The sequence below is a fragment of the Arvicanthis niloticus genome, chromosome 8 (assembly GCF_011762505.2).
Source record: "Arvicanthis niloticus isolate mArvNil1 chromosome 8, mArvNil1.pat.X, whole genome shotgun sequence".
Taxonomy (NCBI): domain Eukaryota; kingdom Metazoa; phylum Chordata; class Mammalia; order Rodentia; family Muridae; genus Arvicanthis; species Arvicanthis niloticus.
Window position 1 is genome coordinate 21,102,071 of NC_047665.1, and position 288,358 is coordinate 21,390,428.

General features: G+C 41.9%; 1 protein-coding gene, 1 non-coding gene and 1 pseudogene across 7 annotated transcripts; all 3 read right to left on the bottom strand.

The window, feature by feature from the left end:
- Positions 1 to 90,893: 90,893 nt before the first annotated feature.
- Positions 90,894 to 218,134, bottom strand: Hivep1 (HIVEP zinc finger 1). Of its 6 annotated transcripts, none has more exons than XM_034510060.2 (10): positions 217,967 to 218,134; positions 217,594 to 217,680; positions 211,428 to 211,570; positions 146,926 to 146,979; positions 119,266 to 125,210; positions 116,055 to 116,188; positions 115,205 to 115,380; positions 111,959 to 112,060; positions 93,966 to 94,471; positions 90,894 to 92,532 (listed from the first exon to the last, which is right to left on the bottom strand). In XM_034510060.2, exons 3-10 carry the CDS (start codon positions 211,465 to 211,467, stop codon positions 91,408 to 91,410), a joined length of 8,082 nt encoding a protein of 2,693 aa, XP_034365951.1. In that variant the 5' UTR covers positions 211,468 to 211,570; positions 217,594 to 217,680; positions 217,967 to 218,134; the 3' UTR covers positions 90,894 to 91,407. The 6 variants fall into 6 exon arrangements, 5 of the variants coding, with proteins under 5 accessions (XP_034365951.1, XP_076795243.1, XP_034365950.1 ...); XM_076939128.1 differs by lacking the exons at positions 217,594 to 217,680; positions 217,967 to 218,134 and adding exons at positions 213,779 to 213,944; positions 214,503 to 214,622; XM_034510059.2 differs by lacking the exons at positions 217,594 to 217,680; positions 217,967 to 218,134 and adding an exon at positions 214,869 to 214,967.
- Positions 218,135 to 253,497: 35,363 nt separating this feature from the next.
- LOC117713955 (elongin-B pseudogene) lies at positions 253,498 to 253,904 on the bottom strand (annotated as a pseudogene).
- A 7,376-nt stretch (positions 253,905 to 261,280) lies between these two features.
- On the bottom strand, positions 261,281 to 261,409 carry LOC117714422 (small nucleolar RNA SNORA44). The gene has a single exon (XR_004607508.1). It is a non-coding gene; the product is annotated as a small nucleolar RNA SNORA44 (small nucleolar RNA).
- Positions 261,410 to 288,358: the final 26,949 nt, after the last annotated feature.

Genomic DNA, 288,358 nt, shown 5'->3' on the forward strand with positions numbered 1-288,358 from the left:
ACAGAATCAACTAACCTGGGCTCATAAGTGCTCACAATGAAGTGACAATCGGGGAGCCAGTCTGGTGTGACCTAAGCCCTCTGCATATGTGTTATGACTGTACAATCTGGTCTTCTTGTGAGACTCCTAACAGTGGAAGCAGGGACTACCTCAGATTCTTCTGCCAGCTTTGGGGACCTTTTTTCCTACTAGGTTACTTGGGGTAGTCGTAATATGAAAATAGGTGCCTAGTTTTATCACAGCTTGATACGCCATGTTTAGTTTCTATCCCTTAAAGGCTTGCCATTTTCTGAAGAGAAATGGAGCAGTGGATATGGGGGAGATGGGAAGAAATAGGGGTAATGGAGGGTGGCATGTCACACTCAAGAGAAGAATTTTAAAAAGAGCAGCCTTTTGCAATGGAAGGAGGGAGGAAGGGAAGGAAGGAAGGAGGGGGAGAGAAGGAAGAAGGGAGGGGGGAGGGAAAGGAAGGAAAAGAAAGGGAGGGAAGGGAAGGGAAAAAGAAGGGAAAAAAGAAAAGCTTCTCTTGTCGTTAGCAATCATTCCAGCAGTTTTATTATATAAAGGATGTCCCTTTAAAGAGACACAGGGATGTTGGCTCTCATCCTTCAACATCACGGTAAGCCTATTGTTTTATAAGTCAAGGCATTATATGAGTAACATTGAATGGGGTTTGAGTTTCTCATCTTTCTCTTACTTTGTTTTCTCATATTCTTCTGACAATACAATTTAAATGATTGAGCTTGTTCTCATAAATGATGTTCTACTTTACCTTTCATGAAATTCTTGGTGATGGTATCTCTCTGAGGTTTCTCATACATCTTCACCAGATGTGATGAATTCCCCTTCAGGACCCAAGAATAATAGTTATATCCTTATATTGACTTATCATTTAGTGGCGTTGTCATAGACATTAGTTAGTTCAAAACACATATCCTTACGTTATGGACTCTGCCAAAATGCAGCCAGGCTCTTAGGTCATGGTGGAGCTCACAAAGAGAAAGTTGGTGGTTTCATATCCATTTTCTCCACCTCTTGGAAACACACACATATGTATCCTGGTCAGAATTGGAGGCACCTAGCATCATGCTGTAGAATAAGATGCCAACCTTCGTTGTGTCTATGGTTAATGAGGCCTGAGAGTTTGTTGTAGTGATAAGTATAGTCAAGGGGGAAGACTGATTTTGGATGTCAAGCTATGTTGTATTTTATTATAAACATTTTAAGGGAATTACAACACTGGTGTCTAAACATATAAATTAGAGAAAGCAAATGTGAGGGCATATCTATCTTTTCTGTATACCTGCACCGACTTCGTTTTCTATGACACATTCCTGATGACCTCTACAGATATAGTGTCTTCAAAGAAGTTTTTTTTATCAACATTTGATAATATATACTCTGGATAGTTCTGTTAGGTTAAGGCATAAGAAATTCCTAGTATTAGGTCATTTTAACCTATGAAAAAATTTCATTTGACTAGGGAGATAGCTCTGCAACCATAAGAACCCAAGATGGATCCCCAGAACCCATATCAAAAATCTGAGAATGGTGGTGAACGTTTCTTGTATCAGTGCTGGGGAAACAAAGACAGAGGGCTCCTTGGGGATTCCTGGCAAGCCAGACTGGTCAAAGTGATGAGCTCCAGGTTACTGAGAGAGTATCTCAAACACCAAGGAGTGCATTCAATATTGTCCCTAAACCTTCACACACACACACACACACACACACACACACACACACACACACATAGCTGTAAACACATGAACCCACACCCATGTAAGCACACAGACACCGACACACAGAATGAAAATTTCATAGGGCTTATGTATCAACAACTGTAAATCATCTTTGATTACCTATGATGGTTATCAGTATAATCACATGATGTTTGCCCAGGCACAATCCTGAGGCTGCCAAAAGTATGGAAAACAAGCATTAGTCAATTCAATCTTCCACAATCGCCATCAGAGCAAAGCTCCTATGGAATTTTGGTCAATTCTAAGCAAACACCGATGTTAAGGGCATTCTTACACATAGAGTGGTAACATTTAGTCCTGATCCAGTTTCTGGCTGTAGTCAAAGGGATTCTCTGCTTCCTTAGCCACAGGATGCTCATTAGCGGCCTGAGCAAATGTCCTTTGCAGCTTGGTTTTCTAAGAGTTATTACCCATAATGGCCGCGAGCTGGTTTTATGAGCTGTCTGAATTTTCCCTCATTATATCATTGATTTAGTAGCCTAACTTACTTCTCTTATTAAGTTGCTCTTGAATCCAGGACATCTCCAGCTCCTGTCGGATTTTTTGGGGGGTGATTTATGTTTGTATCTTTATTGTACTTTAAAAACCAGACTTCTGCAAGTTACATTCAAGGGTGGTTCAGTTTACTCCCCGCCCCCGAATTGTATATTACTTATTCGACTGTTTGAAACAGAACCATTTCATTTTAGGAAAATGAATTTAACTTTTGTTGTCTTGTTCTGATTCATGGGAAAATGTATCAAGAAGAACTTATCTGCTCCTCAGGGCTCTGAGAGCTCTGAAGCTGTCTTGTTTATTATTGCCTTCCTCCTTTGTGGTAATGACTTGAGAGCGACTTTAAATTCTTCCAGTTACTGGAATTTTCAGCCTTCTTAATTAAAAAAAACAAAACACTTTTGATCATTTACGTTTATCCAGGAAATCGGTCATTTTTTAAAGTTGCTGTAAATCCTAAGTGTACTTTTAAATATTCCCAATAGCTGCTGCTTTGCCTCGTGCCAAGTTTCCTGGTGTGCATTTTCTTCTTGACTAGCCATAGATCCACACACTGTTCTACACATATCTCCTTTTAACAAAGTACATTTTTTTCTTTTTTTAAAAAAAATACACTGGAACAGGAAGATCAAGTTGGGGAAGGAAAAGAGGGACGAGGGAAGAAATATGAAGAGAGACAGATAATATTGAGGGCCCTCTGTGAGGTAGTATAAAAACCTGATACAGTAGACACTTTCTAATACATATATGTGTGTGTATACATATATATGAATATATTTGTATATGAAACACACACACATACACACACACACACACACACACACACACACACACACACACACACACATATATATATATATATATATATATATATATATATATATATATATATGAAGGCAATCTAACTAAAATTGCTAAAGAATGAAGGAGACAGAGCCTCATTTGGACATTCTTGTCACTAAATGAAGCTTCCAGTACCAAGATTGGGTTACATCTAATTGAATTTTGGCTAACGGGGTCCCAGAGGAGCCCCCTAACAGGCCAGGCTGTTACCAAGACTATACAGGTTGCTTTTCATGAATGAACAGCAAGACAGCAAGGCCTTCATTGCTGAAGACAACACCTACATAGCTCATTGAATATAAAGAAGTCGAGCTGGTGCCTGCATGGAGCCCTCAGCCCTGTGTCCTAGGGTCTTTGGTGCAGGAAGGTACTCTGCAGGCCACTGAGAGAGAAGTGTGGACAACAGCCCAGCTACAAACCCTTTGATCTGTAATGGTGGTACAAAGTTTGTGAGAGTAAACAGCCAATACCTGACTTGACTGAAGGCCCAGTCCACAAGGTGGAACCCATGCTCAGCACTGCTTAGGTGACCAACAAACTGAGACCAGACAGCCCAGGGACCTAGGCTAAAACCAAATACTCTACCCATGGGGGGTGGGGGGGGAAGTGTATCAATAAAAAACTCCTAATGGTATTCTGCTATACTCATAGATCAGAGCTTTGTTCAAGCCATCATTCGAGAAACGTCTTCCTGCAGCAAATGGGAACAGATGTAGAGACCCACAGCCAGCAGAGAATGAGAGACCTGGAAGCGCTCATCCCTAAACAAGATGTCTCCATTAAATCTCTTCCTTCAGGTCTCAGGGAACTCTGAGGAAAAAGAAGCAGAGAGAATATAAGAGCCAGATGTCATGAAGGATATCAAGGAACCAATGCCTTCCAAATCAACATGATCAATCTGCACATGAAATCACAGAAGGAGGCAGCAAGCACAGGAGCAGTACAAGTCTGTGCCAGTTGGAGTCCTAGAGATGAGAGGATAGGTGGACACGTGACTCCAACCCTATCCCAAAAGCCATCTCCAATTGATAGGCACTTGCAAATGAAAAGTTTTTTTCATAATTTACTCCGAGGAAGTCTCATTGTCAAAACAAACTATCCTTAAGGGTTGACTACATGTCCAGCAGTAGACGGTCAAGAGAAAAATGAAGTCAAAGTATCTTTGGAGGGTTGGAGATTCCTTGTCTCATAATGTCATGTCAGGGCCATGTCAGAGGTCTTCCTTTTTTTCTTTAATTTTATCATATTATTTTGTATTTTCACTTCACACACACACACATTTTCCTTCTCTCTCCTTTACCTTACATGTCTTTTGCATTATATTATGTTTTCCAGTTTAATGTCGTTATGGAATTTGTAAGTGTGAACAAGTGGGTCTCTGTTTCTTGTGCCTTCTCTTGTCTCTTGGGCCCTTTGCCTTCTGTTGGTTTGTTTTGTCCAATTCCAATGTGTTCCTTTTTTGCTTTATCTTATTTTTTTGTTGTTGTTTTTTTTCGAGACAGGGTTTCTTTGCTTTATCTTATTTTATGTTAGTATTATTCCTTAGCATCCCCTTGTTTTCTGATGAGAGACAGAAAGAGTGTAGATCCGGATGGGAGGTGGGGAGAAGCATGGAGGAGTAGAGGGAGGGGAAACTTTAACCAGGATATAGTATATGGGGGGAAATATATTTTCAGTAAAAAGAATAATAAAAGGGAAAAAAGAATGATAAAAATGCAATGTTTAACTTGGGTCCTTTTGTTGATTTCCATTGGTTTTCTAAAAAATTTATCTATTCTTTAACTTCATATGCTTTTTTTTAAAAAAAAAAATTTAAGAAGTATTATATGGCCAGGCAGTGGTGGTGCACACCTTTAATCCCAGCACTTGGGAGGCAGAGGCAGTAGATCCCTGAGTTTGAGACCATCCTAGACTACAGAGTGAGTTCCTGGGTAGCCAAGGGTACACAGAAAAACCTTGTCTAGAAAACTTTTTTTTTAAAGTATCATATGGTAATGAAAACTCTCTTGAGCAGACCTCTGAGCCAAAAGTGTGGTATTGTAATGAAGTTGAAAGATGCTGGGATTGAAGACCCTCAGGGGTTTGTGATGTTTAGTGTAACAACTGAGCCAGCTCAGCCAGAGTCAGAAGGGTTTGTCAGCAGAAGAGGTGACTAAGCTCAGAGCTGGAATAGGCTAGGCAAAGGGAGGTGGATGGAGAAAAGAGACATATAGAAAGACAATGATGTTAAAGTGACTTGCAGTTCCATGTTAGTGAAGGGTGTTTGACATGATAGCAGTCACACACCACACACACACATGCACACACACACACATAAACTGTATGTATTAGTTACTGATATATGTGTGTGTGTGTGTGTGTGTGTGTGTGTGTGTGTGTACGCACGCGTGCATATGTGTGTATATGCATACATATAAACAATATTAGTTTTTATTTTTTATTTATGTTTATATTTTTATTTTTGTTACTTTATTTTTTATTTTCTATGTATAGAAAATATAAGCAAGAAGCACAGTTCCCTGTGCCCAATTCACTACTGATTTGTTTTTATTAGTGATCTTTGTGTTTTAAACCAATAAAACAAATATCTTCTTCCTAACTTCTTATATTTAAAAATTAGGGCCAGCAGGATGGCTCATTGGCTAAAAGCAATTGATGCTACATATGCATCCATATTTATATGGGTATATCACACACACACACACACACACATACACACAAACGATAAAAACAGTAAAGATTAAAATGCAAAAGTGGAATATCCATTGATTGAACTGTGAATTTGCTATATTCATATGCATTCTGAATTCTAAGAGGTTAATTATTTCTTGAAGATAATTATTACTCAGAGAGCTTAAATTGCTTGTTAATAACTCTCACGAGTCACCTAGATCCTTCAATTTAAAATCCATATTTAACTGTATTGTGTCGTGTTTAAAAATTAAAGTTAATCAGAGTTTCAGCTCATATTCCCAAGAAAGATTGGTCAGCATGGCTGAGTAAAAGGTTCTTTCCAATTTTTAAAAATATTCAAAGGAATCTTGAAACTGAGACTTGCAGAAGTCAAAGTGTTTCGATTTTATTTCTCCGTTCGTTGGGCAGTCAGAAATCTGGTCACAAAGAAAAACTCATGTTTATTTTTATTTTATGTTTTTATTTTGCTTGAAGGAACATTTACTTTTGTAACTTTGAAACAGATCAATCAAAGTCATTAAAAATTAACTGTACAAATTGGTATCTAAATACTTTGCTACAATCAGAAATATATATATAATTTTTTAAAGGACGGGGAGGAGAGGACTTTGAACACAGAAAGACAGCCTAGGCTGGGCCTGGGGGTGAGAAAGAGCCCGATCCATATTTGGGAAATGAAATGTTCCCAGGGTTAAACAAAAAGAGCGACAAGATCCATACCAGGCTGGAGAGATCACTGGCAGCCAAACCGTAAAAGGTGACTGAAGGAGCCTGGACAATAGGATGCCAGAGACTTAAGAATGTCTGCAGAAATGCAAATAGTGACGCCAACAGATTGGAATCTCAGAAGATTACTTTGATCCTCTGGTGGAAAATAAATTGTGTGGGAAATGAGATAGAAGCCTGGGGAGCAAGCGTGGTCAGATGCTGCAGGGGACTGCGGTGTCCTACACCAGCAATCCTAGTCCCCCTGGAAGGAAGGCGGGAGAGCAGGCTGCTTGCCTTGACTTTGATTTTGTATAAAAAGTTATTTTTCTATCCTGTGCTTTCTGTGTGTACATGTCTGTAAATGCCAACAGTTATCCGCCATTTTTTTTCAATTTTCTGTAAAATATAAGAGCGTGGCACTCTTCTGCTCATTTGTGTTTCTTTGGAGCCACATTCCACCTTTCATCATTAGACTGTGGTGTCATATCCACATCATTGCTAGGTGTGATTTATAGGATGACTTTCGGTTATTTCCTCTCATTTCACTTCGGAATCCCCTGTAAAACATGCACGCCACGAAGAACTTCTCCTTCTGATCTGATTATAACAGCAACTAGCAAATACTTCTGTTTTTAAACACAAGTTAATTGCCTAGCTGAACTCAAACCTCACCATGCACCATGTGTGCTCAAGCATTTTTCCCTGAAAGCATCTGGGAAAGTGTGTTTTCTTATTTTATTTTTTAAAATAATTTATTTAATTTTATTTTATGTACATTGGTGTGAACTGGAATTACAGACAGTTGAGGGCTGCCATGTGGATGCTGAGAAAGAAAGCCTGTCTGGTCCTCTGGAAGAGCAGCCAGTGCTCTTAACCAGTGAGCCACTTCTTCAGCCCCTGTGTTCTCCTATTTTAACTGCAGAGACTATACACAGAGAGTGGTTCAGCAGGGAAGTTTCTTCCTTCCGTTCTGTGACCAGCCCCGTTGTCTTAGGCATTTAGACTTTGGTAAGAAAGTTCTGAGAGTCAAATTTCATTTAGTTCTTCAACAGGTGACCTTTTCTTCTTTGATGAAAGTTGGCTTTTTTTTTCATTCTTTATCTTTGAAATTTAAAGTTGTTTGCTTCTGAAACACCCCCCCCCATTTGTTTTGCATGTGGCACATCTTGTAGAATTCATGCAGATGAAGATACGCATGGATAAAGGCATAAGGGTAGGCCAGGCAAAATTAAAACGGATCCCCTTCTTCTCTGGTCAGATGCTGCAGGGGACTGCGGTGTCCTACACCAGCAATCCTAGTCCCCCTGGAAGGAAGGAGAGCAGGCTGCTTGCCTTGACTTTGACTTTGTATAAAAAGTTATTTTTCTACCCTGTGCTTCTCAGGTGTAGCTGACATGGCCATCACTGAAGGAAGTCAGACTGACCACTGTACAGTCCTGACGATTTGCTAAGACTAGAAAGTTTTGGAAAATTGCCCTGACCTAAGGAAAGCTTCCTGTCATTAGAGTCCAACCCAATTATCTTTCTTGCACCTGGATGAGCTAGCCAACCTCAGAGCCTGCTTCATAATTCTTTTTCCTCTTTACACTGGGCAATTTGCCCATGATAAGAAATAAAAATGAATTCTTTATTATTATTTATTAATTTATTATTTATTATTATTTATTAATTCTTCATAGCTGTGGGGATTTTGTATAAAACCAACAATAAAGAGTGTTGACCACACAAAATAGTAATGACAACAACAAAAATCAACAAAACAAAATGTGCGTGAAATTAAAGCCACTCTTTATGTCGTTTTTATACTTCCCCATATGGGTAGCCATCAGAATCTCAACAGCCACTGGTAATACACTACAAACATTATGAAGTCTTGCGTATTAACCAGACTTTAGTAGCACATGAAAAAAGAGAGGCCAACCAAGCAATACCTAGGAAGTGTATCCACGTGGCCTATCAGAAACATTGAGAGGACATGCACAAATGAACATAAAACATCCTTCTGCAAGAGCTACCCAGGATGTCCCTTTCTGAACAGAGTACTGTCTTGTCTCCTTGGCACTTTTAATAGCCTTTGGTTTCAATTTTATTTCTAACATCTTAAAATATCCATATTATGATCTTCCCTTTACTACCTTCCTCTAACAGTTTAGCCAGTTTCAATGGTGTTATCTCCACCAGCCACAGCATCCTGCTAGTGTGTACCTTCCATCAGCTCAGTATTCCTTTTATACTTGTGGTGATTTTAGAGGCATTCTCTCTAGCCAGATTGCTAGGATTCTAATGTGCCTCCAAGAGGCAAGTATTGGAAAGGTAATCAGTGTAATAGCACTAAGGGTTGTGACCTGTAAGGCCTTTTGTCTTTATGGGGGCCATTCTTACAGAAGACCACGTTCAACCTCTTTCTCCTCCCACTCCTACCTTCCTTCCTACTAAGGATGTTGCAAGAAGAGCCTCACGGGAAGTCAGCGCCTTGACCTTGGACTTCAGCCTTCAGAACTGCGAGGAGATAAGATTTTATTTTATATAAATCACCTCACTTGAGGCATTGTGCTCTTGCAACACAAAATAGATGGAGACAGAGATCTAGGCAAACCTTTCCATCTCTGTAGGCGTGGGTTAATCCATGCTTCATCAGTTAAGCAGAAGAGACTTGTTGGATTTTATTATTCATTTGAATAACACAATAGGCGATGGATATATGGCTACACTCCAAGTGGAATACACAAACACGCCAAGAAGCACAGACACCTTGTGTCTAGGCAGCCTTTGATTTCCCTAGTGCACGGGCCATTGCTACCATGCTCTGATTTCTTTTCCCTTAAAGTCTTTCAAAAGCAGCTCTTTGTATCCAGTCCTCTGTTGAAGGACATCTGGGTTCTTTCCAGCTTCTGGCTATTATAAATAAGGCTGCTATGAACATAGTGGAGCATATGTCCTTGTTATATGTTGGAGCATCTTCTGGGTATATGCCCAGGAGTGGTATAGCTGGGTCCTCAGGTAGTGCTATGTCCAATTTTCTGAGGAACCACCAGACTGATTTCCAGAGTGGTTGTACCAGCTTGCAATCCCACCAACAATGGAGGAGTGTTCCTCCTTCTCCACATCCTCGCCAGCATCTACCATCACTTGAATTTTTCATCTTAGCCATTCTGACTGGTGTGAGGTGGTATCTCAAGTGGTACATTTACACAATGGAGTACTACTCAGCTATTAAAAATAATGAATTCGAGAAATTCTTAGGTAAATGGATGGAACTAGAAAATATCATCCTGAGTGAGGTAACCCAATCACAAAAGAACACACATGGTATTTACTCACTGATAAGCAGATGTTAGCCCAAAAGCTTGAAATAGCCAAGATTCAACTAACTGACCACATGAAGCTCATGAAGAAGGAAGACCAAGTGTGCATGCCTCGGTCCTTCTTGGAAGGAGTGACAGAATGCTCAAGAGAGCAAATAAGGTGACAAAGTGTGGGACAGAAAGTCAAGGAGGGGCCATTGGGAGATCACTCTACCTTGATATCCGTCCCATGTGCAGCCACCAAAGATAGACGCCGATATGGATGTCAGGAAGTGCATGCTGACAGGAGCCTGATGCAGCTGTCTCCTTGAAGGTCTGCCGGAGTCTGACATATCCAGAGGCGGATGCTCGCAGCTACCCATTGATCTGATCAAGGGTTCCCAATGAAGAAGTTAGAGGACTGAAGGAGCTGAAAGGGTTGGTGGCCCCAAGAGGAGAGCAACAGTGTCAGCCAACCAGAGCTCCCCAGGGTTTAAATCACCAGCCTGGGAGCACAAAGGGAGGCACCCATGACTTCAGCTGTATACTTAGGTGAGGATGGCCTTGTTGGGCATGGGTGGGAGAGGAGATCCCTGGTCCCATGAAGACTGAACACCGAGCCGGGAGGAATTTGAGGGTGGGGAAGGGGGAGGGGGTAGGTGGGGCACACCCTTGTGGAGGCAGGAGGGGGGATGGGATAGGGGGTTCCTGGGTGGTGGAGGGAATGGGGTGAGGGGATAAAATCTGAAATGTATTTTAAAGAAATTATATATATATATATATATATATATATATATATATATATATATATATATTTTAAAGGGTGGCTTACTTTCATTCTAAAGCATTTGTTCTCAGCCTTCCTAATACTGCAACCTCATGTTGTAGTGACCCCCCAACCATAAAATTATTTTCATTACCTCTTCAAAACTGTAATTTTGCTACTGTTGTGAATCATACTGTAAATCTCTGTGGTTTTGATGGTTTTACATGACCCCTGTGAAAAGATCATTCAACCCCCCCACCAAGGGGGTCCCGACCCACAGGTTGAGAACCACTGCTCTAAAGGGGACCCCCCCCCTTTATCTACCATAAAGAGGAGAAAGCTATGACAGAGTTGAAGCTAGAAAACATTATCTGTTCTATCCTCTTTGTGACTAACGTGCCCTTTTCCTGTTCAGATGTATAGAGTTTGAGACTGAGCAAGGGATTTTTTTTTTTTTAGTAGCTACCTTAATCTAGCTGTGTGTCATTTTTATTTGGCAGCCTGTAACAATATAAATGACTCTATTTTAAAAATTTTTTTTGAAGAAAATAATAACTAAATTAATAACTTGTGTAAAGTCCCTATGATGCTGTTTGGGACATGCTGGGTTCTCCTTAAGTGTTAATAACTATGGAAATAAACTGAGTTGCTTTTCTGACCAGCTAGGGCTGTATGCCCTCTATCATCAAAAATATACCTCAGTCAGTTTTCTTTCTACAGCATATGGACAGATCTGTGTAGACCAAAACAAGCAAATTTAGAGTACTTTATCTGTAAGAGTCTCATCGCATTTATGTCTTGAAAGCCATATTGTACTGATTTCTACACAGAAAACCTAGTGGTAACTCATAAGGAACACAAGAACCAATTTTAATTCAACCACAAAATGCTGCATCAAAAGGAAAATATATCAGTTTTTCTTTAAAGTCAGATAAGGGGCATTAGGTCACTAGGCATGTTCCTCATCGCCAAATTTGGAACTTGGGGAGTATTTTCTCTTTATTAAGCACTAAAAAATTTGTATAAACAGCAATTTTCATAGATTGTGCAACATAAAACATGTTAGAATTCAGCCTCACCCAGTATTTCTCCTATCAAACACAGCAGCATTTGATCCCATTCAAAAATCATTCTACTCCTTAATTGTGATAAGAAAGCCAGACATTCTGAATTATTTTGGTAAGGAGTTTAACTCTACTGGTCTTAAAAAAATTTTGCTCCAAGTTGATCAGTCTGAAAACACTTTTGACTCTTTATCTCTAGTGGAAGTGAAAGGAGCCTAGAGAGATGGTTGGGTGGTCAACAGCATGTGCTACTCCTGCAGAACACCTGAGCTCTGCGTCGGTTGCTTTTGTGTGTGTGTGTTTGTGTGTGTGTGTGTGTGTGTGTGTTTCCTCTTCCCACCATCACATACATGCACACACACACACACAATTAAAATAAGTCTTCGATAGGCTAGGGGCACATCCCTTTAATCCCAACACTTGGGGGAAACAAAAGCAGATAGATTTTTGTGGCGTTACAGGTAAGTCAGGTCTACATAGTGAGTTCCAGGTCAGGAGGATTACTTAGTGAGATCTTGACAGGAGGAAAACAGGAAGGAAGGAAGGAAGGAAGGAAGGAAGGGAGGGAGGGAGGGAGGGAGGGAGGGAGGGAGGGAGGAAGGGGGAGGGGAGAGAGGGAGGGAAAATAAAGAGGAAAAGAGAAAGACTTGGCTGAGATGGAGGAGTGAAGACTGTGTTGGTAGTTGTCAATCTCAAGGTCACGTCTAACTTGGAAAAGGAGAAGAGGCTTCAGTATGATGGTGGGAATCTGTAATTGCAAGACTCAGATGGCTAGGACAAGAGACTCTCAAGTTCAACACTGGCCCAGTTACAAAGCAAGAAAATAAGAATAAAATGTGCCACAGTTTACCCACTCAGGCTACTGACAACCAAGGGTGGTCATTTTATCTTCAAGTGTCAATGAGCTGGGAATCTGATTCCTTTTACATACTTTGTAGAGATGCAGCTCAGCATGCATTATGTGGGTATTGCCTCATTTTTGAAGGTCCAGATTGTCATGAATTTTACTAAGAATCTCTTACCTGAAACATCACATACATCTATGTGGAAGGTATATTTCTGTGTACTCTGAAAGTACAGAAGATTACCTAACATTGGAGTTTCAGCTTTCTCTCAACCCTGGGAGTTTCCTTGTTTTACCTACAGGTGAGGCTAGGTCTGGCAGTCCCTGGAGTCTGGGAGAGACAGCCGGTATGATCTAAACAAGCCTAAAATCAACCTCAGGTGGGCCAGGAACGGCTAATCAGCCATAGGAATTTGCTCGTCATAAATCTCAGTGAAGTAATGGTGGCGCACCCATGCGCTCATCAAGCCTTGCAAATAAGTGTCCCGGCTTCCCCAGCTCTTGCCAAACGTTTCAGTGTCGCTCCTACAGTTTGGGAGGTACACAGTCATAAAATGATGAAAGAAATCTTTATATATCCTCTAGCTGTTGTTCATGCCACGTGATTGGATACTGACCAAGAAGCTGTGTCCTAGACTCAGGTGAACCGTACTCTCTTCCCACCATGAACTGGCCTGCTTCTGATGTACACAATTCTATCTCTGGGGGTGGGGGGGGTGGGGAGGGGCTTTATTGTTTTCCATCACGGGATGGATTTGCCATGTATTTCTGAAGATGCATTTTCTAGAAATCACCCAGTCGATATTTGTTAGGCACTTATTTATGTCAACAATTTGCTCATGGGGCCATTTCACGATCCTCATAGTGAATATCTTCAAAGCACAAAATTTTGAATCATGCTTTTAAAAAGAACTGTAAAATGAACTGACTCAATCTTGCCGAAATACCTCATATTTCATTATAGTAGACTGTCATAAGCCCAAAAGTGTCCGATGGGCTGGGAGTACCAGTAAACGCTGTCAAAATTTCAGGATCCAGGACTCTTCCCAAACCTGCTGGGTCAGAATTTGTATTTTAGTAAATATTTCATGTGATTTTTACAAAAGAGTTTAAGACAGGCTGCCATTAATTCTTGTGCACTTATGTATTTTAACCCATGTGTTCAAGCAATGAGAAGATTGTCGTACCAGTCATTTGAAAAATTAAGAGTCAAGAATTAATCCCCCAATTTCCATGTATTATCTTCCTACTTGATCGCAACCATATTGTAGATGCATTCCTACTTTCCCAAACAGTCTCTCTCCTTTGCATGCGGCTGTGGTTCTATCCTGTGTGCTCAAGAAGCAAGAACATTTAATATGAGTAAAATCTGCTCATGGAAACAAACTTCATATCGCTTAAATAAAATCTGTTACCAAAGAGTCATTGAGCTGAATCAAAGAATCATAGAAAACGATTCCCTACAGTATAAGATGGACAGCTGAGACAGAGAAAGTTAGAGACTTGGAGTGAGCTAGTACCTGGCAGTGTCGGTTGATGCCTAGGACTCAAGGGAAAGGGTCTGGTATTCTTTCCTGATCTAGACTGTATAATATTTCTCAGTTCAAAATTGTCACACTTCTAAACTAGTATCATGAAAAGTAGAGTGTACATGATCAAGATAGAGAAGCCAAAAAAAAAGGAATAGTTGATTCCAACTTAAACCCTTACATCTCTACTAACCGGGAACAGCAGGGTCATAAGTGTAACCTGCTTGTATGGGCATGACCACAGCTTCACCATGGCCTTTGGGAGTGGGACTTTTGGATGAATTGCTATTCTTGGCACAGGACAGTATTGTTGTTGCAATCCCTAGGCTAACTGTTGTCTGAGAAAATGGTTTTCCACCCAGGCAAGTTTTTTTTTTTTTTTTTCCAAATGTTAAGGAGTGATTGTATCTAAGTTTTGTGTGTGTTCTGGATATGTCCCTGGGACATAAGAAGTGGCGTAGAGAAACAGGCTAAGGAGACGGCCCTCTGCCTGCCACATGTTTTATACCACATGGCCCTATCCTGAAACGCCCCTTCCGCTCCCAATCGTGGGTCAAGATTCAAAGGACAGAAGGAATGGTGGGAATAACGTGAAGAGTAAATAAATAAGTAAACAAATGTTTTTTTTATGTTTATTATGGGCATGGAGGGGACAGCATGCATGCCACACACAGTGTGGGCATGTGAGAGGGAAACTTACTCGACCAAGGTCTCCGTTTCTTGCTTCTACCATGAAGCTCTCCTGGATGAAACTAACGCTGTTGGGCTTGGCGCCTATGCATCTTTACCTGGGGAGCCATCAGGCTGGCCCAAAAGAACACCAATAAGAGCAAAAGCACTGGGTAGGAGGTAGGGAGGGGATTTTGCTCTTTGCTGCACATAATGGACAGAATATGTCTTTCTAAAGATCTTCCTTCACCTTTGGGAGGTCAAACATAATTCACGTAAATGCCGCATAATGAGGCAGCCACTCACTGGTGATGAAGGGGAGATTCTGTTACAAAAAAACACTAGCAAAGAGCACACAGCACGTTAAAACGACTTCTACTTCATCAGTCAGGGGGCTCATGACATCGATCCTCATCCACGCACTCTCCTCCCTTCAGCTCCTTCCGCCCACTTTCCCAAGATAATCTCTCTAGTTTACAACAGGTCAGTGGCCACAGAGTCCTTGGCCTGGCTCCCCCACCCCCACCCCCAATCTTAAAGGGGAAGAGAAAATGTTGCGCACTTTCAGAATGAAAGCCTTCTGAACTAGGGCGGAAAGCTCTGTCAGCCCAGGGTGTTTCTGTAATCTGGAATTCTATATTTAGCGAGTGATGTGGCTGGGGCTGAGAGAATTTCTTTCCAGCAACTTGTGCCTATCAGTAGAAATGGAAGCTGGAAAAGTTCATGGTGCTCACCCGTCCCCGTGGATGGTCTGTCACTCGGAAAACTCCACGTTAGGAATTTCCGAAGTCAATAGGGTTTTCTCGGAATCTGTTATTTCATTAAAAGGGGACATTTTGCTGAGGCTGACTGGCAAGTAGCCATGTGATGGGCCTAGAGGAGAAGAGGTTTTAAAGAATGATGCAGGGCTTCCACTAACTCCCAGGCAACTATGGGTGTGCTATGTCCAATCACTTTCTTCTCCATTCTCTCTGCTTGTGATGCACAGTCAAGGTCTATGAACAAAGATAATTTAACGTTAAAATAATATGTGATGGCAGTTTAGGGAGGTGAAACTAAAACTCCCAGCTAAAAAAGAACTGTAAAACGAAGTGACTCAATCTTGCCGAAATACCTCATATTTCATTATAGTAGACCGTCATAAGTCCAAAAGTGTCCGATGGGCTGGTAGTACCAGTAAACACTGTCAAAATTTCAGGATCCAGGACTCTTCCCAAACCTGCTGGGTCAGAATTTGTATTTTAGTAAATATTTCATGTGATTTTTACAAAAGAGTTTAAGACAGGCTGCCATTAATTCTTGTGTGAAAAGAATTAATGGCAGCCTTGAAAGTGTGTTCTATACTCAGTGTTTGCAATTTCAACCAACTCTTAAATTACAGAGTGTTTCTAGGGAAAAAGTATAAAAATAACACTGTTCAAACTTATTAGCATATATTAAGTATGTATAATTGTGGGTTTCAATGTGACATTTATATATACATACACATACATATATAATGTATTTTCATCATAGTCGTCTGCATTACCTGTCTCATAACCCCCACACTCTTCCTAATTAGTCCATTTCCACTTACAGTTGTGTGTGTGTGTTCCACAGTGCACACATGATCAAAGAACAACTTGTGGGAGTCATCTCTTTCCTTCTACCATTCGGGTTTCCAGGAATTGAACTTGGGTCCTCGGCTTGGTGACAAACACCTTTATCTCACTGGCCCCTAAAATAAAATGCAGAGCTGGAGCAATGGCTCCCCTCACACGGCTCTTCCAGAAGATCCAAGTTCTATCCCCAGCACCCATGTCAAGGAGCTGACAACCACCTGTGAGCGCCCTCTTCTGGCCTCCGTGGGTACCTCCACACACATGGCACACCTGAAGACATACAAATAAAAGGAACTCTTTGATAAAGCAGATTTTACTTGCTTTTTCCCCTCTGTGCTGATTAATGCAATAATTGTAATAGTAGACCCAACACAGTTATGGGCTTAGGATTAATAGTCAAGGGCTGTCTCAAGGTGGTACCAGGAGTCCTTGCCTTCTTCCTTGCTTCACACTAGCAGAAAAAAAAGAGCATTTTATAGCCTCCGCAAGATAGTCAAAGTTATTAAGTTCAGTACACAGCCTCCTTTGATCACATCGTAATACATCTGATGAGATGGAGACATGCACAAATCACTCAGACATCCTAACATGTCTTCAGCTGTTTTGATCACAGGTTGGCATCACACAGTTTTTCTTCGGAACACTAGTTTCCCTTTAAGAAATCTGTTAGCAAATTATTGTTATAAAGCTTTGCCCACTGCAAAAATCCTTAAAACTGAACAGTAAGATCATTTTTAAGGCCATAAAGGAATTCTGAGTTCAAATTATTTCTTGATAACTGCCTTTCAAGTCTTAACTTATATTTCATGAAATAATATTATTCCTAACAGGAAATGACAGTACTTCAATCTCCAGTGAATTTTGGTTGACTTAAACTAATGCATATGTATGTTGTTAGTCAACTTGTGATAGTTATTTTCTTTCAACTGTCAGTTTCTGTTGACTATCACCTAATCTTTGTGAAAAACTTTCATACATTAGAGATTGGGTTAGATTCTGCAAATGCTTTTATAAAGACATTATGATGTCTATATTCTGATTTAAATGTTGCATTTCAATGAACTGAATATAAATAATTATAATAAAATGCACTTTCATGTGACAAGTCCATCAGTTCTGTAGATAGTCAAATAATGTGTTCAATCTTTGGGATGCAAAGATGAATGGACCAAGCTTACAACCATCAGATAAGCAAATTCTTGTCACCTTTACATTCTTTCTGCATGCATGCAGCAGATAAATACTTGCTGAGAGTCTTCTCCGAGCCAGGCACTAGTACAGACATAGAGACGACAGGTATAAGCCTGTTAACCCTGCTAAGAATTCACAATCTGGCTTAGTTACTCCTCTATTGCTGTGATAAAACACCGTGACCAACTTACAACAAAAAGTGTTTAATTTGCAACTAATGATTTCAGAGGTTTAGAGTCCGTGATGGCAGATCTAAGGTAGTGCAGCAAGAGCAGCAGAGTCCTTACATCTTGATCCACAAGTCAGAGGCAGAAACAGAAACAGATACTGGCAATGGTGCCAGTCTTTTGACATCTTAAAATCTGCTCCCAGTGACACACCTTCTTCAACAAGGCCACACCTTCTAATCCTTCCCAAATAGTTCCACCAGCTGAGCTTATGGGGACGGCAGGAGGCAATCTCACTCCAACCACCAAGCAGTCCCTCAACAAAGGCAGGAATATTTATAAATGAATGAGTCACCATGACTCTAAGAGCTTAATAAAGCAAGTGCTCAAGAATGTACAGAAATTGGTCTGGGAGGAGAGATCCCTCATTGGATAAAAATGGGCAAGTAGGGCAATGTCACTGAGAGAAAATACTATATGCGGATCACAAGGAGGGCTAGGGAAGCAGACGGTCATAGTAGTGAAAGCATGTATGGACAAGGAAAGACAGAGCCAGGGCGAATGACAAAGTGAGCATAGATTCACGGCATGCTAACAGGGACCAGTCTCATCTCAGAGTATTTCACTAGCACCTACCTAACTCCCCTTAAAAGACACACTAGAGACAGGCATGGCAGTACACACCTTTAATGCCAGCACTGGGGAAACAGTGGCAGACAGATTTTTATGAGTTCAAGGTCAGTTTGCTCTACACAGAGAGTTCCAGGACAGCTAAGACAATGTGTGTGTGTGTGTGTGTGTGTATGTGTGTGTGTGTGTGTGTGTGTGTGTGTGCACGTGCATGCATATATATATATATATATATATATATATATATATATATATATATATTATGTGAATTGGGACTTATGGAGTAAATATACTTGTTTTAAAAGCTCTGTCCTAAGTTTACTACCAGGACCCATGCCAAGGCAGAAGCAGAGAATGAGTCCCACAAAGTTGTCTTCTGATCTTCACATGAATACCTGTGCTCACTCACACATCACACACATGTGGGGGCACACACACATACACACACACATGCACACACAAGCACACTAAAATTAATAATAGATAGAATTGTTTAAAAGGCATGACTTATAGTTTAACACCTACAAGTGTGCTGTGTGCACTATGAGACACCATGTGTTTACCAAACACACACATAACAGCAGCCTCTGAAGGGTTAACAGAGATTCCCCTCTGACAGATTTAAAGACTGAGGCACAGAAAGGAAAACCACCTACCTAATGCACAGAATGATGAGTTGGAATCAAAGCAATTTGACCCCAAAGCTCACAGTCTCCCTTATTTTCCACCCGACCTCCTACTTTAGGCCATTAGATAGCTGGAGGCTCTGAACTCACACAAAGGCACATATCTTTCTGTGCTTTTGTGAATGTCCATTTCCTTTCTCTGAGTTAGCCATTCACCTGGTCAGCCTGGTCATCGAATTGCACCTTCTACTGAACAATCCCTTCAACATCTCAAGATATCCCATACCTCCTGAAAGCCTTTGGTATCTAGGTGGATCAACTCTGGTCAGGCTACAGCCTGGGTCCTACTTGCTGCTTTGCAACAAAGACAAATATGCTATTCAGGAAACTCTCTCAACCCCGTGTTCTGCTCTTCCTCATTCCAGATAAGTTGCATTAACGCACAGTCATTTACCTAACACGGCTGTGGTTCAACTTCCTTCTCGTAAGGCTTTTATGGAAAAGCAGTAAAGATGGGTGCAGCTCTCCTCAAACAGCATGGAGTGGCTGCTCCAGGAGAAATTTCCACTACTCCACCTTTGTTTTCTTCGGCATGCTGAGTTTAATATGTGCTAGCTGTGTATGCTGGAGCAATTTGCTAGAGAGAGCACTTAATAGAAAATGAGAGCCATGATGGAGTCTTCAAAAAATGTGTCACTTGGGCAATTGTCTCCTCTGCAAAGAAGAAGAAACTGGTTTCAAGTCTAAATGAGGTTTCATTTAGAAGGTAGCAAGTGAGCAATTGTTCCTTAGTTCCACTGATCATGGAGCAACGATGAGCTTCAAGTGAAAATGGAGCTTCTGTCTTTACAAACATCTTTAACCAGTTTTGCAATTTTATTAACCGTGTGTCTCTCCCACCATGATCCCGAAAGGCGCCTGCTTAGGAATGGCCATCCTGCATTGTCCACAGTGAAAATATCTTCCTGATTAAGAGTGGACTCAACTAACAATTGAAAATTCACAATAAAAGTGGCTTTGAACTTCCTGGAAGTTTACACAACTACTCACATGAATGTGAGTGATCCAGGATGGCCCAGTGGCTCCTCCACAGTCTGAGTATCTAGTGCTTTCTACACAATATTGCAGCATCTGCAGCACAGAACAGGAACCCAAGCCAACCATCACATCTGCTTTCCAGACACCAGATTTTGTTTAACAAAACAAGATAAAGTTCCATTATTTCCTATTACTAACAGCCCTAACTGAACACATCAGTGTTACTGGATCCTTGGCTCTTCCACTGACAAAAGAGAGAAAGAAAGAAAGAAAGAAAGAAAGAAAGAAAGAAAGAAAGAAAGAAAGAAAGAAAGAAAGAGAGAGAGAAAGAAAGAAAGAAGGGAGAGAGGGAGAAAGGGAGGGAGGGAGGGAGAGGGAGGGAGGGAGGGAGGGAGGGAGGGAGGGAGGGAGGGAGGGAAAAGCAAAAGGAAGGGAGGGAGGAAGGAAGACCAAAGGTAATTGTATCATCCTTGTTCTCTCTCTCTCAGTCTCTCTGTCTCTCTCTTTCTCTCTCTTTCAGTCTTTGTCTCTCAGTCTCTCTCAGTCTTTCTCTCTCTCTCTCTCTCTCTCTCTCTCTCTCTCTCTCTCTCTGTGTGTGTGTGTGTGTGTGTGTGTGTGTGTGTGTGTGTGTGTGTGTGTATGATATTTCAATGTATACAACAATTCAACCCCTCTCACACAAAAGAAAACAAAACCAGTTTCAAAAACTTCACACATCTAATAAGAAATTCAAATTTGGGGGTGATATTATTTGGTCTTCATTAGGCACAAAACTGTTTATGAATTTGATGCTCTTAGGAGGCCTGAGACTCATACAGGTTTTCTGATACAACACCAACTAGGTATCAAGATGTTGATACCTATGATATTGGTATCAAGATGTTAACATCTTTGGTATCAAAGGCTTGATACCTTTGTGATACAACACCATAGGTATCAAGGTACAGAGAATACCATAGATACAGGATGAACTGCAGACAACCATTTATCTTATTGAGGAAGAAAAGTGAGAATCAGAACATAAGTATTTGTCTTTGAGAATGATCAGGTGCAATGGTTAGAAAGTGGAAAGAAAACTTGCTTGCCTTCATGATAGGCCTTCATCCTGCACCCTGGGAAGAATGTCTTTGTTTGTCACCTGGAGACTCTGGCTCTCCCACTTGCTGGGATACTCTGAAGCATGTGACCTTGATGAAGCCATCTCATCCCTCATCACCTTCTGCTGAGCTTGGCTGGGGGAGAGCAGATGGTCACCTTTATTCAGCACAGGCTTGTTGAATTGCCAATATGAAACTTATGGCTTTCAATTTTAATTCTGCTTCTAAGCAATTGTATCAATGTTGTCTGCACATGACATTTATACCTAAAGTATGTTATAACCTCATCTCAATTATTCACCATCTTCATCCTTTCTCTCTTCCCCCTCCCCCTCCCCCTCCCCCTCCTCCTCCTCCTCCTCCCCCTCCTCCTCCTCCTCCTCCTCCTCCTCCTCCTCCTCCTCCTCCTCCTCCTCCTCCTCCTCCTCCTCCTCCTCCTCCTCCTTCTTCTTCTTCTTCTTCTTCTTCTTCTTCTTCTTCTCTCTCTCTCTCTCTCTCTCTCTCTCTCTCTCTCTCTCTCTCTCCTCAACCTGGATTCCTTCTTCTATCATCTTGTGCAACCATTTCAACAGTTTCTCCTCATGGTCCAAGATGGCTCTTCTAGCATAAGCCAACCTACTAGGGTTCTTACAGTAGGAAATGGACAAAAGAAGCTCTAGTTTTCCCCTCAAAGACACACCCTGGGAGCCCAACATATTCCTCTTTGTTAATAGCCATCCACCAAAGCTTAGTCACTCTACTGTATCTAGTTACCAACAGGACCTAGGCCACACAGCTCTTCTGGCTGTGGCCAAGACAGATTTCAGTGATACTATGATGGAGGACCTGGAACATTTGGAAACAATAGGCATCCTGCTATAGTTGCATACGTCAGGGAGATGAATAACTGTTGTGAGGAGTGTCATGTGTGTGCCAGTCAGAATGGAGCAAACAGTAGTTCTGAGGCAACATTCTAAGAAAGGCATTGCTCTGCTTGCCTCATTTGTCTACTCTGTGCCCACAGTTGTAACAGAACCCAGAGTCATGCATGACCTGAATTAATGAATGAACCATCTGCCTAATTTATGCATGATGAAGAAACTTGTAAAACTTGGAGTTTGAGAGGGTGCAGTTCATGACAAGGTTTCTTTGTGTAGCCCTAGCTGTCCTGAAACTAGCTCTGTAGAGCAGGCTAGCCTTGAACTCACAGAGATATGCCTGCCTCTGCCTTCTCCGTGCTGGGATTAAAGGCATGTACCACCACAGTCTAACTAAAATTTGGGATTTTATACCAGTTTACCAAAAGATCAACTGAGTATAGCTAAATATATTGATATATATTATTATCAATATATAGCCTTTCCCCAAAAAAACTAAAAAAAAGATAAAAAAGAATATATAGCCTTTCAAATTATTGCCTCAACTTTAAACACATTTCATAATTAATTTAGAAATAGCATAAGATATAGGTTTTATAAAATTCTAATTGATTTTAATCTCCTAGGAAATTGGGACATTTTCAGTGAGATGGAGTTAAAGGGAGTGCCCCATGACAAATTCTTCCTTCCTCGGAGCTCTCTGGCTCTCTCTCTCTCTCTCTCTCTCTCTCTCTCTCTCTCCCTCTCACTCGCTCTCTCTCTCTCTCATATGATGTTTTGTATATTGTTAGAAAACCTCCCTAATATTTATGAGTTTTCATTGGAAGTTTTCTTATACACATAATTGTATTGAGAAATGGTGGAGCCTCATGCTGGCAAGGATGTGGAGGGGGGAAATACTCATCCACTGCTGGGGTGAGTGAAAACTTGTAAAGCTACTATAGAAATCAATGTGGTGGTTCCTCAGGATGATGGAAATCTTTCTCCCTCAAGATCCAGCTATACCAATCTTGGGTCTATACCCAAAGGAGGGATGCTTTATCCTACCACAGAAATACTTGCTCAACCATGTTCATGACTGTTCTATTCATAATAGCCAGAAATTGAACACAACTAGATGTCCTCAACAGAAGAATGGATAAAGAAAATGTGGGACATTTATACAATGTATATTACTCAGTCATTTAAAAGACATCATGAAATTTACAGGTAAATGGCAGGAACTAGAAAACAAATCATCCTGAGTGAGGTGTCCCTGACAGGTTTTATTCACTTACATGTGGGTTATTAGCTATTAAGTCGATGATAACAAAACTACAATTTGTAGAACAGTTGTGTTAAGTATAGAGTAAGAAATTCATAGGGACAGATAGATCTTGTTAGGAAAGGGAAATAGAATAGATAGTTATGGATGGATAAGGAGGAAAGACTATAACAGAAAGATCAGATGGGAAGCAGCGGGGAGGGAGATGAGGTAGAGAATACAGGAGAGGAAGCTAAAACTAAAGACATTTGAGGAGTTCTATGAGAACCTAATATAGGAGAAACTTCCTAAAATATAAACATATATAAAGGCAATGTATCAGAAATCACCATGGGAAAGACAGAATCCCAACAGGACATCTCTTGTCAGCAAATGAAGCTTCCAATACCAAGATTGGGTTGCATCTAATTGAATTGTTGACTGAATGGGTCGTATGGTAATCACCAAACAACATGGGCTGTTTCCAAGACTATAGTTGTTCTCCACAAACTGACAGCAAGGCTCCATTGCTGAAGACAATACGTACACAACTCACTGGACAGAGGTTGAGGTGGTGCCCATGTAGAGCCTTCCCCCCTATGTTTTAGTATCTTTGGTGCAGGAAGGTTCTCTGAATGTTTTTAGAAAGAAAACTGTAAATACCAACCCAGACACAAATCGTTGGATCAACATGGTGTCCTGCTGTAAGATATGCTAGTGTAATGGTGGTGCAAATCTTGTGGGTGTGAAAAACCAATATCTGCTTTAACTTGACTTAAGGTCCATTCTTCAAGATGGAACCAATACCCAACACTGCTTGGGTGACTAAGAACCAGAGACAAGATAGCCTAGAGATCTAGGCTAAAACCAAACACAACTGTTCTTCTTTTTTTTTAAGTTGGAATAAAATGACTTCTAATATTATTTTGCTACAGGTTACAGATCAGTGCCTTGCTCAAACGTCCTGCATCAGATGGGAACAAATACAGAGACCCACATCCAGACAATATGCAGAGAATGAAAGAGAGACCTTGGAACGCTTCCACTAAATAGGATGCTTCCATCAAATCCCTCCCCTTAGATCTCAGGGAACCCCAAAGAAAAGGAAGTGGAAAGAGTGTAAGAGCCAGAGGGATGGAGGACACTAAGAAAACAAGGCCTTCTAAGTCAACATGAACAAAACACCCATAAACTCACAGAAACGGAGGCAGCATGCACAGGGCCTGCGTGGTCTACACTAGCACCTTTGTGCACATATTATGGCTTACAGTTTAGTGTTTTTATGTGACTCCTGGGTGTTTGAATGAGTGGGTCTGTTTCTTGTGCCTTCTCTTGGGCTTGTTTGTTTATTTTGCTCAATTCTAATTTGTCAGTTTTTGTTGTGTATCATTCCATTTTATATTATTATCTCTTAGAAGACTTTGTTTTTTAATGAGGGACAGAAAGGGAACAGGACTGGATAGAAGTGGAGGAGAAGAGGAAATGGGAGGACCAGATGCAGTAGAACAATAATTGAGATATATTACATGAGGTAGGTGTGTGTGTGTGTGTGTGTGTGTGTGTGTGTGTGTGTGTGTGTGTAGCCTTTAGGAGATGAAAAAATAATGGCTAGATTATTGATGGCACTGGTTTCAAAAGTGACTATTGTGTTTCTATGGCACTTCTCCTCCAGAAGTCATTGAATCTGTGACTCTTACTTTCCCATCGGTCTGATTATTACCTCTACTTCAGCCACTTGAGTGGGAGCAGAGTGGGAAGATTCCACTTCCTCTGTAAAACAGAGGGCTTTGACATGGACTGATCTTGTTATGGAACAGATGTGCTATCCCAGTAGATCACGGCATTCCTGTCAGCTGAAATTTCCTTCCTTGAAAGTCCAATAAAGAAGAAACAGTAGTACATATGACTTGGTTCCTGTTCTAGTTTCATTTCTGTTGCTATGATAAACAAGAAAAGAAAGGGGAAAATTCTAACAAAAGCAGCATAAGGGAAAGGGGGGTTATTTCTTGGTTACCATCTATCATGTGGGGAGACCAAGGAAAAACTTCAAACAGCTCATCATATCACACCCACACTCAAGAGTAAACTGAATGGATGAATATATGCTTGCTTGTTTCATTGTGCTCAGCTCAGTTTCTCTACTCTTGAGTAGTTCAAGATCCCCTGTCTAGAGAATGGTGTCACCCACAGTGGGCTGGTTCTTACTATATCAATTAAATTAAGAGCATTCCTCACAGACATGTCCATAGGCCCACCCAATATAAATAATCCTTCATTGAGACACTCTTTTTAGGTGATTCTACATTTGTCAACTTGATAATTAAAGGCGACTGTCATAGTTTCCCACAGCATTCTGATGTTCTTCGAGGGCCAAGAACTTATTTCCTTGTATTAATCTTTAAGAAGAGGAAAAATAGTAAGTTGTAAGTCACTTTGTGAAGTAGAGATTTTATGTAAAACCAAAAAGAAAACATAGAAGTGGAGAATGTATAAAAAACCAAAAAAGAATTCTTCAGAGTTCTGATCTCACATTATAATGCTGTCTACACACACACACACACACAAAACCGCCTCGCACAGCCAACAAACTATCAAACGTCCCTAGTCTGAAAGGCTCAGTCACTTAATAGATGTTATGAGAAAATACTTGTTAAGATCCATTTTTTTTATTCCATAAAAGTCACATTCACATAAAAAAGGTCTCTTTTCTCCAATTCACCCATAAATTCTAACTCATAACTATGTGTTTTTGTATAAGAATCTAGTTATAAAATTTGTTTATAATTTTGTGAGACTTGTTTTAGAGTCAATTGTCAGTTTTACATAACCTAGAATTAACTTGGGAAGAGTGTCTTGATGAAGATAGTTTACACTGGATTAGTCTATGAACATGTCTGCCGGGAACACTCTTAATTCACTTAGTTGATACAGGAAGAGGCAGCCCACTGTGGGTGACACCATTCTCTAGACAGGGGATCCTAAACTACATAAGAGTAGAGAAACCAATCTGAGCGACCAAATAAGCAAATATGTGTTTGTTTAGTATGCTCTTGAGTGTGGATGTGATATGACTGGCTGTTTAAAGTTTCTGCCTTGATTTCCTATAGTGGTAGGTTGTTTATATTGTTATCACTCTTTCAGGACCATCACCTACCTGAAAACCTCTTCATAACCTATGAATGAAGCATTTTACTTTGAGACAAGTAATGATGACATTTCTCCATCTTCGTTCCAGGTAAGAAACACTGGCCTGATGCATAAGAAATATACTCAGGGAGCCCCCGGGTTCACTCCCAACAGGAGTTGTGTGATTTAGAACTTACTCCTCCACCAGGATCAACCTCCTTATCTAACATTTTGGGGAAAACAAATTTACATAAAAGCCATACTTTGAGAAAGACAAACCTAATTTATTAAATTAGGTGCTGGCATGCAAATGCTCATTAACTGGAATCATAAAGTGTGCATTAAAATTAATTATGCTATTTATCATTAAAAAAAACCAGAATGAGAAGTTCCCTTCTTTCTATTTGAAAGCCAGAAATAAGTTTTACAGCCCTGGAATGAAACAGGGGTACTTCTCTACCATCCAGTGAGAAACTAGTCAAGAAACATTTCAGTCATCCCCAAAGACAGAATACATTCACAAAGACTCATACAGTATGATTTTTTTATGAAATCCTGCTTTCGAAAATGGCAAAGACTGTTTTCAAAAGGCTGCTTGTGGATATGGAGATGACTCAGGATTGTTGCACGAGTAAGGCCTGAGTTCTGATCCCCAAAACCCATGTAAACAACAAAACACAGCTATGTGTATTTGTAACCCCAGGCCTGTCGGGGTGGATTAGCAAATCCACTCAGGCAGATCTGAGGGGCCTTTTTACCACCCAGTCTAGTTGTATCCCTGAACTCCAGTCTCAATAAAAGATCCTGTCTCACAACCTAACTAACAAAGGTGGAGAGTGTGTGCAGAAGACACCTACTGTTGACCTTTGGCCTCTACATACATGCACAGGAAAATACACATGCATACACACAAACCTGTGCACACACATGCATACCCTCCACACAAATAATAATAACAAAAATTTGTTATTTGAAAGAAAACAAAAATTTGTTATTTGTTATTTGAAAGAAAACAAGAGCAGCTTTGAAAACAAATAGGCAAAAGTTTGGTCTTAAATTCTAGCCCTCCAAGAGAAGGCAATCCATGTGCTGCTTCCTCTTCTTGTTTACTTCCTAAAAGCTTTTCACTTTCTTTTTCGTTCTCTGGCAGGGGACTTCCTACCATATAGCCTCATCCCAACTTGAAATACGTGAATTAGCCTCCTCTGGAAAAAGCAGATTCCAAGTCCTGCAAATCATTGTTCCTAGAAATGTTATCAAACAAGACTGACTGTAGGCAAGTAATCTCCTTACTAAAATTAGCAGCAGACTCACTTGCGAACGGGAAGGAAGTCTGTGCAGAATGAACTTTCTCTAGAATGAAGACAGCCGAGGCTCACTCTTTCCATCCATTTCACTGAGCCCCGTTTCAGTGTCACCATCCTTGTAATGGATTTTCTGGCCCTCAAGTGACATAATGGTGTCCCACAGGCAAAGTGACATAACCAAGGATATGAGCAATGTCACAAGATGTATAACGTACAAGCTGTCCCTTGAATTTACTCATATTGCTATAACTTACCTTGCATGTTGGTCAGACATATACCCAACCCTCTCCCTAAAGCAACCTACATAATAAAATAATTACTTATTAAAGAGTTTATCATGCTTAGAGTAAACTAATTGTCCCAGTGAATATTTGTCCAATAATACTTTTCGGTTTTGTTTGCTTATGAAACCATTTATGATGATGGCCCCATGTACTCTTGCACATCTCAACAAACAAGAATTATCTCCTCTCTTCAGACTGTCTCAAAAAGTGGTGGGTACCAGTGAAGTGCCCCTCTGTAAGAACCTTCCTGGCCAGTGTGATATTGAAGAGCAGGCAACTTCAAGTCCTATCAGAAAGTGTCAATCAGAATTCTAGCAGCCCAGGATTGGGGGAAGTCAGGCATGGTCCCTAATCTTGATCTTCTTGGTCTTGACCTTGGGATCAGCAGAGCCACGGTTAAGAATAACAACTGTGTTTGGAAACACCTGACTTCCAGTCTTGCCTCCTGCTCACATGTGATTGGATCATTTGATGACCTCAGCCTGTTTCTTCACTTATAAATCGATGTTATTGGGCCCATTTATCTGTGGTTTCAAAAGGATTACATGGTTGTGATGTGTGATGAGCAGAGCAATTTAATGTCCCAAACCTGAGACTCACTCCATGAAAAGGCATGCCACCGGCAGCTGATGTATAAGTCATCAGAAGCAACAGAAAGGCCCTCTGTGGGGGCTTCTGCTTCATCGGCCTCCTGAGATTCTGTTTTTGGATCCTGGCTTCTTTACCACCAGCTGAGGGAGCATTTCCAGGTTCTGGTCTTCAATTCTTCCACTTTAATAAATGCATCAGACCACAAGGTGGTGCTTTATTCTAAAGTTTGATATCAGGAGGCTTTTGCAACTGCAAACAGGGCACACACAGTACATAGCGCATAGTGCATTCGTTGTCATTAAGCCCAACTTCCAAACCATGATACAAACATCTGTGTGGAATCCTTAGCCCTATGACTAATCACCAGGAAGCACAAACCACAAAAAGAGCTTCCAGGATAGGAAGAAGGTAAGAGGCATTCCAAGACTGATGCCTTTACACAGTTCCCTTCTCAATGGTGTAATTACCACACCTACAGTGGTACAAGGGTTCTTAAAGTGGTACAGTGTCCCTTCAGTGCCCCAGTAAGCAATAGTTCAAAGAATACAGAGATGATGATCAAAATGAGGGTGTCCTTGTGACATTGATCCTGAAGTAGAAAATAGCCCATTTCCCTGTTGATAACTCCAGCCACAAGCATGAGTCAGGGTCCTGGGGCTCTGCATGCAGAGTGTGTTTCCACCCTCCTTCATTTTCCACACACTCACATACATGCCACTGTGTCTCACTGAACTGACATCATGCCACCAGTGTCCAATTGCCCGTGAGTGTGAAGCTCTGTAGGTAGTCAGCTTCTTGTGTGCGTGGTTTCCACATCTCCAGATGCAACCAGATATACATCAAATATGTATTTTGAAAAATATTGCCTCCGAGATTCTGATATGGCTCGGCTTTAAGAACCCTTGTAACATATGCAAGATACCCCATGTTAACATCCCTAGCCTCCACATCCCTGGAGCTTGCTAGCCAGCCAACCGACACAAAGCAGCAAGCTCCAGACCAAATCTCAAGGTCATAAGGCAGAGAGCATGAAAGCAGAACATCCATTATCCTACTCTGGATTCTGTATGTGTGTGGAAGTACAGGCATACAGGGCACACACACACACACACACACACACACACACAGGTGGACACACATATATTGTCTTTATAATTGAATTTGAACAGATATTTTCTTGTCATCATTACCTAAACAACTAAGTATGACAACTTTTTACACAGTATTGATTTTGCATGTGTTATTATGAATAATCTAAGACTTTAAAGTACATAAGAGGGGCCGAAGAAATGGCTTAGCAGTTAAGAGTTCACGGTTCTCTTCTAGAAGACCGGAGTTCAGCTCTTAGCACACATGTAGGGCGGTTCACAACCACCTGTGACTTCAAATGCAGATCTGACACCTTCTTCTAGCCTTCTCAGGCAGACAGACAGACAGACACACACACACACACACACACACTTAAAATAAAATAAAATAAATCTTAAAAATTAATAAAGTGTTTGAGAGGGCGTGTGTAGGCCCTGTGCAAACATTACTCCATGTTTTTGTGGAGACTTAAATATCAAAGGACCTAGAATCTGCAGGGGCATTAGAACCAATTGTCAGATTCCAGGGAAATCTGAGGAATAACAGCACCTTTGCCTTAGTTTATTGAAGATTAGATTGTCAGGATTTTACAGTCATTATTAAGAGACAATGCAGAGTTAGTCCTGAGCAATCATGGCTCTGTCACCAACTTTGGGAGTTTCCACAATTTCTGTTCTTTATGGAGGAAAAACAGAAACAAACAAACAACAACAACAACAAAAAAAAAAAACCCAGGTAGACAAGATGACTGCAAAGATCCTCTTTAGTATAAACATTCTGATGACAGGAGTGGTGGCTCACTACTGTAATTCCAGCACTTGAGAGATTGTTGGCTAACTAAGACATTTCTGCAAATGATTTACCAAAGGCACGGAAACAAAACAGTAGTCAACTGGTCCAATGTAGAGAAAGGGAGTCCTTTGCATCTCTAGCAATCTGTTTGTGGCTCTGTTCAAACGAAAAATGCCTTGCCCAAATATGTGAGCTCTGTTACCATGTAAGGATAATTACATTTTATTAAAATGGATTTACAGCCAGGCAATGAGCCATGAGATTATCCAGCCCATAACTGGCTCCACATTCTCAGCCATCCAACCCTGGACCTCCTGCCTCCACTCTACTACAGACTTCTTCTCATCCTGTGTCAGTGACTAAACATGGTTGACATATCAGTTGCCAGAAGCCGTGTTCGTTGTTTGGAATGTTAACTGCAACAAGTGGTCAAAACTCCTATTTAATTAATCAGAAGCCAACTCCAAGATAAAAACAGTAAATGGAATGAGGAAATCCTGAATCCAACTGTAATTCCAGCACTTGGGATTGCTACAAGTTTGAGACCAGTCTGGAGGATGTAGAGAGTATCAGGTCAGTACCAGCCTGCATAGCAAAACCTCACCCTCCCCTTCCTCCACAAATGAACAAAACCCTGGCATTCTGTAAGTCACTCTTATCCACTACCACCCCTTTAAAGAGGTTTAAATTAGTGGAAGTGTGGATGTTTGGATACTTGCAGATGAGAGTAGGAGGAGAGGAAACCAAGCAAAGGTAGCTCTGGTCAAAAAAGGCTAGGATATGGACAGTTTGGGGGCAGGTGAAGAGGCAAGACTTGTGAATGCAATGCCCAGGAGGGAGTGTGCTACAGAGAAGACAGGAGCAGTGGGTCTTGCAACTTGGGATAAACATGAAGGCAATCTGAGATCTGTTCATAATGGGAAATTGTCCTTCTAAAGACCAAAAAGAAAAGAAGAAACAGCTTTCCCAAATCTGTCAGGTTTTACCCAAAGGATTAGCTCCCAGATCGTACTATAGCCCGTGTTCTTTCTAAAGGCCTCAGGGACTTCCCTTCACTAAACTCTCTGACCCTTTAATCCTTCTGAAAGTGACCTGTCCATTCCTTCCACTAATGAGACCAGAAAAAAGCAGGCAAGTTTTCAGGCAGCCTTTCCAAGAACATTCTGTTGATCCTCTTGCTGCTCTTAAGGCTCTAAGCAACACTCTTTTATTTAAAAAAAAAAAAAAAGTCTTCACATGGCTCATAATAGCTGCAGCTCATGAAGACACTGGGAACTCTTATGCACAATATTCTTTGTGTGTGTTCATCAATTAGAATAAACTTCACTTTAACAGATGAAATTTTACTTTAATTAAGAAAGTTGGCACTTCTCCTCCCCCTCCAAATAATAAAGACATTAGCACTTGGAGGAAGGCAGAGGGGATGAAAGATTCAGGCCACCAGGCAGCAGCATGAGGAGCTGCCACATTCCTGGAGTTACTGAATCTGGAGGAGTCCGGCTCTGCTCTTTGAAAAAGACCTGACTCAGCACGTCTGGATTTTATGAGCACCCTGATGTATATTTGGAAACGGTGTGACCCTTATTTATTTGACACTGAACATTTTATTGTCTAGTGAAAATAATAAGTTCCATAACTAAAAGTAGAAACAGACCTGCCATCCGGAGATCTAAAGAGACAGAGGTATCCTTGAAATCTGTGACCTCATTATCAGAAGAGATAGTTACATATGCACATGCAATTGTGTATTTGTATATGTAATCCTAATGCATGCAGTATGAGTTATATACAAAGAGATTTCATTACAAAGTGGCACACTGCTAGTTTTCAGGAAAATGTCATCATGTCACCCTCTTTATTATCTATTCAAATACTAAAGAATTCTTCATGCTTTTTAAAGTTTTATGTTTTTATGGTTTTTAGACTTTTGACTAGGTAATGGCTAAAAGCTTTTGTCAATATTTTTTACTTCCCTTTTAAAAATCACTAGCAAGTGATCTGATAAGCATTTATCACTAAACACATGATATTATAAGATTGAGACTTATAAACAGATCAGCACATGTGTCTCTAATAGTGTCTGTGAGAATAACCCAACAGGATAAAGCAGCTAGCTCTGTTCCCAGGAAGTGACAACATCAGCACTTCTCTCCTGTTAGGACCTAATGACACAAGTCTATAGATAATGAGGGCTGTCCCCTCTTGGTACTTGTCTAAGAAACCATTGAATGCTTGTCTCTTTGCTTCTATTCAGAGTGTGGCTCTGGAAGAATCTATCAAGTCACAGTCAATTGCTCATAGAGGAAAAATATAACTTTTAATAAACAAAAAAGAGGGCTGGGAGATGCCTCAGTGAGTAAAGGTAGTTTCCCTGTGTATGATCCCCAGAAATGATGGAAAGGTGGAAGGAGAGAACCTGCACACATGAGCCGTGGCATCTGCAGCAACTGTGTGTGCATGCACACACACAAACTCAATAATACAATTTAAGAATTTTTTTGTAAATAAACGAGATTGGGCTGTGAATGCATAGGGAACAGCAAGAAATTGATTCCTGGATTTTATTTCATCTGACTTTCATTTTTTCCGTTGGATTCAGGATTTCCTCATTCCATTTACTGTTTTTTATCTTGGAGTTGGCTTCTGATTAATTAAATAGGAGTTTTGACCACTTGTTGCAGTTAACATTCCAAACAACAAACACGGCTTCTGGCAACTGATATGTCATGTTTAGTCACTGACACAGGATGAGAAGAAGTCTGTGGTAGAGTGGAGGCAGGAGGTCCAGGGTTGGATGGCTGAGAATGTGGAGCCAGTTATGGGCTGGATAATCTCATGGCTCATTGCCTGGCTGTAAATTCATTTTAATAAAATATAATTATCCTTACATGGTAACAGAGCTCACATATTTGGGCAAGGCATTTTTCGTTTGAACAGAGCCACAAACAGATTGCTAGAGATGCAAAGGACTCCCTTTCTCTACATTGGACCAGTTGACTACTGTTTTGGTTCCGTGCCTTTGGTAAATCATTTGCAGAAATGTCTTAGTTAGCCAACAATCTCTCAGCCTTTTTCTCTCCTATCCAGAACAGACTTCACTACTCAGTAGAGTGGAACAAATATGGTGGAATTTTATTTCCCTTGGTTTCCATTTTCCACCAATTTTCTTACTTGGTAAAATCTGTTTATAGTCCCCAAATCCATTCCCATGGTATTTCGAGTGATTCATGTTCATATACGGAGGTTAAAATGCTTAATCTCTGTATTGCATTGAGCTCAAACGGGATGACATCCTGCTCACACACTGTGTGACATTTTGTCATCTGTTATGTTGCATGTGTGATTTTGTTGTTTAAAATAGTCCCCTGGTGTAGTGCTGAAAGACTCTCTCGAGCCTGAAAGTGCAAGAAAATGATGGTACACAAACAAATATACACTTTAGATAAACTTTCATAGGGAGCAGGAATGAATGATGGTTTGAATATGCTTGGCCCAGGGTGTAGCACTCTTAGGAGGTGTGGCCTTCTTGGAGTAGGCGTGGCCTTGATGGAGGAAGTATGTCACTGTGAGGGTGGGCTTTGAGACCCTCTTTCCAGCTTCCTGAGGATGCTGAGTCTTCTCCTGGCGGCCTTCAGATCAAGATGTAGAACTCTCAGCTCCTCCTGTTCCATATCTGCCTGGGTGCGCCGCCATGTTTCCTGCCTTGATGATAATGGACTGAACCTCAGTTATCACCAATTAAAACTTGTTCTTTATAAGAGTAGCCTCGGTCATGGTATCTCTTCACGGCAATGGAAACCCTAACTAAGACAATGGGTGAGGGAACTGTTGGTGTGGAGTTCTGTGTTAAGAGCATCAGCAATGTGCAGTATGTAATGTGTCTTCACACAAAAACTCACACTGCAGGCTTGTGCACTGGTTGCTTGATTAATAAGGAATAATGCAGGAACTGAGCCACAAATTCTCCTAAGAAAACAATAGTGAGTCTGCACTAACTTGTGGTCACAGAGACCACACAGATGACAGTTACAACGAGACTAACAAGCCACGAACCCTGTGATGGGTACACATTTACACATTTTCGCCATCATTGGTGACGATTTTCTTTCCTAGAACACACATGCCTGCCTAAAAACGTTTGTTTGTTTGTTTGTTTGTTTGTTTGTTTGTTTGTTTGTTTTTTCCAAATGGAAGGAGGGGAAGGAATAAGAAGACCTGAGACTTGTTGAGTGTGAGAAGACATATATTCCTACTCTCCATCAGAGCAGAGGCACAGGCAAGCAGAGAAAGCCCTCCATTGCAACAGACACAGTTGTGCCTCAACTTGGGAACGTTTTAACTGACTGAGGGAATAGAACTTGGGACACTGAGTTTCCACCCTTCAAGAGCTTCAGTCAGAGAAGAAAACAGAGGATATTATTTTGCAAATTTCCCTAACCCAAGTCTCTAAACAGGTCCTCTCTAATGGCCTTTTCCCAGCTATGGGATTCCAGGACAGTGGCCCTGTGCAAGGGACCCCGATTGGCTGAGAGGTAAAGTCTGAGATTATAGAATGTTGTTTCCCAGAATGGAATTAACTACTCTAAAATCCCCACATAAAGATTAAAGCCAAACCACCAATTGTGTGCTGACTGATATTTTCCAGGCCATGTTTCCTGGAAGGTAAGGCTTGTAGGTCTTTGTTTCATTCGTAATGGATGCATGGGAAGAAAGAAGGTAAATTGTGTGTGAGTGTGTGGGTGTGGGTGTATGTGTGTAGTGATTTCTGTGTATAGTCATTTCTAGTTTATATAACAATCTAGTTCTCAGCTTTTGGAAACCCCACAGAAATGAATTTGAAGCTTCTCCTCACAACCTTCTAAATGAGTGACCATTGTCTCCCTTGAGGGGTTGTTTAAAACATTCTCTCGCTAACTCCAGCCTCTCAGTGGGCTTTCTGACTCCCACATACCCAGCTCATTCTCGGATCAGAGAGCTATAAAGGGATCATGAAGCATTTCCAGTGTGTGTGTCCTCACAACCCATTTCACAATGTTTGCTTATAAAGAAAGGTCTAAAACTCTACCTATTGAATAAATTCCTGTTTGAGTCAAGTCCAGGTGAGAATACTTCAGAAGTGTGTCATTATCCACAGAGGAAAGGTCAGACTTCTCAGGATGCCATGAAAATTGTTCACGGGTCAGCCCATGCTTGGCAATTGTACCAGTTATTTTCAGTGTCAGCTGGGAAGGGGAACCTCAGTTGAGCATTCTTCCGGGCTGTGAGCGTATCTCTGTGGAGCATTTGTTTAAAATCGATGGTGATTATGGGAGAGCTTAGACTGCTGTGAACCATGCCACCCCCACACCTCAGACAGATGGTCCTGAGTTGTATAGGAAAGCAAGTTGAGAAAGGCACTGGGGAACAAGCCAGTAAGCAAGCAGCTCTCCCCCATGCCACTGCTTCCGTTTCGGCCTCCAAGTTCCCACACTGACCTCTCGACATCATGGATTGTAAAGTGTACAGTGGAGGGGGAGGGGAAAAAACCTCTTCTCAAATTGTTTTGTGGTGTTTTATCATGTAAGTAGAAAAACAAGTAAGGACGACAATACAGCTTGACTCTGGGTACCCTCTGTACCTGAGTCCAATGCTAACACTAACCATGGCAGCACATGAGGTAGATGGTGTTGTTATCAGGATGGGCTCCAACCCAGTGACATCACAGGTAGGTGACAGCAACTCGCAATCTGTTGCCAAGGCAACAGCCACACATTCCCAGAATCCACTTGGCTCACCATCCACCTTTACCTGAGAAGGGCTATGTCACTATCCAAATAAATAGGCAGACCCCTCTGACCTATTTCTCTCTCTCCCTCCCTCCCCCCTTTTCTTCGCTGCCACCTTTGCCCTTTTCTCCTACAATAAACCTCACATGGAACTGTTTGGCTTGGTGTGGTCTGTCCGGATGTGAGCCATGCTTCTAACACAACAGATGGGCTCAGGCGAGGCACAGCAGAGAGGCTGTCATCCTGAGTCTGTCCCACTTGGTTGTCCTAGATAGAAACACCATTTTGCACTTTATTGACCTTAGGCTGATACTATAACTTAGTTTGCACAAAGGCCCGTGGATAAAGTAGTATCTATCTCCCAGGCTCTGTTAGGCAGATCCATTTCACTTCCCCTAGAAGGCACCAAGCTCTCTTTCTTCAGACTTCATTGTTTCTTTTTTTAAACCTGGCTAAACATTGATGCTTCTGGGTAACAGATTAAATATCATTCTTCCCTCCAAAGCCTGACTCCCAGGAGAGTAAGATGCTCCTCAACTTACCAAGCTTGCCTCTCTCCTGGAATTCATTTAATTGACCACTTACATGCTAGGGATTACAAATACTCTTTAACTTGTAGGTTATGTCCCCAATATGTCCACCATAAATCAAATATACATTTAATACATTGAGCCTATTGACACACCAGCTTAGCTTTGCAGAACAGTAAAGAGTGTTGTTTCTCTGTGTTCACTGCCACAGCCTGGCATCACAAGAGACCGCTGGGCCACATATCCTCAGCTCAGGTTCAAAATAGCAGGTCAGTTTCTATTGAATAGTATGTATCACTTTCATGCCATTATAAAGCCAGAAAGTATTAAAAACCGCACCATTCTAAATTGGAAGGCCATGGGTATTCATGAAGTAGTTGCTAACATGAGGTACCTGAGTGTAGTAGTTCACAAGGCAGCCCTTTAAGTTCTGTCTCTTGGAGCTAATGATATGTCAGAGTCGGACATGAAACAAGTCACTGCACACACAGAAATGCTTGGTTTTAATTACAAAAGAGATCATAGGTACTCTGAGAAGCTATTTCAAACATGAATAAGAGACCCACTCTCCTCCTGTTGTCTCAGACTTTCCTAGTTACTTGTGTCTCTCTCCTTGGGCTCACAGACTTCTGGAACTCTGAATGCCATTCTTTGTTTCTAAGTCATAGCCCCAGAGCTCAGTATAGTCATGTACCTAACAAATTATAACCATTATCATCTTAGAGACAGTTTCTAGAAAGCTATGGAGTTGTTTCTCTATAAGACAGCAGGTCTTGGAATTCCCCCATCCACATTTATTATTTGTTTCACATTAGCTACTAAGCTCGGGAGTCAGTTTGTAGAAAATCTTGTGTATCTGGGGGTATCTCCTTTGAGAATAGCATACCCTTCCCGCTTTTCCCCAGAGGTTGATCACACTCCTCCCCAGGTGCAAGCTCTATAGTCTGAGCTCCCACCACCTCCTCGGCCTGAGGCACTCTCACGCCCGAGTGTCAGCTCTCCAAGAAGCAGCACTTTTAGCCTTCCCTCAAATGCCCAGTGCAAAAGACATGAGTTCTACAGAAAGATTGCCAGACAGTTCAGAAGACTTAAAAGGAGCCCTTAAGATGGTCCAGAATCCAGAAATGAAGTGTGTGAATTCAGTACTCCACAAACATTTATACTATTATTGTGCAACAAGATGTCACAGAAATTCATTCACATAACTCACACACTACCAAGAACAAATTTCACTGAGCAGTGGTGGTGCATGCCTTTAATCCCAGCACTTGGGAGGCAGAGGCAGGCGGATTTCTGAGTTTGAGGCCAGCCTGGTCTACAGAGTGAGTTCCAGGACAGCCAGGGCTATACAGAGAAACACTGTCTTAAAAAAAAAAAAGAAAGAAAAGAAAAGAAAAAGAACAAATTTTGGTAGCTATAATTTTTAATTTTTAGAGTTTTTATTTTTAGATTTTTTTTTAAAAAATTTTATTTGATATCCTCAATTTTAATTGACAAACTGAAGCTGCCTTGGGCACAGAGTATGGAATGATGTTTTGATACAAGTTGATACATTGTAAAAAAGAGACAGTGTGGAATATTGAAGAAGCTAGTGGACAAACCGATTGTTTCACTTATCTACTTATTTATTGGTAAGAACATTTAAAACTTTCTCTTTCAATTTGACAGGAAAAAAATTTTAGAGGGCTTTTGACCAGCCTGATGACCAGTTAAGTTAGTACACATTTTAAAATGGTTAAAAGTAGATTTCTAAATATTCTCACCACATCAGTAAATAATAAATAAATAAATAAATAAATAAATAAATAAATAAATAAATGCCAAAGGAAAGTAAGGATCCTAAAGGCAGATTTGGTTTGGCCTTGATTAGAGGAGGAGAAACGGCGTTAGGAGGTTTCGGAGTCCTGAGCTGAAGGCATTACACAAGTAAGCTGTTAACTTTTTGTTAACTTCCTGACTCCCCCATGTCTTTCCCTCTTCTGGGGTTTTTAAACCTCTGTCTCTATGCTGTCTGCCTACTCTGTGTCCCTGTATGTTTCTATCTCTGGGTCCAAGTTTCACAGTGTGCATGTACATATGCGTGTACATGTGCATGTGTGTTGGGGAGTGACGTGACAGAAGAAAATGGGTGCAACAAAAAATCCTCAGGTTGAGAGTCAATGAAGATTTTGAACATTGGAAGGAGTAAATAGAAGGAGCGAGGGAATTATGTTTTCTGTCTATACCATTATTGTAAGGACATTGTATTATTACTCTGTTAGATTAAAACCATCTCTCAGGCTATCATGAAACTCATAGACCCACACACAGAACTGAATCAAACATGAACAAATATGGCAAAAGAATTCACTCTTCCAACATTAGATTTTGAGCAGGACATCTGGGGGCCATGGAGAAAGGCCGTCTGTCATTCTGTCTTGAGATCATCTTTCTGGAGAGTTTGGGAAGTAGATCCGTCCTAACCTGTTCCCGTCCTTGTACCCACTCTTTTCTCTCGCTCACTTTGGTGAGACTCAGACATGCAGAGACCACTGAAAATAACTAGTAGCTTCAGAGAGCATGCCCTGCGGAGGCACAAGCAGAGAACAAATGGTAGGAGACTCATGGGTTTTGGGGGGGAGCCTATGGTGACAGGAGGTAAGAGAGAAAAACCATCCAGAAAAAGGGAGACCCTCCAATAATCGTGACAGCTTCAGAAAAATATATTTAAGCATGTATACTTTGCAGGTCATGTATTTATAGAAGTGTACATGTATAAACAAGTCATAAGAAAAGATTTGTCATTCATTGATTCATTCATTCATATTTACTTATTGGTTTGTTTTTTGAGACTGGAGTTTCTCTGTATAACCCTAGCTGTTCCCAGAACTCAGAGAGATTCATCTACCTCTGCCTCCTGAGTGCTGGGGTTAAAGGCGTGTACTGCCACACCCAGCCTGTCATTAATTTACACAACTGTAACACTTACTAACTTTACTTCCTCATGAAATGCCTCGAATTCTATTCTTAAACAGAACTCGGTACAATCCTTGTTCTCAGTCCTATTACTAGATGCTGACCTCATGCTAGGCATTGTGCTGTATATTGCTGCTCACTGACTGACCAAGCTGGACACGGGGTTATTTTTCTTGGATCTAACAGTAGAGTAGGTATGATGGAGTCGATCAAGGACTCATCTGGACTGCCTCCTTGATTATGTCAGCTATCTCTGAGTACTGGTTGCCAGAGTTCAAAGTTCAGGAGAGGGTCTGGGAAAATCCTCCCAAAGTGGTGATTCTTGAGAAGCAGTGTCTCAGCTCTGGGTCATTCTCTGCACGGTCCTTGCCACTATCCCTCATAAGCACAAAGCTGTGACTGCAGTGGTACCCACGGTGGCAACTATCATATTCTTCCTCCACAAAAAGAAGGAACCAAAGGAAACCTCTTCTTGGAAGTCAGGAAAAGAGTAAGGTTTTCCTAGAAATCTTCAGAGCCCTTTGTCTACAACAGAATCCCACTCCTAAGCTGAGCTGCAGAACACAGTAGGAAGGTTTCAGATACTACAGCAGGAGGCTGCCAAAAACAGATAGGAGGGCATGGCTTCCCACAGGCAACCCAGGAAATGCCAAGTCTGAGTGTTATTGCGTCAGTAAACCGTGCACACACAAGTCACCCACACAACCGTTACAGATGAGTAAGAGCAAGACCACTGTGAGCCTAGACATGCCTGGCCAGTAACCCCTGGAAGCTGTGTAAGGTCAGGAGAAGGCAACTAACATGAATGCACACTGGTGGTAACTGCGTCTCACTTCTGTGCCATTGAGCTCCTCAGAAAATGCTTGTAAATTCATCCATAAGTATATTCACGGTGGGATGAAAACCTCCTGAGGGGTGTTCATAGTACCTAGCCCCTCACCACTAGAGATAGACCCAAGTAGGTTATACTGCCTCCTTCTCCCTCCCCCTCCTCCCCTCCTCCCCTCTCCCCTCATGTTGTCTCCTGAGCTGACCAGAAGACAGAAGACAACGGACACAGATGGGATCTCCTTCCCAACACAGTTTATTCAGGAACCTTGAAGTATCGTGAAAGGCCCACAAGCTCCAGCTCCCAGCCCTTAAATCTCTGTGTCCTCTCCAATCAGAACCTGCCACACAGTCATTCTTGATTGGTGCTGAGCGTATACATCACATGGCCCGATCTTACCTAATGATGAACAAGCAAAATGCATGCACAGTAAAGCCTAGCCTACGTGCCACCCAGGCTTCCTGAAATGGTTAGCCAACATGCCAGGGGCGTCTGGCACCCAGCCAGGCGCCATCTTGAGTTCTGCTCCCCACACCCCTCATCCTCCTCCTTTTCCTCCTCCTGCCTACCCTTAGATAGACTCTCCTCCATTCTGGATAGATGCTTGGCCATCTGTGGATATATACATATATGCATGTCAGATGTCCCTTCCCCTTTCCACATGACAAAGAGCCAGTTTAAGAGGATTCGACTGGACAATCCTTTGCAGTTTACATTATCACTGGCAAATCATTGCTTTCTTCAAGCTACGAATTGCAGTTGAGTGAGCTTCTTTAGCTCTCTCTGTTAGCGCCTCATTTTAGAATGACTACCTAGTATTTTCTAGTTACTGATATTTGCATAAGACACAGGCAGACCACCAAACCTATATATAGAGGTTTATTATATGTGTGTGTGTGTGTATATATATATATATATATATATATATATATATATATATATGTGTGTGTGTGTGTGTGTGTGTGTGTGTGTGTGTGTGTGTGTGTAGGTATATATTATATATATAAATAGAAGTATAGATAATATTAGAGGATATATATACATACATACATACATACACACACACACACACACATATATATATATTGCTTCCTTTTAGAGCTCCTTGGAAATACGCCAACAACCTTGCTAGACTGCAGAGCAACAAGTCTGGGTGCTGCCCACTCTGGTGGATTCACATCACACGTTCCCTAAGCGTTAGCAGCTCCCTCTGTCAAATCCAGGAAGAGTCTGGCAGCTCTCCGTCTTGGAAGGCAAGTTTTATAACTGTCTCTGGATGAGACATTATGATTCCGTGACTCCACAGGAAGAGGGACTTGCTGCCACGCGGAGTGAACTCTACCACATGGATATGTTTGTGAGCTGTACATGTAGTCGGAGGTATGGAGAAAAGAGAGGAGAAAAATCCAGCTAAATCGAGACATATTCAGGGTGTCACATGCTTTTAAGGGAATGAAAGAAGGGTTGGCCACACCCACCGCATGTCCTGCTTCCTGCATTGCAGTTCGGAGCTGTCACCTGAGAGCTCACACTGAAACCCCACCTCCTCTGAGTGCTAAAGGCCAGAAGGGACATCATGATGGGGGTAGGGGGGATAAAAGGAAAACCTGACAGAGAGTAAGGAGAGGTAAGAAAAGTGGAAAGGAGACAAAGCAAGAGGCGGTAATTAAAGAAGTCACACTGGAGATGCTGCTCAACAGAGTGCTTGTGGAGCATGCGCAAGCTCCTGGGTGCAATCCCGATAGTGCGAGGAAAGCAAAGAAAGAAGAAAAAGATGGAAAACAAATGGAGAGTAGGTTTTGTAGCTATGAAACCAGGTTGATGGGATAAAACTGTTGGTGGAGAAAAGATGAGTCCAAATTGAGAATCTCTGCAAATACCATATATTCAAGAGCCTGATTAAGTTTAGAGCTGAACACTTGTGTATCCAGCCTTGCGTTAGAAAGACAGCATCCTTTCTGTCCCAGAATGTGCTTTTATCAGTATACACCAAGAGGAAACAAGTGTGACATAAAGTCAGGAACTGAGAGTTACGAAGGGCAATGGAGTCAGGTAGGGGTGGGGCATATGATGGGAGGAGAACAGAAGCCATATCTTTCTATGCAGATACCATGTAAGAAGGAAATCCATGGAAATAAAAGAACACAGGACTCAAGTGTCTGAAACAAAAGCATGCCAGACTTAGAAGGACAGTTGCTGGAGGTGAGGAAAAGCAAGATCAGAGAAAGGAGAGGAGGGAGGTGGGAGTCAGCCCAGAAAAATGCAAGAAGAAACTGCCAGGGAGCAAAGAAACAGTGCATGGGCATCTCATATGGGCCCAAAGATTGGTAAAGCTGTTCGGAAAATACATGGTGGTGTCTGTGAAGCCAGATGCACAGATACCTTAGGCAGGCAGTCTCCCTCCCTCTGTCCCCGCATGCACAACTGACAGACTGAGCAGCTTTTGTTGACCAAACACCATGAAAGAGCATTCAAACTGCACACTTTTATAGCAGTCCCAAGTTAGAAGTATCCCAGGTCCAATGGTTAGTCTTGTCAACTCAGTGGGATTTAGAAAAATTCCCATGAAAACACAACTCTGGATACTTCTGAGAGAGTTCCCAGAAAGATTTAAGGGAGGAAGAGAAGAAAGGGCCACTGAGAATGTGGTAACACATGATCTACCCGATGCACCCCATGATTTAAGGTCACAGGTTTAACCAAAAGGAGAAAGTAGGCAAAGGTGGGTAAGGGACACAATGTGACCAGTTGCCTCCTGCTCCTGTGGCTGTCTGCTCCCCATCACAATGCATTATATTCCCTAATTAAATAAACATTTCATTCCTTAAGCTGATCCTTCCCAGGTAGTTTGTCCTAACAAGAAGAAAACTAACGAACACATCAGGTATTGCCTAACGAGACACAGAATTGCGGTCTAGCCATTCAGTCAGTGAACTGAGACGTGGGGATGAAGAATGACAAAGAATGAACGTTATTAACCTAATGGGAAAGTGAACAAAACTAATATGAAAAGATTCATTTCATGTTTTTCTAGCCAAATGAAGTTCCTGAGAACAAAAACCATCTGTACTAATGGAAGGTCACAAGTGCTGTCTCATTTGGAGAGGAAATAAGCTGAGGTAAACTCCCAGATGCTGGACATGGTCTACAGCTGCCCCAAGGGGTGCCATAGACTGTCTATGTTCAGGCTGCTGCTAAAGCAACGCCCCTTACACTGAGATAAATTTAAATACGAGAAATTGATTGCTGGTCATTCTGAGGAACTGGAAGCCACGGTGTCTGGCCAGGGGCTATTTCTACACTTCACACATGTCACCTCTACCTGTATCCTCACATGGTAGAAGATCAGAGACAAAGACAAGTTTCAATCGCCTCTCTCAAGGGTGCTGATTTTAGTGATGAACGCTCCCGCCTCATGGCTTGCCCAACTCCAGGCCTAACTTCTTAATCTTGCTACATTGAAAGTTAAGGTTCAACAGGTTCAACATATGAACTGGAGAAGGGGACAAACATTCAGAGTAAATAATCATATTTAAAAATTGAGCCGAATACTTATGGCTTGACCACCTTGCTGGATGTGTATGTTGTCTCTGTGTTTTTTAGTGACAAAGGAAAAAGCAATCACTCTCTGTGAATATTTCTTGTAGAGAGCTGTTTAGGAGGCCACTGCTGTAGCAGAGAGAGTAATAATAGCATGAGTTCAGATGGTGTGGGGAGGTAAGCCCCTTCTTTCTCTCTTTCTCTCTCTCTCTCTCTCTCTCTCTCTCTCTCTCTCTCTCTCTCTCTCTCTCTTTCTTTCTTTATTTTAAGATGAGAAATCTTAAAGCAAGCCTGCGTGCCAATGAGAAGGATCTTGCAAAGAAGAGAAAATAAAGATGGAGAAGGAAGAGAGAAAACTAGGGTAGAAAAATATTCATCAATATCAGATCAGTTGGATGACAAATGATTTGGAGGAGAAAGGTTTAAAAAGTTGGTGGGAAGAGAAACTGAGTTAGGGAGAAAGAGGCAGGACTGCCCGGTACAGCTGAGGATGCTCAAGAGGGCACCCAGGTGAAGAGAACCATCCAGGAGAGCTGAGCTATTCTTTGCTCTTCAGAATACTCACGTGACACTTCAGGACTGGAACATGAGTGGTCATTGTAGGCTGTCCGTATGTAACACTATATAGCTTGCTACACACCCAAGCTATCTGGTGTGCGTGTGCATGTCTGGGCATGACGTGTGTGTGTGTGTGTGTGTGTGTGTGTGTGTGTGTGTGTGTGTGTGTGTGCCACTTGTGCTTACAGCCAAGCAAAAGAAAGTGAAGACATGAAATCAGCACTCCCAAGGCTTGAGGCAGGAGAATCATGATTGAAGGCCAGGCTACACACTGGCCTACAGTGTGGGACCAAGTGACAAAATAATGTCAACAATGGCAAATTAATAAGATAAAATGATTCAATCAAGAGATATTCATGGGGCTGGAGAGATGGCTCAGTGGTTAAGAGCACTGACTGTTCTTCTAGAGGTCCTGAGTTCAATTCTCAGCAACTACATGGTGGCTCACAACCATTTGTAATGTGTCTGAAGATAGTTACAGTGTACTCACATACATAAAATAAATAAGTCTTTAAAAAAAAAGAGGTATTTGTAAATAAAAGATTCATAAGGCCCTGCCCCTACCACATGTCAGATTGTTTAACAGGAACATTTTTAATGGTGATAGAAGTCTAAGGCCATGGCGAAAGTACCTAAGGTGACAAGAGGGCTCAGCTGTTAGGAGCACTGGCTGCTCTATCAGAGGACCCACATGGTGGCTCACAAGAATCTGTAACTCTAATTCCAGGGGATCTGGTGCTCTTTTTTCTAGACTGTTCTGACACTAACGGATGTGGTACTATACCCAATGTATATGTAGACAAAACATTCAAATGCATAAGTAAAATTAAATATATATATTTAAATATGGGATTGTGATGTTCCCCTAAGGATGCAGGAATAGTTTTCCCCTAAAAATGCAGTGATAGTGTTCCCATGAGGATGTGGGGGTGATGTTTCCATGGAGATGCAGGAATGGTGTTCCTGTGGGGGTGCAGAAATAGTGTTCCCCTAAGGATGCAGGAATGGTGTTCCCCTAAGGATGCAGGGATGGTGTTCCCATGGGGATGCACAGATAGAAAGGCTACAGAGGCAAGTTCAATGCCAGGGATGGTAGTTTACATCTTGAAGTTAGTGAAAAATATTTTAGTATTGTGTTATTCTTCATGCTCTTTTTGGACATAAGAAATGCTTCTTGGTGTATTTTAAATTGTTTTATTTTAAATAAGGACAGCAGTTTGGCTTTACTTCGAGATTTAAAAAAACTGTTGGAGTGGACTTGTTACAGACAGAGTTTAACATGTGTGGTGGTGATCAGAAAAGGAGAGAGATGCTGAACACTGGGACTTTTTAAATTTTTTATTACATTTTTACTTATTTCTTTCTCTGTGTGTCGCTCTGTGTCTCTGTGTCTCTGTCTCTCTCTGTCTCTCTCTGTCTCTCTCTGTCTCTTTCTGTCTCTCTCTCGTGTGTGCACACATGCGTGCGTGCGTACGTGCGTGAGTTTGAGACAAAGTTTCGTTATGTAGCCCTGGTTGGCCTGGAACTCTCTATGTAGACCAAATTGGCCTTGAATTCACAGAGATATGTGAGTCTCTGTCTCCCAAATGCTGGGCTTAAACATCTGTGCTTCCACACCCAGCCAAGTCAGGATTTTGAATGGAGACCTAATGTGTGGCTGTTGACACAGGACTAGAAGTATACCACTCAGTATTTCTCGCATAAACTAAGCTTTCAAAATAAGTATTCATTGAGGAAAAAGGAACTTCCTTAAATAGATACCCACTTGAAGTTAGGACCACTCTCTTCCTACCCCTGCAAGATGATAAAGCTTATTATGGGACTAAGTATTCTTAATTATAACAGTCACTGCATTTTTAAATTATTTTATCTCTTGGATGAATGGGGTTGTAAAGTCATGCGGTTGAAATGCACTTTAAAACATGGGAAGGCTCTTCACTCTCCATCAGCTTCCTCTGCAGCTGTGGCTAGGGGCAGCATATCAGTTATTCGGTATAATCATATAAGGTGCTTCTTTACTCAGTAACAGAGGAGAGCCTGAGCAGTAGCCCCTGAAAGCTATGTAAGCTGTAAGTCGATCTTGGAACATCACAGTATCATCTATAAGATGAAAAAAAAAAATCAACTTATTTACAAAATTTCCTTTAGTCACAAAATACACTCACTTCCCAATAATGATGTTATGGAACTGATAACATCATTATTGCAAAACCTAGGAAATTAGAGTACAGTGTATTTGGCTATAGACATAGCCTCACAGACCAGTGTGGGTGCTTCACGAATTAACAATATAACTGCAAGTACTGGAGAACCCAAGCTGTGAGCCATGCCTCCTGATGCCATAAACATTATTGTTTACAACGGTTTCTTGGCAACCAGGCTCACTGATGACTAAGAAAAGGTTCCAGGTAGAAATGATAAAATGACATAGGGATATAGAAACCACTTGAGGAGATAGCTTTAGATAAAGCCCACATTTTTAAAAGGTGAACATTTTCCCAGCAGAAACTAGATAAGGCAAGACATTATGTCATAAACATTTTTTAATATCCAGAGAAAGAAAAGGAAGGTTCTGGAGTGCCATGCCTTTGTGTACTTTTGTTTCTAGAGGATAGTAGGAGAGCAGAAAATAAGGTCACTGTGCATCGTGAGAGACTCAGAAAAGTAAACTAGAGGTGGTAAGAATGTCTTGGTACAATCCCAGAAAACAAACTTTCAGGATCAACAGCATCCAAAACACCAAGACTCAATCTGTATGCCTGAAAGTAAAGTATGGAAGGTCAGCATGTCTCTGTGGCTCCCTGTGTGCAGATTCCACAGTGCTCAGATTAAATAGTATTTAAAAACAAATGATACCCATCTGCACTGGACATGTGCACACTTGTTTGCGGCTATTATTTTGTAAACAATACAGCAACTGTGTACTTGGCCTGGGCACTGCAGTGTGTGTTTTAAGTAACCTAGGAAGGACTTAGAGTGTCGTTGCCCACCATTTAGTGTGTAGGATGGGACAAGCTCTAGCAACTGGATCCCATTAGGCAATTGCATGAACATCTGAACTTTTATGACGCTACATCACCTAAGTTGATCAACCTCCATGACTTCTTGTTTCAATTGAAAGATGCTGCAGTGCAAGACTGGTGAGGTTGCCATGTAACATAGCAGGCTATTCCAAATAAAAGAATAGTTATGTGTAAGCAGTCCCATTGTCATTTGCTATCATGACCAAGAATTATGTGATGAATAGAACTGAGTGTGAGCAGACTACATTCACTGGCAGTTCAGTGAGAATATTTACCCCTGGCATTACCACAAGCAAGATATCACTACAGCCCAGACATCCATTACCAGGCAATAGGGTTTTCTGGTTCCATTATGGGATGACTGTCATATATATAGTTTAAGGGGGTAAGAAACCAGTATGAAGCATGTGACTGTATAAGAGGAAGTGCATAGGTTCTGTGTAAATGCTGAATCTTTTTTTTTAAAGGGGAAGTCAGGTCAAATCATAGAGCAGTTTTTAGTTTGTTTTGTTTTCTAAAGAAAAACAGCCAACAAGCTTCATCTGCATATGGAAGGAGGCTTTTCTTACATTGTATTTAATTAATCTTTTACAGTTTGCAAAGTAGTATTATTTCTCCTTCCAAAAGCATTCAAGTTCAGCACACAGAACAGCCTTGGTTGTGGGTATCTGCATGGGCCGTGGAATGAGTCCCCCACCCTACCCCACCCTGCCCCACCCCCAGATTGCAGAAGATAACATAGTTAATGATATAGAGATCATTGTAAGTATACATTTTCGGTCTCATAATGACTTTATCGTCTTGTTCTTGTGCTTAGAGAAATTTTTGAAGATGAAGAAATGTTCAGCAATGTTCCCCATTTCAGGTTGGCCTGTTTAATTTGATGAGACTTCAATTTCATTGTTATTTTTAAATTATTTTTAAATAGTTGCCTCCATAGACTTTTCTTATTATTGGCCAATCATTAGTCATGCTGATCACTTTTCTGTTTATCCACCCATCCACCCATTTCTATGTAGAAAAAATTGTAGTTGATGGATTGCCATTCACCCCGTGTTTTAAAACCATTGTGAGAAAATGATTTTAAAACGTGTAGTTTTATGTATGTATGTGAAACATACACACATGCATAATAGATATGTATATTTATACAGACACTGACTTCTTGTAACTAGTCAATAAAGTTGAAGCATTTATCTGAGAAACAGAACAGAGTTTTTCTGGGAGAGAGGAAAGCACAGAGCCCTTGAGACTGTCCACAAACCTTCTCCCTCTGAGTTAGTAAGATGGGATCTTCAGCATAATTCTCACTCATACTTCCAGAGAGGGAGGGAGGGGAGGAGGAAGGGAGGGAGGGAGAAAAGGAAGGAGGGAGGGAAGGAAGGAGGGAGGGAAGGAAGGAGGGAGGGAAGGAAGGAGGGAGGGAAGGAAGGAGGGAGGGAAGGAAGGAGGGAGGGAAGGACGGAGGGAGGGAAGGAGGGAAGGAGGGAGGGAAGGAAGGAGGAAAGAAAGGAGGGAGAGATGGAAGGAGGGAGAGAGGGAAAACAGGGTAGGGGTCAGGAGAGGATAGATAGGACTGAGTTATCAATCAGGGTTTAATTTGTCAGGTATTGAGAGCTTACAGGATTTTTAAATAGCAAGAAGAATAAAAATGACTTCTTTCTGTGGCATAGGAAACAGTTTTTTTGAAAGTAAAGTCCTGTCAAATTATAGAGTAGCTTTTGTTTTGTTTTCTAAAGAAAAACAACCAACAAGCCTCATCTGCATATATAAGGAGGCTTGTGTTACATTGTATTTAATTAATCTTCTGTCGTTTGTAAAGTTGTATCATTTCCCCTTTCAAAATCATTCAGTTCAGCCCCAGACATTCCTTCCCAATATACTGTAAACCAGAAAAGGTAGAAGGAGGAAGGCAGCAGTTTCACACCCGTTGTGCTTTTTTATTATTGATGCAGTAGAATATTTTCGTATTTATTCTAGAGTCTGCCAGCGGTGTTGATGTTTTCTGTAACTTGCTTGAACTTGGCCTCTGTAAACTACTCTATGCCGAAACATGCAATAAATAAAATTCCCAGTGCTCAAAAACCATGGGGTTTCAAATGTGGTGCTTCAAAGAAACGTCCAGCTTTAGAATTATACCAGCTCATCAGACACTCGTTTTTATCTTGGTGACTTTGAGGAATGTGGGAAGTTTATGGCAGAGCTCCAGTGTTCCTGCGCATCCAGTCTTTGTAACTCGTCCCTACACTTCTCTTCCTCCCTGGTCATCTAAAGCAAAGACTCCAAGCAGCACCGGAGCTCAATACCACCTCCCGTTTATCACAGTCTCTTTTCTGAAAAGATAAATCGTTCTGAGTTCAGAGCCAAGGCTTCCTCACAGACTTTATCAGCAACTGTTTAGCTTCAGAAAAAAAAAAAATTCCTTTGACATTTCTCATGCTTTTCCAATATGCAATAAAAGAGAGAAAACGTCAGTGTTTTTGAACAACACAGGAATGTTTTGATCATATGAATGAAGCAATCATATCAAATAGAATGCATTCTTATAGCTATACTTGTTTGATGAATTAATAAATCTTAAACGCATAGCATCAGGCACACCTTACTCAATTCACATAATTGTTACTGTTAATTCATTCCTCGAATAATTACTTCTTGTGTACCTACTATGTCCCCATCACTGTCCCAGTACTAAAATCCATTATCGAGCGAAATAGACAAGTTTATTCTTTCCTGGAGCTTGCATTATCATGCAGAAGTCAGAAGATTAGGTGGCAGCATAGATGCTTGCTGGTGGAGAAGGCACTAGAAAGAAAGGTTAGGTAAGAAAGGTATTTAAAAAGGTCTGGGAAGGTGATAGGTAGAGGTAGGTTTGGAGAGCAGAATAGGGTGACCAGAGAGAGCTTGGCTGAGAGGTTGATACTAAGAGAAAGACTTGAAGGAAGTTAGAGAAGGAATTAGACTGAGAACCGGAAGAAGTGTGTACCAGGTGGAAGAGACCACTTATATGAGGGACAGTGAGGAGACCTTGGCAGCTGAGCTTCAGGGAGCCTGAGGGCAAGCTGTGTTCTGTGATCGTAGGAAGCACAGACAACAAACACTCCCTAGTATAGTTTGCTAAAGTCACCACAACACAATGGACTGCGATTTCAAACAATGGGACTTTATTTCTTCGTAATTGTGGAGGCTGGAAATTCAAAACCAACCCCATGTGGGCAGGCTAGTTTTTCCTGAGACCTCTCTCAGTGGCTTACATGGGGCTTTTTCTCTCTCAATCCTCACATAGTCTCAAAATCTGTGTGTCTGTCCTAATCCACATTCTTTTAAGGACAGTCACACTGTGTCCTTTCAGTCACACTGGGTCAGAGCCTACTCTGACTTTATTTCATATTAATTAACATCGAAGGATCTTATCTCAAAATATAGTCACAACTCAGAGGCATTGGAGTTAGGCCATCAGTGTGAATTCCAGCTTAGCCTGTAATACACACAGACTTGCTTTGTGGTCACACATACTGTGTCAAAAGTTCCTCACAATAGGCTTCCTTCCTACTGCAAGAACCTGGTAATAAGATTCCAGCCTCAGATGAGCCTGGTGACTCATTCCCATTTATCAGGACTGCCTGCTCTCAAGAAGTTTATCAATGTCCCTGGGCCTCATTACAGCATAATTCTGGGGTTATGGGTGAACTATAAGGGATTAAGTCATCTTATCACCTAGAAGAATGAGAAAACACAGGAGTTTCGGAAACGAAAGAGAAAGAATATAATTACAAGGAAAAGCAGTGACTAAAATAATTTTCTAAATTCTCTATTTCTAAAGCTAAATCGAAAAAAGCCTCTAAAGAAACAATTTAGGTTAGTTGTCTCGTCTTTCACATTTTCCAGGGTTTCTCTCTCAATGCTCCATCAGAAGCATCTCCTTTGTCTGAGGACTTATTCTTCCAAGCTGGTGCATACATAATTGTGACAGTCTTCCTCTCCAACTGTCTTCTCCATCACGGTGAACCATGCCTTCGAACTGATGTAAAAGGAACCCTACTTCCCTCATTTGTTTATGTGAAGGGCGCTGTTTGACCCGTGCATGTTTCCTGGACTCCTCGGACTCCTTCATTTAGCTACCTTTGAAAATGAGGATAGATAAGCCTGTTTCTTTGGGAGAGTTTAGAATCGTATCTCTGCCTGCTCGTGCATGCGCACGCACGTGCATGCATGCGTGCGTGCGCACGTTTGTGTGTTTAGATGTCTTTTGGCCCTTTCAAGAGCCTTGAGCCAGTATTTAACCACATATCTTTCCTAAAACTATCCTTTCATCTTTACCCTCGCCTCACTTCACAGGCTCAAGACCCCAGAGAAAGCTGGCTCCTCACATCTTAATGACCCACACCAACTCCTTTGGTTACACAGATTGAATGTGGAATGTCCCCATAAGCTCCTATGCTTAAACACTTGGTCCCTAGCTGATTGTGAAACTCAAAGGAGGTCAGGCCTTGACAGAAGACCTGGTAGCTGGAGGTGGGCCTTGAGGTTTATAGCTCTGCCCAACTTTCAGTTCTTTGTTTCCTGACCCACCAAGATGTGAAAAGGCAGCAGGGTGTTCCTGCCACCACAGCTGTGAACCATTCTCACTAACATACTCTTCCACCTTAATGGACTTTATCCTGAAACAGTGATCCAAATTACACCCTTACTCTCTTAAGTTGCCTCTGTCGGGCATTCTGTCACAGTGACGAGAAACATAATATATCTGGATTCTGGGAATATACCACTTGCCAGCCTTGTGGGACCATGGCCAAAGCTCCTCCAAGCCTCAATGAACTTTCTGGGGGAAATGGGGTTATGTATGATTTAGGAACTTTTAAGATGTATGTCTTGATCTGGGGAGATAGTTCAGTTGCTAATATGCTTGCTGTTGAAGTGTGAGGGCCTGTGTTTGATCTCATAAACCCATATTCCAAGCCCAGAGGCAATGGCAAAAGCTTGTAACCCCAGCACTGAGGAGACAGAGACAGGAGGATCCTTGAGGCTCACTGGACAGCCAGTCTACATTATTCGGTGAAGCCAATAAGAAACCCTATCTCAAAAACGAGGTAGTAGACAGAAGCTAAAAATTCAACATCCAGTGCTGGAGGTTGACAACTGACTTACTCATGTACAGGTACACACATGTGCCCATGAACACACACACACACAAACATACATCTGTGTGCACCCACAGTTTTAATAGCCACTGGTTCCAAGCAAGTACTACATAAAAGGCTTGTTTTCATGACAATATCTTTTTCTAGGAAATTGCTCAAAGGGAGTAGACGTCAGGGCTGCAGACCGCCCATCTAGGTTAATGGGACATTGCAGATAGAGAGATATAAAAACCCCAACCAACATCATCATGATATTCCTGTTGAGAAATCACCATTAAAGAACTGCTGCCTTTGGTCATAGTTATGATGTTTCTTCTTTTCTCTCGGGTAAACAACTTCTTAACTTCTTAAAGGAACAACAGTCTTGAATGTAAAGTATTCCTTTGAGAACACTCTTCTAAAAACGTCATAGTGGATGACAAAGTTGAATTCAATTAAGGTCACTAACCCACCATACTGTTATAGCTTGGGTCTTAGATATCTCCCAGGTTCATGAGCTACAGGATTACAAACCAACTTCTGGTATTATTAGAGATGAGAGAATGACCAGACAATTAGTGTAGTGGAAGAAGTTTAGATCATTTGGGGTGTGCCCTGGGAAAGATATTCAAACCCTACCCCTTTCCTTTTTGTCTTTGCATTCCTGACACCATGAGGTCTTTCTTCCATGATGCTCTTTCCTGCCATAGGCCAAGCACAATGGCACTATGAACCAGACTTCTGGAGCTACGAGCCAAGAGAAACCTTGTATCTTTATAAGTTGATGACGTAAGGAATTTTGTCACAGGAGTCTCGCCATGACCCTTAAATCCATGGTTCTTGTTTCCAAAGCAGTTAGAAAATTATCAAACACCCATCAGACTTTGAGCCAGTGGCTCCACCTGCTTAAGAGTGACACAGCAGTGGTGGGGGTATTTTCCAAGGAAAACTATAGTTTTGTATGAATCATCAGTTCACTGATCTCATAAGGAATTTAAAGAACTGGGGGAAGAGTTGAAGACTGAGGAACAGTATTGGTGTGATCAGGAAAGCTCTATTTACTACCCTACACAGACGTTAAAGATACAAGGAGTGGTTTCCCATCAGGTCTGGGAGGAATAGCTGACGGTGGCAAAATTCAGCGTCAGCGAGCACATCACCTTTCCCTGTGGATACTGCAGAGTCATTGCAAGAAGGAAGATTCTAGTCTTCATTGAAGCCACACGACAGGCAATCAGGACAAGGTGCATTTCCAGACTCTCCAGGGGGCGGCAATCTCAGCTCATCAGGGATAACTTGTCATCCTTAAAAAGTCAGCAAAATCCGAACAGATTTTTGAAAGTGCGCCTGACACGTTGATGTGACATTTTTTTTTCCCTACAAGATCCAATTTTCTCGCAGTTTTACTTGATCAGTGTTGGCAACCTCCTAAGTTTATTAACAGGTGGTGTTGGCAGGTTAATTACAGGAGGAAATTAGCCACTCATCAGATACCTTGGTGATCACACCCACTTGCGATTGCTTCTAATTATAAATGACTTGTTACAGCTTCCTGTTCACCCCCCCGTGGGCAAAGGGTCCAGGCCGCACAGAGGCTACAAAGTCCATATTGCTGCAGTAGGCAGGTCCCAGCACAGTTATCACCAGAGAGTGACAGGAACCGATCTGATTGGATGGAATCCTTTAAACAACTGAAACACAAATTAGTCTTCTACAGTTCCCATAAGGAAGGACTACTGGCCATGAGGCTTAGGTGCCAGACGCTTACTCTCCTGTAGTTCTGGATGTGGCTAGCCAAAAGTCAAGGCATTGGCAGTGCCACGAGTCCATGATAAGTGCAAGAAAACAGACCACTCTTGATCTGTCTTCCAGCCTGGGAAGATTGGTTGGATTATGGCAGCATTTTCTGTCTGTGGGTATCTTCATTCAAGCTTCCCCTTGTAAACAGGATGACAGCCTTATTGGGTGCGAGCCCACTCTAACTTCTTCTTCCTGTGGAAGCTCATCCCCAAGGCAAGTCACGTTATGAAGTTTGGGGATTAGGATGGCAGCGTGTATATCATTAGACAGGAGGCATAATTTAATTCAGTCCTAAGTGCCACCCTCTGATGAGCAGCAATTTCATCATTAATTGGATTAATACATCCAAGGTTGCAGAGGGGAAGAGGAATGTACCATGTTGAGGGACAATAAAATGGGTAGTACCTGTGTCATACTAATCTGGTTATAATTCATGGTGGGGGTAAGGGCTTTGCAGTTCACTGGAAGACTGGCCTTATTCGCCTCAGAAAATTGTCAGAGATACTTTAAAACACTTTTATATGTTTAGCAAACATTCACTTTATAAATATTAACTCATCTATCTAATCCTTATTTCAAGCCTAGGGGATAAGTACTATAGTCACACACAAGATACACCATTTGCTAGACATGCAGCCATCAAAAAGCAGGGTTTCCCATCTAGCAGAGTGACTTACAGACATAGCCTTGGTACCATGCAATGGATCCTGTCCTGTGTGTTGTAACCTTAGCTTATGGGGACGCACAGGCTTAGGAGCCTATGAAGCTGTCACTCATCACACCTCTGTAGCGTCATCTTCTGTGCTTGTCCCAATGTCACGATTACTCCAGCCAAGCAGCTGAGTTTGTTTTTGAACATGCAGGCTGTCTGTGACTTGGGACCTCTGCACCTGCAGTTCTTTCTATCTGCAATGATTTTCTTTCCTGACTGTCATAGGGCCTACACCAACTATTTCCTCAAGAGACACCTTCCATCTGGCCAGCCTATCTCATTTTCATTGTGTCCATCAATACAAGCTGATGTATGTTTATCATCTTTTGCACACTGTTCCTCTTTCCCAAGCTCTCACCGGAAATTACATATAGTCCATGGAGGGTACGAATCCTAACAGGAAATTCACTTGTGAAACTTCCCGTGTTCATTCATTGCTGTAACACCCGCACTTGGCAAGCCACAAGGACTCAATAAGCATTTGCAATTGAACAGCTGGATTAAAGAATGAGCTGACTACTATGATGTCCGCTCTATATAAGTCGGGTACCATTAGTAATAGTAAATGAAGTGTTCCAACCCAGAACCCAGAATCTATTGAGAGTCACACAGAAATGGGTTAAGAATAAAACAATCTCCGTTAGGGCATCCCCTTAAAGCCCTCAATATTTAAAAGGGTTCGTGTTGCTGAAATTTACCATGCATGGTATGGGGCTTCCTGAATTGCACAGAAGGGCTCAGTGGAGGAGGCTCTCAGGAAACTGTGAAGAGAGGGAGAGAGAAAGAAGATGGCCAGAGAGGGCAGATGCTGCCATTTGGATAAAGCTACCTGATACACCCATGACTCCCTTACCAGAAACAATACAAGAAACTGAGACATACATTTGAAGCTATAAAATAGACCAAAGCTCTCAAAATGTCTGTCTTAGAAGGGGTGGATCCACCACTGCTTGTGTACTTGGTCTTCAGTGCCTAGATATTGAAGAGGAGGAAACTTTAAGAGGGGGGACTTAGTGATCCCAGAAGGAACTAACACCCACCCCACGGGAGTGTGCTGGGTTTCCTATGCCAGGCTTCCTGGCAGAGAGAACGAACAATTATAAAGCAAGGCCCCCCAGAATGCTGTGCATGGTCTCTTCCTCACAAGGCTGTTTCACTTTCCTCCACTCTACCATGCTAAAAAGCAGCTGGCAGCCTCTCTAGAGGCTTGTCAGATTATCCAGGCCATCTTTAGCTCACAGAACCGAGGCAACTAAAGAATCTTACTTTTTAGGAAGTAACCTGCCTGGCTTCTTCTAACACAGCTTGGACTACAGCAGAAGATGAAGGAGAGAGATTAGCAAAGAAGAGGAAGAAGGGGAGCATGAGAACCTTCTATGTGGTGGGCAGCACGAGGATGTGCTAGAACATGCAAGTGGGCCTTTTGGTGACTATGGCGGGAATGTGTCCCAGTCAGTGAGAAGACATGATGGAAGCTAGCAGATGCTGACACGTAACAGAAGCTCTCTCTCTGCATGCTTTGATTCCCCATACTTCACTTAAGGGAGGGGATCTTCTCAGAACCCCCCCCCCAAATTGCATATTTTAAACCATAGTGGCACCACACCCAGCCTGGAACATCTTGTACTACAATGACACCTTCAGAGGCATTCCTTCTCCTCAGTGACAATGGCAAAGACTCAGCCTGGTACCTTTCACTTTCCCATTACATTATATCGAAGAAGTACAGGTCAAATGTGTTCTGATAAGCCTTTCTGCCTCTTTCACAAAAAAAAAAAAAAAAAAAAAAAGAAAGAAAGAAAGAAAGAAAGAAAGAAAAGCTTGCTAGTGCCTCTGGGTGCCAATGTCACCTCTATCTCAAGAAATGATATCACTGAAAAGCCACAGGACAAAGCTACACCATCGAATGTGCATATTAGACGATTCCAAATGTTTCAAAGAAATCCCAGGTAGTAATGTCCAGTAGCATCAGTGACAGCAACATACTAATATCAGTGACAGTGGCACACTAGCATCAATGACAGTGACACACTAGCATCAATGACAGTGACATACTAGCATCAACTACAGTGACACACTAGCATCAATGACAGTGACACACTAGCATCAATGACAGTGACATACTAGCATCAATGACAGTGACACACGAGCATCAATGACAGTGGCACACTAGCATCAATGACAGTGACACACTAGCATCAATGACAGTGGCACACTAGCATCAATGACAGTGACACACTAGCATCAACTACAGTGACACACTAGCATCAATGACAGTGACACACTAGCATCAATGACAGTGGCACACTAGCATCAATGACAGTGACACACTAGCATCAACTACAGTGACACACTAGTATCAGTGACAGTGACACACTAGCATCAGCTACAGTGACACACTAGCATCAACGACAGTGAGACTCTACTCTTCCCAGACGTAAAGGCATAGCCAGTGCCTGGGTATCACTGCTATCCCTCCTCCACAGGCCCACCACACTCTGCGTCGGAATGTTCTTATCAGAGTCTGAAGTCACCGCATTTCTCACAGACATTTTTGGCATGGTGAACAGGAACCAGTGCTGCTATATAAGGCTATTTCCAGCTGCCCCCATGCAGTTATCAGGGACAATGTCTCATGGGCTAGAACGTCCTCCGACTTACTTCAGGAATATAAGATTTCTTGAATGACAGCATTTAAGACTCAGATCACAAATGGATAACTGTCACAGCACTCCTTGCACTGGTCTGCTACCCATGTCTGAGAAGGCACCCCATGTTTGGAATGCACAGAAATCCAACTACTAGGGTTCAAAATTCATGTTCGGTATTGGGGTTCACTATACACATTTGCAATGATATAAATACTAATATACATATATATACATACATATGTATATATACATATTATAATATAATATACATATATATATATATACATACATATATATACACACACACACTATTTTTTTAGCAAATTTTTAGAAGGAATTATTATTTCTATGGATCCTGTCTCAGTTAGGGTTTTATTGCTTTGAAGAGACATCATAACCAATGCAACTCTTATAAAGGCAAACTTTTTATTGGGGCTGGCTTACGTTTTCAGAGATTTATTTAGTTCATTAACATCGGCGTGGGAAGCATAGCAGCATCCTAGCAGACACAGTACTGAAGAAGGAGCTGAGACTTCAACATCTTGATCCCCTCCAGGCAGCAGAAGGAGACTTTGTGCTACACTGGATGTAGCATGAGTATCAGAGACCTCAATGCCCCGCCTCCACAGTGACACACTTCCTCCTAATAGTGCCACTCCCTATGGGCCAAGCATTCAAATGCATGTGTCTGGTGGGGGGCATGCCTATTCAAACAACCCTCCAGTGACCTTTGACTAAAGTTGATACCACAGGCAATGGGTCACAGAAAGACAAAAGGGAGCCAGTGTCCACGCAGCTAGTTGAGGGTGGTGGAAAAAGTGCATTTCCCATCCTTGAGAAGTGCACTTAATTTTAATATTTAAAAGAATCAGAGGTGCTGTTACTTAGTTGTAATCTTGGCATGCAAGAGGCTAAGATAGGCTGTTAATCTGAAGCTGGCATGGGTGACCAAAGTGAGACTTTTCTCAAAAATAAAGAGGTAGAGGCGATGGGCGGCCTCATCCTCTCTCCAAACTTTCTGAATGCAGCAGGGCAGCAGCTGCGCACATGAGCTCATAGCAGGCAAAAGGCCTTCCCGAACTCAACCCAGACAAGCCCGGAGTACAGAAGAAGGCGGAACTCATGAAGTCCCATCCCCAGCTGATGAGATATTGATACCCATTGGCTGGTGAAGTTGGAAGGCCATATTTCTTCAAAGATGCTGTTTTGGGAGGTTACCTATGATTCAGCAGATGGTCCGACACCCACATACACACTGTAGGAATAAGTAGTCTCAGTAGGCTTAAAAACAAAAAGAACACAGGAACCTGAGGGGGCGGGGAATAACTATGGCCAGGAAAGGGGAGAAATGGAAGAGGAGGAAATTGAAGTGAGTTGGATTAAAATGTGATCTGTGCGTGCAGGAAATCCCCAAACAAAAAAAAAAAAATAAAGAAAATGCATTAAAAATTAAATAAATTTGCACTTCGGAGGGCCTCCTAGTTAGCCTCAGCTGTCAACTTGACATAGCCCAAGGCTAAGGGAATTGTAGCCAATTTGGAAATTGCTTTGATCAGATTGGCCTACAGGCATGTCCCTGGGGCATCTTCTTGATTGCTAACTTCATACAGGAGGGCCCAGCCCACCATGGGCAATGCCACTCCTGCCAAGGTGGCCTTGAGTTTTATAAGAAAGTTGCTTGAGGGAGCTAGAGAGTTGTCTCAGTGGCTAAAGACACTTCTTGTTCTTGCAGAGGTCTTGGGTTTGATTCCTGGCATCCACATGTCAGTTCACAACTGTCCATGAATCCTGTTCCAGGGAATCCAACACCCTCTTCTGACCTCTAGAGGTACCAGGCATGTACGTGTTGCACAAACATATATTTGAATAGCATACTTCCATACTTACCCCCTTACACACATAAGAATAAAAAGGAGAGGGCGGAGGAGAAAGCTGCTTGAGTACATGCCGGTAAACAGAATTTCTTTATGATGCCCACTTGAACTCCTGCCCAGACTTACCTCTGTGATGAAGTGATGGACCATGACGTATAAGATAAAATTAACCCTATCCCCACTATGTTGCTTTTAGCCCTGGTGTTTTTCATAGCACCAAAAATGCAAACCAGGCCAAGGCTTATGCCTCCTTTTTTAATGATGCAGCCAAAGGCTGGAAGGAAAAAGAGGAGGGGCAAAAAAAAAAAAAAAAGTGACATCAAAATAGAAATTTACTATAATGAATATTAAGAGAGAATTAAGAACCAGGGCTAAAGTTGGATGCACATTCCTACTATAATCCTAGCACTTGGGAGGTGGAGGTGGGAGGATCAGAAGTTCAAGGTCACCCTCAGCTGCGAATAAAGTTCAAGGGCTAAATTTGGTTACTTGAGACCTTGGCTCAAAGAAACTACAAAGAAAGAAACAAAACAAACCGGTGCTCCCTAAAATAGTCAAAATAACAAGAAAAGAGGCATCCACTCCAAGTTAAGAAATGGAATAAATCTCTCAAAATAACAGAGAAGATACTCTATGATGGAAAGCCCTAGAAATTTAGAACCTGTCACCTATATAGATCGAAAGTTGATATAAAATTTTTGTTGCTGTTCTTGGAGAACTAGAAAATAGAGAAATGGTTCAAAGTGTTTCTCCAAACACCAACTTATAGAAAAGTAACTCCTTCAGCATGAAAGTTTCCGCTCTCCTCATGGAGCAAGGCTTTTGGACCTCACCCCACTTTCTTTATTTCGTGAATCTGTAAACACTTAGTTCAGTGGCATTCTCAAGGGCCAGCCATAGAAACCATTAGCCTATAAAGGCTTTACCTGAACTATATAGAAAAGAAACAAAAAAAAATCCTTTTAAAAATTACTTGCCAGGCCGAGAGATGGCTCAGACTAAAGTGATTGCCCCAACATCTTGAGGGCATTAGTTCATATCTGTAACCACCATGCAAACAGTCACATGTGGTTGGTGCAAGCCTGTAAACCCAGTCACTGGAAGGTGGAGACAGGAGAATTCCTGGTATTTGCCAGCTAGCTAATCGAGTCAGTCTGTGAGCTCCAGATTCAATCAGGGAGAGACGTTGTCTTAAACAAATAAACAAACAAATAAGTTGGAGAATATTTGAGGAAGACACAGAGCATAAACCTCTGGCTTTTACATGAACACACACACAAACACACACACACACACTTGAATAAAAAATGTCCCCCATAGGCACATAGATTCGAATACTTGGTCACCAGGGAATGGCACTATTAGTAGGTGTGGCCTTGTTGGAGGAAGTGTGTCGCTGGGGGTGGGCTTTGAGGTTTCAGAAGCTCAAGCCAGGCCTAGCGGCTTGCTCTTTCTGCTGCCAGCTGATCCAGATGTAGAACTCTCAGTCACCTCTCCAGAAGCATGTCTGCCTGTGTGCTGCTGCCATGTTTCATGCCATGATGATACTGAACTAAACCTCTGAAACTTTAAGCCAGCCTCAACTAAGAGTTGCCATGGTGTCTCTTCATAGCAATAGAAAATTGACTGAGATAAAAGAATGTGTATGTGTATGAATATATGTATATATATGTATATATATACACATACATACATATACATACATATATACATATATATATACACGTGTGTGTGTGTGTGTGTGTGTGTGTGTGTGTGTGTGTGTAATTTTAGTGAGTAGTGTGTATTCATGCCTCTCCTTCTGGTTCATGTGTTCTGGTTAAAGTCTGTGAGAAAGATTATACAAGACACAAAGATTTTAGACAGGTGACTTCTGTGGAAGTCACACCCTTGGTCCAACCTTCTAGTCTGGATCTATAGTTCCTTTCAGACATCTGTCCCTGTAGGTTTCACAAGCATTGCAGACTCAACATCTCAGTACTGACACCAGTAACATCCCTAATAACCCATCTTTGCAGGTGATAGCCCTTCTCAATTATTGCCTGCATGTAGTAGCCACCAATTTGTCCAGGCCCAAGACACCCCACCACCCACCCTGTTCCCATGTCCCCTTTTTCTTCCTCATTCTGCATCTAAATTTTTCAGGAAAAAACATATTTTTTCAATGCCACCTTCTGAGTGTCTTTCACCTCTATTTTTTTCCCAGAGGCTCTGTTCAGACTCTTGCCACCTTTGATTACTTTCTACCCTTTCAATGGCCCTTCTCTTGCTTCCCCTCCCAGGGCTACCAGCAGCAGTCTCTCTGAGATGCACACTGGCTCCTCACTTGCCTTACAGGACTACCTCAGACTTATTGAAGACTTACTCTTTCACGCTGATTTAATTGTTCTCTTGGGGTTTGTGAAGTATGACACACATACATCTTTTTGGCATGAATTAGCTCAAGTTCAGGCAGATTTGCTGTCTCTACCTTTTTAAACTTTGCATGGTGGAGGATGACTAACATGTCTTTACACAGCTTTTAAAATCTGCCATCCTCAGCTCAGTTCCAGGTACAGAGTAAGCGATCAAGAAATCCTAAATGCAAAGGCAACTTCCCTATCGGCTCCTAGCACAGCACAAACCCAAAATAAATCCTAATTAAATAAAATAAATGGACGTGCTTGCTACTCAGGGAAGCTTGAGATTAACTAAAGGCAAAAGCTCCTTTTCCTAGAAAAAGAATTCTAATAGTGTGAGGAGAAATGACTGTCTTTACCAGGGTCAGATTCCAGGAAAGAGTCATGGTGATTTGAAGGTTTGGGTTGGGTGGTAGGCTAGAAAGGTCATGTTCAAAACTCCAAATCACATGATGTAAGTTCCAGCTGGGAGGATGAATGAAATAAGGCTTTGGAAATATCCCAAACTCTGGGGCACAGACAACGGGACTGTTGGTTACCAAGGAAATGTGATAAGTATAATGAAGGAGCTACCTGGTCTACAGATACCCAAGACCTCTCTGGGAGTTATCATGTGGATAGGGACACGGAGATGCTGTGGATTCCTATTTTGATATTTAACAAACCGAAGATTCCTGATGCTGTGTGTAGAGGCACATGGACTAATAACCTTCCTATTACACCTCCCTCATTAGACTTCTGTTAGGATCACTTCCTGGTCCTCTAGGGGGAGCCTCTCAGCCATGAGGTAGGTGAGAAGAAATGAGTAAGCAACAGTAGGTCAGCTACTTGCCTAAGCAGAGCAGTTCCTGAAGAACTGTGTTATTAGTTTAAATTGGCTATGCCTTTCTCCAAGCCATTAATCATGCTTCTGGATATGAAACATTGAGGAGAAAACTGTGGGTCACAACACAAAGATTCTTCTTGTATTGAGCTGTTGATTCCGTGTACTTGGGACCCATGGTTTTGCATTCTACTCATGAGTCTGATTGACCACAGCCAAACATAGCTGCATGTTGATTACATTTGTGCCTGTCGGGTGTCCAGCTTCCAGTGCACACCTGTTACCCCCCAGCACTGGGAGGCAGAGGCAAGAGGGTTTCGATTAAATACAACCTCATCTAGATAAAGAGTTCAAGCCCTGCCTGGGCTGGATGGTAAGATGCTACCAGGACAAAACAAACAACAACGACAAAACGCAGAGTCAGAGCCAGACACCATGGTGCAATCCTCCAGTGCTAGAACTTGTGGGGCGGAAAGTGCAACAGAGAAAGCTGAAGGCCAGCTTTGACTACATAGCAAATTCAAGGTCAGTTTGGCTACGTGAAATGCTGTCTCAAAAGGCCAAACAATAACAGTAGAGACAACTATTACGAAAGAAAAAGAAGAAAGAAAGCAAAGACCAAAACAGAACAATGTCTAGCTGGAATCTTACTCTTTTTTTTTTTTTTTTTTCCTACTTTATGGTGGCAAGTGTTTCTCTACAAGATGGGTGGGTTACTATTGAGATGGGAACTTCTTTATGTATTCATGGTGGTTTGAATGGACATGGCTCCAGAGACTCATAAGGACTGGCATTATGAGAGGCATTTCCTTGTTGGAGTAGGGATTGCCTTGTTGGAGAAAGTGTGCCACTGGGCTTTGGAGTTTCAGAAGCCCAAATCAGGCCGGCTATTACTCTATCTTCCCGTTGCCTGCCAAGCCATGGAGCTCCGTCTTCAGCATCATGTCTGCCTGCATGCCACCCTGTTTTCTGCCATGATGACAATGGACTCAACCTCTGAACGGTAAGCCAGTCCCAATGAAATGTTTTCCTTTATAAGAGTTGTTGTGGTCATGGTGTCTCTTCACAGCAATAGAAACCCTAACTAGGACAATATTCAGGTGGACATCACTCTCAGGTGGCAGCAACCCTTTACTGGTTTGATTTTTTTTTACAAAGGTTGTCCACAGGTTGGTTCACAGTATGATGATGCCCTGGGGAGAACAGCCAATGGAGTGAAGACAGAGGACCTGGGTCAGGTGGATGCACTCCAGGTAGATAGGCTTTCTGCATTTCAGATGTAGGGTCCTGAGACACACCACTGAGAGTCATTGGAGAATGTTTTGTTACCTGCACACTGTGCAGATCACCAGTGAATTCTGTTGTTCCACTGAGTGTACTAGACATAGAATCGTGGAAGCATCCTGGAACACTGTGCATTTTTAACATTAATCCACTTAACATGCTTTGAATTATTGACCCTTTAAGTTTAAACGAAACTTGGGTTTCTATATCCACTAAAACACGCATCTCTCTCCTTTTGATCCGTCAGGTATTTCCCCCTTTCAGTCCTAAACACCTCACATCTTTTCTGTTTCCTTATGCTACACGTTACTAAATGTCTGGCAGTGTTGGAGCTACTGACATACAGCAGGAACTAAAAGAAACCCATCCAAATGCTCATAGATCCCTCTACCTAGTGACTAACTCCATTTGATTTTGCACACACACACACACACACACACAAGATTATTCAATAATTTCATATAAAAATTCAACTGCAGCCCAAATGAAGGTTTATTTATAACATCGGCATATTCTTATATTTGTTTGTTTATTTCAGGTGTGGTGACTTGAAAGACAATGACCCTATCCAGTCATGCTTTATTCCCAGTTAGCGTGCTCACTCGATTCCCCCCACCCTCCTCTTTTGGATCAGGATATAAGTTCTCGGCTACTGCTCTAAGGCCATCCGTGCCTGCTTGCTGCCATGTTTTCTTCCAAGATGGTCATGGACTTTAACTCTTCCCCCCCCCCCACCTTAAACTGTAAGCCCCAATGAACTCTTTCTAAGTTGTCTTGGTCATGGTGTCTCTTTGCAGCAATAGAAAAGTAAGACACCAGGTTAGCTCTTTCAACTGCTGATTGGTCTGCCTCCACCACCCAAGCCCTGGGATTGAAGTTGTGTACCACCACATGCAGACTAAGCATTCTTTTAACTTTCCTCTTGTGTTTGGATCTATTTTTTTTCTCATGAGTTGTTCCTTTCTATTCCAGATTGAAGGTCATTTTTCTCCAAACAAGAACAGAAACAAAAATAATAGTTGGTTAATTTTTACTTCTCCTCTCTCATATATATTAATGTTTTCTCAGATTTTTTTGTGTGTGTTGCATCTGTCCTTGGCTGTGTGTGTGTGTGCACACAAGGAATATAATGTCATTGTCTAGCCCCTTTGGCTTCTTCTACCTGGCTCTGGTATTAGAATCCTGGCAATACAGCTTCTGTGTTTTCTCCTGTCCTTTGTAGTATGTCCTTTAGAATGTAAATAAACTCCACTTGCCTTCTGGTTGACACTGAATGCTCAAGTATCACCTTTTTCTTCTTTTAATTACATGATATTTCTCTGTGAGTGTGTGTCTATCTGTCCTTCTGTCTGCGTGTCTGTCATTTTGTCTGTCTGTCTGTCTGTCTGTCTCTCTCGGTGTCTGTCTGTCTCTCTCTCTCTCTCTCTCTCTCTGTGTGTGTGTGTTAGAGTGTGTATGTTTATGAGTGTATGTATATGTCTATACTTCTAGAAGTCTTGCTAAGGTGTTGGATTTTTGTTATGCCTTCCTAAAACATAAGCTTATACTAAATCTATCTCTAGGCCAGCACTGGCATCATAGTAGCCACATACACAACACAGTGGTAAATTTCTAGAAGTACCATTTTTGTTACGACAAAAATGAATATTATCTAACACAGTAAATAACTACTAACATTTAAACATGTAATCAATAAAAATTGTTGATGAATTTTGCATTTTATTTCTGTTTTGGCCCTGAGTCCTCAGAATCAGGCCTGTGTTTCTGCACTTACAAAGCGTTCCAGTTTCAATCAGCTCCATTTCTAAGGCACGCACACACCTACTGCTCTCAGACTGACAAGTATATCTTCAGACCCAACATGTAGCATGCAGCATACAGATGGCATTCATGCTGTCTGTTATCTCCATTTAGTATGAAACTGGCGATTTCTCATCAAAGTATTTGGCTTGTAAAATTTATGACAACAGATAGAAGTTTGGAAGTTCTGAAAGTGAGCCAGTTTTAAGCAGGGTTTACCACGGTATGCATTTATACTTCAAGCCTTTTGCTTCTTCATTCTCATGAGTTGCTAACTAATGTGGCCGGCAACACCACTGAGATGGGCAAAACCTCAGTAGGGATCGCTAGACACCTACAATCTCAACTGCTTTTCATTTTTAGTGTTTGAGCTGGTCATTAAAATTCGCAGCAGATTAATCTAGCCTTGAAAGATATCCAGCAAACAAACACATAGCAAGACGCTTGATCTCATTAGTAAGCAAATAAATGCAAAGAATGAAAGAACAATGGGGCTATTTCAGACTGTTAGATACCAAGCTTCTTGTAAATGACAATACTCAAAAGAAATCAAGTTCCCAGGGCTGTTTTTCACACTCTGTTGGTGATAGCATTACATCCTTTGAGAAAGATGCTTTGACAGTATGAATCAATGGTGTTAGTGGTGTTTACTCCAATTGATCTTATAATCACTCTGCAGAGAATCCATCCCTCAGAGAGAACAGGAGATTGACCATGACAGCCCCGTGGAATGCTTCCCTCACAACTATTAATAAAGGCAAAAAGTGAAAACTACCTCCATGTTCAAAATGGGAAATAGGGTAAACAAATTACCCAGCATCATCAGACAACATTTTAAAAATGTATTTCTACTGTGATTATGAGAAATATTAGCAATAAGATTACCAGAATGGCGTGTTAGTGTTTAAAATCACAGATAAATTGGATGTTCAGCAGCCCCCAAAGTTCCATGTGTTAACAAGCTTAGTTTTCAACTTGGACCCATTGGGACCTGGCAGGAATTTAGGTGAATGGGGGCATCTACCTTCTCAGAAAGTAGTGAGGGCAGACACTACACCAGCAAGTATATAAAATAAGCCATAATAAATAAATGTAATAAATAAGAATGGAAGAGATTAAGTATCACTGGTAGACAGAGCATCTTAGTTTTTGAGTAGATGGCTAAGAAAGGTTTCTGACTAGGGTGACCATCTGCAGCAAGAGGGTAGGATGGAGAGAGTCACAGGAGGGAGAGGGGCCATGAGGACAGAGAAAGCATGAAGACACTTTGAAGGGGCAGGCTCTGGTTTACTGTGTCTCCCACAAGTTGCATACTAGAAAACTGATTTCCAATCTAGTCTTCTGTCTCAAGTCTTTTTTTTCATTTACCCTTTTGGTCTTCAACCACGGGCTGATACAGCTAAAAGGTTCTTACTAGATGTCAGCCCCTGCATTGTAGATTCAGACACCAGAACCATCAATAGTAGATTTCTGTTGTTGATCGGTTACCTAGTTCATGGTGTTCTGTAGTAGCATCAGCACACACACCGTGACAGACAAAGCTGACTTCATCTAAGGAGACCCAGAGCAGCTCATGAGAGCTGGAAACTGATGTATGAAGACACCAATGGAACAGACGTGATGGAAGAAATTAGAAAGAGTCAGTGCAAGGAGGTCTTGTACCTCCAGAAATGGTGGCATTTATTCTGGATACAGTGGAAAGTTACTAAGATATTCACTGCCTAGCTCCTGCTATTCATCCTTGAAAGGGTTTGCATTTTTAAAATGACTAATATACATAAACTGTAAATAATTCAGTAAGAATAAAAGGTTAAAGAGTAAAGAGTCAGCCTCTCCTTCCTTCCTGCTTTTTATCTCAAATCCTTTTTCTACCAGGTTCAACTAAGCATAGGATAGAGAAATAGACACATCCATATTTATTTTTGTCTGATGCTTAAGTGATATGCATAGTATTCTGTCCTGTATTTTGTTTCCCTTTTAGTTTTGTATTTTGAGATAGGGTCTCATATAGTTCAGGCTGGCCTTGAATTCCTGATCTTCCCGTTTCCACCTCCCAGTGACAGGCATGTAGCACCACAAAGCACAACTTTCCTTACCTTCTGATTCAAGAGACTTTTGCAATTTCCCCACATTAATGCGCAGAACTACCTGATCTTTTTCCTTCCATGACCACCCTGCTTTCAATTGAAGGGACAGCTCACAATTTATTTTGTTATTCCAATAAATTATATTTAAATAACTGAAAAATACATACAAAAAATAAGGTGTGACTTGTTTTCCACAAGTTATCTCTATACAATGAAAGGAAACAATCTCCATAACTGTAATTCTATGATGGAGATCATGTTCAATTATCAGATAGCACAAATGTGATTTTTTTGTGATTTAGGCTTATTCTTTAATAATGTTATGTATGTATGTATGTATGTATGTATGTATGTATATAAGGTATTCTGATTTCTCTTTCCATTCTCTCTCTCTCCCTCTCCCTCTCCCTCTCCCTCTCCCTCTCCCTCTCCCTCTCCCTCTCCCTCTCCCTCTCCCTCTCTCTCTCTCTCTCTCTCTCTCTTCCCTCCCTCCTCCCTTCTACCCCCCACAACCCTACTCCGTCAGTCCCTTTTCTAGATCCATGACTTCTTTTTATTTACAAACTCAGAACCAGGTGTTCGTAGCCAGGGACATTCCAGAGAATCCACAAAATAGCACAGCCTTCTGTCATCTGTCTTGGTTACCTACCAAGAACTAAACAAAGATGCTATTGCTGAAGTCATTATACACTTTGGTTGCAAGATATAAAGAAGTCAAATCGTAACTTAGCTGGAAGCTTCCTCTTTAATTCCTGGTTTTTATAGTGCTGGAAGGTACTGTGAAGGCTGCTGGGAAAAAATAGCATTTATTGGCCTTACCAAGATTTGACCCCTTTGAACTATATTACTAACTGGATTTGAAGCATGCTTCACAGGGCAGAATCTGTGCCTGGTACAGTAAATATGGCCAAATACTCGTGGATAGAGAGTTTACAGAACTTAATAAAACAAAACAAGCTAAATTAATATAGCATACAACTATCTACTGAATATTCATTTATATCCTCACAGACAAATGCTCTGATCAGCCTCAATCAAAGAAGCCTTTGTTTGTTTGTTTGTTTGTTTGTTTTGTAGTGAATGGCAGTGAGTATACACAACCATCTGTTCTGTTCAAGGTGCTAATCGTGTGCTAATTAGTTTTTTGTCAAAATGACACAAGCTGGCGTCATCTGAGAAGAGGGAACTTCAGTTGAGAATGTGTCCTCATCAAATTGACCATAGGCAAGCCTGTGAGGCATTCTCTTGATTGATGAGTGATTTAAAAGGGTCCAGCCAACCGTGGGTGCTGGCATCCACAGGCAGGTATTCCCAGGGTGTTTAAGAAAGCAAACCAGGAAGAGAAAGCTAGTAAGCAGCATTCTTCCACGGCTTCTGCTTTAGTTCCTGCCTCCAAGTTCATGACTGAGTTCCTGCCTTAACATTCTTCAGTGCAGGACAGTGATGTAAAAGAATAACCCAAACAAATCCTTTCCTCCCCGTGTTGTTTTTAGGTAGTGTTTTATTATAGCAATACAAAGCTATAAACAAGGACAGAAAGTAATAGTTGGCTGCCCAGCCCTAAGCAAGACATTTATACAATTCTTTTTAAGGTTCAGGGGACAATGGAGAAAGGGAAAGGAGAGGTGGGAGCTGGAAAATAGGGAGAAAGGCTGGGGAAAGCCATTGCTTGGGCAACATACAACCATTGTAATCGTGGTCTAGCATTAGCTACAGTTGCTTACAATGGGTCTGCCCACAAATTGGCCCCTCCTGTTGGATGAACTATTGGCTGGAGATGGATTCTAGGAGTCAGGTAGTTACTGCCTTTGGGTGTCTACTCACCTGTAAGTCTACCAAGCTTCAGTGAATCATTTCAGAGAGTGGTCACACAGATGGCTCTTGTTAAACTCAATGGGTAGGAGAAATACATTTTTAAAACCACATTTTGCAAATCTGTTCTGTATTTGGACATTCAGCATGCTTCTGAAGTGGCATGCCAAATGTAATTGTTCATTTTTTTTTGTTTATGATACTTTAATAAAAATAAATTCCCACAAATAGAGTAATTTGCTAGAAATTCTCATTTTAAAGTTGGTGTCTTATGCCAAATAGCCTGCCAGATTGGTTGGAATGATTATTTTACTGCAAATAATAGCAATGCATAGTAAGAGCATTCTACATTTATCCCCAAATAAATTGTCACTGTTTGGACTGTTGTGTTTTGTAAGGTAGATGGGGTATAGTACTCTTAGTTCATATTTTACTTTTAAATGAAATCTTTTCATATGCCACAGTTCATCTGGGAGTCTCTCCTTTTTCTAGGAACCATTGGCTCATATTGGTTTGGTTTGGTTTGGTTTTAGTGACTGGCTTTTCTAACTGACAGACAAGTATTTTATCTGTTTGTTACCTGTAACGCAATTGCATGCTGTGTCTTGTACTAGCATGAAATTCTTTCTAAACAGTATACAAAACTCAACAGCAATGGAAGGTTTTTTAAATCCTCATGTTATTAAAATACAATCATTTTAGCCAGGCATGGGGCTCACTCCTGTAATCCTAGCACTTAGGAAATCGAGGTAGGAGGAATGTCACAAGGTTGAGGCCAGTCTGGGCTATATATGTCCTTTGCCAACTTAGACTACAGTGTGAGACTTCCCTAAAAAAGTGTGGTGTGTGTGTGTGTGTTTAATATTTTTATGGTTGTAAATACTTCTGTCTAATCAACCTGGAATTTATTTGGTGAAAGAACTAAGGGGAGATTTCAAATTAATTTATTCCAGATGAGGCACAAAATTACCTCATGATTATTTATTCCATAAGCCATCATTTTTCTAGTTATGTGTAATTCAGATATTATATATAAAATACAGGTTCCACATGTATCTATTTTATACTTATAATCATGTCCATTTATAGAAGTATATTTTCAATAATAAACTGTTTACGATAACAAACTGGTCCTCGGCTGTATGAGAAAGCTAGCTAAGCATGAACCAGTAAGAGAAAGCTAGTTTATCTTCATAACTGGCTTAGTTATTCCTTAGTTTTCTATTGAACTTAATATTGATGAATATAGTTCTGAGAAAAAAAATTTCTCTGGCACATTTATTTGGGATCACATAAAACTCTTTATTTAATTCTGAGAAACTGTGATTTAAAATACTGAATGACTCTATTTAAGATCAGGGCAGGGCTGGAGAGATGGCTCAGCCATTAAAGGCTAGGCTCACAACCAAAAATATAAGATCAGGGCATACTTTTCTATTTAAATGACTATTATTTTTATATTAGTGATCTTTACACTATGTCTTCATGTAGATCTTTGTTCTTCCTTATCCTAGTTAGCTTTGCCATCCACCTGACACAGCTTAGAGGCACCTGAGAAGAGAGTCTCAGTGAGGAATCTCACAGACCAGGCTGACCTGGAGGCATGGCTGTTTTGAGGTTTTCAATCTGTCTTGTCATCTTGACAGAAGCTAGAGTTATCTGAGAAGAAAAACTTCAACTGAGAGAATCCATCCATCAGAATGTTTGTAGGCATGTCTGTAGGACACTTTATTACTTGATGATTGATTTGTGAGGGCCCAGGGCACTGGGGATGGTGCCACCACTGGGCAGGTGCTCCCGGTTGGTATAAGAAAGCAGGCAGAGAAAGCCAGTGGAAATAAGCCAGTTAAGCAGCCTTTCTCTGTAGCCTGTTCTTAGTTCCTGCCTCCAGGTTCCTGCCTTGAGCTCCTGCACTGACTTCCTTCTGTGATGGACTATATTGTAGAAGCATATACCAGATAAAACAGTTCATCTTCAGGTTGCTTTTGTTTACTATGGTTTATCACCACAGAAACCTAAGATAAGACCATTTGGTTGCTAATAGTTGGGGTGGAGGGAGGGCAGCCCACTGTGGGTGGCACCATTTCCTGGAAAGATGTTTCTAGGATATTAAGAAAGATAGGTAAGCATGAGCTTGTGAAATCCATAAACAACATCCTCTACAGTTTCTGCTTTAAGTTCCTGCCTTAAATTTTTCTCCTAAAGCCAGGTATAGTGTAGTGACATACACCTTTAATCCCAGCACTCAGGAGGCAGAGGCAGGTGGGTTTTTGTGAGTTTGAGGCCAGGTTGGTCTACAAAGTGAGTCCAGGACAGCCAGGGCTGGTAACACTGAGAAACTGTCTCAAAAAATAAAAACAAACAAACAAACAAACAAACAAATATCTCCTGACTTCTCTCAATGAAGGATTGTGATATAGAAGTGAATATATTTTTTCCTTCCCTAAATATTTTTGTTCAGAATGTTTTATCACAGAAACTGAAAAAAAAAAATCTAGAACATTTCTTATATTAATTTCTTGTCCTGGCATTACTATTATCAATGGAATAATTTCCTTTGTGTTTCATATTAATATAGAAACAATTAATTGATTGTTAATATTAAGTTTATGTTTTATCAACATTTTTATAATTTTTTTTTCCATTTTTAGAAATACAAAAGTAGTTTCTACAAACATCAATTTGGTCACTTCTTCCTTTCTTGATTTCTAGTTATCATTTATTTTTCCTGATTGTTCTAGTCAGGGTTGACTAGAGGAACAGAACTGATAAGGGATTTATTAGATCAGCTCACAGGCTGTAGTCCAGGTAGGCTAACAATGGCTTTCTACTACCAATGGAGAGTCCAAGAATCCAGTAGTTGTTCAGTCCACATGCTTAGATGTCTCAGTTGGTCTTTGGTATTCAGTGGAATCCTGAAGAAGTCAGATCTAATGCCAGTGAAGGAATGGACTTCCCAAGACAGAGCAAACAGGCAGAGCAAGCACTTTCTTCCTCCATGTCCTTTACATGGCTGCCACCAGAAGGTGGCTCAGTTTACAGGCAGATCTTCCCATTTCAAAAGATCCAGATTAAAGATGGATCTTTCCTCCTCAAAAGATCTGGATTAAAAATGGGTCTTCCCACTTCAAATGATTTAAGAAAAAAAAAATCCCTCACAGGTGTATCCAGCTATATGGGTCTTAGTTAATTCCAGAAGTAGTCAAACTGACATCCAGGGTAACCATCACACTGATTAAACATGCACATCCTTTAGGATTGTTCGAAAAGTGGTAGTGAGCCTGGATCTGGATACACTGCATACATAATGACCTCAGCAGCCTCCAGCTCTGTCTGTTTTTTCTATCCATCCTGACCATTGCTCTCAAACTGCACCAACTTGCTTATAGTACAGTGGGGAAGTGCCCCAGGCAGGGAGCTAAGCTGAAAGTAAAATGGTTCTCCATGCCTACTATGAACATGCTAGACTTCAGAGTACACAGACAGATGCCAAAAAATTCTACATGTAAATCTTTTGTGGGATACTTGATCACCTTGAGTAGCTAAATCTAATACCTGTTACCTGACAATTCCTTCAGCCAGAAATCTCTTATATTTGAAGAATAAAATGTTTATCTCACAAATATAACTTCTAAATATGTATATCTAGGACAAATGAATATGTGTATGACTAAGTTTTAGCTTGAAACTTTGAAGAATAATTCAAAGTTCTCTTATTGATTTTCATTGTTAAATAGATAATGACTCCCAGGAAGATTTCTTGTGCGGCAATGAAATGCTAATACATATTACTTTCCACTCAAACCAATTGCTGTGTGGGACAATTAAATAATACTATATAAAACTTTTTTATTTTATGGCTGGAATTTTAAGCTTATGGGTACAAAGTGATTTTTTTTTCTGTTCTATCTGCTTCACAGAATAGATAGTGACTTCTAAAAACTCCCATCTGTGACAACAGATTGATACACAAAAGAGCTGCAGTTCACATTTAAGAGGCTAATAAAAGGGGAAATGGAAGAAGCCATCAACAGCCTCATTATCCTGATCACAGTGAAATTAAAATGCAAATATAGTCTGCCAAAATGCGACTGTTTGTGAATGCCACATTAATAGATGACAATGAATACAGATCAAAATATACTGTTTTTGTATGCAGTTCTGGAAGTTTACTTGAATCTGTGTTTATTATAATGATTGTATAATTGAAGTAGGTGACAAAGAAAATATTGACACTCGTGTTAAGTGTTCTTAAAGACATTAGATGCAAACCTTTAGTAGCTAGCATTCTAGAAAATTCTAGACCAGTCTACAAGGTGAAGACAGTATGTCATATTCATTCTTTTGTTTCTGTGTTTAGGGTGTGGTTTATGAGTTTGTGTGTATGTACAGAGGTCATAGGTCAACCTTAGCCATTTGCTTCTATTGCTACGAATGCAATTGTTTATGATAGGCTGGTCACTGAGGCTGAGGCTCACTGACTGGCTACAGTTGCTAGACAGGGCTCTTCCTGTTTCTGCTTCCCAGTGTCAGGCTGTACTCTCAGGCCTGGTTTTCACATGGATGCTGGAGATCCAAAGTCAGGTTCCTGTGCTTGCAGAGCACACACTCTACCTACCGATCACCTCCCCAGCCCTCAACAACATTCTTAATATGAAAACTCTGAGAGATACAGCATGATAGTCTTGGCCTAAAATGGCCAAAAACCTAAAACCTGTAGTTCCCTGAGGCCATATTTAAAGGCAACCTCTTACCACATGTGTGTTCCAGGTAGCATGATGTGACCAAAGACTATAATAGGCTTCTTTTTAAATTCTGACAAATAGTTTCCACTTCCTTAAGATTGACATTTGTCCGTCTGTCTGTTGCCTGTTTATCTATCTATGACTGCATTTGCATTTGTCATGTGATTTTTGTCTAGAAGCCTGCCACTGTGTGCTCTCTGAAAATAACATTATCTTTAATAATCTGGAGCCTTTAATTTTGTTAGCTGTATTCCAAACACTGTATCTTCTATACACAGATAACGACAAGTATGAACTCTCCACTATCAAGGTATACAACAAAATTATTGATGGACATTGACATTTAATTATCCTCTCCGGGAAGTATTGCTACAATATGCTTTGGAGTGATGGTGAGGAGGCTGGTTTGGAAAGTGAGTTGAAATCAGTGTCCAAGACTCAGGTGATCAACTCTTATCAATGTTGGGGAAGTGCCAGAAAGATTAGGAGTCCAGATGTCTAGGTTCTGCCTGAAGCAGAACAGGATTAAATTCAGTGATGAAAACTTAGTTATCAGTTCACTTTCTTCTCTATAACCTATAGGCTATTATTCCCTGATGGATCCCTGCAGAATATGCCTTTTAAGAACTCCATGTGTCGTTTGGTAGTGCAGACATTTGTACAGAATATTTAGCAAACACAAGGGGGTGCTGAAGGAGTTTGTTCCATGGGGGGGGGGGGGGAAGTGTTGGATCCTTAAAGTTTCTCTACCCCCACACTCCTCCATACCCCCCTCATCTCCTTCCCTTCTGAGTGAGTAACGCCTCCACTTCTGTAAGAGATGTTATGATCAGTAAAAACAACAGCCTTGTTTGACTATATGGCTGTATTCATTTGTTCTCAAGTTTTCCTGGCTTTTAAAAGCATAGAAATTAGGGCTAACCTGCTTTGCTAGTTTCTCATCTCATTTTGGATTACTTTTTTTCCTGTAATTTTTTTTTTTTAATGAAAATCATTCTTCTTAACTATTCAAGCAGAGAGTACACTTAGTGGCTTAGGCATTACTTTTTCAAACACCCTGAGGCAGAGGGTCTCCAAGAAACTATGTTACACTGCTGTTTGGTTTTTGGCATAATTTATTTTTCAGCTACTAGAAGGAGGAGTGTAGGTTTAGATGCTTCTTCTTCTTCTTCTTCTTCTTCTTCTTCTTCTTCTTCTTCTTCTTCTTCTTCTTCTTCTTCTTCTTCTTCTCCTTCTTCTCCTTCTTCTCCTTCTTCTCCTTCTTCTCCTTCTTCTCCTTCTTCTCCTTCTCCTTCTTGTTTTTCTTCTTCTTCTTCAAGTATAGAATAGGGTTTATTTAGGGCATGGGGAGGAGAGTTGAGGGAGTACTAGAGACAGAAAAAGGGATGCAGAGAAAGAAAAAGAGGGAGAGAGAGAGAATGAGAGAGAGGGGGGAGTAGAGGCCATCCATGAGCACATGGGGAGAGAGGGGGGGATGAAAATAGGGAGAGAGGGGGAAGAGGGTGAGGGAGCAAGAGCAAGGGAAGAGAAGAGCTAGATTTTTCAAAACCAACTGTAATTATGGTTCTTAACCCTTTCACCTCCCTTCTAGCCTACCACCCACCAGAAGTAGGGAAAAAGAAAGGTTAATAGAAAATGGAGGTTGTGAACCTGTTTAGAAATCATTCTTTGGGGTGATTCCAATCTTTGTTGTCAGCAATCCAGTCCACTAGCAAAACACCGAACATGAATCAGTAGCAGTGGCACGATCCAGAAGAATAGCAAGGATCTGCCGATTGGCATGAGTCTGTGGAAGCAGCAAATAGCAGTCAGAATAACACCAGAAGTTCTTTGGTGCATTTCTTTCTACGAAGTTATGACGAGCAAAGATCAGCAAAGAAAGCAAGGCGAATCAATGCAAGAATTTCATCGTGAAGGTCAGCATCAGTGAAGCCCAACAATGACCCACAGAGTTGGAAAGAGAAACAATAGAAGAGCATCATCCACAATCTGCTGGGTTATACTTATACTCTTTCCAAACATCACATGCCTCTCAAGAGTCTGCTCTAACAAAATATCACATAGGCAACTGCCAGAAAAACACCACGTGTCTGTTGTCAGCAAAAACATCTTCTCATAAGACAGTTTCCAGAAAAAGCATCATATGACACAACTGAGTCGCCAACAAAACCAGAAATTCCCACTTTAGAGGAGGAGGAACAAGAGGAAAAGGAAGAAGAAGAAAAGGCAGAGGAGGGAAGATGATAAAGGAGGGGGAGGAGGAGGAAGAGGAGGAGGAAATAGCATTTCTTTGGTGTTAAGATATAAATGCTTTCTGAGTCACTGGAGAGGGCTACCTCTTCAAGCTGGCTGCACACCCCATAGTCAGCTCTCACACAGAGTCGGTGCTATCAGGAATCACTAAGAAATACTGATTGGTATGCATAAAGACATGCTCTGTGTTGCACAGTGGTGTTACTTGATAAGTCTAATGTGTTTTTTCATTAGCTTTCCCACACAAGACTCTTATGAGACAATAAGGCAAATACTATTCTTTAAGAAGGAAGAAATGGAAAGTCAGAGAAAGTCCCAAAGAACCTGAGCAGTGAGCACCCACATGTGGGAAGCCATGGCAAGGCCTTACTCTTGGCAAACACTCACCCTTGGCTCTCCTATCTACTATTCTTCTTTCTGCTTACCTTCCATGATTCACTTGTCAGTTCTCAGAACTTCAAACAAGGCCTCATAGCAACCCACCTTAGTAACCCTTCCTCCTGATCTCTAGATTTAGCCAACATCCTGCCGGATAGATGTTTTTAGAACCCCTGGTAATGGAAAGGCTTTGTGAGAATAACTTAGTTAGACCCCACAGTTGCAGCTAGCATCCTCCACCTGCAAAGCTCTCTTTCCTTTCCTACCCCTCCCCATATCCTGTTTTCAGAGTATATAACCTGTGTGAACAATAAAAATTTTGCCAGCTTGATCAGACTTCTTGACTTGCTGTGCTTCCTTATTGTCTCGAACATCTCAGTCCTCTCCACAGGGTCTAAGGGTCCCACTTGATTGTCCAGCTGGCCTGAACACCCACATGATCTGCCTTCTGGGCTAAGTCTTGATCACTATTATTTCATCCCATCTTACCTCTTCGAAGACAGCTATTTTCTTCATTTCTAAGCTAAAAAGAAGACTATTTGAAATCACTGTGGAATTCCATTTCTTGCCAATAGGTCACATGACTAGAATTTTCGCAACTAGGTAGAAGAGGGTGACGTGCGTTAAAGCTGACAGTCACCCTGCTAGCTTTCTGATTTAGACACTGGTGGACATTACCTTTTCCTTTCCCATTCCTCAAGCATGGTGTGAAGAAGCAATTTCAGAGTGAGGTTCCCCAGGTAAACTTGTAAGTTACCTGTATGTTTTCTTTCCCTTTTCACAAAGGAAAATGCCTTAGTACAACCAAGAAGGCAATGGTGTATAGAAGTTGTTCTTTTTTTTCCCCGTATAAGTTCCCCAAGTTGATTTCTAGCTATCTCATTAACCAGCACCATGAATTGTGTCTGTTCTTCACATCGTGTCTCTGTCCTTTACCATCAATTGCAGGGAGTCCTTGTAATTTGTGTCCAAGGTATAGGTTTGTCTAACTTCTTAATTTTAGGAGCTGAGAAGTGACTGCAGAAGAATTGTCTCTGGGTATCTAGGGAATCTGGTCTGCAAAGACAAAATAGAAGGGCTTCCATTGTTTGTCTTTCTTGGCTCTGGCAATAACCTCAGTCTACTTCTGTAGATAAAAACAAGGCTTTCAGAGTGACTCACTACTGTCACTGACAGAGAAGAGAGAGAGAGAGAGAGAGAGAGAGAGAGAGAGAGAGAGAGAGAGAGAGAGAACATTCTTTATGGTGGCTCATCAGATAGCAGCCTTGTGCTTTGTAGTGTGACAGCCAAATCTTCATTGTGACAATAGGAACTCTCACCTCTCCTACTCACACTTTGTTTGTCAGTATCCAGCTCCTTCCAAAGGGAAGGAGCCACCAGTTTGGCATGTGAATGTATTTTTGCTGGCTTGAGAATTCATTGGAAGTCCCCAGGGGTTGGGCATTTGTATTGTCCCAGCTCTTCTCTATAGTATCAGATTGGATGAAGTTCCTAAGCCAAGCTAAGCATACTTATCATCAGAATGATAAAGTTATCTGCATATTTAAAGCAGCAGCTGCTGCCTTGGGTTACCTTTGTTGGCATCATTGTGCTTTAGTTCTGCCTACAGCAGTGAAAACACATGATGTTCACTCATCTGCAAATCACATGGACTGCTGACTTCCCAGCTTACTCAGCATTGATATTATTCACAGTAAGATACTCTGATGCGTGAGGAAGTGAAGACATGTTCATGTATTTGAATAGTCATTTCTCATGTAAATTTCTAATATTTTTGGTCAACATCTAAGATAATATAGAAAAAAGAATATGGAATTATCTTAAATGATTTCAGTATTTGAGTAAAAACTTGGACAAAAGGAAATTGTACAGTGTTTAAGAAATACAGAAGGGGCTAGAAAGTTGGCTCAGCTGTTAAGGGCACTATCTGCTCTTCCAGAGGTCTTGAGTTCAATTCCCAGCAACCACATGATGGCTCACAACCATCTATCCTGGGATCTGATGCCCTCTTCTGGTATGCAGGTGTACATGCAGATAAGGACTAATTTACATAAAATAAATAAACACAGGAAACAAGGGATCCCATTTTCATTTTTCATACTAGCACATCTATTTATAATTGCTTGTTAAGAATTTTAGAAACAATAGTAATCTTACAGAAGCTTACAATTAGAAGGAATGTGTAGGTGATTGCTAAATACCTGGTGTGAACAGACACATTTTCCCCTTTCAAAATATTGAATGTTTATAATTATAGTTTATAAAAATGAAGGACTCTTGATTTTCAGTAGATACAGATTAAAGTTTGTGAATCACTGCAAGCACATATTGCCAAGAAAACAACCAAATTTCAATTTCAATGCATATGCTTACCCCATCCAATGATGATCCTTGTAGCTAGAATTGAATATGGATGAAAACAAATTATAGTATAAAATACACACTAGAATAGGGCTCACATTTTTCTAGGACCTTGGTCAAATGTTTATCTATTCTAAACTTCACTGCTATTAACAGAAAAATGAGTCTAAGCCCTGTGGTCTTAATAGTGTGGTCTGAATAGATTCTTCCTCAAAGCAGGTGTTGGACAGTTAATCCACAAAGGCAATAAGATTGGGGGTTCTTAGGTAACGAAGGTCCCACCCTCGTAAATGAAGTACAACTGGTTATAAAAGTAGATGAACTTTTGAATTTTCACTTTTTCTTCTACTCTCTTGACCATCCTGCTTCCATTGTGAGGTGACACATCATGAACTTGTCCCTCACCAGATGTGAGCTGCTCAGTCACGGGATTCCCTCTCCAAAACCATGAGATGTTATTTCTCTCTTTTTATAAAATTACCCAGTGTCATATATTCTGTTACTGTAGCACAAAATGTGCCAAGACAGTTAAGAAGAGGATCAAATGAAGAAACACCATGGGTGACAGAATGTTTGGCACACCTGAAGCAAGCATACATAATTACTAGTATTTACTGCTTCTCATTATCTCACAAATGCTCTCTCATCTTTTGAGTGAATATTGACAATGATAGAAAGATTGTTAAAAATCATTCACATTACATTTTATAGGTTTTCAAAGGAAAGTTTACATCATGACTATTTATTACCCCATAACTATTTTTGACTATTTACTATCCCATGTTGTTTCTATATCACATTTTATTATGCAGATGTAAAATGAAGATATATTTCATTTTGGAAATAATAATCTGTTATTTATATGAAAACATAGTTAGAAAAAAATGCCTAGCATCATTGTTGATTTCTACTTAAATCTTGGCCTGATTAAAATTCCTTCAAATAAATTGATATGGTTAAACATGACTTGTAAGTAAAATGTTTGAATAAACAGTCAATATATTCATGGATTAATAGTAATACTAACAGCAAATACAGCAATAGCAAGGGCAAGTGTAGACTTGAGTTTGTGTGCTCAACATCATTCATCCTTCCTGGGATGAGAAGGATGAGAAGTTATTCATTGTCAGCAAAGACCACTGAACCATGACTCCAAGTACGGTAGCACCAAGGCATGAAAAGGCAGAAGTTGAGGAATCTGTCTCCTTACTTTATGTTTTTAATCACTGTGTCTTTGTATAAAAACCAGACTCCTTTATTGTCTAATAGCAGTGGGTGTGGCTTACAAAGAAAGAAAGAGTAATGGCCAGTATGGGAGGGGGACTATAGCAAGGACAGTTGAACATGAATCCAAGTGACTTGCTCCATGATAGCCTTTACCAAGGCTGACATTTTCATCTCTGTGGGTCAACTAGGTTGTTCTCGACTTGGATAGGAAACAAGCCTAATAGTCACAGGCTTCATAAGACAATTGCTAGCTCAATGTCATCCTTAGCGCCTCTCCCAGGACACACATAGAGCTATGAGTTGTATGTGTCATTTCCAGGTTTTTCCAGTCTCTGTGGCAAGCATTCCTCTAGAGTTAACTTAGGGAAGCAGAGTTCCAGGAGTAGTCACTTGGCAATCTTACTTTAATGAGTGATGCAAAGTTGTCTTTCCAAGTGAGTCCATCATCCAAGACCTCCCTCTGTCCATGTACCTAAAGACGTTGTTCCCTCCACTCATCCCACAATGACATCGGATACACAAAATCTCATTTCAATTTCCACTCTCCTCAGTTGCATTAAAAATTCATATCTTTTCATCGATTTGTTGACCATTTGTATTTTTTTCTGCTATAAATTGCACAGTTTCTCTTAAAAAACAAACAAACAAACAAACTTTTTCCTATTGGAGCATTTGGCATTTCACTGACATAAAATATGTTCAGGATAAGAATTCTGTCAGATATCTGAGACGCTATCTTTTCATAACCTAAATTATCTTCTAAATGATATAGTCATTTTGTATAGCACCAAAGTTTCACATGTTGACCAACGTGAGGTCATGAGCCATCATGATTTTTGTCTTTGCCTAAAAGCCCTTTGGTTAACTTGGTTGTTCTATGGTGTCAAGCTAACTAGCTTTCTGTCGCCATGGCAAATACCAGAGATAATAACCATGTGGGATAGTTTCTATATCACCTTGACACAGGCTAGCGTCATGTGGGAAGAGGAAACTTTAATGGAGAAAATGCCTTCTTAGGACTGGCCATGTAAGCATGTCTGTAAGGTATTTTCTTGATTGATGGCTGAGGGCCCAGCTTACTGTGGATGGTACCACCCCTGGCCAGGTTGTCTTAGACGATACAAGAAAGCAGGCTGGGCAAACTGTAGGGAGCAAGCCAGTAAAGCAGCAGTCCCCAATATCTTCTGCACCACCAGCTTCTGTTTCCAGGAAGCCTTGGGTTCTGTCCGAGCTCAACCTAGTTTCACACAAAAACAAAGCCCACCAGAGAAAAGTGTAGATCCTGCCTTCCGGCATCACCGGCTGTGGAGGTCCCACACACTATTCTGCCTGACAAAGCCCTTCTCTCTGAGGATACATCACAACACTCCATTCTTCCAAACTTTCAGCAACATATGTTCTCTGGACGACTATCGGATTTTAACCATTTAATGTCTATGAGGTGGTTTCTTTGGAAAATCTCCTCCATAGGCTCCCATACTGGAATACTTCCTCCCTGGTTGGTGGCACTGCCATGGTGGGAAGTTGTAGAACCTCGGTGGGAGAAGGACTTCACTGGAGGCTGGCTGTTTGGTTTCTGTTCCTTACTTCCATTTGAGGAAGTGAGCTCTCACTGTCCCTTCCTGTATACTTGCTGCCCCTCGCCCCATGGGTGCAATTGCTGCTGTGCCTCTCTGTCACAATGGGCTCTTATCCCTCTGGAACTGTAAGCCCCCCACCCTCCAAACTCTTCCTCCTGCAAGTAAGTGGCTTCTGGTCATGGTGTTGTATTACATCAATAGACAAGTAACCAGTGTGATCTGATTGTCTGATTTTTCTGTAAAATACTGGGGGGGGGGGGGCACATCCTGAGTAAGACACAGTATCTTAAAATGTGTCTGTGTGTGTGTGTACATGAAGATACGGTTGTCCTTTCACGGGTGATAAATTCTTCCTGAGTATTTCTTAGTATCTGTTCTATTATAAAGCATTAATACAGTGCTAACTAACATTTATATGCATATTACAATGCCCTAAGAATTGTTTAATATATAATGCTTCTGTTTCGTTTCCCCAAAAGTCCTCTCAAGTAAGGACTTATTTTTGCAGGCTGATAAATGAGAAAATTGAGGCACAGAAAACATACATTGGACAATCAGCTGGGTGAAATGAGCTGGTTGGCTAACCACCGGGAGTCTGGATTTAGGCTGTCTGTTCTTCAACACTGAGTTTCTGTTACCCAATAGTTAAATAACTCAGAGCATATGCTTGTTTCCATTTGATGAACAGATAAACCACAGACTATCTATAACTAATGATGTTGCTGCAATGTTTTTTTTTTTAATCCACTTGTTCTCATAAAGCATGCACTCTTGAGATGGCATATAACAAGAAGATAGTCTATGGCCACTTAAGCCTTGAGCAGTGATTGAACTATGCTGATTAGATTCTATACTCTGGCTGAATGAAGGGAATGTGCAGAAATTGTAAGTTGTTCATTTGTAAACCATGAATCCGGAAAATCATTTATAAATGCATCCGGTGTGTAGTCTCTATGCTGAAGTGGTCGGCATCTAAATAGCTGAGACGACACGGTAGCATCAGAAGCTTTCAGTGCCTTAGGAGACAATAATGAGTGCCTGCCAAGGACATATCAACTTCAGCAGAGATCCTAAAGAACACACAACTGGACCCAGAGCAGAAACTTTACATGTTTTGACGCCTGAATTTGTTGTGTCTTTCATCCACCCCCCTCCCCCGACCCCACGTTTTTTTCTTTTTTTGAAGGATTTAGAAAAATGAAAACAAAGGGTTCAAGGAATTTGTTTAGTTACAAAACAAAACAAACAGAACATTTTTTTTTTCTGGGATAGGTCCCTGGGGTCCCTGTGTCGGGTCTGATGGTTATCTCCTTTTTAAGGGACTTCAGAGCTCTGACCTGAGGCCTCGGGTTTACTTAAGCATCAAAGGAGGCTGCTGCCCCTGACACAGAATGTTTTACACTATTTTTGACTCAGGCTGAGGCCAAGAAAAGTATTACATTAAACATTTAGCGCCACAGCCTTTAATACATAGGTATTTTTTAGTGGTTTGTGACTGAGCCTTTTTTTTGGTAAATTTTTTAAAAATGATTTTTCTCCTCATACTAGAGAATATTTTTGAGTTTTTTGTAATCAACAAAATGAATGCAAAATGTCTCAGCCTTCGTAGAATATGAAATGATGTGAGTTCTGTTAACCATTCATCAGAATAGTTAATACACGCTTTTAATGAAGATTGGTTTTTTTTTCAATCAATCATTATGATTGCCTGAGTGACTATTAATAACTAGACTCTTTGCATGAAATTGTAAAATTCTTCCAGTGACTATGAATGCCAAAGTAACTGAACATACCTTTCTAATGGGTGAAGATGTTCCAAATAACTAAATCCAAATATGTCAAAGAATACAAATGGCAAATCAAAACCAGTCTTAACATTTGACCCTACCGGGCAAAAATAAGCCTTGCTATTAGCAAAGAAAACTAAGCATGCTGGGCTAATTGAGTGATCTCCAAGCTGGCTTTTCCTTCCATGACTGCCCTCCAGGAATGTAAAGCCTGATGTCTTCCCCCCAGCCTGGCTTCCTTAGATCTCATTTGGCAACATTCATGGGTAAATAACTAAGCATGCTGTCTTTCAAGTCACTGAAACAAATGAATAAAAGATGGTTTGTCTCCAGCAAGAATAAAGAGTAGCTAACATCTATTGGCCTTCACAAAGGATATATTTGCTTTTAGCCCATAAATATATGGACAACTAAAACAGAATAATTTATTCCGCTTCTACATTTTAAAACCCAAAATAAAAGGGGGAAAAAAAACCCACAACAGATTAAGTGCTGTGTGGTGAACGTACTGCCTCATGTTATGGAGAAGTATTTGCTCTCAGCTACCTCTTTCGTTTGCTTTCTTTTGCTGCTTCTTTTTGCATAAGTAGAAGTGATGAATACGTTTGAGTCCCTCTACATTTTCTGATTACTTTCTTTCCATTGCAGTTAAGTGCATTTAAAGAGGCACAACTGGATGCCGTGTCTTGTAGGCACACGTATTTGAGCAATCATGCTTGTCACAAATACTGAACATTTGCTCCATTTCTTTTTGAACATATCTCTGAAAGGCACAAACTCAGGGATATTAGGATATTATTATAACCGAGCCGGGCTGATTTTCAACCACACCTAGAACCAAAACAGTGTGAATCCACATTTATCTTTCTCCCTTTTCACCTAAGTTTTATAATCGTCAGATAAGTAACAGGGACTTTTTGCCCTATAGTGGTTAATGTACGTAGAAATTTATATGACTTCTGCTTGATTAGAATTGTCACTTTTGATTATCCTTTTATCTCCTGCTATTTGAATTAAACATTTCATCACCAAATATTTTTATGGCTCTTATTATATGGAGTATGAGAAAGAGCACAGAAAAGGTTCTAAGAAAATCTATTATCTACACAAATACGCGTGGCATTGGACATATTCATTTCTGAAGGACATTTAAATGGAATGTTTTCTGTATACTAACAGATATTCACTTAGAAATGAACATGCTATAACCCAACCACTGTAAATAAGGACTGGGAAATCAGAATTCAATGGGAAATATCAGACAGCCTCACTATTCAGCTAGCTTTGTAACCTTGAGTAACTTTCTCAACCATAAAATGGGTATGACATCACATTGTATTTATTGCAATCATTCTGGTGTGTGGTGAGTTTCATACTGTACTAGTCTACAAATGGTGCAATCTACATATAACCTCCAAACAAAAATCTAGTATGAGTTATCTTGTTAGTTTAAGAGTATTACTTGATTTTTGAAATGTAATTTTTTTGAGTATCTGTGTACACTTACATGTTGGTTCTCATGTGAGTGGGTGTGCATGTTGGGGTATACCTGCACATGTGTGGAGGCCAGAGGTTGATGTTGGGTGTCTTCCTCAATCACTCCCTATTTATTGAGACAGGGTCTATTATTCTGGCTCTCACTAATTCTGCCTACTTCAGCTAACCAACTTGTACCCAGGGACCAAGCCCTTGTCTCTACCTCTGAAGTTCTGAGATTATAGGTAGCCACCACTCCAGACTACCTTTTCTGTGAGCACTGGGGGTCCAAACTCTGGTCTTCATGCTGTGTGACAAGTGCTTTAACTACTGAACCATATCCCCAACCCCTCTAAAGAGCATATTCTTACTATTCCCAAGATTATACTTTTCCTGGTGGGCTAGGGAGGGGAGAATGGCAGATACTAAACTGATAACTTGGTATAATTTCAACCCAAATGCCAAAGCTCTGGTTTCCTGTTAAATTCTGTCTCATATTCAGCCCATCTCTTCAGGTGATGGAATCTCTTTGCTCGCTGAGCTACACTTATTTGTGTCATTAACAAACTTCTCCTGTCATTTCACCAAATCTACTACATTAAAGAGAGAGAGAGAGAGAGAGAGAGAGAGAGAGAGAGAGAGAGAGAGAGAGAGAGAGATTGGGGCCAGCTTGGCAAGAAGTAGCCTGTTGGCCTTCCACTCTCCTCTGTATGACTTCCCTCTTCGTCCCACTTCTGCTATCTTGTTAGTACCATAAAATATCAACTCACTGGAAAAGAGAGGAAGAAGGTCATTAGGCTCTTAAGCCTATGCCTCCTTTTCTCCACTGAATGACCTGCAGAGCACCCTGTGTGGAGGAGCCCACAGTACTACTCAAGCTTAGATCTAGACTTTGTTGTCCAGAATGTCATCACAACCTTGCCAGATGCCTTGCTGAGTCCCAAATAAATGGCTTACATGTGCTGCTGTACTATTCAATCCAGCAAGGCAGGGTTTCATCATATTTGCAAGACACAGCTTCCTTGCTTAAGACTTCAGGAGATCCAGCCTGATCAGGAGGAACCAATGAGATCACGAATGGTCTATGTCTGGCTATGTCTTATGTCTGGGTCCCTTAGGTTTCCCTCCTGTCTGTACTATTCTTCCTACCTACTTATTGTCTCTGCTTAACGGACTCCTTGTATGACCAAGGTTTAGTGTCACCTCCATGAAGCATTTGCTGGTGAGTCCAGCCAGAATTTCCCTCATTTGCATTTCTACTTGGTTATATCATATACCACTTTAGACCATGCAAGATACTATTCATTTTGCTTACTATAAAGCCCAAGCTCCTAAAGGGTAGATGTCACTTAATTTGAATTACAATCACACTCTCAAAGTATGTTCTTTCACTTTCTATAATGCTGGTGATGAATATTTATTCAACATCTGACTCTTTTCTCTTCCATTTTTCTTAGTCTCTACGACTATTCTTGTTCTATTCTTTGGCATCATGGATGTTGCCAAGTCTCAAATCCTGCACACCTTTCAAAGTACAGCAATCCCCATCACACGGAAATCACTTACTATCTTAGAACCATAAGTCTCAACTTTCATATGGTTACAGTCTATGGTTTCTATGATATATATGACTTAATATGATTCTCTAGTTTGTATGACTCAAGCAGGTGCTACTTTGGGCTGGAAGGTTTATGTTCTTGTGTAACATGTATAGTATTGGAATTGGTTGGTAATTAGGTCACCACTCAGTTTTCAGAGCCTGAGAATCTTCAGGTCCAACCCTGACTCAGAAAACAAAAAACCATCTGAATGGGTATTCATGCAGATGTGACCACCGTACTTTCTCACAGAACGGGGGGGATCAACCTTTGTATGAAAAGCTAGGGCACCTAATGCTTATAGGAAATAAGTCCTTGTGACTTTCAGATTATGTAATTTATAGAAAAAATATTCTATTATCCTTCCTTTAAATGCATACTCTCTATTTTTACAGCAGTAAAAAGTTATTGTCATTAAAATAGGATGAAACATATTTATTTTTGTAAGTTTGTTATAATTATCTTTAAGTTTTAAATAAGACAAAAATCATAGGAAGTTGCTTAGAAGGAAGATTTTTGTTTTAAGATTTGCTACCCCCAAATTTTATAGTTATTAAATGAAAATCACTATTTTGGTGCTGCTTAATCTTGACATCGAAAAAGGGGGGGGGGGGAGTTTAGCGGGGGAGGAGATTGGGAAGATGACCAAAATGCACTGTGTTTAATTTTCAAAGAATCAGTAAATATACTTACAAAAATTAAATACTAGAGGAAACACTCAAGGATAAAAGGAAAAGTGCCAAGAAGATGGTATATTGACCAGAGCATTTGTCAAAAAAGAAAGAAAGAAGGAAAGAGAGAAAGAAAACGTATTTGACAACTTTTAAACAAAAACATTGAGCATGCTCTCTAAGCCTTGCTAAGTGACATCATTTAAAATCCAGGTCAGAGATTAATTAGAAAAGTGTTATTTACACCACTTCTGTGAAAGGAAAAAAAATCAGAGCTGTGTTATTAAAAAAAAAAAAAAAAGAAAGAAAGAAATGAGAAGCAAAAAGCACTACATTAAATGTCAGTTAATTATCATTCTGAAAGGAATAATTATCACCGTGGCCAAAGTTTTGAGCATGAAAACAAAGTGACACGAATGCCCTTGATTTATGTTAACTTATAATAGATTTTCGTAACAGGTAGATTCATTTGTGAAACCAGAAAAATGACCTTCGGATCATGTATTTTCACAGCAGGGAGTGCTTGGTGGTAGACACATGCAAAAAAAGATTAACATTCATATTGTTTTTAAATTTTTTAGCGGTGCCAGTGAATGAACCTAAGACAGTGGTTCTCAATCTTCCTAATGCTGCAACCATTTAATACGATTTCTCACGTTGTGCTGACCCTAACCATGAAGTTATTTTTGTTGCTATTTCATAACTGTAACTTTGCTACTGTTATGAATTGTAATTCAAGTATTTTTTGGAATTAGAAGTTTGCCAAAGGGGTCCTGGGCCACAGGTTTGAGAATTGCTGACCAAAGTTTAATAAATGCTAGGCCCTGAACTCATCTCAAAGCCCACCAACGTCTTTTCACTTTTAGTTTTATCAATAATTGAATAGATTTTATGTCATTGCATCCTAGTAATCTGGAAACACAAAAGGACAGAATCTAATGCAGTGTCACCAGCTCTGTGACATCATTTGTGAATCAGGCATATCTGGGAATATCAAATGGACAGAGCTTCTTTGGAGAAACTCTAAAGAAACTGTTCAAAATGAACAACTAGCTTACATATTTTGTGCATGCAATTACTTCAAAACACAGTGGCTCCAGTTTTACTAATAATTTGTATCTGGCAAAGATGGTACTGAGCTATGACAGAATTACATCCTGACAATTTACCAAAAGTTAAAAACATTGTTGAATCAAAAATGTACTTACCACACTCACCCAACCTTCTGGGCAGCCTAGGCCGGCAACACAACATACTCTGACCATTGTCCACCTCAAGGATGGTGCCCAAGGCTGACTGGAAGCTGGTGTTACTGCCCAGCCCAGTATTCAGCTTATCACTAGACAGGGAAAACCCAATCTCCAAGCAGTTTGAAAATGCAGCTTTTTTATTTTCTTTCTTTCCTTGCTGTAGTTTGAAAACCTTAATTTGAATAAGATAATAACTAATTGAATTAGGAAAATACTTGAAAATCCACATTAAGAAAGTCACTGGTATTAATGGTATGTGCATAATGGGATGAATCTTGAAACATCTAGAGAACAAATTAAGATTAACTTATACTAGATCATCATTAAATTTCCAAAAGGACATCGAATACAAAACAGGATTTAAACTATGGTTAAGTGAAGAATCCTCCAAATTAATAATATTCTACTTAAATCATTTGGAAAAGTTCGGTGCTAAAATTGTGGGCATACCTTTTGAGTTTAGAGAACTCAAAGATTCATCTACAGCATCCTTATTGGGGGTAGTGTTGCTTATATATTGCTTTAAATGCTAGGTGAAAGTAGAAAATACAAGGTCATAAGAAGTTAAAACAATGACTTGGAGAAATGACTGGGTAGTGGAACTGGTTGTCAACTATTCTGTTAGAGCAGTGAAATTTCTAAAGTTGAGTTTTCTAGGAATCTTTTTGAAAGGAAATCTGCACTATCTGTGGAGACTTCAGGACCTAAGCTGCAGAAGTGTAGCTCTGTACGTAAAAGCACATGTCCACAGTGCTCTAGACCCAGAGCATCACTGGAGCACAGCTTAGAGCCTATCATCACATCACTGGAGCACAGCTTCGCAATCTTAATTAAAAGACAGATAGGTAGGGTCCCAGGTGCCTTTCTCAAAGCCAAAGAAATGATCCCCAGAGTGGCTAACAGGGTGTCTTCAACACCTTCTCACACTCCCCTATAACATAATCTCACTGGCTTCTTCATGCACTTCCTGCCTTCATGAAGGGAACATGGAAACCCATGATACACTGCCCTACTGTGCTAAGTATTCAAATTCCAACATACAAATATTTTCCACACAAACCCAGCACATGCAATAACCTTAGATAACAGGACAAACAGCTACAATGGGAAGTGTGACACCATGTGACAGCTTCCAGACTGACTGACAGTTGGGTTCCTCAGTCAGCCCACCATGTGACAGCTTCCAGACTGACTGACAGTTAGGTTCCTCAGGATAGAAGCAATCATCTCTAGAGTCACTTAAACTAGACATCTAGGTTTTTCTCATGGTAAGCCTTGTTGGATCCTTCAGGATTTGGTGCTGGACACAACTCTTTACATGAGGTAGATGTGACAACAGAGGTCCTTGGCTAAGGAACTAAGGGTGAGGCCTGGGAGGGTGGCATCGTGGAGCTCAGGAGTAGTTTTTCACTTAATTTACATTTTCCAGAACCACATTTAGGGACTTTGTTCTCTTCAGGATGTCCATTTTATACATTTATAGAAAATGTTCTTAGTCAATTCTCTAACAACTAAATGGCTATAAAACTGCAGCTGACAGTAAGGAAAAATTGTCTTTAGCTCTGGATTTTGGGGGCTTTAGCCATAGTTTCACAGGGAAAGGGGACCACTGAAGCTTTGCCTCTCAAAAGGAAGGACCAGCCATGGAAGGCAGAGAGCTAGGAGCCATTTTCCCAATGAGGTGTAAAGACAGCACGACTTAAGCACCAGTAGTCTGTGAACAGTATTTTACTGAAACAGTTCATAACACAGAAAATCTGTCTGAAGTGTACAGTTACTGTCTTACACAATGACAGATCCATTTGCAAAGACTAATATGAATACAATAAATATGAGGTTTACATACTAATTTATACACAGAAACTGCCCCACAGCCATAAAAATTTATATTTAACAGTGCAACATATCATTTAGTCATCTGATTTATTTGACAAGTTTCTACTAAACACAACTACCTGGTTTTCATATACATATATAACATTGTATGTATATAGATATTCAACCATCTGTACAGATTCTAAACAGAAAACTCCTAAAAGGCACAATTGTCTATACAACATGTACAAAAATGGCTGGAGCTAACACAAAACAACAATTATTGGTCAAAAGTTCATGATTGCACAAAGATTAGTCATGAGTTTACGTCAGAAAAAATGTGCTTTAAGGAAAGGAGGGTTTTTCAAAAAAACCTGTTATTAAAAAAAAATCAATAAAAAACAAACCACTAGGTTGCTATGACAAGCCTGTCCTCGTCATCATCGCTGCTCACGTCGCTGAAGTGCACAATGGGCTGCCTATGGGGCACTGGGGGCCTGGGAGCCGGTCTGTCTGTGGGTAGTGATGGAGGGCCTGAAGTTGCAACCTTCTGTAAAGCTTCCGGTGTGGGTGCCGGCTGCGCCTGCGCAGTGGAGCGCCCAGGCAACGCGTGACTCGCAGAGGCCGCCTTCCTGGTGTCCGTTTTGCTTGAGCCTTCTGGCCTTGCATGGTCAGCTGAGGGACCGGACACTGTCTGTGGGGTTTCCTGAGGGCCTTCGGGTGACCCCTGAGGAGGCTCAGCACTGTGTCCCTTGCCTGCGGACGTCTGTGTCTCCATTGCTTTGCTGTTGGAAGAGGCAGTCTCTGGAGTCCCCGCGGTGCCCACAGCCACCGGGCCAACGGAGGGGATCAGCGTGGGCAAGGCGATGTTGAGGATTTGGAGACCCGGAATGTGTGCCTGTGGGGCGGGATTGCTCTGTGCAGGCGTGTTAGCCAGAACCTGGAGCCCCACTGCGTTGAGGGCCAGGCCTGGGGGGTGCACCTGCGGACCCACAGTAGCGTTGGCCAGACCCACGATATTGACTGTTTCCATGCCCAGGGACGTGAGTGACTGCAAGGCTGGGGGACTTAGGGTCTGCAGGCCTGGCACGTGGATTTGGCCGATGGGAATACGTGGCACAACAGTGCTCAATTCAGCCACTCCCGTGGGGTGATTAGTAGCGCCAGAAACTTCAGTGATGGTACCCCCAGGGGTGCCCACGGTTCTGTGAATAACACTCACAGCAGGGATGGTCAGTTGCATTGGCCCGGCCTGAATGGGTACAAAAGTGGAATAGGTGAGGCCAGCAGGCACCACATGGATACCTCCTACGGGAACCATGTTGTATGGGGTCCTTGATTGCTGCTGGGAATGCAAGGGGAGATGGCTGAACAAATGTGTCTGAGGGGAAGGCAAGCCTGGAGGCGGTTGCAAGGTTATTTGCTGCTTCAGTTCTTGACTGTCAGGGTGAGATGAGACTGAGGAAGAAATCCTGGCTGCTGGCTGAGGGTTGTGCTGGGCTACAACAGGAGGCAGTCCCACAGACGATGAATCCTAAAAGACAGGAGACAGTGAGCCACATAGCAGAGGCCCCTTCATCACCACTAAGATAATAGTGTTCAATCTGTTTTCAGTGTTTTCCGAGTGTACATTTGGATTTGACATGTCTGCTTGCTAAAAAATTTGCTTTGATTTTTTTAAGAGAAATTTTCAACAAAATAACTTCACTTAAAATTTCTTTCCTACTACCAATACCAGAAAAAAAATTGGTATAGTATTTTGCAATCTGCAAACCAGTTTCCTAGGCATCATTTTATACTGATAGATGACCATGACTTTTCGGTACCACCTGCACCACTTTATTTTAGAGACTAGGAGATGTTGAGAAATGCCATATTAATTAGCTGTGTCACCTAGGAAAAAATTAACCAAAATATTATTCATTTATGAAATGAAGATCTGTTACTAAGACAGAGGTCTATAGTTGTCATTGATTGCTACCTCATTTGTAAGTTGATGTCTACTGAAGACTGGATTTTTAGTTATGTAACTACCATATCTAAGATGCTGATACAACAGCTTAGAACACAGGGGGACAATATTTTAAAAATGTTATGGAGGATGAATCTTGCCTGTCCTTTTCATCCATGAATTTTATCTACATACTAGCTTTTTCTTGCATATTCATGCATTTCCATATATGTTAGGGAGCTGCATTAGTTCACATTGTAATCTAATTTCTATATTAAACTGAAAAATTAAGTTTAGATTAGTATGTAAAGTTCTAAGCTTTTGTTTTTCTCCAGTGAGAAACATCTTTTCCCATTCAGAAATAAACCCTACTACCTTATTCAACGCATAGGAGAAGGAAAACAATGGTCAGTGAGGGACAACAGTATCTGTTGGTTGGGAGGCAGACAGAGAAGAAAGCATGCAGTAAACTTCTTGTGCGTCTCTTGAGCTGGGTGTCTGGCACTGAGCTTACCCCAGAAGGAAACTTTCCCAAGGGCTCCCAGCAGTTTGCTCATGCAAACAACATGAAATCTTGAATCATTTTTGTGCCCCACTAATTTTTGTCATGAAGCCTACTAGCAAAGCACAAGATTTGGGAAACGTGCTGTAAACCCGTCATATCCATATTAGTGGAAAAACAAGGGTCAAACACTAGATCCTTAGGTCTCAGGATGGGATGTGGGTTTAAAACTGGTAAATACATATTTTGTTGTGATTAAAAAAAACCTCAAATAATAAAGGAGTATATATTTTAAAGAGGCACCACAGGTTATAATATACTATGTGGACTTTTCTCAAGATAATTCACAAGGCTTTAATGCACATAAATAAATTCTGTTATCAACTAACAACAAAAAGGTACACACTCATGGTCATAAATGATTTTCTTTAATCTATTAGGTTTTCCTTATGGAATAAGAAGAGAAAACAAAAACCAAAGAAGCCCCCACGCCCACCCCCACACACCCATCTACCTCTATTGAAGCAGTAGTGTTTCCAGCTGCAGGGCTTCTCAGAGCATCAGATTCAGAGGAATGCACAGACATCTGATGGCCGGGAGCCCTGGGGGGAACTTCTGGGGACCTGGGAGTGTCTAGGGGAGGAGCCAGTTCTTGCTCATCTTTTCCAGTATTCTGCCTGGCCTTTGCTGGTAAGTCTGTCCTGTTGGGGTCAGTCTGCACTGTGCTCAGTACAGTCATCTTGGTGAGTAGTGCTCTAGGCAGAATGTCCATTGGGTCTGTGTGTACCCCTGAGAAGCAACTGGAAACTCTAAGATCTTCCTCTACACTCCCAGGATCCTGAAGGCCACTTCTGGATGGGAGATGCTGTGGGCTCGCTGTGACTGAGGGTGCTGCTGAGAGGCCGGACTCTGCCTGGCTGTCATCATCATCCTCTTCATTGTCATTATCATCCTCATCTGGGCCATCAGATTCTTCAAGATCATATCCAGACCGCTCACAACTGAATCTTTGCTTTTCATCTAATATGACAACCAAAAGGATTTATTACAGAATGTTCTACAATTATAAAAACACAATGTCTTCATTTTTAGAAGCTTGGCAATCCTGTGTAACATATAGAAGACAGCCACCCAGAGGACACATCAGAAAAGTGACACAGAAAAGTAGCCAGTCAGGTGGCAGGAGCCCAGACCAGGATATGAGAGGCAGGGCCATGATCAGGGTGGCAGGGAGGCACAAAAAATGAGCCTTCAAACAGAAAGGCACAAACACAATCCAAGATGTAAAGAAAAGAAAGAAAGCCTCAAGTATTTGAAAAAACTCTTTAAATATGATAAAAACAACTGTTTCTAAGCTTTTTCTCTATTTTCTCACTGTTGGGTCCAAAGGAAAGTCCATCTCCCAAATTCCAAAGGGCAGAGGGACAAATGGCTATATGTGGTGCCTCTTAGCATGCCATAGCAATGCAGGCCTCTAGGCACAAGTATCACACTACCTGTTGTACATTTCAAAGTCCATCCTAACTCTTTTGGTCTCCTCCCTACCCTAAACTCAGCTCATGGGCTTCCATTCCCCAGCGACTCACTTGCTTTACAATACTGCTATTTTCAATAGGCTCATCACTCTTTCCTCTAGGCCTCCCTCTTTGCCTCTCCCTCCATTCTTGCTCTCATTCTATGTTCCCCACACACTCTGCTTTGCTCCTGCTTCTCTCATGGCTAGGTTCAGTCTGCTGGCCATATTCAGTCTACCACTTTCTCTGCTCTGGACTCTTCCAGATGCCTCTGGCTGTTCTTTCATATCTATGATAAAAATAATTCATTTATGACCGACCATAGAATGGTCATGTTGTTAGTTTATACACCTATATCTTCCTTTTATTATGAAATTAACACATCTGCACTTTGTGGTATTTGATTTATTAGTAAAACAATTTAAATTTGAAGTGTATTGGAAACATTCTGATTGATCTGTAACAGTAACAATGCTCATTTGATATTTAAAGCCTTACTCCCATCCCCCAGTTCTATGGATCACTCATGCACATGCACGTGGGAGCCAAAAGCTGACATAAAGTGCCTTCTTCAATCATTTCTTCATGTTTTTTTGAGACAGGGTCTCTCACTGAATGTGAGACTTGTTTAATCTAGATTAGGCTTACTAGTGACCTCTGGAAAGTCTGTCTATGTCTACCTCCCAGAGCTGTGGCCAGAGGCATATGCTACTCTGCTCAGCTCCTTACGTGGCTTCTGGGGATCCAGTTCAATTCTCTGTGCTTATGCAGCAGCAAGCACTGTACCCACTGAGGCACCTCCATGACTCCTCTTTTCAAAAATCACTGATATTCCTTCTTGTTTGTACAAGACTTGACCAATTGCTTACAAAAAAAAAAAAAAAATAGAGTATTTCTAAAAGTCAATAATACATCACTTTTCAAGAACTATTCAAGATAGTGTCAAAATTTTCGTGTATTCATGTGGAACTTGGTTTAAAAAATTTTACTATTTAAAATCATACAAAGCAGACAGCTAATACTTAAGAGGGTGGGAAAATATCAACAGTATTTCTTTGTCAACAACCCACATGGCTATCTGACCATATATGGCTTAGTTGTATGTGATCCATTTCACATTCTTATTATACGATGATATTGGTTTCAGTGGATTTGGGCCAAAAACAAAAACAAAAAATTAAACAGAGGATGCCAAAAGTATATCCTATGCACAGCTCTGAGTAGTGGGAGGAGATTGTGCCCAGCTTGCTCTGTCTCATCTTGGACATGGGTCAGCTCTTTATCCAGTGAAGAACAAAGACCTGCCTACTAATCACTCAGTAGCTTGTCTTGGTAACAGCATAGACTGAGCGTCAAACACTGTCGCATGCTGTGTCATCGGCTGCTGTGTCACTGTAATGACTAAGGCGAGGAAAGTATGGCCCATGTCGTTCATCTCACTTCATCTTAGCCCTGGGACTTTGCAGATATCACTGTGCCACAGTGCAGAAAATACCTGAGACATATGCCATGTAGTTTTCATTATTAAAGTATATTTCTGTATCTTTTCTAGCCTATGCATTATTGTTGCTCTTCACTGTGTTTAATAAAAAGCAGCATGCTGTACTAGCTAACGTTGTAGGTATTCACTGGATTCTTGGGAGTTATTAGCCATGGGCAAGCCCACTCTATTTTTTGAAAAACAGAAGAAAATAGAAACAGAAATATGCAATAGATATTTTTTATCAGACTTCCCAAGCATTCATTTATTTCAATATTATTCTTTCTACATGGCAAAAATATATTCTTAAAAAAAATTCTTACAGAAAAAAAAGTCTTATAGGAACCATGCACCAAAATATTGGAGGGCGATTTCTAGGGGATGGAAAATAGTAGAATGCTTGCTTATTTATCATAGATATGTGTTGTTTTTGTAAGTAAGGAAATCAAGGATAAAACATGCATATCCATTTCTTTTTATTTTCAAAGTCCTACTACTATGCGTAAAATAAACAAAAGAACATTAATTCATTGAGTCCCGCTCAAGGCCCCTGCTACAATGAGTGATTTCTGGATAAGAACCTGGGACCTCTGGGTGCCTCAGAAAATGAAGCAGAAAAGACAAGGAACTGGGTGGCCAGAAGAGGCTACTGAAGAGCTAATGTTTCATCAAATGCTGACTTCCTGTAAAGGCTAGCTAGGCTCATTTCTGCTTTACCCTGAAAACTATTGCTCTATAAAACCAAGAGTAGATCTAACTTTACATGGATGATATTTCCCCAACTCAGCAAAAAACTGAAATTTAGGATAATCGCCCAAATCTAAGGCAAGACTGTCTGCAAGGAAACAGGGAAGTCTATGTCACTAGAGACAGAAATGACAGAATACTGGCCAGAGGATTTCATCGAACACGGTTGACAGAACCTAAGCTGTTTGCAGGCAGGTGTCTGTTGGCATGACTGTAACTGCTCTGGGGCTCTACAGCAGCCTCCACATGAAGCCCATCTAGGTGCTCAGTGACGAGTGCTAGGTGTTCACTGTGGTCCAAATCTGGGAGAAGAGCAGCAGCCTCACAGGAGAGGCAAGGAAATTCACATGGACCCGTCTTCCCTCTCTCATCTATAGAAACAAAAGTCTCATCTGTGGAGGTAAAGGTTACAGTCACTTCAGTGGGGGAAAAGAACAGAAGGACACAGAAATCGATGCCTGTGGGGGGAACAGAACTATGGTTGAACCTGGGGAAGGGTAGGGAACCCGAGAGAGCCCAGGAAGCCAAGAACACTGTGCATGTATGGACTCAGTGAGAACAGAAGTGTGCACTATTTTCTGTTTTCACACCCAGTGCCAAGCTAAGGAGCTTTGAAAGACAGTTCCCGGGACAGGGAAAGGCAAGAAGGTCCAGAGCAGACTTTCTAAATCACAGCCCCAAAGGATGACCTTCAACTGAAATACTCAACAGACATCATTCTTGTAACCCAACCCCCACCTAAAGTACAGGTATCTTTAGAGAAACCTGAAACCCCTATGCAGTGAGGATAGACAGCTGCCAGAGTTAATCCTGGGTGATCTTGAGCCTGCTTGACATCAATGGCACAGCCAGAAGGGGATATCCATTCCAAGTATGAAAATGACTTACACAACTTCACCATGTAACGAAAGACGTCCAACTGAGAACATAAAATGACAAGGGATACAAAAAAGCAACCTCCAAACAGACACTCTAAGGAGACAGAGCAACCTTTAAGACTAGTCGGAGAGATGAGACACCGACTTATAAACGGATGAGAGAACTTCAAATAATGATGATAAAACAAACAGGGCCTTAATGGGAAGAGATGGATAACTTAGTGGTAAAGTGCTTGCCTTGCATTGCAAGCATGAGAGGACCTGGATTCAACCCTCAGTACCATTAAACAAAAGTAAAACTAAAATAAAATGCTAACCATGAGAAGCAGCGCAATAACACAGGTAAGCAAATTGACATATTCAAATGCTATACCCACTGAAAATAACTCTCAGAGATAGGAGAAATGAGGAATTCCTAGCAATGCTGGAAAATGGTGAGTGAAGGCAAAGGTTTGGTTGTTCCTTCCAAAACCAAAATTGGACTTAATATGACTTCTAGGTCTAAAATTCTAACTGGGAGTCACATGAAAGTGTTCGTAGTACAATCTCCCCAAACTGGAAGCGACTCAGGTATCTTTTTCTTTTTTTTTCCTTTTTGGTTTTTCGAGACAGGGTTTCTCTGTTAGCCTTGGCTGTCCTGGAACTCAGTCTGTAGACCAGGCTGGCCTCAAACTCAGAAATCCGCCTGCCTCTGCCTCCCAAGTGCTGGGATTAAAGGCGTGCGCCACCACTGCCCATCTTCTCAGGTATCTTTTAATAGGCTGGTGGGTAATGAGGTGCAGCTTTTGGCTTTGATGGAATACTACTCAGTAGCAAGAAGAGAGCAAACCACCGACAGTGTTGTGGGCCTTCTTGTCTCATTAAGTGATAGGGGTAAGACCCAAAGAACCCACATAATTTAAGATTTATTTTTAATTATGTATACGTACACAGGATAGTGCATACCTGCAGGCCAGAAACTTTGGGTCCCACTAGAGCTGGAATTATAGGTAGTTGTGAGCCCCCAAACTCACATGAGTGCTGAACTTGGGTTTTTTTTTTTTTTTTGGCAGCGCAACAAGGGCTCTTAACCTTTTAAGAGCCATCCCTCCATACTCCAAGAGTACATATTTTATGCTACTTTTCCCATGACAGTCTGGAAAGGAAGCTAGGTGAGTAGTTGTAATGGGTTAGATGAAGTATTCTAAGGGATCTGCAGGTGACAGAACTGGGCATGTGACACATAATTCTATACATTTGCTAAAAATCACAGTATTACACAGTATAAGATAGATTACATATAAATGAGGCCAATCAAACAGGATCTGGAGTGGGCTCAACATAGAATGCTAGGAGACGACTCTGTAACCACATGAAAGGGATGGATGGGCAGGGGGGTCCTGATGAATAGCGGAGCCCTGACTGCACACTGTAAAGCCTGACTGCTGGGAGCAGTGCACACACCAAACTATGCTTGCACGTCTGTCTCACTGTGTGTGGCTGAGGACCTCTGAGGATCTCTACTCACGCTAGAGATGAACCAATGTGGCCAACTGTAGATGAGGCCACTTAAAGAGGCAGCCCTGGCTTCTTCTTATGCAGAAAGTCAGTCAAAGTGAAAGAACTAGAAAAAGCAAGGGTAAATATGGGGCAGAATAAAACAGGAAGTTTCAGTATATATGAAAATTGTGTGCATGTGTGTGTGTAGGTGTGTTTGTAGGTTTATGTGGTGCCAACATGTCTAATTCAACTGGATGACTGATTCACAGAGAAGTGGCAGTCAACAGCAGTGAGCACACCAACCAGCAGCCATGTTGTCCTGGTTTCTAAGTTCTATTCTCCAGCAAAAAGGAACAGGAGTTTTTTAGAGAAATGCGTAACTCTGGGGCTAGAGCTTCTTGGGGGTAGATCCCAAAGAAAGGAACTGCTTAGGAAAGATGATTGGATTGGATCAGACCTGAAGAGCTATTTCTGTTTATAGCCAATGCTGGAACCTGAGCGAGACACCGATTAACAACAGTACCTGAGGATGCCTTAGGAATAGGTGCATTCTGAGTCCACAGATACAAGTGGGAGAATAAAAAATGTAACTCCATAGAAAAGGTCAGTTAGGGACGCACCATGGTGATACCACTGAGAAGACCTGCATTAAATAAACAGGGTATGCATGGTTTCAAACTATTTAATATTTATGAAGGGAGAAACAGTTAAACTTACAGTACAGAGTCCTAATAGGTATCACCTTAGCCTAGGGATAGAAGCCAGTATGACATCATGTGTCCCTTGACTGCAAACATCACCCTATCTCCTTCCAAATAGTGTACAACCTCAATCTAATTTGAAAATACACCCCAAGAGCCAAATTGAAAACTATTCTTCCAGGTAAACAATACTCATTGTCAAGGTTCACAAAGAAACTACAACAAACATATTACAGGACCCAGAAAAGTGATGGCAACATGATATGGGATCCTGGAACAGACAAGGGATGTACCAGAGGACCTGAATACCATGAATGAGGGCTTATTTCCAGTCAATAATACTGAGCTGTGGTAAACTCCAGAGTGCATGTGTGCTCTATGGACATGTGAGGCTACCACACACAGGGAAGCTGAGCAGAACATTCAGGAACTTGACATGCTACAGTTTTTCCCATATGATAGAAAATATATTTTTAAAAAATCTGTCAGTGCTCTGGGTTTTGATTTTATGTCTCATAACCTGACAACATATTCTTCTATAAATTCACATCACACCAAGACTTCTCTGGTAAGCATCTCTCACTATTAGTAGAACTCAACTCTTGAAATGAATTCTAACTCTTCTATAAGCACTGGAATCTATAGGCAGTGGAAATAACGGGATGCACTCTAACCTAGGTGCGTGCTTTACATTTTTTTAACTATCCAATAGTGTTCTATTTCTTGCCTTTCTTACCCACTTGTACATATGAATGTAAAATGGCTCTACTCCCGCTCCAGCCATCTATACTAGTAGAAATTCTAGCTTAGCAGTATATATAAGCCAACACCACCTGGTCATAATTAAAACAAGCACTAATTAGGGGTTACGGCAAGTGAAAATGCAGTTAATGAGGTTTAGTGTTGTACAGAGTCGAGATTCAATGCACACTGTCTGTGCTAAACACTTCTATTCAGCCATATTTAAAACTGACTACAGGATGATCTGAAAGGTCAACAATAGATTATAGTCATTAAGCTAGCTTATTAAAGATACACACGAGTTCCTTGTTTAAAGGCAGAGACGTTAAAAGCTTCATATAATTATTTGATTATGCATAGCGGACTATATGAAACACAGCCTCTAAGGAGAGTGTAAACTAATAATTGAACTTAACTTCTTGATAACACTTTATCTCCCTAACAAAGTTTAAGAGTGAGTTGTCAGGGTTAGTTGTCATACAGTTCTGGACTTTCTTCCTTGACAAAACCATCAGCCTGGATATTGAGAGTACCCAAGAAGAGGTTGCCATTCTTTTCTTTCAGCTCCCTTCTCAGGGTCTGGAGTGAATGCTGTTTCTTTCTCTGAATTGGTGTTTGGGATTTCCCAAAGAGAATGACGACTGTCAAAGTTCTGGAAATCTACAAACCAGGCCAATACTTTGGAATGAAAGAAAATGATAAAGTGAAAGACGCAGTCTCCTGGAGACACATGAACCTTAGATAGCCAGACCACAGCAATCATTCCACCTAAGGCCAGCATGGTTGGAATTGGGGTTACTTCCAGGATATAGGCAGCTACAACACTAAGAAGAGTCACCCCAACTCCAGCAACTGTTAGCCTCTCAGACATCCCAGCTGAGGGAAGTACATGGCATCTGAACCTTGTCAGTGGGCCTGATCCTGTCTCACACAATTTCCAGGTCACATCCTGAAAAGTTTCACAACAGGACTCTAAATGGCCAGGTCAGCTCTGCTTTACTGGGATTTAGGCTAGTTAAGAGGCCAGCTTCTAGAGAAGCCTGCTAGCACTGAATCAGGAGTTGTCTCCAGAGAAGTACCTGGCTGTTTTTTTTTTTTTTTTTTAACCAAAAATGTTTTTAAATATTTATTTTTATGTGTATGAATGTTCTGTCTGCATTATGTACAGTATATGTACACAGGTACTGATGGAGACTAGAAGAGGCTTCAGTGTTTCCCTGAAACTAGATTTCCAGAACTGGGGTTGTGAGCCACCACGTGGAGCTGGGAATTGAATGTGGGTCCTCTGCTGGGATAGCAAGTGTTCCTAAGTGCTGAGCATCTTTCCAGCCCGGCTTCTGACTTTTGTCAATATGCCAAAGAGGATGACACAGACTTGACCACATCTCCAAAATCTCACCGAGTATGAATTTATGACATTGCTTGTGTTGTTTAACATAGTAACTATGACAGCACCTTGGTTATCTGGCCTGGTAACTCTGGTCACTACCACATTTGGCTCACTGCCTATTCTTGTAAAGAAAATTTTGTGGGAATACAACCAGGTTTGTTTGTATGCTGCAGTACAACTGGAGTTTGCTAGCAGTGACAAATAATAGAGAACACACAGCCGAGCATGCCTGAAACACTTACTACCTGGTACTTTTCAGAAAAAGGTTGCTGGTTTGTATTGTATTACCCAATCAAAACAAAAATCACCATCATATCATAGTTAATAGATAACACGCCTTACAAAGAAAGCTAGGGGGCTTAGATGGCTAGAAAGTTTCCAAGCCAGCATGTGAATCCTAGACTACTGTCACCATTCTCTTATGATACACTGCCTTCTTATTATTATAGTGCAACTATTAGTATTTTTGGTGTGTACAACATAGGCTAATACCCCAGGAAGATAAATGCTATGTCTTATCTGTGGTAGCCATTAGAGGCTGTAGAGAAGACATAGACATCCACATTTACTTAACAAATTCATAAATAAATGGCTCTTAAAAGCTCCATGCAATTTGTTCCTCCAGATACAATGTGCATTCACTGTAAATGTTTCTAACACAGGACACAATTTTTAGATTACAAAAATTATTCTTTCTTGCATGTACAATTTAACTCAAGAGGGAAAAAGGAATCTTTTAATGTAGCAATGTGGTTTTTTTTTTTTTTTTTTTCTCCAAAATGAATGCTCACATAAGCTTATAACAAAGACTTTCCTGAAAGTTTATTTGGGAACTGACCTTCTTCCCAAGGCTGCCTGGATGAGCCACAATCTGCCCCCATTGCTGCCAGACAGTGACACCTGCTGGATGAGCTGGAGCCACAAAGACAGCATCAGCCCAGAAGATAGGGCCCCTTCCCCAACTCTTTTGTTATAGCAGTTTGGCTTTGTTTTCCTCCTGGTTAGGAAGTACTAGGTTGAAAGCCAAACAATAGCAACCAGGGAAATATTTTTGTAAAGCTTGTGAATAATGGTTCTATTTAAAGTATGAAAACAACCTATATGAACACAGTGGGCCAGAACTGCAGACCTGTTAGCTCTAGGCAATAAACCAGAAGCCGCCCTTGCTCTGTTGTTCATAAGCAATTGTTATCAACACTGCATTAAGTATATATCTTAAGGGCCATTATGGTTTCCTAGTCTACAAAGAAACTTAAAAGCAATGGATGTTTGTGTAAGAATTCTGGTGCTGGCAGTCTACTGGCCTCCTTCAGAAGGAAAACATTGCTAGTACTTTTATAAAATTCACCACATGTTTCTAAGGGTAAACATGACACAGGCTTGCAAACCTGTGGTCTGAATCATTATCTCATGCATACAGGTCAGTACTTAAAATTCCATTGCAAAGCATGCTTCTCCCTGCACTAGCCCTTTGAGGCTGCTGTTCCTGGACTGGCCACTAAGGGTACACATTAACATTCCTTGTGTTGAAGTCTAGCACTCTGTTGATGAAAACATTCTTTGGATCAAAGGCTGAAAAGCCAATTCCTGGTGGCACCGTTTTTGACACAAAGGCGTAAACGAAGACATACTCCTTAATACTTCAAAACACAAGGGCAAAATTCCTGAGGCTGCATAATCTTATAGGGCAAGACTATGGGAATGTGCAGGATGAGCTTGAAAAGATCTGACTTTTCATGAGCATATACTATCATTATACATTATACTTGCTAATTTTAAAGCCAAGTGGAAACAACTTCTAAATTGCAAATGTCCAAATTATAATGGCGGTGTACAAAAATGTATATTCAACTCTGCTTGACTCCCCAGCCTTGAGCTAGCTCCACTGAGAATGACATCATGAGGATGGAGGGAAAGCCACATAACCCACTTCTGCTAGGGCCAGTAGGGAACCACAAAGCTCAAGGATCAGTGGTCCACCTCACCCCAGAGTTTACTTGACCTTCGCTGAACACATTTTGTCAGTGGAGAATGTGCATAAGAAAAACTATCAACTGACATCTTGGACATCGATGCTGCTTGACAGAAAGCAGCTGCAGAGACTAAAGATAACACCTTGAAAGCAGTGACGCCATGAGGTTAAGCAGGAATAAATGCAGAGGGAAGCTTCAGTGAACACTGCACATGAACTGGAGGGCATGTGCTGCCCCTGCAGAGGACCAGGCTTCAGTTTGCAGCATCTACGTCAGGCAGCTCCCCTCTAACTCCCAGGGATCCAGTAGTTTTTCTGGCCTCAGCAAGGACTGTGTGCACACACACAGAGCCACGCTCAGACAAACATGCACATATCTAATCAAGAACAATAAAAATCTTAACAAAACAAGGACAGGTTATTCCTGTGAGGAAATAACTAAATGACAGCATATTTAAAAGCTTTCCCACTCAGCAGTGCAGCTGACCAGACTACCAAACGGTGACGGTGTGTAAACAATGAGAAGCAGCCCACCGGGCTCAGCAGAAACCATGCAGTTGCATTTGAGTGCTCAACATGCTCTTATGTAATGAAGAAAAGCTCAGACGTTTTTAAAGACTCACCCTACGTCCCACATCTATAATAGTTAAGGGCTAAGTTTAAGTCTGTGACTTTCATGGATGTGTACCAGATGTAGCAGGCCTTCGTAATTCTCCTATTTGTGTGTATACGTAGTATGCACATGTGTGTGGCATGTTCTTTCCTGCCAGGAGTCAGCGTTGTTTTTCTTCCTGGACTGCTTACAGCTGGCGATGATGCCTATTACGGTTTGGGGCTACAGCTACACTGGCTGTCCAGGGAGCCCCCAGGATTACAGGCATGCACAGCCATTTAGGTAGGTTCTTGGGTTTTGAACTCCAGTCCTCATATTGTACAGCAAGTGCTTTACTTAGTCCATCAACTCCTTAGCTGCCTACCAGTCTTTCTTGAAGAACTAACTGTAAAAGCCCATGACTGTCATAACTACTGGCCTGTTGGTATCTCTTAGAAAAATCTAGAGAAAAATTCTTTTGTATAGGGATTTTAAATTTTTACTTTATTTTATTGAGATGGGCTATTTCTATTGTCCAGTCTGGCCTGAAAATTTCTGGGTTCAAGAGATCTGCCTCCCTGAAGCATGCCAAGAAGCTGGAACTAAAGTGTGCTACCGTACTCAAGATGATGATGTCACAGTTTTCCAATTGCTCCAGACTTGGTGTTTCCTGGTACTGATTCTGAAAGGACATATGGCTCACTCAGTCTGGCTACTTCTTTAATTACTGTATCTACATACTAGATAGTTGCAATCTATTACTGGGATTAAATGACAAACTTCACCCGTGTCAAGGCAAAAACCCAAGAGATGAAGAAGCTCACTGGGTTACTTCTGATTTCCAGTTTTCACTGAGCTAATCTGATGTCTCATAATAGGGACCCGTCTAAGGCAGGACAGAGGTCTCTGAGGGCTGAAGGTAGATTGACAGTACAGCGTTGACCTAGCCTATGTTAAGGCCCAATATCCGTATCTAATACTAGAGTTATGAAAGATACCATAACCATAGGCCTGGCAGAATCGAGGAGATAGATGCATGGTGGTGATGTTGGCACCTGTGCGGGCTTTCTGACAAATTCACTTCTGTCCTCCAGGAGCTCTTGGTCCCGTGGCTGAGTGTCAGGGGTGAATCCAGATGAGGCTCACTGGCAAGGATGACCAAGTAGCCCAGAAAGAAGGTAGGGCAGAACTATCTTTCCACAGCTTTATTGGGAAATGTCTTAGTATGGGGCTGGAGAACTTAAGTCAAGGGCTCTTTGGGACTAAGGGGCCCAAACCAGAGGAAGGAAGAGAGCCTAGTAAGGTTAGACAATAACAACCACCAGGCAGGCTGGGCCACAACCAGGGAGGGGATGCAGACAGAATGCTGTGAAGGGAATTCGGAGGGAGAAGCAAGCATTTGAGATTTATATTTGATTTGACATTCATGTGATCTTTGATATCTCCTGTGCTGGGGCAGTGAGAATCAACGGCTTCATACTTTCACAGATGAACATCAATGTTTGTTAAATATCCCTTGCCAGTGTTTTTATTCTAAATGGTTAAGATCACACGTTGTTTCTTTTATAATGTCTACTTTGGTTTGCTTTTGTTTACTTTATGTCAACTAAAGTCCTTACTGTTTCTTCAGACCCATGTATCTTGCATATTTGCTCAAATTCTGATAATCTTATTTTCTCCAGTGCTCTAGAAATGTGGAGGCAAAGGTATGTGGCTCGTTATCTGCAACCCTGGGGTTTTCATTGTTGAGGGCAGTGATGATGCTCATAGCTAGAACTGCTGATTTACTTTAACACTGGCCTGTGTAGTGGTGATTAACTTGGAAGTGCAAACCCCGAATGGGTAGAAGTTTGTATCAGCAAGGCATCTCAGGGCATCCTTTAAATCCCTTATTCCATGCCAGGTAGAATCTCCCCTTTGGGCATGGAACAGATGTGATATCCTTTGGTGACTCCAATTTTGTGTGTGGATTCATAAATGCATAAAGACTAATTTGGTATCTTGTTTTTTATTAAATTAGGGAGCAGTTTCCAACAGAATGAACTATGGGAAAGGGCCAAGCCCTGACTTGGTCAGCTTTAAATGTTCCAATGTTGTCCACAGGACAAATTTTTGTTGTAGAGGTTACTACAAAAATGGAAATAAGCTTTATCAGTCTGGAGAGATTATTACCATAGATGAGGATATGTAGTGGCCAGAGCCTTAAACCTTCTAGTATTTTGACCCAATGATCAAAACCCAACAAATTAATAAACATGCACACTACCATCACCTTAGTAATACCCATTATTAATCTGGAGTGGTAACAGAAACGTTACAGTGAATGGTATTAAATGGTCTATTACAATGGCCATCTGATTACAGTCTTTCCAGGCACTAACAGCCAGGGACTTCCCATTAGATCATGTGGCATCTCCTCCTCATCACTGATTCAGTCACCAACTGCCTCCCACCCCTGCCTCTGGGCAGTGAACAAAACAAAAGCCTATCCTCATGTAATTTATCTCCTACCTGTTAGGAAACACACACACACACACACACACACACACACACACACACACACACACACACGGCAAGTGCAAACAGGAGAGAAAGGCATGAACACGGCTAGCAGCAGGAGAATCACAAGCATAGGGTGATCAGTCTAAGTATTCAAGGGCAGCCAAAACCTGTGAAGACTGGAAAGGAGTGCAGAGGCCTCGGGACGGGAACCTGCTGGGTCAGTGCAGTCAACAGTCAGCCTGTATGGCTGAGGCTGAGAGTGAGGGATGGAAGGCCAGGAGCCAAGCCTCAGACATCTGGCAGTAGGAAGACTAAATACGGCATTTTGTTTTATGGAAAACAGTTGGTATGAAGCTGAATCAAACACCACTCAGGAGCTACTAGAAGCCAACGGAGCACTGATAGACAGGATAAGGTAGCAGATTAAGATACAAGGATTTTGAAGATGTTTGCGTCTTCCCTACCACATACACCTTTCTGTGTGTACCACCTGTGTGTGGATGCCCATGGAGGCCAGGCCAGGTCGGATCCCTTGAGGCTGGAGTTGCAGGCAGTTGTGAGCCACCAAGTGTGGATGCTAAGAACTAAATTCCAGTCCTTTAGAAGAGTGGCAAGTGCTCATAATTGCTGAGCTACCTCTCCAGCCCCCTAAAGCCATTTTGAAGGAAGCACCAAGGGAGTTTTTATTGATATAATAGAGGCAGAATGGGGAAAAGAGAAATGAAGACAACTTCAAGCTCTATGGTGGAAGAGCTGAGAGAAGACAGAGCGAGAAAGCACGCCTCTTAGGGAAAGGTTGAGCTGGAAGCATGGGGACACTAAACCTGAGTCATATCTACCTGATATCCAAGTAGAGATGCTGTGCAGACAGGTTTGCAGAGAATGAGCAGAAGACTGGGGAAGGTGACCTGTGGGACTGAGCAATGACAGAGGACAGGAAAGTCAGAGGCCTCAGCCCTGGGAACCTGCAGAGGCTGTAGAGACAGAGGAAGCAGCCAGGAAAAGAATGTCCAGCATACTCTAGGCTACTGAGGAAAACTGGCACAGCTTCCAGACCAACAAGCCTACACTGAAGGTGTCTGAGTCCTACTTGCCAAACACATAGAAACCTGATAAGCAAAATCTCAATCCAGAGAGCCAGAGGGATTTCTCAGTAGGGCAGAGAGCTTCCTACACAAACATGTATCTACGTTCAGATCCCATATAAGAAGCCAGGGATAGTTAGTTTTCTTGCCAACCTATAACAAGCTAGGGTGGTCTGGGAATAAGGAACCTCAATCCTGAGAAAACACTTCCATCAGATTAGGTTATAGGCAATCCTGGGGGCATTTCTTGATTAATGATTGATGTGGGACAGTTCAGCCACTGTGGTGTGGGTGCTGCCACCCCTGGGCAAGTGGCTCAATGTTGTGTAAGAAAACAGGCTGAACAAGCCATGGGGAGCAAGCCAGTAACATTCCTCTACAGTCTCTGCTTCAGTTCCACCCTCCAGGTTGCTCTTGAATTTTATGATAGACTGGAAGCTGTAAATCTTAAATAAACTATTTCCTCCCCAAGTTGCTTTTGGTTAGTGTTTTATCACAGCAATATATATCTACCTAGGACAACCAGGCATGCATGCATCTCTAACCCTTATGTCACCAGGAGAGTGGGCAGGAGACAGGAGGATGGCTAGGGCTGGGTGGATGCCAGTGTAGCTCCAGGTTCAGTGAGACCCCAACCCAAGGGAAGAGGGCAGGGAGCAACAGAACAGCACATACTCCTCTTGTCTTCCACAAGCGCACACACATGTCCATACACCACACCTAACCTGCACCTACACACACACACATCCCTCCTGTAACTATCAGCAGCTTATCAGAGTGAAAGTTCTGTAAAAATAAAAATGAAACCAAGCATCAATCATTAAGAAAACACATAATTAGCTGGGCAGTGGGGGGCACTTGAAGGGCAGAGGCAGATAGATCTTTGAGTTCAAGGCCAGCCTGGTCTACAGAGTGAGTTCCAGGACAGCCAGGGCTACATAGAGAAACCCTGTCTTTAAAAAAAGAGAAAGAAGAAGAAAAGGAAGAAGAAGAGGAAGAGGAGGAAGCAGAGAAAAAAAAACAAGAAAGGAAGGAAGGAAGGGAGGAAGAGAAAGAGGGAGAGAGAGAGAGAGAGAGAGAGAGAGAGAGAGAGAGAGAGAGAGAGAGAGAGAGAGAAAGGAAGGAAGGAAGGAAGGAAGAAAGAGACAATGCACAACTATTATCAGTGCAATTGGGCCAACATGTAAATCCAGACAATGATAAATAAAGAGGTGAGGGAATGGCACGGCCCTGTTGGAAAATAATATTGTAAGAATAGGTACTATGCTATGTGTGTATCTGCATATAAAGTACTATTTTCCCTCTACATTACAAAACACTAACATGAAGAAGACCACATCTCATAACTATAGTGAATTGAAAGGGAAACCTGTCTGTGATGGGGAGAGGAGAGAGGATAGACTGTATCAAGGGAGCATGCAGCACTTTCCACATGTCCACTGACTGTCTGCAAAGGAAGAGTGAGGAGAAGCAGTCCACCCGAGCCACGAGCACAGAGAAGCTAAAGCCTTATAATCTCCCTCTCAGGCATGAGCATGCATGATTTAAAAATATTTTTAAACAAAAAAAAAGGCACTAATAGGCAAATCAAGATCAACTGTTTACAACACCTGCTGAATTTATCCCTCCACTGTAAGCCTCTAACACAGCACAAGGGAGAGCTGTGTTTGGGTGGCAGTGATGGAGACTTGTAGGCCTCACACATGATACAGGACTCAGGATTTAGCACTTGCATACTATGCTTTACTATCTGATAAAAGCAGATGAAACTAAGCACCCTTCCCATGAATACAGCAATCTAAGAGCATAAACTGATAAAAGAAGCTTGTTTTACCTTAACAGGGAACCAGGCTATAAACTTTTACCTAGAACCTAAGGGCACCTTTGGAATTAAGAGGAAAAATACAGACATGAATGGGGAGATCTGTGAGTGGGCCAGCAAGTCAGTCCACCGGGTAAGGTGCAATTCACAGAAATGGGCTTCTCCGCAGATTTAGGATGTAAGTGCCGGCTTCCTGTATGAATTCACTGTAATCTGAACATGGATCCCCCTTTTCCAAGGCTCACCTTGAAGTGAAACATGGTCATGTGCATGGTGGCAGCATGACTTGTTCAGCCTTCACTTGGCACCTTTGCCAGTCAGTGGTGGTAACCACCCTCTCTGATCTGTACACATCCGCCTTACCTCTTTACAGAGGAATAGCTCTTACCACCTGAGACTCAATCACTGTTCTTACACATTTAGAAATTAACTCAGGATGATTCATTGAGTGGATTACTGGTTGAAAAGCTGGATTAATGAGTTGATAAATTCTTGAGTTAAAACCAGAAAATCTACAAAAATATACTTCTATACTCTGATTGGTCAGAATAAAATAAAAGACTGTTTTTCCTTCTAATGTGGTCATAAATAAATATCTACATTTGTTAACAGTATTAAGGGGAAAAAAGAAAACAAATATTTTTCAAAACAATATATAGTTTTCAACAAGTAAAATGTTTTATCCTCAAATGCTCATAACACCCCTTTCTTGTTCTTTCCACTAGGGTTAAAAACTGACCCCAGGCCCACAGCATACTAGGCAGGTACCCCACCATCGACCCACATTCCTAGCCTGTGCCAACACCAGGAGCACTGGTGCCCTTCAGGCACTGAGGAATTGAGAAGGTGACAGCTAGGCAGCGGGCTTCACTCATGCAGTAGCTCATGAGAGAGAGGGAGAGGGAGAGAGAGAGGGAGAGAGAGAGGGAGAGAGAGAGAGAGAGAGAGAGAGAGAGAGAGAGAGAGAGAGAGAGAGAGAGAGAAACATGGAATAATCTCACACTAAGGAAGACAGGTCAAAGACTTCCCGAGGAAATCCTTAAGAGCTGGGAGGTCAGAGAAGGAAAATGCTTTTGGTAAGAGCCATGCAAGGGAAGGTCACGGTTTCAGGATATCAGTGGGCTCTGTTACATCTTACAGCAGTGAGGTGAACAGTGCAGGATGGGGAAGGATAAGGAGGGGAGGGTGAGAGGGCTAACCAGGGGACAGGGTCTTCTCTACAGGACATACAAGTGTGAGCCTGGGCAGCAATGACAAGGAAAGATCAAGGAAGAAGACAGTATTTTGAGGATTCTCAAGTGATTTGCAGTTTATATTGGCAAATGGAAAACAATCCAAAATGTTAGCCAAAGACCAGTGTGACCAGACATATACTCTGAAAAGGCTAATTAAGCATTTAAGTTCTATATGCTGAACTCTTCCTTAGTGGGGTAAGAGAAGCAGTTAAATAAAAAACTGATCAGGAATCTATAGGATAAATATACTTAAAAAAAAAACACTGCAACAGGAACTGACAGAATCAAGTGAGCTGGGAAGAGGAGTGTGTATACAAAATAAATGGTAAGATGCAAACAGCACTCAGGAAGCACGGGGTGAAGGCTTACCTGATTCTTCTGTGTCCTGATCATCTATCAAGCCCACCGAGATGCCTAAATCCACACACTTCTTGCTATGTGCCTTGGACTTCATGTGTTTTGTCAGATTTCCTTAAGGGGAAAAAAATGTCTATTAAACTTATGTAGTGGTATTCTGCTATTTCATCTGTCAGCTCTGGAAAATTCTATGCTTACTTCAAACAAACAGCTACACTGTGGTTAGACAATCCCAACAACTAAAACTGTAAATAAAAACCACTGGTATTGATAGGAAGTTGCAATGACCTTTGTATTAACTTGCAATGGCATTCTGTTTTCAAATCTGCCTTGTTTATTTTGATGGTAGCTACTTTTGCCCATCGGGGGTGTATTCTCCACTTCTTATTTCTAAGGAGCATGCCCACTCTGTCTCTTTCAGAGTGCGTCTGACCTGCAGTTACTGGCATGTGACCAATCTATCAGTCCTGTTGCTGGCTTGCTCTCACAGGAGATCACTTTCCTGTATATGTTCTCTTTTTAATTTTTAGTCCATCTTCAGTAATACAGTGTTCTAAGGATTGCAAGTTATAGAAGCATCTCTTATAAGTTTTCTGCCTGAAACCTTAACTATTTCATTAATTTCAAATGCTTATTTCCTATAAGGCCCAAAGTCAGTAGAAAGGAGGGTCAGGTGTACTTCAGGAGCACTTGTCAGGCATTACAGTCCCAGACCCATTGGCTTGAATGTCGTCTTGGCTCCTCTATGATGCTTTAATTATCCTCCTACCTTGCTAGCTTTTAGTTTGTCCTTCATCCCTGGTACCTGGGCATTTATGGTTCTAAAGTTTGAACCATCCATGACTATTCTGACCTGCTTTTTAGCATAAACAGCACTGTGTATGGCCAGAGGAGCTGCCCAGCTCAGCCCTTTCACCTCACCTGCTGAGCAAATGTGTCTAGAGAAGCTCTAGGCTCGATGCTCTGTCAACTGACATGGCTGTCTGTGTAACATCCCAGGTTCGCAGGGCACACCTGCCTGGAGTGACCAAGGATGGCATGTAGCTGCTCAGACTCTCCAGAGGTCCCCAGTCATCCTGAGTGGATGATGCTATACCCCAAAATCCTGTCAACAAGAGTACACCATCTCTTTTGAGAAAATACAGAATTTGGGGCCAGGAACAAATCAGAAATGCTGAAAATGTTAGAATTTTTGTTCCAAATGCTGGGCTTGTACTAGAAGTCCCTGCAAGTCTGTTCTGTTTACACAGCTTCAATTCCTTGATGAATGCATAGTTTAAGAAGTTGGTCACAACCACGTATGCCAATTCTGGCAATATCCAGTATATTCTTGTCAAACAACCACACAGCACCCCAAAGCCACGTGCTTAAGAAATCCGTGTCTGAAGCACAGATAGCTAAGGGGCATTACTACTGACTGCAGCCAGGTGGATCCAACAGATAACGAGCGGCTTAAACAGTTTGCCTGCGGCTAACGTTTACATCACATTGAAAACTAAGGCAGAATGTTAAGAGTCATTAAGATACACAGGCATTTGTTATATAAATCTCTACTTCCTGTAAGAACTTCAAAGTTTTCACTAAAATGTAAATAAATAAATAAACAACTGGTTAAAAGCCACCGTGTTGTGGCTGTTTCCATTTATAAGTCAAATGCTCTCACAGAAGGACTGCATGCTCAGGTAAATTAAGGCTCACTCGTAGTTCACTTTCAAAAGCTTTGGTTCATTAGACAGACAGAGCAAGGTCTGTGCTACGAAACTAATCTATAACTGTGCCTGAGTGAATTTGGGAATTTAATTTTTTAATATGTATATTCTCCCATAGTCTTACTATCAATCAACTCCTTAAATAGTTAAAAAGAAAACTGCTCATGTCCATGTGTAGGATAGACTCACTTCATGTCATACCTCAGTCTTCTCTGTAACATGGTCATGTACATGGCAATGCTTTCTTACTACATTAGCCTTTTAAACATGTCCTGCCATCACGTCCCAAGTTAACAGATCCTTCCTAAATCACAGTGTCACACCAATGAGAGAGCAGGAAATTGGTTACAAGACTCCATTTTGAGGCAAAACTGAGGAATCAGGCTGACCACTTCCTCCTTGGCCCACCTTGGGGGGAAGGAAGGCCTGCATACCTAGCAAAGAGCCCAGAACTGAGGACTCCTCTTACCCCAGGGCTTGAAACGCTGGAGAACTGCTGCAAGCTTTCTGAAGCTCACTTTGTTTCATTATGTTCCTTTCCCAGACACCACTGATGTCTGAGCTCATGGAAAGGCACTCAGTTGTGACAGCTGTAACTTTCTTTAAATGCCAATAAATCTGATCCAGAAATGCAGCAAAATTGGCTAAAAAGATGATTCGTCTTTACCAGAAAACCATAAAGATAACCAGACAACAACAAAGGCAAATGTGAACTCAAAAGGAACACAGATAGTTTCAATAAAATGACCATTTTTTACAGACACTGCCATTAAAGTCGGGTATCCCCATGAATAGATTGCTTTGCAGAAGAAAGTGCTACGTCGTAAAGGATAGTATACAGAACCGCCATCTTTAGTGACGTATTACATAACGACCTGTGAACAAGAAGCAAACGCTTTATACTACTATATCCATTACGCTAACAGAAAACCCAAGAAAGGTAAAATTGCTTCATTATGAGGGCTTGCACTTTAAAAAACATAGAACAGAAGCATGCTAAATATAATTCTAATGACTAATTCTGAGAGCCCACTGACATTTAGTAGTAGAAATGTTTAAAATTTTTAAATCTGAAATTTAATACAATTTAATATAATTAGGTTAAACTTTGTCATAAAAGATAGCTATTTGTGGCTAAAATCAGATAATAAAATGAGTGACTTTAAAATTTATTCTATTATTTAAAATCCTTCTCAAATCTTTTTTAACTCAAATGAATTCACCTGTGATCACAAAAGTTTCTTTTCTTCAGTTCCAAAGTATGTATTTTGAAAATGTGTTAAGTCATTGTTATGGAACTATGGTTTGAGGAGTAAAATATAAAAAGAAACAGTTGATCCTTTTAAAATGTTACTTTTACTTCTGCATTTTCTAAAACCCTGTAATAAGAGCATTCTCCTTAAGGGTCTAGAAACATAAGGAGCACATACTCCGGTGCTGGTTGGAAGATGTTAATTTAGCCTGTGGCAGCTGCTTATCCTCTGCGGACAGCCACTGGCTTGCCCATGTAAAGGCACATAGGAGGACCACAGCCACACCCACCTCATACCTTTCGTCTTGAAGGAGAAGTTGCAGTAAGTGCAGTGGTAGGGGCGAACATCCGTGTGGGTTCGGATGTGCTTCTTTAACATACTAGGTTTCTTACAACGTATTCCACATTCTTCACAAATGTACTTTCCTCTTCCCCTGCCTCGGACATATACGTAATCCTCATTTGACTTGTATCTAATTTAAAGGAGAAAAAAAAAAAAAAAAAAAAAAGAACAGGGAAATTGGGCACTATGTCTTTGAGAGAATACTAATTAAAATTCAACCTAAAAAATAAAGCATAACCTTTACACACAACTCTCTAATGATTTTATGCATATTTAAGGAAGAGAAGATTCCTAGCTTCTGCATCATGCCTAAAGCTCTGACAGCTAATTCTATTCATAGTCATTCAATGTGAAGTTTAAGTCTTAAATAGTTCCACGACTTTAGATACCAGTTTGAAAGGCTTTTTTATTGCTAAATTCAATCACATTGACTGTAAAGCCTGACACTGGCAGCTTGTTTTCCTGAGCACTGGCTCCTATAGCAAAAGGCAGTAAGTCCACCCCACGTAGAGAAAGTTCCAGCCGTTCCGTGCAGCATGTGCCTGTGCAAGTCGGGCTTACTCTCAAGCTCGTCTCAAAGACCTGCAGCATCCACAGTTTTTCCTGATCATCATTTTTTCTATTAAAATAGAATTATTTAACAGAATGCTAATACGTGTTGTTGGAAAGATTCTGTTAGCAAAAAAACAAAAACAAAACCCCTTTAAATAAAAGCATCACTGGCAGGTCTTCATTCACATGACAGCAAATGTACATTTAAAAGGTGAGTTTAAATGTACATTTAAGAATAAAATATGTACTTGCCCTCCATCAAATATTTTAATTCTTCTTGGTTCACTTTTGATTAAGGAATTTTCTTTATCTTGCTCACTGTTAATTTCAGAGTCATCTTTATTGCTGAATTCAACTACTGTGGCCTTTTGATTACCTAATGCTCTCTGAAAGGGAAAAACAAAAAGAGAAACTAATTTCATTAAACTGGAAACATAAACACTATGATGTTTCACTAGCAATTAATATAATAAAGTACAGACAAGTGGTTAGCTCAATGAAATGGAGTCCACAGAGGTAACAGGGTCAAGACCATCTGCTCTCTTTCCTCCAGTCTCCCACCACAATCCCTGATGCCTCAAGTGAGCCATCTTTCCTGGGAGTGCACGAATTTAACAGAAATCCTTCTTTAACAGACTGAGCAGTCTTTATGTTTTATTGGCCAACTGTGTCATAGTTTAAAGTGTTATTTCCTTGAAGAAAGAACAATACAGTTTCAGGTCCCTCAAAGACAACACCAAAGCCCCTTCAACCTGGCAGAGCCACCAAGGTGAAAGAGAAACCCTAGCTTGCCCCTCCCCCATTACTTTGAAGCAGAACATAGTTTCTCTCTCTAGAATAGTTTTCAAAAGTCAAATACTGATTAGCATAAAAAGTTAGGTCAAATCAAACTGAGAGTCTGGGCTGACAATAATAAAATCTTTGGGAAAAGGTAACATACATCAGAATGAAAAAGCATATAATATGAGTGAATACTGCTGCCTTTAGCTGTATTCAAGACCTTATAGGGCTAAGCCAAACACTTGTCAAAGCCAAGTGTTAGCAGCCAAGGCTACAGCTCCTGCCCATGCCTCCACATGGGGCACAGAAAGAGCTCCTTTCCTACAGTGGGACTGAACCAGACCAAAGTGACTTCCTGGGACCAGAGAATGAGCACCATGGATGGAGTGGCTGTGTTCACTGGAAAAGGACTGGAAGCTCAGTTGTTGATACAGCTTTGTAAACAAAGGTTGCTCACCAGTTCCACAGAAGGGAGAATGTTGACTTCTGACCATGCTTCCTTCTAGTCCCTAGGAGGCAGGCAGAACAGACTCCCCACATAGAACACACACACTCCTAGTGCAGACTTCACTACTTAACAATGGCCTTGCTTACCTCCTTTCTAAAATCAAATTCACTGCACCTTTTTAAGGGGGTGTGGGAAGCATTTAAGAGATGGAACCTAGAACCTACAGACGTTTGGCAAGAGCTTATTCCAAGAGCATGCCTCAGCCCTCACTCCCTGGATCTTTTGCTCACTTTGCTACCACTGAGTCTGGCTTCTACTTGTTAAGGATGTCAGGGAGCTAAACGCCTCAAACCAGCATTTCAGCAGTTCCAGAGTGCGTGCCTGCTCCATGGCATCATCTGTGCACGGCAGATCCTCTGCTTCTGTTGTCGCATTATGCTGTCTTTTTGCCCCTTTCCATTTTGGACCATGGAGTTCTTCCCATATGAGAAATACAGCAGTCTGCTAGGTGCCTGATCCCCCTGAGCCACTTGTTCATGGATTCAAGTCTCCAGTGACAAATGTGTAGAGCAGAGACTCTCACCCCATTTTTATATGACTGCACTAATCTTAAACTCTTGAACCATGACCTTCTGAGTTGTGCTTGCTACTATTTTTTTTCTGGGGCTCTCTTCTTTCTAGGAAGAATTTCTTTCTGTTTCCCAAGTAGACTCCTTCATCTTCTCTCCATTCTCCTCCCTCTGAGTCGTCTCAGTCATTCCTGTATGCTGACAGACCTCTAGACAGACTTTCCACCTGCAGCCCTCTCCTGATTGGTGAAGCTGAGTACACAGCATCCGTACTGCCAGGGCTTCTTCCATGGCACTTGTTACTTGCACTCAGTACTTAGGCCTTTGGGTTCTAGGGATCGAAGGGAATATCTTACTCACGCTCAACACTAGTTACATCTGCAGCCTCAGAGATCCATTTTCACAGGAAAATTAGGGATTTAAACCAAGATATCCTTATGTTCTCATAAGGTGGTATGATCCAACCAAGGTTCTAATTTAGGGGTCCTGGGCTCTGGGAAGTTACAAATAACAAGACCCCCATGTTGTTGGATGCCCCTTCCTTCCCTGACATAGGTTCTTCATCACCATGTCCAGACTTTGTCACTCATGTTGCCAACTTCAACCTCCTTACAAAAGCTCCTGTCCCTGCCAGAGTCTGTGCAGTCTTCATAATTAGACCATTTTTTTTTTATTTTCACATGATTTAAAGATCTACTAATTTAAAGAAAATTCATTTGTCTAAAATATCTGTTATTGCTATTATCATCACTGACTCTATTGGCCAACACTTTGGAGTGGCTTCCCGTACCCACAACTCCACAGAACAGCCATGTTAGAGCCCTGCAGAGCCCCACTGTAATGCAAGCCCCACAATATTTCTTGTGGTTAGATTCCTAAATGCCTCTGGATCGGAGCTATGTGCCTGTGAACCTGCAGACATCAAAGAGGTCATCAGTAATTCTGAACGACCAGAGCCTAATATAACGCCCTTATTTACTTGATTGCTTAAATGATTTCCCCTAGTTTATAAAGCCAACAAATCTACAGAGAATTCCACAAATTACTCCAAATTACAATGTCATGATCTTAAAATTATCCCATAAATCTTGACCAAACCAGCTACTAAGGGAATGAGATCTTTCATGGATCTTTTTGTCAGTAACCAGTGGCTCTCACACGGTCACTCAGAACACTGCAACGGGCATGGCAAGAACAGAGCATTCTGCAGGAGGCACAGGACACATGCCACTGATTCTCTGTATAGTACACAACAGAATGCAATCACCTCTGGAAATCTACATCTTAGCTTTCCCAAATTAGCCTTGAGAGACTGTAGCCATGATCTTCTCTCAGCTAATAACTCCACAGTGAAGAGAAAAATCAAAGTGTTAAGTCCCCCTAAGTAGAGTCAGCTGAAGGGAAAAAAGCACAAACAAACCAACACTCAGTGCCCCACAGAAGTTATTGCTTGCAAAATATTTAGACAGAATCACTGCCAGAACTGTAGGTGACTCTTCCCAGTGGGACTGCTGGGGACAGTGTCACCTCCCATCTGATAATCACATAGTACAACTCGTCACTCACAATTAAAATACTTATTGTAAGTAAGACACTTAAAGGTGTTGAGACTTGTTGAAACTAATTTGCACAAACAACATTTGAAGATAAATTATAACTCAAGTACCTTGCTTAAGCTGTTTTTCCACTTGCTTGAATAGACCACTAAATCTGATTTTGAATGCGTGGTTATTGCTTGGCAATAAAGTGCCTTCCCAGTCTTCTGTTTAGAATTAAGAAGAGAAAGAGCAACTTTTGTAGGCAAGCCAAGTGGGTTTGGGTTACTGGAGTTCACTGTCCACCCTGTATAGGCTGAAGTTTTCTGGTCATTCTGAGCCAAAGGCAATGACTTCTGTCTTAGCAGGTAACACCATGTAAAGCTAGTTGCAGTCTTGAGGCTGGGGAATGATGGCTGTTGAGTGTCTGAACTGCTCAACAATGAAAGATCAGGGATTGGAGGCTGCCTCTGCCCTTGGATGACTTTGTTCTCTTCATTTTTAACCCCTGGTGACCCCTTTTCCTGGTTATTGTCTATAGACTTCAAAGGCAAAACACAGGCACTTTCCGACGGGACTGGTGACTTTCCCACTGCAGGAGTCAGCGACGTGGACAACTTGGTGTTTTTAAACTCAAGCAATTCATTGACATGGTCTGTGACTGCAGATGTACAGGATCTGGGAGACAGACTATTGGTTGGTAAAACCTGAGTCAAATTAGTATTCTCGCTACGCCTTCCCGAGGCAGAGCAAGCGTCCTGTTCTGGTGCCGCTCCTTCAAGGGGCTCCGTAGTACAGAGCTGCCGCACCAACACTGGCTTCCTTTGTTTATGGCCCTCATTAGCTCTTGAGCTTAGCAGCTCTAGTGGTCTAATGTTTGTGCTGCAAACAGCTCCGTTCTCATCTTTAGCCCGCTTCTGATGCTTTTCCATGGCAATGTCTAAACTATTTGCTGGGGAAAGCATCCTTTTACTCGAGGCTGAGGATTCTTGTTGTGGGGAGAGTCTACCAACAGACATCTGAACTGTCGCTGAGGATTCTGAAACTGGAGCATTTTGGCTCATCTCTGGGAGAACAGTTTTGCATGCAAGCTCCTTGTCCGGTATTGGCAATGCATTTTGGAGATAGTTCTGTGATTTTGGCATGGAATTTTGTTCTTCACTGACTGGCACTATACTTTGATTAGTTTGGCAAACTGGTGTGTTGGACAGATCCTGGGTCACTAAGATCTGTGGCAGAGATGTGACAGAAGCAAAACAGTACACTGGGACATTCTTCTGTTGGGGCACAGGCAGCACAAATGAAGGCAGCCGCTTCTGTACCTGGTCACTCGGTAGTCCGAGCTCTAGCGGTGGCAGAGGGCAGGATTTAGACACAGGGTCGACTGCTTTGGCTAACAGTGCTACTGAAGCTGAGCAAGGATCTGCTCTGGTTTGATCTGGAAGAACTTGATTAGGTAAAGAACGCAAAGGACTAGAAGAGCAATCCTGGCCTGAAGTAAACGCTTGACAGTGAAGCTGATACTTGGGAGCGAAGCTACCTTCACCAGTCGAAGACACACACGCAGTGGGCGGTGCACCTGGTTTGCCACCCTGTGCAGACGCTGGCAGAGGCAGTGGTGTATTTTTGTGACTAAGGGGTGTGTTGGTTTTGTTTAATAAATGGGCACCAAAAAGTTGTTGAGGAGGAAAGGTGTCAGTAGAGCTGGAACTTGACATTTCTGCCTGAAGATCCTTAGCCAGGGTTTGAGAGTGCACAGTATGCGTAGGACATTCAGCAGAAGCCATATCAGGGGGCCTCAGACCCTGAAATGACATTGCATTCACACTAGGAAGAACAATAGTTTGGAGAGCTGATGCACTGCCAGGAGATGGGTGACTATCTGAAGCTATGTTTAACGATATCTGCCGGATCAGGGGACCTCGCCTTCTTTCTAGAAGGGGCACATGTCCAGTGCCCCCAACACCAGATGGGGAGTTGGAGGGCTGTGATTCAACAAGTGCCACATGGGAAGGAGCAATGCTCCCGCAGTCAAATGACTTACTTCTGAAATCAGAGACTTCCATTAGTGTGGGCACGCAACTGATCTGCTCGGATGCCGCCCGCCTCATTTCCCTGTGACTTCCGGGGACACTCAGTGTGTTTGAACCCAGTGGAATCAAAAGAAACTCTGCTTTACTTGGAAAGTCAATTTTGGGAGACAGTTCTACTTTAGAAATGTCTTCTACATCTAGGGAGGCAGAGAAGCTGGATGCGTGGGATAAGCTGCTTTCTCGGCTGAGACTCCGGGAGAGAGTGGACTCGAAGCTAGACTCAGTTGAGGAATGCTCCATCTCAGCCAGCCGGAGCCTTTTCTTTTTGGGTGGCAGCTTCTCTGTCGGCAGCTTTGATAAGGTTTCACTACGCTGAGGCCAAGTGAACTTCTCTGACTTTTCTTCCTCATGACTCGGGGCTTCCAGGTCCCGGTCTGGCTCTTCAGTGACCAGAATTTCTGGGACCTGGATGTTATGCTGCCGAACAAGTCTCAAGGGCTGCCCTGACACATACCGCTCACTTGGAAGCTTTCTAGCACTTTCTCGTGGCTCTCCTCTAAAGGCATGTGACAGTGCTGTTTGATGTGTAGCATCCCGAGGTGGGTGACCTTCCTCTGGGGGCATCCCTATCACTTTCAGGGCCCCAGGCATCCCAGCTCTGCCTAATTCCTGTAAAGAAAAGGCGGTGCCTCCTTCCAGGGGCTCCAGCTTGTCAAACGAACTGGGCCTGCTCAGGGAGTTGGTGTGCTGGATGACAGAGATGCCGCCCCCTTGTCTCTTCACCTCCATCTTGTCCTGAGCTGCAGAATTCAGCTGCTGTTCAACCATGGGACATTGCTTCAGGGGCAAGACCTGTTCAGGGACCCTGGCCACAAGCTGGACACGAGAGCTCTGCAGCTGGAGGCCTCTGTGTACCTGGTCACCTGCTGTAGCAGGGGCATGTTTGGATGGACTGGGAGCAGACCCCGGGACAGGCTGCAGCTGAAGGGTTTCTGCGCTTTCTGGAGACCGCCCACTCTCCCGTGGCTGCAGGTCCTCATCATCGCCTACGCTTTTCATTTTCCTCCTTTTTCTTATCTGGGGCGTCTGCTCCCACACCCCTGTGGGAGCAGCAGCTCTGTAGTGGAGAAGCTGGGGTTGTGCCCCACCAGGAGACGGGCCGTGCTCAGGCTCTCTCACAGCTGCCTTTGTTTTGGGCCCATGTAACTCTGAACAGTAAAATTTCTTATGATTCTCGAAATTCTCCAGTTTCCGGTACCTGTTTCGACAGGTTTCACACTCAAACATGGTCCCTCGTCCTTGATGTGACTTCTTCTTCTCTAGGTGAGGGGTCTGCGCTGCTTTGCTCTGCACTGGTCCAGGCTCACTGGAGGCTGGGCACCCTTGGCAGCTCTCATCCACAGACTGCCCAGAGCCTAGAAGGTGATTCTCACTGGATGTGGAGTCTTCCACTGCAGCCTGTCTGACCAGCGGACGGTGATGTCCACTTGGGGCCATGGGTGGGTTGGGTCCTGACACAAAGACATCATCATAGAAGGTGCCAATTTTATCGTCAAATGACTGGCTTCCCCTCAGAGGGGGAGGGGGAGGAATTATATTTGCAGGGACTGAGTAGCCTGTGGTTGGCATGGAGTTACTTCTCGTGATAGGCAGGCAGTCCAGGGAAGGAACAGACAGGAGGAACACCTGCTTTGACTTCTCAGTCGGGGTGAATGGGGACTTTGGTATATCAGAGCTGGAGCTCGTTCTCCGTCCCATTGGTTTTAGGTCAAACTGGAAGGAATCTTTGAATATGTATGATTTGGGGGAGTCAATGCTTCCCCGTCTAGAAAGTGAGGTTCTCCGAGGCTTCACGCTATCCAGTTGCTTATCATCGACCAAGGCTTCATTGTCTGAGATCAGTTTGGAAATCCTTTCCTCCAGAGTTTTGGTTGCCAAGGGTGGGCGCATCTGGCCTGCGACGACTGATGACTTCTCTCCGGCGGCCAAAGCAGAAGGTGCTGGAGCACTGATTCGAGGCCCTGGGGGCCCAATGTTCTTACCTGGGTCTGGGTCCATGGCGGGAAGAGTTCTGGCAAATGGGGCTGGAGGACTCCCAGCTTGGTCAGCACTTTCAGAACGTGAAAAGTAGCCAGAGTCTGTACTTCCTAAACTCCGTGGACTCAGAAGCAGCTTTCCCTGTTGCTCCTGGGGGTCATCTGTGGCCTGCTGTCTTTGGAGCTGCGCATGTGCTGCTCCACTGTGAGAATCGGGCTTCCCTTCTGACTGAACCACATTCCCTTTCTGAGGGAATGTCTCATCTGTCTCTAGGGATGACACACCAGCTGAATGTGACAGTATGCTTGCAACATGAAGGTCCCTCTGACTCTGTGTACTAGGAAGTTCAGGCTTGGGGTTGGTTACCTGAGGGCTGTCAGTTTTTAAGGGGGACATGTTTACTGGGTGGACCACAACTTTTGGTAACTCTGTCAGGGCTTGTGACTCTGAAGGCCTGTCCTGTGAAGAGAAGCCACTGACCACATGATCTGAATTGCTTGTCATCGATTTGGGTAAAGCTTCAGGATTTGACATTATCTTCATTGTTTGTACAGGTTGCAGGTCCCTGACACTTGGGTCGTTCTGTCTCCCATCTCCAGGCCCCTCTTCATCACTCTCCCCACTGTCTTCAATGTCTGAATGGACACTAAGTGCTTTAGGGCACTCTTGGGACAAGAACAAACTGCCAGCCTCTGGCTGTAAGACAAGACCCAGTTTGATGGTGTGTGCATGGGACTTCTTGTGCTTATACAGATTACTTTTAGTCTTAAATGAAAACCCACACGTCACACAGGGGTAGGGCCGCTCCCCAGTGTGGGAGCGGACGTGCTTTAGAAGCACACTGGGCTTTGCGCATGCTCTATTGCAGTACTCACAGATATATTTCCCTTGTTTTTTTGGCTTCTGATCTCGCAGAAGAAGATTGCACATTTGTTCTACACTCTGACTGACAACAGAAGCAACATGGGTTGAGCTGTAAATTGGCCCTGGGGGCAACTGTGTAGAACTGGCAGGGCTCGCTGACGAAGGTGACACAGAATCCACTTGCTGGTGTGGAGGAGTGACCTGAGTTCTAGTGGAGGGAGAAGTGAGACCTCCAGTGGATGTCATTGCTATATTATAGATCGGCTCAAGTTTAGTGCTCTCATGGGTGTGCAGGTTTGTCAGTGATCCTGTTAAGCTCAGATGCCCCGGAATCTGCTGAGTCTGTTGGCTAGGTTTGGGAACTAGGTGGTCATGTGGGCTGTACAGGTGAGAAACACACTGAGCTGTTACTTGCTCACTCTTCTGAGTGGAGGCCACATGTACTGGGTATGAGGTACACGGAGAACACTGCGATTCGGCAACCAGTTCTGGGGCCGTAGGGGTTGGGGCATCCAGGGAGCTGTTCTTTAATTTAGCAGGGGATCTTACAGTTTTATTTGGTCTCGGTTTTTCTGTCTTAATTGCACAAGATGAGCCCTTTTGTGACAAGGTGCTCAGTTCTGGCTCCATGGCTTTCAATAAGACATCGAACGCGGTACTTGTATAGGAGGGGGGCGTGGTGCTACAGCAAGGAGAGCTACATTCACTATTGTCAGTCCTGGTTTTACTGGGTGAGGAGCTGGAGTCCCGCTGTCCATCAAGGCCACTGAGCCTGGCTGGGTCTGAGCCCTCGGACCTCCATCTCCGCAGTTCTGACCTGTGGTGAGGAGATGAGGCTTTCTTTGGGGAGACCGAGTCTCCGGATTCTGAGGCCTCAGCAGTCATCCCCAGTGTTTCTCCATTTTGCTTGGTAAATTGCCTCCCCTGTTTAGCAGGGACACAGTTGTGTTTCTTATGAGACTCTGATGCGCTCTGGAGAACACTGAAGGATGGCTCTTCCGTGTTTTGCTTGTGTTTTGTCTGAAGAGGATTCCTCAGGGGGGATTTTGGTATTTTTTTCAGGTGATTCTCAGCAACAATCTTTTTTCGTTTCACACCTTTAAGAGACTCAGAAGCTCCTTTAACGCCAGCCTCCAAGACTTCTGTTAAGGCAAAAAGGAAAATCAGTTGGCAAAATTGTACATGTGTCATAATTGTTTAAAAACTAAGATTAATATCAAAAGGGTGAGAAGCCTCCTTTTATAAAGCTGTGTCTTGACACTGGGCATTTTAAGAAGATTTGCAATCCAAGACCACAGAAACACTACTGCAGAGATCATGCTGAGCTCTTCTGGAACACTCTGCTCCTCTGCAGAGGAACCCAGGGCATGGAACTACATCTTTCACAAGTGTATAATCATACACACACACACACACACACACACAGCTCATCCAACTGCAGACTCTACTGACACCACAGTCTGAGAAAGGCTGGCCAAGCAGAGAAGAAAACTCCACCTTCCTATAGGGGAAACTGACTTACTGCACTCACAACCTTTTACTGACACCTCCCAAGCCTCCGTACAAAGGATGCTGATGTTTGTATGAGGAAAAAGGCTCCTATGTATCAATACATTCAGTAGTGGTTAGACCTCTCTTCGTCATGCTATAGTGGCCGGTGGGATCAGGAAGTGGTGTACCCACAGAGATTACATCAATGAACAGAAAGTTACAAAAATAAAGAAACACTCATGTGGTTTCTCTCCCAAAGCATGAAGAAGTCCTAAGACTGTGACAGCTCTTGGTTTAATAAAAATCACCAATGTAATAGAACAAACATATCCACTACAAATGATTCTTTGCATTTCTGATGAATAGGAAGTCAAGTAAACACACAGGGCTAGACAGACGAGTAGAAACCACTACAAAAAGAAAACACTGACCTCGTTTTTAGCTTCTTCAGAAGTATCAGCTTAAATGTCATGAACTACCCACAAGTTCTCTAAACTATTATGCATTTAAGCAATGACTATTTGCCATTAGTCAGTCTGTTTTTGATTTGTTGGATCCTTGGGCATATAAACAGAAATCATCCCTCCATATATTACTTATTTTAGAAAAGCCAAGTATTTTAATTCATTGTTTTCACATGGCTGTCACAATATACGTGTTTGAAATTCATACTGGACCAAAACATTACACTGTAATAACTACTTTGCTTTGATGATGATGAAAATTTACATAAAATATTCTATCCCTGTTGTGACATATAAGTGCGAGCTCTTATAGGTACTCTCAGTAAAAAGAAGATGTTCACCCCACTGGACACCTCTCCTCCCCAAGGGCAGGATGGGAAGGCAGGGACATCACTCAAGCACTGCAGTGAAGTAGCTCAGAAGTACCGGCTCTTTCCTACAGAACGGTGCTGAGCAAGTCTTTTGTATATCCTAGTCACTCCTTTATGAAGTCACATCTTCCTCACTGGCTTCCCCTCAAGATACACGTAACTTGCTCATGCGTCATGACTTGCTCATGGCACTCTTTTGAGCTATCAGACAAGGCTAACAAACTGAGAATCAATGATCACCCTAAGCCGGTAGATTTCCCACCCACTTTTCAAAAGCCAGGAGATGAGCTGTCACAAAAGAGCAAACCATTAGGTGATTAAAAAAAAAAAAAAAAAAAATTACTCTAAAGGCAAGGATGAGAAGCCACTTGGTGGCATGGCGACCTGAAACCATGGTGGCATGGAGACATGGTGACTTGTAGATCTGAAACCCCTGCTTCATACCAAGTCCTATCAAAGTCCGTACTGGGTGACCTTACTATTTCACAATTTCTGTAAATTTCACTATTTACAGAATAAGCTGTTTTTAAATTGTTCATATTTTTAAAAAGCAGATCTTGCTGTGTGGCCCAGGGTGTCGTGAACTAGGGATCTTACTACCTCTACCTCCTGAGTGATGGATTACTGATGTATGTACTATGGCAGACTCTTTTCAAGAAAATGTTGTTGTTTTAATTAAATGGTGCCTGCCATTACAAAGAATCAATCTGTAGGTGAAATACTCAAAATTATGTTGTTTTAAATTAAAGTAATAAAACTTTTAGCTTTTTACAGAAAATGAAAGCTAGCTGTAAAGTACAGGTGGTCTTTAATCTTATCACCCAGGAGGAACTACGTGCTTGAGGCCATCTTGGGCCACACACTGGAATTGCCTCAAGAGAACGAGAAAATACAATAATTACTAAATATTTCTATTTCTTTATATTTCTGAAAAAACACCTTATAGTTAAGGATTAGAAAAATATTTTGAGTAATGTGTTCCGATTTCAATACAACCTAACCCTCTGTCACTTGTCATTGCACTTCATATACACGTCATTTACATTTATAAATGTTTATTGTGAATTCTTCATGTTTAACTTTAAGTTTAGTACATGGTATAGTGTGTGTTTTGTGTTTACGTATACCTGCATCATACATCTATGTGTGGGTGTACCTGTGTCATATGCCTATGGCTGTGTGCATATCTATATAATATACGCATGTGTTGAGTACATCTGCCTGTGCATGTGTATGCACCTGTACTGTATGCCTATGTATGCATGTGGGTGCACCTGCACTGTATGCCTATGTGTGTATACTTGTGTTGTACACCTATGTATGTGGATGTATATGGTACCCCTGTGTGTTATATGTCCATGTGTGTAGGTATTCCCATAGGTACAATCTGAAGACCAGATCTTATGGTGATGGTGTCTTCTATTCCTCTCCACCATAATTTTTAAGGCAAGGTTTTTCACTGAACCAAGATCTTGTCATTTGAGCTATATTGGCTAGCTGGAAAATCTCCGGGACCCTCCTTTCTCTGCCCTCTTTTATACCTATTGGTATTAAAGGCATATACCACCATGCCTGCCTTTTCTGTGGGTGCTGGGGACTGGAGTCAGGTCCTCATGCTCACAGAGCAAGCACTATACCCACCAAGCCATCTCTCCAACCACGCTTTCTTACTTTGTTGTATTTATGTATTGCACACACACACACACACGCACACACATATGTGCGTGTGTATCCATCTGTCTGTGAACTTCTATATGTCATGAAGCATGCAGAGTTCAGAGGACAACTTATGGAACTGGTTCTCTTTACAGTGTGTGTATCAGAGATAAATCCCATCCCCTAATATATAGTTTCAGTAGTTCAGGCCTGAACTGTTAGTGATCCTTCTGCCTCAGCCTCTTGAGTGTGGGATTATAGGTATGTGTTCCCAAACCTGACTCAATTTGCATCTTAATACCTAATGAACACTTCTTCCCTTCAAAGCAATGCCTTCTCCTTTGCCTTCTGGCAGCTCAACCTATTTAATAAAACTTTTCTTCTAACGGATCTCCCACCATACTTTCTCACACATTTTTCTATGGGGACAGGTTCTTTTCTTTAATGCCAACCATTCCTTGTGGGTCGCCCTCACCATGATTTCCAGTGCTTTGACCTTTCCTCTTCCTTGTCTTTAGCTTCTTCTGTTTGGTTTCTCTATAATTTCAAAATGCTTTTCCTTTATATCAACAATCTCATTTTCAAGCTAGTAAACTCTTAACTGTTTTGATTTATTCCCATTTTATCATATTTCATTCTTTGAAGTTTGAATTCTTATTATAATATTTATGATGTTGGGCTGGAGAGATGGCTTAGTGGTTAAGAGCATTGGCTGCTCTTCTAGACATCCTGATTTCAATTCCCAGGAACCACATGGTGGCTCACAACCATCTGTAATGGGATCTGATGCCCTCTGGTGTGTCTGAAAACAGCTACAGTGTACTCATATAAATAAAATAAATAAATCTTTAAAAAAATATTTATGGCATCATTAACTACAGTGCTCATACTAGGTCTCTGCCACACTGTTTTCTATCTTTCATGTTTTCCCTGTCTTTCTCTGGCTGAAAATACAAAGGGGCAGTCCAGTCACTCAAGGATACATGCCGGGTCTTTTTTTTAAGCTGAACTCAGTCTGTCTTGATTTTGCTGGATCTCTGTTGTAGGTGCTTGAAAGGGGACAAGGTGATGGTGCTGTGCGGAGGGCCACACAGAGCTTCTTTCAGGCCTGTGTCAGACTGAAAAGCTGTCTGCATTCTAACAGTGATGGTGGTGCTCTTAACAGAAGCAGAGCACAAAGCTTAAGAATGGTTTTTCAAATGTTCTACAGAGGTTTCCTGTCTTTATATGGGAGTACTGAGCTAGTTTGAGAGGGGAGGGGGTCCCTTCACGTGGCATTCCACAGACCCTTACCTCGGCATGAATGTGTGGACTGTGAACCATAGCTGGAAATTCAGGACAAGTCATTTTCAGTAGGAAAATGGTTAGGCTAATTATGGCAGAGCCAGTTAACATAACATTACAGAATCATTTAAAATAATTACTAAGATTACACAGCAATCTGAAAATTGTGATACATGAAATATACAGGCACATTCTTTTCTGTCCCTAGAGAGAGGTCTGGGCTAAGAGGCAGAAATCTGGGAATACATAGTGAGAGCTGTTTTTGTAAAGGTAAATAAATAACCAGCCAAAGAAAACATGTTGTGGAGAGGAAAAAGAGGCCTGACATCAGAGGCCTGGGTAATTGCTATATTTAAGGCTGAGCTAGGAGTGGGAAGAAACACGGTAGGAACTGGAAAGATACAATGAAACCTGTGACAGTGAAGAACCTGGGCACCTGTGCTCACAAGCTCACACGGAAGCTCCTGTGGCCGTCCGTGGGTGTTAAACACACATGATAGCATTAAGGAGAGTCACTAGGCTTGTGGCCATGGGGATGAGGAGGATGGCCTCATGTCTGAAAGCATGGTCAGTGGGATCCAGGGGTCAAATCCATCTCAGCCATGGGGAAATGTGGGGAGGAGAGGTGAACTCAGGGGCCAGCTAAGCCAGACAACTTCCTGGGAACCTGGACATGAAGGGAAAAGCCCAGATGTTACTGACAGGGCAGAAGAGAGATTGCTCAGGATGAGAGGCTGAGTGTGCTTGCAGACAGGAAGCTCCCCTCATAGAGAGGAGGAGACTAAAGCCACAAGAGAGAAAACTAGGCGGCCAAATGCATAGCAAAGAGGAGGTATAATCAGGAAGCTAGGGAGGCCAACTGACAACTTACTACTGGGGATGAAGACACAGCTTCACAGAGGTGGCACATCTCTGACTCAGTCTTGGGCAGGGAACAGAAGGAAGCACTTTCAAGTCAAGGGAGTTTCATGAATGTGGTGTGCAGAAAACGTGTTAAAAGCACACATGGGGAACAGCATGCAAACCGTGCTGCAGGCAGACCAGCAGAGCAGAAGGCACAGTGGGAAAGGTATTCTGCCAGCAGCTGATCCTCAGCCTGAATACAAAGCAGGAGAGGTGGGGATGTGCACAGTAGGAACAGGAAGCCACGGCAGTTCACTGCCAAGCTCTTCCTTCCCTCCAGGAATACGATCAAGAAATATTAACCAGGAATATATAATCAAGCAGTCTTAATATGGTGGTGGCTGCTTAAATCTCACCCATCTTTCCAACCTCTACTCCATTTTTACATCATGAGAAAACTAATCTATCAGCCCAAAGCTTTGTATTGAGAAACAGTTCAGCACTGAACAACAAAGGTAAAGCACAGAATAGAGATATGACCCTGTTAGTAAGGTGCTTAGCATGCAAGCATGGAGTCTGGATCCCCAGAAAACCACATTCAAGAAAAAAAAAAAAAAAAAGTCAGAGGAAGAAAGGAGGGAGGAGGAGCATAGGGAAGGGGAGGGGACAGTGTGAGTGACAGTGGGCATTGCTTGTCTGTGATCTTAGCACAGGGAAGAGGAGAGGAGACAGGAGGATTCCTGGGCTCATCAGCTAGTCTTGCAGAATCATGAGCTCCATGTTTGGTGTGTGAAAAAAAAACTGTCTTAGAAAACAAGAATAACCCAGGAAGAAAACCAATGTCAGTGCCTGCTCCCAGTACATACATACAATGCACACACATGAATATATACATGCATCTATAACCCTCCCATACATACAAAACAAAGACTTAATCCAAAAAAATGAACACAGACTTCCTTGTCAGCAGACCTGTACTGAAATGTTGAGCCATTAACCTGAATCTAAGCTCATGTCTGAGCTCTGGAAGTACAGCAGCGAAGGGATCAGAGACGGCTGGCACTGCTGCTCTGCTCTGAAATCCACCACCTTAAAGATGCTCTTGTGAAGCTGTGTTTTCCACATGCCAAAGTCTAGCCACAATACCCAATGTTGCCATAGGCTAAGCGAGCAAGGAAACTGATGATCCTCACCACCTCTGGAAAGAAACAGCCCCTGACACCTTGGTAGAGCCCACGCTCCCATCCACAGAATGACAGGACAGTGAGCATGGTCAGGACAGGACAGTGAGCATGGTCAGGACAGGACAGCGAGCCTAGTCAGAGGCATAGTTCGATGGTGGAATAAATGCACAAGATTCAGGGCACTAGGTTCAACGCCCTGCATCACACACATTAATATAATTAATATAAAACCATTAATAATAACCTTAGTAAATGAAAATAAAAGTGAACTGTCTAGAGCAATAGAAGCAGACTATATCTGCTAAGGTCAAACTAGACTCATAAAAAGTTAAATGAGTATACCATGTCTTCTAGCCACAACAAAATTCAACTAGAAACAAATAGTGGGAGATATATGGAAAATCCCCAGCTGTATGGAGATTAAGCAATACAGTTCTAACTAGCTAAAGAGGAAACAGAAGTCATCAGGGAAAATGAGAAAAATCAAAACAGAACTGGAAAACTATCATGAATTCATGCCAATGTATACCACGATGCCACACCCACGACAATGCCACACCACCACAATGCCATGCAGGCCACTATGTCATTCACCAGGACACAGAAGCAAAGCCCAGAGAGCTCTCAGGGCAATACTGGGCCAAGAGGACCTCTGCCAGAACCTCTGCTGTTCTTAAGCATCTCTTGAGAGCAACCAGCTTATACAGTAACCCTGAAGTGGATGATAAGGATGAACAGTATTTTTGTGGAGACAGTCATCTAAAAAACAATTAGGAAATGACCAAAAGTCATGCGTAGTGCCTCCTTACCATATAAAACATCAATCTTTTCATTTATACCAAGGCTGGTAGAAAATAGAACAGAAAATGCCTTATTTACAACAGAAACCTAAACATTGATAAAAGTAAATTTTATACCAAGTAATAAAGCAATGCAGAAAACACAAGAGACTTGTGTGATGGCCCTGGGACATGGAAAGGGGGGTAGGTGGTGAGGGCTGGGGCACGTGCAGTGCAGACACAGCAGTTTCAAAGAGCCAGGAGGGGCTGCCACATCATGCCTCTGGCAAACATTAATACTGTGAAGGTGCCAACTCAATTATTTTAAAATTTCTGTATATTACAAAAATTTTAAGGAAAAAAAACCCCCAGTTTTAAAATATGACAAACCATAGTGTTTATTCAGAAAAATAAACTCATATTAGACAATGGAGTTCTGCAAAGAGCATTAAATAAACTCATATTAGACAATGGGGTTCTGCAAGGAACATTAAGGACAAAGTCAGTGCCATAACACGTTGACTAAACAGAGCCCTCAGATCACATCAGATCAGTGGTGGAAACTTATAAAGGTTTAATATCTTATAAAGCCAGAGTTCAAAACCTTAGAAAAAGGATGGAACCATTTTCAATATAAGATTCTGATCTCATATATGAGATGATAAAAATAAATGTAGGTTATAAACAAACAGTGTAAAGAAGAAACTCTAAGGTTCAATATAAAAATAAAACCATACACAGTTAGAAAACCACAGGGAAATTCTTGGCTTATCTTATGCTGGAAATAAGTTTCTAAAACAAAACAAACAAAAATGATTTAAATATATTAAAACTAAAGTCCCTACATATATTTATACATATATAAATATATGTAAATATACACAAAGTAAAAATAAAACAAAACAAACAAACAAACCCCTGAGAAGTGTCCCTGTAGCAGATGAAAGGTTGATACAGTAATGTATAAATAATGTTTATGTGGTCTCTCTGGTGAAGGAAAATTAACTAATCCAGACCTGCTCTGAGAACACACACTCTCAGCCTGTAAATAATGAAGCACTAGAAAGATAAAGAAGATCCTGAGGGATTAAAGATTCCCCCAAGTGAAGACACCAGTCCTTTCCCGCAGGACAGGCAGGCGTATTCAGAAGGGGAGCTTAGGCTGTGGAGTCCGACTGTCTAAACAAAACAGAGAGAAACAGCAGATTCGGCTGCTGTCCACATGGTGTGCACAGTAAGTCCCAAATGTTCTCCTAGGGAGGAGATTCAGGGGCCGTCTGGGACTGAGGATGCACTGGATGAAAACCAAGCTTTGCATTTCCTGCAGGTCACTTTTCATGGCTCCCGAAGTCACAAACCTGAAGCTATCAAGGCCATAATAGACTGCTATTTGCTTAGAAGCCTGGAAGAAGAAAATTAAAATCTCTGAAGGAAGATTTCAACTAAACCTTCAAAATACTTCCATAGTTTTCAAAGAAAATATCCAGTATGTGTTCAAAGATAACCAGACATCTGAGAAGAGAATTTGGCACCAGAGAGCCACTGCCATCATGTAGTGGCATGAGTCAGTACACCAGACCAAGTAAAGACTTGGTTTATGCTGTTGGAGAATACTGAGGGTCTAGAGGAGAATTACAAGGGCTAACACTGACACTGTAGATGCAAAAGACCAAGTAAAGACTTGGTTTATGCTGTTGGAGAATACTGAGGGTCTAGAGGAGAATTACAAGGGATAACACTGACACTGTAGATGCAAAAGGCAAATATAATACAGTAGCTTAGACCTACTCAACTCATTTAAGAGCTGGAAAGGATAACACACTAAAGGACATGTCAGAAGACAAAGGATGTCAGGTCCTAAGTCAGTTTAGGAAACAAGGAAGAAACCACCCAAACTCTCTGGGGATGTCTGACAGCTCAGGGATAAACAATGGGAATCCTTTGTGAGATAAGACAGAAAAACTCTGGGAAACTAAACACAGAAATTTACAGTTTTAAAAGCACTTTATGAAACACAAGAAAGATAAACAGAGAATTTCTGCCCCTGTGCTCATCGGTAGAGAACTGCAAAAGTCAAAGACAAAATTCTTAGTGAGAAAAGCATGTTGATCATAATTTTGAAAACCCAGAATGCTTTCAAAGGATCAACAGTTTTGGCATGTGATATTGCAAAGTGCCCTAGAGAAAATGAACTGTGACGCTACATTCCCACTTCCCAATCCAGATGAAGGTGAAGTGGAGGCAGCCTAAAGGATGACATTCGTCACACAAACACATATTAATTAATAGAGAAACTCAACACAGCAAATTCTAATAGAGAAATTCAACACAGTAGACATGGGTAGAAAAAGCCAAAACAATGGTCACCAATAGAGAAATTTAACACAACAGACAACAAAGTAATGGAGAAATTCAATATAATAGGCACACACTAACAGAAAATTTCAACATTGTTCTTTAAGAAAAACCAAAGTTCCAGAGAGAAAACTCATATGAAGCAAAATTAACAATCAATCAATCAATAAAATAACTCATGGGGTGGACCTGCCAAAACTATGCTACAAACTGAATGTAAAAGTCCTCCAAAGGCTCTGTTTCCAGCTTGGCACTGGGTGGCGGTATAGACTCTGAGGACATCAGTCTTAGGTCTTTGGGGACTGTAGGCACTCAGCTCCACATTACCACCATGGTGAGCCTCACCAAAGCTCAGAACCATCTGAGGCAAATTCTTTCTCTTCATGTTTATTAGCTATGACATTCTGTCATATGGACAACTTATACAACCTGCATGAAATTTAATCAAGTACAAAGAAATCACACACAGGACAACAGTAGGTCAGTCAAAAGTGAGTGAGTAGATACGCCCAGTGATGAAGAAAGAGGTAAGACAGCTACTGAGAGAGGCAGGGCTACTGAGAGGCAGACTCAGTTGCTGTGCCTGTCTCAGCGTCTCATTCTCCCGTTACTCACCTTGTCACTAAATGCTGTACTCTAACGATATATTGGTTACTGCTTTATGTAGTTACCTTTTAAAGAAAGCACACAGAGAAGAGCAGGCAGTACCCAGTGCTAGGTCTAACCCTTTTCATAAGCACCAAAGACAAAAGTTATGGAACTCTGCCATTCAACACAAGTTCTCCTCTGTTGTAGCAAAATAGGTAACAGAAGACCAACCACAACTGCTAACAGGTGCTGTGACATAACTTTATCATATATTCTTCTAACATGCTCTAATTTCTGAATAATGAGTCATGCAAAATAGAGACGCACAGGTAAACCTGATGTGGTGACACCCTCCTTTTAATACCAGTACTTTGGAGGCAGAGGCTGGTGACCCTCTATGAGTTTGAGGCCAGCCTGGTCTACACAGCAAGTTCCAAGCCAGCCCAGGCTAGATAGTGAGATTCTTTCTCAAAACAGTAGGTAGGTAGGTAAGTAGGTAGGTAGGTAGGTAGGTAGGTAGGTAGGTAGGTAAAAGAAAAGAAAAAAGAAAAATAGAGCGGCTAGAGAGATGAATTCAAGGTTAAGTGCATACTCTGCTCCTCTGAGCTTATTCATCAGGTGGTTCACACGCAGCTCTGTTTCTAGAAGATCCAATGCCTTCTTCAGAAACCCATGAGTACTCACCCCACATGGCATACATACCACAGATGCATGACTTAAAAGGAAACAGTAAGAAGTCTAAGCCAAAATATCCTCATGTATTTTTGCAGGTTCATAAAATGCAGTTATAAGAAGTCCACTCTACCTTTGATTAAAACATGAACTATAAAAAGAAATGACGTTGTATCTCCCTGTCCTAAACATCTCTTCCACGGATGTTTTTGGCTGTCCCACTTTCATAAGAAAGATTCAAAGACCTTAGTGACGTCTTTAAGAAAGTCCAAAGCCGTCTACATTTTAAAGTTTACTTCCGTCCAGTTACAGGAGTCTCTCACACTATGGCTGACAAGAGATGATCGTTTTTCTAAGCAGTATGCGCTCAGGACCATTCTCAGTGATGCTCTGGAAGCCTCTAAGCCCGAGCCATTGGTAGCCTGACATCTACCATGGCGGGAGAGATGTCTGTCAATTTGGCAAATGCTAAAAATTGTTCAGTCCCTGACTTTCAGTGGTTTACCAGCATAATGCTGGACTTCAGTCACAAGAAAAGTCACAAACTGTATAAAACACTGTCTTTTGCAAAGATAGAAAACTGAAAATTCCTGCTTACTTGTTTCTGACAATGTTAAACTGTCAAAAATCTGGAATCTTCGCTTCAGGGTTTCACACCACCAGGATAAAAAGATGTTGACATTACAGTATTAAATACAACAAGAAGAGTCTAATTCTTTATGATTAATCAAAATCTTGAGGACAGAGCAATTTGCAGCTGTTCATAGACTCTGTTAGAGGTTAAAGAATGAAGGATTCTGTAACTAAGACAAACAACAATGATTTGCACGCATCACTGTGGCAAATAATTGAAGACCCTAAAGGAAACAGCTTCCTTCAGATAAGCAATCTAGGTTACTTGTGCCAGGAGAGACAAACAGCTACTTAACTACACTTGAGACCTAAAAGCAATAGTGTCCACTGTTTACAAGCCCCACCTGTCAGGTAAAGAAAGGACTAGTCTTCTCCCACTCCCCATCCATCCTCGTTAATTCAGCAACTACTGAAGACCTCCCTAGCCCCAGAGGCCCATGGACACTATGACTGTGGGCAAAGTCAAGCTGGAGGAATTTCAGGAAAGTGCCCACGGCAGGGTAGGGTTGGAGGGGGCCACAAGGAAAGGGGTGCAGAACAATGACATGAAGACCTGAGGGTCACCTTGTGGAGTTCTGTCGTGACTGGAGAAGGGTCTGCTAAGCAGTTCCAAAGTGGCTAAGCACATGCTCAGTAGAGGGCCTGACAAGCTGACACTGGCACGTCCCTCTTTAGTTGGGATGGGGAAGAGTGCAAGGGAAACTGAATTCTTGGAGTCTCCCCAGAGAGCACAGAACTTACCCATAGCTTTGCTCTCTCTAGTCTCAGTGGTAACCACCACTTGAAAACTTCACATGAAAGATTCTAGACATAAACAACATGCAAGTTTCCAATGACTTTTGTGACAGTGCCTTGTTACACGGACTCCCTCTAGTTGTTGGTTGATGCTAACTTCCTCTACTGACCGTTACCGTAACGAAGACACGGAAAATCACAGCAAATAAGGGACTGACTCAACGATGGGCTCTGGGGCTGGGGTTTACAACCACACTGGACTGCCTAGATGCTATAATACACACGAGCTTCCCTGAGTCTCCAGGCCCCATCTTGCATATTCTGGTCATCTGTCCAATAATATCTGATGCTTCCCAAGCTTTCCCTGAATGAAATAATTTCATATCAGAGCCTTGGTGGTCAGGTGAGACTTCCACATTCCCCTTCCAACCTGCTACCTTTTTTTCTGCACAGCAGAACCTGTGGGATGCTCTGGATAGCAGGGCAGGGGAAGAGCACCCTGGCTTGGTTGAAATAGTCCTTTACTTCCAACATATCTCACCATGTGCATTTTTCAAGTTTATTTTCTGTACTTCTAGTTATTCATCTAACTTCGGTCTCTCTGTCATTTCTATTCTCAATTCTTTACTATTGGGTTGTGTTCCTCACAGATCTGCACTGGGCTGTTTGTTTTTGCTTGTTTGTTTGTTGTTGTTATTGTTGTTATTTTTAACAAGACACAAGAGCAGGCCCCTATGGAAAGAACCAGAATCTGAGCTTGCTTTTTTATTACCTATTTTTGCAGAGGCTACTTTTGCAAAGCTAGAGAAAAGGATAAGTAGACAAACAGCAGCACACAATTTCTTTGAGTTGCTCTGTAACATTTCTTTAAAAATACTCAATCGAGTGACATTAAGTTAATTGTCTAAGAACAAACGGCAGATACCCGTCATTGGTCCAGGAATGCAGTAGGTGTGTAAGATCTGCTACCCTCTGGAGTCCTCAGGGATGCAGTGCTGTCACAGAGCAGCTCAGGCTACCCACCCTTATCTTAATTGCTCTTGTCAGAAAATGAAGCCATAGCAATAAACACATATGTAATAGAAGCTAAAACAAATAGGATTTTCGAACATTTTCATTTCTATACAATCAGAATACATCTGCTAAGCAAACATGAGAGCACTGTGTCATAATGTAATTGGTAGTGACTTGTCTAGTGCTAAACAAAGTTACTATGCAATTTATAACCAACAGCACTGGGCTGAATGAGACATGCTGCAAACTGCGTAAACTGCATCTTTTAATAAATTACATTTCATGAAATTAACGTCATGTTAGCTGCCTAAATCTCTAATTTAATTACCAGCTTGGCAGATAGTCGGTGGCATCCTCAGAAAGGGGTGAGAAGGGACTGGAGAGGTGGTTCAGGAGTGAGAAGCACTGTTGCTCTCCTAGAGGACCTGTTTGATCCCTAGAACCTACATGGTAGCTCACAACTGTTTGTAACTCTAGTTCCAGGGAATACAACACCCTCTTCCGGTTTCTGCAGGCACTGTATGCATGTTGTGCACTAACATACATGCATGCAAAACACCCCCCACACACAAAATTAAATACTAAAAAAAAAAAGGAAACACTTAAGGATCTTTTACCTCCTGTATTTTCCACAAAGTTCGAGGTTGTGTACTCTAACACAGTAAGGACAGAGGAGCCAAAGACACTTATTTTATACTGAAGTGCCAAGAATGCTTTGTCCCTGCCATCATGCAGCTTACCTTCACCGGTATGTGAAATTTGTCAGTTTCAAATAAAAAACTACTGACATAATTGACATATGATACATTTAAAAATCTGGCACAGATTAAACTAAGAGTAATATTATTGTAACCCAAGTTCACTACATTGCATTTTATATAGAAGAACAGATCCTGAGCCTGGTTAAATCTGTGCAGGACACATGAAGTATCTGGGTAGTGCACATGAGAAGTCTGTGTACAGTGAACATGAGAAGTCAGTGTGCAGTGCACATGAGAAGTCAGTGTGCAGTGAACATGGGAAGTCTGTGTGCAGTACACATGAGAAGTCAGTGTGCAGTGAACATGGGAAGTCTGTGTGCCGTGCATATGAGAAGTCAGTGTGCAGTGCACATGAGAAGTCAGTGTGCAGTGTACATGAAAAGTCTGTGTGCAGTGCATATGAGAAGTCTATGTGCACTGTATGTACTATGAGAAGTCTCATGTGTAGTACATGAGAAGTCAGTGTGCAGTGAACATGGGAAGTCTGTGTGCAGTGCATATGAGAAGTCAGTGTGCAGTGTACATGAAAAGTCTGTGTGCAGTGCATATGAGAAGTCTATGTGCGCTGTATGTACTATGAGAAGTCTCATGTGTAGTACATGAGAAGTCAGTATGCAGTGAACATGGGAAATCTGTGTGCAGTGCACATGAGAAGTCAGTGTGCAGTGAACATGGGAAGTCTGTGTGCAGTGCATATGAGAAGTCAGTGTGCAGTGCATATGAGAAGTCAGTGTGCAGTGTACATGAAAAGTCTGTGTGCAGTGCATATGAGAAGTCTATGTGCACTGTATGTACTATGAGAAGTCTCATGTGTAGTACATGAGAAGTCAGTGTGCAGTGAACATGGGAAGTCTGTGTGCAGTGATCATGGGAAGTCTGTGTGCAGTGCACATGAGAAGTCAGTGTGCAGTGAACATGGGAAGTCTGTGTGCAGTGCACATGAGAAGTCTGTGTGTCTAAGTGTACATGAGAAGTCTGTGTGTCTAAGTGTACATGGGAAATTGGAAGGACTCTCTTTTCTATAAAAGTATGGCCACCTGCTGCTGTTGTCCAGGGGGCAGTTTGTGAGGCAGGCTCCCAGACTGAACTGTTCTGCAGCAGTGCAGGTGTCTTCACAAAGGCAAGGGCTAGGAATAAAAGCCTGAGGGCTCCCTTCGGGTTCAGACTTGTGCCTTTCTTTGAAGCTTTCAAAGACTTAGACAAAGAATGCTGATATAAAAATCAACATTTCTTGAAATGAAGGAACTAGCAACTTTATAAGAAACCATGGTTGATTTGTAGAATTTAACATTAATGAGAATAAGTTTTATAAACTGTTACTTAAAGTAAATTCTCATTAAATGTGTTCATTAAAATTCATTTCTTTAATAATTATTTATAAACATAAAGACCACAACTTTTCAGTAGCACACAGACAGATGTGTGTTAGTTTCTGTATAATACTGAAATTGAAAAGGAGGCCTATCCTTTTAAAGAGTTCTGGAGTCCAGATATCTGTCTGAGAGACTACCCTAGTGTTTCTTTTATGAACATGAATATTTGCTATGTAAACTGTTAAAGATGTTCTGATTTACAAACCCAAACTGAGTTTTTCAAGTTTTTTTACTGTATATACTTTTCCCTAGAATGGTTGTAAAGAAAACAATTTTATCTTATCACGAAGTATATTAAAATTAAGTTTTAATTTAATATCTGCCCAGTGTTTCCATTCTGCCACCCAAATCTCTATCCTATATGAGGACCGTCCTTCTTGCTGACAGTGCTCTAGTTATCTTCATCATTATAGTCAGCACGATTTTGAAGAACACCATTAACGATTTAAAGCATTAAAGCACACTCTTAGTCTAGATTACCCATTACCTTTAAAAATCTGTTTAGAAAACAATCTGAAAATCAAGTCACCAATTTTTTACTACCTGGAAATTCCTTTTTACTATAAATGTCTTAACACAAAGACAACATTTGGAGTGTGGGTCAGAAACTCTAGTTCTTACTTCCATTCCACCTGGGGTCCAGGATCTAGTCGTCTGCTTTCTGCCTGGCTGTCACTCACTTCTGAGATATGCAACCTTGCCCCAAGCTCCCTAATAACTGAAGAATAGTCCAGTGTATAAAATTCGGGCTATGTTAACAAAACTCCTATTGGTCAATTAACCCTGAGCAGTCTTGTAAGCTACTCAGTTACTTCCTCTGTTCCCTGTCTTGTTCACTCACACAACTGCTCACCCCCGCCAGCCTTATTCCTTGCTTACATACAGAAAGATGGTTTATGGACATTATTTTTAAAACAAAAACCTCTGGCATCTAAAATATAATGTGTCAGAAAAAAAGCAGCCCTGCTGGAAAGAATCAGACATAGGGTTGCCTCCGTGGGATTTGAGGAGAGTAATATGCAGAAAAAATTACAAGGTGCAAACTGACCTAAGAAAACTCACTTTTCTCTATGCCCATGTAGGAATGTTAATTTTAACTTCTGTTTCTTTGTTTGTTGTGTGTGCCTATACTCTCTGAGAGGCTACACTGCAGAAGTAGCACACTGGCTGCTTGCAGCAGTCAGGGAACATCTGTGACATTTGTCTGTCCCCTCCTTTCATGTCTGTGTGCATTCTGCGGGTTCAGTTCAGGCCATCAGGCTTCTGTCATGGGTCAGCAACCACTGGTTCCTGCTGAGCCATCTCACTGGCCTAAACACTACGCTTTTGTCAGTATTATATTGAACCCAAGTGAATGAGGAAAAGCAAAACCATAGCAATGATGTAAAATGCAGAAAGCAGAACTTTGATATTTCCAACTAATATGACAAAACCATACCAATATACAAATTTTTAGAATAAGAAAAAATTCAGGTGGATGATTAGATAAAATCTATTTATACAATTATCTTCTGACAAGAACTGAAAAGTAATTTTTAGTAAAAACAGAATTAAATATCCCAATTAATAAAAAAAACATTTTGGTTAAATTAGTGGGCTGGGGATAGAGCTCAGTGATCTAACATTTACTTATCATATCTGAGGCCCAGATTACACTCCCCAGTATCAAAACAATAAACAAATAAATTCATGACAGGCGGTGGTGGCGCACGCCTTTAATCCCAGCATTTGGGAGGCAGAGGCAGGTGAATTTTTGAGTTCGAGGCCAGCCTGGTCTACAGAGTGAGTTCCAGGACAGCCAGGTCTAAACAGTGAAACCCTTTCTCGAAAAAAAAAAAAAAAAAAAAAAAAAAAAAAACCAACAACAAAAAAGCAAACAGATACAGACAAAGAAGACAGAAAAATCTAATGAACCCAGGTATAAATTGAAATGTAAGGGCCACAAAAGAGAGAAACTTCAATAATGGTCTCTGAGACTACAGTACAGACATGTGCACTTCCATGTTTAATCACAGCATGTTTCAGAACAGCTGAGGGAGCTCTGAGCAGCTGTAAGTAGATGAAGAAAATCTGAGCAGGACAACATAGTACACATGTAGTGAAATACTATTCAACAATAAAGAGAATAAAATCCTGTATCTGTAATAACCTCAACAGAATGGAGGGAACATTATGCTAAGTGATGTAAGGCAGGCATAGGAAATACTGCAAGCCAAATGGGAAACCCCGAGAGGACATCTCATGCCCAGTGAGACATGAACGGTTACAGAGGCTGAAGGACAGAGGGAAGGATGGGACAAGGCCAACCAGTGGACAGGAGCCAGAATACTGCCTGCATAGTAAGGCAGCTACTGGTAACAATGTGCCTTTGTCCAGTTTACTTAAATATTGCACATACATATTGTCAAAACTCTAGCTACCCAACACTGACACCTAGGAAATTAATTCAAGTATTTTTTTTTAAATTCTCAAAAAATAACGAAAATGAAAAAATATCAGCAATGGCTATTTACTTCAAAAAATAAATTAGAAGACTATATTAAAATAATTGAACATATTTGAAACATTTTTACATGTATTTAGTGTGTGGTATGGGTGGGTGGATACTTCCAAAGTGTACCTGTGGAAGAAGGTCTGAGGTCTGAGGTCAGCCTGTGGGAATCAGTTCCCTCCTTCCACCACATGGGTGGTGAGACCCGAACTCAGGTTATCAGGCTTGGCAAAAAAGTTCCTTTACCTGCTGAGTCAGATCACCATGATTGTTTAATTGTATTAAAACAAAGACAAAACAAAGAAACACCCAGAAAACAAAAACACAGCTCTGAATAGTGTTTTTAATGTGAAATGTGGAAATTTCTTAGAAGAAAATCGGGGCTGGGGAGTAAGATTGTGGCAGGGAATATTTGTCTTACTAGAAACAAACCCCCAAATAACAAAGCTGGCCATTGGTGCACGCATATAGTCCCAGCACTTGGGGGGGGGGGGTGGGGAGGAGATGGAAGAGGGCTGAGGAAGGGGTACCAAGTTAAGAACTTACGTGTATTTAAAGGCATTCTGAAAGTATAGAAGTGCTGGCAAAATTCCCACGGAAGAAGAATGCCCAATACTAGAATTAGATTTCCTGGGACACCCAGTGTGGCCAGCACTTCCTGACTCTGAGCCTCCTATCTAACTATGACCTAAGTTAATGAGTAAAAAGCCCAAACATAATTTGCTGCTGCAGCTGAACCTCAACTCATTACTGGCGGCCAACTGAACAGACTACCAGTTCCCCATGCTCACATCACAGGGTTCTGGGTACAGGGCAACTCAGGAATGGGTTTTTGCTCAAGTAAATTGAATGTGTTCAGTCTTCTGGTGTTTTAGTCATCGAAGAAGTAAAACATGAAACAGAGTTTTACATCCATTCAAACTAAGAGCCTAAAAGTGCTAGAAAGGAGCGTCCGTCTCTCGGCCAGGGTGTCAGCACCTGCAGTTACCAAGCTGTCCTAAAGCTTCAGAAAGGAATGACTACATGTTTACACTGGTGACAAATACCATAGAACACTATTTTAAAACGAAGTATTAGAATTGATTCAAGAAGCAGCATATAACTTAAACAGGCTATGGTAATGCATGCCTATAACCCCATTAGGAGACCAGCAGGAGGGTCACAACCTCCAGGTCAAACTGGCCACGTGGAAAACGATCTTCAGAAGAGAATTTAGCACTAACACAAAACATTTACACAAAGACACAGACTCCCCGCTCCTAACTGATCAGTTTCTTCTGTTACTCGTGTTCTACTACCATGTTGGTAAGAGCATTTTACTGGAATGCTATCAGAAAAATACTGTGAAGAACAGTGCAAGTTAAGAACGAGCAAGCATAATTTATAGCTAACATAAATGTTACACTTAGAAATAACTCCCTTCTCACACAGTCATGTGACTGTCTCTGTTGTTCTGTGGTAGGCACATATTAAATACATTTAATTTCTCTGGAATCTGCTTCACTGTCAGGTGGGAAATAAGGATCCAATTATGTCCTCCTCCAAATGATTAAAAAAGAACGAGTAGACAGCACCTGGGGAGGGGCACCTGGACATCATGGAGATGGCATGACCACCTCATGCGCACATCTACCTCCAAACTGTTTAAATCAAAGTTGACTAGTGTTTATCTATAAGCAGATAGAAAGAATAAAATAGGTGCATTAGCATAATTAAGTCACTTCCTTATCCTACTGGTTTATGACTGGCCAAGTCAGGGTCTACACTGAACATTATTTACCCTTCCTATTTTGTTAAGTTGCTTTTTGTTTTTTAAGATTTATTTATTTTCATGTGCATTGGTGTTTTGCCTGCGTGTATGTCTGTGTGAGGATGCCAGATCCCTTGGAACTGGAGTTGCTGATAGTTGCAAGCTGCCATGTGGGTACTGAGAATTGAAGCTGGGTTTCCTGGAAGAGCAGCCAGTGCTTCCTACCTCTGAACATCTCTCCAGCCCAATTTAAGTTGCTTCCTTATCCTACTGATTCTGACTATCAAAGTTGGGGTCTCTAAGTCGCTTCCTTATCCTACTGGTCTGTGACTATCAAAGTCGGGGTCTATATTGGACATATTTGACCTTCCTGAGTACATTAAAAAATTGCAATTTGATCCATAAACAAGTTTTTTGTTGGGTTTTGTTTTGAAAGAGCTGCAGCTACACTGGCTGCCGCTGGGCTTGTAACTCATCCAAACCATAAGCAAAGTGGTGGGAGCAGAGGGAGGGAGAACCCAGGATCAGGTGAGAATCATGGGTTCTTCATAAACATGAGGCATTTTAGGACCATTTACCAGGTGGAGTAAAACAAACTAAAATCAACAAAACAAAACAGCCTTGCTCATGTCAGGAGTTTGCAGATAACGTGACATCATGACGGCTCACCACCATCCAAAGCTAAGTAACTCCATTTTCTTTGGCCTCCTTTCATGGATCAAGTGGGATTTCTTCATGTAAAATAGGTAAGTCAGCAAGAAAATAGCCATGAGACCTCAGCACAGCTCTTAGGCAAAGACTTCTCCTCATGCCCACGGAAAGAAGCTGCTGTTCTTACTTCCATGCTGAAGAAGCTGTTTTATTTGCCAGGACTTCTGTGTGGAGAACTAAAGGCAGCAGCTACAGAGAGCAAACGGCCCTCACTTGTTATTCACTCAGAGTCTGGCCCCAGTGCCACATGCCAACTAGCCCTACAAGGAGGCTCACTACCCAGCCTCTTCCCTCCAACCTCTGCTGCCTTTCCTCCCTCCTCTTGGCATTTGGCTCACATTTGTGAGAACTTTTTGTCCAGGACAAAAGCAGAAAACGCACATGACATTTGTTCTGTATGGAGCAGCTCTCGACTCCTGGTTGTAAGCAGAGCTGGCTGCAACAATGTCTGAAGGGGCCTGTCCTAACTCCACTGGATACCACAGTGTGGCCATGTGACAATGTTGGCCAGGCATCTTACAAGAGGACAGCATGGCTGTAGTAACATGTACCCTTTCTTGTCTGGCTTTTCTGCAAGAATCATCAAGGGCCATATTCCTATCTGAGTTGTCGGAGAGCAGCACGGGGGAGGTTTAAGGAAGATACTAACTCTGCTGCAATGCCACATATGAACAGAATGAACAGACCTAAGCTGCTAAAAAAAATGGAGACTTGAAGATTGAGTCTTTTCTCTGAAATTGCCCAGTTAGTAATCAGTCTAGATTAAAATGAAAGAACAAAAAGAGAAAAAGAGGAAGAGAGAGAGAAAGAAAGAAAGAAAGAAAGAAAGACAGACAGACAGACAGACAGACAGACAGACATAGACAGAGGCCTTCCACTGGCATTCTATTTTGCTCTTTTTATTCTGTCAATAGTCTACTCAAATTAAAGAATACAATAAGGAAATGGAAATGGTAAATCATGGAGATGAGCACAAGAGAACGTGCCCCCCTCCATCGTCAGAGAGATGCTCCTCTCGTGCTAGGAGTCCGTGCTGGCAGGGACACTCCTATGCAGTGCTCATCTCTTGTAGGTTCTAGTACCTAGAAGACAAAACACTTTCTGCCATAAGATCAATTTTTGCATATTGATTTGATTTTTAACACAAATTAGGGCCACTGTACAATTCTGAGCAAGACAACAGTTACAGTGCCTTACTGCCACTTCAAGAAGCACATTTGCATAAATAGAGCCAAATGTTGTCCATTCCCATATGTGTTTACACAGACACATATCCACACATGAGGCCACACCCCTGATTTGTTTTCACACACATTGAAAACATAGGAGCTTATATGCTACACTTCAGGTTTAGTTTTCTTATTTGACAAAGTCATCACCATCCTCTGAAATAATTAACATTTTTTAAAAAGCTGCATGAGGTTCTTCAATGAAGCATGCCTGTCTTACACCAGAACACACATGTGGATCATGGTATCTACACGGTCTATGCTACTACATGACAGGATTCTGCAGTGCTCGCAGAGGAGCTATTGCCAGCAGTGGGACACGGGTACCAGAGAAACACACTGGAGGCAGTGCTGAGACCGCCCCGGAACATCCAAAACTTCAGCACCAGCTTCTGGCAGGAAAGGCAGAATTCTGAGAGATCCTATGGGCAATTCTGAAAGAATGACATACAGCGGGCTGATTTTTTACTTACCTTTTTTGGAAACTTCTGCCCCATTAAGTTCTTTTTGTGCTTCTTCAATTTTGTCTGAGGAAAAGAAAAAAGAAAACACGTATCAATCATAACAAGTAAGCAATATGGTAAAACACACACATTACTTATAAGCAGTGACATGTAGCACATTGAAACCATTTATTTGTGGAAATTTTACTATTAAAGTAAGGATACTTCCCTTCAGATCTACAACTTTAATCAATCCATAGTTTTAAGAACCTCTCTTAATTATTGTCCCTATAATGCAAATTACTACAATCTTATTCATTCATTCATTCATTGTTCATTCATTCATTCACTTCAATAGACAAGGTCTTGTTTGGCCCAGTCTGGCCTCAAACACTGAAAGATACTCTTGAACTTGTGATCCTTCTGCTTCCACCTCCAAAGGGCAGTGGTTTTTGGCCTTTACCTCCATGCCCAATTTACTTGGTGGTAGAGATTAAATCCAGAGTTTTATGCATGATGGGTAAGAACTCCACCAGCTGAGATAGACCCAGCCTCGTAGTGCATTCTAAATACTCAATTTTATAACTAGGAAGTATTTTTGTGGGCTAAAAAGAATGTCTAAAAATAATCATTTCCTTATATATGATGTGTACCCAACCCAGGATTTGTTAAAACAAATGCTTACTAGATTGGGATCAGTATGAATATTCCAGATGGTGCCGTGGACTAACAGCATAGTCTGAGTGTCCCCAATGGTTCATGTTGTAAGGCTGGTCATTAGTGGAGTAGTGTTACAAAGTCCTGGAGTGTTAAAAAGTGGGAATACTTAATGCATGCATGCAGGGCCGAGGGGGGCAGTCTCTAGGACAGAAGGAACTGCTCTCAGAGGAACTGTGGTTGTATTCATGGGACCCAAGTTCTTGAAAGTGATCTGTAAAAAACAAGCCTAGCTACTCCCCAGCCTCTCTGCCTTTCATAGGTGACTTCACCATGAGAAGACCTCCAAGATGTGACCTACCATGAAGTACTCCAGCACAATGTGCTGATTTGTCTGAGGCCAAACTGGCTCTTGCAGAGCCAGCAACTATGCTATTTAGATTTTTAATCTTAAACTGAATAAGCTTTTTTCCTTAGGAAGAATCAGCCAGTATTTCATTACAGTGACAGAAAAGAACCTAAGACAAACACAAGAAACAAAGCTAATGAAAAACTGAAGATAATGATGAATTAAAGAGTGCTGTGACAGAATACTGTCTGTCTCTTGACAATGCCCATCTAAAACGTAAGAGGATGTGGCAAAGAGACAGCCTAGAAAACCATCATGGAACTACTGACGAAGCACAAAGCTCAGAAACACAGGTGCAGCCCGGAGGCAAAAACACAGGGGCCAGGAAGGACTGGACCCGGAAGTAAAAAGAATAAAGGCAGGTAGGACTAGAGAAATAGCTCAGTGGAAAAGTGCTTGCCTAGCATGCACAAGGCCCTGGGTTCAAGCCTCAGCACTGCAAACACAAACAGGACTTGAATGCTGCAGCAGTACAGGGAAGGAAGGGAAATGTGGTCCCAGGCTCTGATGGCCACTAGTCTGTGGCTCTAGGCACAGCCAGGTTTAGAAATACATCCATGGTCAGCTCTTTGTGAATTGTGTAAGATATACAAATTTGATGATGGTGATGGTGGCATAATTCATTGAAGTCCAGTGTCAGATCCAGTGCTGATTACAAAGGGCACAGACTTCCCAGGGCACTACGCTGTGCTCTATTAAGCACACTGCCAACAACTACATAGCATTATAGATATCTCATCGAAGTATAATTTAGATAAATGCTCTACAGTGTTGTGCCAAGTGGACAATAGCCTCTGGCGTGTGCCACATGCCACTAGCCCCAGACTGTCTCAACCTATCAGTCCTAGCCAGGGAGTCCATGGCCTGTGGTACAGGATCATTCTCTAAATACAAAGAAGCATTGCCCACCAGGGGCCTTTACCTCTGCTGCAGCTCCCCTTCCTCTTCTGCCAGAAAGGCAGGGCTCAAACCACCTTCAGTTCACTCATCAAGCTTCCTCCAAGTGCTCAGACACAGTGGGGACCACAGAAGGCAAGGAGCAAGCTAGTGCGAGAATTGAGGTCTTACACTGAATTTCTGATGCACCCCCAAGCCTTGACTATTTGCTTCCTGCTAGTTATCAGACTCAAGATGCAAGTGCAAGGACCTTGGGAAATCTGTGAAAACTAATTCATTCTCATTCTCTCTCTCTCTCTCTCTCTCTCTTTCTTTCTCTCTCTCTCTCTCTCTCTCTCTCTCTCTCTCTCTCTCTCTCTCTTTCATTCCCTCCCTCCCCCTCTCTCTTTCTTTCAAAGCAAAACATGGTACATGGTACCTGGGAATAGAGAATGTTTAATGCATGCAAGACCCTGGACAAACCCCAGGCACAAGAAGAAGAAAAAACAAAAAGAAAAGACTTTGAAATTTTCCACAAAGAAATGATAAATATTTGGGGAAATAAGTATTTTTTAGCAATTTTGAACATTATACAACAGCCACATACCTAGAAATATCATGTTGCTCACAAAGATGTATAATTTATATGGTTTTTGTATAACAGTTAAAACTTAAAATAAATCTAAGAATGGTGTAAAAAACCCAGCATTAAGCTTTTTTTTTTTCTCAAACAAAGCCAAAAGCTAGGTGAATGTAGATAAGCACAAGTGACCAAAGCTTAAAGGTTATTTTTTAAACAAAGTATTAGGGACATTATTGATATTCAAACTATAAATAAACAAATCATATGACTTAAAAACACAGCCCTTGAGAAAAAAAAATGTTTTATTACCAAAGAACTATTATTACTATACCAGCAGTTCATCTAAACTTTAGTAATAAATAACGATGCATATATTATATGTATTAGCAGTTGTAATGACTGTGGTTTCTAGAGTTTATGCACATGTAATTTGACATTATTTAAGAAAAGCAGCTTTTTATTAATGGATTCTACTGTCGCTCAAAGCAACAAAAACTTAAGATTTAACAAATACTTTAAAAATGGTTATTTAAAATAACAAGGCTGGCCATCTCTATATGGCTACTTAGGATGCTGAGGTTGGCCACATCTATGTGGAAATTTAGCATATTGATGTTGGCCATACCTCTGTGTGCACGTCATACAATTCCTTACAAAATTAACCCTGATCACAAAATACTTCATTTTTTGATTTTTCAATTCGGTTGCTTTTGTCTTGACAACAATGCTACATAGACTTGGTCCTGACTTAGGCGAACTGTATTCAGTACAGGAAGCATTCCCCTGCAGCCCCAGATCAATGGGTGAACAACATCTGCAGCTAGAGAGCTGGGGAGCTTCGCTTCTGTCAGTTTTCACAGAATGTCCCCTTCACATCCATCCAACTTGTGCTTTACAATTCTAACAACCATGATGTGCTCTTAACACTACCCCTGAGATTCCAGACAGTGGTCAGGTAGTCTGTTTGTAGTTCATACAAGATAATGTACCAGTAGTTTATGGAATAGATACTTTGCAGTGTAACCCAGAGCAAGAAATGCAGTTTTACATTCTATCCAGAGAGAGAGAGAGAGAGAGAGAGAGAGAGAGAGAGAGAGAGAGAGAGAGAGAGAGAGAGAGGGAGAGAAAGAGGGAGAGAGAGAGGGAGAGAGAGAGAGAGAGGGAGAGAGAGGGAGAAAGAGAGAAAGGGAGAGAGAGAGAGAGGGAGAGAGGGAGAGAGAGGGAGAGAGAGAGGGAGAGAGAGAGAGAGAGAGAGAGAGTGAGAGAGAGAGGGAGAGAGAGAGAAAGAAAGGGAGAGAGAGAGAGAGAGGGAGGGAGAGAGAGAGAGAGAGAGAGAGAGAGAGAGAGAGAGAGAGAGAGAGGACAATAATAACTCAGGAACAAACGTGTCCACATCACTGTCCTTTGCACCCTTTACTACTAACTATGAAGAGTCCTGTCCTCAGAACACTTCCTCCAGGACTCAGTGTTGGCCGCCAGGCTACAGCTTGACATCATGATAAAGCAGAGCATCTTTAGTAATGGCAACACGCCGGTGATGCTTACTCTTGATGGTCACCTTGATGGGATTTAGAACCATGAAGGAGATAAACCTCTGGGCATGTCTGGATAGCCTTTCCAAAGAGGCTTTCTGGAGTGGGAAGGTCCTCCATGAATGTGGGCAGTATTACCCCATGAGGTAGAGTCACAGACTAAATAAAAAAGGAGAAAGTGTCCCTTCTCTCAGCTTTCTGACTACAGGCACTGTCACCAACACTCATGAGACAAAACAAATGCCACAACAAATGTCACAACACCATGAGACAAAACAAATGCTTCTTTCCTTAAGCTGCTCCTGTCAGGTTTTGTCACAACACAGAGGAAAATACCCACTGCAATGTCCCAGCAACAACATCTTACTGTAATTCTTACTCAGGGAGAAGAGGGGAGTAGAGGGTTGGAAAGATGGGGTATTTGATCATGAGACAGACCCAACATTCCTTCACCACCACTGTGGTGATCTGGGACCATCAACTGCACAGAGTGACTCATTCAGGGTTTGCTGTGTGGAAGGTTTCGTTTTGTTCATGTCAGTTTCTAGTGCTGTGCTTCTTGCTACCTTGAGTTGGCCCTACAGTTTCTATTCTAAACCCAATGTTCTCTCTCACAAATTACTAAAAAGTTAAAAAGTACCTAATAAACTGTAAAAAGTCACCAGTTTACTGTCATTTGACTGAAAGAAAAGCAATGTGAGCATGTTGGTTTTACTCCTAGATGCAGCGTAACTTCCTCTGCCTCTCACCATAGGTCAGAACACCCATTACTGTCTGCCAACCGCCAGGGCCACTTCAGTGACACCAGACAGACCACAGTACAACACCAAATGACAAGGCACACTTAAGCATATGCACATACTCTTCGACATAAGGAACATTCCTAGTCTTTGCTAAGCCCCTAACCAAGAGTATCTGCTATTACTAGCAACCTCTCTTAACTCTGTATCTTAAGCTCTGTATCTCCATGACCTCTAGACCAATGTAGGGAAGAGAACCAACCCACTCTGGCAAACCTAAAAATTGAATTCTAGACTATTGATGTTTCAAATCACAGAACACTGAAATAAATGAGGAAAAAACCCCACAAATCCACCTCTGAGTTAATGAATCTAACAAATATGGCAAAAAAAAAAAAAAAAAAAAAAAAAAAAAAAGACAGAACGTGATCCAGTTATTAAACTGACACAGGAAGAAGAAAGCCTGACCAGAACGACTTCACAGACGACATGAAGACAACAGGAGACACAGAGAGAGACTTGTTACATTTTTTCATAAGTTAAAAAAAAAAAAAAAAAAAAAAAAAAAAAACCAAGGCTTTCTAAAGAATCCCAAAAAAGAAGATTCACAGGTGTTCTGACTTACTTTCCAACGCTAATATAAAAACCAACACTTTGAACAAGTTTTATATAAATTTATGCCAAGAAGACTATTCACTGCACAGATAACCACACTCAAGTACTGCACCATAAACTCAATGCTCATCAAAAGCATAGTACAGGCCGGGCATCCCTCAACATAGCAGAGTGAAAGCAGACGTGCTGGATTTCAGAATTCTTTTCATATATGTGATATATCTTAAAAATGACACTCATGTGTAAACGCGAGATTTGTTGATGTTTCCTACACACCTCTTACATAGCGCCTGAGGGTCCTTTTACAGAGCACTTCTAGGTCACCTACATTTTCACATGAGATTTATCATGTGGAGTCAACTAAGAAATTCTCTTCATGATGACCATCACGTCTGCAATGTTTCAGATTCTTTAGCCCTTCTCACTTGGGATTTGGAAACTAGACATGCTTAGTCAGTACATAATTTTGTAAGAGCAACAGGATAAGGAGAGAAAGTGACTTGCATAATATCCAAAGTGTTCTTGATTAAGTCACATCTGACTGTACTCTCAACAAAAGCCTGAATACTAAATAGAAAGGGGGCCTGATGTAAGAGTAACCAGCATTATTAACACATGTATCCAGAGAGATGAGTCCAAATTCATGATGTCTATTCCACCCAAAGACCTTAAGGGAGTCCGTCCTGGAGTCCCATCCCACCCCACCTGACTCTCTTCTTACCCGGAGCCTCCTTCCCTCATCCAGCTGCCTTCCCTGCCTTCCTGTTCCCCTCACTAAATTCCATCCACTCAGCAGAATACAGCAAGAGCCAAAGTCACCTGACCCCCCACTTACAACCATGTAACACATGAAGTACTGCTACAGTGTTTATGACAGCACATGCGTTACCAATGGTATGGGAAGGGTTTACATGTATAACAGGAGAGTAGCTAAAGAAACCTTCCATGACATACACCAGCATTTAGCTTCTAAAAGTGGTCCTTAAAAGTACTTTCTCAGGGAAGATACTCGAGATATGTTAGGTAAAGGAAGATGCTGTACCACAAAGATGAATGTGGACTTGGATATTAATGGGCAGGCAGGCTAACCATATCTAGACACCAAGACACACACATCTGAGAGTAGTACATTAACATAGGTTTTCTGGCCTAGGTCATAGAGTAGTTTTATTTCTGGTTTTTAAAAACCTCCAGACTAATTTTCAGAGTGGCTACAGCAATTTCCACTCCACTCCACCCAGTGTGTATGGCTCCCGTTCCCCACATCCACCCCAGCAGTTGGTGGTATGGCAGTTGTATTTTTCACTTGTATATTTTTATTAATTAATTAATTAATGAATCACTTTACATTCTGACTGTGGTTTCCCCTCTCCTCATATCCAGTCCTCGTCCTCCATTTCTGATCAGTACATTAATATTTTTTCATTTTACCCTTTATATTTTCTTCAATTAATAAATTACCTATAATGAATAGGAATATAAAAATAAAAATTTAGGTTCAATAAAAATTAATCGTAACCATGTGTACCAGGGATGAAAAGTGCTATGGGCAAGTAACTGAAACATAAATGCACAAGTCCTGCTGTGTGGGAAGGAACAACATCCACAGAGGAAGGACACTCAGGCTGGGGAGCATAGAGGACCTGGAAATGCAAGGAGGCAGGAAGCAAGCAGTCTGGGGTGGGGAGCAGCTTGGACACATGAATGCAGAAAGTAGATAGAGAGAAACCAAATTCATAGTGTTCTTACAGAAATGGTAGTTAATACAACACAGAGTCCCTGCATGCAGAAATGGAATTAGTTAAGACTCGCTCAGACCACAAGATCTTGGAAACCATCACTCTCTTTTAACAATGACACCTTTGGAAAAAACTAACCAAGACTAGGGAAGGAGAAACACTTGGGCGGGTGTCCGCCCTATACTAAATTCATTTTTTAGCTGAAAACACAATGTCTGAAAAATACAAAAATTAAAGGCTCAACTATTGCAGTAAAGGGGTCTGAAGATATATTAGTGTCTAATGATAGGCTCTAAACTTTAGGAACATGGACGATGACTCTGAACGAAGTAGAATAGGGAACACAGGCTGACTGGGCACCAAAAATTTCTTTTCCTATGACAAAGACAAAAAGAGAGTCATAGAACAGACAAGAATATTTTTTGTGAGGCACTGCACTGAAATTTCCACTCACAGACACCCCCGTGTCAGTCCTCATGTCTATTGGCTATACAGCTTTCAACAAGTCTATCTCAGTCTCCGTGCTAAGGAAATCTTGAATTCTAAAAGAAAAGCAGACAAGGCTCCACTGTGCTGTGCTTTCAAACTCGGGACAAGCTAAATGCAGGGCCTGACCACCTTGTTGTTAATTCCATTCAGGGCTGGGTAAAAATGTACACAGACAGGATATCCTGCTGAGCTCTCTAGCAGGCCTGCCCCACAGTTTCTGTCCCTTGGTCAATGTCTGCTTACTTCTATGGAGACTGCACACACCCTCTTCACTTGGAGCCTGGATCAGCAGGAACTGTGGAGTCTACTGTGCTTTTCACTCTTCTACTGACAGTAGGTGTGGGGAGACTAATTTATTTATGAGGCAAGGTCTCACCATGTAGACCAGGTTGGCCTGGAGCTTACCATACTCCTGCCTTGGTTCCTAAGAACTGAGAAACAGGCATGTGGCCATCACACTGGCAAAAAATTCTCGTATGTCTTTCCCCAAGATACTAAAAAGACAAAAGGGTTCTTCAAGTTAAGCATATTTTTCTTAACAAGTAAAAGCCAGGCCCGATTCCCAAATCTCCTTCCCCAAATCTCCAGCTGTCTCAGGACTCAGCAAAGCCCAAAGAAAGGGCTGTTAACTTAACCCACTTCTTCCTAAGACTTGTCAAAGCAACTGGGCCCAGGGCTGACCCTTCCTGGCACTGCTCCAGGTCCTAGTCTGATAACTTTACAGAGGTCCTGAAACACAGTCTCAATACTGCACATTTGAGTCACTTAGTATTACTGTTCTAAACAATATCTTGATGCCAAGGCTGCACCCTGTAACCAATTAAATCAGCATTTCAAAATATTTCTCAGGAGAGTCCAAAAAGAAGTATTATCAGGCTGAGTTTCAAACTTGTAGGGAAATGCCTTATCAGTTGACTCTTGTGAGCAACATGTTATCAGGTGTCACAGATGGCTACATCATCCATCTACCTTTTCAATACTGACACTGATGCCAGGGGATGCTCAAGGAGGAGGGAAAGCTCCATATGCACCTAAAAGCTAAGGATCTCCAATTAAATTAAAACTCAAAGCTACACATTCTCAACAATGTTATACCAAAAACAGACTTGGAAATTCTCACTAGTGTCAGCCCTATACTATGGTCACTTTCTAGCTGAAAGCACAATGCCTGGAAAATGCAAACACTATTTAAGCATTCACCTCCTGTATAATGACATTGTTTCCCAGGATTTGTTTCTCAACCCACGGTGCACTAGACACAGAGTATGATGACATCCATTTCTCTTTCACTACTGAGGATTTGGAAGGGTAAAGAAGCCATACCTTTTTATTTTCATTAATTAATTTATTCACTTTACATCGCAACCGCAGCCCCTGCCTCCTCCTCTTCTCCCAGTCATACCCTTATAAGTCCCTTCCCCCATTACACCTCCCTTCTCCTCGGAGAAGAGAAAGCCCCCTTGGGGACTATCCAACCTTGGGACATCAAATTGCAGCAGGAATAAATGCATCTCAGCTTGGTCTTTATGTCAGTCCCCTAACAACTGGAGCAGGGACTGTATCTGACTTTGTTGACTGCCATTGGATCCCTTTCCCCTAACCAGACCATCTTTTTACTCTGACCACTAATGCTAGGGTTCACTGGACATGGATTGCTAACCTTGTCAGTGATACTAATATGTGGCTATATATATATATATATATATATATATATATATATATGCCCCCACACACTCACGTGTCTGCATGTACATGTACACACATACACACACTCCTAAGGAAGCAGAGACTCAAGAAGTATGGACACCAAACATTAAACAAAGCTGCCATAAGCTCTCTGTTTTTCTCTGGATGGTTGGTTGCATGCCTCATCCCTTGCCAGCAAATAATACATGCATTTCCCCTTTGATAAAATTTAAATTGTTCAGAATCAGAAACAAAAGACTAGCATAAAGTTCTATTTTCTTAGTCAAAAATATAGAAAAGTAAATATTGTATACCTAGTTGGTTGGCCAACAGATTTCCTATGGTCAAAATGCCCCCCTGCTGCATAAAATTTTCCTCTGAGATGAAAATATTCCATCCTGCAGGAATCTCCTTAAGCAGGAAAGTTAACAAGTCAAAATAGCCTCAGGAAGTCCCTGAATCTGACTAGATTCACTAGAGCCCTCCATGCCAAAGTAAGCAGTAAGAGTTGAGTCCCCTCAGCCAGGAAAAAGCTAAACTGCAAAGACTCTAACAACAGAACAGTAGCCCGGGAGAAACAGAAACTGGCTGAGTGGCCTAGGAGAGGTGAAGATAAATGAAGTGCCTGGAAAGAACACTCTCCAAGCTGCTGAGCTGCCTGTCGGCTGTGCAGTGTGCTCCAGCATCTGTGAGATGTCACCCAGGCTGGGTTGGCTTTGGTGATACAGTTGTCTGTGACTCATTCTGCTCCTCTGAGTAACCCCTCATCTATATTCCTCTGAGTAACCCTAGTCAAATTCATTGGTTCACCAGGTAGATCTTTGGTAGTGCCTGTACTTTGGTGTGTTATGGGATCCCTTATCTGGGATAAGCAGACAAGTGTGTTGTATCTCCACAGGAAGTTCTGTAACACAACACTCCTGTTCTCCCTGATCCAGCCTTCTGCCATGCCCAGGGCCTTCACCACAAACTCCCCCTCAGGAACAGACAGTATCAGTATGCTGATTTAACTGTCCTACAAGGTAGGTAAGTCATGTTTGGGTATCTTGGGGTTTTGGTTCTTTCTGTTAGATCAGGATGGTCTAAAACAAGGCTGATCTGCTGGCGCTGGGGCAGAGTGGGGAGCAGAGGCTCTTACAAAAAGACACAATAGAAATGGAGATAACGAGTCTGATAATGCAGAATATAGAAACACTGGAAAATATTCTACATTTTCTTAATCTTTATATTATAATTTGCCAATGCTCTTCAGCAAAGTCAGTGTTTCCTGCAGCATCTTTCCTACCCCTTCTCTAGGGAAGGAGACAATAGTCAGGTGCTGAGCCTTCCGTTAGCAATTACCACCACCATCCTGCAAACATGTTCTGTGTGCCACTTCCTCATCTCAGCAAGCAGCACCCTCTTCTTTCTCAATCCTTCCCAGAATCATAAGGCCCCTGTGTGGGGGAATATACCAGCAAGCAGCAAACAGCCTCTTATCTCGACAGGGCACTGCTGTAGTCCAGGACCTCAGGTCACCACAGACACAAGCAAGCCTATATCTCTCACTCATGGGAAAGGAGACTGCAAAGAATGTGTGAGAAGAAAAATGGCAGTGGTCATTCCTTAGGGTTTCAACAGCAGTAGCCACATGCATGGACAGCTGTGTAGGGAAGAAGGAAACCATGTTCTTTCAAGAAGGAAACGTGGGTCTCAACTGACACTCCGACATTTGTTTCTTTTTCAGCAACGCGCAATCTTAGCTCGCAGCCACTGGATTTATTCCCCGTGTTGAGACCTTCCTCCAACTTTGGAAGAGTGAAGAGAGCACACTTTCCTTCAGGAAGCTCTGCCCATCACATGCTAGGACAGAAGACATGAGCAGGTACTGTGGAGCATCTGCTCTTAGCTGCCTGACATACTGAGCTATGAGGATCAACATGCTTTCTCGTCCAGTCACATTCACAGGGTCTGATACCAGCATACGAGAATGGGCTCTATGTTACAGTGAACCACAGTACTCTTAAGTGTTGGGAGCCGACTCGTAGCAGAAAGCGGCTATCAGCTTTGCAGCCATCTTGAGCCATATACCCTGACATGAACTTGTTTTTCAACAGCCTACAACAGCTGAAGCACACTCTGATATCCCACATATCTTGTTTTGCTGTTTAGTGCCCCCAGCTGCAAGGTGCACGTGGTATCCATACCTGCAAGGTATGCGGTGCACATGCTATCCACGCTATCCACGTCTGTAAGGCTTATGTCTTATCCACACCTGCAAGGCACGTGGTATCCACGCCTACAAGGCACGAGGCAAAAGTGTATAAATACCCCAGACTTCCCTTCAATAAATGAGACTTGATCAGAACCTCTGTCTTGTCTCCAATCTTTATCCCTCCCCCCCCCACCCCCCCTCACCACAGTCTGACCACAGACTGAAGAGGCAGAGCGGTCCGGGACATTTTGGCCCCTAAGTGTGGAATGGAGAGGACCACAACACCGAAGGGTCTCTGCTCTGAGAGAAAGCACTATAACCAAGGAGAAAGGTGATCTGAGAGGCAGACCACTGATTTGAAACTCTCTTTTTCTCTCTCGTGCTGTTTCTGTCAGGGCCCATGAACATGTGAGTCTGGTTAACAGTGCTGCAGACAGCTCACCTGGAAAGAAAAGCATCTGCCAGTAGGAGCCAGTGGGGCTTCTCCTAGGCTCTGGCCTCTGCACCAATACCTGGGCTTCCTTCAGTGAGAATCATGTCTATGGAGAACATACAGTTCAGGTCTCCCATGAGCATATCAGAGACTGTCATAGGCCTTACTCCACAAGACAGAGAGTAGCTGACCACTCTCAGTATAAACCACTTCCATTCCTTGAACCACTACCACAAATGACTGAGCCAGTGCACATATGATCTCTAGCGGGGGGAGGTGCTGCTGTCGGCTATAGCTTCAAGATGGCTGCCCCCTCTGACATTCATGTTGAAAACAATTTCCAATGATGAGTAGGGGAGGTGGGGGCTAATGGTAAGTCACCCATGTCATGCAAGCCACCGCAGAATGGCTTGCAGCCGTAGGTTGGCTCTTTGCCACTCTTCTGAGACATAACCAGGACCTCCAGTGAGGCCCTACCCAGGTGCCAGCACTGGTCCTCACCCGCCGCACTCCAGAGCCACCAGGCCCACACTGTTTTCTTCATGAATCACCCACTTCACGGCTTTCTACTCCAGGAGCGGAAACGATGGTGTTCCTGTGTCTCTGATTAATGTTACATGGTGCTGAGTTATTTTATTCTTGTAAATTTTTATTCAAAGGACACACTAGGGAGACAGAATTTTAAACAACTAAAGCATTTTTAAAAAGTCAAATTCTATACCTTTCCAGCACCCACCCAAAAAGAGATAATTTCACATAAACAAAAGTTGAAAAAATACCCATTATGTTAAAAGCTAAAAGGAGCTGCTTGGAGTAAAGAAAAAGGGACACTGAGGGGCAGAGAGACCTTTTTGGAGAGAACAATAACTGAGGTCCATATACAGAATATAGCGTGTGGCTGCTCACTACAGTCTGCTTATTAGCTTTTAAATGTAAAAAGGCAAAGGGGGAAAAAACCATATGAGATACCATAAATTATACAAGGCTCACAAAGGCTAGAGTATTTTCCATCTGCTTCTTTCTAAGATGTTTACAACCTGATTCATAAAAGAATGCAGTAGAGGGAAGGTAAATATATTTATTTTTTCGTGTGTGTGTGTTAGTTATGTATGCACACGTATGTAAGTCAGACGGCAGCCTGGGGAGAGGAGCCATAGAAGGAATGTCATTCCTCACGTGCCGCCACCTTCATTTCCCTCCTTTTATGAGAAGAGTCATTCAGTGGTCTGGAGCTAGGAACATGCCTCTGCCTCCCAGCACTGAGCTGGGACTGCAATCTGCATCATCACCTCTAGCTTGTATTTTGTTTGTACTCAGAGGTCCACCTTCAGGTCCCTTGTTTCTCAACTATCTCCCCAAGAGGTAACTCAGGGCTTCAAACAAAAAGTAACAGTGCATAATAAATAAACACAAGACAGGACCAGAGCTCTTCCCATGAGTCTGAGATTTTTTAACTGACCAATGCTACCTGATAGGAAATGACAGCTTCTACTTTCTAATACACACTACAAAGAGCAAGTGAGTTATCTGCCATGGAACTCTGCAGGAAACCTGAAAGCATCTTCTTTAATATAAGCACTTTCTAGTTTCTTCTCTTTCTTCCTGATAGGCAAGGCAAAGTATAAGGACTAACAGAGTGTTTGGCAGTGCAGAGGCTCCTGCAGGAGAAGGGGGAAGTGTGCAGCAGGACAGGACACAGCGTGTGAGAAACACGAAGCTGTGAGCAGGAGACCAGGGATGAGGAGAGGGTCCTGGGAACTAAGCAGACAGGAGCTATATGATACAGAAATATGTGCGCACCCGCACACACACACACACACACACACACATACACACACACACACACACACACACACACACACACACGCACGCACGCATGCACGCACGCACGCACGCACGCACATGAGATCTGCAGGCAGGTGGCCTGCTCCCACACTGCATTCAGCACCTTATTCAATTTACACACAGAGGCCTCCTGATTTAAGTATGGTTTTGCTTTCTCTTATCTAGTTTCAGTTACCCAATATTAGAAGGAATATTCCAGAACTCATTTAAGTTGTAAATAACTTTATTACAGTATATTGTTATGATTGTTCTAACTCAGTAATTATGATTTCTTAGAGTCCCTAATTTATAATGTAAAAGTTCTATAGTAACTATGTATAGGAACCAGCATCAAATACAGAAGGTTCAAAATTATTTACCTTTTAGGCATCTAATTAGGGTGTGGGGATGTTGTTCACTGTGGATAACAGGGAAAAGGGATAGTAGTCAAGTGCAAGCATTTAGAGTCAATAGGTTAAAACTAACTGGAAAAATGACTAAAACCAAAATCACCAAGGACCTATTATGAAGGAAAGTCAGACTAAACATGGAAAAGAGCCTGGACTGTAAGACAAGAATATTCCAGAGGAAGAACGAAAACTGATTCAGAATGCCCTGCACAGCCCACAGCCAGACATCTAAATTCCACCTGGGAATTGAGTGTTAGATTTCTCATTTATTTTAATCGATTCTAGTTTATACTTTGTCATATTTTGTTGCTACAGATGTTGAAAGTTTTATTTCAACTGTCTATTGTATTTGAAATAGTATTACTTTTCATATTATATAAACCTACATATTTATAAATTATTTATTGTTGTCCTAGTATTCTTAAAAGAAAATTAAAAAATCACCAAGAAACTCAAAAGGTACCGACCAGATGTGTAGGACTCTACACAGACATGTATATGTATATATTCCTATACATAACTTACTATAGAAATAATCATCTAAAACCAGAGATTTTCATGAAGTCAAATTTGGTAAGTGGTCAGGGGATTATATTTTCCTGGGTATGGCTTTTACATTCACTTTAATTGAAGGTTAAAAGCCACAGGTATTTGAGAAGTGACATTTTTTATTATGTATTTGATGTTGGTTTCCTCCTCCCATTTAGTGGTACTGTCCTTTCCAAAGGCACTTGCATTCATTACCTTCCTTGTTGCTATGGCAAATACAGTTAGAAAAGCAGCTGACAAGAAGAGGGGTTTGTTTTGGCTCACGGCTCAAGGGTGCACTGTACAGTGATGGGAGCATGGCAGGAAGCCTGGCAGGAGGAGTGGGAGGTGGCACAGACAAATGTTGGCACGCAGCTCCCTTTCTCCTTCTTATTCAGTCCTAGACCCCAGACACAGGTTGATGCCACCCACATTTACTGTGGGTAGGCCTGCCTCAATTAACCTCATCTAGCAAATCCCATATAGACATGCCCACAGTTGTTTCCATGGTGACTATAAACCCCATCAAGTTAACAATGTTAGCCATCATGATACTATTATAAATATTGTAAGATACTCTTTTAATTTAGTCAGAATGTCAATCAACAGTTCCAGATCCATTAAGAACTATGTTCATTTATTTCAACATAACCCAGCTGGCATCTTTCCCAGTGATGATCCCATCAACAATGAGAGTCAGAGAGGATGTGAAACACTGCACGTAGGTGTAGCGAGAAACCGAGGCTGAAAACAACGGACTAGGTCAACAGTTTCAGTCATCAACTACTGATGTGACTATTGTATGGGGCCCTGCGGTCACACTCAGCCAACACGCGGTCCCGTGGTAGAGCTCTCAGTCGATGGCAATGCTTGGGCACTCGTCCCCACAGTCCTGAGACTTGGGGTCTCTTTTCCACAGTGGTCATTTCACTTTACTGCAAAGACCCACACTGGACCCAAAGTCCTGAAGAGGCCAGGCAGTATTTCTCAGCACTGTCCTTAGCACCACACTGGACATAGGACCCTTGCCATGCCCAATAATCTAGACAGTGGCATCATACAAATGTAGTGACTCCTCACTGTTCTGCATAGTATATGGCTCTTCAAAGGCAAGAGAGATTGAAAGTTTTATAACAAGAAGGTGCATGAGCGCGCGCACACACACACACCCCAAATGAAAAAGTTTAAATTTAACTACAGCATTTAAATAGTCCTTTGCCATCTCTCAGTGTGACAAATGAAAGGACAGCTGGACTTCCACAGGAGGCACAGAGGAAAGGTCACAAGGGTTTCATTGTCTCATTGTGATGACTATAAATAGATTAAATATATTTATGATCACTAATTTTCTATGATTGCCATAGCTTCAAATGCAAACCATATTAGCTACTAAGTAGCAGACTTCATTAAAAACAGAAAATTATTTTTAAAGCTTCAAAAACTCAGAAATCTCAACCATGTGCTCTTAATACTACTGGCCAACCATTCACTAAGAGCCAGCCCTTTAGTAGTGGCCAGGCCCTGACAAAGCCCCTGAACTGGTTTTCAAATAACTAGGATTTATAAAATAGTATCATCAAATCTGCCTATTAAAATACTTGAAGTCACATTGTAAGGGGAAAAATTGCTCTGGGTTCATTAATATCATCTTCCCTTATTAGCCTAAATAATTAGGTAATAGCTCATCTACTTTGTATATACATGTGTATTGTATGCATGTAAACCCTTTTTTGAGATGAACCCATCATGCCAATGAACGTCATGTGTGCAGTCTGCTATACTCTCCACTGCTATCCTGACCTAACAGCGCATGGAAAATTATGAGCACCAAATGTTCTTAGCACATGTAACTACCTCTAAACAAATATTTATGATAAAATTTGCAGTGCATGGAATTTCAACCCAATGTCCCTACGCCAAGCAACTCTGATGATGCAAGTGCCTTGAGAGTCGGCACAGCTGCAAAGAGTTTTCATGAGGCTCATAACAGGACACACTCAGCCAACTCAGTGCCACATGGAACAACAGTAATCAGACTCCATGTAACTTCATGTGCACTGGCCCATCTCAACTAGCCAAACCCAACACAGCTTTTCAGCCATTTTTCGGGTGTTCTCACTGGTCTGGGGGTTTAAGTGCATCACGGAAGCCATGTTAAGCAAGTCATAAGGCAAATGCATCATCAAATATCCAGGCATGAGAAGCCATGGAACTGTAATATCGGAAGGACAGATACGATGGGATTACGTTGAATAGCTGATAAGGTTCACTCTTTCCTAAGTCCCTGAGCTATAAATAACCCAGCAAAACAAAATCAATGTACAGGCACTGTTCTTAAACAGATCAAGGAATGGAGACAGCACATGCTGTTTCCAACCACAAAAAGTATTTCTTCTTAGGGGCTGGAGGCATTGCTCCATGGTAAAGCACTTGTATACCCCAGGACCAGGGTATGAGAAAGAAAGGTAAGGACAATGGAAAAACAGGAGGTGGGTGAGAGAGAAGGGAAAAGATAATGGGGGGAGTGGATAGAGACAGAAGAGGAGAGAGGTTAACAACACAGAGGAAGGCTATGTGCCCTCGGTCTTTTTAAAAGAGCATACTGTGCTGGGCAGTGGTGGCACACGCCTTTAATCCCAGCAGTTGGGAGACAGAGGCAGGTGGATTTCTGAGTTCCAGGCCAGCCTGGTCTACAGAGTGAGTTCCAGGACAGCCAGTGCTACACAGAGAAACCCTGTCTCAAAAAAAACAAAAAATAAACGAGTATACTGTACACACCACAGCACCAACCTGGGAAATACCAGGTTAGCCCAGGCACACTAACTCTCAGTGTGAACCTGCAGAACCACGCTATACACATGAATGTTCTGTATGCTTCAAGGATATCAGAAAGGCACCCTGCATAACTTGGCAGATTATTATCTTCCAAGTGTCACATTTAACATCTCTTGCATATGAAGCTCCGTTCTGACCTTCACTGGGTCCACTGTAATGTGTACCATCAGTAACCCCAGCCATAGGTGTCTTACCACTCAGTAAAGTTATCAACTCCATGATGGGGATCTATCCTGTTTTTCCATCCCAGCTCACAGAAATATCTACCGATAATTCCAGAAAGGTATCAGATCTTTCCCTCTCCATACCTCACACAGAACATCATCTATGCCACATGGCTGGTGTGATATTAATTTTATGTCACTTGTTCATTATGACTTGTGGTCTTAGGTAGACCTGAGATTTTCTATTTTTGTGTGAATCCTTTCTTTCTTTGACTTTGTTTAGCTATTATTTCCAGATTATTTTCCCCTTATTTTGAGATAGTGTCTCAAACGACTATCCCCCTGCCTCTGTATGTTAAGAAAGCAGGCATGCACCAGCCCAAGGGAAAAGGATTTTTTTTAATCAATTTCCAAAGCTCTCAACAGTGATTTGAGAACAAAATACTTATTTGATGTCCAACATGTCATCTACTTTAAATACATATAGAAGAAGGAAAGGCTGTGTCTATTTCAATTCCCCAAGATCACAGCTAATCTGCCACCAGGCAAATCAATACTTAATTTTAAACATGGCAGTCACTGACTAAAGACCAAGGCTGCAATATTCAGAAAGGTCTGAGCTATTCAGTAGTTTCTAATATTCCAACAAAATACTTGTGAGACCCAGGCCAGCAGCCTTCCCTCAGTCTTCCTTCCAGTGGCTGGACAGTCCTGCAGACTGCTTGATGTCCTCTAGTCCTTTTCAGGGAAACAACATTATGGAAAACCCCAAGTCTCCTGATTCTACCACCAAAATACCTCTCCAAGTCAGACACCTTTGGTACCCTAGTCCACATCCTCCTCCCAAGTAGACCTTCTCTGAGTCTCTCTGCTGTAGTTATGGCCTGCCACGCCCTCCTTTCCACACTGCATGTGGCCACACCAGCCAGTCTAAGCTAGCCTTCTTTCTCATGCTGTTGAGATAAAAGTTTCATCCTTCCCATCTTTATCAATGTCCTCACCCCAACTCATTGTCCTGTGATGCTATAGATCTGTGCTGCCTGCATCACCTGTGGTTGGATCTAGAAATGAGCTTGTCCCCTAAAGGGCATGCCTGGAGACATTTCTATGTGTTACAACTGAGTGGCAGAGGCTGGAACTAGTATCTGACAAGAACAGGCCAGTGGTTCTGCTCAATATCCTACTATACATGGGACAGCCTCCAGGAAACAGACTAGCTAGCTCAAATGGCTGACCACAAAGAACAGAAACCCTGCTGAAAGTCAATAAGTGACAGCTGAAAAGGTTTCAGTGTGACATTACCATATTCTCTTTATTCCTCTTTTAACTATTTTCAAATAAAGCAGTAAAAATTAATGGAATTAGTCTCTTAAATTTTATCATTTGAAACAATTCATGTTAGCAACACTTAGTCCTGTGGAGGAGGCTGTTAGTTCAACACTAAAGTGCTCACATGTTTTCACTGGGCACGAGTTTGAGAAAAGAAAACCATGAAGAGGAAAACTCCTTCCCTCACTCAGCACAGACAATGGAGGCCCTTAGTAGAATGGACATCGGAGGAGACAGCTTCCCCACTGCAAGAGGAAGGACTCTGTAGCTGCGAAGTCTCATCTACCTTTGTCTGTGACCCTGAAATAAACTCCAGATTCTTCTTCAGTAAAACAGGAAAAAAGATAACATCTATGTCACACCGTTCTGTGAGACTCCAAAGTATACATACACTTAGAATAGTACATAGCAAGTAGACTGCCATCAATGAGGATCTACATAACATCTCTTATAATTTCTCATACTTCTCAATTAAGAAAATTAATTTTATTTCCTTTAATTTCAAAGATGTATCATGGAATTAAAATTAAGAAAATTAAAATTAACTTCTTCAACATCTGCATATAATAATTTACAAATGCTTAGTTTAGATGGCATATTTTAAAAGCAAGAAAATGCTTTCTTAAGATACAATATTCATCAGCACTTCCCTTATCCCAGCTCTTTATCTTATCCTGGAGGTGCCCCTTACCACACCCCCACTCCATCAGTTGCAGATTTTCATTCATTCTCATGGCCATCTGCCCATCCTCCTGTCCCTCCCCACACCTGATCCTGAACCCCTCATTCCCCTCCCCATCTCCTCTGCCACCCAGTTTCCCTTCTCCATCTGCCTCTTATAATTATTTTATAATTATTTTTCCTTCTAAGTGAGATTTAAGCATCCTCTTGTGCCTTTCTTCTTGGTTAGCTTCTTTGGGTCTATGGAATGTAGCATGGGCATCCTGTATTTTCTGGCTAATATCTACTTAGAGTGAGTACATACCATGCATGTCCTTTTGGGACTGGGTTACCTCACTCAAGATGTTATTATCAAGTTCCATCCATTTGCCTGCAAAATTCATGATGTCTTTGTTTTTAATAGCTGAATAGTATTTCATTGTGTAGATGTACGACATTTTCCTTATTCATTCCTCAGTTGAGGGACACCTAGGTTGCTTCTAGTTTCTGGCTATTACGAATAAAGCTGCTCTGAACATAGCTGAGCAAATATCTTTGTGAGATGTTGGAGCATCTTTGAGTATATGCCCTGGAGTGGCATAGCTGGGTCTTGAGGTAGAACAATTCCCAGTTTTCTGAGAAACCACCAAATTGATTTCCAAAGTGGTTACACAAGTTTGTACTCCCACCAGCAGTGGAGGAGTGCTCCCCTTGCTGCACATCCTCACCAGCATATGCTATCTTTTGATCTTAGCCATTCTGATGGATACAAGACAGAATCTCAGAGTTGTTTTGATTTGCATTTCCCTGATAACTAAGAACTTTGAACACTTCTTTAAGTGCCTCTTGGATATTCCAGATTCCTCTGTTCAGATTTTCATTTTAGCTCTGTACCCCCATTTTTAACTGGGTTATTTGGGTTGCTGGTGTCTAACATCTTGAGTTCTTAACAAAAGCCAAGATCAATGGGGGTGTCCTTGCTGTGACTCACAGCACTGGAGATATGAAGCCTGAAGAGGCCACTTCCTGTAGCCAGGCAGGAACCGCAATAGAGCGATAGGAACACCAACCCATCCACAAAACTTTCAACCCAAAATTTATCCTGTCTACAAGAAATGCAGGGATGGGAGATGGAGCAGAGACTGAGGGAATGGCCAACCAATAACTGGCCCAACTTGAGACCCATCCCATGGGCAAGCACCAGTCCCCGACATTACTGATACTCTCTTATGCTTACAGACAGGAGTCTAGCATGGCTGTCCTCTGTGAGGATCCACCCAGCAGCTGACTCAAGATGCAGAGACCCACAGAGAAGCGGATAGAGCATAGGAACTACTATGGAAGAACAAGAGGAAGGACTGAGGGCCCTGAGGGGATAGGAACTCCACAGGAAGACCAGAGTCAACTAACCTGGACCCTTGGGGCTCTCAGAGACTGAACAATCAACTAAGCAACAATCACAGACTAGACCTAGGCCTCCCCACACATAAGGAACAAATGTGCAGCTGGCTGGGCTGCCTTGTCTGGTCTCAGTGGGAGAGGAAGTGCTTAGCCTTGCAGAGACTTGATGTGCCAGGGTAGGAGGATACAAAGGGGGCCCCCCACCTGTTCTGAGGAGAAGGGGAGGGTGGGATGGAAGAAGAATTGTGGGAGGGGGTCACAGCAGTGAATGGGATGTAAAGAAGTAAAAATAAATAAATAAATAAATAGATAGTTTTTAAAATGATACAATATTCAGCACAAAAGAAACAGAACTTTCAAAGATGCCAAAGAAGGCTGTTATCTGAAGAATTTCACACATATAAAGTCTTCAATATTTACTGACAGCTTCTGAGATACTTTAAGTTAATATGATACTTTCCAAGTAAATGATACAATAAATGTTTACATTATAAATAAATAATAATAAATAATAATAATAAATAAATAATATTATAAATAAATAATAAATCTTACATTATATTTACTATTGCCTAGACTTTCTACCATCTATGTTTGGGTGAGAATGGGCAACAGAGCCTTGCACAGGCTTGCCAAGGACTCCGTTACTAAGTTACTTCTCTAGCTGCTGGCTTTTAAGACAGAGTATGCAACCAACTGTAACTAAATAACATGGGCTGGCTAGCCTTGAACACTGGCTATCCTACTCCAGCCTACTGAGGCTGCAGATAGAACCCAGCTCTCCCTTTCTCCTATCCGTTCTTCCCTCCTCCCGCTCTTCATAGTTTTGGAAGAATAAGTTATCACTCTTAAACTAAATTGTAGTATGTGTGTTAAGTAGTCAGTTTATTTTTTTACCTGTAACACATTCAAATCTTTTACTATAAAACAGAATATGTAGCCTCCGTTTAGACTTCTTCAGAAAAGTCAAATGAACTTCACTGTTTGTGATAAATGTAATACAAGTGTTTCCTCAAGAAAAATTTATATTTACTTAGAAATAGTTTCTTAAGTGGTAGTTCAGAGTTTGCATTAAAAATAAAATTTCCAATCATGGAGCTGAAAAGATGATTGTGCAGTTAAGAACACATGCTGCTCTTACAGAGGAGCCCCTGCAGTTCACACACACACACACCAAACAATTCCTTTAACTCCATTTCCAAGAGATCTGACACCCCTAGCTTCCCTGGACACCTGCAAATTCATGCACATACCTCCACAGACACAGACACATATACATAAAAGTAAACTTAAAATAAAATCTTTAAGAAATTAACAATACACAAGAAAACAGAAACTAAAACTAATGAAGCGTCCTGTCTAACAGGCTCTTACATCAAGACAACAGAAGCAAGCCTTAACAAGTATCTACTACAAACTCATAATGTTAATGATTTTCTATTTAATGTTAAAGTATTCCCCTAAAAAATATTACTAGCAATGATCAAATTCGTCTCAAGACGCAACACATTCCTCTCGAGAACACCCAGCTTCTTTGCTTCTTCATGCCCTGCAGAAAGAAATCATCTTCCAGCTCCACTGTTCATTCTTGGATTAGGAAGCTGCAGTGCTCTAAACACCCATGTGTTAGTATTTCCAGCTAGTAACACATTCCTTTCGGTTACTGTTCAGCCTACCATATTAGATTTTTCTGAGTGTATGTATTATTTATTTGCCTTGCTACAAGATGCTGTTATCTAGATGCAAACAAGCCAGGTGAAGTTAATCAGCTTCTTAGTATAATCAGGGTTCACATTTGGTTTAACTGTTTAAACTCTTCACCAGCTAGAATTGAGTGGAGAAAAATCACATGAAAGGGTAGAAACACAAAACAACACAGTCTTCTCCATTCACACAGCGAACCTCAGGCAGCTGCACACACATCACACCCAGGGTATGTGCACAGTCACGTTACCAGCCGTGGCAGGTCAGCCATCCTCATTATCTGTGTGCTGGCACACCTGAGCTCCCAGCCCCTTCAAGTCACTCTTAGAAGCAGCTCTGTGGCTCACTGGCTGGCAGGCTGCAGTCCTGGGAGTCTTCCCCCACTACCTCTCCATGGCAACGGCAGCCACAGAGAAGCCGGTCCACCTCTTACGCAAATGAAAGGAGGCCACAGATGTCAGCAGTCATAACAGCCGCTTTCCCTCCAGACTTAATTTCCTTCTTAAAGTAACAGCAGCGCATTCCTCAGTCTGTTTTAGAACACCTTTCTGAATTTCGGAAAATCAGAATTAAAAATCCATTTGTCTGACCTCTTACATAACCTGACAGAAGATCCAAAGAGGATTGCGTTCTTCGGAGTCTTGATTCCCAATTCAGTATCTCTGCAAAACCCTATGTATCTAGTTTCCTAGATAAGAGTCCTTTAAGGTTTTTAGCTAGCCTGCAATTTGGCTACAGAGAAGGAAATAATGGACGGCCCTTGACCATCCATTATAATGATCCCAACCCAACCATATCCAATTTATACTCCCTCCTTTAGAGACTGGTATTTATTTAGAAAAGTCAAGTTATTTTTAACTGTTTTTTGAAACAACTGGTCTGTTATCTAGTAAGAATTACACAGGAATCACAAATGATCAGAAATCCCTTTAGCTGTTAACACGTTGAATTTAAACTGTTTAAGTTCATGCCTTGGAGACATATTTAAAGAGGTAACACTAGTGTCTGCTTTGTATGGCTATAGAATCACAGTGGCAGGGTCCCCAAGTATACAACACATTAATAACTGATGGGCATTAAGTGGTCACATTAGAATATTTTAATCCATATATTACAAAAAAATATAAATTTTTGCACACTGTTATTAAATATCTGGTTGTCTCAAAATAAGGATTGTAACTGAAAAAGCATGGCAAACTTCAATAGTGGTTTTAATAACCTCTAAAAACATATTTTCCTAAGAGAAAACGAGTTGGAATACATACATATAAATCAATAACAGAATAGTTCATTTACAAACACATGTACACATACAAATTATAAAATAAAATACAACACTTTCATTTACGTATTCCACAAGCATTCAGTAAGTCTATCAATGTGCTCAGCACTCCAATGCCTGGGGACAGACAGGAGGGCCACTCAGGGCCACAAAGATCCATTTCAAGTAGCCAAACCCAGCCTGGCCTACCAGCGCTCAGCAGGATACCAGGAAAATCATCAGACCAGAGAAGAATCAGGAGACACAAATCGAAATGTGACCGACCCTGGAAACAGACCTGGATGCAGGGAAGAACGCCGGTGTTTCTAGAGTTCAAGTTCAAAGCAGAACATCTGAGGGAAGTGAAGGAGACTGGTGCATCATGATGAAAGGATTTAGACGTTCAACCTGAGCCTAGAGCAGGCGCACCTTAGGTCAGATAACACAGTGACACACTCAGATCAAAACCCACTTAAATTACTAACTGCTTTGCTTCCAATATCCCAGCTCCTGCCACATGCCCCCAAATGCTGAGGCTAAGAGTCTGTCTTACACAGAGCAGCCAGCTGCATAGAGTGAGCTGTGCAGTACACACATAGCACATGTTTGCTTACTGGAAGCTCTTCCCTGTCAGCCTACGTCATTCACTACCCCAACAGCAGCCACCTCATGGAGCTGAAGGAAACTGCCCTGCATGCTGTCCACACAGATTATCCAGCGCCTACCCAACGGCTCTATTGCCGGAACTTAAGACTCTGAAACAAGGTACTTGTTCAGACACTGTCTTCCATGCTAGACTATAAGGGCAACAACTAGATCTTACTCACTTTTGTAACTACAGTCAAAAATGCCAAAAAAAATTTAACTTAATGTTTTACAGACTTCCTTTCAATGATACGATCAATAATTCTAGAATTTTATTTGTGAGTCAACTTCAAAAGAGGCAGGCAACTCAGGAGTGGCCCTGCAATGGAGCTGCACCGTCATATGCTTTAGAAACCTTCTCTGGAGTTTTTCCATTTTTCTAAGCACATGACTGACTGAGTGAATGCTATTTAAAGAAAACTACATCTTCAGTATTCACACAAAATATTACATTCATATGCTAACATCGATAAGCTATACTCATTTACCAAGTCTCTGGCAGCACTAGGCCTAGGCTGTCAGGCCAGAGTCCTAATGTTACTACAGCATTTTTATGACCTCTTATTTTGAATCTATGCATATGATCCTTGAAGGCACAAAGGCAAAGTTTGAAACAAATACAAACTGTCTGTCCTCCAAGATTCCTTTTGGCCCACATACATGAAAGAGATGGGACAATTCAGCATGCAGGCTTCAGGAAATTAGACACTTTAAATTCAGTATTTATCTATCACATTTTATTACTTATTATTAAGAAAGGTCCTGAAGAAATACAGTTACTCCTCTCATTCCTCCTCCCTGCCCCAGATTAACATTTCTATTCATCATTCTAATCAACTCAGAAGGAGCTGTCTTACCAAATACTCAGTAGAGGAGCACCCTGAACAACCTGTTACTAATCACAGTATCCAGGACAGGATGCCCACCGCTGACAGCAAAGCAGCAGTCTAGCTGTCCTGTATACCTGTAACCTGTAAGATTTTGATGACAGAAAGAGAAAACTTAAGATGATCCGTCATTCTTTCACACTGAATTGTGAGACAAGCAGATGAGCAGCAAAGCCATCTCCTAGACCACAGACTATGTGGTAGAGAACAAGAGGGAACCATGTTCATTAAAGACGGATGGACTGCCAATCAGCTCAACCATGAAGGTCTCTCCTTAGCAATAAATCCTTGGCTTCCAAGTGACAGTTTGGGGGACATATCAATAATAAAATTACATAAAATTAATATTTTAAATCTATGAGTGTTTTATTAATTATAAAAACTACATTCATAGACATAGTTAAAATATATATAATGGTTAAAATATCGCTGGCATCTGAGAATGGCTTGACATTAGAAAAATATATACCCACAATATGTACTCACTGAACAGACACAGTGAAGCAAAGCAATGGTAGGAAGTTCCAATTTGCTCCATGTAAAATACCTAGTAAGTTGGGGCAAATAGTAGGTCAGGGCAATTTACTTCCGGAACTATAGAAAGGATATGTCAGGATACCAACTGTGCTTACTGTGTAACTGTAGACTACCAGAGCACCCCCCATTAACGTCAGTATTGTACACTACTAGGCTGAGTATCCCAGATCCAGAAACCAGAAAGTCATCAAAATATAAATTCCATATGAATAACTTTGGGGTTTTTTTTTTTTTGTTGTTGTTGTTGTTTTTTTTAGAACAGTCTCAGATTGTCAGCAAAATTTGTTGGGAAAGTAGAGTTTTTTTTATGTCCCCATACCACAAGCATTCCCCCACTGCCAGATTCTAGATATCCAGCCCCACAGTGGATCATCTGCCACTCAAGGAGCCTAAACTGAGTGTCTCCATCACCACATCCAGAACTCCTGGTATGATCCATGGATTGTACTTAGGCAGCACTGGTACCCACCGTACAGAACAGGTTCACCTCCCTAACATCCTCTGTGTACCACCTGTCTCTCTCCATCTCCACAGCCTGCCAGGTTACAGTCTCCATTGGTTACCTGTTCCTAAGTCCACACAGCTGGATGCAAACGCTATGAAGCTATTTCACACTGGCTTCCTCCACTCAGTCACAGGCAACCGATCTTCAAGCTGTCTCTCTTACAAATAAGAATATGTTTTATTTTGATCAAATTCCCACTTCACTGTCACCCTCCATGTCCCAAGGACCTCCCCTCCAACCTTCATGTCCTCTTTAAAAAGTGTGTGTGTGTGTGTGTGTGTGTGTGTGTGTGTGTACACATAATACGGGGTCAAATTTGTCTGCAGGCACATGAACCCACACATTCCTGAAACTGCTCCAAGTTTAATCTAACCTCCCAGAACAACTGCCCAGTGTTCTTAACCCACATGAGGCTTCAGCAATCAGATGTGTAACAAAAGGTGCCAGTGACAACTCTCCCTCTGCATGACTGCCCCACAGTGCCCAACAAGGGTGCATTGGCCCATCCATTACCTCACTGTGCCAACTTATGAACAATAGTGGCTTAGAGGATGCTTGTCTTTTCTTGGGCTTTATGGGCTTGATACATTAACTTGTTTTGTAAGCACAAAAAAACCTTGTAATTATTGCAGTAAAATCACTTTGCTCAAATCTAGGATGCTAACAGAAACAACTCAATTTCTACTCTGAGATTTAATAACTTTTCAAAAAGTAAGTCCAGTCCAGAAACCAAATACTCAAACAAAAGAATGAGAGATTATTTTTCCTTCATACAACATGTTTAATTTGTTTTTCATTTTATTTTATGTGCATGGATGCTTTATCTGGATGCAAGTTTATGCACCCTGTGCATGTAGTACCTGTGGAAGCCAGAGAGGGTGTCAGATTCCCTAGGACTGGAGTTACAGGTGGCTGTGAGCAACCATGTGGGTGCTGGGAATAGAACCGAGGTTTATTAACCTGTGAGCCATCTCTCCAGCCCTACTCACTACATGTTGATAGATAGATAGATAGATAGATAGATAGATAGATAGATGGAATAAAATTTCATGCTGTGTCTTCTGATTTATGGCAACTCCTTAGGTAACAACACTTAGATTTCTACTTTAATTAGAAACAACAATCCCAGCACTTCTGAGGCTGAGCTCAGTGGACACTGAGTTTGAGACCTACTTGGTTATACAAAGAGACAATGTTATTTGTAAATAAGTAAGTGAATAAACAATATATTGTACTACCAAAGAATTTTAGGGTGTGTGTGTCTGTGTACATTGTATGTCTGTGCATGTGGAGGCCGGAGACAATGTATTCTCCTCTATGGCTCTCCATCTTATTTTCTGAGGCAAGGTCTCTCACTGAACCAGTAGCTCACGAACTGCCTAGGCCAACTGGCCAATGAGCTCCTGACGCCTACTTACCATACTTAGCTCTTTTGCATGGGTGCTAGGTTCTCATGCTTGCTTGACAGGTACTTTATACCAACTGAGCCATCTCTCTAGCACAAAAACAATTATTCTAATTGTAGTTTTTTCTTTCCAGATTTATTAAATAGATATCCCATAGTACAATGTAACTTTGGTTATCAATATTCATTATAAATATTTTATAATGATTTCTAATTATCAAATGTCACACCCTCCTAGGAGGCAGCAGGACTAAAAAATTCCTATGCCCGCCGCCCTACACAGCAGCCCTAGCACAGAGACAAGATCTTGAAAACATGAATTAATCATAAGACAGAGGTCAGTAAAGGTGGTGTTCAACTGGAGATGCAGCCAGCACTACTGTACCTGCGAATAGTGCAGAGGGCCTCACTTCTACCCCCAGCTCTGCCAAGGCAAAATAAACACTATCTAAATCTAAATCTAGTGTTTAAGATAGTAATTTTTCCTTGAAGTTATTGTAAGACAGATATTATTTAAAAAAAAACAACAACAACAACAAAAATGCATGCCAGTCCCAAATGCTCAAACTTTTAATGAAGAAAAAAAATAATTTATTTAATCAAAAAATGCACTTCAATAAATCATGCTTGTTAACTATAAAAGGGAGGAAAATAGCACAGGTTCCATAATATCAGACAGATACAATGAAATCACCTAGTTACAGCCAGTTACTATGGTCATGTGACAGCACAGTGAAGCCACTATAGTAGCACTAGAAATAGCAGTCATCAGGAATAGTAAGGGAGCACCAGAAAAGTGGGGTGCCATGCCGCCCCACTCCATGTCAGCTGTGCTGTACATATTTATACAGATATGTGTAAATGTGTATGTGTAGATGCACTTGTAGCTTCATGAATACACATACATTAACTATTATGAATGGCTGATTCTTGTGAGTATATGATCTTCCAATTCTTCTTCAATGAGCATAGATGAGCACACAGTGTAATTTCTTCTACCCATGGAGGGAGGAAGGGACACCGTACTATTCTTCCTAAAGCACAAACCCCGGAATTAAGCTAGTTATTTATGGGGTTCTCGGGCAAATGACTGAACCAAGTGTAACACTATAGAACACTTCAGATTGCCACCAAAATTGATAGATGAAAGTAAATGAATGCAGAGTAGGCACTTTTTATACACTGTTGAGAGCTGTGAGCTATTCGAACACAAAAGCTATTAGCTTTCAAGTGCAGTTATCTCTACTTGAACAGGAAAAGGCAAGATGGCCCATTTTTCTGGTACTAACCATTGGGAACTCACTTTTCTGCCTGAAAGTTAATAAAAATGTATACCCCTTAAATGTTACTGTTCTAGTAAGATTCTTGATCAGAGAAAAAAAATATTGCCCTTAAATAGCCAACAAGTAGTGTGCTGGCATAAAGATGTTCACCAAACTGCATCTGTGCAGAGGCTGAATGTCACGGGCCAGCTGATCGGTTTCTCTCCTACATTCCCATGGCCTTCCTCATGGCAGGGGAGCTGATAGGGCAGAAAAAAACACACTTTTCCCTCCAGACACACACACACATAACCTTCAGCCGCAGCACCCTGCTGCCTCCCTGGCTGTGGTCAAGGCAAGGTTCTCCCCCTTTCTAAGCCCCTTGGAGCCTCTTCACTGTGAGGCAGTGCCTAACGAGGGCTTGGGACTTCTCTGCCGGTCTCTTGCAGCAGGAGACAGGCAGGCCCCTTGTGCTCTGTCAGCACTCAGCACGGTGGACTCACTGGACTTGGTGCTTCCCTTCCCATGAGCCTCTTTTCCTCACTGTTCACATCTATCTGCTCCGGCTGCTGCTCTGACCTTTCACAAACCCCACAACAGGAAACCCAACTCTCCAATGAGCCAGAAACTGGCAGTGAGAATACAATTGTTTAAAGAACAAGTACAATTTGGTTAGACAGAACACCAAACCATTCTGTCCACACACCACATTAAGAGATCAGTAACATCCACGTACCTTGTCTCTCATACTCTGTCCTAAAACACCAAGGGAAACGGGTCACTGCAGAACCTGCCTTCCTTCCCCACCTCAAAGACATGTGGGTTAAAGCAGCTGCACAGAAAGTCTCCTGACCTGTGGGGTGGGTGCTGAAGTGGGGTGGGTGGGCTCAGTGGTTAAGAGCCCAGAACATTTGCAGAAGACCTGAGGTTGGTTCCTAACACCCATATCAGGTGGCTCACAGCCATCTGTAAATCCAGTTTCAGGGTATCTGACAGTTCCTAAGCTTGGGTACCTGCACACCTATGCACATACCCACAAACAGACATGCACATATACATGTAGTTTAAAATGAAATCTTCAAAGCTGTAAAATATAAAGGCATTTAGTCCAGTTATGGGAAGTGTAGGAATTATTTTTATTGTTATTTTATTATTTTTCTAATAATGAAAACCACAATTTTTTTCAAAGATGTGGTAATGAGATCTTTACCCCATCCCACGAGGTCAAGTTTTGAGCCTAGGTCTTCTTAGGGCAACATTCCCAGGCACTTGAGCACCAATGGCTACATCTTAGCACTGGCTGCTACTAGGGCAGAAATGGTTACCAGGTGACTCACCTGGGAGGAATCCCTTGTATTGAGCTAAAGAACAAGAGGAGAGAGCAAGCTGAGGTGACTTAATACAGTGAGCGTGACAAGGATGTGCACCAGGATCATCTGAGGCTCATTTCTGGTTCTTTACAAAGAAAGATATCTTAGGTTCATTTCAAAAGGTGGTTCTAATTCCTGAGACAAGTGATGTGTTGCAGGAAACACACAGTAAGTATCTTCAGAAATGCCAACTTTTTAAAACTCATCAAATAATGTTCTATGTCCAAACATCAGATAACTGTACTTCCTTCATACACAATGGGCATTTTATAAAAGATGTTTATATTTTAAAGATGACTACCTTTGAAGGTAGTAATGTGTGTGCTACATAAGCCATCTGAAGCCCTTTCAGATACTTCGAACGCTTCTTTGGCATGTCTTCTTTGTAAATGAACATAAACTAGGAGAGCTTACTCTGTCGTGGATAAACTCAGTTCCTGTTCCACCTGAATGTTTCTTTTTCCATCCCAAGCGAGGCGCAAACCAGCGTCTGGAGTTTCCAAACCCTGTCCCTGCCATCTGTACCAGCTGCTTAGCTTGGCTCTACAGGGTTACCACCTCTCAAAGCATCCTCTCTTTGGAAAGTCCCCACATAGGACTTGAACTCATTCTGAAAGCAGAGGCTTTCTCCTATCAGTCATCGGGCCAGCTTATAAGAAAGGACAGTTGCAGGAAGCCTCGGGGAGAGGCCCTCTCCTAGGACTGCTGCGGTGCAGCTGCAGGCAAGCGTGATGGGGCGGGCGGGGATGGGGGCAGGGTGGGGGACAGATAACCAAGAGTTTACAAAGGTTAAAAACTAACAACAAAGGCTTCCATCTCTTAACAATGTTAGCCCTATCCAGCCATACACCACCCCTTTCCCACAATTCTGCTCTGCATGAGGCAGTGGCTTGAGTGTGTACCCTAGCACACAAGTACAGCTGCTTGGGTTTTCTCCCCATTAAGTGTGTGTGTGTGTGTGTGTGTGTGTGTGTACACCACACACCCCGGTTATATTTCACCTATAAACATATATACATGCATATACAAAGATAAGACAAAATTTAAAAAAAAAAAAAAAAAAAAAAGAAAGCCAGATGTGGACTTACATAGGTCTAATTCCAACACTTTTAAAGGTGAGGCAGATGGACTGCAAGTGTCCGCTGGTTCGAGGGAAGTCCAGGCTACACAGTAAAGCCTGGATTTAAATTTTATTTACTTACTTACTTCAAAAACCAACATAAACCATAAATTTAAAGTGTATATTTATTGGTGGGGAGAAACCCAATACAGAAGCTAGCTTCCTTAGCAATAACTTTTTTTTCTAGATTCTACCCCAGAAATATCTTTAAAAATTATAAAATGAAAATTTTTAATTATTTCTAAAAAAAAAAACCTGAAAATTTTATTCTGTGTTAAGTTGCGCTATAAACACACAGATGAACAAGTAACGGCCAAACGTTCACATATTAGTGAATGAGTCAGCCCACCACTCCAGGCCTCACTAGGAACAAACTGCTCTTTGGAGAAAACGGAGATCCAAGAGCTAGAGCAGAAGTTACAGGGCGGGAACATGTGGGGAGCAGGAACCGAATAAGCCCAGAAACAGAGGCCACCAGTGCCAGACTTCACCTGCCAGCTCCGCAGACAGCTTTGAACTTCGCAGTGCCCACGAGTGGCAGACTGCAATGCTCTCCTCACTCACAAATGAGGGCACCAACGCTTAACCTGTAGCACGCCGACAGGGTACGCAGCACAGAGCTAAAATGTCAAGTCTCACCACGCTCTTCTCTTGCTAGGGTGCTGGATGAAGTAACCCTGAGTGAGCTTGGGGCAAGTAGTATGGTCTGTGGAACCACAGGCTGAGTCCCAGGCTGAGCTGGTCCCACAAGCCTACTGGGCCAGCCTGCCTGCCTGCCTGCCTGCCTGCCTACCTACCTACCTACCTACCTACCGCAGAGCAGGGAACAAGTTCAGCAGCACCCAGCCTCGGGCGTTCCTGTGTAAAAGCCTCATGGCTTTCCACCCTCATTCAATGCTACAGACCAGATCAAATTCCAACTCCATAAGTGACATCTAAAAGAAGCAAAATGTCCCAAAAGAAGCATTCCTTCATTACCCGGTTAAAAAAAAAATGAATCTAGCCCCAAATAAATGAACGCTGGAAAAAATAAAGCTTATTTACTGTAACAACTCAACATTGCCAGGAAAGAATAAGTATGCGTAAGAATAAGTTAGAAATCCACCAACTGAATTTGTCTATAAATAACTTCACACTACATGTAACTCATTCCTCCACCTCCCCTTCTCCCCACCTTAAGAAGCCACAGACTGAAACACACCTTTGCTATTTATGACACACAATGTTATGAATGACAGAGAAGTAGCCAAGATGTTAGAGACTCAAAATGAAGCCACTCAAACAAGTGATGGGTTATGGCAGAATTACCATCAGGATAAGTTATGACAGAAACTCAGAACCCCAAGCTCTGAGAAAGCCAGCAGTCCAATCTGAGACAGAGTAAGTGCTGAGGAGGGGTGCAAACAGTGAGAAGGCCGATGCCAACATTAAGGTGTGGCCCAGCATGACCTTTCACCTTAAGGAGAAGCAAGGAGTCCTAAGGTAAATTCATTAATCTTACATTTCCACATTCTACTAAGATACCTACAGTTCAACACCATATTGAGTAGAGCCCATGTCACTGGATATCCTGCAGCTCAAATAAACGCTGTCTCTAACTAGGCTGGGAAAATAAACTGTGCCCCTCCACACATACACCTTCACACACAGATGCTCTGTTCCTCTGGATACCTAGAGTTGGTTAGACTCTGCAGTCTAAAGCCTCTCAACCACTGAACAGTGTCTACATTTTACATTACTAACACATACTAAAATGTACTGAGTAGCTGACATGCTCACTACACACCACAATCAACATTACACACACACATGTACACACATATGCATGCATGCCCACACACACACACACACACAGAGACAAGGGACAGCATCACCATGTGTTCAGAGATGAGCTGGTTAAAGATCTCGCAAAATAAGTTAATGTCACTCCTCAAACACAGAGGACTACTTTTCCGAAATAATGTTAAAAGCAAAATACCTGGTTTCAGTCCCTAAAGCTATTCATATGAACTGGAACAATACTTTTTCTTTAACTTTGGTTTGGTTTGGTTTAGTGAGACAGAGACTTACTACGTAGCCCAGGCTGGCCTTAAACTTGCCTCAGACTGCCAAATAATGGCATTATAGGTGTAGTTTACCACATCCAGCCTACACAGACATTTTAAAAAAACAAACATTGCAACTTAGAACATTGAACTTCTAAATAGTGTACTCAGGCACCATTAACAACAGGTTGGCTTTGCATGTGTATAAATATCCTAGGAGTCACAAAGAACATCCTGATAACAATAAAAAACAAAAACAGTATGATCTAATGGAAGACCCTGGCATCTGAGCGATTGGAGAGCCAGTGGGTTTGGAGAAAGCTGGACGACTAAAGAGCTAAGCCATTTCTCCGTCCTAAATGATCCTCTGATCCCAAGAGGCAAGGTCCTTTATTCAAGCAGTTTCCTTTATCTCAAATGCAGCTCAGAAGACTATGCTGTATTCACGAACAGCACTGAGAGACCCTGCCACAGTCAGTCTTGAACTCCATTAAGGCCCATTTGCTCTATCATGGAGTCCCCAGGACCTTCAAAGAAGGTTAAAGAACTGGACAAAATGGAGATGCCTAACTAAAGAAAAGCCTAGAGATGTCTAAGGGCACAACAATGTCAGAGCAGTTATTTTAAACTGTATAGCAGCAACCTAACTGCTAAACACACATCAATGAGAGTTGAACACATGGGTCACTTAAGAACTCGGGTCTCTAGGCTGGCTCAGACTAAGTGCTCCTCAGGGCTCACTTGCAAAGGGAAGAGGCCTCTGCTCTAGATGGGCATATGCCAGGAGCCCACACCGTGGCTGATATTCTTTCTGGACTGCTAACAACTGAGGGTGCAGAGGACATTTCCATATGGCCATCCACAGCAACCCAAGGGCCTGGGCAACAGGGCCTACAGGACTTCAAGATATAAACAAAGGGAAGCACCCTTCCCTTAGCCAACCACACCCAATGCAGGGTGGAGGCAGGCCCAAGTGAGTGAAATAAGGTGTTCGTTTCACAAGCAGAGCTTTTGAGTAACCCCTGTGGCCATGGGAGCTGAAAAAAGTTAACAGACCAAGGGCCACTCTGAACTGCTAGCATGCTAAGGACTACCAGGTAGAGTACCTGAGACAGCACCCAGCATAGAGCTTGTCCTCAAGTTAAGCATTCAGTTACATCAGTTCTTCCATGTCCCCAAGGATGCCTTCCAAAAACATTATTGCACCTGCCAGGAAAGTGCACAATTCCCTGATTCCTCTAACCACAACCTGGCATAGTGCCTCTGTGTGCTGGCCTGAAGCTGTACAGGCTACAGCTCAACACCTAAACCAAACTTTACAACCTACACCTTGTAGGCATCCCAAATGGTGTCATCCTTACTGATTTATAAAGTATGGCAAAGAGTCTGCATGGTGTGCCCCCAGTTTGCACAGTGCAGCAGCAAGAAACATAGGCTATGGAGACCAGACAGCAAGAACACTCCTCTGTCCATGTTCTGACAGCCACTCCTACCGCTACAGTAGGGACCAACATGCCACAGGATGTGTATAGAAGAATTACATGGGAGGGGGAGGATGAGCCTCCAAAAAACTGAGAACTGTGAAAGGCTCCCTTAGGTAACCGCTAAGGAGGGACGCTACATGGAAGATACACAGCATTCAGCCGAAAGTCACATTCCATCATAAAAAGAAACTTCAAGGACTAAAACGACATTACCTGCTCAATTTCAAACAGATAAATGTGGAAGGCAACTCTAGAGCCAGTCTTCCCAGTATTTGGAAATATGAGCCCTCTTTTATTAGGCATGTTGGCACCGTCACAGTTGTGGTAGAGAGCATTTTAACAGGCATGGTGTGCTGAAATTATAACATGGTCTTAATTGTTAATAAATTAGGTTTGAGATGTGTTATAAAAGGTGTTTATGTGCTACAGCCAAGCTAACAATCCCTCCTTGGTAATCACTGCTAGCAAAGATCCCTTACCACAGATGGGTACCCTTCATTACCAGGAGTTTACACAACATAAATTTACTGTAGAAGTGAATGGCCTGCTCCAGGTGGAGCCTGCTGCTCAGTTTCAAGTACCACCATCCTTACAGGGCTCCACTGGGATCTTAGTAGCTCTTGGTTAGCCTCCATTAGAACACACCCAGTCATGAACTATTAAATAAAACATACTAACACAACCATTTGCTCTGACATGACAACACAAACCTTGAATTTCCATTTTCTCTCAGCTTAATCAGGTATTTCCAAATCTACCATTTTGGGTGGAACACAGTATCCCATCTCTCCACCCTCATGGCAACCTTCTGGTCCTTCCAAGGCACAGGTGCCACCTGATGCTTCCATGAGCACGGATTTATGTGAGTCCACATACTCACCTAAGACAAACCTTTTTCTGATCAAGCAGTGTACAAATAAAACTGCCTAAGCCTAGAGTTAGAGACAGAGCCAAGATCCACAGCGCCCCTCATCACACCACCCCTGGTCCCATTTAGTCTGGTTCCCTCAGCAGCTCATCTAAGTGGCCACAGAAGCCTGTGAATCAGGAAATAAACACAAACCTATAAGGCAGCAGAGTAAACATGGCTTCTGAAGACTCAGAGACAAAGGAGGCAGGGGAGCTCCAAAGGACACTGGTGGTGAGCAGAGGACTTCCTCAGGTCCTGACTGCAGACTTGTCAGGGTAGAGACAATGGCAAAGCTCCCAGGGGACCTTCTGTGCTCACCACAGCCCTTGTCACAATGCTACTACTGTAAAAAAGTCAGCTAACTTTTTTATTTACAAATATTTTCTTTAAAAAGAATATTTTCTTTAAAAAAAATCATATAATTTAGTCAGCTCATTAAGTATATAAATTTGCTCAAGATAATATTCATTATAAAGTATTCTCGTTCATAAAGCTAAAACCCTACTTTCTCTGGTCAGTACTAGCGTTGGTGCCTTCACAGGGGCTTTTAATGGCATCGTTTTAATAGTGACACACAGTATGTGCGTCAGACACAGTAGTCACTGAAAACAACTGTTGGATACTCCAGTGTCTGTCCCTAAATATACCTGGCTGCCCTGCGCTCTCATCCCTGTTCCCCTTCCAGCAGCCCTGAGACAAACCTGGCCCACAGGTTAAGGTGACAAGCAATGCTCTGGGAATTTCTGGTTAAGATAAACACTACATTGGCATTGGCATTCAGGAACAAATACAAAGTCACTGGAAATTCCAGGAAGCCTAGGACACTCTCTCAAAACACATCCAAAGTGCAACTCACAACCCAGCAAGTGGCTGGTTTGGTGAGAACCCATTCATGGAATAAGACCCACCAGGAAATTCAAAGCACTGTCACATGAGTGCGCGCGCGCGCGCGCACACACACACACACACACACACACACACACACACACACACACACACGAGCATGCCACATGCGTCTGCCCAGGTGATCAGCTGTAAAGACAGTTGGTAAAACTAGAAACTTGGGAATCAAATAGCAGATTTAAAGGAAAGATTAAAAAATGTGTAAGTGGATGAGCCAAATCCATCCCTTTGGGAATTAATTCTAAGAGACTACTGCTGGTAAAACAGCAATACAGCAATAAGATGTATCTCATCTCGAAGGGAACTAATATACTAGACATTTCTACATGGCAACTGTTACTGACTGGCTCCTGTTTAGTGAACATTCATAGTAAATTGACTATATCTACCTACCTCAAAATACACAAAATTAAGGATAAAAATTGAAATTTTAAATATAAAATTAACCATTATGTTAAATTCAAGCCTTCATGCAACCTATATTTTGATGTAGCCCTAAAAGGAGGGAGAAAATACTAATAGCTAAGATATGATACAGTCTTATAAGAAATGACAGAGACAAGATGTTGTTTCAAAATCTTTAATAAGAGAAGAACTAAAGGAAACAAAATTAGAAGCTTTAAAAAAGTATGTAGGTAATTCATAATTAGGATAAGAAAATACCAACAGTCAGTCTTTCTCTTTCTCTCTCTCTCTCTCTCTCTCTCTCTCTCTCTCTCCCTCCCTCCCTCCCTCCCTCCCTCCCTCCCTCCCTCCCTCTCTCCCCCATACACAGATATAGATATAGATATAGATATAGATATAGATATAGATAGATATAGATATAGATATAGATGATATATACCTTCTGTATAACAAAACGCCCCATAAACAAAACCAAAGTGCAAGCTGGGAGAGCCACTAGGCAAATATGACCTAAAATGTCGTAAAGTACAACCATGAGAAAACCCTCCTTCATGGGGGAAAGCAGCCAGAAAGCAGAGCCATCCCCAGGCAATCCCTGAGAGTCAAGGATGAGCAGACCACTCCCAGCAAAAGGCAAATATAAGCAAGACACCATCTTTTACTAATACAACAGAAAACTGTGAGGCTCAGGTAAAGAGAAAGAGGAGCCACTAACAGCGGCTCATCTCACGGCTCATCTCATGGACTAAAGGACTGGATAGTGGTAGGGGAAGGTGGTGGATCTGGAAGGAGTCGGGAGGATGGAGGTAGCCATGATCACAACATATCATACAACGTTCTCAAAGAATAAAAAATGGGGAAAAAGAAGAGAGGAGGCTAGTTGTGGGCTGGGAAGTCGGCTCAAAGAATAAAGTGCTTACCATGTGTGTGTGAAGACATGAGCAAACATTGCCAGGGCCCACATGAGAGCCAGGCATGCTAATGGGTGCTTAATTGCAGTGGTCCTATACTAAGATGGGAGGTAGGCACAGAAGAATCCCTCCAAGTTTACAGGCCAAGCCAGCCTGGCATATGCAATCCTGAGTATCAAAGAGGCTCTGTGTCAAGCAAGGTAGGTGAGGTGACCTCCACATGCATGTCATGGCATGCCTGCACTCACACACATGAAAGCACATATAGGAAAACAGGGAGGGAAGGAGGAAAAGAGGGAGAATGGGAGGGAGGAAGGGGGTTGTGTTTCCTAAAACTAACAGTTGGGCATGCTTCACCTCAGTAAGTACAATGAGAAGACCCTGTCCTGTGAAAATAAAGGCATAAAAATAGTAATAACTAGAGATGGAGAAATAAGTCATTGCCTTGCAAGCATGAGGTTAAGTAAATTCTATTCCTAGAATCCACATAACAAACCCAGATACAAAGGCCCAGGATGCAAGCCCAGCACTGGAGGGGAGGGCAGTCAGTCAGACCACTGGGGCACTGAGGGGGAGGGCAGTCAGACCACTGGGGCACTGAGGGGGAGGGCAGTCAGACCACTGGGGCACTGAGGGGGAGGGCAGTCAGACCACTGGGGCACTGAGGGGGAGGGCAGTCAGACCACTGGGGCACTGAGGGGGAGGGCAGTCAGAACACTGGGGCACTGAGGGGGAGGGCAGTCAGACCACTGGGCTCATGGGCTCAAGGATCAACCAGAGGAGTCTGTCAAGTTTTAGAGAGCAACAGCATCAATCTCAAAGAACAAGTCAAACAAACACACAGCCCCAACATAAAATGCCAAGGAAGGACACCCAAAAATCCAAGTTTGCCCTCTGGCCTTCCCATACATACACACACTCATGTATGCACACCATATGCATGCACACATTAAAAAAAAAATCAGTAAATAATATATGAAATAAATAAAATAATATACCAAAATTACAGAAGTAACTTTTTAAGACAACAAAAACAATTATTTAGTTTCCTACCAAGGAACAAATACTAGGAATATTTGCAGTATAAATCCTTATACCTATGATCTATGTGTACTGACCTCTAGCAAGTCCACACCAAGCTCTGGCATGAGATAACAAAAAGGGTAATGGATATGGCAGCCCATCCTTACGTAAACCAATAATTAGCAATCTGCTTTCTCTCTGGATATTCAGAGTTCTAACAACAAAGGCGCAGAAGATGAAGCTGCCATTTGCTGCTCAGAGAGCACAGAGACCAACCAACCTCAGATCCATGGCCTTTTCCTCCTCTTCGGGAGGCTACTGCTCAAATCGCCCCCTCAGAGCACCAAGATCTGAGTTCAAGTTGCTTAACTACAGAATGAAAACATTGACTAGATGGCCACTTTGAATATTACACTCTACTCTGTTTTCATAAAACTGCAAAAAAAAAAAAAAAAGCACAATCTTGCTATCATTTACTTGATTTTGTTCAACACAATCCAAGCCTTATTGACAACACACGCCACCACAATTTTGCTATATTTTCTCCTCCCAGGGAAGTCCACAAAAGGTGCAACTGAAACAAGAAAAATCAGAAAGACAGACTTCTTTCAAATGGCAACTGGAGAAAACTTCTCTCCACAAGGAACTGTTTGGGGCATCATGTGGGTCTGGGAGGCAGGCGATCTTGTCCTATGGCATCTCTAGGGGCTTGACCACCATGCTCTGGAAGCAGAGCATAGCCACTGACTTTTGTACAGCCTAGCAGCATACAGACAAAGTGTGCAAGCCCAGAAGAACTTCTGTCATGATTCTTCCACAGGGGAAATACCATCCTACAAAAAACTACCTCTTCAAGGGTGAAATACATTTTATCTATTTCTGTAATTTGTGGCCTTCAATGATAACCCTACTCAACAAAGGGGGATTCTTTAGTATTTAATTTCTCTCATTAGCCAGAATCTTAATTTAAATAATTAAATTTCCTCTACAAGGAACAATTATGACAAACAGGGTGAAATGCACTGGCCTAGAATCCACTTACAGAGTGGAGCTCCGATGCCTGAAGGACCTCAGTAAGTCTTCACAACACTGGAGAGGGGACTGGAGAGAGTCAAGAGGCTAAGAACACCAACGGCTTTTCCAGAGGACCTAGGTTCGATTCTTAGCATTCACATAGAGGTTCACAATGATCTGATAATGCCAGTTCCAAGGAATCTGATTGAAGGTCTCATCTAGCCTTCACAGGCATGTGTAATGTATGAACATACATGCAGGCAAAGCACTCATATACATAAAATAAAAATAAACCTTAAAAACAACAACAAAAACCCAAGACCTCCAGCACGGCCCTCCTGGGCTGTTCACTGACTTGAGAAGAGCCTCCTGTTTGTAGTAGGGCATCACTGTTACAGCTGACCTCACTGTTAGGCAGAGCTGAACATCCAACTCACTAGGTTGTAATTAAGCAACATGTCCCTAGGAGACTCTACTAGTGGGTAATAGTTAACTAAACTTGACCAGTGAATTCCAGAATGTTCAAAGCACTTCCAAAATAAAAAAAGAAGGTCCAAGGTGCCAAGACTATCCTTGAAGATGCCTGAACACAAAACACTCTTTATCCTGGCCAGGAAATGCACTTCACTCCCAAGGACTTGGCACTAATTGTTAGGATGACTCGGAGACTGAAAACTTTGCCCAGAGCCTGTTCCTCCAAGCAGCATTCCCGGCTCTGGTCAGCTACTCACAGCAATCCTCTTGGTCCACAGGTCATATCCTAAGACAGTTAAAGCGTTATAACATGACTTTGCCAAAGTTTAAAACCACTTATTTTTTCTGCATTAAGAAAAGTTATGAGCTGGTGAGATGGCTCAGGACCTGCTCTTCCACCAGGTCTTGAGTTCAATTCCCAGTAACCACATGGTGCCTCACAACCATCTGTAATGGGATCTGATGCCCTCTTCTGGTGTGTCTGAAGACAGCTACAGTGTACCCACATATATGAAATAAATAAATAAATCTTTTAAAAACAAGTTTAAAAAAAAATGGGTGTTTTGAGTTCCTGGAAGAACATAACACACCCTGAGCTAGTGGCTCACACATGTAATCCCAGCACTCAGGAAACAGAGGCAGGAGGATGGTCTAGAGATCCATATCATATCTATATGGAAGCTCACAATCATCTTTAACTCTAGTTCCATGACATCTGACGCTCTCTTCCAATTTCCTGGGACACCAGGCACACACATGGTGCACAGACAGACATGTATGTAAGAAGAAGACCCAAACAGATAAAGTAAAACTTAAGTTTAAAAAAAAATTACTAAAAACGAAAAGCTCTGGGCTGTGTTTCCTGTGAACAGAAGTGAATGCAGAGACTGGTGGCTGAGGAAGACACTGAGGATAAATGATAGATGGATGCCTGCTCAGCCATGAGAAGACTCAGAACACATGGAAGAGGGCTAGAAAGAAATGTAAGAGGTGGATGATAAGGAGACAGGTTATGAAATGCATGCTGGGAAAGACACAAGGGCTACAGTCATGACATCACAGTGGCTGCAGATGATTGCAGGAGAACAGGAACTCAAAACCAGGCAAGGGGGCTGGGGTTAGCTCAATGGACAATACATGCTTAATATGTGTGAGGCCCGGGACAGGTACAAACCGGGGCTCAGGAGGCCCCATCCCTCACCAACGAACTATTTGGTACTGACTGACAGATTCAGGAAAAAGGGAAGTACCGTTGTCAGTCATGTATCCACCATGACTGGACCAGGCTCCATGAATATTCCCAATCCAATGGTTATACATATGGCCCCAGTTAAACTAAATGGGTCACAACTTACAGTACCTGCCTAAGTATCTGCCTAAGACCTGGATCAGGCCATCCAAAATCCCTGCATAGGTGGAGAAGTTTTTCTCCAGGCCCCATTTCTTACTGCAGAGCTACTGACAGTGGGTAGCTGCTGGAGACTAGAGATTCATCATTTTTTGTAGCATCATCACTGGTGGATTTCCCATGCTCCAGTGGTTGCCCCCATCCCCCATAAGGGCACACATAAGGACAGCACTAATTGCACTTAGTGGACTGTCACAAAGGAGAATAAGGGGGCAGTGTTGGGAGGGACTGGGAGAGAGGTGGGGGGGGGAATGATGGGATGGTGATGCTTCATTATACATAACGTATCGAATTCTCAAGAATGAGAAAAAGAAATACAAAAATGAATAGGTAATTTTAAAAATTAAAAGAAAAAGTCATGAGTCTGGGAAAGGGAGCCATGGCAAAGAATAAGGCCTGGGAGGGACCACAGAGATCACTGGGGGTAGGGAGTGCAACCAGGGTAACACATTATATACAAGTGTGAGCTGTCAAAGAACTAACAACTTTTTTAATGTGCATGAAAAGCAGTGGTGTAGACTCCAGAGGGGGGATGTACTTCCTCCCACCTCTACAAACCAACTTGTGCTGGTGATTGCAAGTGCTTTCTGAGGACGTCTAGACCACCAGTCCTAGCCGGCTGTCTTTGTAGAGGCTTTATGTTCATTGGTATGAAATAATAACTACACTGCAGGAGTCTATGGAGCCTTTTGTTGTGAAATACTACACAAGAATGAACACATAAAAACACAGAACTCTTTAACTTATACCAAGCCATCTGTGTGACCCCTAAATTTATGCTGGCACCCCCCAAGATCGTCTTATGCCTCTGTGGCCACTAACATCCACAACCCCAGCTGACAACTTTCCTCCAAGTGTCCACTCCTAAGCATCATGATTGCTCCAGATTCCCTCTTATTTGTGTGTGTGTGTGTGTGTGTGTGTGTGTGTGTGTGTGTGTGTGTGTGTGTTTCCAGTCATGGATTGGTGATAGCTCCTGGGCAGGTGAGCATGTGCAACCAGTGGGAGCACAAAGCAGTGCAGCCAAAAACCTCACCACAACAGCATTCTCTTCTCAAAAACAGAGACTCCACTGCTACAAGAGTCCCACAGATAGTCAAGCGAAGCTGTCTCCCTAATCTCCAACCAGCAGAGCCAGGCCAGGTACACCCCAGGCTGAGTGTTCCTGTGCTCCTTACCTAGGTACCCTCTGCCCAGTATCCCAGCTACTCCTTAGTAAGGGATCTTAGTAATGATCTGGCTTGTATCAACTGCAAAGCTTCTTGTTGTTCACTGTCTTTAAACACAGAGACCTACCTGTAGGGGGAACACTGTAAGGAGAATAACAGTGCAGGGAACACCCTAAAAGATGAAAGAGCTTCCTGGGAAAGAGGCTCCTCCTTTTATCCACTGCATAACCCAGTCACCTACTGTGTGTCTACTATTATTCTCACACTAAATGCATCCCAAGTCTCTGCAACCCCCTCATCCCCAAGATGTGTACCTCACCAGTCCTGTGGCCCCCTATCCCATGACTCACACATCACCATCTGTCTGCACTGTCCATCTACACAGATGCTTGGAGTCATTCTTCAAGTCCCGGGCCGTCTGCTGGAGAAAGATGTTCCATCGAACTATACAGCTGTGGCTATACACACACGCGCGCCTGTGTCTGCATATGGCAGGGTAAAGACCCAATGAACATTTGTCTCATGGCAAATGTTCAACATGTGTCTGAAATAAACTAAAATCTTCATACTCTTGCTACCTTAACAGAAGAATGTCCATGAATCTCACACAAGTGTGTGAACTACTAGCTGTTTTTACATAGGCAAATTTGGTGGTTTGAATGGGATGTATCCCAGACTCTGGTAGGGGTGACCCTACTGGGGAAGCATAGAAGGCATGGCCGTGCTAGAGGAAGTATGTCAGGGGGTAGGTGTTTAAAGGTGAAGGACAGGACAGACTGTTTTCACATTTCCTTTCAACATTTCCCATCTACATTTCAAGATAGGAGCTCTCAGCTATTCCTGTTGTTGTACCTTATGTTGGCTGCCACCCTTCCCTGCCACAAAGGTGACAGGCTCTCATCCCTCTGGAACAAAAGTTCACAATAAACCTCCTTTACAGAAAGTTCCTTGGTTGTAGTGTTTTATGACAGCAACAGAAATGTAACTAAGGCACAGTTGGCAGCAAGGAGGAGGCTGTTGCTATGCCAAACCTGAGCATGATGTCTTCAGGTGGACTGTGGAAGACTTTGGGATTCTGGACACTAGAAAAACAGTTGAGGGTTGTAAGTGAAGTTTAAGAGGCATCCTAGTAGGAGCCTGAAAGACATTTTTCCTGTTTTCATAGTTTTTTAAAGTTCTCATGTGTATGTCAGCTGGCACACAGAACCATGTGCTTTTCTACATTAATGGGTACTTAAAGCATCACAAGCACTCACAATTACAGATAACACTGAAGTGGAAATCAATAGTGGTTTAGCTTCAGTTATTTCTTAGGGATAAATTTCAAGAAATAGAACCTGTATATAAATCCTTTAAACCAACACAAGGGAGCACACCTGTTCCATACAACCTCAACAGCTGAAGACTTTAATTCTTCAAAACACCACAAGCTGCAGTGAAGCCCAGTGGTTAAGAACACTTGCTATTCTCACAGAGGATCCAGTTCCCAGGACCCACATGGTGTCACACAACCATCCGTAGATGCCAGTTCAGGAGTATCAAACCCTCTGCTGCCTCCATGGGCACTCATGGTACACACACATTCAACCAGGCAACACACACATAAATTAAAAATAATCTTTAAAAAATTGCCAATGTTTTGGGAAATAAAAATTATCTTCACACTAATCTGATTTCTACATTTTATAATAGGGAATAATTTTCATATTTGTGTTACTTTATGCTTAGTTTGCAATTGACTTATGCAATAAAATAAACTACATACATTTTAATACTAACTTTATCAATTAAAAAAAAAAAGATCTCTTTTTGTATCTGCCATGCTTTCTATTGCCACGTTCTGCCTCTCCAAGCCTGAGGACATACTCTGTGTAGGTACAAGATGGTCTACACTTCCCAGCTTTCTGTGTTGTTTTCTGTAGGTCCAGCCCTACAACAGGAAGTTAGTTTCCTTACTTTATCTTCTAAACAACCCCTCAGTAAAAGTCCAACATGACTTTAAAAATCTCTTGCCCTGTGTGTGGATATTTATGTAGGATTAAGACTCATTCTGAAATTTTAAATGTTAAAGAAGAAGAATCACTTTACAAGACTTTGGAAACCACTGACCAGCTGCACAGGCCTAAGGATACATGCCAGACTAAGGGCCCATGGATAGTGGTGTGCTGAAATGAGATGCACCGGGGTTCACCTGCTGACAAGACCTGGCCACTCTCACCTCTTCTCTGTGTCTCATTAAAAACAGGAAAGTATGACAACAGATACTACCAGTCCCCCATAAACCTAAGAAGCAAGGCACTACTTGAATGTTACCTGTTTTTCACTCACAGAAGCTACTGGCAGAGTTTGATAGACTAGACTAGGGCATTTTTATATCAATTAACCTGTTATTTTACTGAAAACTATACTCCAACTTTATTTTTAAATAATTAAGTATAATAAACAAGTCAGGCATGGTGGCATACATACAGGGTTTCTCTGTGCAGTCCTGGCTGTCCTGGAACTCACTCTGTAGACCAGGCTGGCCTCGAACTCAGAAATCCACCTGCCTCTGCCTCCCATGTGCTGGGATTAAAGGCGTGCACCAACACAGCCCGGTGGTGGCGTACATCTTTAATCCTATCATCAGGGAGGCAGAAGCAGAAGTGGGCAGATCTCTGTGAGTTCAAGATCAGTCAGTGCTACACAGTGAGGCCCTGCCTCCAAAATAATAACAATAACAATAATATACTGAACAGTTCTTATTTTTACAGATTGAATTCAAATGACCATTAACCATGTACAAGGCCTAGCATACATACATGCATGCACACATACATGCATGCACACATACATACATACATACTTATTTTCTATAATAAGAGTAATGATACCCACATCCAGGAGTTGTCAGTAGCTCCTCATACATTTGCTAAGTGCATGATTCCCTCAAATGACACTTCTTCCCTGTGTAATACATTCTCAGCTCCAGCCTACCCAAGTTACCATTTCCATGGTCTTTCCATGCATGCTCTGTACTTCCAGGCTATTTTAACAGCACACCAGGTCAGAATGCCTCACACAGCATCTATAAGCCTGGTCTAGCTTGGTCTCAAGTCTAGAAATCATCCACCTGAACCAAGCTACTCTCCTCAGTCAAACACCTCACTCCCTGAATTCTGCTTTCCTACATTTTGAAACACAAATGGAAGGAAAATTGTACACACATGCACTGGGGCTTTCTGAAAGTGAGACTTGAAGAACTAGTTTAATACTGACATAAAACTAAAGAGTTCTTAGTACTGGGAAGAAGCTTCCTTGTGCAAGCACATGGCCTGTCACTGTCTTTGCTAGCAGCCTCGTCTCTTCTGTACAGTTAGCCATCAGTTCAGGTTGTATAATTTAGAGTTTGTCTTATTCCTCTTACTGAACTCCATGGTCACTGCAGCCTCAATTTTTCTCGAGACATTCTGATGCTCTCCATAGCCCTTGGCAGGTACAGGGTCTTATGGGCTATTCATCCAACATTGTGAGCAAACAAGAAAAATATCCAATCACTGTGAATGCAAAGTTGATACTTCTACTTTATACAATAAAGTCTTTTAAAAACTTTTTTCATAGATGATTCATAGATGACATCACCTGAAAAAATGGTTTTTAAAGCCTTTAGGAAAAAAGTTAATTATCGTTATAATGCCATCTCAAATGCAACACTGACATCACCATCTGATGAGATCCAGACCAATACATATACAACTTCATACTTTACTGCTACACTAAGAACAGAGCCCAAAAGACCATTTAGCACCTATGAAACTCATACTTAACTACTACTGCACCTCACTATGGCACGCATCCGATGGCCAGAGGTTCACTGTTAAGCTGACATATGTAGATAGCACACAAGTCCAGTCCAAGTGTGACCAGTACCATCCTCCTCCTGCAGCTAGGGCTTCCTGGTTTCACTTGATAAAACAGCTCTGAACCCGGTTTTCAAAGTCAGACATCCTCTGAATGTCTATGCTGCAAAATCTGTGTCTGCCCAAGCACTAGATCTCCAAGAACAACCCTGATACACACACCATGCAAAACACACATTTGGGATAAACTGAAGGCTTCCAAGAAGAGGTAGTATCTAGAAACTTTACAACAAAAAGTGCATTAAAAATCATTATAAAATAGCCTGGAACATGGTATAACCTGCCAGAGTTTGCCCAACACTAAGAGAAACTACTTACTGCAATTCTAAGAATCAGTTGCTAAGGGGAGGATCTGGATGTGCCGAGACCCATCCTGTCCTCCTAAAAGCAAAACCGACATATGAGCCACCGTCACCAAATTATCCTCCACAGTAACTGAGGTGTCATAGAACAGAGCATGAACTCTAGACAACCCTTTGTCTGCTTCCTCCCACAGCCAGCCTGAAAGCGTCCAAATACAAAGTCCACTTCCCCAGTACAGACCTCCTCCCCAGGACCATCATGGGACAGACATGAGCTGACTCAGCATCACCAAGGTTTCACTCAAGTAAAAGTGTTTGTGGGCACTCGAGTGGCCATGACATAGAGATGTCAGAGCAAGTCACCATGAACACTGGGAATACCTCAATGTGTAGAAAGAACACTACAACAAGACATAATCTGTGTGCTAACAAAACCTGTGCAGTCCATGTACTGCAGGAAAGACAGGGTATTGCTGGAGGTGAAAGAGGGGGGACAGGAAGACCTTTGCTGCCAAGCCTGGTTATCTGAGTTCAATCCCCACGATCCCTGCGGTAGAGGTAAGTGAAAACTCCTGACCTCACACACACACATATACACAGAGAGACAGAGAGAGACAGAGAGACAGAGAGAGAAATAATTAAATAAAAAAATAAAATTTAAAAAATGAAATAAAGGGAGAGAACCAAAAGAGCAAAGCCTGGTTTTAAAAAAAAAAAAAAAAAAAAAAAGAGGTAAATCTGGTAGTACAACTTTGCCAAAACTACTAATCCACCGGTAAGCTGGTTGTATGGCTGTGCTAGCCATCGTTGCATATGACTGGCCCTCTCTGCCCATAGTTTCTGCATCTATAGAATCAAACATAAGCAGACTGAAAATACTTGTGAAAAAATACCTCAAACTACTGGGCAGTCGTGGCCCGTATTGGCCCTCACTATTTCCTGAATACTGGAGCATTACAGTTAGTTCTATCTGCATTGTGTAGAGTACAGTCCATCAGCAGATGACCTCAAGTTTATATGACAGTAGATGGGGCTATATAGACACTGCATCCCATGTGAGGAATTGAAGCATTCAAACTTTGATCTGTGTAGTCATATAACCAATCTCCTGAGGAGTCCAAGGAATGACTAACCCTACTGTGTGCTGGGTGGCAGCCTCCAAAATAAGTTATATGGCTGGTTTTACTCCCACAGCTTAAGGCTCAGGAAGAGAAAGCACTGTGCTGTCTGTCCACAGAGCTTACAAACTGAAGAACTAGTATTTGCTTCCAAATCCACAACCCAAACTCCAAGCCCTTCCTTTCTTTTTCCTCCAACTCAACCATTCTTTCAGTAAGAAAAGCTCATATTTAACGTCCTCAGTGAGCTAATACTGGTATCATGAGTATGGATTGTAAAAATCAGTAATGCCTACAAGTGTCTTAAAGCACTTCACCTCGTAATTTCAATCTTTTAAACAGCATGTAGATTCTCTGCTGACTTAATGGGGTTCTACAAGGAGCCTTTATCAAGAAGCTTATTAGCACACACTGTGCACAACTCTATGCCCTTAAGGTTCAGGATGCTGTCTGCCAGAGGGTTGTCTGCTGCATATATACAGCTAACACAGCATAGATAAAGTCAAGTCACAAATCCTCTCCCTGAAACACAACCAGGCAGTCGAAATGGTCACAAGCATTTCCTGAACTTTGGCAATCTAACCGCAGTCATGGGAAATGCAGACCTCTGGGGTAAGATCAGCACAGCAGGGGACTGAAGCATTCTTCCCTGGGGCTCTTCCTGACCCCTTAACTCAGTCAGTGCCACAGTTCAACCCAGTGTAGGCTAAAAAAACCCAGCAAGTCCACTGCTACTGTCAGCCCTACTGGACAAGGAACATGGTCAGGACAGTGGTGATCCCATAAGCAAGTGGACTTAGTAGGCCAGAGGCTCTCTGTCTGAGGGTGAGGTCCTTCCTGTCCAGCTGTGAACAAGATCCCAAAGAACTCACAGGAAGCTCAGGGAGGGGAGGTAACCACTGTGTGCTGGATAAACTGTCCATGGCCACCTGAGGGTCTGTGGTTGCAAACAGCAAAAGAGACCCTGCCTCAAATGAGGTGAAAGGCAAGAGCCAACACAACACTGTCCTCTGAGTCCATACAGGTACCCTGGCATGCATGTGTGCAAGTGCACATACACTCACAAGTGATCAGTAGCTGTACAGGATGGCAACACACACTAGTCCAGTCTAACGACGGAGCACTGAGATTATGTCAGACACTACAAGGGATCTGGAGCTAATGAAGGAAAGAACCCATGCAGGCAGGCCACTTCCTCTAATGGCCTTGAGAGCCCGCAGACAGTCCTGAAAACTGTCTTCCTCATATACCAAGGGACTACTAGATGACCAGTAAGAGAAAATGGGGGGCTAGGGAGGGAAGAGTGGGGACGGATGGAGGTGGACAGAGGTCACTGGAGATGAATGAAGAAAAGACAGAGGTGAGGGGGTTGGGATAGTGAGGGAGGGGGTGAGGAGAGAAGCAAGGAGGAAAATCAACTAAAGCATTTTGTTTGAAAATACTTAAACAACATATAATTCTTGCATACTAATTTTAAAGTTATCTAAATTAAATTAAAATAAAAGGGGCAATGTGATGACTCAGCAGGTAAACGCCCGCCACTGAGCCTAACAGCCTGAGTTCAATCCCAAAACCCTGCATGACGGAAGAGGAGAACTGACCCCAAATGCTGACCTCCTGAAGTGGGGAGGGGGTGGTACACATACACACACTAAATAAATATATAAAATTATCAAACTTGATTAGAAATGTAATTATCTAAATATGTAAGGACAGCGCACTGAGCTCTGCATCTGACATATCACACTCAGCTGCTAAAAGGCAAAAAAACAAAAAACCTATTTGTGTATCTGAAGAAGCCCAACTCATCACACAGAGATTAAGCAAAATAAAAATGACAACACAAGCAGCTGCCTCCTCACTACAGACAAAGGGAAGCTGGGGCACAGAAGAAGGAGCCTAACCATGAACCAGTTCTCCTGAGGTGAAAGGGAAATAGAGACATTCAGAGACTGTGTGGGGAGAGCCCTCACTAGGGGACCTGCTCTAGGTTGAAGGGACATAAGACAATGGCCGGAGTCTACAGCACCGGGCCAAGAATAGCCACTGTGAAGACAAACAACTAGTATTTCTTTCCATTTCTTCTTTGAAGCTGTTTTTAAAATCAGGTTGCAGAAAGTAGTCTTTTCACCCTGCCCAGCTGGCATCACACACACGGGTCAAACACTGACAATAAGGGCAGCGCAGAGAGAGAAAGGCGATCGGGCAGTTTCTGTATTCCGCCCGAGTTTGCTCTGCACTGCTCCCAGACAGCGATGCGTGAAGATGTTCTTTAGAACAATCACTGAGAGCATAAAGACGGAAATCAAGACAAGTGCAAGCAGACAGTAATAAATACGAAGGGATAAATGTAAAAAGTAAAGAGAAATGAAATAGCAAAGTGGCAGGCACAGAGGCGACATTGGGGCTGTGAGGCTGAGGAGCCAGAGTCAGGGTGTGTGCTGAAGCAGCTGAAGAAACCAGGACTTACTTCAGGCTTGTGTAAACAAGCAGCTAAAGAACAGGAAAACATGTACCAAAGAATGAGGCGCAGTATTACCAGGGAAAAAGGAGGTTAAATCCTACCAGACTTGTGGATTTGAGACTGCCGACAGCAATGTAAACCACACTGGGTAAGCCCACATGACCACTAGCTCATAAATGCACATGCAAGCTATGTTTAAAAAAAAAATACTACTTCACAACAAAAGGTGGTAAAATCCTTATGGAAGAATCTCAAACATATTATGGCATATATATATATATATATATATATATATATATATATATATATGATAATTCATCTTATGATTCCCTTTAATTTCAGAGAAGGCCACGGTAGAACAGTAAAGTGGGACAGCAGTTGTCTAGGCTGGAGCTGGGGATGAGGTCCAATTGTCAACGGCTGAAGGTCATGGGGTGTGCAGAAGGGGTGGCCCACACATGATGTAAAACTAAATTGTGGAAAAGGCCACCCCTTCTATATACTCACTATGTTAACTGAATTGAACATGTACATTGGAGTTTACTGACCATATATTACACTTTACCAAAACACAATAGTAGACACTCCATAGTGGTGTGGCGGAACGACTTTACTACCTGGAGACTAGAAGAGGTAACTTTCCTGTGAAATAGCTTATCGTCAAATCCTCACTTAGTGCACAATCAAGCTCCTCTAAGAGGTTGTGTGAGCTGAACTAAAACTCAGCACACACTGGGTACTATCCTATCAGAGCACAGGAGACCAACCGAGACATCTGTATCTAGAAGTAGAGCCATGGTGCCCAAACCTTCCGGTGCAGTCGATGAACATTTGCTATGTTCACCAGACACTCACACTGGTGTTTGGATTTTCATGTTGAGCACCACAATCTGTATGTCATGAGCTATAAAAATGTCCTAAAATGTAGGATAGAGCTGATAAAGGCCACATCATGTCAGCACATCACACCAGGGCCATAGAAGCCCACACAGAACCTTCTGAGTGATGGACATCAATGTGGCTGTTTGCCGCCACCGTAGTTGAGAGCATGCTCTTGCTGTCAGAGAAGAAAATGCCATGTCAGCAGTTCCTGACTTGCACACAGTTTTTGAGCTGTGTGCTAACATTGACTCTATTTTGAAGCAGGTACTTCAGCCTAGTCAGCCACATGGAACTGGCATCACCCGATGAAAATGGCCCTAGATAGAACCAACAGACACAAGTATGTTGAATAAAACATCAATTTCAGAAACAAAGTCTGGATTTAGCCAGTTTTCTGACCTCTGCTCCAAAATGTCAAATACTGAGTGGTAAACCAGAGATCTACTTTCTATGTTGTCAGGCCTGGCCATTTCATTCCTTGCTCACAAACAGGAAGGCAAGGTAATATCCTTCTGCTGTCCTGTTCATTTGCAGGATGGTTTTCTAATTTTTTAAAAGATAACCTCATGGTATTAACCTTCTATCTTCTTCCCTGGATAGCTACAAACCATACTGGCTAGCCCTTCATGGGAGTCTCTTTGTTTTTGTTTTAACTTCACAGTATATGACAATACCTTGTGTCTAACTTCTTTTAAAAACTCAAATACACCTACCCTCGTAACATAAAAATATTAACAAATTTATCATTACCAAAAAATAGAAACTACACACATCAAATCTCAGAAGTGTTTGCCTGTTAGGTCTTTGGAATTCAACTTTATTGAGTAATTTACTCTAACTCAACAAACCAACACTCCCAGGACCCCGCACTGGTCCTGCCACCTGGCTCTTTCTTTTACAAAAGCTAACCAAATTATTTTCTCTGCCATTCTGTTGTTTCTTTCCAAAAAAAAAAAAAAGTCTCAATCAAGTTCCCGCCAGAAGAATCCCAAAGTGCCTACATCTGAGAAGGGCACCACCCTGCTCTAGCCCTGGTATCTTTCTGGCTTGTTGTGCTCGAGTCCCTACTGTGTGTGCTGTATTCAGTCGCTGCTGTGTGTGTGCAGCATCACTCCTACACACTGGACACGCCGCACTGAAAAGTAAGAAGGCAGGAACTAGGTTTTCTCTCACTGTACCAGGAAGGGAAACAGAGGACTAATAGAACCTCCTGACTCTGATCCCCAAACAGTGCTTCATGTCCCACTCTACCTACACATGCAGTGTAGAAGACCCCCAACAATGGAAACAGTCAGCTTGTCCAAATTTCTACACCATATAGCATACAAGGAAAAGCTTTGAATGTCAGTTAACACTTTGCTTAGACATTTAATAGATTCATCTCTGAAATGCAAGATAGTAATATTGCCTTTCTTACTTTTAGGCAAGCCATCTCTACTTCCAACTATGCATAACTTAGCAAGCTACATACACAAATGTCTTTATGGATTGGCTAATCTTAGAAGGAGATGGAAATTCCCAGGATTGTGATGGCAAAGTCAACTTGCAGTTGTATATACAAACAACTCTGAAATGGATTCTCAACAAGAAAAGACTTAAAAGGATAAAGTTTATACTCCTTTAACCCTCCCTCCCTCCCCCGGCTTTGTAAGCTACTCTTACCAAGCCCCACTCCATGGCTGGAGAGCATCAGGAAAGAGCTGAGCGGTGTCGGCATCAGCCAGTGTGAGCATGGCAGTGCATGTTGGAAGCCAAGCAGGTGGCTATGGTGATGCTCTGGGCAAGTGACGACTTCTCCAGCCCTCACTTTCCTCAGCTATGAAGTGTGGTGATAATACACCCACTTCATGTGGTTGAAACAAGTACACGTGAAACAAAAAAGCACTTGGCATAAAGCTCTGGACATGGACCTGTGGGAAGGGCAGCTACACTGAACACCAGAACACCATCTGAACAGCCTCTGCCTTGTCATCAGCCCATGAGAGCCATAACTATGGGAAACCATATCATTTTAAAACAACTGCAGCCAAGGCACCTTGATTGTCTTAGTTACTCAAGCCAGAGTCCATGGCTGAGGTCACCATGGGCAGCAGGGCAGCATCCCATCTCAACACAAACAAAAATAAACCAAAATACTGGAAACACTCAACAAACATCAAATACAAGAAACCAGTAGACAGCACAAAGTAGAATCATTTCTCGATCTCTCTGTTCATCTGTTGTAAAGGCTGAATGAAGCAAGCATGAGCCAAGGCCCTCCCAACTCTGAGGAACTCTGAGACTGGAAAACTATCTCCAGATTCCAGGGTAACATAACATACTGCCCTAACTATATATCTAGCCTACTTGTATTTGAATATTGTAGGTATTAAGCAATTATGCCTGGTCTTACTGTTTTCTTCATGACAAGCCTCAATCTTATAAGACAAGAAGACAGAAGTGCACTTGCCAACAGCAAATCCATTAAACGTATACTCATCATTCAGCACCAGACCAATCAGGCTTTCTATCAATCGGATAGGGACATACATTTCAGGACTACCACGGTTCCATTCATACCCAGGGACTCCTAAGTTAATTATTCTAATTGTACCCAACCACATTGTGAGGGCTTTCTACCTTTGAATACCTCTGTACAACAACATAAATATAGTACTCACTAGAATGGAATATGTCATAGCACCAATTCAAAACTTGGTTAAAATTTTACAATGAAAAGAGTAAAAATTAATGTAATATGCTACGCATGGTGGTTCACGCCTTAATCCCAACACTTGTGAGTTAGACGTAAGTTCAAAACTCATGTTCTCTTCATACTGAGTTCCAGGCCAGCCAGGGCTACATACTAATACTATGTCTCCATAATAATAATAACAACAATGACAACAAAACTGCTGCTACTACTAACTGAATAATGTGTGAATCTATAATAATATATAATAAATGACATAATAATCTATAATGATAATATATAATATTGTGTGATACTAACAACCGAAAAGGCCTTCTTGAAGAACTGAGCATTCTTGTAAGAAGACCCTTCGTGGACCCAAGTTCTAATGTCCAGTGAGCAGTCTCTAGCTCTGATGAGGTCCTCAATGTTCTGTGACTGGCACGCTAACCAGAGCCGGAAGCGCATTCTTACTGGATAGGCAGAAGAACACTGCTAAATGTTTTAAATACAAATCACAAGTAAAGCATCTCATCTCGTCATAAGCTACTTTCACTGAACACAAGAACAAACAGTAGCCCAGACTTGCTTAAATCAGTATATTTTAACCATGGGGCTTACCTAGACTTGCACATGACAGGAGTTTTTATTCACATTATGTATTCCTCTATTCTACAGCAAGATAAAATCATACCTCATCAGAATACGTTTTGTGCATAGATGATCTAAAATAAAATCATTACTATGGTTAATTATATTATTACATTTAATATTTCCTTACAAAAAGAAAAAATGGCTAATGTTGATAAGCATTCAGAAAGCATCAAATATACTCTAAATATGAATTGAAAAATAATTACCTTCCAAACAGAATTGGAGATTTTCTATATTAAGTCTATTCCCATATTATCCCAGACAAATTAAATAAGGCCAGCCATTTACATGACAGCCTCTAAAACAGCAACGGGATCCTTGCCTGCATCATCTAAAACTGGTTTTTACGTTATTACTTACTTCTTTTCTTGCTTCAATTACATGCAGAAAAAAATAGTTTAAATAAGCCATGGGTTGTCTTCCTTCCAGGATTCCTGACCTCTCAAGGCCTTCGCTGTCAGCATGCAATGGCTGAGCTAACATTCAAATGTGAAAAGCAATGTGTAAACAGATTTTTCTGAAACAATCTTTGGAACTAGACAGATTCTACTCATGAACTCTGTTAGGTAATCCTTACATTAACAGTGCAAACTGAACTCATAATAGAAGCCTTTATAAAACCACCACTGGAAAGGCTCAGAAGCTGCCTAGTGAAAGCATTCTCATTAGTCAGATAACCCTGAAAAGCAGGTTGGGTCTCTCCTCCTACACTGGAGTAGAGCAAAGGACAGAGGTGGCACTCATGTCCAAACCTAATACAGCCCTCTAATCCCATGTGATGAGTCATGCTGAAATATTTTATAATACTTCAGTATAATAAAATCCAGGACCTTCAGTTTCCTGAAGAGTGGATGGAAACTAATGTTGTTTAACTTCTTTCTTAAAAAATCTAAAAAAAAAAAAAAAAAAAAAAAAAAAAAAACAAGGTAAGGACTGAGCTAGTTCAAGTGGAAACTGGCAGCAGTGGCAGCAAGCATAGCGTCCTCTTCCCAGGCGCTTCTGCACTGGCAACGCTCTTCTCCATTCCTAGGCTCCAGCAGTCAGGACAAGAACGACCTCCATGAGCACACCCAAGTGGCCTGGGCAGCAGAGAATGCAATCAGTAAAGGGTTCTCTGCGGGCACTCCTGGCCTCCACTTGTGAAACACATGCAAACCAAACTGGTAAGCCAGTTCTGGGAGATGACTGTTCTGTTTCAAGTGTTTAGCCTGTAACATCACGTGACAAACACTGCAGTAGCTCTGTGGTCTAGCCTTCACCCACTATCTGTACTTCACAGACAAGGAAAACAACTTTCACAAGGACAAACAGGTCAGATCACAAAGTTGACTCTGCCCTCAGCACCAATCCAAAGTCATCACCAAAGAAACGTCGTCCTTCAGCATATAAACTAACAGAGACCCACAACTGGATGAAGCACATAGAGAGAAAGACGGGCTTGGAACACTCAGTCCTAAATGGAACCTCTCCATAAAGCCCTCCCCGAAGGGATCAGGGCATTACCAGAAGAGGAGTCAGAGATTGTGAGAGCCACTGGGAATGGAAGACATCAAAGAGGCCGTGCTTCCCAGATACAACAGGTCTGACGCACACATGAACTCACAGAGACTGTGGCAGTCACCACAAGGCCTGCATGTGTCAAAGCCAGATGGGGCCTAGGGCTAAGAGGAGCAGACACAAGCTCCCATCCACATCCCACAAGGTGTGTGAAAGGACACAGACATGTGTGCACAGGGGAGCCAAGCCAGTGTGCCTCTGTAGGGGACCAGGGACTTTGTCAGAGAGGAAGAAAAGAAGAAGAAGAAAAAAAAAAGTATAGGTAAAGCCCTTAGCAAAGACATGTCCCCCCCCCCCAACATACACACATATACACAGAGAGAGAGAGAGAGAGAGAGAGACAGGACAGACAGACAGGAAGAAGAAAAAGCAGGAGAAGCAGAAGAAGCAGAAGAAGTAGAAGGAGGAGGAGCACCAGGAGGAGCACCAGGAGGAAGAGGAGCAGCAGAAGAAGAGGAGGAGGAGGAGGAGGAGGAGGAAGAGGAGAAAAAAAGACAAAGAGGAAGAAGAAAGATTGAGAAGATGAAGAACAGCACAAAGTCCAGAATGGCTAATGACCACTCACCAGACACAGAGAAGTGATCACATCCGTTACCTGATAAGCCCCATATGCTGCCTGGCGTATTTTAATAAAATTAATTTTCAAAGAGTAAAAAGGGGTTCTCATTTTTGAGGTGTTCACAGTCAAATGGATGCAAACAATAAAAGTGAAAGTCAGCCATACCAAATTTTCAAAATATGATTTCTAAAACAAACAAAAGGCTAATATCTTGCACTTACCACATTGACTTTTAATCTTAAAGCAAGGGAGGCTTTGAGACCTTAGACCGAAAGAGAACAAGAAGTAATAGTAAAGGCTTTGCTTTTGCACACCCTTGAAACATGATGTCTAGCACAGCACAGAATAGTGCTGTAAGGAAAATAACTGGCACCATCATCCTGTGAGTTACCAGTTCTTCAAGCCTCACCACCGAAGAAGCCAAGAAAAAAAAAAAAAAAAAAAAAACAGGAAAGAGATAAGAAGGACGTCTCTTCTCTTCAGGGTACAGACTGGAGGCCACATGGCCCACATCACTGTCACCTCGCTAGGACCATGCATGAGATCTTAGGCCTTGACATCTGCCACACCACTGTCTATTCTTCTGGAGACAGCATGCCTAGCTCAGTCGGTAGGTAGAGGGGCAAGGCTGGAAGAGTCCCTCTTCCGGGAGCCCAGGGCAGCACCTAGAAATGCTCCTCTCAGCAGGCTCATCCTATCCTCATCCACAGTGCTCTGTCCACTTCACAGACAGTCCATGCTGGAGCTCCATGACTGCCTGTACTGTGCAAGCAGGAAAGAGCAAAGACAAGGACCCAATCTGTATTATAGGATCAAGGATGTGGAAACCTAATCAGAGAGTGGACGGAGCACCAGTCACGTATAAAGCTCACCCTCATGTGTGCTTCAAACCTACTTTCTGCCTTTGCCAAATCAAGTCTTCTTGACTGTCTACTAAAGCAACTACAGAAGTGAACAAAGCTCACCCCTTTGGGCACAGGGCATACATGGCTAAAAGTATGCATATGAGCTCTCTCAGGACAGTCCAGTACTTAGGATACTCATTAGTGTGTACAGAGGAACACACACACACACACAAAACGCACACACGTGCGTGCAGGTACTCATCTGTATTTTCCCCAAACAGAACTACCCTTCCAGACAGTGTTACCTTGTGGTTTGCACAGCCACGAACATAGCAACCCCAGCTGCAGGGTTGAGACTAAATCAAGGGTTATATTGTTAAGTGTTAAGAGCAGCAGGGAAGCCGGCGGTGGTGGCGCATGCCTTTAATCCCAGCACTTGGGAGGCAGAGGCAGGCGGATTTCTGAGTTCGAGGCCAGCCTGGTCTACAGAGTGAGTTCCAGGACAGCCAGGGCTACACAGAGAAACCCTCTCTCGAAAAACAAAACCAAAAAAAAAAAAAGACAAAAACAAAACAAAACAAAAAAAAAGTAGCAGGGAAGCATTAATAAATATAATTTGAGATTTTTCAAAAGAGACTAATCTTTTACTATTAATGTCAACACTAAGAATAAGACAAATACTCCAGAGACCATTTTTCTTGAAGAAGCCCAGAGGGACTGGGCTACAATGACAACAGGGCCAGTACAAACAAGCCGGACTCAGACTCCTGTGCAGTTGTTACATTTCCTGTCTCTCAGTTTCTTACCTAGCGCAAGCAATGTCTTTGGCAAATAAACCAAAGGGCCATGGGGAAAACAAAATATGACATGCCAAGTTATCACTGAGAGAGAAAAGTTAAATTTTCATAGCTTCTTTCACCAACTTATTTCCAACCCCTAACTTTACATACACACACAAACACACACACCTACAGAGGAAAGCTGTGTGAACTCCACACTCTCTACTACCTGCCTTTCCCCACTCAGCCTTCCCCAGCAGAACTGAAAGCTTCCCCCTCACACAAGCCCAGTGAGCAGAAGGCCTCAGACTCCCTGCTACAGGAGTGGGCCTGTGAAGCCCCTCCTCCCTGGCCTCCTATGCTGCCCTAACTCCAGGCCACCCAAATCAGCAACCTTCTATTGTAGTGGGCCAGGACCCAACTTAAAGTCCTCTCAAAAAGTGAAAAATATTTTAATTTTAGAAAAGAACGTTTCTTATTCTCATTTAGTCTATATTTGACTAGTACAGACATTTTAATGTCCATGAGCCAATGAATACTTTCAGATCATAAACAGATACACATCAAAATTAATTTTAGCCTTAACCTAAACTGAGAACAGCCTAAGTTGAAAGTGTGTTTAACAAAAACAAAGAAAAGAAATAAGTGGAAGAGACGTAGTGAGGAAGACAGAGGGCTGGCTGCTTTAGGGAGGATGCGTGAGAGGAATGTGGGTAGATTGCATTATATAAATTATAAATTCTATAAATGTGCAACCATCAAGGAACAAACTTAATTTTAACTGAGTTTGAAGGGTAGGGGTAAGCTCAGCGGTGGGGCGCTGCCTAACATGCACAAGGCTCTACATTCAATTCCCAGTACAAAAAGGAAAGAAGAAAATGGAGAGAGAATGTGCTTACTGCCCTTGACTAATGAGTACTCTCCCTTCTCAGTGCAGCACACTTCAGGGCCCACTGTGTCCTTCCTCTTCCAAAGTTAACTAGGTGCTGATACTCACCGACACAGGCCAACAGCAAGAAGACACGGGAGCACATCCTAAGAAAAGACCCAACAACCGCCAACAGTCTCTTCTGAAAATAAGTATTGTTTGTTTGCATGTTTGTTTGTTGAGATAGTGTCTCACTAAATTGTGCAGACTAACTCTGAATTCTGGGCTTCAGGAATCCTCAGGCCTCAGCTTCCTGAATTAGCTGCAACTATGGCTGCAGTCCACAGTCACCAATCACAGCTCTAGAGGGCCCCTACTAAATGTATGTCACTTAACACAATTGCAAAGCTAAGGAACCATAAATTAATCCAGAAGTTTAGGACTCAGTAACAAATTTCTGGGCTCCTATTAGCTGTCTAAGTAAGGCAGCTATTAGCTTGTCTGCTGCCTTTATACAAATAGGAACTTGGTTCTCTCTAGACAGAAAAATCCTAAAGGCAAGTCTTCTAATGCCCACCTTGGCAGGCATCCTACCCCAATTGCCCTGCCTACACCAGAAAACAAGAAGTCTGCTCGCCAAAAAACTCAGATTCTAAGAGAGTGGGCAGACATACTCAAGTTTCAGTTTCTCCATGACTCTGGGAGATCACACAGTTACTGTGCTCCATCTAAATCCCCACCTCTTTAAAGTCTGTACTACACTCATCAGCTCCAAGGTGAGCCCAGGGAGTTAGTTCCCTAAGACAACACAGAGTTCTAGTGCATCTGTAGGCAGGAAACAAGCACTGATTTCAAGTAGCTCAAGAAATTGATCATCTGTCCAAATGTCACCTCAGGATTCACTGGCCAAATATGTCACTCTTAAGAACATTTATAATGGACCAGTTTGATCTTTAAGACATCTCTAACCTTAAAGCCATGTGCCTAAGGTACACTTTCCTATTGCAACAGTGCTGAAGACTCCCTGTCACCCAACAGTACCACAGCAGAAAGCATCATTCCTACTGAGAGGACACAGGCATTGAGTTGAGAACCTGGTGTATAGCAGGCATGCAAAGCAGACAGTACAGTGTATGTAGTAATGTTAATACAAACAATGTCACTGGCCACTTACACACACACATATTCCCTCTCCCTCCCCCTCTCTGCGCCGCCCCCACCCCCACCCCATAGAGTGCCCTCAGGAGAGATCCTACCATCCTACCATCACAGGAGGTGACAGCTCCAAGAAAGTCACCTCTGTGCAAAGATTCCCAAATACCTTCTCTAGGGAGAAGGCAGCGAGGTAGAAAACTGGACCATATATGCTCCTGACCCAGCCTCAGCTAATGTGTGTGCTTTCAACTTTTCACACCCCCTCCAAAATTATAATGAATTAAAAAGCAAAGAAACATAGAAAAATGATAGAATAAGAGTATAAAAACAAATTTGAACAGTTGTAAAATGTATTTCTATTTCACGCTAACTGGCATTACAAGAGTCAAAAAGTCAAGACTCCTTTTCATTTATAAAGAGGTAACCTTAGTATACTAATGTTAATTTATTCCTGGATGAAAACTTTTCTAAGCACAGCCTGCCCACCCAGCAAACACAGTCTACCTTGGTGCCTGTGCCCCAGGCCATCACGGGCAGAGCTGTTCTCTAACTCACCCAAAGCAGCCTCAAGTCCTGCAGGCCTTCAAAACCTCCACACACAGCAAGGGTTTTGGACAGATGTAGTACTGTTACCTTTTACACTGCACTTTACTCTTTTTAGATATACAAACACTTCCAGGTTACAATTGCCTCAGCTCAGATTCTTAAATTGTGAGTGGCTTGTTTAACTCTCAAAAACTGAATGTGGATGTTGAAAAATAAAAAATAAAAAAAAAAAACTTTGGTGACAGTAAAATATTTCTAAATATGCACAGACCAAAAATTAAATAACTGAAAACCAAATGCATGATGAATGCAAGGTGATGGGGGTGGGGTGCTCACTGATGTTACCTCATGGACTGTACTGCAGCCTTGGCTCTGGACAGTATGCTTTATACAGCATAGGCTATCATACACTCAACCAACCCTGCCTGAGACACATAGGATCAGATGCCAAACAACTCTATCTTATAGATTGCCATGATACACTGTTAAAAGTTTTCTGCTCCTCAAAAAACATGTAACAACTTAATATATCCAACCACAGCATGTATGTATCAAAGTACTGTCGATTTTTGTGCTGTATTGTTAGTGTTATATTTTATTTTAAAAATTGCTATCCTAGTTCCTGACTTGAGTTGTTAAATTAATTAATTAATTAATTAATTAGGATTAGGATAGAATTTCCAACTATTTCTGAAACGCTCCTACCATGCTTTTGCCATTTGATACTATGAACTCTGTAAAACAGCATTCTCAGCACCAAAAACCATCACCTCAAAGCATGGACCAAGTGAAAACGTGCTCTACATCCTGCAGCATCAAAGATTCAGCTGAGACCTAACTCTTTTGTATAAAAATAAACAAGCATATCAAATTTAGCATGCAAATTCTCTTTTACCATTAATAAATGTCAAAATTAATGAATAAGTATTTTTCTAATTTTTATGATTTGGGACTAGAGAGCTGGCTCAATACTTAAGAGGATTTGCTAACCTGGCAGAAAGTCAGAGTTCAGTTGCCAGTCCCAACACTGGACAACCCACAACTCCAGGGACTCTGACACCCTCTTCTAGTCTCTGAGATAACTGTACACACATGTGCATATACAAACATACAAAGTATTTTTTAAATTATGACTTACTATTAATAAGTACTTGTTTATATACCTACTTTAATATTTTACATTTGTATATAACCAAGAGCTTGTAAAACGTCCTTCAGTAAAAAGAGGTTATGAATAGAAAAGCTTTAATCAGCCCTTGCCTGAAGACGCAATACATGCTCACGGTCGCAGCCCAAGAGCAATCAATGGCTTAACCACACAGGGCGGTGTGCGGTAGTAGAGACCACGGAAGATGTGTGGACAGATGAGCCCTCTATGATAGTTAAAACTAAACCACCAGGCTGTTCATTCCTCTGTATGCAACTGTAATATTGAAACATGGCTATTTCACACATGATTTTATTTTGCTTAAGAGCATTCGATTTGGCAGGTTTTTGCTTCCCACTGCTACAGTCTTTACATACACATCCATAACTTTGTGTGTATGTGGTGAAGACTGGTGTGGACGTGAGGACAACTACAGGTGTCAGTTCACACCTGCAACCTTGTCTGAGAAAGGTTGGCTCTCTTGGGACCTGGCCATACCAGGCTGTCTGGCCCACAAGTTTCTGGGCCTGCTCCTGTTTCTGGGCCCTATTTTGCCACAGACTGTGACTGCACGGCGGCCATGAAGCCTCTGGTCTTCCGTGGCTTCTAGACATCTGAACTCAGGTCTTTTTAGTAGCACAGCCAGCACTGTACCAACTGAGACGCCTCACAAGTCCAATACTGTTAGTCTTTATATACTGGAATCAAATGGAAAAGGTAACTGTTATTCACAGCAAATACAACACCTCAAAACAATAAAAACCATTAAACAGATAAGGCAAAATGTGCTTAGTTTCCCAATATTAAATATCTTTTACCTTTAATGGAAAAATATTTACCTTGCAGCGTTTATATGAAATGTGTTTCACACATATCCAGTTTGCTTTGCTTGGTGCTAGGACTAGAACCCAGAGCCACAAGCACGTTAAGCCCACATTCTAACCCCAAGCCGGTTCTCCAGCCTTACATACAAGTTTGACACACTGTTTCTTTGTTGGAAATAGGTCGGTGTGTTCTGATTTCTGCAAATAAAGTACTGTGTAAATGTCAGTTCCAACTCTCTTTCACTTCTCTGTCTTGATATAACATACAGAAGTAAACCTCCAACAGATACAAGCATGCAGCAGCAAAGCTCACTGATCAGCATCTCACCAGCAGCCTGAAGCCCAGGGTTCCATCTCCCAAAGACACATACAGCATAGAGGAGGGATTTTTTTTTTTTTTGAACAAATGAACATAAAATCACAGTGATTCAATTATCAGAAAACATCAACTGTTCATTTCAGATTCCCTAGTTCCTGTTAAGAAATAATGAATGTCAGCCTTGAGCAGGTCACCCAAAAAGAACTGTAATTCTTGTGGAATTAATTCATCCAGCAGTCAGGGACAGTTACTGTCTCAGACAAAGAGGAATGAAGCATAATGGCGCTGGCCATGAAGCAGGGTCAGTGTCTCAGGAGCCCACAGCCATTGCTGGTAGCAGCTATGCACTTGATCATGGCGGTCACTGGACGCCTTTCTTCACTGAACAGAGCCTTACCTCTGAGATTTCTGGGATGAATCTGCTTCGTTCGAGGCATTTTCTTAGATTTAAGAGTTCCTTTTTCTTCTTAGAAACTGTTGGAAGAGCAGGTTACAAAAGGCTGGCTCCATATACTCATTGGACATCAGTTAATCCACAGGCTGCAAAGAAAAAGATAAAAGCAGTAAATCTCACCACCTTCAAAAGAGAAGGATACTTCAAAAGTTAGGGCTTAGAGCAGTGCTGACCTAAACTCAATAGAAGGTAACCTTTGCAAACACCATTCACTTTTAACTAAACATAAAACGGGTCATCTTGCCACTCTCTAGGCCCCTTTGTTGAGAAAACAGGTGGGGAAAAGTCTCTAGACACTAGTTAGACAAGAATGAAAATGTTCACTTTAGAACAGCACTACTAGGTACAGTTAAAGTTAGTGTAAGGTGACAAACAGTTATGCTGTATACGTATGCCCATTCATAAGGGAAGCCCAATGTCCTGGTCATGTCATTTTAGTTGACTCCGTTAACATGCACAGTTGCTATGGTAGCTGTTCCCCAGTGATGACATGCCTCCCTTCCAGGCTCAGGGCAGGACTGCACATGTCTGTGATCAGCAGCTGCATGCTGACCTTTGAGTAGACCACAGACATGCATCACATCCATGCTGGCACACTCAGTTATCAAAGCAAGATATTCCAAAGCATTCTGTCCCCTCTGGCACAGGCCAGGCACTGTTCCAGACAGCATGTGGGACTAAAAAGTTGCACTGCCAATTGACACATTATGATCATGCTGACTAAACAAAAAGTGGTCCTTTGTTGACTTCAGTATCTGAGGCCTAGGAACTTCTTGTTACTGCAGCACAACCTAGTCTGTCCTGACTGTGTCTTTTCAAACTGAAAAGCATCATGCCAAGACGTAATTATCCAATTATAGGCATGTCCAACCTATAGCCAAGGACAGTACCTAAGTCTAACACAAAATAGTAAACTTACTTAAAACATTACAAGATTTCTTTTGAGATTCTTTCTTTGTTACTCTGTAGCAAGGTTCTCCAGCCAAGGCATTATGTTGCAATGTCACAAATTGAACCCGCCTGAAAGTTAACCACCCATCAGTCCAAACCAGCAACCCCCTCTCCTCTTCCATTAGATTCTTTCTCAATCGTCAGTTAAAAGTTTAGCTTTAACTTCCTGCAACAAAGCTGATAACCAAAGCCCATTAAGCTGGCGTGATGGGGTGAAAGCAAGTTTAATCACTAAGCAAACACAATAGACTAAGGATGCTTTGTTTAAAACCTCTCATATCTATTACTGTACACAAGAGCACACTTAATGGGTACTCGTTTTATGGTAGAGCTTCTACTTACCACCTAATTTAATCCTTAACAGCTCCAACTTTTCCGTTTTACAGAGGTGGAAAAAAAAGTTTGAGGAGAGATTTAAAAAAAAAAAAAAAGACAACAGCTCCAATTCATCCATTTTACAAAGAGAAAAACAAAAACAAACCAAACAACAACAACAAGTTTTGGGAAAGATTATGAAACCTTCCTCAGATCAGTAACTATGGAATGTGGCCCCACGTGACTCCACGCCCATTTCCTCTGAGAAGATAACACTTACCTACCAAGGACAATCCCCTCCCAAAGGGATGAATGACACAGCAAATCATTAAGACTTACTTTGGAATCAAACCTGACCTGCCCAGGTTCAAGGCCAGGCTTTACCCCATACTGTGTGGCCTTGTTCAAGGTACTTAAGCTCTCAGAGAAGATCAGATTTCCCAAGCTGTAAAATCAGGAAACATTATCCACCTCAGACCGGCAAAGGACTAAGCTAAACAATGTAGAAGAAGCTTTGCCTGCCACATGAAAATGCTGAAATATTAATTCCCGGGAAGAACGCCTTTAAGGGAAAGAACATGTATCCCAGAATAAGGTTTTAGATGTATGTTTTCACTTTAGCTAAAACGCATAAGGAAAAGGCGGCTACAATTAACGTGCTTGCAGCTAAACTCCTTAATACGGCTATTAGAAGGCATAGCACAAACTATTCACAATCTAACGCAAGAGGAAGAATATGAAACAGGATGGTCAACGATGATGTCTTTTGCAGCACCAGCTAATGACCTACAAAAGATAGGACTCGTCAACTCCCTTAACCACAGAGGAATCAGCTATCGAATTCAAAAAGGTTTTGACTGCACAGAGAATTTAAAGATAAAGCTATAAGTGTTCCGTTCCATATTAAAACTAAAGCTTTCAGCGGTCACGATATTACGAAGTTTTTAAAGCGTGAACTCTGATTGTAAGCCGGTCACGTGACCCCCATCAGCTACCAAGCTTAGATGTAAAATATGCAAATTCCCAACCTGTAACCGCTTCAGGCGACCGGGTTTTGCAGCCTCCAACCCTCTGTCCCTAGCTGTCCAGCCCACATTTAAATCCGCGGTGGAGAAGTGGTTATTTTCAAAGACGACAGCACCGTAGCGACTAGGACCAGTGATCAACCATTCTTTCTCCAAAAAGAAATACATACTACAAGGTGTAAAAAACAGGACACGATCAAAAAACGTAAAGACGGTCACAAGGAGAAAAAACATGAATGAATGTGGAGGGCGGAGCCTGGGAAAACCCCTCTGCAACGCTGCACTGAACAAAGCGCTTCGCATGCCAGAAGGAGGGGGGAATGGAAGTGCCAGCTCCGGAAGGAGCCTGGAGTGGATGCGGAGAGCAGCAGGAGGAGGAGGACAGAGTCGGCGAGAGCGGCAGCCTTGAGACTCCTCCTCGCGCCAGTCTCGCCACAGCCCCCTCCCCTCTCTAGCCGCAACTCCTGCTGGAGCCCGACCCCGCGGCGAGCCCAAGCCGCCCCGCGCCCCTGCTCACCGGCCCCGACCCACCAGAGGCGGGCGCGCGCCCTACCCGGAGAGAAACTACCCAGGTGGCCCGGAGTAAACAGGCACTCCGGGCAAAGAACGAAAGGGAAAGCGAGCCACAAAGCCGGGAGGTGCGGAAGCCGCGGCCTGGTCTCCCGCAGCCCTGCCGAGCCCTCCTGCGAGAAGCGGCCGCGGCGACCAGGAGGCCGGCTCTCCGTACCTGCTGGGCTCGCAGGACCGCAGCTCCCGCCGCCCGTGCGGCCAGGACCCGCCGAAGTGGCAAGCGGCTCCCGCACGCAGCATCCCCTCCGCAAGGTCGGCGCCGGCACACGCGCACACACTCACACGCACACCCGCGCGCCCGCCCGCCCGCCCGCCCGCCAGGGGGAGGTGGTCCCGGCCCCCGCCCCCCGCGCCGAGCTCTCCCGGGTGCAGCGCCCCCATCGCCGCGCCCGGCCCGCACCCGTCGGGAACTGCGCTGCACTTGACAACCGGGACACAAGCGGAGCCTCCTCCCGACGGGCACCGAGGCGCGAGCAGGGCGCGGGAGGGAGCGAGTGGAACCCGGCGGGAGAGCGGCCTTTACCTCTCCCGGGTGTCCGTGAGGACGGCTGGCAGCGCGAGGGCGGCCAGGGCGAAGGTCGGCGGCTTCCCCGCGCGTGGGCGGGGCGGCAGGGGATCCCCGGGGGCGGCGGGGCGGGGGCTGCGGCGGGAGGGCGGGCTCCTGTGAAGCCGGCCCGGGGCCCCCTGCCGCCCCGCCCGCCCGCCCGCCCGCCGCAGGCCCCGCCGCGGGGACCCAGGACGCAGGAGGAGGCGCGGCCCGAGGGGCGGGGCGGAGGCGGAGGCGGGGCTCCGCGGCCCGGGGAAGCCCGGCCGGGCCGTAGTCGGGGGCGGTTGGCCCGGGAGGAGGGGCGGGGCCGGGCGGGGCCGGGCGGGGCCGGATTCTCTTTACCGTCTTTTGACTTTCTAGAGCAGGCTGTGGGCCGGCCCGGTGACGTCATGGTGTCTCCCAGCCCCGCCCCTCGCCCTGGCCCTGGTAGGGAGGAGGAGGACCCGGGAGGGAGGGAGGGAGGGGGGACCCCAAGGGGGTTTCCTCAGCTCCGCTTAGAGGGAAGGGGAAATCATAGTGAAACTTGAAACTCATTAACTTTGAAAAATAACTTTTAAAAAAAAGAGAGGGGGGGGCTGGGGTGTTGACTTGGAGGGTCAGAGGGGACAGGTTATTAAGCCCTGAACTGAAACCACTTTTTTGGTGGCGGATGTTCTATTAAAAGACGGAGGAAAGCCAAGGTTATTCCGGAGAGAGCCGGTGCTTCCCAGAGCCTAAGTAGCAGCGAGCGCAATTAACCCCTCCTTGACTGCAGGTCAGCTGGGGACTAACCCGCCAGGGAACTTTGGAAGCCGAGGAGGGGGTGCGGGGCGGAGCCACACAGCAGGCTTCTGGAACTCTGGGGGAGTGAAATGGGAAGACAGACTAATTTATTACAAACCAGAGTTTGACCCCCGGCTGCTAGAAAGCGTTAAAAAACGGGAACTGGAAACTTCTGGAAATATCAGGAGAGCTGAATCTGGGGAGCGAAGCAGGTTTTCAAGGGTAGACATAAAGAATACTAGCAGTTTGAACTTAAAAAAATTCTATGCATCCACAAAAAAAAGCCGGCAGAAGTGACGGATTTAACGGACCACCTGAAAGTTGGAATAAGGTGTAAAAAAAAAAAAAAAGAAGCAAAACAAAAATATTCTTTGTTAAACCATCATCCGCCCACTAACAGCTGACCATCTGTGCAAACTTGTTTTGCTCCCTTAGGCTTTCATAAAGATGTCCAGGTCGTTTCTGCTAACGGTTGACCCCTAAAATCCCCCAAGGAAGTCCTACCTCTAGCTTGCTGGAGCTAAGAAAAGCTCAAAGCCCCAGAATGGAAATTATTAAAAATGGAATACTCAGTAATGGCAAGCTTAGAGCCAAAAATAATGTTTTGCAAAGGAAAAAAATATGCCTACCAAAAAGTAAATTTGGTCATAGGAACAAAGATCGTGCAGCTAGAGAAAGCTCAGATGGTGGGTAATGCTATGTTAGCCTTACAATGAAATAGAGTCATTTTAATTTTCCAGTAGGATATCTTCTATTTTATTAAATGAAATACCCAATGGGTAGGATTTACAAAACATATAATGTAGTGCCCCTCCCCCAGCTGAGCTGTTTGACTCAAAAGCTAAACATGCAGACAGAGCTAATGTGTTAGGATAAAAACACAGTCTTCATAAGTAGAGTTTTTGTTACTTGAAACGGAAGGAAAAAAAAAAGCTGAGTGCCAGAGTGGATTCTTTGACTCAATAGTTGCTGAAGACAACAGAAATGTATCCATGACCCCAGTGTGTCTTCGAGATACAACAGTGCTATGAGCGTTTGAGCTAACTGCATATCTGGTTTTGATTTGTCATTTCACTGTGTTTTCTTGAGTGACAAACCAGTATTAAAACTTTTCTCTGAGACAGATAATATAGAACACTTTCCTGATAAGTTTTCTGAATTTTCTAAATACGGTTTCTTTTTTTTTTTTTTTTTTTTTTTTTTTTTTTTTTTTCATTTTACCAAAAGGCAGGGAAAACCAGCTATGTTATGTGTTAAGTAGTTGGTTTCGGTTTGGTCTGTGACACAGTAAATAGTAGGTCGTCAGAATATAGCAAATAAACGGAATTGGATGAGTGAACCCGACCAACCCAGTGACTGGTAAACTTCAGCTTGAACTGTCAAATATCCTTGAACAATGGGGATCCCAGAGATGGCTCTAGTCTAGAAAGGTAGAGAGATTCCAAAGGGCCTCTTTCTCTCCATCCAGCAGGCCAAGTAAACGTCTTTGTAGCGCCCCTTGGGAGACATGGGGTCCTGTGGGTACTGTGACCTTATTTCTCCGGCTGAGCAGCTAGGGGAGAGCACCGGTCCAACCCGAGGCCGAGCCCGCGCGTCCCCCAACCCCGGTTCCCACGCGGCTGCCCGGCGCTGCCTGGCTCGGGCTCCCCCTTGGCACGGCCCCGTGGCTCCACGGCACCGGCCCTCCGCCCAGTGCGGCCAGCAGCGCCACCGCCACGCGGAGATCCCGGAGGTTCCTCCCGCTGGCCCCGGGTCACACCGCCCGTCCCTCCCCTCCGCCCGGCAAGCTGGGCTTTCCCGTCCACCAACGAGTCCCCTCCCCCGCCCCTCCGGCGACCCGACAACAAACCCTTCCCCGCTCGCTCCGCAGCAACTGTACCCCTACGCCCCGGCTCTTCCCAAGCCAAGCAGACAAAAGAAAGGAGGGAGGAAAACTTACCGAACTACAAGGCAAAAAGTCTGCTCCCAAGCTTCCTGGGTTCAACTTTTCATTTTAAAAACAACAAAAGCAGAAACCAAAAGCCTCCTAGGTTGAAAGTAGGCGTGAGAGGAAACGCTGGGGGAGGCGCTTGGTTCCCTCGCTGCGCTGCCCCCCCCCCCCCCTTTCTGGCCCCTACCCGGAGCTTTGATGTTATCTGGTGCACCGCCTACGTGGGTTATACCTTGAGCCCAGTGCCTGGTGACAGTCAAGATATTCTCTGTGGGTGCTGCTAAGAGGCCGCGCAGCAGGTGGCCAAAGGAAGGAATCCCCACCCCCACCCCCCAGGTCTAACCGGTCCTGGGAAAGGACCTTTGCGGGTTCCCTTTCTCACCTGAACTGAAAAGGGCTCTCCCAGCTAGGGATTGTAGTCTCTCCGAACTGTGCTACTTTTGCTGTTTGAATCAGAGAGAGGAGGTCTCCCAGATTACATTCTTGTGCCTTCCACTCAGTGCAAACTTGTAATAAGATCGTTTGGATGTTTCCCCAGGCTCTGTTCAGTTTTTAGATCTCAGCTTTGGAAGCAGATATTATTTTCTTCCTGAGATATTCCTGCAGCCTTCAAGAGACAAGAATACAACTCCCAAGATGATAAACTATAATAACACACTACAAATTCCCCTTTGGGTCAAAATACCTGCACATACACACACCCTTATGTTATGGAAAGCTCTTGGTTTTACTGTATTTACCCGAACACTAGCTCAGCCTGGATGTGTATTTCTTATTATGTTTTCAGCCTCAGAATCATCACTAAGGAAAGATGTTTTGAAAATCAGAAACAAACCAGGTTAGTAATAAAGAAAAGGCTGTGTCTCCTCCATTCATGCTTCCTGGCACATGCCCTTTATGACAACACCGGGCTGTGTTCAGGCCCTGCCTCCTGGGAACTTACAAATTAATGGAGACAGCACAAACACATGGAAAAATACCTGGAGGGAGAAAAGATATAAGCCACGGCTTATAAACAGAGCCAATTAAAGTTACACCGGGTTATTTATATGACTGCTGAGAGATCTTTGGGTGGAGGGAGTGTCTATCCAAAGCTTTTAGGAAAAGTTCTGGATCTGCCTGGAATATAAGCACAGGACTCTAACCCAGGGAGGCAGCTGCTAAGTGAAAAGGAGCAGGAGCGGAACTATGAGATACTGTTTCCTTCATGCAGTAGAAAGTCTAGGCGGGTGAGAAATAAGTGACAGCCAAATTAGGAAGGACATTATTGAAAGAGGGAGGGACGATCTTCACATTGGAACCCAGATGGGAGCTGTGCACCTGGGCTGTCCCCATTGGAACCCAGATGGGAGCTGTGCACCTGGGCTGTCCCCAGCAGTCGGCTTTTCTAATAGTAGCTGTGAGGCAGTCCGAATGAACTGGAGCTAGTCAGTTAGAGATGAGCCAACTCATCCATCCTTTGGAAGGAATTAAGACACTGCAAACAGTTGGTAGTCGTTTGGAGACATCTGGACAGAGAATAGTCTTTTTAAGCAAAGTTGCTATGGGTGATGGATTTAGGATAGATATGGGAGCTGGGTACAAAGACTGCAGCTGTGATTACACTAGCTGTAGTACTGATGTCACACGGTAGAGTGGTAGCCAGCATCCTCTTTCCATTTCTCCTTCATGTTACATGATCTCCAGTGAGCCACGGAGTTTAGTACACGGTACATTCACGTCTGAGATCCAGAGAACATTCAATGGTTAAAACATAAAGGCTGTGTTTTGTGGAGAATAGACTCTAATAACTTTATAATATTCTGCATCCATGGAGCAGAAAAATGGAAGACATGGTTGTTTAGAAATATACAGCAACTCAAGTTTTTAGAAAGTGATAGATGATGTCATAACAGTGTAGCTGTTGGGATAGTTGTGGCTGACAGGAGGGAAGGGGAAAGGTGTTTGGGTTTGAACCTATCTAGATTTAAGAAGGATGACGACCCTGGCGCTTGTTAATTCACATTATAACACACCAGTCTCTAGCTCTGTCAGAAAGTGCCTACTTCAATGTTAAGTATGACCATTTCATGAATATTATTTAGTTAAACGAGGCTGGAAGAAGGATAGTTATGATCATCAGAGGTGCTACATGAAGTTCTCAGAATTCTATGTATGCTGTGTCCTAGGTAGTGCATTGAGAAACACAGGGAAGGAGTAAGCAGTGTTCGCTAAAGCCAATCACTGCGGATCTGTGGTCTCATTATATTGAAATAAGGACAATAATCTAAGCTATGGTATCAGCCTGCTCAGGCCAATGTAACAAAATACCATAAACCAAGGATCTTGGGCAGCATACATTGATCCCCTTGCAGTTCTAGAGGGTAGAAATCAACAACTAAGTCTGTAGCAGATTCTGTTCTACTGAGGTCTATCTTCCTGGTCTGCCTGCTTGGGGAGCTTTCACGCGTTCTTCCCTGAACAGTGTATATGCATGGAAGAGGAAAGAGGAAAACTAATCCTCTGGTTAGTCTTATAAAGGACACTATTGTGCATGGAGGATAAAATGTCCCCATTGGCTCAGGAGTTTAAGGATGTGATCCCCACCTGATGGCTCTGTTTGGGGAGCTTGCGGAACCCTTGGGAGGCAGAGCCTTGTTGGTGGAAGTGGGTGATTCTAAGGGTGGGCCTACCGGTTTTATGGCAGAGACTGCTTCCTGCCTTTTCTTGGCTCCCTGTCCTGGGAGCAGTAATAAGAAAAGGCATCTGAGCTGCATGTCACCACTACCACAGGCTCAGCATCTTCCCCTCTGAGATGGACTGCACTCTTGAACTATGACCTAAAATAACACCAGCCCCATGGGATCAGTGCTCAAAGTTATGAACTCATTTTTAACTAATTGCTACAGAGTTCCTAATTTCAAATACAGTCTCACTGGGGAGCAGACTTTATGAATGAGGTAGGGGACAATCAGTCCTATGGCATGCAACAGTTTTGTTTGGGGATTGTTTTGTGTAGCCCAGGCTGGCCTAGAATTCAGAAATCCACCTGTCTCTGTCCCCTAAGTACTAGGATTAAAGATTATTTTAATCCCAACCCACAATGAGGGCTTTCTTTCTTTTTTTTTTTTTTTTTTTTTTAATTTTAAGGTAACAGGCCAACTTATGAAGGGCGTGTTGGGCGTGTTGCATGCTTTAGAAAGGAACAGAGAGACTACTAGACTTCTGTTTTCAGGATAAATTACTACTAATTAGCTCTGTTTGTTTGTTTGTTCATTTGTGTGTTTTGAGACAGGATCTCTCTGTGTCTGGAAGTTGCTGTGTAGGCCAGGCTAGCCTCAAACTCTGCCTCCTGAGTGCTGATATTAAAGATGCATGCCTCCACACTCCACACCAAGTTTTCTCTTAAAATAGTGCTGGGTACTCTACACCTATTTCTTTCTTTCTTTCTTTCTTTTTTTTTTTTTTTTTTTTTTTGGTTTTTGGAGACAGGGTTTCTCTGTATAGCCTTGGCTGTCCTGGAACTCACTTTGTAGACCAGGCTGGCCTTGAACTCAGAAATCCTCCTGCCTCTGCCTCCCAAGTGCTGGGATTAAAGGCGTGTGCCACCACTGCCCGGCCACCTTAACATTTCTAAGAAGAGTTATCAAATCCTCATGGAAATCCACCTCTGTGCACAGGTGTAAATAAATCTGTTTTATGGATTACTGAATGATCAAAGGGTCTCATTTCCCTGACCACCTGTAAATTAAACATCATACTATCTAATGTCTAGGTATTTCCCCATACACAAACTCTGTCTTATCACTTTATTAATTCCTTTTAAAACATCTAACATTCTAGAATTACCTAATTGGCTGCTATGTATATTATTTCTCAACCCTCAAATACAGGGGGCCTTAGCCAGGCAAGGCAGTGCATGCCTTTAATCTCCTCACTCAGGAGGCTGAGGCAGGCAAACCTTTGTGAGTTGGAGGCCAGCCTGGTCTACAGAATTAGTTCCAGGTCAGAGAAAACCTGCTGAGAGAGAGAGAGAGAGAGAGAGAGAGAGAGAGAGAGAGAGAGAGAGAGAGAGAATAATAGAATGCAGGGCTTGGAATAAGTGGACCTGGTTTCATTTCTGACTTCTTAGTCCCACTTAGAACAATGTAGAAACAAATGTTTGTGGAATGAAAGAATCTTGTTGGAATCTGAATCTTGCTTACCTTATGTGTCAATCTAAATGAGCTCTTTCTTACTTCATCATTTCTTTCTAAACATCCTTCTAAACTTCTGGACTCAGAATTATATAGCAGAGTTTAAAAAGATCTACTCAGGCTATAGAGGAGGCTGCTGGAATTCAGAATGGTCCCATAGATGGTACAGCATCACCAACAAACTGCAGAAAGAGCATAACTGGAGCCGGGCGGTGGTAGCGCACGCCTTTAATCCCAGCACTTGGGAGGCAGAGGCAGGCGGATTTCTGAGTTCGAGGCCAGCCTGGTCTACAAAGTGAGTTCCAGGACAGCCAGGACTACACAGAGAAACCCTGTCTTGAAAAAAACAAAACAAAACCAAACAAACAAAAAAAGAGCATGACTGGAAAATGCTCAGACCATCTTCCACTTCCCTTTATCCTCTGCCCTGGTTCTCACCAGCCACTCTTCTGTCCTTGCTGGCCCATAATTTTCATTGGTTGTTTTAGCAACAAAAATTCTCATCTCCTGCAGTTTGGTAGAGTTTTAGTGGCTTAGCATTTTGTGTGAATGAGAGAAAAGTGGAGAGAAGACAAGGGAGGGGACAAATATTTGTCCATTAAAAAAAAAAAAAATCAAGAAAAATACTTTGGATAAAGGCCAGGTGATGGTGGCACACACCTTTAGTCCTAGTACCCCAGAGGCAGAGGCAGGCAGATTTCTGTGACTGCAAGACCAGCCTGGTCTACAGAGTGAGTTCCAGGACAACCAGTGCTACACAGAGAAACCTGTCTTGAAATTCTATACTCAGAGTAAAGGTTCAAGGGTGATTTTATATGAAAATTTTTGTGTCAACTGATACTACCTACTTCCACTTACGTGTGTCACTTTTTCTCTCTGGGTTGCTATAATTGTTGGATTAAAGAGGCTTAAAAAGCAAACCCATTCTTAGTTGAGGAATGGCGAGTACTTAGTAATGCTTGTACTGCTGCTAGAATATATGTCCACTGGTTAGACTCCTGGTATCTTTGGCCCTCTTTGAGATTGCTTTTTCCCTGAACCTCCCAGCCCAGCAGCTCCCAAATTCTCGATATATTACTGGGTTCTAAGAACCTCTCCCACATTGCCTGCTCATTGAATCAGATTTTTGCGACTGAATTGCTTCTGGCAAACAACCATTCAGGCATCAATTTTTCCCTAAATTCTTCGCTGTCTTATTCAGTCCTAGTTTGTCAATTTTTCTGTTTATAAAAGCCCATGGTTATGAATTTGTGATTCTTGAGCTCATTGGCAACTTTGTGGTTTTGTTGCCTACCCCCACGCCCTCCACCGTGATAAATCCTGTTATGCCAAAATGTCCTTCAGTATTAGTATAAAAGAAGCCAAGAAAGGTCAAAGACCAGCTTGGGAAAAACTGGAGTTTCACAGAAAGAACTAACAAAATTGAAAGTAGCTTTAACTCACCATTAGAGAGATGAGCAGACAGAGGGGAGGCAGACACTAATGACAGTTTTTATATGTTTCTAATGCTTTTACATTTTTCAGCTATTTTAGTTTCTGCAAGGGGAGAACTTTATTCATGAGAGATGATTTAAAAAATGGAACAAGGACTGGGCAGTGGTGGTGCATGCCTTTAATCCCAGCACTTGGGAGGCAGAGGCAGGTGGATTTCTGAGTTCAAGGCCAGCCTGGTCTACAGAGTGAGTTCTAGGACAGCCAGGACTACACAGAGAAACCCTGTCTCAAAAAAAAAAAAAAAAAAAAAAAAAGAACAAGGGTTAAAATAAGACATCTAAATAATGTTGGAGCAGGGGATCAGCTAACCAGATGGCTATCTAGCTGAAAAACAGTATAGGTCTTATTTGAAAGATTTTTTTCCCCCTGTTAATGGATTATGAACACAAGGGTTGGTAATTATAAAAAATATTGATGCAAGCGGCAAATCTTGGCGCAGTCTCAGTATGGAGTTCGCTTAGAGCCGGAGTAATAGGACACACACATTTGTCTTCTACTTGCTACTCATACAACTGTTGTTCCCAACTGCTGTGGAACCTTCTGGTTGTAAAATTCCATCCCTCACATAGTAACAGGAGAGTCAAAACAGTCCCCCTTCCTTCCCGAGCTGGGATGGTACAGCAGTTTCGTAACAACATTCTCTCAGAAAGTCCCATAGTCCACCACATGGGATAAAATAAAGCAACTTCCAGGAAAGGAAGTCAAATGTTGTCTACCAACCAATAGCTTACCCATTTTTTTTATAATTCTAAAGGTATACTTCTCTTCTAGCAAGGTTTGATGACCAGGAGGAGAATGGATCTTCCAAAGCCACTTCTTCTACTGTCTCCATAAGTGTGCACTCTTCAGGGGTATCTAGTCTGAGCAACTGAGAGTCCTGTATGCATTTGCATACAGTGAAAAAAAAAAAAAAACCAGAATTCACACAAGTTTTTTTCATTAAAGCCTCTTAAGATTTCTTCTTAAGAAATCTCAGATATTCTTAATTTTTAAAACACAATTTATCCCAACCAAACACATATGTGGAAAATGATCCATAGCAAATGTTATGATAGTGGTCCGTGAGTCATGATCCCCAAGGGCCAATCTGCAGTGCGTTCCCGAAGAGTTTGTATCTGCTCTTCTGAACTCATGGGAAGCCTGGGGGAGAATGGTGATTACTTAACTGAGAGATGTGGACTGGGAGTGTAGCTCAGTGGTAGTATATTTGCCTAAACAGGCACACCTTGAGGTTTGATCCCCGGCACTGCAACAACAAGGACAACAGCAAGAGCCATAAATAAATACTAAAAGTAAAATCATAAAAAGAATGAGGAATTCTGAGGTGCTTTAGAAAAACTAGACGGAGTTGAGCAGCGGGGAGTTCTTATTCATAACCGCTTCTTGAAAGCTTGGCTTGGGCAGCGAGCAGACAGCTTAAGTAATATGGCAATGGTGAGAGTCTAATATGTCCTATTGATCAGTTGAGTAAGACATAAAAAGGAGCATTCTGCTAAATTCATCTAGGAGATACAGAAAGAGAAATACATCCTAATGTCACTTAGGTAGACAAAATCCAACCCAGACACATTGCTGATGGTAGCCTAAGTTTAAATATGTTAAGAAACATTTTACACTGCCCTCAACTGTAAGAGAGGCTGTAAGGATGGTCTCCAGGAGAGCAATGTGTGCTTATTAAGTGATCTGGAAGTACCGACTTCCATTAAGTATCTAACTAAGGGCTTCTTTCCCTTTAAACATAAGGCAGGGGCGGTGCATGCAAAGAGGTAGGTGTGTGTGTGTGTGTGTGTGTGTGTGTGTGTGTGTGTGTGTGTTGGATCTGTTGGAGTTGTAATCACAATCCTCCTGACCCGGGTGCTGGGAACTGAACTCAGATTCTCTGTAAGAATGAATCTGCTGAGCTGGGAGGCCATCTCTGCAGCCCCCCCAGATCCGCCTTTATATTTCCTCACTTGCAACTACTTGTCATTTCTCGGTGCCGTTTCTTCTTTCTTTTTGCTTCTGCATTTAAAGTAGACGACTTATTCCTAACCCCAGGAATATATACATACTTAGATTATATGAATGTGATGAGACATCTGCCCTCAAATCCACTTACAATTACTTCTATTAATATTTACAAGTGTTCTCATCTTTAGATGAGAGGAATACTACTCTCTTTTAGCTTATTGCCCCAACACCTGGCTCCTTGAATTTTGATTTCTTGACTAATTATAATCAGAATTATCTCGTTACAGCCGCCTACATGCTGCAGTTCTGACCTCAGCTCCAACAGTGTCTTCCAAGCCTGTTTTTTTTCCCTCTCATAACCAGCCCTCCTCTTCCCTCTCTTCTCACCCCCCCACTCCGCCCCCGCTCTAGCCTTTGTTCTGGCATTTAGAAAATTTGTACAGACCTAATGTGACACATTGTAAACTTTTTCCTCAATCCTCTTCAAAAGATAGCCGAAGATGAAAAGCAAACACATCTCTACTACTCTTCATAAAAGACTCAGTAGAGCAGGTTGCTCCCAAGGTCCTCTAGTGCTGCCTGTATTAAGATCTAAGGGTATCTGGGGGAAGAAGGCAGTTGTCCACCATGACATCAACTTGGCAAAGAAGGTCAGAGTCCAAACATGCCTTACTTCTTTTAGCCAGGCACACCACCCTAATTATCTCCTACAATAATGCTTTGATCCTGTTAACTCCCTTCCTGAAGAAAGCCGATGGCTGCCCTCTCCTACAAAGTCCCTACTCTGTAGCTAGGATTCACACCTCAATGTGATCCCACAGATCATATCCAGACTTATCTTCAGCTGCTACCCTAATGAGGGAGGCCCTTGTTCCCCTGCAGGGCTCCACCCACCTTGCCTGAAGATGTGTTTCACTCCCTCACTCACTCAAGCTCCAAATTGGTCCCTGTGCCTAATGCCCGCCTCCACCTTTTACATTAGAACTGTGCCTTTCCTCCACGTGCTGCGTGGTGATGCAAAAGGCTGGCCTCCTCAGCCAGGTAGTTGAACTCACCAGCTTTGGGATCCGATTGCTGATCTTTGAACCAACCAAACAACTAACAGAGCACAGGTTCTTTAACCTCAAAGGGATTGCAGTGGCCTGCAGGCACTTTATACAAAGTAGCTAAGACATTGTAACATAGTGATGCTAATAACACAAAGTAGCACTCACTACAACTACTACCACTACACACACACACACACGCACACGCACACGCACACGCACACGCACACGCACACACGCGCACACAGTCCTTTCAATGATTGCTTTGAATCTTGGATAGATAGTGTCACAATCCCAGAAATCCACACCAAATCAGTGTATTCAAACCACTTTCTAGATGGAACAGTGGAAATGATACATTGAATGCACTGTGTAGAGAGCTGTGCAACACAAGAGGTCTCCTCTAATGGAAACCAAGAACTAGTTGTTAAAATGTATCAGTGTTGCTCCATCAATTACCGTCAGTTCAAAACCTGATACCAACAGGGTGAAATGAGAGTTCTTCCTACCTAAATCTGCTTCAAACAATCAAGCCTTATTTATTTTTCTGTACCTGTATGTGTGGTTTATATGGTGTTTGTGTAACCATGTGCATGTGTACCTCCAAACACTCATATACCTATGTAAATGTCAGAGTCACATAGAGTATGTTCTTCAATTGCTCTGCGCTTTATCTTTTGAGACAAGGTCTCTGAACCTGAAAACCCATTGATGTGGTTTGGCCATCTAGCCAATGAGCTGCTGGGATCGGCTAGTCTCTGCTCACCCAACACTGGGGTTACAGATGGGTGCCACTGTGCTCGGATTTTTACATGGGTGGGTGCTGGGAATTTGATCTCCGGTTCCCAAACTTTTAAACTAAGCACTTTACTGAACGAGCCACTCCCCCATCCCCATTTAAAGAGATATTTATAAAACTGTTGCCTCTCCATGCAGTTTGCCCCAGTAAAGTCTCCAAAGATAGAATACAAGACCTTTTTCTACCTTGCTCATTCTTCAGTTTTATACAATCAGAAAGGCTTCCTGTTGTCCCAGAGAGATGATTTTTTTTTTCATTTTGTTGTAACTCTTTCTACCCTTGATTGTGTTGCAATAAGTATGTGTACTTTTAATCTAGTTCAACTCAGATGTGTCAGAGATGGGTAGGTTAACATTCTACATCTATGCCTCCCATGTCTCTGTCCTCAGGGGATGATTGGAAGTTTAGAGCAGTGGTTCTCGACTTTCCTAATGCTGCAACCCTTTAATATAATTCCTCATATTGTGGTGATCCTCAACCATAAAATTATTTCATTACTACTTCAAAACTGTGATTTTGCTACTGTTATGAATAATAATGTAAATATCTAATATACAACCCTTGGTTTAGAAAGTTAGATGGTAGTAAGGTATGGTAGAAATAATTCTGGAATATTAAAATATTAGTATCTATTCTTTCATTCCGAGGTTCAAAAGGATTCAATTCTTTAAAGCCAGTGGTAGTATTATTTGCACATGTCTCAAAATAATATAAGTATCCTGAATTTTAAATTTTGGCTATTAGATATTATCGGTGACATCACCCTCTCAAACAGATTGCTTTTACCTCACTTTCATCTATATCCCCAGTCCCCAGAACACATCATCCCATGGGACCCTGTGTAACATCATTTGATTAGGTCATCTGTCAGTATTTAGATGTATCCCCATGCCCATGATTGTCACTGTGGATAGAGCTCAAAGCCAATCTGCATACCATACTATGATCAATTTTTATTTCAGCTCCCTAAAGAAAACCCTTGATCTATGTATTTACCTGGATATATATGTATTTATTAATTCATCCTGTTAGGTAAGCATATGAATACGTTTAGATTCACAGCATATAGTATTAATCATGCCTTATGTAACCTCTCTGGTTTTTTTTTTGTGATGGGTGTGCACTGTGTGATCCAAACTGGTCTTGAGGGTGTGTTCCTCCTGCCTCAGTTTCCCAGAAGTGCTAGGGCTACAGGTGTGAGCCACCATTGTCTAGTTTTCTGTCCAAGCATTTAGGGTCTGACTTGCCAGTTTTTATGGTACCCTTCCACAGCCATCCTGACTGTTGTCTTCTCTTTTCCCCTGCTGGACACTACTGGGATCCCATGACTTCCTCTTTCTGAATTTATTCCCTCATTTTAGGTGTGTCCATCCTTCCGTGGCTTCCCAGAAAAGGTTCATGGAAAACAGAACTCTTGGAGACTATATACCTGAGAGTGTCTTTATTTGATGCTCAGGTTAAACTTACACTTAGGTTGGAGAGAAAATTCTAGGATAGAATGATTTTACTTGGCCCAGAATTATGAAGGCTCTAAACCCACGTTCCTCTGGCTTCCAGCTACTTAAGAAGCTTCCGGACACTCCTCACACGAGATGTCTGTTCTCAGCACCCAGAGTCAGTTCTCTTTATTGTACCTAAATTTATTCTAAATTTCACAGTGACATATCTTTTTTATTATTATATTTTGCACAGTGACATATCTTTTTATTATTATATTTTGAGCTCTTTTGTTAAACTTTGGCTTCAAATCTGGTGTTATTTCATTTGGAGAAAATATTTTCAAATTATACCACCCCCATTTTTTTTTTTTAAATCTATTCCTTCTGAGTCCTTTCAGAAAACCCTCACAATTCAGCCATTATACCTCCTGGGCATCTCCACTCTTTCTTTTAACTTTTTATCACATATTTTTTTACTTTCGCTTCTCATGTGAATTTTTTTCTCTGCAGTGTCTTATAATATTTTTCTTTATTTTTTCTATTTCCACAATTCAATTTTTAATATCTAAGGGCTCTTCCATATATATATATAATTTTTTTCCTAAAATCTCTTTTCTTATCTTCTCTCTCTACACATCTTACTCTACTATATTACTGTCGGTTTTTCATTTTTACTTGTCCTCCTTCCATCTGCTTGCTCCTGCTGCTCTTTCTCTGGTTCTTTCCTTCTTGTTTGAGACCCGAATAGCCCTCATCTCACTAGGGACACCACCCCAAAAGCTGACCAGTTAGACTCTTCTTTACTGATGGGCAGTTGGTCTGCACTGACCTGCAAACTGACCTGGTTTACACTTCTTTTGAAGTCTTTCTTTATCAGTAGTTTCAGATCTGTTCTCATGAGCTGATCAGATTACCCAGAAAGACTTCTGCTTTGTGTGTGTGTGTGTGTGTGTGTGTGTGTGTGTGTGTGTGTGTATGTGTGTGTGGTGTCATTATGTTCCAGACCACAAAAGAACAAAAACCATGATATGTTCAACAAAGAGTTTTAAGTTCAGTCTCCCTGATTGTAATGTAATTGTAATTGGGTGCCTGTCTCCAGGAAATCAACCTCTCAGTTGTGGTAGTTACTAGGTAGGATCTGCTGCAAAGAAACTAAAAGGGGCATCCTGAGGTCTAGCTGGTTCTTTTTTGTTTTTGTTTTTGTTTTTGTTTTTGATTGTTTGTTTGTTTTGTTTTTTGTTCTTGTTTTTTGAGACAGGGTTTCCCTGTATAGCCCTGGCTGTCCTGGAACTCACGCATAGACCACGCTGGCCGAAGCTGGTTCTTAATCTCACCTGCAATTCCTGAATTTCCATTGGAGTCCCTTTTAAAAACGAATAGAGAAGGCAGCTGTTTAGCGTTTCCCACAGTCAACGGAAGATTCTTTCTCCGATCTGCTTCTCCCAAGGACGTTTTTTGCTACATTGTATACTCTTGTTCGGTGTGCATGTGTAACTTCCTCCCTTTCAAAATGCGTGTTCTCATCTGAGCGGGAGAATTCATCTAAAAGCGACTGGTTCATCTGACATCTTTAATTGACTATCCGGCAGTATCTACTCTAGACACAGTGTCTAAAGGATATAGGTTGTTATTCAGTAAGAAATCATTTTAACTTGTGACCGTGTGTGAAAGCAGACCTTGAGGAAAAGTGTAATCCTGCTCATGATTTATAGCGTCTCTGGAAGAAGAGTAGCATTTTCGAAACTCTCCTAAAAGCCAGGGGAACATCTGGTTTTAGCCTTAAGTTTTGACTAATGAGTGCATCCTCCTTTTTGTCTGTTTTCTCTTAAGCTGGGCAGTATGGGTCCAGGGCCCTTCCAGCCAGTTGCCATTGCTATTCTGAAATGTACCTGTGCCTGGGAGGTTCCTGCAGGTTAGATTTTGCCGCTGAGAAAGCTGCTGTTGCTGGCACTGAATTTCAATGACTTCCCGCAGGCAAACACCTGGAGGCAATTACCTGTACTTGTCTGCCAGCAGACACACATACAGTTCGGATGGGAAAGCTATCTGTATGAATTTCAAAGGGGGTGGGGGTGGATTTACTTTGGGTAATATTTTTGCTTGGGTCTAGGTTAGCCAGTCTAGGAATTTGCCTTTGCCCAATTATGTGTTTGTTAAGCCATTTTTCCCCTTCAGCAAAGAATTGGCAAATGTAGACTTTGTTTGACTCTTTTTTTCTGTTGCCTGGTGATAGACGTCTTTTCTTTCTTAGGACCTAGGACAATAATAATGATGGAAGAAATAAGTAAGGTCAGGGAATCTACATTTAATGTAAAATGGCAACATTTTAACTTGACATTCTTTAATAATAGACCTGTCATTCAAAAGAAAAAAAAATAGGTCAAGGTTGAGGACAGAATCACACATAAAATTTTTATTAAACTTTATTGTTAATGTTTATGCAGGCATAGTGATACTTTCTATACCTAGATGTGGTCTCTGGGGAAAACTGTTATGTTGATCATTATTTTAGCTAAGTGGTTCTTCCTTTAGCTATATCATAAATGTTCTTAATGTAAATGTTGACTTAAATTACACCTTTAGAAATGTCAAAAATCCCATTAAGACGTGTGTAGAGTTGATATTGTACTGGATAATGCCAATGGAATCTATTTTATGATTTTGTAGGCTGGTACAATGAGGCCAATTAGGAATTTATTTTGAATGCAGGCAAAGCTCAGTCCTTACTTAGTGTCAGTTCCTTCTGATTTTATTCTATCCAGGCAAAGCTAAAGATGACTAACACAGTCTGAAACTTCCTTCCTTCAGCATGACCAAAAATCACACAAACACTTACCCCCCCCCACCCTCTGTCTTTTCTCTCATTCCTCTTTCTAGACTTTCTCTCAGTCTTATACTTAAAGTATCTGCTTTCATTTTTATAAACCTCATGGCTGAACCCACCCCCTGAAGTTGTAAAGCACCATTGCCTGGAGCTTTTTCCTCCCACTTAAAAATTAGAACAATCCAGGTCCTTCCAGCATATGGTCTAAATTTCTCCTATACAGGTTACTAATACATAAAGCTTCTGCTGAATTCATGCAGAAACCCCTGAGAGCTGTAAATAAATCTTATTTTTCTGCAGTTTTGGTGTTATAATTGGTGACTGCTTTGCCCAACAAGAACCTGACGTTAAATAAACCAAGACTATGACTAGCAATGTCCCACAAAATGAAACCACCATGGTGACTCACTAATGACTTAAAAGTGCTGTAGCATTTTCCTCCGAGGATTACTGGTTGAGAAAAAGATCCACTAGTACAAGACAACTTTAGCATGTTGGTGACACATGTCATCCCCTCCCTTCCCCTTCCCCTTCCCCTATCTCCACTCCCCTCCCCCATTCAGGATTGCTAGAATCTTTTTTTTTCTTTTCTTTTTTTCTTTTTCTTTCTTTCTTTCTTTCTTTGTTTATTTCTTTTTTTTTTTCTTTTTCTTTTTTTTTTTTTTTCTTTTTTTGGTTTTTTTGAGACAGGGTTTCTCTGTGTAGCCCTGACTGTCCTGGAACTCACTCTGTAGACCAGGCTGGCCTTGAACTCAGAAATCCTCCTGCCTCTGCCTCCCAAGTGCTGGGATTAAAGGCGTGTACCACCACTACCCGGCACAGGATTGCTAGAATCTAATTTGCCAAATCTGAAAAACATCTAAGGTTTTTCTTTCTCCTTTCTTCTGACAGTGAAAATTTTGAAAAAGGAAGGACTTAACAGTTAGCAGTAGCGTAAAATAATAATTGTTTGCTTAGCCTACAATCATAAAGGCACTTGTGGTCTCTACTGGGTTCTACTTATGGTTCTCTACTATTTATCTGGTTGGTTGTGAGTTTGGCTGGGTCTGGCATAAGATGGCTTCACTAGGAACATCTCATATTCTGCTTTAGTCACTACTTGTTAAAAAGTGAGCCTGATTGTCACATCGTTTGTCAAAGCAAATCACAAGACTAGCCAAGTAGAAAAAACAGGGTCTGGAACTTGATGAGAGACATGGAAAAATAATCCAAAGGGTGAAGCAGTCAGCGAGAGAGATGTACTAGCTCTCAGTTTTATACAGTCAAGTTTCTAAGAAACCCATCGAGACCATCAACGGTAGAGCAGAGCCAAATGAAAACAATAACAAATTCCTGAAATGAGTTGTTGGTTCAAAAAAAGGGCAACTAAGATGGAGCAATACAGGAAATCCCTTTTTAAATCACCTACTTCTCTGTTTACTGCAGGAAACAATAGAGTAGGGAAAAAAAAAAAAAAAAAAAAAAAAAAAAAAAAAAAAAAACAAAAACCTTTAACCTGCAACTCCAGTGTCATTTCTGAGCACATTTAAACCCTATTACAGAAACATGTAGTGATCAAAAGCAAAGACTCTTAAAAGAAGACAAGTGGAATTAGACTGTTCTAATCTCATATATTTCCCTTAAAGAGAACAAAAATGATTGGTTCTAGACTTGAATAAGTTAGAACTCCTTGTTTGTTTTTCGAGACTAACCACTAAAATGATAATCTATGAGTTTATCACTCTCAACATAGTGGAGGAGAAACCGAAGGTTGAATCTAAGACCCAGTCTGGAAGAGGGGAAAACAACTGTAAAAAGCAACAGGAAGTCGATAGGGCAATTCATAAAGCACTCTATGAGATGAAGATTTTAGAACAAAGTGTTCACAGCTTCGTGATGTAGGGATGGACTGAATAGCCCAACTAAAAGATAAAGACGTTGGTCTGAATAAAGTGAGGCAGTGAGCAGCGTGAAGCAGACATCTGCAATAAGGGGTACACATTCAGTTACTGAAAATGAAATGATAAAAAAAAAATGCTATATAACTGCCAGCTCCCCCAAATCAGTGCTCGGTCCTTGTCTCTCAGATTATTATTTAAGGAAAATATGTATCCTTTTTACTAGGTGTGAAATGGTACACTTCAATGATAAACTTGTCATTAACTAGAAAGAAATTTAAACTCATCATTCAATATTACCTCAACGTATGTAAACAAAGTTAGCAGAACTCTGAAAAACAGGCTAATCTCCTACCTTACTTAACCATACTAAAGGGGTTTTGTTTGTTTGTTTTGTTTTTAGCACATCTCTACATAATAGAACCAGTAGGCTAAAACTCAGCCAGCTTGTAGAAAGCTGAACATTAACAATGAGAGAAGCAGAATTTGATGTGCAAACACCAATGATCTGGTGCAGGACTCTCCTTTAAACACACTGGAAAACCACAGGACTTGGCCAGGGTCACAAGGTCAGACTTGACAGATTTGGATGGACTCTTCTCTGACTCCATGTAAGCCAATGGTAACAAAACCCTCAAAAGAGAAAAGCAACATGACAAAGCCTCATATGTTTGAAAACTAGAAAATTACAAAACAAATCTGTTGAATTAGTTCAAAAGCACATCGATCCTGATGATACGACAAAGAAAGTTAGAAAATAAAAATAAGGTATTACATATTGTCTTAGTTAGGGTTACTATTGCTGTGATGAAATACCATAACCAAAGCAGCTTGGGGAAGGAAGGGTTTATTTGGCTTAACCTTCCAAATCCAGAGTCCATCACTTAAGGAAGTCAGGACAGGAACCCAAATAGGACAGGAACATGGAGGCAGGACTTAATGTAGAGGCAGGTGGAGGGATGCTGGCTTGCTCTCCATGGCTTGCTCTCTATGGCTGGCTCTCTATGGCTTGCTCTCTATGGCTTGCTCAGCCCAATTTCTTATAGAACTCAGGACTGACAGCCCAGGTTGGCACCACCGACAATAGGCTGGGTCCTCCCACATCAATCACTAATTAAGAAAATGTCTTACAGGCTTGCCTACAGCCTGATCGTATGGAAACATTTTACAATCAAGGTTCTCTCCTGTCATAGTTTGTGTCAAGTTGACATAAAACTAGGCAGCACACATATCAACTTAAGTAAGTTAAGTACAGTTAACACGGTGCATAGATCAGGGAAGGTTCAAATATTTTAATTAAATGAGGGAGACTGACATCAGTGAATTAAGCTCTAATCTTGAAAATAGGAACACCTTTTAAAATGGAAGTGAAATAAAAGGCAGATCGTTAATAGAAACTGAACTTAACATACAGAACATCAACAGAGCCCAAAATAATTCCTTTAAAAATAAATCAAAGGTGGGAATAGTATCGGTAAGGCAAGAATCACACAGGGAAGCACAGCTAGAAAATGGCAATGATCATAGTCACATGAAGGAAAACAGGGGGCTGGAGAGATGGCTCAGTGCTTAAGAGCACAGGCTGCTCTTCCAGAGGTCCTGAGTTCAATTCCCAGCAACCACATGGCAGCCTGCAACTGTCTATAACTCCCGTTCCTGGGGATCTGACACCCTCAAACAGACATACATGCAGGCAAAACACCAATGCACATTAAAAATGAAAATAAATAAATTTAAAAAAAAAATAAAAATAGTCCAGTGCTTCTGAAAGTGCCAGCAAAAGTGTACTAATTTCTGGAGGAAAAAACAAACCTAAGATCACATAGAAATTTTACATAGTCCTGTATCTTAAGGAAACTGAATCAGTAGTTTAAAATCTGTCCCATAAATAAAACTCAAGGGCTATTTAAACTGATAACACAGGCCTTATCAAAACTTTAAAGAAGAGCAGAAAAGGGAACTGTTTCTCACTTAACAAGGCCTGAAAAAATCCAATACCTTCCACCCTAGAAAGAATAACAAAAAGAATAGGAGAATAAAATTATAAGTGAATCTTGTTCACACTGATACTTATATTCGCCTTTAAAGTTACTTCATGAAATTAACCTGTGTATGGAATATACATATTCCAAATATTAACATAAAATATTAAAAGTTGTTTGATTTTGTAAAATTCTGGAAAGGGAAGAAAAGGAAACATAAGAAAAAAATCGAGAAAAAATAGAAAATATCAGATATGAAGACGAAAAAACCATAACAAAACAAATGAATTCTTGTCATATCAGAATTGCAGTTTGAAGGTAGGCATGGTAGTATATGCTTCTAATGCTAGCACTCAGGGGACTGAGGCAGGGGGTCCTTAGTTGTGGGCCAACCCTTGCTATATAGGTGAGAGCCTGTCCTAGTAAATCAAATGAACAAATGGGTGTTTTATATCCAATGTTAAAAAGATAGAAAAATGACCCCCAAACTGGATTTAACACCTTTGTTTTGCTATCTGCAAGACATCTATAAAGAAAGATAAAAATAAGATGAAGGTTAATTTAATTTTGGAAATAGTTTTCTCTAGAAGCCAATGAGAAAGAATGAGAACTCTTTCGTTCAAACTCATCAGGTGGAAGAGCCACGCATGTGGAAGAAGCGTGTTTGCAGGAAAGGTCAAAAAGCCAAGGGCACAAGCCGAAGCGTTACTGTAGGACGTAGGCTGAGATGAGCATGGAGGGGGATGGCGTGAGATTAGAACTGTCGTGAAATTGGATTGTGTTACTGCACAGCTCTGTGATAAACCCAAAACTTACGAGAGTCGAGCATGACACAGGCAGGTATAAGTCAGGGCTCACACTGCTACCTGGGAACAAATCAAATGCGGAAGTGAAACTACTATTCAGTATGGACTGACCGCACCATTGTCAAAACTGTAAGTCAAACCATTGCATGGTGGGGACTGTCTGCTTGCCCATCCCTGAAGTCTAGACTACTCCTCCTCCCGTCCCTAAAGTCTAGACTTCTCCTCCTCTTCTTCCTCCTCCTCATCCTCATCCTCCTCCTCCTCTTCCTCCTCCTCCTCCTCTTCCTCCTCTTCCTCCTCCTCCTCCTTAGTTTCTAGTTTTTCAAGACAGGGTTGCTTCTCTGTGTATTCCCAGATATCAGATGTTCTGGAACGTGCTCTGTAGACCAAGGTGGCCTGGAACTCAGAGATCCATGTTAGGCTCTTCCTTCTAAAATGTACAAAAGCTTTACCTTACTTTAGAAAAGCTGAACCAAACAAAATGCCATGAATTGACCAGGGCGCTCTGTGAATCAAAACCGTGACAACATCTCACCGGTTTGAAATGGGGACGCTTTTCTCAAGTCATGCCAGGGAGGTTTGAATCTTAGTATCATGTTACCCTCAGTCTGTGACTTCCAGCAGTCTCTGAATGGAATGTCCTTGATCTTCAGTGCAGGAAGGGGAGAGCTTTGCTGAAGCCTGGCTGGGATATGTATCTTCATGTCAAACTTTGTTAGAATAATCAGCAGATACAGTGCATTGGACTGTTCATTCTTCCCAGTGAACACCCTGCTTGGTCCTCTGATTTTCTTTGACCAGGTAAACAAGGGCAGAAGTGGGGTGTGGCTTTAAGATGGATGGCTTCCTTCCATCATGAGACCCTATTACCAGGGAGCCAAGGCAGCTGCACCGGGGACCCCAAGATCGATCTGGCATTCAAACCAAGCTTGCCTCAGTTTATCTGCATTTGTTAGAGTGAAAAACATGACAGTGGGTTTATCATGATGTCCCCTCATTGTCACATATGTCACAGAATGCCTGTGTCAGTCCTGTGTTGTGCACAGCAAATACTTTAAAGTATTGGCAGCATGTAACTTTAAGAAAATCTCTACATACTTAAAGAACATCTCATTTAGCTCCATTTAAAGATTATTGTTTAGAAAACTCTTAAATTCATTTCTAAAAGAACTTTAAAATCTCTATTGAACATAAAAGATATTCATAATTCTGTATCATCACCCCATTTCAAAGAATCGTGATTTTGTTATCTTAAACAATTGGATCTGAATAACATTTAGCTAAATACATGGAGACCAACTAAGTCCCCAAACACTGAAGACCAAGTAGACCCCTCCTTGATAATTTCAAATTATGCCTTTGTGACGAAAGCGCTTTTGTTGCACCTGAATGAGTGGGTTCCAATGACCAGGTAACAACTGGAGACATTAACAGAATTGAAAAATAAATTTTGTGTGGTCAAAGGATAGAGTTGCACAGCTTTCATCCCGGGAATGCCTCAGCTGACAATCTCGGCCGAAGCACCACTGTTCCAGAACTTACACCTCTGTGTGTAAGAACAAGACTTCTCGGGGCCTGTGCTCAGCAATATGGAATGCATGCACACAACTGATGTGAGCCCCGTCTCCTGTTCAAATGTTGATTAGTTATTATGCAGACATAAAAGCACTGTGACCCCCATTCGCCTCATTATGCCTTATGTCTAATAACTCAGTTTTGTTTAGTAATTATTTATGAAATTTTGTGACATGGTTATGTTGTTTTGACTAATTATGTACTAACAATAGCAGTGATAGCTCTATCCAAGAGGCAATTGACACGTACAGCCTTATGTTCGCTGATAATTTTTTAAAAATTAGCTTTCAATTCATATGCTTATCTTGTTATAGAAAAAGTTATTTCCATAATTTTTTTAAAAGGCAAATAATAAATAAATAAATATTGAAAGGAATCATTGGGGAGGATCGTTTGAAGTGGCAAGGTGACAGATGCTGAAGGACAAAAAGTGATAAAATATAATTTCTGACTATTAAAAAAGTCATTTGTACTTTTAAGAATGGATGGAGGCTGGTATTGGATTGTTGTGGGATTGTGATGCTATTGATGAAACCTAATGATAACTTAATATCAGAAGTATAGTACTGGGCTGGAGAGACGGCTCAGCGGTTAAGAGCACTGACTGCTCTTCTGGAGGTCCTGAGTTCAATTTCCAGCAACCACATGGTGGCTCACAACCATCTGTAATGGGATCTGATACCCTCTTCTGATGTGTCTGAAAGAAAGTAATGGTGTATTCATAAACATAAAATAAATAAATAAATATTTTTTTACAAAAGAAGTACAGTACTGAGTACACAGATTGCATTTTTGCAAACTTATTAGTTTGTATTTGTGGTTTTGCACATGTGCACTTGTATACGTATGCCGTAGCCACAGATAGATGTTAGCTGTCTTTCTCACTAGTTCTCTGCCTTAATTCTTGAGACAGAATCTTTCACTAAACCTGAGCTCCAGCATGTGGCTATAGTGACTGGCCAAGGAGCCTCAGGGATCCGCCCATGTTTGCCCCTCACCTCCAGTGCTGGGGTTATAGATGTCTGGCTGCCACTGCACATAGTAACACTGATGGAAATCATGGAATGCAAATGCTGGTGAAGAAATGGGAACTTTTATTGGGGACATAAAGAAGTCTGGAAACTACTGCTGGTCTGGAAACTCCTCCAAAAAATAAAAGGTAGAACTTCCATATGACCCTGGCAATTCTACTACTAAACATTTTACTAACAGGTAGTGAAGTTATCATGTATCTGCCCTTCTGAATTTATTGCATCAGCATCCCAGACAGCCAACGTGGAATCAACCTATGCTCATATGTAGATGAATATGTAAGAAGAATGTGATGAACGACAGAGAGAGAGAGAGAGAGAGAGAGAGAGAGAGAGAGAGAGAGAGAAAAAAGATATTATTCAGCCATTAAAACATTAAAAAGGATACTATCGGGCTGGTGAGATGGCTCAGCAGTTAAGAGTACTGACTACTCTTCTGGAGGTCATGAGTTCAAGGTCCCAGCAACCCCATGGTGGCTCACAACCATCCATAATGAGATCTGATACCCTCATATGAGTGAGTGGGTGCCTGGAGCAAGAGGGAGAAGGAAGGGGGGAGGGGAAAAAGGATACTATCTTTGTCAGTTGATGCAATACAGATGGACCTGGAAGGCTCCATGTTAGATGAACTAAGCACAGAATGCCCAACACTGCATAAACTTATCTTTAGAATCTCAAAAAGCTGATCCCATTGATGTAGGGAACAGAATAAAAGTTACTAAATGCTGGAATGCCATCTGAGTTTCTTTACCTGTTGCTGCTTTAAACATTCTGTCAAGAGCAGCTTAAGGGAGAAAGGGTTTGTTTTGGCTCGTTGTTCCTGGGTACAGTCCACCATAGTGGGGAAATCAAGGTAGCATGAGTGTGAAGTAGCTCCTCACATCACATCCACAATCAGGAAACAGAGAGATGAATGCATGCTACCCACCCCCCCAGCCCCACCTTGGATCTTTCTCCGTCTGTACAATCTTGGATCTCAGGCAGGGAATGGTGGCACCCACAGTCCATGGATCTTCCCACGTCAATGAAGACAACCAAGATAATTCCTTTCAGGCATGCAGGGGGCCACTTTGTCAAGCTGACAATGGACACTAACCATCAGAGAGAAGGGAAAGGTGGAAACTGGGCTAAATGGCTTCCAGTGTACAAAGCGATCATGCCCTGCTATAGTTAACAGTGCGTGGCACATTTCAAAATAACCAGAAAGGACGAGTTTGAATAGTTCCACCTCTGAGAAATGATTGATGTTTTAGGTGATACATATGTTAATTGCCCCTAAAGATCCTGATCCTCACACTATCTGTACATATGTTAGAATAACACACTAGGTCTCACACACATGCGTGATTGTTAAGCCTGGGGATATCACAGAAACGATCAACCTCATCCATGCTAAGCAGTTGGTCTTTTGAAATAATCAGTATATACTGAGATTTTGTCTTTTTAAAAAAACAAAACTAAAATGAAACGAGACAGGTCAGGGGTGGGGGTTTCCCAGGGAGAAGGCTCAGTAGGTAAAGGCTCCTGATGCCAAGCTCTACGAACTGAGTTTGGGCCTCAGAACCCACCGTGTCGGAGAGAGAGAAACAACTCCCGCAGGATGTCTTCTGCCTACCACGACACACACGGCACTCAAATAAATAAAAGAATGTAATTTTTAAAATAATTTTTTAAAAGCCAGTCTGTATATCACATGCTCCAGTGCAAGCCAGCCAGTTTTATAGTCACATCGGTAGAATAAGCAATGGATGTTCTTCCTCAAACGTTTTTTGAACTCGTGGTATTGCAAAGACGAACAATAGGGGCCGCTTCCCTCTGAAACTGTTGATGAAGTGGATGATGGTCTGTGTGGAATATATAAATAACCCTAACTGGCTCAACGTGTAGATGATCCACCCTGAATAAAATCGAAAAAGATGATAATTATCCCCCAAATTTGCCAAACCCAGATGAGTTTATGGATGTTATTTTTGACTCTGAAATTACAGATTTCTTTTGCAATTTAAAATATGCAAGTGGAAGGAAAGATGGAACCCTTCCCAGTTTATTTTAACCTCGTACCAAAACCCGATAAACTCATCACAATGGGAAAAAACTTTAGCTAAATCTCACTGATGATTATAGAGGAGGAAAAACCCTAAATAAAGTCATCAGCCCATGTATATTAACAGAACAAGGAGTCACTACCATAGTAGGGTTTATTCTCAGAACCGACGATGCCTTAGTATAAAGAAGCTTATTACTGAAATAGAGAAGTATTATTTTTGAAATATCATTATCCTATAAGGGTCCCTCCCAAATACACAGTCTAGTTCATTAGCTAGGGTTAGTCAAATATTAGGGAAGCTAGAGTGAATGTGTTTCTATTGAATATATACATATATACACAGATGAATACACAGCTACCATAATAAAAAATCTAGTCTTCCTTCCTTTCTTCTTCTCTCTCCTTCTTCTTTCTCATTCACATCCTACCTTAAGGGACAACACTACCAAAGTCACAAATACTTACTATAAGGAATTACTGCAGAATGGTAAATGTTAGTCAATACAATGAAAAATAGGTTAAAAATAGTCAAAGGACTTATCTGGATATTCTTTAAATATGAATGTTGAACAAATGGCCTTTTATGAAACACACATAGACATATTCCTTGTAAAACAGTTTCTCCAAGAGAAAAGCAAGTGAACTAGATGGCCTCTTAATCAGAAATGCACAGAGTCCATGAGGTCACATTGGAAATGCACAGAAGCCATGAGAACACTTTTGATGCATGGCAGAGAAGGAAGGACCACTGGGGCTTGATGCTGCCGGCCTAACCCGCAAGTGAGGAGCTACAGGTTCAGCGAGAGACCATGTGCCATGGAAGCTCAACAGAGGAGGACGGTCCACATAAACGTACTCAACCATTCCATTTCCTCCTCTGGCCTCTGCATGTACACAGACACACATTACACACAGATACACACCACACAAACAAAAATATTTCAGATGTAAAAACCAATCATCTTTACATTTCAGAAAATTTTCCTAAACAGGAAAGCTTTTCGGTATTTAGATTTTTCTGGGAACCAAGTCTAATGAATTTTAGAGAGAGCATTTAACAAAATAATGCAAAAAACAAACAAACAAAAAAAACAAAAAAAACAAACTAAGAATGCAGAATTAGAGACATAGTGGATACCTACTTTGGATGAGAAAACACAGCTGGTAAATAACACAGGCAGCACGAAATTCCCCTAAATTCAAGGTTCATGAGCATGCACTGCAATAATCTCTCCTATGTTATTTGTTATGAGATTGCTGCCTTATATGACAAGAATCTTTAAAAAGTATTTTCTAAAGAGAAAATAAAAAAGCAGTCATGTATTTCCTGTTTCCCCAAATCAGGTCCTTTAAGGTGAGGTATAGAGAAGTTCCCTGTTTCTTTTCCATGGCCTATGGATAGTGGGAGGTGAGGTTTTAGTACTGTTGATGAACAGCAAAAATTCCTCACGTGTTTCTTTCACTCCTGAATTGGATAACCTGGGGAACTTCAGGAGGTCTTCTATGGAGTCTTGTCTTAAGAGACTCCTTCCATCAGCTGTGTACTTTCAATATATTATCCTTGATGGTACTATAATATACTATATCTGCCTTGATGCTTATAGCTCCTGACAAAAATGTAATTTTTCCCCTTTGATAATATGACTCACTCCTTCTATTAATGGAATAATCTAACAATCTGTGGCTTATCAGCTATTTATCTCTTTCTTTTGATAAATTATGTTTCAGTGTTAGGTAAGTATTTATGGTTAGATTTTGCTTCTTTTTAAATTTTTGTATTGTTTTGTTTTTGTTTTTCCGAGACAGGGTTTCTCTGTATAGCTTTGGCTGTCCTGGAACTCACTCTGTAGACCAGGCTGGCCTCGAACTCAGAAATCCACCTGCCTCTGCCTCCCAAGCGCTGGGATTAAAGGCGTGAGCCACCACTGCCCGGCTAGATTTTGCTTCTTAATGCCCAAATATTATATGTTCTATATAAATGTACAACAAATGGCTTTATTGTGTGAATATTTAAAAATAGCATGCAATGAAGTACCTAGCAAAGGTTATTGTTTTTTTTTTTTTTTTTTTTTTTTTATGCCATAGTTAGATCTGTAATGTCCCCACTGGCCCTGGGATAGAGGTTTGATCTTCAGTCTGGTACTATTAAAGGTGGTTGTGCCTTTAAGAGATTGGACCCAGTGGGAGATTTCAAGTCACCAGGGGACTTAGCTTCCAAGGTGATTGGTATTCTGATCTCTTTCTCTTTTGTTACCATAAACTTTTTTTTTTTTTTTTTCACTTTTTGTCTTAGTCAGGATTTTTATTCCTGAACAAAACATCCTGACCAAGAAGCAAGTTGGGGAGGAAAGAGGGGTTTATTCAGTTTACACTTCCACATTGCTGTTCATCACCAAAGGAAATCAGAACTGGAACTCAAGCATGTCAGGAAGCAGGAGCTGATGCAGAGGCCATGGAGGATGTTACTTACTGGCTTGCTTCCTCTGCCTTGCTCAGCTTGCTTTCTTATAGAACCCAAGACTACCAGCCCAGGGATGGCACCACCCACAATGAGCTGGGCCCTCTCAACCTTGATCACTAATTGAGAAAATGCCTACAGCTGGATCTCATGGAGACATTTTTTCAAAGGAGGCTCCTTTCTCTGTGACAATTCCAGCTTCTGTCGACACTTCTGTTTCCTTTCTTTGTCCTCCTCCTCTTCCTTCTCTTCTTCCTCCTTTTTTCCTCCTCCTTCTCCTCCTCCTTCTTCATCATTGTCTTTGCCATCAGCCTTGTCCTCCTCTTCTTCCCCTTCCTTCTCCTCCTCCTCCTCCTCCTCCTCCTCTTCCTCCTCCTCCTCCTCTTCCTCCTCCTCCTCCTATTTTTCCCTCTTCTAGTGTAGTGCTGGCGATTGAACTATGACCTGGGCCATACTAGACAATTGTTCTATCATTGAATGATCTTTCTTCTTTTTAAGTTATCAACAGTTGTTTATGGCAGTGGAAAGCTGATTAACATACTCAGTAACAGGCAGTCATGACTAGGCACTGATGAGAGCCACCCTCTGTGGTTATGTTGTTACAGTCAGTTTCATCACATTGTATTTGTAAACGTATTTCATGCACAGTGCATGCACAGTGCACCTACTCCTGGGGAGCATTTCTACAGAGACACAGCTAGCAGCACCTAATCTACAGTCAGAAGAGAAAGGGAATTATGGGAATCCATCCGACAAAGCCATTATATTTTGATCTCAGCTTTAGCTCGAGCCTTAGCTGCCCTTTGACACCATTGATCATGAAGTCTGTCATGAGGGCAAAGGAGTAAGAAGGAAAGGGAGTCATTGCCTTCAGTCATGTGCTTACTGATGGCATCACCAGGCCCCAAAGGTGGATCCCAGTCCAGTGGACACACAGATGACCCTGGGTATAAGTGGGTCATAAGAGACTGGTAGTGTTGAGGCAATATCGATAGGAACAAGAGAGTGTTGGGTAGAGAGTCATCAGCAGACATTATATATGTGGGTGAATTTGTCAAATACCAAAACCAGTTACATTTTAGTAAGATTAATATCTGAAATGTGACACTTAAGGAGAAACAGGATTTAAGTACCCCTTTATATTTTAAATGAAAAATTTGCATTGTTTGAGAGTTTGATCAATTCTGAATGAAATATACCAGCATTTATGAGGAAAAATAGTTACATCATACAGCATTTTAGAAATCATACTTGGTTTTGTTCTTCAGTTTGATTGTAGTTTTTAAGTATCTGCAGGGACTGGTTTCAGGAACAACTGTAGATACCAAACTCTCCACAATCTGTGGATTGTGACCCCCCCTCCCCACAGGAGTCACATATCAGAAATTTACATTATAATTAATATAGCAAAATTACACTTATCAAGTATCAATAAACTAATTCTGTGATGGGGGGGCCACCACAATGTGAGGAACTGTATTAAAAGTCTATAGAATTAGGGGGGATTGAGAACCACTCTGTGTGTGTGTGTGTTCATTGGCTACACATTTGAGTAAAGTAAAGCCCTCTGGAACTAAAAAGGCCTAAAATTACTTACAATTTTTTTTTCAAAAGGGGCTATAAAATACAGGTGCCTTTAAAGTGTAAAAATCACTTGAGTTATTACCAATTTGATTTTTCTCTTAAGCAGCATACATATAGTGATTGATAAATCCTGTTGTCAGTTTGTTTGAACTCACAGTTCAACATGATGAATAGAGAATATGAGTTGAGCTGGTGACACGGCTCAGCAGGCAAAGGTGCTTGCTGTCAAGCTGGATGACCTGAATTGTATTCTTCAGACCCACATGGAAAGAGAAAACAGACTCCTGCAAGTTGTCCTCTGACCTCCTCACATCATGACACTATGGTACTGGCACCATGGGATATACACACTCTCACTCATATGTGTGTGCATGCACACACTCATACACATGCGCACCCACCCACCCTCCCCCACCCTATGTGTATGTAAACACATATACATGCCCACACACACACACATTTCCCCCCACAAAGATACACAAATACATGCAAATATACTTGCACACACACAAACAATATAATACTTTTTTTTTTTTAAAGGAGAGAATACTGAGTGTTTCAATCATGAGAAACAAAACTGATGACAAGGACAGTGGCATGGCAGAAGAGAACAGGAAGTTGACATGTCACAGAAAATGCATGATAGAAAATGTATTTTGGGGAAATCCAGAAAATGACTGCCAAGTACATAAAGGAGACGAACAACCAAACTCATCCCTGGTCTGCTCCCTCATGGACTGATATAGCTGTTGTTTCTGCTCTAAGAGGGAGGAGTCTGCTGCCCCAAGGCTTGTCCTGACATCCTGTGAGAGAGAGCCTCCTGCAAAAACTAAAGGCCAATTGGGGAGGGCACCAGGCTTCCCCTGGTATTACTGTGCAGGTGATTTTTACCTTTCATTGATATTTAATTGATTACCTTTCCCCAGTTCTTTCCTGATTTTTCTCTCCTTTAAAAATGTGCATTTATTTATCTATGTGTCTATTTGTTTGTTTATTTATTTATTTACTTACTTACAGATCTGACTATATAGCCCAGGCTTGTACATTGATTGATTGATTGATTGATTGATTGACAGGGTCCAACTATATAGCCTAGGCTTGTCTCAAATTTAATGTGTAGTCCAGGCTGATTTTACAGTTGTGATCCTCCTGTCTCAGCCCCCTGAGCTCTGTGTTTTGTTTTCTTTCATTTTCCTTTCTCCTAGTTGGCGCTATGCTATTTGGCTGTATATGTTCCCCTGTGGGTAAGAGACAGGAGTGTGTTCACCATTACTATTGGGTTTTTTTTTGTTTGTTTGTTTTTTTGTTTGTTTGTTTGTTTGTTTGTTTGTTTTTTTTTGGTCTGAAGATGAAATTGTCACCTCTCCCCACAAGTTGTTGGACTGCTTTGAAGAAAGAGTGACTTGAGTCACTTCCCTGGGATAAGGTTGATATCTATGGCAACTTGATTGTATCAAGAACCCAATGACCATGGAGAGTAGGTAAACATGCCTCTGAATGTGTCTGCAGGAGCATGTCCAGCAACAATTTGATCATGAAGGCTCTGGTCTAGTTAATAGATTAATCCTTGATACATTCCTAATATGGTAGTGTTATTGATTGTGCTGGAATGTAGGCGGTACTGTCTCTCTAGGACGTAGGTATCCAGGGCAATGTCCTTTGGGCTGTATCTTGCTTTAGTCCCAAATGGATTCCACTTCTCTTTGCATTCTGTTTTCCACAGTGTGAGTTGCTTCACTGTGCCCTTCCCAGTAGATCGCTAGAAGTCTCTGAAGTCATGGGCTGAAACAAATCTTTCCTCCCTCAGGTTGTGTCTGTCACGTATTTATAACAGCAATGAGAAAAGTAACACATCTATCTTGAATTCAGCTCATTACACTCCACTCAACAGATGGATATTGAAGACTCAAGGTGAGTTTTGTCTTTTGCTAGTTTCTGGGGATTTGTAGAACTGGTCAGGAAATAATCACAGAGAGTAGTCACAATAGTATATGCAAGAACTACACAGGATGGCTGGTCAGTCATATGACATTGAAGTTGACGGAAAGAGAGGGCCATAGACGACCTAAATGAAAAACGCAGGATGTCACATGTTCATCAAGAAGAGGCTGATGGGCAAATGACAGGCACTAAACGGCAGAAAACATGGAACAGTGGAGCATCTTACTGTACTCCGTCAGAGATGATGAAGATGGGACCAAAGGAAAGAGATAATATCCCTGTTGTCTGGCAATTCGAGGTTTCCTCAGAAACCAGAGGCACAGTCAGACCATATGCAAAGAAGTAGAGAGTCAAGAGCACACTGCCTTATTCTGGGTATGATCCCCTTAATGGACTTCTTTTATCTTGGAGGGCACAAGGGACCAAGGAAAGGGGGAAGGTGTCCATCAATCCTTGTTTAAAGACTTTCTGGGACTTGTGTGCTATCCAAATACTGTCCAGTATTCTACATACCTCATACACGTCTTCTTGTGATATGAAACCAGTGTGCTATCCATTTGGCGTTAGCTAGAGTTATTTTGGCATGAAAGCAATCATTTCATGAACTTCTTGGCAGAAACTAGGGCTGAAAAATAACTTGTATTTGAATGTGCTTGTTCCGCTAAAAAACGCCATCCTCAGAAGCAATGTGTAATTAAAAATATGGTTTTCAGAAGTTGAAAATTTTGAACACTTTTGTCTTGGAAAATGGCTGGAGTTAGAAAAGACCAGAACGCATATCATGAAGCCCAACCCTCTCTTGAGGCAAGAAAGTAGCAACCGAGTCTTCAGTACTCGGAACCCTCAACCCATGGAACAAAACTGAGCCCGTTGTTGGGACCAGCTCCTTCTCTAGTCAGAAGAGATACACTTAGTGGAGTCTCATGTAGAGGAGTTCAACTTTTATTGCCTTTTTAACTTTGAGGCCAAGAAACATTAAAGACTCATCAAGAAGCAGGCCAAGGAAATAGAACTCTGTAGAGAGCTGAAGTGGTAGGCAATTACTTCAGCAAATTGTCTGAGGTCACAGGCACGGTGGTGTTCTGACCATAGAGGAGGTGACAACCTTTGACAAAGACACAGAGCTCAGCACAGCTGCTTCCTACTCTGACAGCGCCTGCAGCGACCTGCACTGAATCACAGAGAATGTTCTGAGACAAGAGTGGTGGCAAGAATGTGGTGTGTGTGCATGTGTGTGTGTGTCTTTATTCTGTGTTTATAAGACAGATGCCAAAGATGAATTCAAACAGTGATGATTTGATTCTTGGAGCAGCTTGTGCAACATTATCTTCATAATTATCCATGAAAATAAGCTCCCTGGCACATTTGAATCCTTACTTCTGCAGGACATTTCTGTTCTCATTTCAGAAAATGTCTCAGCAAACCACACAGCAACTAGGAGCAGAAACTCATCTCCAAGGGCTCACATTATGATGTACCTACCTCACAACAGGAGTAGGAGCAATGATTTAACCAGCATGGGCTGAAACCTTCAAAACTGAGAGCCAATATAAACTCAGCACCAAAAGCCCGTCTTCATATGTGTGATCTCCCCAAATGAGAACAAGACCCTTCTTGCTCAGCAAGCCCAGACTGTGGTAGAGGAGATATGTTAATATGTTTTGCACGAAGTGAGAAGGAATAAGACACAGACTGGGATGGTTAGTCTTGATGGGATTTAGAATTGCCCAGGAGATAAACCTGGGTGAGTCTGAGAGAACATTTCTTGGGTGTGTGTGTGGGGGGAGGGAGTGTTTCTCACTAAAGTAGAAGGCTCGCTTTGAGTATGGGCACCATTCTGTAGCCTAGAGTCCCACACAGAATCAAAAGGAACGAAGCAAGTGGAGCACAAAGTGTCCATATCTGTTCCTGCTTCCTGACTACAGTATCAATATGCACAGCCACTCCCGTTCCTGCTGCCATTTTTCCCTGACTTGATGGGCTGCACTCTCAAACTGTGAGCTGACTTTGTAAGTATTTGGTCAGAGCATCAAGAAAAGTAACTAAAAGATGAACACGTGTACATTTGTATTTTTCTTACACAAATTAGAAAGAGCTGTATACCTTCTACATAGTTATATGTACTGCTGGTAATGAAACAGACATGTTTAGGGATATTTCAAAGTAACAATGGATACGTACATACTTTCTGTATTAGACATAATTGTATATGAAGACATACTGACTCATAGGTGAGTTTTGTATGTTTAATTACAACTTTCTGTAAAAGTAATTGATATCCCTATACAAACAGAGAATGAGCTCACTGAGAAAAAATACTTTACTGCCATATTTATTCATTCAAAGTTTTATATACTGTGTGAACACAAAGCACTAAGCTGAAACAATACTTTTATACCCTACAAAGTTTTAGCCGTTTGCCACATAATCTACATAATATTTGACCACCTTTGAGTTGATTCTTTTAAAAGGTCAAAATTTTAAGATGTTGATATTAAAAGATGACCTGGCATATATTTTATATTTACTTACATTTATATCTCCTAATGATAGTGCTCTGTAACGTTCTGCTGGACTTCACTGAGAGTCCAGATTCAATATTCGTTGAACAGTAAATACCTCCCGATGTCTTCCATACCAGCCAAGGGTACAATGTCTACCTGTGACATCATAGAATCCACATCCTCAAGAAGGCTCCTTGTGATGCTGGCAACAGTACCACATGCAACACAGAAAACTGCCTGCCACTCCTCAAATCAGAACAAAGAGGCTTGTTTCTCTTTTGTCCCACAAATGCAACTGCATTATCCATGAATAAATCATACCCTCATCCTCTAGAATCTTCCATTCTAGACACAGGCACCACAGACATACCTAGCTACAGATAAGAAGGCAGACAATCAGACTGAATCTTTGGGATGGCATTCTGCAGATGGAATGCAGCCAGACTAAATGAAGAAAGTTCCCACATCCCTTCTCTCAAAGCTTCCTTCTTTCAGTGAAATGGAAGATAATTATTCATTTTGGTCTCATCATATGGCTTCTCCCTCTTTCCCTATTACTTTTTCTTCCATAGTTGCCATGGCAGGGCACACTGAAGGGACATTTATCAGTGTCCGAGATTGTGTGGTAATTTTCCGACCAATTTTGACTTAAAACAACAATGAAGACTCTTTATTACTGAGAAACAACCCCTAACCTAATTCTGACTTTCTCCTTTCGTGTTGTGCATATTTCCTCCCAAAACACATTTCCTTGAGGAACTGAAAGTACCAATAGTTGCTGTGGAGTCCTTGGTTTTGGATTAGATTTAAGTCTCTGCTTCCCACCCTTGAGTGTCCTGTTTGAGTCTTCATGGACAGGCCATCGTTTGGACTGAAGGACTCCTAGGCCAGCTAAGCCCCTCCTCTTCTAGTCTAGCACATTCGAGGACTGTCTGCCTGGTTTCTGTATGGGTGCTGTAAGCTGCCGATGGTTATGAGGAAATGGCCAATGGGGCATTTTCTTGATTGCTTGTGATTGATTAACTTTCCCTCATCTCAACTAGACCCAGCTGCTTAGGACTGTGACAAAATGGTGTTTTCATAATTTTTCTAATGAGTTCAATGTGGGTATTTCTCTTTTGGTTGAATAGCCGTGCTTCTTTTATAAACCAACGTGTAACATGCATTTACTGTTTTATTTCCCATGAATGCCTCATTTATCTCAATAGTGGTATAAATGGGAAAGCCATGCAGACCCGTTGTGCGCCCCTGACAGTGCTCTGAGGGTGACTTTTAGGACCCGTAAACAGAGACCTACAGGTGGCTTCCCCAGAAACAGAGGAAATGACTTGCCTTTTAGATCTGCTCAGCTTGTATTGCATTTATTCTGCAAAGAGCCAACAATGACATGTACGCTGCAGTTCAAATTTAATTTATGCTGTTTGTTGTTTAAAATGACTCGGTGTCTGCTGCATTTACCAGGGGGGGCTGTTGAACAAGGCTGGCAAGTTCCTTCTGCATTTATTGCTTCCATGCTATGGCAGATTAGAAATTCACCTCAGAGTCGTGTTTACCCAAGGCCTCACTGTCAAGATGGTGTCTCCCCGGATGCTCCAAACACACATCTGCTCTGAGGATATACTTCTGTTCGAAATAATAAAGTAAGGAGTAGCTGCCTTTGCAATGCCATTTTCACATTTGTTGATTGACTTAGTTTGAGATCTCTGGTGGCTTTCAGACAAAGGGAAAGTGCTTGAGAAAGAAGCTTGAGTCATCCTGGTATCACATAAATGGGGGCACAGGGACAGGGATGGGTGGAGGGATGCAAAGGGAGGGGCAGTACCCAGGGCAGATGGGATATTTACCTCTCTCCCCATCTCTGAGATGTTAACATTTCCCTACATGTATTCTCAGATGCCTGGCACGCTGGCTAGGAAAAGTGACAGGATTATGCACATGAGGAAGACTCAGGCAGGACAGCTGAGAGAGAAGCCATCAGGCACCTAGAAACTGTCCCTGGAAAATGCTGGTGACTCAAGACAGAGGGAGAGTCTAGAGCATCTATTATACTAACCGCAGTGAATTTCCTTGAAGAAACAAACACATCAGCCTGTATAGATTCTTAGGATGAATACTTTGAAGACATTGTGAAACTGGAAGTTACTTAATCTGAGTTCTCATCTGAAGAATATCTGGCCACCTTGGGAGAGATTACTTTTATACTCCAGGCCAGTTACAAATGCAGGTGAGAGGCAGTGTGGCCTACTGGTTAAGAGGTCTGACCACCTGAGCGTGAACAACAACTTTAACATTTACTTCTTCTGTGGCTTTGGGATAGTTGCTCGGCCTATCTAGTCCTGGGTCCTCCCTTGTGAAGCACTAAGCATGAAGCTGCGGTGAAGACAAACTGAGAACCCATGTAAGAGGCTCTGCATGCTGACTGGCATATCAACGCAAGAGTTAACTACCATCACAACAATGTGGTAACAGTATCTTATCACCTATATATACAGTTGGGGAAGTCCAGTTATCATTAAAAGCATGATTTAAGCCAGTCAGAAGAAGAACAACATTGTATAATTCCTCTAATACATGAGGTATGTGGGGAGGTCAAACAGAAAGAAATGGAAATTGGAGAGGTGTTTTCTGGAGGTCAGGAGAAAGGGGTAAGAAGCTGTTGTTGAACGGGTACCTACTTCTGTCTTGCAAGATGGAAGAGCTGGATGAGCGATCACTTGCACAACGCCGTGAGCTCACTTAACATGAGTAACTGTGTTTTAAATGAGCGGGAAGGTTATGCTGTATAAAAATAATTTTTGTTTTCATTTTGAGATTGACTCCTGATGTAGCCCAGGCTGGCCTCAAACTTACCATCCTCTTGCCTCCGCCTCCCAAGTTCTTGGATTATATTACATGTGTCACCACACTAGACTAAAATATTTCGTTTTTAATTGTGGTAAAAAGCACACAGCAAAACGGGAACACGGAGACACATAGATGTAACACCAGCTCACTTATCAGGAGGTAAAGATGGGAAGACGGTAAATCTGAAGGTAGTTTGGCTATAGAGATTCTTGAAATTAAAGCTAAGTAACTGACCAAATCCAGTCTTTCTTGAAAACGGTATTGTTTTCCAAGTTTCATTGGCTATCATTTACATATTCGATTCATGGGTATCTACTTAACGCTGACTTCAGAAAGCCTATGTGATAGTTGGATGATTCACGTTGGGGACCTGAGGCAAGACCCCGAGCAGTGAGAGAGACCTTCACTTCCTGCCACAGAAATCAGCCTAACTACATCTGATGCAGGTGATCTGCAGTAGCAAGCCTCTACCCTAAGAAAGAAAAAGCACACCCCAGAAGCACCCCAGAGCCTCAACTGTCAGCTCCATGGAGGTATATTTACATTTTCCCAATGCAAATGCAAAGATGCAAAAAGCCAGTTCTTAAGCAACAAAGACAAAAAAAATCTTAAATTAACTAAAAAAAAAAAAAAAAAAGATGGCACATAAAAATCAATTGGAGTCAAGTTCAGAAAAGTCGGCTTAGTACCAAAGTGGAGCTGGGAAGTGAAGTCCCAGGAGTTGTTTCTTACCTGTGGATTCCAAGAGGAAAAACAAAGTCCATCTTCCTCCAGTGGCCAAGAAGGAAATACATTCAATCATGACACATTATTTACTGCTAATCCCACTTTCGAAGTATTGTCTCTTATGGATTTTAAACTATAATTACAAATGCAGCGTAATTGTCCTTATGTGTGGGTTTTATTGTGACATTACTACGTGCACCTGTGTGATCTGTTTACCATGTACATCTGTAGAGTTAGCGTTTTATTGCTTCATGACCAAGGCGACTGTTATAAAAGAAAACATTTCATTGGGGCTGGCTTACAGTTTCAGAGGTCCATTTTCATCATGAGGGATGCATGGCAGTCTGCAGGCAGACATTGTGCTGGAGGAGCCCAGCATTCTATATCTTGATCCAAAGGCAGCCAGGAGGAGACTGTCTTCTGTAGGTAGCTAGAAGAAGGCCTACCCTCTTCTGCACTGAGTGGAACTTGAGCATAGGAACTCAAAGCCCACACACTCAGTGATGCACTTCCTCCAACAGGGCCACACCTCCTAATAGTGCCCCTTCCATGGGCCAAGCATATTTAAACCACCACACCTCTACCTACCATGTCTTGCTATCCCTTAACTTTTACCTTCCTCATCCCTTTCACCTTCCTTGTCTTAAGGAGATTGACAATTAGCACAATTGCAAAGACATCATAGAACAGTCTCCTTAAAGAGTCCCTAAGATAGCAATGCATGAGGGTGGTATCCATTTCCTCATAACCTAGTTCTTTTTTTTTTTTTTTTTTTTTTTTTTCAGCCAAATCTTTTTTTATTGGGGGAATGGGTCTCTAGGGGTAGGCCTGGGCCTCACTGCACAGCTTGTTCATTGGCACTGCCTCCAGAATCCTGTGGCTTCATCACATCTGGAAGCTCTGGAGGGCTGGAGAAGGGCTCGATGCGCAGAGCTTCAAAGGTGTCAACTGCTCGGAAGGCCAGGCCCACTGTGGCTGGGGCCTGTGGCCGTGCTGTCTGACTAGTGAAGCCACATTCGCCCAGAGTTTTTCCATCATCAAGGAGCTGATCGTCCTTGTACAGTCGCTGCTCCTCTGGCGGCCGCTTGAGGATGCCCTCGACGATGCGCTTCAGTTCGAACACGGTGCTCGACTCCTTGGCGTCCGTGAAGATGGTGGTCTTGTGGCGCCGGATCATGAGAAACACGTCCATCCCGGCGGCTGCTTCTGGCTCGACGCGCCCCATAACCTAGTTCTTGACTTTCTGTTGTTCTAAGTAGATGCTCCAATTCCTGGAAAATGACTAAGCCTAGATATTACCATCTTGTAGGATTTTTTCCTAAGTGATAGTTCAGCTTCTCGGAGATAAACTATCATTCAAGTTTATAAAAGACCAATGCTTATATAAGACTTCCAATTTAATCATTTGTCTGGAATCTAGATACTAAGTTCTGATGCCAAAGTCTTATTAGCAGTTGGAAGACTACACATATACATGGGATTGGAAGGAAAGGACCCAAGATACTATTAAGAGAGATTCCAACAATCAGGGAAAGAGTTGACGTTTGGCATCATGGCTAATTCCTCTCTGGTGATCTGTCAGGCAGCAATAGATTAGCACTGCCAAAAAGCTAGATTTCTACTCTGCTAAACCCCTTAAAACTCTATTCAAACCATTCTTTCATTTAACATATTTGTCCAGATGGGGGTATATTGATTAGATTCGACCTTTCTTAGTTACAATCTCATTCTTTCCCTGCTTTCTTTAGATGGCTTTGATAAAAGCATTTGGGGCTTGGATTTCACCCAAACTCTCAAGCCATGTACTTACTGGAAATCTCTTGGCTTCTTTATACTGATCTCATCCAGGCCAACTGGTCTACTTTCACTTTAAATGCAAACAAGGCTTTAGAAACCCCCCCCCCCCCCCTTAAAGATTGGTAGACTGGCTGTTCAGGTATGCTCTTGAAGTTTATAACAAGCTTTCCCCAGAGTGACAACTGCTCAGAAATTGTTGTACATTAAATGGATATCCTGCTTCGTCACCTCTGACATTTGTGAAGATGTAGCATACTGCATAAAGTTCCATATGGTAAAGGGGGTGGGTAAGTCCTCAAGATATTTTCCTTGAACAGAATTGCTTTTGGAGTCCAGTTAAGGAAAATACCTGCAAAGAAGTCGCTTGATGTCTCGCCCCAACTTTTACTTTATGAGGTATAGAAAGAAGAGGCATTTATCCAATCTCAGCTGTCTTTGTTTCTTCCTTTTTAAGGTGAACAGACAGTTGCACCTTACTGAGGGAAGAAAATACATGTACAAGGAAATTAAGAAGAAAATCCATGTGCAATCAGTCAGTGATGACGTTGGTACAATGTAAGCACTCAGTACAAGTTCTTCAGTGCAATGTCTTGTGGTTTTTCTCAGTGGTCCCACACTCTTTGAATCTTCTCAGCTCATCTAACTGACTTGATTCTGACCCTAACCTACCAGCACTTAGATCTGGACCCCGGTTGGGCATGCTGCTTCTGCAGACATCCATCCTTTTCAGCCTTAAAGCCTAAAAGTTCATTCATCCTTTTCAATACCGACTTCTCTTACACATCTTTAGAATGGCAGATATGAAAGAGGCTTTAGAATCATACAGATCCTCCACTTTGAGACTCCCTCATGTTTAGCAACCATGCTCTCCCTGGCTCTTCTCAGTGCTTCGCTGACTCTAGGAGTCTCATGCAACTTCCTGCGCTATCACCATCAGCCAGCACCATACTTTGCTGTACCTGTCACCCAGGACCTGCTTCTCTCTGCCAGTCTGGAGTCAACATTCTTTATAAATACCTAAGATCTGTTATAGAAACAGCATGTTTGTGGAGACTTTCTTACATATTTAATCTCCTCTTTGTTCTTTAGACTACAGCTAAAGCATGTAACTATGGTTTTTTGTTTGTTTGTTTGTTTGTTTAAAGGTTTTGTTTTGTTTTGTAGTTGTTTTTGTTTTGTTTTGGTTTTTGAGGGAGAATTTCTCCATATAACAGTCCTGGCTGTCCTGAAACTCACTATGCAGGCCAGACTGGCCTCCAACTCACCAAGATTCTATGGCCCTTGCGGTAGGGAATTAAAGGCAAGCACCACAACCGACCACCTGCAACTTTAAAAGGCCAACATGACTTGGTGATACAGGCCTGAATACTTCCCTCCCTTTAAAGTCAATCATGTGATAGAACATAACCTAATCACAGAAGGAAATTCTGTGGTAGTCACAGTTCATAGGGTGTGGACACAAGCAGGGAATGAGGTAGTAATTTTAGAAACCATCTTAAAATTCCTGTCCCAGCACCCCATGCATCTGTATCTCAAACATTTCTGTGAATTTATTAACACTTATCTCTTATCTATCTGTGCTGGATAGTTTTATTTCAACTTGACGTTAGCTAAAGTCATCGGAGAGGAGGAAACCTTAATTAAGAAAATGCCCCCAAAAGATTGAGCTGTAGGTAAACCTGTAAGGCATTTTCTTAACTAATGATTGTTGAGAAGAAAGCCAGGCCACCGTGGATGGTACCATCTCTGGGCTGGTGGTCCTGGGTTCTATAAGAAAGCAGGCTGAGTACGGCATAATAAACAAGCCAGTAAGCAGCACTCCTCCATGGTCTCTGCATCAGCTCCTGCCTCCAGGTTCCTGCCCTTCTTGAGTTCCTGTTCTGACTTCTTTTGATGATGAACTGTGATGTGGAAGTGTAAGCTGAATAAACCCCTTTCTCCCCAAGTTGCTTTTGTTATAGAGTTTCATCATAGCAATAGTAACCCTAATTAGGACACTAACTATATTCCCATATCTTTATCATTACTACCTGTTTTTCCTAGCTCACCTTCTATCATCTAACTACCTCCCTATTATCTATCCTCTTCTGAGAAAAATAAATATAATTTGTGGTAATTCACATTAATATTTTGAATTTGTGTTTCTCTGCTGAATATATCAACTTTCTTTTTGTGGTACCATGGAGACTCCAGGCTAGAGTGTTACCAAAACAAGCTAGTGTTAGACGCCAAAGAGTAAGTGAGAAGAAGTTTGTACAGCTCAAGGCATCCAGGGGTAAAGGGAGGACACATTAGTACAAGTTAGTAGGGACAACTGAAATATAGCCTGGAAGCAATTGTCTGAAGACCAGTTATAAGTGGAGAGGATGAGGAATGTTTGAGATAAAAAAAGGCAAAGGGTAGGAGGTTGGCCTCACTGGCATGGGGCAAAGTCAGAACAACAGAAGAGGATTCGGGTGGGTGCTGCAAATCTCAGTGTCTGGATATCTGGCTGGGCAGTCAAGGCAGACACATGTGTGTCCTTCTCTTGCTCTGAAAGTCATGACAAAGCCATGTGCAAACCAGACCCTTGATCACATGACAAAGGGGCATCTGAGGGAACAAGATCTACAATAGCTTTAACTTCTTCCACCCTCTCCTGATTTTTTTTTTTTAACCTGTGCAACCAGGCTTATTCATAACCCCACACTTACTGAGGTCAACAGGGGTCCCCACCTTGCTAATTACATCTGTGCCTTCTCAGGACTCACCCCACTTGGTGTCTTAGCAGCATCCTTCAGAACTTCCTCTATTCAGGATCTACCAGGAAAAGCCAAACCTATGCTCTAGCCCATTACATGGAGGACCCTGCTCCTTGCTGGGATTGTAGATTAAGATGGGCAAACTAGAAGCATGCTGGGTTTGTGGTGAGTTAGTGATATGATGATTTCAGTATCTAGATCCTGCAGTGATGTGGTCCACAGGGTGGAGGGAAGAAACGAGTGTGGAGGGCTGGAGAGCTCATGAGGGAAATCCCTGAGATTGGAGCGTCCCACCATGTTACTGCTGCTTAGTCAAAGATGGTGGTACCTCGGCTGTACAAATAATATACGATCAGAAATCTTTTCAGCCCATTTAATCATTTTAATTACTAAATTAATAATTTAGTTATCTGTCTTTCTCTTACAGGCAGCAACTGAATTGAAGAAAAACCAAAGATCATGTTAAGCTGGACCTGGTGGTCAAGACAACAGATCTCATGTATCTGGGAGGCTGAGGCAGGGAAGGTCACTAGCTCAAGTTTTGCTTGGAGTGAAGAGTAAGTTGAAGCCATCCTGGTAGCCTAGGAAAACTATATTTAACTAAAAAGTAAAAAGGACTGTAGATAAAACTTGGTGGGGAATTTGCCCAACATTCATGAAGCCTTAGATAGAAAGCACTATACTTTTGAACAAAGAATAAAAGATCATGTTGACATAATCATTGTATTTCATAATGAACACATAAATCTGCCATGAGTTTATTCAGTATTGATCAAATGTTATTCTTAGTGGCTGCATTTACAAGTTATTGTTAGGCCCATTAGTAGTAGAACAGACATGGTGGGAAGACACATTGCAACCCTACTGTATTGTTTGGGAAGCCATTCAATCTCCCTTGAGGGCCTTACATCTAACCCTGTAACACTGTTTCTGTCTTTAAATAGCCAAATCAATAGCAATTCCTATTAATATGCACTTCAATAGGTATTTAGATCCTTTCAAAGTATTTCTGGACCCAATTATGCAAGTGTGTTTATCAATTCATTCACTGGATACCCACTATCTGTCAAGGCTGGACACTTAAGTGCAGTAGTGAATGAGGCAGCCACATTCTCTGCCCTAGAATCTCTATAATAGGTCAAAAGACGAGGTGATTACACATTTTTGTAATTGCTATTCGAGATCAAAAGAGGAACAGTGTGGTCGAGGAAGCATTGATTGGCATCTGTCATTTCAATTGAGGCCTGACTGATGAGAAGAATCAATGTGGAATAAATTGGGGGTGAGATGAATATTGAGTACCAATGCAGGGAGAAAGAGGAAGAAAAGTTAGCTTAGCAAACAGGAGAGCCTGGATGGAAGCTGGAAATGCGAAGGCATTTCACGACAAGCACTTCTGTCCTGAAGGTCATGGCATGGCAGTCCCCTTAAGCAGCATTCGAAAGATGCACACCCACAATACAGAATGAGCTGATTTAAGGATCACATAGCTGCCAGTGTTCAGAACAGGAGCAACACTGTGAGGAGTCAGGTCTCTGTGGCTTTGCTGAGAGACATGTGCAGGACATTGCTGTTGGAACTGACAGTCGAAGACAGTGAGAAGATTGAAAAGATGCTTTGCAGTTGAATTGATGGCGTATTTTTTTTTCTCAGAATGATGGAGAATGAAGAGAAATAGGAAACATGACTCCTGGCTTTCTAATTTGCTTAACTGGCAGATGGATGGAAAGCTTCATTTTCTAGACTCCCCCACACCCCATAGGTCTTCTTACAGAATTCAAAAGCATGCTTAAAAAGTCTGTCCGGTGAGTTCATCATTTGTCCACTGATTGTCAAATATTTCCTCTATTTTTTAAAAGAGGTGTATGTGTGTGTGTGTGTGTGTGTGTGTGTGTGTGTGTGTGTGTGTGTGTGTGAAATCAGATAGAGTCAGTGTAGTAGATGCTCTGCACTCTCTCTCTATCTGAGCTCACTGCATCTTGCATCTTTCAGGGACCATCCAAATGCCTGCAAAGACTAGGAAAGGGCAGCGGATTCCATGGAGCTGGGGTTTTGGGCAGCTGTCAATTAATTGTTCAAAGTGGGTGCTGGCAATCAACTTGATCCTCTCCAAGAGAAATATATGTTTGTGGCTGCTGAGCCATCTCTCCAACCTCGCCTCAATTTTTACGTATAGTCTTAACTCTTGACTTTTGTTTTGCTCTGTGGCTTCTTTATACTGCCATGCCATGTTTGGCAGAACCTACATTTGTCTCCCACTTTGTTTTGTCTAAGGTTGATCTCTATAATGTTCAAGGAATACATTGCAATTGTTGAATTCATTATATTGCCACCCAGTGAAGTCTAGGAGTCAGCTTCATGGATCTTGGACATGGACTGCATGAACCACCATATTTTTTATTAGAAACTGGATGGTCTCTGGCTCCTTCCACCTCACTTGACTCTCCCACATGACTGTTGTACAGATGATGCTTTCAGCATTTCACCTGATGTATCTTTGATGAGTATGTCATTCACATCTTGGAGCTTTACAAAAGAAACAACTATATAGTTTGATCTAAAGAATATGTGTTTGGGGTTGTATAGTCTACCTTAAGCTAATTTTTTCCTTCTAAGTTTGACCTTAAGAGTTGGAGAGAAGAGTCACAGTAATATGGGACTGCATAGAACATGTGGAAGCTTTTATTAGTTTTGTTTTATGTTTATATCTGCATATAGAATGCATGAATGTGTGCTCAATGTAAACATGCAGACAAGGGGGCTGGAGAGATGGCTCAGTGGTTAAGAACTCCTGGTATTTCAGAGGATGTTATTCCATAGGACCCAAGTTCAGTTCCTAGAATGCATGACAGGTGGTTGACAACTACCTGTATCTCTACCTCCAGATGGCCTGACATTCTCTTTTGGACCATTTGGGTCCTTGCACACATGTGGTAGACACACACACAACACAGATACACACTAAATCAAAATTTAAAAATTTCAAACCAAGGATTATATGAAACAAATACAAACACAATATATATCCTTCCTTTCCTACAAGTATGTATAAAATAAAAATATACATGTGTACAGTCATTCTCTATGGATTGGCATGCAACTTTTATTTCACACATAAAATACTTTTATGAAAATTCCATAGTTGTAATAGGATTTCACTCTTTCTTTTAAAAATATTTATAAATTCTTTGAGAATCTCATACAATGTATATTTGAGATTTACCCTCTCAACTCCTTTAAGATTCACCCCATCTCTCTACACACACAAGTTTCTGGAAGCTGCTGCTACTTCTTCTTCTCCTTCTCCTTCTCCTTCTCCTTCTTTTCTTCTTCTTCTTCTTCTTCTTCTTCTTCTTCTTCTTCTTCGTCTTCTTCTTCTTCTTCTTCTTCTGCTTCTTCTTCTTCTTCCTCCTCCTCCTCCTCCTTCTCCATCCTAATTTTTTTCTTTGGCACATCAGGCCTAATCTGTGTTTCCCAAATACTTTTGGTATAAGGCCAACCCCTAGAGTATGGTCGACCTTCTAGGTTCACACCCTTCAAGAGCGCTTAACTCTTCCTGTCCCAGCAGCTATTCATTTCCAAGTGTGCCTATGTCCTTTGTGCTGAGATTTTGCCTGGTTTGAGCTTGATCAGCATGCAGGTACTGGTATTGGCCTTGCTAATAGTATTAGGCATGGATTCGACCTTGTGGAGTGGACTTGAAATCCAATCAGAAAGTGTTTGGTTACTCTCATAACCAACCCTTGTACCACCATTGCTCCAGGGCACATAACCTAGTTTGCAGGGTTCACAGCTGGGTGAAACCAAGGATGACATTTCTTCCCTGGTAGCATACATTGTATCTTAATGCACTTTTTTTTCTTTTTGGCTTTTCAAGACAGGGTTTCTGTGTGTAGCCCTGGCTGTCCTGGAACTCACTCTGTAAACCAGGCTGGCCTCGAACCCAGAAATCCACCTGCCTCTGCCTCCAACATGCTGGGATTAAAGGTGTACGCCATCACTCCCCGGCTTTTTTTTTTTCTTTCTTATTTTTTTCTTTTTCTTTTTTCCCCCAAAATATATAGGAAAGATGAGTGGCAGCTGCAGGCACTGTGATGACTTGGGCTGTCAAAGTCTCTCCATTACTCTGGCATGCAGTTGGAGATCCCATGGCTGCAAGCAGCCACAGCCCTTGGAAACATGCTTACCTTAACGCACTATTAAAGCTGGTCAGTAGAGATGAAACCTCAAGGTCAGTACCACCTTGATTTCTTCACGTTTTATGACTCAATGGAGCAACGGGGTTCTACTGTCAAATTCTAGAGGGTAACCAAGAACAATGGTGGTAGGATGTACTGTTGAGGGATCTATGGGACCTTTCACTAACAACTCTAAAAGGGATAATCCATTCTTGGCACCGAGCTTCTTATTTGCTAGATTGTGATGGCTAGCAAGGCATTGTTGTCTCGATATAAAGAAACCCCATTTAAACTCTTTTTATGTATGCATATATTTTAGAATGCTTCTATAATAGTAAGTTTCCATATGGTATATTTAAAAAGCCTTTAGAGCTAGTTATTCTTCTCCACTATTCCCCCTCTACTCCACCCTCTCATCCTCACCCCATTAACCCTTCCTGTTCCGTTATTCCTCTTTCTCCCATTAGATCACTACATTTATTGGGAAGTATTTTAATCATACCTGGATGCTCTGTAATTTTTAAGCATCCCTATTTAAAGAAATATTGATGTTGCTTCTCAATCTTGTTACCGCAGACAACTCAAACAGTCTTTTATATGCATACTTTTTTGGGTACGTATTTGAATAGATTTATAACTTTCATTGAAATTAATTTGTATCATCAATAGATTATGTAACCTATATGAATCCTTGGCTTTGCATACAAGCAAGTGTCAACATTTCAATGATCTTCAAATGGTTTTGAATTTGGTGAAAGTATCTCTGTGTTGATTTATTATTTACTTACCTATTTATTTATTCAGTATGTAGTTTTATTATTGCTCTTTTAATAATAAAGTATCAAGTCCCATGGATTTTTAAATAACCCACTGAGCCTTGTTAATGCAGCCCAGATGTGTATCAATGCTGGACAACCCACTGGGAGAACTGTTGGGCAATTGACTAGTGGTCAAACCCCCAGAGAAAAGTGACTTTCCATCTCAAAGCAGATAGCAAGTGTCACCAGCTCCTCCACTAGCTGTGGCGTCTCCAGGATCCCTCCCCGACCCACACTGGGATTTTAACTGGCTTGCTCTTGTATGGATCGTGTGCACGTGAGCACAGGTACAGTGAGCTCAAGTGTGAAGACTGGATTCCACAGCTCTGTGTCTTGCGTTATTTCTGACCCCTTCTCTGTGATGTTCCCTGTGCCTTGAAAAAGGGATGGGGGAAAGAAAGGTGGTTGATGTAGGAGTCCCACCTACGGCTCCTTTTCACTTTTCTGTTGAGTCATATTTTGTTATAGGAACTTTCTATTTTCTATCAAAATTGGTTACATACTTTAAAATGTTTTCACTGTATTCCACATTTTTAAATCTATATTTGGTATCTTTTATGGTGTAAAAATTTAGACTGTGATGATATTAAACCCTTATTTTTCTCCTAATATATTATAGGTCCTGTCCTAGTCAGTGTTCTGTTACTGTGAAGAGATACTATGACCACAGCAACTCTTAGAAAGGGAAATATTTAACTGGGACTTGCTTACAGGTGAAGAGGTTTGGGCCATTGTCATCATGGTGTGCCACGGTGTGGTGGCATGCAGGCAGACATGGTGTTGAAGAAGCTGAGAGTTCTACATATGGAACTGCAGGCAGCAGGAAGAGAAAGAGACACTGGGCCTGTTTGAGCTTCTGAAAGCTCAAAGCCCACCACCCAGTGACACATTTCCTCCAAGAAAGCCACACGTCCTAATAGTGCCACTCCCTAGTGACCAAGCATTCAAATCTATGAACCAATGAGGCCATTCTTATTCAAACCATCACAGGTCCTCTGTGCTAGAAAGAAAGACCTTTTCTCATCTATGATTATAAAGGCAATTCTCTCCTGTAGTATACTAATGATTTTCATAAACCTAAAGGCTACTTACCTCTTTATTTCATTTGAAATCAATTTTATGCAGGTGGAATTGGCTATACTATACATTTGACTCTTGCTCTGAAAGTATGTAGGAATTTAAATATTTGCTTAATTAGCAAATAGACCTACTGTTTCCCAAAATATTTTAATTATCCCAATAACAAGTATTACATAGTTAGCCATCAGCATTCAGTGCTAAAGTCTCACAGAGGAAGATGAGTGTGCTTTGGTCCTCTGTCGTATCCTATTAATCTTTTCTTCTTTTATCACACCATTTTAATTACTATACATTGAAAGTACAATAACTTTATTAATACCTGTTACTAGTCATTATATAGAATTAGATATATTATCATCCATATAGATATTAGCATTAACTTATGAAGCCCCATATAATTCTGTGGTGTTTTATACTTAAAATATCTAATATTACTAGATTAATATGAAGAGTTTTTTCTATGTTACTCTTATGATGTCACCATTACAAAGAGAGAGGTCTGTTCTTCATTTTTGGGAAAGATTAGAGCTCCTGTCTCAACACCACTGATAAGGACTACTTAAGATACATATAAATGTGCAGAGAAGCATTAGATCTCACTCTGCACACTTCCTGGCACAGGGAATCTGCGCAATAATTATTTGTTAAATAAATGAATGTCATCATCATTTTAGAATCCTTACACTTTAACAATTGTGTCGTTTTTTTAAAATTTAATGATTTTATACTTAAGAAAAAAAAAAGTTGTAAAACAAAAAACCAAAAACCCACTGAGACCTCCTGGACGTATTTACCAACCTCCTCTATAAACATCCTACATTAACTACAATGTGATTGAAAGGAAGAAGGTAATAGTGGAATAATAAAAAGAATTACCATTAAACCGTATCCATATTTCCCCACTTTCCAGTTCCTCCACTATCATCTGATTTCCTTTTGAGACCCAAGCGCAGAGCCATGCGACATCAAATTGTCCTTTCTTATTCCCCTTTAATCCATGACAAGTAAACTTCTTGACATGTTCATGGTGCGGCTCAGGGGATATGATGCTACTAGGTCTTTAATTCCTGTCGCACAAGCATTCTATGCCTGAGGTACATCCCCAGGCCAAGCATGAGACTTTTCATTAAATGCCGGAGCCAGTTACTTTGTATATTGCCCCTCATGTATGTCCAGCCACTTTTCTCAGTAATTGGTGGGTGTCATTCACACCTGGAGTGAATGCTGAAGAACTGCTACGTCCTCTTCAGGCATTAAGTCAGGGGATGTTGTGTGTTGGGGTGTCTTCTTTTTGATGCAAGCTTCAGTGACTTGGCTCAGCTGATGCTTCCTGAATCTCTTCACTATAAACCTAGGGATTTTCCCTCCTTAACTGGTTAACTGTAAATCTTTATTCCTCCTAAGGTTTCACCCACTAACTTTATCATCTTTAAATCTTTCTTCTGTATGCATTCAGGAAATTTCCAGTCTCCATTTCTTTCACATTACTAACCGAGATTCTATTATGAGAAAGAGTATTTTCCACTCCCTGTTGGTTGATTAAGCCTGTACTCGTAGGTACTTGTCTCACTCAGTGGGTTGTCACCTGATATTTGTTACATGTGTCAGCACTCATAAGCTTCCAGTTTGGGCACACCTCCAAGGCATTTCCTCCCCCTCTCTCTTTTTAATGTGGTCCTGTTTCCTTTTCTATCATTACCTTGCTCTTGGTGGCATCACAGGGTTTCTGGGATCGTCTTCTGTGTTCTGCTTACACCCTGGTTGTCTTATTATTGAGAATTCACACTTAGAAGCAACATCTGTGCTCTTGGTTTGCCAGTTGTTGCTGGATTGTCACTATTTCTAGAACTTGTCCATAGCTGGAACTAGAGACTGAGAGACTAGTCTGTGTGCACAGACATGCCATGGGCCTTTGTTCGTCGTCATACTGTATGGATTTTATAAACAAACTAAGCACTTGCAATTCCATACTCAATCAGCTAGCAGGGGAATATTGTTACAGTAGAATCTTAAGCTTATTAATCCCTTTGCCTTTAGCATCCGTTCAGGACCACAGAGATTATTCCAGTTATTATCCCCCCATGTTTGTGCCTTACTTTCCCACAAAGTAAAACAACTCAAGTATCACCAGCTGACTTGAATTTAATGATGAATAATTCTGTGGAATGATTTCAGTTAAAAAAAAAAAAAGCCTTTGGATATTATTTTCTGTAATTCTTACATTCTACAAATGAGAAAATCCAGGACCACATGATTGACCTGCCAACGGGAAGAAGCAAACTATGAGATAGAAAAACAAAATGATTGCTTTAAATTTTAATTAATTTTTTTTTTTAATATTATGGATCCCACAACAGAGGCAGGAAATGAGGTCAGGTCACTGACGAGAAGAGGAACCCACACATTTTTCTGCCCTATTTCTATATAAATGAAATCATTTGAGCTGAAAAAAAAAAAAAAAAAAAGCCAAGCATTAAGTCACCATGATTCATGTACAGGGTCCAAAGGCAGTCAAAGAGACACTATGCATGTGTTATCAGATCGGCCCTGGAAGATGGAAGAATACCATGCTCCCTTATGCTTTGTTTCTACAATTATGGATACAGTCACATTTCCAGCCATCACTAGCATTTATAAGCTTGTTACAAGAAATAATATTTTATCTGCTCTTCCTCCCCCTCTTCTTCCTCCTCCTCCTCCTCCTTTTTTTCTTCCCGATCTCCTTCAGGGCAGCATCTTGCCCTATAACTCAGGCTGGCCACAGACTCACACAGTACAGGCTGTCCCTTCAAACCTTGGCAATTCTCCTGCTTCAGTCTCCCTGGTGCTAGCATTATAGGCGTGAGACACCACAGGTGGTTCCTGTACCATCCTTTCCCCATAAACGTCACCAGCATCTGCCATGGCTGTGATGCAGCCACAGAACCTGAAACTCCTACAGTTAGAATGAACAGAAGAGCCAACCTCCTGGAAGGCAATTTATTTTTAAGTCTAAAAAGTGAAATTATGCAGCATGCTGGAACACTGGCTGGTGTCCCCTTCTGTGTTTTGTCTTTCCTTGCTACAGAGAGCTTTGGGGTCCTATCTTCATGATTCCTTAGGACCCACTTTTCTTTCAGAGTTTCTTTCAGTACTGGGATGAAGAAGAGGATCTCGTTTGTCCCCATTGTTACTGTGGCTCTGGAGGGAGGTGTCTGTGGTATCTGGAGAGTAAGACAGGCCTTGGCTTTTTGCAAGATGATGCTCGAGGTCATCTTCAGAGTGGGATATCTCCTGGTAACCCCATGTATATATGTTGTGAGCTAAAGCCCAAACCTCACAGGCATTGCTAATTCTGTGGGAAAGTATTTGCAGGTCATCACTGGGAACTGTCGTCATTGGTTCCTGGAACCCAACTGAGTTCATATGCCTATAGAATTTTAAAAACTCTATTATACTGTAGTTATCCAGTTAGATATAATAATATATTTGATTCTCAAATCTTAGCCTGGACACTCAATGGATTTCATAACTTCTTTACTCTGGGAGATAAAGACCTAACCAAAGATAAACTGGAACATTGCCTTGGATTTTGAGGAACACTTCAAAGCCAGTAAAAAGAACCTGGTTCTTCTACTGGAGACAGGAGTTTTGTGAACCCACAGGAAGTTCAAAGACTGTGTACACCTAGAGCAAGCTTGCAGATTATCTGCATGCTCTTCAGAGAGATTGCTTATTCCCAGTTTCTGAGGTTCTTGTCAGACCCCACTTTTCTTCACTTAATTTGGATTTGCTGTCCATTTTCACATCCTGTCATCTATAATACAATATTTAAGTGGAGACGAATATAAAGAGTGATTATAACCAAAAGTACACTCTGGAGATACGAATTAATCCCGAATGTTTACACCAACGATATATATATATGCATTAGAATTAGAAACATGGGAACCCTGTTCCTACTTTGTGTGATTTAAGGGAATTGAAATGACATCCGAGCTTCTTGATTAAAAGGAAAACCCATGGTGGTGCATGACTTTAATCGTAACACTCAGGAGGCAAAGGCAAGTGGATCTCTCTGAGTTCCAGGCTAGCCTGGTCTATATAGTTAGTTCCAGAATGGTCAAAGCTATATACTGAGAATCTGTCTCAAAAAACAAAACAAAAACCCTCCAAAAAAAAAAAAAAAAAAAAAGGAGAAAGAAAGAAAGAAAAAGATCCATTATGATGCCATCTTTCACCGCATCCAAGAGCCATTGTGTAAGCAATCTAGAAGTGAGTTCTTTCTTACCATCGAGTTTTCAATTTTCACCTCACGAAGGGGTTTCTTCAGATTGCAGAAGACATTTTAATAAATTCTTTCCAGGAAAAGTAATAATTCTTCATGGTTGCTGTGTTACTGAATCATCTTTTCTATTTATCAAAGGCAAAAGGAAAATAGGATTCTTTGCTTCAATCCAAGAAAGTAAAGGTGTTTTTAATAATAGTAATAATAAAATCAAGTCTTTAAAAATAAACCCGGATACTGTTAGTTTTGAAAAATCAACCAAAAACAAAAACCCCAAAAAACAAAACAACAACAACAACAACAAAAAACCTGTGAAGAGTAGGAAAGGGTTGATTGGAACATGAAATTTGCAATGATAATAGGGTAGGCAAAAATTGTCCTCTAAATAGATTTATGTCATTTGAGGTTTCTCTTTTCACATCTATTAATTAAGACGAGAAGGTCTCTTTTTATATTCAAAGAGAATGGGAATCCTGAAGTCGGAGTGTGTTTATCTAATGAGCGCTCTGAAATGGGTCCTGTAAAGTTTCCTGATTTGCTGATTGTCTGTCTTCTGGAAAAATTTCATATATGAATTAGAAAAATGATGTTATGGTAAGAACATCTGATTATCTGGTGGGATGGTTGATTGAAACATTCAGAAGGACATGGAGGGTACTGAAACAGGTGTTTGCAGAGGCCCTGGCTTCCTCGGGGTGAAGGGTGGGCGAGCTTTCTACTGTGCTTGCTATTTATGCTCTATCTTGTTTAGGCCATTTCTTAAAATGCTGATCTTCAAAAACAGTCCTAAGTGGCTGGTTCCTACATTATTTATGGTTTTGTTTTGTTTTTAAACAGGGTAGCTAAGATTCCACCACGTTTTAAGTCAAAGCTAACCTGAGTTAGGTCATGACTTTTTCAATATATTATTAAAACGCTGTTGGCATAAAGCATCAAGGGTGCATGGGATCCATGCTGTACAAAGCATGGCTTCTCGAAAGACCCAGAATATTACCCTCACTGTCCACAGGGCTACTAACATGTGAAACTCTAAGGAGCTGCCCTGCTCTGGCTCAGGATTATGAATAGATCCCACTTGTTCTCTCTGTGTGTGTCTCTCTGAGTCTCTGTCTTTCTGTGCGTCCCTTTCTCTGTCTCTCTGTCTCTGTCTCTGTCTCTCTCTTTCGCTGGAAATCACAGTAGAATTCAGATAAGACACAGTTCTCAGTCCAGAGCATTTCAGAGGACAAGAAAGCATACATTGTAGTTTCACCAAAATTTGAAAAAAAAAAAATGTGTGTGGAGGGGTGAAGAACATTGAACAGTGAAGGAACACAAGAGCTGTATTGCTTAAAATGCACCCATTTGGGTAGAAGGAGATGGTGAAGGGATGAGCCACTTCCTTGCTTGGAACCTCCCCTATTTTAATGCTGAAAGTCATGGGCCCACAGGCAAGCCTCAACAATGGAAAACCATAGGGTATCAAGCACAAGCTTACAAGCCTGATGCTCTCATTTTATCCCTCCAGAACTGTGCATTTTAAAGGAAAGGAAAGAGTCCCAGAAGGGGCTTCATAGGCTGCTAGGGGAGTTTCCTAATGAGCTCCAGCTGTCAGCCTGACACAGCCCAGTGTTATCTGAGGGAGTTTCAGCTGGGAGATTGCCTCAATCAGATTGGCCCGTGGGCCATTTTCTTGATTCCCAGTTGAGGCGTTAAAGCCCAGCCCACTGTGTGCAGTGCTATCTCTGGGCAGGTGAGCCTGAGCTGTGTAAGGAAAGTAACTAGCTGACTGTGAGTCTGGAAGCAAGCCAGTCAGCAACACAACAGGCCGCTACGGTTTCTACTTCAATTATCATTGGGCTCGTGCCTCAACTTCTCTCAATAACATATTGGAACCTGTAAGCCAAAGAAATCCTTTCTTTCCCAACTTGCTTTTGGTCGTGGAGTTTACCAGAGCAACAAATGGCCAAGTAGAACCAAGGTGCCCAGCTGTGGCTTCTTCAATCTTTGAGGACAACCTATTAAACTCTATGGGCCCACTTGAGCAGTAATGACACTTGTCCTGTGGGGGTAACCAACTGCTCTTCGATTTAAGACCCTCTCTGTAGGAGGAAATACACCCCTGGCACTGGAGCCCCGGCTAAAACAAACAAACAAAATTCATGATGGGGGGAGGGACGTCACAGACCTGAGGGAAGAACCAAATGATGTCTAGCTAAATTGACATCGTGTTAAGCTGCCCTCTAAAGGTTATAGCTACACTCTCAGCTTTAAACAGAGCAATTTTTTTTTTTTTTTTTTTTTTAGAAAATGGGGGTGAGTACAGAGATCTGTGGCTGTACGAGGTGCTGAATTCCGTGACAGCTGAGTGTTTCACCTTACGTCATTTGTACTGTCCTCTCCAAGGCTCAGGGAATGCGGTGAAAGGGAGGATGAAAAGGATGTGAGGGTTGGAAAACAAAAAGAGGGTAGTGAAATAATGATGCCGGGGCAAGATAGCTGTTACAATCATAAACCCCTAACTAGTGTAGATGCCTGCACTGGTTAGGTGCAGGGGCCGGCCTGTCAGGTGTCAGGCATGGATGAAGAGCCTTCCCTTTCTGTTATATTATTCACTCATGGTAGAGCCATGGACAGGAGAAATCATTACCTTTAGCTGTGTACCCACTGATGACACCACCATGCTGCAATGCACAATCCAATCCAATGGTTACATAGACCACATAGGTCACAAAGAACACGGAGAGTCATGAGTTTCGAAAAGGGCCAGGTAGGGGAAAGGGGTAGGAGAGGAGATGAGAGGAGGGAGAAAGTAATCAGGATACATCTTACACCTGTATAAAACTGTCAAATAGCAATATTAATTCGAAACACCAAGAAAATAAAAGACAGAAGAGCGCCCCATGTGGTGCTGCGTACCTGTTTTCTCACCGGACACCAGAATTGTGGACAGGAGAATCCACAATTCCGTTCCAGCCTGATCTGCACAGTGAGCTCCAGGCTAGCCTAGCCTTCATATCAAGACCTTTAAAAAGTGAGAGACAGGAAAAAAAAAATACAGTGAACTGATCTTGGGAATCTACATTCTTTGCATTTCATAATTCTTAAAGAAACTACTAGTAGTCATGAAATGTAGTCCTGACAATTATGGTTTAGTTTATATGACAAAACATGAGTACACTTTAAATGTATATGATCATATCTAAAATGTTACTTAACGCCCGCTTGCATTACATTAAGTATAATTGAGTACTTTATGAATATGTAGCTCTGAAATATGAAGGAATTAGGGTTTTATAATTAAGGAATATAAGCAGCCTGTATCACCTTATATAATCATGTTAATAACATACAGCAAGTTACCTGATATAATCATGTTAATAACATACAGCAAGTTACCTGGCAGGTCTGTTATAACTTTCAGTTTATTGACATTGTACTTTTGTTTGCATCCAATTGCTATTTTTATAGTTATACAGTATTATAGCTAGAGCTGATACAGAAATGTCAGATGTATATATGTACTCATATATGTATAAATATTTAAATAAGACCATAGAAAGAATTCCAGCATACAATAGAGTGCATGAGATTTTTTTTTCAAGGGACCTATGTGATAAATATTCATATTTATTAATATATTTATTTTGTATTCATTCTTTGGTTGGCTTGAAGACTTGAGCCTACTCATTTTTATTTCATTAAGTCTCCCAGCCTTATTGGTCCATGGTAGGCTGAACGCACTACATCTGCTCTCCCCAAGTGGACTGAACTACAGACCACAGCACAGTTCCTTATGGAGCAACTTACCTTTGATGGTTCTCGGTTTCTGTTACAGGATGGGAGTTCATCCATCAGAAGATGTACGCCAGAGATAACCACAAGCATAAGGTGATCCGGGCCTTCTTGACAGCTCGGGAGCACTGTCATCCCTTGCGATATGTTGGCTCAACAAAACTGTTTAACTCTGAACAAGGGGTGGCAAGCACTGGCATAGTTTGAAGAGCAGCTTTCTGGAGTTCCTGAATAGACTAGGACACCAAACAGATCCAAGCGAGCTACATTTTGTCCTAAGTATTTCTGGGGAATTAGTGGAAGGAGGAGCCGTCTCACACCCCAGGGTGATCGTGTCTGTTCCCTGATAAGGATTAAAACAAAGCCTTGTGCGTACCTGGTCAGTGCTCTGTCATTGAGCTACATCCTTAGCGCTACCCAAAGTCTTACCTGGCCCCAGGCGTGAGTGCATATGTAAGTCCGTGCCAGGGTACAGAGCAAGCGCTGCCTTCAGTCTTAGCGTTACCTTAGTCCATCAACGGTGGCAATGGAATGTTGATCAAAGATCAGGTTTTTTAAATGACATATAAAAGTCTAGTCACAACATTGCATCTTAGCCCCAGGATATCAAACATATTCTTAGTTTCAGGGTTTTTGTTTTTGTTGTTGTTGTTATTGTTGTCTTAATGAAGTAGGGCATCACTCCAAAAATTTATCTATGTGTATGGGAGTTTAAGGTATGTGCTGCTATTCTGAATTCTTGGTACTATTTAAACAGCTATATGTTTGCTTTATTGAAAACTTGAAACGACGTTTTAAAAACTATGGGGAAATTTAGCTACCCAAATGGTTAGTAATTATGTATTATATACAGGGATTGGACGGTGGCTCTCTCCAATGTGTTTGCTGAAGCAGTAATTCCCAATGTGAGTGTGCATTTGGAGATGGAATTTTTAATTGGTAGTTCAGATTAAATGAAGACTTTAGGGTGGGGCCCCAATCTGGGAAGGTTGTAGTCCTATTTAAAAAATTGCAAGGAACCCCTTTCTCTGCCATGGGGAGATCTGATGAGAAGGCAGCTGCTTACAGGTCAGAAGAAATCCTTTAAAAAAAAAAAAACAAAAACAAAAAACAAGTGGCCAGACCCTCTGATGTGGACCTCTGTTAATCCACCTGGTCCTTGCCAGTTAGTTGTGGCAGACTGAGCAGATCAATACAGCTTCTTTAACAATATCTTCAGTAGGCATCCAGCCCTGGCTGTCATGTAAACTATTTGTGATTTGGCTTGTCTACACCCACTAGCAATCCTGAGCTCATAGTATAGAATACATACATCCTCTGACATATATCAAGTCCCAAATTCATTGGCTTTTGTTGTGTCCCAGTTCCAGGACTGTAAGGAGGTTCTGTTACCATCCATTTTCAGCACCCTCCTTGCTTTGGCCTTCTGCCTCCCTCTTTGAGGCAGGGTCTTATTGTATAACCTAGGTTGGCCTGAAATTTGCTTTGTCGCTCAGGCTAGCCTTAAGCCCACCGTCCTGTTTTAGCTTTAGTTCTAGGATTACAGGTGTGTCCCAACATGCTCTGCTTGTTTTAGGTCTGTTCAATTTACAATGAATGACCATTCTTAACAAAGTAAATATGAAGCAATCAAAATAGTGTTTGTGGGTGATATTTTTGTTGTTTGTTCTCTCTCTCTCTCTCTCTCTCTCTCTCTCTGTGTGTGTGTGTGTGTGTGTGTGTGTGTGTGTGTGTTACTAAGTTGGTTTGCTGTTGTCATCTGTTATCTGAGAGATCTGTATGACTCCTACTGACTGGAAAGACTTCAAGCTTTATCCATGTGTTGCTGTTAGAATGACGTAGAAAAGGATGTCAAAAGAAATGGACTTCTTCCCATGTGTTGCCTGACCCTTCCTCCTGTCCCTGGGGCTAGCACAGCTGGATTTATATTGTAAGCCTGTTAGCCGGAATGACGACAGTGTAGAGATATTGCTCAATGTTTAGTCTGTTTGTTTATTTTCTCCTTCCAGCCCCAGGATTCAGAGACTGCCTTGCCTTGCGGAAGCTTTCTTCCATGGACAGATTTTCCCCTCTTCTCCTCCCAAGCACTGGACCAGCTACCTCCTTAAACACTTCCTCTCCCTGTCCCTTCTAAGACTCAGCAGTCAACAACCATCATTTTGTTGCATGGAACTGTGTGACTTTGGATGTTGTACACATGCCACTCCCCAATGGTCCTTTCATCCATTGCCTCAAGCCCATGGATTTCTTAATCCATGAAAGAGGCTGTGAAAAATTGCCTAGCCCAGTTCATTTATAAATAACAAAAGGGCACTATATACTGTTGTGAAGAGAGATAGTTCAAGATGCTGTCATGGACTCCATGTTTAGTGAGTCTGTATTCTCCGAATATAGCTCCCTGTATGCTGAAAAGAAGACTGTGCCTTGTTACTCTCGAGATTAACTTTTGTGGGACATTGTATATAGGAAATACTTCTTTTCAACCAATGGCAGAATGAAAGTTAGCCTTGGGAACTAGATGCTGCCTAAGGGCCCTCAGGAGTGAAGTGAAGATAAGGTAGCTGGAGCTAAGTTGAGTGCTTAGGAGACAAAGAACAAACACTACATTCCCTGCCACCTGGGACATCATGACTGAGCAGAAGTTCCCAGAATTCTTCACAAAATTATACAGGAACTTCGATTATTTTACCAAAAATATATGTGCAAAATCATCCACATAAGATAGCTCTCTGACTATCTCTCTTTTGTATTCTTTTAAGGTATTTATTTAGGTAAGTCTACACAAAGCCAACCCTGACAAAATGGGATGCTGTTGAGTGCACAGTGGGGGTAGGTTACCTAAGAGCAGAATGAGTTTTAGTCAGTTAAACATCTAGGCATCAAGAAGCATAGTATATTTTCATTGAGAATTCCATGTACTCGTATTTTTATGTAACTCGTGTTTTTATCGAGTCTTCCATCTCTCTCTTCCTTCCCTGTTGATTTCTCTTCACTTTCCACCACAACTTTCATCTCTGCCTTCACATTGTCTTTCTTTGTCTTTTAGCCCATTGAGTTGACTTAGAAACTGCCTGTATGTGTGTGGATGGAGGACTATCTACTGGGGCATGGGCCTCCTCTTAAGAGTTTGTGTCTGGAAGAAAACATTCTCCCTTCTCCAGCAGCCGTCAGTGGCCAATAGCTTCTTAGCCAGAGGATGGAACTTCATTAGCCCCTCCCTATCAATACTGGGATTTTGGTTAGCTAGAGCCTGTGCGTGCTCTTCCAGGCACCATGAGTTCATGTATGCAATGGCCCAATCATGTTAGTAAATTCTATTTCTTAGCCGATGTCCAGTATGAAGCACAATATTGCCATAATGCATTTCACTATGACTGATAGGGGACTAAATTAAACTTGAGAATGTGTGGGTTTTAGTATATATTATGCAGGTAGTGTGGTTTAATGCCATAAATCAGAAAAGCTATATGGATATGAATATTGATAAATGTTGGACATCATAGTACCTGATGAAAGTGGATCTTATTAAATATTTATTGCTGAATGAAGTCAGAGGTCATTACACTGAAGCCTTCAATTATGGGATTTTATTTAGAATTAACCAAATGAATGCTCTTTCCTGGCCCTAGCTAAGTTGTTTGGAAAACATTTATGTTATCCAATGAGTTTTACTTTTGTGGCCTTCTTGTCTATAACAAATCGTACACATGTTTGTCTACATACACTCTCTGGCGAGGACAAATGCTTAGTGGTCATCCTAAAGCAGGAATTTGGTCATTGTCAACCATGATTCAAAGAGAGTCAAAACAATATGCCATCTAAGTATTTTCTTTGACTAGGATTTGTTAATTTTTTAAAACCTTTTTCTGCTTTGATGAAGGCATGTGAGCATGCATGTGTGTGTGTATGTGAATATTATGTGCTTACATGTGTGAGCAAATAAACCCATGTACATGGCAATCAGAGGAAGACATCGAGTTTCCTCCTCTACTCTTCTCTGACTGAATTCCCTTGAAATAAGGTCTCTCAACAAATATGGAGCTTTTCCTCTACAACATTTGAGTTACAGGTAGGAAGGAGAGGTTTAAATTTTTGAGCTATTCATGTGGAGATCAGGGGACAACTTTTTACATGGGTGCTGGGGATTTGAACATAGATTATGATGTTTGTGCATCATTCTTACCAAACTGTTTCCCCAGATCCGTGAGGAAGGCATGCTAATAAATAAAAGGTATATATATCTTAGTTACACAATGTGATGTATGCACTATGAATGGTTAACCAGAGCAAGGTAACTAACCCACTGTTAGTTTGTTCTGATTGTGTGTGTGTGTGTGTGTGTGTCTGCATGTATGTGTTTATGTATATGTGCCCATTTGTGCAGAAGGTCATAGAGGCCAGAGACATTGGGTCAGCTGAAGCTGGAGTTATGGGTGGTTATGACACTCCAGTCCAGGTGCTGGGAATCAAACTCAGGTCATCGGCAAAACAAATACTGTCTCTTAACTACTGAGCCATCGCTCCGTCTCCTCTACAGTCCACTTTTAATGAGCTGGATGATTTTAGACTCCACATGTTAAGTATGCTCAACCAGGTTTTGTGTTTCTCTTTATGCACTACTTCACTTAGCGCAATGCCCTCCAGAGTCATTCCTGTTATTTTGAATTCCAGACTTTCCTTTGTCCAAAAGGCTAACTAATATTCTCAAGTGTGCATGTGTGTTTTGTATATACAAGTATTTGCATTGTGTATGTGTATATAGGTGTACATAGGAAGTATTAGTACAATACATAGAAATGTTACAGGCAGGGTACACCGATCTAACCACTGAATAATGTACACATGTATTGAGATGCCACAATGTAGCCCATATGTATGTGCAATTACTTTATGCTAATTGAAAGTACCTATCTTAGGACTGGAAAGCTGGCTCAGCAGTTAAGAGCACTTACTGCTTATGCTGGTTAGTCTGGGAGACATTGTCTTATTTGATGATTGATTTGCTAGGCCCCAGCCAATTATGGGTGCTACCACCAGGTAGGCCTGGGCTGTCTAAGAAAGCTATCTGAGCATGGGCCAATGAACAAGCCCGTCTCAGCTTTCTCCATGCTTAATTCCTGTTTGGGCTCCTGCCCTGATTTCCTTAATGGTGGATTGTGACCTGAAAGTGTGAGCCAAATACATCTGTTCTCTAAAATGCTTTCATCAGAGTGCTTCTATCATGACAACAGAAAGCATATCTGAAGGCCTAGGATCAGTCCCCAGATCCACCTCAGGGAGTTCATAACTGCCTCGAATTCCAGTTCCTCCATGGACACCTGAATGTATATGGTGTGTATAAATACATGCAGGAATTCTCTTTTTCTCTCTCTCCCTCTCCCTGTCCCCCTCCCCCTCCCCTCCTTTTTCCTCTCCCTTTTCCCCTCCCCTCCCTCTTCTTTCCCTCCCTCCCCTTCACTCCTCCTCTCCCCTCCCCTTCCCCCTCCTCTCCCCCCTCCCCCTCCTCTCCCCTCCCCTTCCCCCTCCTCTCCCCCCTCCCCTTCCCCCTCCCCTCCCCTCCCTCCCCTTTCCCTCCCTCTTATCCCTTTTCCTCTCCCCCTCCCCTCAGTCCCCTTCCCCTCCCACTCCCTCCCCTTCCCTTCTCCCTCCGCTCTGTCTCCCCTCCCCTTTTCTTTCTCCTTCCTCCTCCTCCCCCTCTCTCTCCCTCTCCCTCTCTCTTTCCTTCCCCCCTCAACAATTTTTATATTTGCCTCTGCATGTAAGCGATCTGAGTGCAGGTGCGTGTCACCCTTTAATGGATTTATCCATTAAATTTACAATAAATTTATCATAAGTTGAAAATATCCCAACTTGAAACACATTTAACACATCTGACTTAAGAATATCCTCACCTAGCAACCCAGAATGCTGCGGATTGCTGGTTACTTCCCTTGTGATCATAAGGCTGGTTGGGCCTGGTTGTAGCTACTGTTGTACCATGGCATGAGAAAGGAATGAAGACTCTATCCCAAGCCTCAGAAGAGGTACAAATTCAGAATTCAAGTCATGGCTTCTGCTGAATGTGAAGAAATCAAGCCATCATAGGTTAAAAGCCATTTGCACATTGCCATGTCCAACATGGCCCTAGGGACTGACCTGACCGGAGTGGTAGGAGAGTGAAGAAAAGACAGACAGTCAGACACGTGGACAGAAAGCTGTGATCAAATAGTCTCTCAGCTGAAGAAACCTCAGCACCCAGGATGTAAAGTATGGTTATCGTATAGTCTTGAATGGGAGGGTAAGATTACTGCACACAGCTGTACAAGGAGGTGGGGTTATTTCATCCATGTAATGATAAAGTCGGGACTTATACAGCTGGATCAGTGAGAGCAGTCCAGCTAATATTGGTAGGAGTAGCAGAAAGCTATGATAGACACTTTCTGTGAACACTACCAACACCCACACATGGACTAGAGGAAGGCTCGCCATTTCCCTCTGAGGAAGTAGGAGTAGGGTACCATTCCTCCACGGATCTAAGGCTCTGGGGTCCTTAACATGGCTGTACCCACATCAACAGTGCACACTCACTCAGGACTTCTCACATAGGGCTTTTCCCACTCCCTGAAGTCTATACTATCTCAATTCAAGGGGATAGCATGTTCATATCAGAGAGTTAGAACATTCGACTCAAAGCCATTTGCAGCTATGGTCAGGGGTTTGCCCAGAGAAGGTCAGAGTTTGGCCTGGAACTTCAACTTATTTTAAATTAGATGACTTATTTCTATGTGTGTACCCATACACATGAGTGCCATAAATGTGTGAGAGGATCAAAGGACATTGGTTTTTCTCTTTCTATCTTGTGGGGCCCTAGGAATTGAATTCCAGTTGTTAGGTTTGGTGGTATGTGCTGAACTATCTCACTGGCCCTGGGTTTGAAGTTTGAAAGTGTAGCATTGAACCACACAAAATTAATTACTTTTCTTCTTTCTCCTCACAGATGACCATGCCTCAACTCCACAGATGAGGGAGCCATGTGGCAGGTCTTCAGCGTCCTGCTCTGTTTCAGTGAGTGCTGAAGACGGGACCCCAGGCTTTCCCTATTCAAAGTGACTGTTTACCACTAAGTTATACCCTCGGCTCCATTTGAATTCACCCTTAAATATATAATAATAAATTAAAATTCACAGATAAATTCTATGAACATGAAAGGAGAAAAATATCAGTGATGTATTGATCTGACTCTAGGGATCTAGCTATCAGAGCCAACAAGGAGTGTGTGCATCTGTGTCTTTACTATAGGAAATAGAGTCCAGTGGTCAGGGGCTTAGGATAACAGAAGCTGTGGATTCCAGCCCTAAAGCCAGCAAAGCCGAGTTCCAGGATGAACTGATACATGAAAAGCTGGAGCCCTAATTCAGGGGCTACTAAGCAGGAGGGATTGTCCCTCACTGAGGGTGGTTTGTTCTCATTCATCCTTTGAGCTGATTAACTGAAGCCAGTCTACAATAGTTAAGACAAATTTGCTTTAATTGGCCTACCAATTAAAATGTTAAGCTCATGCCCTAACACTCTCACATTAACTCTCAGAATAATAGCTGACAAATATGAATGTGCCCCGTGGCTCAGTCAAGTCGACACCTACAGTTGATGGCCACTCATAAGAAGGCCAGCTCCAGCCTTCTTACACCAATACTCTGCACATCAGAAGACAGTAGCTACGGTCTGTTAAGAATAAGCTTAGCAACCAAGAATTCTGTAAACCATCAAACAGTACTCACAAGTAAGGCAACAGGAGCTGCAATACTTGAGATATAGACAGGCTCGTAAAATACCTCTGTGCTTTCTAAAAGTGTACTCACATAGGCACAGTAGTCAGCGAAGACATAGGTGGGTCCTGGAGCACAGCAAGGGTGTGATGTTAGTCATATGTAAGGTGAAATGTTACTGTGTGAATAAGTAGTTCAAATAAAAGTTTAGTCATTTTAGTGAACTGATGGTGTATCCCAGTCAGCGGACCTGCCTAGCATGCAAGAGACCCTGAGTTCAATATAATAATAATAATAATAATAATAATAATAATAATAATAGTTTTACCAAAGATTCTGAACAGCAACAAAATGGAACCGAATAGTCAAAAATATTCCCTGTTTGCCATATAATAATATGTACAATGATACAGTTGATAATTATATAATGTACATTGATAAGTAATCAAAGCAAGGCAAATTAAAATTAAAAAAAAATGTGTTGTCTGTCAAAGAGAGAACAAAAAAATGACTATCTCCCAATATTATGAAGTCTTCTCTCCCAATCCACTTATGGGTATACTGAGGTGCAAAATCAGTGAGAAACTGTCAAAAGAACTCAGATCTTTATATACAGTTTTCCATGTTAGGAATTATCTGAGGGAATTAATCAGAGATATACACAAGGAGGTTGATGCAATGATGAAAAACTCAAACCAGACTCAGGCATCAAATAATGTGAGTGGTTGAGAATGGCTCATTCAGGCTGACATGGATTATGAAAGTACTGCCCAGCAGAGGAACCATTGTCAGAGTTAAGGGACAACCTGGAGCATAGGAGACAAGTGGTGAAAGCTTTATACTTAGCAGAAAGTTGATCTCTGGATTTTAGAAAGAACTATTTTAAAAAAATCAAAAAGGGGCTGGAGAGATGGCTCAGTGGTTAAGAACACTGGCTACTCTTTCAGAGGTCCTGAATTCAATTCCCAGTAACCACATGGTGGCTCACAACCATCTTCAATGGGGTCTGATGCCCTCTTCTGGTGTGTCTGAAGAGAGCAATGGTGTACTTATATTCATAAAATAAATAAATAATTTTTTAAAAAATATCAAAAAGGCATAACATTAAGGAATGACCAAAGGAACTAAACAGTTCTCAAAAAGTTGAAATAAAAAACCCTACAAATATGAAAATAATAAGAGTGTATATTCTAGATATAGTTAGTAGTTCTGTCTGGATAGTGAAATTGTAGATAACTAACAAGGAATTTTCCTATGTGCAAAGTGAGTGTGGCTGCATGCTTCATGACAAGTTGTCTTCTTTCCAAAAATGAGCCCCACTCACTTTCCAGTTTGTATTAGTTAAATTAACAGGTCAAATATCAAGTTCAACACCCAAAGAAGCTAGATCTAGATCTTTCCAAAGAAGTTAAGACACACTGCTGTCTCTGATATTGCCACCCGCCTTCTCTTAATTGTCCAGTACTGTCTATTTCTCTCACTAATACTGATATGACTCAGAAAGGTGGCCTGAGGATTTTTCAGGAGGAAGATATTCCAGCCAGATTGAAATGCCAAGTTGTAAATCATTGGGAAAATGTTCCTCTTTCCCCAGCTGTGGTCTGGTTCCTTAGCCAATTTGGACTTTCTCCTCTTCCCCATGATCAGGTTAAATGGAGCATGTTCTGAAGGTAAGGCTGCCTTACCTTTCTCATTCTCAGTTGTAGGGGACAGGGATTAGAGCTATGAGCTACGTGATTGGTCTTCAGTCATGGGCTGGAGAGGATGCACGCACACTGTTCTTACCATTTCTTCTCTTTGAGTAGCTCTTCAACAAGATGGTGGTGTCCGAGATAATGAAACTGCCATGATGCTAGATCCCTGGATGAATCTGGGGGATTAGAGCACTAAACATGCAAGCTGAACACAGAACATATCCTTGCATAGTGTTGGATGCCTGAGGTATAGTCCATTTATACTCATAAACATCTTATTATAGTTTAATCAATGTTATGGTTTGTATCCTCAATGGCCCTCCAAGGCTTATATGACTTTAAAACCGAGTCACATGTCTTTGGGGTTCCTGGAAAGAGGTGGAATATTTAATAAGTGGGACCCCATGGGAAGAAGTCAGGCTGTTCTGAGGGGAGTATTGCTATTGTGGCTTCCTCCTACTTCTCTGTTCCCCTCCCAGCCACCAGGAGAACAGCTTTGCTCTGTTACACTTGGGGCCTCACCACAGAGCCCTAAAGCAACAACAGCCCAAACCACCATGGATGGAGCCCTCTGAAACTGAGAGCCAAAATCAATCTCTTCTCTTTGTCAGTTGATTTTCTCAGGCATATCTGACAGGAGTCGAAAGCTGACCAGCACAACTGATCCAGGAATGAGAGACACATTCGCGTTCTCTGTAACTGTTCCGAACTAGAAGTGGAGACACACTTCTTTCCTTGGGCTCCTGTCCTCTTTTTTTTCCTTCATTTACCCATGGGATTACCCTTCTCATCGTTGGGATTTTCTGTCTCTGGTAGAGTTTGGGATGTGGTTTGTTTTATGAATATTCATGTTCTGGTGGCTTCTTTACTGTGAGGGAATTTAAGTCTTTAAAAGAAAGTAGCCGGGCAGTGGTGGTGCACGCCTTTAATCCCAGCACTTGGGAGGCAGAGGCAGGTGGATTTCTGAGTTCGAGGCCAGCCTGGTCTACAGAGTGAGTTCCAGGATAGCCAGGACTACACAGAGAAACCCTGTCTCGAAAAAACAAACAAACAAACAAACAAACAAACAAAAAGTAATTAGGTCATCAGACTACTACCTAACCCCTAAAATACTACTCACCCACCCATGAGGACCCTTTTTGGGCCTGGCTCAGGTGCCTCCTTCCTCTCATTGGTCTCTGGTGGTCCTTTCTTCTGAATCCCCTATAGCCATTGGCTAAACTAAGTAGTTCCATTGCTTGCCTGACTTTTCAGAACTTAAGGTTCCAAAATATGTCAAGGAAATTGTACAGTTTTCCATTCAATAAATGGGCATTCCATGCCTTTCTCAGAGCAGGGGGCTAGTTTCTGGAGAGAGGGGTCAGCATGTATTTGGTCTCTTCTACATTTTTGGTTTACTGTGCTAACACAGGCTCCTGCTGTATGACATCAATTTCAATTTTACACAGCAGACAGCCTCCCCAGAGGCCAAACAGATGGAGCTGCCTGGTAATGGATTTACAGCCTCCAAAGTTATGATTGTCTTTCTCTATACAAACCCTGAGCCTCCTGTGTTTTGTTATAGCAGCAAAGATATACTAAAATCACCTTACAGTACCAGATGCCAAGGCCTACTGAAATTCTTTTGTTTTTTGATTATCTAAATTAAACCCACCTCTTGGCCACACCACCTTTGATCTTGAGGGTCAGGCTTGAGAATCTTCTAACTATGGACGTTTCAAGAGTTTTGAAAGTTTTCTTAGCTTCTTGAGTTTCAGTAGCCTGACTCTTCCCTGGGAGAATATTTCAGTTCAAAGGAAATGACTACAACTTCCCCTCATGCACCTACAAGGGTTCCTGCCTCTGATGATGTCAGATGTCCCCTGCATTTCATCCAATATACAGCCACCTTTTGGGCCTAGCTCAGGTGCCTCCTTCCTCTCACTGGTCTCTGGTTGTCCTTTCTTCTGAATCCCCTATAGCCATTGGCTAAACTAAGTAGTTCCATTGCTTGCCTGACTTTTCAGAACTTAAGGTTCCAAAATATGTCAAGGAAATTGTACAGTTTTCCATTCAATAAATTCTTATAGGTGTCTGCATTCAGACTCTAGGGAATAATCATTTCATCAATGCTGTGCTTTAATAACAGTCTCAAGAAACAACATATGTAAATCAAATCTCATTTTCTCACCTAAAGCATCAATCAATGCTTCGGAGACAGTAGGATCCTGAACAATAATACGGAGTCGTAAATGTGTATTGCAGAATGATGTTCATTTATTTTAATTAGGAGCATTTTCGTCACCTAACTGATCTTTTAGACCCCCAAAATTTAATGTTATCAAGAAACTGACGAATTGGCCTGTCTAGAAGAAACAAGACCTTATGAGCTCTTATGAAAATCACTTACAATATTGTTGATTCACTCAGGGAAATCTACTATTTAAGAAGTTGGGGTCAGAAGTGTGGGCTCAGAGGTGTGGTGCACTTGCTTAGTGCGTGTTGAGTCCATGGGTTCCATTCCCAACATGAAGAACGATGCCAAGGGCTACAGATTGAATTATATACTCCAAAGGACTTGTGGAAATTCTAGGCCTCACTGCCTCAAAATGGGACCTTATTTGGAAATAAGGTTCTTGCTGGTGTAATTAGTAAAGATGAGGCCGTAAGTTAAGATGAGGTGGTCCTTTAATCTAGTAGTCTGGATTCTTAAGAAGAGTTGGGAGCCGGTCAACATGGTATAGGTCTGAATCCAACATATTCAGAATGTTGAGGCAGGAGAATGGCAAATTCAAGTCATGCCTGGGATCTAGAGTGAGTTCAAGGCCAGCCTGGATAACTTTGGAAACTCTGTCTGAAAATAAAAGGTAAACAGGGGGCTGGCAAGAGATGACAATAAAGAATTGAAGTGACACCTCTACAAGCCAAGGGATGCCAAGACATCTTTGGCAGGGCATGGTACAGACTAACCTGTGGAGCCTTTGGAAGAGATTGCGTCTTCCATGAACTTGAAAGTGGGTTTCCAGCCCCCAGAACCATGAGGGAATTAAAAAAAATAAATGCTATAGCAAACTATCTGGTAATACTTTGTTAACAAGGCCCTAAGGAACAAATCCACCAGGTTACTACATTTAATAGTAAGTGGCTAGGGAATCTGTGAACCATGCGTTAAATCCTGCCTATTACCCAGCTTATAAACACAATGTTATTCAAACACTATCATACTGTGAGAATATCAAACACTATTAGCTAGCTACAGATTATCAAGGCTCTTTGTAGTCTCTTAAGGCAGAGATGAGAAGCTATAGCAGAGACTGTCAGAGCCACAAAACCCAAAGTGCTATTGCCTGGCTCTTTACATGATGAGTTTGCTGAATATAAATATACATATAATATATAATATATTATATACATATATATGTATATATATGCACTATGAATATTTTCTTTCAAGGTTGGGTTGGTAAAAGTCTTTAACTACAGATTTTTGGTTTGCTTTCAACACTTGAAAGTCATTCATAACCTTCTGTGTTAATCCGGGTAGGCTAAGTTTTGCTGTGGTAACAAACGCCTCTCACATCTCAGGGTTTTGGTAGAGTTATAGTTAGTGTCTTTTTCTTGTGTTATTTGCTATGTGCTTAGGAGATACTGCTCGATGCTATGGTTGCCATGGATGCAGCTTCAATCTCTGCACCCTGGAGTACTCTGGTCAGCTTTTTAGATTCAGAAAGAAGAAAGAATCATTCAAAGTTTTTCCTGCCTTTGACTGCAAGCAACATGTTTAATTTGCTCTCACATTCATTGGCCACAAATTATTTTTCTTATTTTTATAGAGGCTGAAAAAAACAGTAGGGCAAATGGGATATTTCTTAATATCTTTATATCTACCTCACTAATACTTTGAGAGCATATTAATCATTTAAGATTTGCAGTTTAGTAGCTTCTAGAAATACACACACACTCTCATTATCTATATGTTGAAGGGTCACTGATGAGTGTCACTTGTAATGAGATGATTTCTTAAGAATATTAGCCATTCATGTGCTTGGGATATTTATAAATGAGGTTAAGATTTGTAAACTCTGCAAATGATATTTTTTCCTTTGCTATTGCCAAGAAAATACCCTTAGTGACTTACAGAGTATCAAGATTAATAACTCCAATTAAGAAATATAAGTCTACACCACACACCCTGGCAGCAAGCTGTAAGCATGCTTAAGCACTGGTATTAATCTCTTTTTTTACACATACCCAAGGGGAACCAACTCCTGAAAACACGCGGTTTATTTAAACATGTAGAAAGAAATATGCTTTGAGTAAGATTTTATTATTTTATGAAGGAAGATAGGTTATTTGTCAGACATCAACAGACAGATGAAGGAAAATAAAATACTAAATGTTAAGAAAAAAACAAAACAAACAAACAAACAAACCAAGCTGGAATAGAAGAGCTGGCCCTGGGGTTATGAGAAGTAGGAAGGCTGTCCCAGCCTCTGGCCTGCTGCTGCAGCCTTTGGGAGAGCAGGTCCTGTGCCTCACCTAGGCAGCACAATAGAGCTGGCCCTGCAGGTATGGGTGCAGCTGAGCCAGCCCCCAGGTCATGGAAGCTCAACAGCTGGCTCTGTCCCTTGCCAGCTGCAGCATTCGATGACATGAGCTAGCTGGGGCTGTGCTGGAAAGCTTCCCCTGGTGGTGTGAGTGTGGGAGGCTGACTAGCTCAGATATTACCCTTCCCCAGATCCAGGGCTTTGAGTTGGCCCACCCCATCATCTACCCCATCAATGAACTGCTGGAGTTCATAAAGGGACTAGTCCTGCAGATGCAAAGCATCAGGGTCTCCTTGACACAGAGCAACAGCAAGATATCCTAGAGGATCCCCAGTGAAGATCCAGTATTGATGGTGTAACAGACGGCAAAAGCCTTAAACCAGACCAATGGTCTGCTCATTGCCAGGAACATTTGCAAGCAAAGATGTGTCGACAAAAAGGTACACTGCATGACACACTACGGATTCCATAATGCATTTTTTTTTTCTTTTAAGAGTGGGGAGGTTGCAAGGGCATAGAGTGAGCATGAGGGGATGGGGAGATGACTGGGATTGGAGTGAATGATGTGAAATTCACAAAGAATCAACAAAAAGTTAAAAAAAAATACATAACAGAAATCTTGGCAAACCTAGTGGTTACCCCCTAGTTGGAAGAAAATTCTGGCTCAGTGGAATGTTGCTTCATCATCCCCATTTCTTATAGAAGGAATAATTAAGAAAAGAAGGCAGCCAGAGCCTTGGAAGCAAAGAGCCTTGGTCAGGATGTATAGCTTATGGTGCCTAAGTACCATGACTTATTCTTCCATCAGAGAGGAGATCCACTGAAACTTCGTAACAGCAGGATAAGGTTTTATTCCTTCTTCCTCCTGGTATTACAAACTATTGAGTCCTTGAAGTCTTTTTCTTCATTGATTGCTCCACCATCTTGCTCATTTGCTCCTTTGCTTTGGGCATGTCAGCAGGATACAGCAGGAGGGGAGAGATGTCAGCAGGGCACACCAGGAGGGGAGAGATTGCTACTCTTAGAGCATTCCTCCAGATGTCACCTGCCCTCTTTTACTGTGAAATCTAGACAAAATGGATAGGTGGGTCCATGGTCTTTGCCTTCACTTTTAAAAGCAGTTTTCAACTTGGGGGTCCTGACTCCTACAGGGGCTGTATATCAGATATCCTGCATATCCAATATTTACATTACCATTCATAACAGTAGCAAAATTATAGTTACGAAGTAACAAAAAATAATTTTATGATTGGGGTTCACCACAACATGAGGAACTATTTAAAGGGTTGCAGCTTTAGGGCGGTTGAGAACCACTGGATTAAAAGGATTGTCTTTGCATGTTTCTCGAAACCAAATGTTTCCTTCTAATCACCTTGATGACTTGTCTTTGCCTGAAACCTAATCTGAAACCTGATTGCTGCTGATTGATTGTTTCTAAACATGCTGGTGCAGCCACCGAAAAAAATTAGTGAGAATTAGGGGTTTGGTTTGGTTTTGAGAATGGTCTAAACAGCTGGCTTAAAAGTGTAGTTATACATACTGTTTTACTTTCAGAAAACCTCAAAAGCAGGCCATAATAACTTAAGCCATTACACTATCTAAATATGCTTATTCAGGCAAAATACAAATGAAGACAATAAAAGAATATTCTGGAAAATGAAAAAAATCTTTAACACATAGACCAATCTTCTGTGATGATAACATATAGCTGGCTATTGAATCTATAGATAAGCCCAGAGAGTTCAGGATTTTTATTGTGGGAAAAGTTTTTAAAAAAATGAAATCAAGTTTCTTAGTAAGTCTTGCAATACAGATTTCTTTGAGCCACTAAACTCAGTAGACTTTTAAAATTATAAACTTTTATAGAGAAAAAAAAATTAGGTCTAATCATATAGGCAAGATTGTACAAAACCAACTTCCCAACCCAGATTTCAGTGATGTCTACATTTGTTGATAGGAGCCTGGTATAGCTGCCACCTGAGAGGCTCTGCCAGAGCCTGACCAATACAGATGTGGATGCTCACAGCTAACCATCAGACTGAGCACAGGGACCCCAATGGAGGAGTTAGGGGAAGGACTGAAGGAGCTGAACGGGTTTGCAACCCCATAGGAAGAACAATATCAACCACCCAGAACCCCCAGAGCTCCCAGGGACTAAACCGCCAACCAAAGAGTACACATGGAGGGACCCATGGCTCCAGCTGCATATGTAGCAGAGGATGGCATTGTCTGGCATCAATGGGAGGGGAGGCCTTTCGTCCTGTGGAGGCTCAGTGTAGGGGAATGCTAGAGCTGTGAGGCAGGAGTGGGTGAGTGGGGGAGCACCCTCATAGAAGCAGGGGAGAGGGCGGATGGGATAGGAGGTTTGCAGAGGGGAAACCGGGAAAGGGGATAACATATGAAATGTAAATAAAATAACCAATAAAAATAAAAAACAAATAAACAAGAAATGGCTTTCATATGGTTGGTTCTTCTGTGGGATCACTTAGACACTAAATGATGTTCGACTCCAACAAACACATTTCAGAGGTTCAAAAGGGCAGACTGGTAGAGCGTGGCGGCACACTCCTTTCATCCCAGCACTCGGGCAGCAGAGGCAGGCGGATCTACAAATCGAGCCTAAGACAGCCAGGTCTTTGTTACACAGAAAAAAATTGCCTTGGAAAACTCAAAGAAAGAATCAAACACACCCCGTGGAATGTCAGAGCAGGAGATAACCTTTTAGTTCACCGAAACAGTCAGTTTGAATTATTCTACATCACTACTTGAGGGGGAGTACATGTAAGGGCAATGCTTTCCCAAGGAGATCGCCCTACTCAACCACACCAGGCACAGTAATTTTGTTCTTCGGTAGATATCATTGGTAGAAGGTGGAGGTAGCTTTGGTTTGGGTTGTAAAGTCTAAAATCTCAAAGAAATAAATAACCCAATTGGTTTTGTATGAGTGAAAGTTTCATTTTAAGTGAGACAGACTTTTATCTTCATGAGTCTTTGATATGTTTATTGTATGAACATAAAAACAAAAGTTTTTTTTTTTTTTTCTGCAGTATCA

Coding starts and splice junctions, on each gene's coding strand:
- Hivep1 (XM_034510060.2), bottom strand. CDS start 211,467: ATGCCTCGAACGAAGCAGATTCATCCCAGAAATCTCAGAG. Junction 146,980..211,427: donor TCATCCCAGAAATCTCAGAG/GTAAGGCTCTGT, acceptor TCTTTTCCTCAG/ACAAAATTGAAGAAGCACAA. Junction 116,189..119,265: donor GGAAAAACAGCTTAAGCAAG/GTACTTGAGTTA, acceptor TTTCCCTTTCAG/AGAGCATTAGGTAATCAAAA.